Here is a 288,358-nt window from a genome sequence, read left to right as displayed (position 1 = left end):
GAATACCAATGAACTCCTTCCTTCTGGAACAAACAGAGATAGGAAATACATTCCTCCTTCTCCCCCAAGTAGTTTAAGGCAGTGTCGTAAGCTGAGTCAGGCCATTGTTACATCCAGCTTGGGCACAGGGGTGTCTTTCCCAGCCCACAATATCTTCTAATCTAACGGTTAGATGAACATCAGGGTCCTCCCTCTATGTTTCCAGCCCATCTAGGCAAGGGATGGGGGCACAGAGGACAACACGTCCTCGGTTATTGTGCTTGGATGCATCATTATGGGTCTTCTGCCAAACAATACAAATAAAATATGGATGCTCTCTGGACCTTTGGGGAAAAGGGTTGCCTGGCAATATAATTGCATTGTTGATCTCAAACTCTACTGATCAGGCTTGGGTTACTCTGTTGTAATGGTGATTTTGTTAGCAACATGGTTTTCATTTTGTAGTGTTGATTTCCAGCTCATGGTTAGCCACCCTAAAAGGACTTTTTAAACGTGGGTTCAGATATTTTAATAAATAATTGTGGGATATTCAAAGGGCAGTCAAACCAACAATTCATTGTTTGCTAGATAGATACATGATAGGAATGGAAGCTCAGAGACTTTTCCTGTAAGTTTGCTAGAGAGAACTCTGTGAGAGACACTCTCACTGTTCCCTATATATTTTTGCACTCCTTAGCTGCCTGGGCACACCCTCTTATTGCTTCCTCTCTTCCTCTTCCCCTCTTCTTCTTCCTCTTCATCTCATCTCCAAGTCAGAAATATGAGAACAACTGCTAAGTCTGAGCTACAGCTCAGACTCCATCTTAAACTAGACTATACTATGTCTTTGTAACTGTATTACCATTTTTACCTTGCCTGAACAAAGCTGCTGTATCTGTTATTTTGCAACAGAATCTCTGAGTGAGTGGATGTTACTTTTACCTTTTACAAGACTACAGTATGTGATTATTGTTTTAAAATGGGGAAATACCAGGAGAATCTAGTCTGTTTTAAAGCATCCTGGATTACAGTACTTAAACTAACCCGAGGGAAGGATAATATCTAATAAACATATCCCCTCCTAGCATCTATACACACCCCTGCAATAACGGATACAAAGGAGGGCTGCCCTAAAATCTGCCCTCTGGTTTCCAAAAAGTTTTCTTCCTCTGCAAGAGGCTTCCATTTTTCTGCTTCATTTTCAGGCCACCTGCGAATAATAGATGGGTGTTTGGTCTGATCCTGCAGGGATTTTCTTCTGCTTCTCCTTCCCCACAAAATCCTTGATCCTCTTTCTGTAGAGGAAACTGTTGCTCTCTATCAGCAGAGAAAGGGGGTTCCTTTTCCCCCCCATTTAGGGCCTGGAAGGTATGCTTGGTTTCAGAGAACAGGGAGCATGGCCAGATTTGGATAGACTCCAAATCTTGCCTCCTCTCCTCAATGATAGGCAAATTGGGTAGAAAAGACAGTGTGGTCTTAGAAAGCTGGGAGCATAATTATAACGCCATCCTTCTCTCTCGGCAGCTCATCACATTTGACCAGCATTTAGCTGGTGTATGCCTGCACAGGAGAGATGGGGAATAAGTTCAATCCTGCTTGCATTTTAATAAGGAACTACCTAATTCACACTTTTCAAACCAATATGCAGACCGAAGCACAGCTATCCTCTGAAACTCACACTTCTCAAAATGTGCCATTGCTCTTCTCCCAACCAAATGCACATGTCACGGCAAAGTGTCCACAAATGCACATATTAATGTAAATAACATGCAAACTATGCATTATATGAGGGGAAATTGCTTGCAAAAAAAATGTACCATTAGTCATAACCACATGCAAAAATATGTGTATCAGGGTAAATTTACAGGATAATGCTGATGGGTTTTCAGGAGGTTTGTATTGCCAATTGCTTTGGAAACATGGACAACTGAATTTAAGACTTGAAAGATAAGAAACTGTGACAAATTGAAGCACTTTTGAAATGTTTATTTCTGTCCGGCTGGCAAAGAGTTAACCCACCTCCAGCCTGACTGACTTAGAACTCTGATGGGGGCGGGACTGTGCCCGGTTTGAAAGGAGGGAGTGTCGGTTTGGTCAGTTAGGAGGGAGAGGGAGGAAGGTGTGGTGTGGTGTTATGAGGTGGCTTGTTAGAAGACAGTGAAGAGGCTAGGACAACTTAAAGTTAAATGTTTGACTGAGTTTATTTTGTACAACTGGAACAAAGCTAATTAATAAATGACACGTTAAAGAATCACTTATGTTTTTAACACAATAAAACTTCATCTCTGTTTTTGCCAACAAGAGGTCCGTCTGTATTTTTCCAGCGAGGTACCAGGACTCACAGCCGTGGTGACTCAAGAGAGGGCCAAACTCACCTCAGGCAGGGAGGTGGTGGTTTGTGTCCTGAAGTTACACGGAGGAGGCTTAGAAGGGTAACCTGAGGTGCCAAGAAGTTGCCAGAGTGCCTAGGGCAAACTTCTACAGTGGGGGAATCCAACTGAGGGAGACCCTTTACAGGAGGCAAGAGGTTATTCCTGGGGGACAGCCTAGAGTTTCTTAAGGTACCAGGCCACGTAGGCTGGAAGGCTCTCCTTACTTAGAAACCCATTAGGAAAAGGGGTTTATTTTTGAGGCGGCAGGAGAAGAGGGTGGGTGTTTTCCCCTCTGGATTCCTGTGTCGCAGTGATAGTAAGGTAGAGTGGGACCAGGGTCGTCACATTTTTGGTGGCAGCGTCGTGATCGAAATTCAAAGCTCACGCGCCTAGTTTGGTTTGAGTCTGTCAGGATTTTCCTGTGAGGAAAATGACTCACGTAAGAAAACCCAGAGAGGCAAAAGGAGATGAAAGAACGGAAGGGGCTGAGGGAAGCCCAGGTTCTGAGGTAGAACTGATGAAACTACGAATTGAGATGGCCCGAATTGAAGCTGAGAGGGAAAAGATAGCAGCTGAAAGTGAGAGGGAAAAAGCCAGAATTGAAAGTGAGAGAGAGAGAGCTAGGATTGAAGCTGAAAGTGAGAGGGAAAAAGCCAGAATTGAAAGTGAGAGAGAAAAAGCCAGAATTGAAGCTGAGGAGAGAATGCAGTCAGAGAGGATAAGGGCACAATTAGAACAGGACAGAATGAAGCTTGAAGAGATACGTTTGAGATCGGAATTAACTAGCAGCCCAGTTAATAATGATAGTATCGCAATTAATTTAAAAAGGTTCCCCAAATTTGGAAAAGACGATAATGTCGAATCGTTTCTATTTACCTTCGAACGCGTTTGTGTGGAATTTCAAATACCTGAGGAGAACTGGATGCTTTATTTAAGACCTCAAATTTGTGGGATACTAAGTGAAATTTATGCTGACCTGAGGGAAGAAGAGCTGTCAAGTTACCAAGTATTTAAGCAAAGGGTCAGGGTTCGATGTGGGCTCACGGCTGAACAAAGCAGAAAGGCTTTTCGTGAGGCAAAAAAGGAACATAAAGAGACTTATGCCCAACTAGCTAGCCGCTTAGATAAATTACTTGACAGATGGATTCAAGGGAGTGGAGTGAAGGACTTTGATGAGTTAAAACAATTAATTTGTTTAGAACAATTTTTTAAGCAAATCCCTAGCAATTTACGTTGGTTCTTGAGGGATAAAAAACTGAAAACTGTGGCACAGGTTGCTGAGGTCTTAGACGAACTACAAGGAGATTTCAATGAAATAGCATTCCCAAAACACTCACAGAAGGGTAATCCATGGAGAAACAGAGAAAATAAAGACAGGCAAGAAAATTTTCCTGTCAGGGAATCAGTTTCTGACAAGACAGGGTCTAAGAAAATCACTTGTTTTTTCTGTAATCGTGAGGGCCATGTACGTGCCAGGTGCCCCCTGCTGGTTAAGTCGCAAACTACACCTACTGCAGCTAAACAAGTAAAACTGGTAATGCAGTCACAGGAAAATAGCTCGCCTCAGACAGAAGGCTCAGAGAAAGCGGACAGTCCAGCTGAGACTACTTCTAAGGTCTTGCAGGTCTGGAGGGCTGAGCAGGAGTGCAACCAAGATTACATGGAGCCTATTGAATTAAATGGTCAGTCTTGTTTAGGATTGAGGGACACTGGAGCAGAAGTCTCACTGGTCAAATCACAATTTGTTCCAAAGGAGCAGTACCTCAAGGGTCAGTCCTATAGTTTAAAAGGCATATGGGGCCCACATTTTGAAGTACCATTAGCTGAAGTTGATATTACCTACAAAGGATTTTGTGGCAAGTGGAGAGTAGGAATCCTAAATGAATTGGAGGTACCCTTTTTAATAGGGAATGACCTAGCTAGTCAGAAGCACCGTATTCAAGTGATAACTAGGTCACAGTCTCAAGTCACTGAGAGTAATCCTCCTGCAGTTATAGAGTCACCCATAGAGCCTGGTGAGGATGAAGGGCTGATTAGCGTGCCAGTGGTCCAGGAGCACGGTGCCCAATTCTTGAGTGATCAAAAAGAGGATGAAACTATAAAAGAGCTGTGGGATAAAGCACAAAGTCCTACTGCAGAAGTAACTGTAGAGAACCCCTGCTTATTTACCACCATTGAGGGAAGACTGTATAGAATTTCTAGAAGGAGGAAAACTGCTGCTGTTTGGGAAAGGAAGAAACAGTTAGTGTTGCCAAGAGCTTACCGGTTGCAAGTGCTACGAATGGCACACGACGCACCCTCAGCAGCGCATCTAGGCATTAGAAAGACTAGTGATAGGATCCAAGCAAGATTTTACTGGCCTGGGATGGGCAAAGACATCAAAGAGTATTGCAAGTCCTGTGTGATCTGCCAAAAAGCAGGCAAAAGAGCGGACAAAACGCGAGGCTTGTTACAGTCTATTCCCGTAATTACTGAGCCCTTTTCCAAAGTAGGAGTGGACATCCTCGGGCCTATCTCCAGAGTTACAAAAAGGGGGAATAAATTTATTTTATGCCTCGTGGATTATGCTACGCGCTATCCAGAAGCAATACCTCTAAAGGACATTGACTCAAAGACTGTAGCAAAAGCCCTCATGTCGGTGTTCTTAAGGCTGGGATTCCCCAAGGAAATTATAACAGATTTAGGGACATCCTTCACGTCCAAGACCATGGAAGAGCTTTTAACTCTTTGTGGGGTTAAGCATGTTAAAACTACGGCTTATCATCCGCAGTCGAATGGCTTGACGGAGAAATTTAATTCGACCCTGAGCCGGATGCTAAAAACCTATTCCATCAATCATCCTAACGACTGGGATGAGAGGCTGCAACACTTCCTATTTGGTTATCGCGAAGTGCCGCAGGAGAGCACAGGGTTCAGTCCTTTTGAACTCCTATTTGGACGACAGCCACGAGGACCCCTAGACTTGATGAAAGCAGCGTGGTCAGGGGAGGAGCAGATCGACAGCCCTGATGTTGTGACGTATCTACAGGAGCTGCAGAGCGACCTTCAAGAGCTACGGGAGCAAGCTGCTCACAACTTGCAACAGGCACAGCGTCGACAGAAGCAGTGGTATGATGCACACGCAAGAGACAGAACTTTCCAGCCTGGTGACAGTGTGCTCGTGTTAAGAACAAGACGTCGAAAGAAGTTGGAGATGTCGTGGGACGGTCCCTTCAAAGTGGTCGAGAGGATATCAGCGGTGAACTATTTGGTAGAGTTAGATGGGGAAGGGAACCGATGTAAAAACTTTCATGTAAATTTACTTAAGCCTTATTTTGACAGAAATAAGTTGGTGTTACAAGTAAAGGGGAAGGTGACCCAAGGGATTCATTTAACTGGGTGGGGAGAGCTGAGGAATGGCACAACTCTAGCAGAGGTGTCATTCGATGAAAGTCTGACCCCAGAGAAAAAGGAGCAGTTAAAATTAGTCCTTGCTCAGTTTGCCCAGATCTTCTCAAACATCCCAGGGAGGACCAACCTAGCAACTCATGTAATAGACACAGGGTAAGCACATAAGTGGGAAGGAAAACATCATAGCGGACGCCTTATCCAGGTATTTTTGAGAGGTATACGATGGTGCAAATGATTATATGAAACGGTGATAACCCTAGCAGAACATTTGTGCTTAGGCGTTATAGTCTGACACATGCCAAACATGGTTTATCTGTGTACAAGTTTATGAGATGTTAATTTAGTTGACTTTGTAATATGAATGTTATAGAATGCATTGAAGTATTTTTAACCCCAAGCCCATTGCTTTGGCATTGCTCTAGTTAATTAAGAGCAAGCCGACGCAATGTCTTTGTGGTGGGGGAGATATGTGACAAATTGAAGCACTTTTGAAATGTTTATTTCTGTCCGGCTGGCAAAGAGTTAACCCACCTCCAGCCTGACTGACTTAGAACTCTGATGGGGGCGGGACTGTGCCCGGTTTGAAAGGAGGGAGTGTCGGTTTGGTCAGTTAGGAGGGAGAGGGAGGAAGGTGTGGTGTGGTGTTATGAGGTGGCTTGTTAGAAGACAGTGAAGAGGCTAGGACAACTTAAAGTTAAATGTTTGACTGAGTTTATTTTGTACAACTGGAACAAAGCTAATTAATAAATGACACGTTAAAGAATCACTTATGTTTTTAACACAATAAAACTTCATCTCTGTTTTTGCCAACAAGAGGTCCGTCTGTATTTTTCCAGCGAGGTACCAGGACTCACAGCCGTGGTGACTCAAGAGAGGGCCAAACTCACCTCAGGCAGGGAGGTGGTGGTTTGTGTCCTGAAGTTACACGGAGGAGGCTTAGAAGGGTAACCTGAGGTGCCAAGAAGTTGCCAGAGTGCCTAGGGCAAACTTCTACAGTGGGGGAATCCAACTGAGGGAGACCCTTTACAGGAGGCAAGAGGTTATTCCTGGGGGACAGCCTAGAGTTTCTTAAGGTACCAGGCCACGTAGGCTGGAAGGCTCTCCTTACTTAGAAACCCATTAGGAAAAGGGGTTTATTTTTGAGGCGGCAGGAGAAGAGGGTGGGTGTTTTCCCCTCTGGATTCCTGTGTCGCAGTGATAGTAAGGTAGAGTGGGACCAGGGTCGTCACAGAAACAGACATACGGAAATTGACAGACACACATGCAAACAGATATGGGTAATTTATGGACAGGAAGTTGGGTATGCAGTCATTGCATTGATGAGGGGAGTGGAAGAGTAAAAATAAGGTTTAGGAGAACTATTACTCAGTTAATGATTTCAGTTAATGATTTCCTTTTCTCTAGGATAATTTTGACAATATTGCCTCACTCACGCAAGCATCTCTCTTTGATTCCCCTTGTGATGGAAAAATAAATGTCATCACATTCCCACCTTCAGAAGGGGAACCCCATATTATTCATCTGTCATGCTAATGATCCATGTATAAAGGTTCCCCGTGTCTTGATGTGACCTCCTCTAATGAAAAGAACCAAAAATAAAGGGAAGTGTTTTTTTAAAGAAGAAGAAGAAGAAGAAGAAGAAGAAGAAGAAGAAGAAGAAGAAGAAGAAGAAGAAGAAGAAGAAGAAGAAGAAGCAGCAGCAGCAGCAGCAGCAGCATCTTTGGATATGTATTTTATTTATTTAAACAATCATATTCCATCAACACATATAAAATATTGAGGCAGTGTACCATGCAACATTGTTGTTGTTTAGTCGTTTAGTCGTGTCCGACTCTTCGTGACCCCATGGACCATAGCACGCCAGGCACTCCTGTCTTCCACTGCCTCCCGCAGTTTGGTCAAACTCATGTTGGTAGCTTCGAGAACACTGTCCAACCATCTTGTCCTCTGACGTCCCCTTCTCCTAGTGCCCTCAATCTTTCCCAACATCAGGGTCTTTTCCAAGGATTCTTCTCTTCTCATGAGGTGGCCAAAGTATTGGAGCCTCAGCTTCACGATCTGTCCTTCCAGGGAGCACTCAGGGCTGATTTCCTTAAGAATGGATAGGTTTGATCTTCTAGCAGTCCATGGGACTCTCAAGAGTCTCCTCCAGCACCATAATTCAAAAGCATCAATTATTTGGCGATCAGCCTTCTTTATGGTCCAGCTCTCACTTCCATACATCACTACTGGGAAAACCATAGCTTTAACTATACGGACCTTTGTCGGCAAGGTGATGTCTCTGCTTTTTATGATGCTGTCTAGGTTTGTCATTGCTTTTCTCCCAAGAAGCAGGCGTCTTTTAATTTCGTGACTGCTGTCACCATCTGCAGTGATCAAGGAGCCCAAGAAGGTAAAATCTCTCACTGCCTCCATTTCTTCCCCTTCTATTTGCCAGGAGGTGATGGGACCAGTGGCCATGATCTTGGTTTTTTTGATGTTGAGCTTCAGACCATATTTTGCACTCTCCTCTTTCACAGTGCCATCCATGTCATGTTGTCGTTTGATAAGGATGCTGGGACCCCCACATATCTCCTCCTGGACTTACAATTCCTAGATTTCCCTATCCCTACTGAACACATTGTAGCTGGCTTCATCTCACCCCCCAGAAAAGGCCTGGAAGAGAGGGCATCAAAAATGAAAGAAAGTTGTATGCCTTTCCTGAACATAGCTGTTAACTTTTCCCTTTTCTCACGAGGAATCTCACGAGGAATGAGGGAATTTCCCTTTAAAAAAGGGAAAAGCTTACAGCTATGTTCCTGAATGGCACCCTGGGATAAAGCCAAGGGGACAGAGAGGCAATCACAAGGCTTTCTTGATCTGCTTTTTATGCTCATTATTTCCAACAATCTTTTGAGTATGACCATAGCTCAGCTTCCCACGTTCCTCTGAGATTAAGAAATGAGAAACAGGAAGATGAAGACGGGATGCCGCCTTGCCTGATCTTGGGTAGCATCTTCTGGTGGTCAGCATGGTTGGACAAATTTATCCCAACCAGGAACAAATTCATGCACCCCCAAAGCAGACAGACCCACAAGAGCACACGCATCCCTGCTCATGCTCAGTCTCCCCAAAACACAAATGCAAAATGGAGAGGTACGGGTGGGGGGGGGGAAGAAATAGGAAAAGAAATACTCTGCATGCAGCTTTTGGTTATGTATTAGAGGTTGTCTGCGGTATCTGGTACATTGCCTTCTCTCTCCCTCTCAAAATAAAAAAAATCAGCTGTGTGATTGAAGGGAGGAAAGGAAGAGCGGGGAGAGAGATTGAGCAAATACACATGGATGCCTTTTTTCCTACCGATAAATATTCATAGGCTTTCTAGGTGCTGCCACTGTGACACACCGTGGGCTGGAGCAGAGCATACAGTGGCTTGACTCTCGGCTCTAATGCATACAGATGAGTACTTCAAAGAGCGGCTGCTGGCGGGATCTGCGCTGGGCAGGGGGAATGCACATTTATCCCTCATCAAACGCAGTGGCATACCCCAGCGAGAGCTGCGCATTCCACCGGCAGAGAAAGGAGCGGTTGTAAGACATGCGTCTTTCCACAGTGAATGGCTTTAGTAAAACACAGATCTGGAGCGCAGGAGATGGCTAGCTTTCTGACTGCAACTATTTACACTCTCAGCCAAGAGACACCTGTGCCCTCTACCCCATTGCTGATGCCATATGTTAAACACCTTTGATGTTCCACTTGCTAATATTACTCTTGCAATCCCATGCATGTCTGTTTTGTTGTACTACAATCAAAAGAGTGTACTCACAGCTAAGAATGGGTGAATCTGTCAAAGTCAGTTTCTCTCAGTTTTTTTTTAAAAAAATATTTTTCTGGACTTCAGTTCAGTTATCCACATTTCCACATATGAAGAATAAAATCCTAAAGAAAACTGGCCAGCATTGTAGCACACATTTATCCTGATATATACATTTGTGCATGCACATTTGCTAAACATGCAGGAGGGGGAATCAGAGCAATTTCCCCCATGCATATTTGAATCCTCATTTCACTAATATAGGCACACTTTCCCATAGTATATGCATTTGTGCACAAATTACACCTGCTAATGAACTGCTCCGCAAAATTCAGAGTAGTGCAAATTTTGAAAGATGGCTATGTTTTGGTTTGCAAATTTTGTTGTAAAGTGTGCATTAGATAGGTTCACACTTAAATACAAACTGATTTGAATGTCTCCCCATCCCTATCCTCATCTCCTGTTTGTGGGCTTCCTAGAGGCATCTGTGTTGTGTTGAGTTGTGTTGCTGTAGTGCTGCAGTGCTGTAAGCTTTGGGTGGACCCTGCCTGGAAAAAATGGCCTCAGAATATTTCCAATTAAATAAATAAGGTAATAGTGAGGCCTAGAGGCCTAGATATCTTTAAGGGCAGATTAGACCAGTGTTTCTCAACCAGTGTGCCTCCAGATGTTTTGGGACTACAACTCCCATCATCCCTAGCTAGCAAGACCAGTGGTCAGGAATGATGGGAGTTGTAGTCCCAAAACATCTGGAGGCACACTGGTTGAGAAACACTGGATTAGACAACTCCCCAAGGCATATATTCATGGCCTGCAGCCATGGCACATAGCTAAACCTTGGAATTTGCTCCCACAAGAGATGACCGCCTACAGTACTTGGGTGGTATTTAAAGAGGATCCGACAAATTGTCAGGAGTATGGGCAAGAGTCAGGCTCTGGGGCCTGAAGTGCTTTGCAGGACTGGGGCCTGCCTCAGCTTGTGCTGGAGAGGCAAGGAGTGACCACTCAGGTGAGACCACTTGGTATCTCACTGCACCTGGTGGCAGGAGCTGGGAGGGATAAAAGCTCAGCATTTCCCTTCAGCTCTTTGCCACAGCAACGCTATCCCTGCCTAGTTGCATCTGACCTCTTGCTCCTTGGACCCTTGCCTTGCCGATGACTTGCTCCTTGGATCCTCGCCTTTGCCGACACCTTGATCCTTGACCCTTGGACCTTTGCCTTGCTCCTTGACTCCCAGACCTTCGCCTCTGCCTTGCTCCTTGACCCTGCGACTGCCTGCTGCTGGACCCTCAACCCTGCACCTGTTCCTGCTTCTACACCACCATCTTGCCTCTGGTCCTGACGTCCTCAGCCAGGGCTTCAACCGCCCGCCGACCGGACCGTGACACTAATTCATGGAAGGTAAAAGTAGTGATAGCTGTGTTCTACTTCCACTATCCAACATTTCTCCGATGAAAATAGGAGCATACTATTCCACACCATCCAACATTTATCCAATGAAAATAGGGATGTCCAAAGGAAAAGCTGGGCATTCTGGGATCAAATCAGAAACCAGGATGGCCTTTCCAGGGCTTTTCCTAGAAAATAAGGAAACGTGGAGGGAATCTCAAGCAGGAAGAGGTGTTGTTGCCTTCAGCAGAAGGTGGATTTAGGGGAGCACAATTGGTTCAGTCACACTTGACATGGAGCCTTGGAATCACAGGAGACACCATAACTATGACTTAGAATGACAAAAATCCAGCAACAGCATACAAATCAATATGGCTAACCTGATCCCAAACACCCACCCACCCCACTCACACACGAAACAAAGATCACCACAGCCCATCACAAATGAACAATCATACCCTTGGCCAACTCCAACATCTCTCACCGCCAAAGGAACACAAGCGAACAGTGGAGAACCAGCACAAACCCCACATACATTAAATAAAATAGAAACATTGTCACCTGACCCCACCCCCACCCATTTCCCCCCATCTACCTCTTTCCCCCTTTTCTTCCCAATGTCTCTACAAATGAAACTGATTTGTAAAATATGGGGGGGGGGGGACAAGAAGTTCCTACCGTCAGAGACTGGCAAGAGAAGGTAATTAGTTATATTGATCTGGTCAAATTGACAAATTCGATTAGGGGTGGTTCAAATAAAATAAAAAATAATAATAATTGGGAAAAATTTGGAATATATTTGAAAGGACTTGGGTTTAAAACAAATATTCTGTAGAATTCCCATGATGAAAGTGAAGGGAAGCAGTATGAAAGTAAATAAATATGTAGCTCGGGATAAAGATAAGGGGAAGTCGATGTGTAAGAGAAGATGTAAAATATTGGAATATTGGAATGAAGATGTATAAGTAAAGCATGTCATTGTATTGATGAGGGAAACACAGTATGGTAGAAAGTAGGGTAGGTTTTATTTGAATTTGTATTGGTGTTTGTGTATCTATTTTGGTTGCATTCTATATTGATGTTTTGTTTTAAGTTTAATAAAGGTATTTTAAAATTTAAAAAAGGAAAAAAGAAACTGATTTGTAAAAATGTTACGATTGACATTGCACATACTTTTGTTATATATATATATATATATATATATATATATATATATATATATATATATAGTGTGTGTGTGTGAGAGAGAGAGAGAGAGAGAGAGAGAGGCAGTCCTACTTGTGGGTTCTCCAGGGCCATCCAGCTGGCCACTTTGAGAGCAGAGTATTAAGAACATGAGAAAAGCCTGCTGGATCAGGCCAATGACCCTTCTAGTCCACCGTCCTGCTCTCACAGTGGCCAACCAGATGCCTCTCACAATGGCCAACCAGATGCCTGTGGGAAACTGTGATAGCCTAGATGGACCTTTGGCCTGATCCAGCAGGGTTGTTCTTACGTTCTTATGATTGCAAAAGTAGCCCTCAAACTTCAGAGCAACTATGAGAAAAGGCTATTGTGAGCTTTATAGAAGCAAGAAACAGGAAGCTTAACTAGATAGGCTCTGGGACTGATCAAGAAAGCTTTTATTATGTTGCATATTCTCTGTTAGCTTGAATTCCTACAACAGGGACTCATGCATATCCCAGTATTTCTTGAGATACCAAAGGGGCAAATGTTTTTGCAGGCATTATCCTCTCCGAAGAAATAAAGACGGGTTTGCTGTACTCATTTCAATTGACACTGGGAGGTCGACTGATTGTATTTTTTGCCTAATTTGTGGGGCCATCTAGGACAGTATTGCAATGTTATATTGTTCTATTACTTTGTAAAGTGCACCGGCGCTGTATGGGGATTGCGCTTAAATGATTTGTTAATATTGCAAGTACAAAAGGAAATGAGAAGAAGGGAACCTTTGCCAGCCCCAGAAAGCTATAAATTCTGCACTGTTCAGGAGAGATAAAGCGATGCTGCGCGAAGCATTTTGAAAAGGGCAGCGGAAGCTTTATGGCGTAAACACATTAAATGCATCCCTACATCTTAAACAAAAGCAAAAGTTTGAAAATGCCAGCACCACCACATTAAACATATATTAAACACATTACTGCGTCTGGATCCCTGGAGTATGACCTCTGCCTCTTTCTCACCCCAAAACTCTGAGATTCCGTAACTGATTACAATACCCTGTTTCTCCGAAAATAACACGTAGCCATAAAATAAGTCGTAGCAGGATTTTTAAGCATTCAAGGAATATAAGCCATACCCCGAAAATAAGACATAGTGATAGGAGCAGCAGCAATACAGGCCGCGGCAGCAGGAGGAGGAAAAAAATAATACATCCCCTGAAAATAAGCCATAGTGTTTTGTTTTGTTTTTGAGGAAAAATAAATATAAGACGGTGTCTTATTTTCGGAGAAACACGGTAAATCCGAGGTCAGGTTGTTTGTCAGGTTGTTCGGCAGTGGAATTTGCTACCAAGGAGTGTGGTGGAGTCTCCTTCTTTGGAGGTCTTTAAGCAGAGACTTGACAGCCATATGTCAAGAATGCTTTGATGGTGTTTCCTGCTTGGCAGGGGGCTGGACTGGATGGCCCTTGGGGTCTCTTCCAACTCTGTGATTCTATGATTCTATGTGTTAGAGAGTGATCCAGTGCTGATCCAGCATTGTGGATAGAACTATGTTGAAGACCAAAGGGACCTTTCCATACTTCATGTATCAACCAACATAAAAGAAAACCATTATGAAATTATGTTTTCATTCATTTATTGAATTTCTATGCATGCCACTCTTCTTCTGAGGATCACAGGGCTGGATGGTTTCCTGTGTAGAATCTAGTAGAAGAGGCTCCTAAGCAGCCAAACCAGTTCATTTGTTAAGGTGATGGTCTTAGTTGGCCAACCAAGCACTGCTATTTACTGTATCCAAAAAGGTTGCTCTGTTGCCAAAAAGACAGAATCATAGCACCATAGAGTTGGAAGTGTCTCCACCCCCATCGTTCTGCCCGGACACTGAGGTCCAGCACCGAGGGCCTTCTGGCGGTTCCCTCACTGCGAGAAGCAAAGCTACAGGGAACCAGGCAGAGGGCCTTCTCGGTAGTTGCACCCACCCTGTGGAACACCCTCCCATCAGAGGTCAGAGAGATAAACAAGTACCTGACATTTAGAAAATACCTAAAGGCAGCCCTGTTTAGGGAAGTTTTTAATCTGTGATATTTGATGTATTTTAATGTTTGTTGGAAGCCACCCAGAGTGGCAGGAAAAGCCCAGCCAGATGGGCGGGGTATAATTATTATTATTATTACTATTATTATTATTATTATTATTATTATTATTATTATTATTATATTATCTAGTCCAACCCACTGCAACACAGGGATCTTTTCCCCCAACATGGGACTCAAACCCATAACCCCGAGATTAAGAGTCTCATGCTCTAGTGACTGAGGGTGAGTCTTTCCCAACCACATCTGGATAGATGCTAGATGCCAGACCACACCTGGAGTACTGTGTCAAGTTCTGGGCATCTCAAGTGAAGAAGAATATTGACAAGCTCAGGCATGGACAGAGTAGGGTAACCAAGATGATCAAGGGTCTGGAAATGCAACCTCAGGAGGAAAGGTTGAAGGTGCTGGGTATGTTTAGCCTGGAAAAGAAGAGACTGAGATGAGAGGAGATATATGTGACGGAGACAGGATGCTTGTGATACTGTGTTCCGTGAAGTGGGACTATTGTCCTTTGTTCTTTCTCTTTGTTGTCTGATGCTAGAGAGAGAGGGAGCCATGTTGCAGTGCTCCGTGTGTGTTTATATGTAAATAAAGTAGATTAGCCAAAATGCTGAGTTGCTGAGTTATGTTATGCAACTGCGCAAACCTCTGCGAATCCCAAGTGTGCTGATGTCTTCTGGCATCAGTCGCTGTGATGTTTGGGCAAAGGAATGCATTTGAAGCTCCCAAACGATCGCCCAGGAGGTCTCGTGTGTAGAACATCCTGACAAAAATATCTCAAGAGCTGTCTCATGGAAGAAGGAGCAAGCTTGTTTTCTTCTGCTCTGGGGGGTAGGACTCGAACCAATGGCTTCAAGTTACAAGAAAGGAGATTCTAACTAAACATGAGGATAAACTTTCTGACACTAAGCTGTTTGACAGTGGAATTGTCTCCCTTGGGAGGTTGTAGCCTATCCTTCCATGGAGGTTTTTAAGCAGAGGTTGGATAGCCGCCTGTCATGGGTGTTTAGCTGAGATTCCTGCATTGCAGGGGGTTGAACTAGATGACTTTTGCATGGCTGGGATGCAGCCAATTGCTCAAAGGCGAAGAGGAGCAACATCCATTGGTCTGCCCACTCTCTACAAACACTCCCCGCCCCCTGGGCATGCCAACCTTCCTGTGGCCTTTAGAAAGTTGCCTGTGAGGAAATGCAGCCCTCAAGCTGAAAATTCTGTTGACTTTTGGGGGGTGACAATGGTGCGTTGGGTGGAAGCAGAGCTAATGTTCTTGTCCTGACACCCGTATTCTCCTTATTCAGGTGTGTAAATACCCCAAGTAGAGCTTTGGAGCACCCCAATTCATGTATCCACCTGGCACCTGCTCATTAGCTTTCGTTGTGCCGGATCCAACCCGACCTTTGCACTGCGCTGCTTTGCTGAATCAGACCCAAAGTTCTCTGCTGACTAATTCAATTAGTTTTCCTTTGACAAGGAGAGATGAGCAGGCGATTGATTTTGCAAAGGTTAATATTTCACATTGCCATGTCATCAGACCTGTTAATAACCGTCTCATGTTCCATTTGAACTATTTAAGTCATCTCTTTCAGGGCTGCAAATTATATATTTAGAAAGCAGAACCAATCCATCTTGCCGAAAAAAGGGCTCCATTCAATGCAAATCATGCGCTATTCAGTAATGCTTAAAATTGTGGTCATTCTGCCCCCACAAGGGTCAATAACTACCTTGATAATTGCATACTTGCGCTGCTGTTTGCTGGCTTTCAAAATAAAGACACTTAATTAGAATTCAGGGGACAATGTGATCATTAGTGGTTGTGTGTGTACGTGTGTGTTTCTGTCTGTGCCAATGTTGGTGGTGTGCGGGGGCTGGTAAGACTAGTCTCTGACATTCAAATCCAAATCAATACTACTTACAAAACATTTAAGCTTCCGTGGGCAACATTGCCAGACCCCAATAATTTGCGTCATTGGCAAAATTATAGATGCAGCAGGAGTCAGGAATTTGCTCTATTATTACTCATAACTGTGCTTTCCATTTATGGCCTCCCCCCCCCCACCTGAACACAAAACTATTGATTATGTAGCTGTGCTTATTCTGTTTCTATCTCCCCAGCTCCCCCCCCCCAAATCACTTTTCTAAAGAGGGTAAAACATGGGTTGTGGGTGCCCAGGTGTCCCACCTCTCCACACCTTCCATGTTGAGAGTAGGCTTGGGAACGTTAAATATTGCCTCCCCAGCTGCATTCTCCAGTAAGAAGATCACAATCACATTAGGCTGGGGGCGGTGGGGGGGCAGGGAGAAAAAACAATAACAATAACAACTCTTTTCAGCCTAAATGCTGGCGGAGAGGAAGCAACTTCAGTATGCATCCATGTGAATAGTTGTGTGGCAACTGTGCCATGTGAATGGTGCTTGCAACAGTTTGCAAATGTGCCCATGAGTCCCAAATATTTGGCAACCCCTGGTGGAGTGGGCTGAATTGTTTTTCCCATTTATTATCTAATGCTGAAGCCCATCAATATCAAGTTCCATAAGATATATAATGAGCTGCAATAACTTTGAGGGCCAGCCTTCTTCTTCTTCTTCTTCTTCTTCTTCTTCTTCTTCTTCTTCTTCTTCTTCTTCTTCTTCTTCTTCTTCTTCTTCTTCTTCTTCTTCTTCTTCTTCTTCTTCTTCTTCTTCTGGTTTTATAAACAAGAATAGGTAAAGGGGCCCCTGACCACCAGGTCCAGTCGTGTCCGACTCTGGGGTTGCGGTGCTCATCTCGCTCTATAGGCCGAGGGAGCTGGCGTTTGTCCGCAGACAGCTTCCGGGTCATGTGGCCAGAATGACAAAGCTGCTTCTGGCGAACCAGAGCAGCGCACGGAAATGCCGTTTACCTTCCTGCTGGAGTGGTCCCTATTTATCTACTTGCACTTTGATGTGCTTTCGAACTGCTAGGTGGGCAGGAGCTCACCCCGATGCAGGGATTCGAACCGCCGACCTTCTGATCAGCAAGCCCTAGGCTCTGTGGTTTAACCCACAGCGCCACCTGGGTCCCTTTTTATAAACAAGAATAGTGTTAAGCAAATAAGTATACAGTGGTACAATTGGTACAAACACAATTGGTTTCGGAAGTCTGTACTTAACCTGAAGCAAACTTTCCCATTGAAAGTAATATAAAGTTGATTAATCTGTTCCAGATGGGTCCGTGGAGTACTTAAACTGAAAATAGTCAAACCAAGGCATACTTAAACCGAGGTATGATTGTACTAAGTTTTCTTGTATCATTTGTCTATCACAAAAATAGCATAATAAATGTGGAAAAATATCTACAACATATGTTTCATTATTAGTGGTCAGTGTATAAGTTCTTGGTTTATGAATTGGTTTAAACAATTAGGAATAAAAAAGGGGGGAGAGGGGGAGAGGTTGGGTGGCTACACTTCTATTATTCTACTTAGTGTCCCAGCCTGCTTCTTAAAGTCGTTCTGTGGTGTCCAAAAGCCACGGGAATGAGTTGTAGGATATTAGAAAGATCAATACACATTTCTATTTTTGCAAATCAGTTTTCTCTCATGTAATGCATGTTGAATGCTATTTTCACTGATATACGCATTTTATGCAAATGCTTACCTAACATGTTCGTGTTTGCACACAATGATTGGTTGAAGAACTGCATCATGGAATTTGGAGAAGTGTGAATTTCAAGGGGTAGCTGAGTTTGGGTTCTCATTTTGGTTGAAGGTGGGGCAAATTACTTCCTACTCCCTACCCATGGGGGACACATCTCTTGAACGCCGTACACTCTTTGGCCACGCTGACACCCCTATTTGCATACATCTGATATGAAACCCATCACATTCTAGGAGACTGTTTTTGATGCTCATTTTGAGTCCCTGCCCAGCTTTTGCCCAGCACTGCCCTCTCTATCACTCATCCTGCTTACAGCATTGCCAAGGCCTTTTCCAAATGCATCCCTTGCTGGAATGCTTGAACAAGCAATGCCATGGATGAAAGCAAGTGCTCCCCAAAGGCATGCCATTGTCTTCTTGCTAACCTATAGGCATATTGCAATTTTCGTGATTGAGAAGCGTGGGTTTTGGAATGGATTCAGACATGGGAGGCTCTAGTGAGGAAGGCAAGGTCTAACAACTAAGAGTATATACAATGGGATTTGTGTCCATAAATACACCAAACTTTGGAAATGAGCACAATTGGGGCAGCTTCTTGGAATTTACTGCTCTGCTGATAATGGGAAGGAGGCTGAGGAAGGCCTTGTTTCCCATTCATTCGTGTTCAGTATTGAACAGATTCCCATTGCATTAAACATTATGGAGTCTTGCAATGCTAAGATAATACACCAAATGTGCCCATTTGGGCTCTGTGTGCCATTAAACTAAATAGAATCATATTTCATGCATGGTTTCCACCTGGTTATTCAGCGGTGGGTCCGAGAAGGTAGGAAGGGAAAGTGGAAATAAAAAATATTTTTTTGTCAGGTGGCATTTCCCTATGATTTTAAATGCCTTATTAAGGCGCCCATAAGGATGCGCCACTCTGAAGAGCTGGGCATATTAAGAGATGTTTCTGCCCTTGCTGTTGTTAATACGGACATTTGTATCCTGAACAATGCAAGGAGAACCATTAAGATCCTCTGCAAATAACATAAGGAGCCATACGTTGTCTAATAAACAAAGTTTTTAAGTGCTGCTGGGAATGAGCAGGCATTGGGTTGGGCAATCGATCAAGGAAGGAACAGTCTGGCAGCAACTAAAGGTGAGCTTTAGGTGTTGCAGGAAGCAGAGGAAAAAAGTTTCAAAGGCAGCGGAGACAAAGTATGTGAAAAATGTACTGGAGGAATCCTGTTGCTGATTCCATTTTTCCTCTGTGCATGTGTCATAGGGTAGCCTTCCAGACTTCAGACAGATATCATCATATTTTTATTTGTATGCTACCTTTCCATGATTAAAGCAATGCTCAAGGTGGCTTACAACATGAAAAGATTTACATTATTACTAACATAACCAAAGTAGTCAAAGTAAATGAATAAAATACATCAAAATGCACACAACCAAACTGAACAATTTCCACATAAATCATAGCAAGAACTAAAAATAAAGATACAAAAATTAACATCAATAACAGCAGCAGCAGCAACAACAACAACTGATACCCCTATGCAATACCTCAATCCAAGGGTTTGTAGAAAAAAAGTGTGGAAATATAGGCTTTTATCCTTTTAAAAGATGCGCTTTTGAGTTCCAAAACTTCCCTTTTCCTCCAGAGAATGAAAATACCACCTGTTTGGTAAGTTAAAAAATGGTTGACTTACAAACTCTCCAAAGGTCAGATTCATATGTCTTACCATACATCAATCAGAAAGGTTGCACAGGCAATAAAACTTTGTTTAGTTGCAAAAGTGGTGAAAGTTCCTAAATTATTGGCATAAGAACTCAAGAGAGACTTGTGTCTAAATTTCAGCAGTGAGCAGAACCTCTTCACATGCTGAGTTTTTTAGGTAGACTGGGGAAAAACAGGCTTGATCACCTAGTCCCTCCCAAGGTGAGCTAAGTCTGGCAGGACAGCTTACTCTCTATCGGTTTAACCCCTTCATGCATTAATTAAACAGGCATGTTAGTAATATGAGGCTGGTTATCCCACAGAACATCTACACGAAGATGAGGTTGATGGGAGTTGGAGGCAAGTAAGAGCTGTTTGGCAGTGGAATGGTGGTGGTCTCTCCTTCCTTGGAGATTTTAAAGCAGAGGTTGGATGGCCATCTGTCATGGGTGCTTTTGTTCAGATTCCCACATTACAGGGGGTTGGACTAGATGACCCTTGGTGTAACTTTCGACTCTAAAATCCCATGATCATATCTGGAGGGCCACGAGCTCCCCATCCCTGCTATAGAGGGAGCCCCCTGCCCTGAATGTTGACTTGGGGTGGGGCCAACAAGATAATCACGACCCCCCCTCCCCTGAGTTTCTAGCCGATGGAATTTTCTCATGAAAACAGCTCTACTTTGGCAGATATTAGCAGGAATCTGGTGAGAGGTTTGGGCTTTCCGATTATGATCACGCTATTTTCCTGAACCTTTTGCCAACGGATGAACTCTAATGGACACAAGTCCTCAAGTGAAAAGCAGGGGGGGGGGGTTGTTTGCTCGGCCTGCTTCAAAGTCACCTCTGGCATGCTTTAAAAAGTGTTTAAAAGGATATTTGATATTTTACTGTCAAATAATTTTGTTGTCAGGATTACAGCATGGCCGCTTGATATATGGCCTCATTTATGTGCTCTCTGGCTATAAATCCAACCCCATAAAAATTAATTGCAGGAGAGAGAGAGAGAGAGAGAGAGAGAGAGAGAGAGAGAGAGAGAGAGAGAGAGAGAGAGAGAAAGTTGAGCTGGCTTATTAAAGAGTTTCAGTTTGGTGGGGAGGGGGGATGCATGGTTTGAATCCAATGTGTGGTTGCCTGATCTGGGTACCACACATGAGGCCTCGGGTACAGACAATCCAGCTTGCAAAGTGATGGAACAATGAAATACTACGTTAGCATTAAATGCTTTCTGAGCACTGTCTTTAATATGGCGCTTCCATCAATAATTTGATAGGTGTGTTGCCTTTCGGGATATGCAAAACCTCTCATTTTGGAAGCTTTGGGTATTCACCGCATCTAAAATAGCCACAGGTCTCTCTTGTTCATCCTCCCGTTCTCATATTGGCTAACCATGTACCTGTGCATAGGTGCCAACTCCCTGTGGACCTGGGTGCCCGAGCACCCACAAGATTCCCCATGAAGGGGACAGCCACCCACAAATTGGACACGGGGCCAAGTTGACACTCATGTGGGAAAGAGGCAAGCAGGACCTGGACACAAGAACACTCTCCCCTCCTGTGGCCTCCAACCATATAGGCAGAGCCTGGCTGTCGATAGTGCCCCAGAGAAAGACAGAGAAGCTGGAGAATTTTGGTTTGATTCTAACACAAGCATACCTGCTTCACTCTTCCCGAAACAATATGCAACCAGAAATGCAACTATCTTTCAGAACTCACATTTCCTGGTTTTCTTTTTTCTTTTTTTAACACAGTTCTCCCCCCCCCAAAAAAGTGTATAGAAAAATGTCTATTAGGAAAGATGCATGCCTCTATTTGTAAAATAAATATATTTTTATTTTTGCCATGCAAAGATGCAGCCTATTGGGTAAAGTTGCTTGCAAAATGCATGCATTAGGGATAATTGCATACAAAAAACAACAACGATATTTTAAGAGAAAAATCACACTAAAATGCTGGCAATTTTGTAAAGTCTGCCAAGAATATAAATCACAAACATCACTCTGCATGTGCAATAATTTCCTTGGATACTACTCTTTATGTGACAAGTGACAAATAAATTGAAATCATCACCGGCATCTCATTTTTGCTAGTGCTACATCCAGCCATTGCATACCCAAATACCCACTAGTGTTGTGGATCCCAGATTCTATGCTCAGTGGTTTTTAATAGCATCTCTCTCTCTGGGTTTATAGTTGGCACACCTGCTTGCTAGACGCCAAGAAGAGGTGCGCACAGATCATCTTAGGTTTATAGCTCTGAACATGCTCGAGTCCTTCTCAAGAGATTGGCAGATCAATCAAAATAGGAGCAAATAAAAGGGGGGATCAAGACTAGGGAAGGCATGAGTAGCAGTTGGGAGAGGGCCTGACAGAGACTGGCTTTGAAATGCAGGGCTTGCCTTAACAACACGGAGGTTATAAAATCAAACTCAGCAGGGCAGCAGCCTAGATTTATTGCATGTCATGTGGATCAAAAGTTAATGCAGGCAGTTGACGAATACTTGATACCCAGCAGCTTCGCAAATATAACAGGCCCCGACAGTGCAATGTTGAGGCTTGCCAACTTAATTAAGTTAGGATTGAATGCCCATGGACAGCATCTCATAATAGCTGGCAAAAAACAAAGGTGGGGTGGGATACTGGAGTGTCAGGTTCATAGGAGCAGTTCTGTCTCTCTAGACTGTCAGGTGGCCAACATAAGCTGCCCCATGCGACGAACCCCCTTTCCGACGTTGCCAATAGATTATGAGACGAAAGGGTACCGGGGTAAAGCAATCCCCACTCAATTCCTTATGCCTTAAAATAAACCCCTCAATTCTGGGGGTTCTCAGTAAAGAGAGTCTATTTCCAGCTTTCGTGGCCTGATCTCATAAACACTCAGGGCTATTTGAATGAACAACCTCTTGCCTACAGAACAGGGACTCCCTCAACTCAGATCCCCACTGTATCAGTCTGCCATATCACCCTGGAAAACTTGTGGCACTCTGGGTTTTCACCATACTGCCCTTCCTGTGTGACTCTAGGACACAAACCATCCCCTTTTCCTTAGGTAAGTTTTGACCTTTTCTGAGTCTCCACCTCTGTGAGTTTTAATACGCTGCTGGAATCACCAAGACGATACTCTTTGGCACAAAAAGAAGATGAATTTTATTTTCTTGAGAACATAGGTTTTTCTTAACGATGCATAAGTTTACAAGCTTAGTTACAGTTATACATTAACTCTGTCCGACTTTAACTTCAAGTTATCCTTGTTGTTGTTGTTTAGTTGGTTAGTCGTGTCCGACTAAGTTATCCTAAGCCTAACCTAAACCACCACTATCCTGGCCCCACAACCTTCTTCTTCCCTCTTCATCACCACACTCAACCGCCAAAACGGTATTCCCTCCTTTTTAAACCGGGCACCGTCCCACCTCCTAAAGATGTGCTGTCAGTTAAGATGGAAGTGGATTAACTCTTTCTAATCCAGGGTGTAATAAATCTTCCCTCCTGGGGCTAATCCATTACACCCCACACAGTCAGAGGAACCAGCAGGGCCAGCTCAAGACTTTTTGCTGCTCAAGAGAGAGAACCACCAAGTGCCCAAGACCAGCATTTCAGGGAAGGGGTCTTGGCCGGGTCTCAGATCATCTGCCTTGCATGCAGAAGGTGCTGGGTTCAATCCCCAGCTTCTCCGGGTAGATCTGGAGAAGACACCTTGTCTGAAGCCCTGGGGGAACCACTGCCAGTCATCGTAGACCAGAGAAGAAAGTGTAGGCAGATAAAGGTAAGTACTTCTTTGTGCAGCTGTCCTGAACCCCTGGGCTACCTGGCAGCAGGTCAGTATGTCAAGTCCCTAGTCTGGGTCAATCCACATGTCCAAAATCCTAACCAAAACATCCAGGATGAGGTCCCTCAACATGGGCAGTTGAGCAGACACAGCACCTCAGCTCTGCTGTCCTTTTGTGCTTGGAATGCTGATTGACCCTCACCTGTTCCAAGTCTCCTCCAGCTGAAGAATCACACACCTCCACCCAGAGCTATTGAGCCCCACCTGGCCAGGTAGTGAGCTGGGCTGCGGGCCCTTACTGTGGGAATGTTGAGGGAGGCAGGAGAGGATATATTGTTTATTAATATCCTTCCTAACTTGCACTAGTAAGTTCTATAACTTAGCAGAGTTTTAAACATTCCCCTTTTTAACACCACAGCGGGTAGCTGGCTACAAGCTTGTTTAATACAATATAGTCATACCTCGGGTTACAGACGCTTCAGGTTATGCATTTTTGGGTTGTGCACCGCGCTGAACCCAAAGTACTGGAACGGGTTACTTCTGGATTTCGGCACTTGCACATGCGCAAAAGTACTAAATTGCGCTTTGCGCATGCGCAGAAGCGCTGAATCGCAACCCGCACGTGCACAGACGCGGCGCAGCAGGTTGCGGGCGCAGCGGGTTGCGAATGTGCCTCCCGCATGGATCACATTCACAACCCAAGCGTCACTGTATAGATTCCTGGTGAGATCCCTTACTTCCCCTCTTGAAAGAATGAACACGCCTCATTCTTATTTAAGATATATAAAAGTAATTTACTCACAGCGTCATCAGTTCACGGATCCCTGAAGGCAGACTTAGTTACAGATATATACCTAGTTACAGGTAGGTAGCCTCAGATATATACATGTGAGTCTATCCCATGTGGAGATAGTCCCTTTGTCCTCTGTTGGCTAAAAGCCAACAGGGCATCTCTGACTAAAAAGCTGCTTCAACGAAGAGAGGAAGTTGAAGAAGAGGGAGATAGCTGCTTCCCTTGTCCTTTCGTGTTACCTGGACAGGTAAGGTCACACCCACATCTAGTCACATGCAATGGAAGTATGTCCCAGCCAGGAGGAAACAGGAAGTTTGCAACTGGCTGGACCAAACATTCCCTCGCATGTCCACTCTAGGAAAACAAGGAATGTTGTACTTGACTGCTACTTATGTATCACATCCCATACTTACCTGCCTCAGTGCCTCAGCCTCTTGGAGCACCCTGCCTGTTGTTCCCTATGCCTCAGAACCCAGTATGTTTGTGGAGACAGGGACCCCTCTGGCTCTGGTGATGGGTCCTGCTGCTCCAGTTCCTGTGCACCAATCCCCACCCCCACATCATCCTCTGTCACCCCAGGAGTGCTTCCTACATCAACCTCTCCTTCCCCATCTGCAGCTTGCCCTGGCGTGTCCCAGTCCCAGCTACCCCCCTCACTGGGATCCTCTTCCTCCTGCCCATGGTCCTACCAGTTCATGGCAGCAGCATATAGTTAAGCTATATATGGGGAGGGGGAGTTGTAGGGTCACAGAAAACCACTTGCCCCTCCCTCAAAATTGCCATCACAATAGCACAGCTTCACAGGGGCAGATCTGAAGTATTTACACACACACACACACACACACACATTTAAAAAGGGGAAGGGGTGGGAAATGGTTGGGCTATAAAACCTTTTTGACATCACAGTTGAAGACCTATGGGATCAGTTGGTTGTTGTTGTTTTTTTAAAAAAAAAACCAAACAAAATAATAATTATTGGGCTGCTAGCTGCATCCGTGGGTTTGCCACCCATGGTACAGATCCTGCACTGAACAGGGAGTTGACTTTCAAAGTCCCTTCCAACTCAATAATCCTATGGTTTCGTTTCATTGATTTTCATATGATTCTTGCAAGTCCTATCAGAGCCTACAAGTGTGATGCAAATGTTTTAAAAGCAAATTAAAGACAATGCAAAAATACCACTATATTGCTGGGCTGAGTTACATGAATTAGCTTTCCAATCGTACGCATGTTTGCTCAAAAGCAAATCCTACTGAGTTCAATGGGGATTACTCCCAGGTAAGCGGTATAGGACTTAAGCACTAATTCTGTCTGAGCAGAGCTCCCTGTTGTACTAAGAAGACAAATGCCTTTTCCTAAGAATTATCGTCAGAATTTTCTTATTAAGGAAATGAAAACACAATTAACCTAAGCACCTTAATCTCTTGCATATCTTAATTTGCTGTGTTTCTGTTTTTCTGCTCAGAACTGCCTTGACCCCAGAATAATAAAATGAGACTTCCAAATCTGAGATGAGAAGATAGAGGCAGGACCAGTCAGAGCTGAGATAAGCAAGGAGTAACGCTGAAGGATTTGTCTAATTATACATTGTTTCATGCTAACTTCCCTGAGCGGTTGGACGTTCCAATGGCATCAGCCTTCACAAAAGAGAGCTTGGAGACGTGATGTTTTTGTAAGATCTAGGGATGAGGGAAAGCATTGCTTCCCATTCTCATTTAAAGCTGAACCCACCTAATTTGCACTTGTGCAAACTGAAACACAGCCGTCTTTTGAAATTCAAGCTTCTACATATGTTGCGATACAGCCAATAGATGTGCACAAAAATGCATATATTTGTATGCACAAAAATGCATAACGTTATGAGTTTCTGGGTGCCAGGCTCCCCTAAATTCCTGGGTCCAGAGGGTGTTAGAATGCAATCAAGACTGAGAGTTAAACTAGACTAGACTCCTGATTCCCGGACACAGCTTCCCATGTTCAGGAGATGAGCCATTAAGAAAATAAAGGGAAAGTAATGGGCCATTAAGAAAGCAGATGGAAAATGGATGGGGGCCCCTTACTCAACTCAGAGCAAGTTAGAAGACAAAATCAGAGTTTGAGTTAGAGTTGAGTGTGATGTGACCTAGAGGAGAAAAGGTTGCAGGCTGTTAAAGGCAGCAAGCTGGAGAGAGGGTCAGAGCACAATGGTTGATTTCTGTTTGAAGCAATAGGAGAAACAAGACTCTCTTGAGGTGTTAATGCTGTGAACCTCTCCATTGTAGTCTCAGGCTGTATATATGTGTAAGTAGACCGTATGCCATAAAGACACCCCAGTCTCCACTGGGCCTCATTCCCAAAAGGAAACACAAATCCTGGGTAAGCACCTAGAACCCCTAGAATCTTGCACCACTCAAGAGGTTAGGGTGGCATGCAACAATCTATTAGTGACTTTGAATAAAAGAATCAGCAGCAATCTGATTTGAACATTTGGAGAACTGAGCCTAAGTCTTGGGGAAAGTGTGCTGGCCGATGAACATATGACTCCGCCCAGGGCAGTCTTGAGCAGGTAGGGAGCCCTGGAGCTGAGGCGCGGAGATCGCTCCGGCGCCCCCCTCGCAGCACGCAGCATGGCTTCCGTGCGGCTTTGCCACGCAGCGCCCCACCTGCCGCCCCAGCGCCCTGGAACCCCGCGCCACCAGAACTATACCTAGAGCCAGCCCTGACTCTGCCTCAAAAAGTGACAGAGCTTTGGCTCACGGAATTGTAGAGTTGGAAGGGAATGCCAAGGGCCATCTACAATAACACACACACGCCAATGCAGGAACTGCAGCAGTTAGTGAATTGGAGAGTTCAAGATATGGCCCAGCAGAGAGAGGAACAGTTGGATATTAATTTAGATTGAACATTTGACCACTTTGAAGAATTTTTGTATATACAGTACAACTGACAGGTGGACCGTTGGAAGTTACTTTTATCTATCTTTGACCTACAGTACTTCCTTTTTTCCCTTACTTCCATTTTTTTCTCTTTATTCAATTACTACTTACTTTAATATTCTCTCTCACTGCATTTTTGTAAGAATTGCATGCAGATGAAGATGATGGACAGCTGGTGAAAGACCCCGTGTGAGAGGGAGGGAAGGGGAGCTCTCCCAGGGTGAGAGACAGGGGGGAGAGGCAATTGGTCCCAGGTGAGTACATCCTTCCCTGTATGGGATAAAAGTTAGGATATATCTGTGAGAGAGGACTCTGTATTCATTTAGCTCTTTACTTTTCTTCTCCCCCCCCCTCTTTTTTACTGTTTTTTGTTTAGATTAGTTTGGGTTGTTTTTTTACTGTAATGTGAAAAGTTTAAATAAAACTTTACTTTAAAAAGGAACATGCCACTCACTAACTTGGTGCCACATCGATGGGGTTGTTTTCACTGAGCTATCAAGAAGAAGGGAATCCAGCCATCAACAGGGTCTTTATGCTGGAGCCAATACCACTGCGCGAAATAGAGGTTTTAATTGAATTGAATTGAACTAGTTTAATTTGAATGAGAATGGAAACCAATGATGATTTTTAAAAAACAACAACCTCTTGGGAAATGGGACATCAACATGGCCCAAGACGCAACAGGATAAATTGGGACTTAAAAACAAAAACAACACCCTTATCCCCCTCCCACTTAGAAGCAACCTGCCCTCTCTTTTCTCTCCCTTTCTCTTCTTTTTAATATAACATTTCTCCCAAAGCATTATTCATTTTGATAGCCAGAAACAGCACAGAGCATAAATAGGAGAAAGCCATTCATTTGTGAAAAATGATACCGAGCGTGACTGAGAAGATAAATTCTTCATGTAAGGGAAAGGGGGGGGGAGAGTGAAGAAGAAGGAGAAGAAAGTATGTTACAGCTTTTCATGTCATGCATATCTTCTCGTTTTACATCGCCCTCAGCTACAGAGCAAGTATCTGCTCTTGAGTTAAGTGTTGGGCATAGACTGCAGATTTAAATATCTCTTGAAGTTGGCTTTAAAGGACTGGTCGTTCCAATGGTTTCGCATCAAAGTTTTGAACAGGACAGATGCTGGCCAAGTCAAGGCGGTCAGATGTAGGAACTGGTCTTGTATGCATCACCTTCCTTGTGTGTGTGTCTGCGCGCACACACACACACAGACAGACAGACAGAGAGACAGACAGAGAATTGCATAATATATGCATCTACTAATTTTTAGATGTCAGGTAACCATGATTTAAATGCAGTCACAGAAATATAGAAGCATGGAATTGTAGAGTTGGAAGGGATGCTGAGCGTCATTTATACAATCCCCTGCAAAGCAGGAATCTCAACCAAAGCATCCACGACAGATGGTCATCGAACCTCTGCTTTAAAACCTCCAAGGAAAGAGAGTCCACAACCTCCCAAGGGAAAGTGTTCCACTGTCAAGCATCTCTAACTGTCAGAAAGTTATTCCTGATTTCGATTTTGAATAGCTCAAATCCATTGATTTGGGTCCTACACTCCAGAGCAGTAGAAAACAAGCTTGTCCCCTCTTCTATGTGACAGCCCTTTAGATATTTGAAGATGGCTATCATATGTCTTCTCAATCTCCTCTTTTTCAGGCTAAACATACCCAACTCCCTTGACCATTCCTCACAAGGCTTGGTTTCCAGACCCTTGATCATCTTGGTTTCCTTCCTCTGCACACATATCAGTTTGTCCATATCCTTCTTAAAGTATGACACCCAGGACTGGAGACAGTATTCTAGGTGTGGTCTGATCAAGGCAGAATAGAGCAGTACTACGACTTCATCTTAATTCATTTCTGTGGCTCTACTCTGATGATCATAGGATCATGCATGCATGTGTGAACCAGACCTCAGCATGCCAGTAATTAAACAGATGCAATTTCAGATGTTACAACCAACACACCACTCTCCCCGACACTGACTAAGACAAGCACATGTGCTCCTAACCTTAATTACATCCTCAGTTCCCACAAGGCAAATTCAGCAGAAGCTCATTAATTTAAACAAGGAATGTTCGTATGAACTCCTGGAAAAAAAGAAAAGAAAAATGGCTGAAAACAGGTGCTTTAATGTAATTTAGGAAGGATTAGACTCTCCAATTCTTAAAATAATGGCATTTGTATTGGGCTGAGAAGGGAGGGGGAGGGGAGAGGAATGGATAAAAAAGTTGGAATCATTGCAGCCTTAAGTAGCGGAAGAGGGGACGTTGTTCAATTTATTCTCCTGGCCTTTTGTGTTTTTCATGATGGGACGTGAGTTGTTTGCCCACGAAGGGGCTGCAAATGAAGGGACCGGCGTGTGATTCAGTGATAAACAAAAACATCAGACAGTAATCAGGGGAATGAGAAATAGAATTACAAGCTCGCATTATTGCCGTTCCACTGGATTTTAACTGCTAGCCATTTTATTCTGCATACTCTATCAAAAGAAATGTGCATTTGGCTTGCATTGCCGATGACACTTTCAAGGTCTTTGCCTTCATTAAATTTTTATACAATAGGGTTTCTTAAAAAAGAAAGAAAGAAAAGTATTTGGGTGGGGGGAGAGAAGCCAAGCTTCTTTGGTTCAACCCAGCACATGGAGGAAGAAATTATTACATTGCAAGGCTGCTTAATAAAACAGAGGGAAACATGATGCCGACATTTTATTAGTAATCTCTGTTTTCATATGTATACATATTCCAGCCACACTTTTAAAGGTCTTCCTAGCAAACAACCTAGGCTGAATGAATAGATATAGATAAAATAGGTATATGACAATGTTTGTAGATGGATGTGCATAAATGGATGACCAAAAAAAAAAAAGACTGTTCAAGGTGAATTGGCAGACATGATTTCATTGCAAACCACCCTGAGCATTTTAATAGATATGTGTGGAAGGTTTGAATGACTGAATGGCTATAGGATATACCATGCATATGTGCTGGGCAGTCAAGGATGCATGCCAACTGAGCATCCCTCAGTGGAGGCACCACCAATGATGTCTCATCTGCTGATCATAGGGTCCACGATGATTGACAATGGGGAGGCTGAATGCTTGAATGAATAGGGCTCAAATTTATACTAGTGCTGTGAAACAGGGCTCTGGTTTTTTGGACTCATCTTCCAATCATTTTAGAATTTCTGTGGGTGAGAAGTTTGGGGCTTTCAAGGTGGCCAAGAGTGGTTTGTGCGTGTTATCTGCAGCCTCCCTCCCTGCTCAGATTTCCTGACTCAAAAGAAAAGGACCCATTTACTTAATGGATATCTTCCTTGGGGCTTTGACTGAGGTTTGGGCACCCAGGAAGACAGTGCAGCCTACCCTCCAAAAATTTTCCGATGGAAGTAGGGACACCCCATTGCAGGAATCTTTAGCTCATTGTGGAGCTTGAACCCACAACCCTAAGATTAAGAGCAGGCACCCCCAAACTGCGGCCCTCCAGATGTTTTGGCCTACAACTCCCATGATACCTAGCTAACAGGACCAGTGGTCAGGGATGATGGGAGTTGTAGTTCCAAAACATCTGGAGGGCCGAAGTTTGGGGATGCCTGATTAAGAGTCTCATGCTCTACAAACGGAGCTACCCCCCAGGGCAAACTCAACACAGTGCATCATTGAACTCTGGAATTTGCTCCCACAAGATTTAATAATGCCCGCAAAAGTGTGGATGACATTAAAATTGGACAAATTCCTGGAGCATGAAGCTATCATTGGCTACTAGCCATGAAGGCTATGTTCTGCATCTGCTGCCAGAGCTTCTGAATACCAGTTGCTTGGAACCACAAATGGGCAGAATGCTTTGGTACCCAGGTCCAGCTTGGTGGCTTCCCACAGGCATCTGGTTGGCCACTGGGAGACCGGGACTAGATGGACCATTGGTCTGATCCAGCAGATTTTTCTTATATCCTCATGCATCCTGCCCACAAGAATTTCAGCAACTATTATCAAAAGCTTCTGGAACACAGTGTATGATGAGCTTTAAAAAATGCTTAAGTACAGTGGTACCTCTACTTACAAATAACTCTACTTACGAATGTTTCTACTTACGAACGGAGCTCCATCTGCCATCTTGGATGCGGTTTAGATAGAGTTTTTCGACTTACAATTTTTTAGATAGGGTTGCTTCAACTTACAAATTTTTTCTCCCAATGCATTCCTATGGGATTTGACTTACAATTTTTTTAGACTTACGAATGTGCATTCAGAACACATTAAATTTGTAAGTCAAGGTACCACTGAAACTTTTCTACTAGGGATAACGGACACAGGTATAGCAAGAGAAGATCAGACAATATTCCTCTATGCTACAGGATGTTGGGAAAGATGTTGGGAAAGATGGAGGGCACAAGGAGAAGGGGACGACAGAAGACGAGATGGTTGGATAGTGTTCTCGAAGCTACAAACATGAGTCTGACCAAACTGTGGGAGGCAGTGGAAGACAGGAGTGCCTGGCATGCTCTGGTCCATGGGGTCACAAAGAGTCGGACATGACTGAACAACAAAACAACAACAACAACAATGCTACAGGAGCAGCAAGGATCCTAATTGCTAAAAACTGGAAAAAAGAAACTGTGCCAACAAAAAAAAAGGACTGGCAAGATAAAACGTATATTGAACTGGCTAGATTAACAGAGGCAATTAGAGATCACACTAGACACGTGTTTCAAAAAGCATGGGGAAAATGCAGAGAATACTTCACAAAACAGTGCCCTAAAATACATACCTGGACTTGTTTTGATTAATGTCTGCAGGAGACTTTGTGGATATTTAAGTTATAGTTAGAAAAATCTTCATAATTATTCATAAAGGAAACAGTTTATAAGAAGTAAATAAGGAGGCCAGATACAGGAGAAAGGAAGTATTTTATTTGGTTGTTTGTGTTGTTGTATGATATGTTCACTGTATGTTATGTTCACGTTTAATGAGGTTGGATTTTTGTATTGGGGGGTGGGGGGTTTGTGTTATGTTGTAAATAAAATTCCAAATTTATTAATAAATAGAGAGAGAGGAGAATTTCAGCAACTATTTTTCTTCCCCTTTGGTGATTTTTGAATGCAGTTTATTTCCACTTTAACATTTGGAGATTTATTTATTTTTCAAGGCAGATGTGCTTTTCTCTTTTGGCACAGCACTAGTTTACGGTATTTGGAACCAACTTAAATTTCTAAAAAGTTTTATAGACAGTCCCATAAGAAGCAAGGATCCACCCCAATAAATATGGCCAATGGCCAGGGATGATGGGAGCTATAGTCTAACCACCTTTGGAAATCAGCACATTGAAAATCTCTGCCTTAAAGTATCCCAGTCTAGATGTTATCAGGATAACAGGAAACTCAGCTCCAGCCTCTTCTCCCCACCCTTCCAATGAACCTCCCCTTTGAGCAGGATTCATACTGGAGCCTGGAAATTTATGTGGGGCATTCTCAACTGCTGTCTTCTTTACTATCTGCTGACCAGTGGCTTGTTAATTTAGGAAAAGAGTGAGCTGCAAATGCAGCTTAGATATAACTGATCTTATAAACAAGCCCTGAAGGGAGAACCTGCCAATAAAATTATAGAAAATTCAGCCAGACGTGGGATTTATTACAGAGCAAGTCTGAATGATGTTTGTAACTATAATATCTTATCGGAACACACTTTCCCTGCATCACCTTTGCGCATAAACAGGGCTCATATAACTGTGTGGTTTCTTCGCTGACAACCTTTTCCTACCAAAGGGGTGGGTCACAACTGTCACACAGCAGGATCGACCAACCTGCTTTGACAGATCTTTAATCTAATGGGATACTGTGCATTTATCTTGCCTGATATGAACATGATGCGCCTTCCCTCCCTTGGGATTGCACATAATTCTAACTCTCCTATCCCCAGTTTTCTAGACCTATGCACCAGACACTCCCGCTGTGAAATTCTAGGATGATTGATACCTCTGAGCTTCTAACAGCCAATTGCTCTCTATTCCTAATAATGATGGCATTTTATGATGAACTTTCTGGTGGCAAGAGCTGCTCAGCAATAGAACGGACCTTGGGAAGTGGTTATCCTTCCTTGGAGGTTTATAAACAGAGTTTGGATGGCCATCTGTCGGGGATTCTTTAGCTGTGATTCCTGCATTGCAGGATGTTCGACCAGGTGACACTTGGGGTTCAATCCACTTCTATGAGTCTTTGGTTCTATGGTACCAGTGGGGAAAGTCCTTCTTTTGGGGCTTCTCTGAAGGCATCAGTGTGGTCACTGCAGGATGAACAATGCTGGACTAGATGGATATTAATTTGGGTCCTTGGTGCTTGGAACACAGGCTGCTACCTCATAGCAAGTCAGACCACTGGTCTATCCATCTCAGCATTCAAATCAAATCAAATCAATAACCTTTATTAGGCATGGCAAATTCAGAAGCTTCAGAACAAAATTATGAGTAAAACATTCACATTATAAACTTCATGCAATAAAATACATATTAATTGAATTAGTATTTTAGAGCAATATATCAATTTTCAATTAGCATCCCCTGGTCCTCTCCACAGTGGCCCAATCTCTCTGCGTAGACCGAGCACAAAAACTCAGCCACCACTAAAGTAACTCCATCATTATTATCTGACAATAACCCCTGAATAGTTGGCATTGCTGCGATCAATGCATCCACCTGCAAAGCATCCAGCAATCGTCTTCTCGCATTAATACCGTAATTACAGGAAAAGAAAATGTGGTCCAATGTATCTGGTTCATTCTTCCCGCATTTACATAAACGTTCGGCTTTTGGGAGAGCTAGATATCTTCCTTCTGTCTCCATAGAGGGGAACACGTTGAATCTAGCCAACATGAAGAGCCTGCACCCTTCCTGACTCTTCAAGTTTGCCATATATCCCCCTTTAAAGTCTCTACACATTGGGAGGTTCAGGTGTAATGGGGAGCAGGTGCTGCGCCCCGCCATCTCAAGTAAGTAGAGGGTGCTTTTCCCTATAAGAGTCTTTCTAATAATTTTCCAGACGTCTTTGGGGTCAACGTTTTCAAAATCAGTTATCTTTAGTCCTATTGAGTTCAACTTTCTCCTGCAAGTCAGTGATAGGTTATAGCTTATATTATCACTTAGAAGGTCATAAAGGAGAGAGTTAGGAGATAGGGCTCTATTATGAAGGAAGATCCAGTATTTCAAAGTCCTCAGCCATGCTCTTATTGATAGAGGTAGTATTCCTAGCTCGCAGCATATTGACTCATATTTAACAGAGTTTGTAAGTCCAAATAATGACCTCAAGAGGGATGCATGAAATTTGTCCAACTTCTTGAGGTCACCTGAAATCCATAGTGGGGCGCCATATAAAAGTTGCGGGCAAAGTTTCATATCAATTACTTGCAGTGCCGCTGGAATATATCTATTTCCTTCAGGGGAGAAAAAATTAGATTTGATATGGTGGGCTGTCCCTTTGGCCTTGGCTATTGCCACAGAGATATGTGCATTCCAGTTCATGTTATTTTTAAATAGAATCCCCAGATAATTAATCTGCTTCACTTCCTGTATTAGATGTCCACTAATTATATAGTCTTTTGAGTTTCCTCTCTTTTTAAACTGCATAATTTTGGTCTTCCCGTAATTGATTTTTAGACTATTAGAGGCGCAATAGTTTGAAATAATTACTGTATCATCTGCATATAGCAAAAGAAAAACTGGAATATTATTTAAATGGGGGATATGAGAAGTTACATTCTGAAGAAAGATTGGTAAATCGGATAAAAATAGGTTAAATAGGGTAGGGGCAAGGACACATCCTTGCCTAACTCCTCGATTATTCAAGATTGGACCAGCAAGTATGCCGTCTTTTGATACTTTAACATATATTTGGTTATTAGAATGTAGGCTCTGAATCAGGGCGAGTAGATTCTGGTCTATGCCAAGGTGTTTCATTTTAGTCCACAGTTTGTTACGATCGATAGTGTCAAAAGCACTTTTTAAGTCTACAAATGCCACAAAGAGTCTTCGCTTATTTCTCACGACGTATTTGTCTACTAGATGGCTTAGGACTAGGCAATGGGATATTAATTTGGGTCCTTGGTGCTTGGAACACAGGCTGCTACCTCATAGCAAGTCAGACCACTGGTCTATCCATCTCAGCATTCCGAGTGGCCTGGCAGGTCACATTTTATCTTGGTCCTGGGGGCGGGGTCAGGTGCTACCATTGGGTACTTGATTCTGCACCAAGAGGAATGCCCACAAGGCTCTGCTGCCATTGGTCAATTTCAGCAGCAGGGGATGATCCGGCCTGCCATATGCCCCAGAGCCCACCTTGCAAAGCTGGCCATGCAAGAAAGGCAAACAGACCTATCTGAAGCCTTATGTGGAAAAACGGGGGGAAGGCCAAAGCACAGTGGTGGAGCATATGCATGGCTATATGTGTGGACCTATGAAATGCCAGCGATTTGGACCGGGAAACTTTTTCTTATAAATCATGTGCTTGATTATTTAAGCTCTTTTGTCTCCTCCCTGCCAGCAAACCAGTAGCTGACAGGAAGGATCAGCTATGACTGTTGATTGCAAATATTGTCTCACTCATTGGTTTCTCCAGCTGTTCACTATGTCCCCTAGTCGTGGAAGGAAAGAGGTTAGCAAGTCCCTTTAATTCTTTTCCATCTCCCCAGTTCTCCATCTCAGAGGGAAGCTGAATAAATTTATTCCTATTCATTCCAGTGGCTCTATCTATAGTTCCCAAGTTGCCCCCTGTTTTCCAACATCAGACTTTTCTCTGAGAGCTGCCTTGGCTTCTGGAGAAAGCACAGAAGCATCTCCATCACTTTTGCATCAAGCATGTCCCTATCCGAAGAAGAAGAAGAAGAAGAAGAAGAAGAAGAAGAAGAAGAAGAAGAAGAAGAAGAAGAAGAAGAAGAAGAAGAAGAAGAGTTTGGATTTGATATCCTGCTTTGTCACTACCCGAAGGAGTCTCTGTTGAGATTTTACTTTTTGATGTTGCAACTTCCCACAGAAGCAATTAACAAGACTGAGAAGAGGGAGTTATTCTGCCTAGATATATAGACCCTGGAAACAGCTATGCTATTGGCTGATGACTCATCACTCTCCTGTGGATGGTTGGAGTAGTGGTTTTTAGTGTTTGGAGTATGTTCGAGAGAGTTTAAGATCTGTGTCTGTTCCTGTATATAGTAACTTGTGTACCTGCTGTAAATAATAAATCTCTATAGTAAACCAAGTTACTAGTTGGCAGCATAGCTGCCAAGTTATCCCTTTTTTAAAGGGATTTTCCATTATGCTGAATAGGCTTCCTCGTGAGAAAAGGGAAAACTTGGCAGCTATGGTTGGCAGCGTTTTGTTCCTGCTTCATCCTGCCCGCTTGCAACTGATTGCTTCTGAACAGTCTGCACGAGCTCTGCAACAATATAGTGCTACCCAACAGTCTAAAAGGTGACTAACAATTTCCTTTCCCTTCCTCTCCCACAACAAACACTCTGTGGGGTGAGTGGGGCTGAGAGACTTCAGAGAAGTGTGACTAGCCCAAGGTCACCCAGCAGCTGCATGTGGAAGAGCAGGGAAGCTAACTACAAGTCCACCACTCTTAACCAATACACTATACTGGCTCTCCTTGCTGCTTGCTTATTGTGTCAGTGTCACAGATCTCAGCCAGAGCCTGGGGATGGGAGAAAATGGGATGTGGTTCAAATTTAAATATGAACCTACCCAATTTCACTTTTCAAAACAATGCATGAACTGAAACACAGCCATCCTTTGAAAACTGTGCTTCTCCAAATTATACAATGTAGTTCTCCGACCAAGTCATGTGGACAGAAATGTATCTATTGAAGTGTCCATGTATTATATTAATGAAAATAGCATACCAAAATGCATTGCATTAGGAAAAGCAGCATAAAACCTGTGCATATTAGGAGAAAATTGTATTGAAATGTTGATGACTTTTCAGGAGAACTTTAAAAATGAATGCACTGATGAGAAAATGTGCAGGCCTGAATTTAAATTGGAAAAACACAAGAAACTGAAATTGGTAGATCTTACCATCCATACACAACAAGCCCACCCACTCCTGCCTCTCTCTCAGCTTCTTTGCTGCTGCTGGGGTCCCTGACCCCCAGGCAATTAACCAATCAACTTAATGTGATTCTGCAGTTTCCCATATGTCTCTTACACTTAGCAGATCTTACCCAGTATCTGATCTTCATCAATAGTCCATTTCCCCTCACCCAGTTGCAGAAGGAGCTCCATTTCTGTATCAGCTACAACCTTTCTCCCATTCTAAGCCTCTCCTTCTGAATGCTTGCTAAATTTGTTTCCAGCATGCTGGCTCTCTTTGTCCATTTCAGAAATCAATTACCGTCAACGTGAAGAATTTCCCTCTAAAATCCCTAAGTGCCTGGCCTTTACTTGGTGTCAGTCCATGCCCTTTTCTCTTCAAGCACATTAGACTTTCAAGTCTTCTCTTGAACATGTCTCCTCAACATATCCTAATTTTCCCTTATTAGGAAAGAGAGGGGGGGCAAGCACCGAGTTTCTGATATCATTTTGGCAGAATCTGCAAGGAGTGACAATGTTGTCTATGCATCTGCTGCTGGCACCCCATTGAAATCTTACCCATTGAAACCCTCTCCCTATCTCCCACCATGCTCCTCCACCAAGCATGAAACAACGTCTTCATCTCCTTTTCCTCCTTTGAGAACCTCTTGAAGCCCTACTTGGGCAAAAAGGCATTCCTGACTCAGCTCCATTCTAACCTTTCAACACTCTTCTAACCCAAGCATAGCCACCAAGTATCCCGTTTTCCCCGGGAAACCCCCGGAATTTTCTTACTGTTTCCCGCAGGTGTCCCGAATGGCAAAATACCCCATATACCCCCGGATTACGGAGCTCCTGCCAGCGACCATGTTCTTCTGGTGCCGCGCCGGCACCGGAATTTGCTTCTATGCACTTCTGGACATGTGTAGAAGTGACTTCCGATACCGCTGTGCCCATTTCCAAAATGTCCACAGTGCCAGAAGTCTCTTCTACGCATGTCCAGAAGTGCGTAGAAGCAACTTCCGGTGCCGCGCCGCTGCTGATCCCGGATTTTTCAATCCGGAACTTGGCACCTATGAACCCAAGTCAGGTTTGAGAGTCTTGGGAAAACATTTGAAAGTTAACAAGGACAGCATCAGGATGTCTTAGTAGGGGTGGGCAACCTTACTTGAAGCTGAGGAGCACATTCTAATGACGGAAAGTAGTTGACACTGTTGGAGATTCGTTCCCCGTGTGCAGTCATAGGTTTGTTGTCTGTCATATGGCTGTATGTGTTTACATTCCACAGGAATAGGAAGTGACGAAGACAGGACTGTTGTTCTTTGTTCTTTCTCTTTGCTGTCTGATGCTAGAGAGAGAGGGAGCCATGTTACAGTGCTCCGTGTGTCTTTATATGTAAATAAAGTAGATTAGCCAAATGCTGTGCTACTGAGTTCTGTTATGCAACTGCGCAACCTCTGCGGATCCGTGATGTGTGCATGTGTTTTCTGGCATCAGTCGCTGTGATGTTCAGGCTGGAGAATGCTTAAGAAGCCCCTGAACGATCGTCCAGGAGGGAGGGAACATGCCAGTCAGGTCCAAATCAGCTACCCATTTCCTTTTCACTCTCTCTTTCTCTTTGTCCCTTTCATTATCTATTCATCCATCCAGTGGCGGAGCTTCATGCTCTGGCACCGGGGGCGGAGAGCAGGTGGGGCTGGCACACATTCTGGGTCCATGAAATGCCACCCGTGGGGGCATGGCGCGCGTTCTGGGGGCATGGTGCACTGCCCATAGGGGCGTGGTGTGCATTCTGGGGGGGACCGCCACCTGCGTGGGCGGGGGTCAGGAGCGATGGCGCCCTTGGGATCGCGCTGCCTGGGGCGGAGCACCCCTATCACCCCCCTTCCTACGCCCCTGCATCCATCATCTTCTCTCTCTCTCTCTCTCCATTGAGGTTGAGTTATAATTTGAGCTGCAATCAAAGACATTTTGTTGGGGTTGGATGGTTTTGGCTCCATACAACACCCCTCCCCCAACCAAGGCAACATTCACACCATGCATTAACACTATGATACAACAGTCATTGCTATCCCCAAAGAATTCTGGGGGCTGTAGTTTGTTCAGGGTGCTGAGGGTTGTTAAGGGACCCTTATTTCCGGAGTTCCCTATGAAGAGGGATTGGCTATTAAATCACTCTGTGTAAAAGAGAGTAGGTTGGGTTGTAACAGAAAGAGTGGCCTTCGTTCTCTGTGTCAGTCCTTGGCCACATTCATACCATTAATTTTAAGGCACTGATATCACTGTTAAACCACTCTGGGAATAGTAGCTGTGCAAGAGGAATAGGGGTCTCCTAACAACTCTGCATCCTTAACACACCCTTAACAAATTATGCATCCCACAATCCTTTGGGTGAAGGTGTGACTGTTAAAAGAGGTATCCTAGTTCTTTAAATGTATGGTGATAATGTGGCCAAGGACTCGCACAGGGAAAGATGGCTGCTCTCAGGTAAGTCAGGGGTTTCTACTACAAGGCTACCCACTCTGCTTGACTTTGTTGAAAAGCACCCTGCTTTAACTTAGAAATCTGCCCATGACCTCAAGAAGGACTGAGGCAGGGTTTCATCCACAAACACGGGTGAATGGAGAGGGTGGCAGAGGACGGAGGCAGCCAATGTTCTCTGTGGGCTTTGCCCGATTCTCAAGAAAAAGCAAAGTCTCATGCGGGAGGGAAAACCTGGCAATGTCTGCAAATGGATCAAACACTCCAAGCTTGATTCACACACTTGCCACTGATTTGACTGCGGACTATTAAGAAAGATGCAAAAACTGGTGTAAGCTTCTTCTCCTTTTTAAATCCTTTGAAGAGTGTCTTGTAAAAAAGAGAGTTTCTTCTGCATGCAAGAATCCTACATAGAACAGATGGTGGTCCCATAAATAAATAATAAATTCCTATCACCTTAGCGATTCTTCATCCCCAACATCTGTTGGTTGAGAGCATCTTTTTTATTTATAAAAAGGGCCTTTTTGTGGGTCTAAGAGACAATGAGCTCTTTTTTTAACGAAGATCCTGGAAGGATGGATGTTACTCATGACTCCCATAGACAGGGCCATATGTAGTCTGTGCTGCACAATGGATGAAGTTTCTTCTGCCCCTCCCCACCTCACACACCCCACCCATGTGAGCCAGATTGAGTGCCAAGAAAAGCTGAAATTGGTGATTGGTATACATTATGCAAATGAAGCACATTTGCATAATTTGTGTTGTTTTTTGCGATTTATAGACTTTTGCATATTCTCTTCCAGTTTTGTGAATCGTGGGGAAGGGTTGATGAGCAGGTGCAGAATTTGAAGCAAAACAGAGCAGGACTCTGGTCTGGTGCTGGGAAAAGGAGGAGGAGGAGGAGGAAGTCAAGGGAATGGGGTAGATTTAGTTCTGCCAGGCAGGGTGCAAAACGGGTGGTGGAGGAACAACATGGAAACTTGAGGAGCAGGCCCATCTATTTATTATTATTTGATTATTTGTTGCATTTGTATACTTCCCTTCCTCCGCAGATCTCAGGGCAGTCCACAGGATAAAAATACAAGAACCCCCCCCCCACACAATACATAATAAAAAGAAGAACAAAACAAACCAGGAACGTCCCTCCTGGCAGAAACACATTTAAAAGGGATGGTAGTCGGTCAAAGGCATAGCTGCCAAGTCTCTCGTAGTCCCTGGAAATCCCCGTTTTTCCAGCTGTTTCCCGCTGGCAGCCCAGATTTTTTTTTTAAAAAAAAAAACGTAAATCCCCTGGATTCTTACCGGCCCAGGGAGGCTCCTTCTGCACAAGTCTGGAGTCTCTGGACATGTGCAGAAGCGATTTCTGGTGCTGCAGCCATTTTGGAAATGGGCAGAGCATGCGTAGAAGCGACTTCCAGTGCTGCTCTGCCCCGTTCCAAAATGGCCCCAGCGTGACTTCTGGTGCTGCGGCCATTTTGGAAATGGGGAGAGCATGCTTAGAAGCAACTTCCGGTGCCACTCTGCCCAGTTCCAAAATAGCCGCAGCGTGACTTCCGGTGCCACGCCACGCCGATCTCGGCTCCTGCCAACCTAGCAGTTCAAAAGCATGCCAGTACAAGTAGATAAATAGACACCGCTGCAGCGGGTAGGTAAACGGTGTTTCCATGCGCTCTGATTTCTGCCAGTATTCTGTTGTGCTAGTAGAGGTTTAGTCATGCTGGCCACATGCTCTGGAAAGCTGTCTTTGGACAAACACTGGCTCCCTCAGCCTCAAAGCGAGATGAGCGCCGTAGTTGCCTTTGACTGAACTGTCCAGGGGTCCTTTACCTTGTATATTTTTACCTAAAAGGTGCTGAGGCTCCAATACTTTAGCCACCTCATGAGAAGAGAAGACTCCCTGGAAAAGACCCTGATGTTGGGAAAGATGGAGGGCACAAGGAGAAGGGGACAACAGAGGATGAGATGGTTGGACAGTGTTCTTGAAACTACCAACATGAGTCTGACCAAACTGCGGGAGGCAGTGGAAGACAGGAGTGCCTGGTGTGCTCTGGTACATGGGGTCATGAAGAGTCAGACACAACTAAATGACTAAACAACAACAACAACAACAACAACAACAAAAAGGTGCATAGTGAAGGTGCGAGCTAAACCACCCTGGGGAGAGCATTTCTCAAATGGGAACCACTTAGCATTGTCTTGACTGACTGCCAATGAGGCTTTAAGGTTTCAGGATTACCGTGCCCAGTGGGGTCACCACCTAGCGGTCATAAAAGACGAAAGCATAATGCTGGTGGTCAACAAAAGAGGTTTAAAGACTGTCTCAAGGCAAAGCTTTAAAAAAATGTAGTATAAACACTGACAACTGGGAAACACTTGCCTGCGAGCGCTCCAGTTGGAGAACAGCCTTTACCAAAGGTGTCGTGGGCTTTGAAGACCCTTGAACTCAGGGAGCAAGGGAGAAAGGTGCTAAGAGGAAGGCATGCTTGGCAAATCCACACCGTGATCAACTCCCATCCGGAAACCAATGTCCCCACTGTGGAAGGACATGTGGATCCAGAATTGGCCTCCACAGTCACTTACGGACTCATTGTTAAAACCGTGTTTATGGAAGACAATCTTACTCGGCTACAAGTGATCACCAAAGAAGAAGAGCTTTGTCCCCATGGTTGGAGGCAGTAGCGTTTCTGAATACCAGTTGCTGGAAACCACAGGAGAGGAGAAGGCTTTTTTGCTTGGGTCCCACTTGCAGGTTTCAAGGGCCCCAACTTGGGCCTCAGCTTATGGTTGCCCAATGGCGCCCATGACGTAATGTGACACCATGAAGAAACCGGAAATCATGTCAGAGACATGCAGTGTGGTGCTGAGTCCCCACAAACAATTGTGGGGCCCCAGGCAACCAGGACCCCATAGAGTTGGCACCGGTGCAGGTTCCCCAGAGGCATCTAGCTGGCCACTGTGAGCACAGGATGTTCTTAAAATGGGGGGGGGGTGAGAAACTGGGAGGGAAACCCCAAGATTGACCAATTTGCACATTTGTTTGGCCATTGTGAGAAGAGTAAGCTGGACTCACTGGCGTATGGTTTGATCCAGCAAGGCTCCTCTGAAGAACCTGCATATGCCCATCCAAGATCCATCCAGCACAGTATGTTCTTGCAAGACCTCAAAGGTAATTATGGAAATTACATCGCTGAAGCACTAACCAGGGTTCCCTGATAAATAAGTTTTTGCCTTTTAAAAAAAAGGCATTTGAACAAATGGGTGCTCCCCAGTAGCATAATAGCAATGGCACAATCAATAAATTGCCAACAGTGTATGGCCTCGTAAAGCCCAAATTCAAAGTCATGAATTATAATCATCATTAGGGGAAATGACAAAAAAGCATGAATCATGGCCCGCTCTGCCGCAGTGCACAGTGGTAAGTCTAAGGAGATGGAACTTTGTACTAATTACCGAAATGAAAAGATCTCCTGTAATAAATGCATCACAACATTTTATAAGCATGTATATATAAAAAATATATTTCCATAGCTGTAGTCCCTACTAAGTGAAGGCATAAATTTAACTCTGAAGTGTTTCCAAGTTTTTGCAACTTTGCTTCAGTGGAAGTTTACAAAAGCATAATCTGAACCACTGGCGAAAGCCATGTTGCCACATCCTGTGTCTGTGAGACACACGAGAGAGAGAAAGAGAAAGAGAGAGAGAGAGAGAGAGAGAGAGAGAGAGAGAGAGAGAGAGAGAGAGAGAGAGATATTAACCATACAACCATACAAACAGGTGTTTGGAGCAGGAACATTTGAGGCAGGGATGGGCAGACTTAAGACTGGTCCTGGCAGACACAATACTAGTACTATCTGCTTTATTACTGAATCCCTGAGATCCAAAACCAAATCCAAAATAGTTGCCCAGATGTTCACTAAAAATTAATAATTCATTTTCCTGTCCTGAATCTTCCAATGTCTCTCATTGGATGTCCATGAGTTCTAGGACTACTGTCAGGCTTCGGGAAAATGGCTTCCCCCCCCCTCCCATGGCAGTAGATAAGCAGAACAAAGGAAAAGGAGTCTGCTAACCAGTTAGAAAGTTTAACAATCACAGCGAGAGAACAAAAAACACATCTCCTAGAAATGGCGGTGCTCCCAATTAAGGGACACTCCCCCCTCCGTCCCTGTCAATCTATGCAACTCCTATGTCTTGCAATCTGACCTTGTACCCTCTGTGCTTTCAGTTCTGACATTTTCTGAGGTTTCCGGGACTTTGGGGAATGGGTGTGGATACTGTCCAGAGACTGTGAATCTGTTTACTCTCTCTCTTCTAGTGTTTCTTTTGCTAGCTGTTCCCCATCCAGTATTTCCCAGCTTCTGCCTTCTGAACTATGTCCCTCTGCAAACCACTGTTCCAAATCTATACTGTCCTCCTGCCCCTGGGAAGATTCAGGATCAGGAGGAGGGGGTGGCTCCCACCATTCTTCCTCAGTGAAGCCCTCCTCAGCATGGTCCCTGGCAGCTACCAGAGGAGAATTTATGGCAACGTGACTGGTTCTCTTCAGCACTGGGGAATTGAGCAGAACGGAAGGCGAGGTGCACCACTGAAATTTGTAAGACCAAAGTCCACCCCTGGTGCTACTGTTGAGAGGGTGGTTGAATATATGGCTCAGGACAGACACCCTCCAAGCCTGATTCCCATACACACCAAGCTCAGTGTCCCAAGTACTTGCCTGGGTTGCCTGACCCTAAATCACAGTTCTGCTTTCTGGTCATACAGGACCAAGAACATTCATCTGCGGTGCCTCAGGTCCCTTCCTGTCACAATGAAGAAGAGAGAGATTTGAGCAAATTGTGCTGAAAAAAGAGAAAATGTGCTTCAATAATATATGTCTGGCTAATGTCTGGATCCAAAGAGTGCTCAGCAATGTGATGGAGGCCAGACTGCAGTTTCATTGTGGTACATAGAACAGGAACTATTATGGGTGCTGTGACAACCCGGGTCCCACTCTCTCTTACTATCACAGCGACACAGGAATCCAGAGGGGAAAACACCCACCCTCTTCTCCTGCCGCCTCAAAAATAAACCCCTTTTACTAATGGGTTTCTAAGTAAGGAGAACCTTCCAGCCTGCGTGACCTGGTACCTTAAGGAACTCTAGGCTGTCCCACGGAATAACCTCTTGCCTCCAGTAAAGGGTCTCCCTCAGTTGGATTCCCCACTGCAGAAGTTTGCCCTATGCACTCTGGCAACTCCTTGGCACCTCAGGTTACCCTTCTAAGCCTCCTCCGTGTAACTTCAGGACACAAACTGCCACCTCCCTGCCTGAGGTGAGTTTTGCCCTCTCTTGAGTCACCACGGCTGTGAGTCCTGGTACCTCGCTGGAAAAATAAAGACGGACCTCTTTTTGGCAAAAACAGAGATGAAGTTTTATTGTGTTAAAAACATAAGTGATTCTTTAACGTGTCATTTATTAATTAGCTTTGTTCCAGTTGTACAAAATAAACTCAGTCAAACATTTAACTTTAAGTTTTCCTAGCCTCTCCACTGTCTTCATACAAGCCACCTCATAACACCTCACCACACCTTCCTCCCTCTCCCTCCTAACTGACCAAACCGACACTCCCTCCTTTCAAACCGGGCACAGTCCCGCCCCCATCAGAGTTCTAAGTCAGTCAGGCTGGAGGTGGGTTAACTCTTTGCCAGCCGGGCAGAAATAAACATTTTAAAAGTGCTTCAATTTGTCACATATCTCCCCCCACCACAAAGACATTGTGTCGGCTTGCTCTTAATTAACTAGAGCAATGCCAAAGCAATGGGCTTGGGGTCAAAATTACTTCAATGCATTCTATAACATTCATATTACAAAGTCAACTAAATTAACATCTCATAAACTTGTACACAGATAAACCATGTTTGGCATGTGTCAGTTTATAACGCCTTAGCACAAATGTTTTGCTAGGGTTACCACCGTTTCCTATAATAATTTGCACCATTCTATACCTCTCAAAAATATACCTAGACAAAGCGTCCGCTGTGACATTTTGCTTCCCACTTATGTGCTTACCCTGTGTCTATTATATGAGTTGTTAGGCTGGTCCTCCCTGGGATGTTTGAGAAGATTTGAGCAAACTGAGCAAGGACTATTTTTAACTGCTCCTTTTGCTCTGGGGTCAGACCTTCATCGAATGACACCTCTGCTAGAGTTGTGCCCTTACTCAGCTCTCCCCATCCAGTTAGATGAATTCCTTGTGTCACCTTCCCCTTTACTTGTAACACCAACTTATTTCTGTCAAAATAAGGCTTAAGTAAATTTACATGAAAATTTTTACATCGGTTCCCTTCCCCATCTAACTCTACCAAATAGTTCACCGCAGAAATCCTCTCGACCACTTTGAAGGGACCGTCCCACGACATCTCCAACTTCTTTCGACGTCTTGTTCTTAACACGAGCACACTGTCACCAGGCTGGAAAGATCTGTCTTTTGCGTGTGCATCATACCACTGCTTCTGTTGACTCTGTGCCTGCTGCAAGTTGTGAGCAGCTTGCTCCCGTAGCTCTTGAAGGTCGCTCTGCAGCTCCTGTAGATACGTCCTGTCGATCTGCTCCTCCCCCGACCACGCTGCTTTCATCAAGTCTAGGGGTCCTCGTGGCTGTCGTCCAAATAGGAGTTCAAAAGGACTGAACCCTGTGCTCTCCTGCGGCACTTCGCGATAACCAAATAGGAAGTGTTGCAGCCTCTCCTCCCAGTCGTTAGGATGATTGATGGAATAGGTTTTTAGCATCCGGCTCAGGGTTGAGTTAAATTTCTCCGTCAAGCCATTCGACTGTGGATGATAAACCGTAGTTTTAACATGCTTAATCCCACAAAGAGTTAAAAGCTCTTCCATGGTCTTGGAAGTGAAGGATGTCCCTAAATCTGTTATAATTTCTTTGGGGAATCCCAGCCTTAAGAACACCGACATGAGGGCTTTTGCTACAGTCTTGGAATCAATGTCCTTTAGAGGTATTGCTTCTGGATAGCGCGTAGCATAATCCACGAGGCATAAAATAAATTTATTCCCCCTTTTTGTAACTCTGGAGATAGGCCCGAGGATGTCCACTCCTACTCTGGAAAAGGGCTCAGTAATTACAGGAATAGACTGTAACAAGCCTCGCGTTTTGTCCGCTCTTTTGCCTGCTTTTTGGCAGATCACACAGGACTTGCAATACTCTTTGATGTCCTTGCCCATCCCAGGCCAGTAAAATCTTGCTTGGATTCTATCACTAGTCTTTCTAATGCCTAGATGCGCTGCTGAGGGTGCGTCGTGTGCCATTTGTAGCACTTGCAACCGGTAAGCTCTTGGCAACACTAACTGTTTCTTCCTTTCCCAAACAGCAGCAGTTTTCCTCCTCCTAGAAATTCTATACAGTCTTCCCTCAATGGTGGTAAATAAGCAGGGGTTCTCCACAGTTACTTCTGCAGTAGGACATTGTGCTTTACCCCACAGCTCTTTTATAGTTTCATCCTCTTTTTGATCACTCAAGAATTGGGCACCGTGCTCCTGGACCACTGGCACGCTAATCAGCCCTTCATCCTCACCAGGCTCTATGGGTGACTCTATAACTGCAGGAGGATTACTCTCAGTGACTTGAGACTGTGACCTAGTTATCACTTGAATACGGTGCTTCTGACTAGCTAGGTCATTCCCTATTAAAAAGGGCACCTCCAATTCATTTAGGATTCCTACTCTCCACTTGCCACAAAATCCTTTGTAGGTAATATCAACTTCAGCTAATGGTACTTCAAAATGTGGGCCCCATATTCCTTTTAAACTATAGGACTGACCCTTGAGGTACTGCTCCTTTGGAACAAATTGTGATTTGACAAGTGAGACTTCTGCTCCTGTGTCCCTCAAACCTAAAAAAGACTGACCATTTAATTCAATTGGCTCCATGTAATCTTGGTTGCACTCCTGCTCAGCCCTCCAGACCTGCAAGACCTTAGAAGTAGTCTCAGCTGGACTGTCTGCTTTCTCTGAGCCTTCTGTCTGAGGCGAGCTATTTTCCTGTGACTGCATTACCAGTTTTACTTGTTTAGCTGCAGTAGGTGTAGTTTGCGACTTAACCAGCAGGGGGCACCTGGCACGTACATGGCCCTCACGCTTACCGAAAAAACAAGTGATTTTCTTAGACCCCGTCTTGTCAGAAACTGATTCCCTGACAGGAAAATTTTCTTGCCTGTCTTTATTTTCTCTGTTTCTCCATGGATTACCCTTCTGTGAGTGTTTTGGGAATGCTATTTCATTGAAATCTCCTTGTAGTTCGTCTAAGACCTCAGCAACCTCTGCCACAGTTTTCAGTTTTTTATCCCTCAAGAACCAGCGTAAATTGCTAGGGATTTGCTTAAAAAATTGTTCTAAACAAATTAACTGTTTTAACTCATCAAAGTCCTTCACTCCACTCCCTTGAATCCATCTGTCAAGTAATTTATCTAAGCGGCTAGCTAGTTGGGCATAAGTCTCTTTATGTTCCTTTTTTGCCTCACGAAAAGCCTTTCTGCTTTGTTCAGCCGTGAGTCCACATCGACCCCTGACCCTTTGCTTAAATACTTGGTAACTTGACAGCTCTTCTTCCCTCAGGTCAGCATAAATTTCACTTAGTATCCCACAAATTTGAGGTCTTAAATAAAGCATCCAGTTCTCCTCAGGTATTTGAAATTCCACACAAACGCGTTCGAAGGTAAATAGAAACGATTCGACATTATCGTCTTTTCCAAATTTGGGGAACCTTTTTAAATTAATTGCGGTACTATCATTATTAACTGGGCTACTAGTTAATTCTGATCGCAAACGTATCTCTTCAAGCTTCATTCTGTCCTGTTCTAATTGAACCCTTAACCTCTCGGACTGCATTCTCTCCTCAGCTTCAATTCTAGCTTTTCCCCTCTCACTTTCAATTCTAGCTTTTTCCCTCTCACTTTCAGCTTCAATTCTGGCTTTTTCTCTCTCACTTTCAATTCTAGCTTTTTCCCTCTCACTTTCAGCTTCAATCCTAGCTTTTTCTCTCTCACTTTCAGATGCTATCTTTTCCCTCTCAGCTTCAATTCTGGCCATCTCAATTCGTAGTTTCATAAGTTCTACCTGAGAATCTGGGCTTCCCTCAGCCCCTTCCGTTCTTTCATCTCCTTTTGCCTCTCTGGGTTTTCTTACGTGAGTCATTTTCCTCACAGGAAAATCCTGACAGACTCAAACCAAACTAGGCGCGTGAGCTTTTAATTTCGATCACGACGCTGCCACCAAAAATGTGACAACCCGGGTCCCACTCTCTCTTACTATCACAGCGACACAGGAATCCAGAGGGGAAAACACCCACCCTCTTCTCCTGCCGCCTCAAAAATAAACCCCTTTTACTAATGGGTTTCTAAGTAAGGAGAACCTTCCAGCCTGCGTGACCTGGTACCTTAAGGAACTCTAGGCTGTCCCACGGAATAACCTCTTGCCTCCAGTAAAGGGTCTCCCTCAGTTGGATTCCCCACTGCAGAAGTTTGCCCTATGCACTCTGGCAACTCCTTGGCACCTCAGGTTACCCTTCTAAGCCTCCTCCGTGTAACTTCAGGACACAAACTGCCACCTCCCTGCCTGAGGTGAGTTTTGCCCTCTCTTGAGTCACCACGGCTGTGAGTCCTGGTACCTCGCTGGAAAAATAAAGACGGACCTCTTTTTGGCAAAAACAGAGATGAAGTTTTATTGTGTTAAAAACATAAGTGATTCTTTAACGTGTCATTTATTAATTAGCTTTGTTCCAGTTGTACAAAATAAACTCAGTCAAACATTTAACTTTAAGTTTTCCTAGCCTCTCCACTGTCTTCATACAAGCCACCTCATAACACCTCACCACACCTTCCTCCCTCTCCCTCCTAACTGACCAAACCGACACTCCCTCCTTTCAAACCGGGCACAGTCCCGCCCCCATCAGAGTTCTAAGTCAGTCAGGCTCGAGGTGGGTTAACTCTTTGCCAGCCGGGCAGAAATAAACATTTTAAAAGTGCTTCAATTTGTCACAGGTGCCATATAATATTTCTTCTGCATTTGCAAGAAATCAACCTTTTAGTGTGGCAGCACCTACACTTTGGAACTCCCTGCCTATTGATATCAGGCAGGCCCCTTCCCTGTGACTTTACTGCTGCCTGCTTGAAATATTTTTGTTTAGGCAAGCCTACCCACAGCAGGTGGCGCTGTGGGTTAAACCACAGAGCCTAGGGCTTGCTGATCAGAAGGTTGGCGGTTCAAATCCCCACGACAGGGTGAGCTCCTGTTGTTTGGTCCCAGCTCCTGCCCACCTAGCAGTTCGAAAGCACGTCAAAGTGCAAGTAGATAAATAGGTACTGCTGGAGCGGAAAGGTTAACAACATTTCCGTGTGCTGCTCTGGTTCGGCTTTGTCATGCTGGCTACATGACCTGGAAGCTGTACGCCGGTTCCCTCGTCCAATAACATGAGATAAGTGCCGCAACCTCAGAGTCAGTCACGACTGGACCTAATGGTTAGGGGTCCCTTTACCTTTACCCAGATATGTAGAGTGTCAACACATGTTTTCACCTGTTCTTTCTGTCTCCCTGATTTAAATGTTCACCGAACGTTTTAGACAGTTGGATTTACCTGTTTTCACTGATAATTTTATTGTTTTATTCTTTTTGTAAACTGCTCTGAGGGTTTTTTTTGGGGTGGTGGTGTATATGCTTTATGAAATAAGCAGATAAATGCACACATCAGTAGTGATTCACCACAACTGTGTTTCTCATATTTAACATCTAACCACCAAGCAAATGGGACTGGGAATCTGGGAAGGAGAAAAATATTGGCTCTCATATTGATTTATGGGAATGTCTATCTAAGCCACCCAAGAGTTTATGAAGGAGCCCTCCAGACCTTTTGTAGCACAGTCATCACTAATTAACACTTTGGGGACCTGATTGTGATCCAGAGATGTCCATTCCACTGAGCAAGATATAGTGAGGTTTTCAGCAAGGATCTTAAGGTCAAGGTGCTTCCCTGAATTCCACACACACAAAGCATCCCAGCAGCTGTCTTGGGGAGAGGGTGAGGGGAGGCCTAGCAACCTCTGCTGAGGAATTCTTTCATTTTTATTTAAAGAATAGGAATTAAATTGCAATTAAACATTGCAGGGCAGAATGTACAGAAATAGCAGCTTGGTGGGTGAGAGAGATGAAGCAGGAGAGAAGTCACTCCGTTAGGTACCTTGCATGTGACTGCGCATTAGTTTAGGGATGTGTAATAATAATAAAAAGTAAAATTATAATAATTATTTTTTTAAAAAAATACCGTATACAAACCACTTTTAATATTTCTGCCAACATGCATGATGACATTGCATGTTCAACACACTTACATTTTTTTATATAAAAAAATATAGATTTATGATTTGTGCAACACATAAACACCTCATCTATTCATAGTAATAAAAGCCACAATAGGTTTTTATTTTATTTTTATTTAAAGAATAGGAATTAAATCATGCTAAGGTTTTGAGAATGTGATAGCTGCTTGGTGGATGGGAGCTCTGAGGCAGAAGCAAAATAACTCTTTTAGGTACCCTGCATGTGGCTGAGCATTAGTTTAGGAACGTGTTAATAATAATAATAATAATAATAATAATAATAATAATAATAATAATAAACAATAAGTTTTTAATTTCTAAACCACCCTTAATATTTGTGCCTACATGCATGATGACATTGCATGTTCAATACATATGCAAAAATAGATTTATGATTTGTGCAATGCATAAACACATCACGTGATGATTATTAATAGTAATAAAAATCCACATTAGATTTTAACTGCATAACCCCCCCCCCCCAATAAAAAAAGGATGAGCATCTTTCTGAGCTGACAAATATTGATTTCCATCATTGCTGGGGATTAAATGCAGGCAGTTGTCTCAATTATACACCAGCTTCTCCCTGCAAAGTGCCATATATTTTTTCTTTGCAGAACCAACAGTAATGCCCCAAATATTGCTGGCTTCTCAAGACACCAAGGGCTCATCCATCATCACCATCATCACCATCACCATCACCATCACCATCATCATTTTATTATTTATACCCCGTCCATCTGACTGGGTCGCCCCAGCCACTCTGGGTGACTTCCAATATATATATATATATATATATATACATAATAAAATACTGCACATTAATAGGCTTTCCTATACAGAGCTGCCTTCAGATGTCTTCTAAAGGTTACATACAAAGGTTACATAGTTACTCATCTCCTTGACATCTGATGGGACGACGTTCCAGAGGGTGGGCACCACTACCAAGAAGGCCCTCTACCCCAGTTCCCCAAACTAAGACCCAGGGGCCGGATACGGCCCAATCACCTTCTAAATCCAGCCCACGGACTGTCTGGGAATCAGCATGTTTTTACATGAGTAGAATGTGTCCTTTTATTTAAAATGCATCTCTGGGTTATTTGTGGGGCCTGCCTGGTGTTTTTACATGAGTAGAATGTGTCCTTTTATTTAAAATGCATCTCTGGGTTATTTGTGGGGCATAGGAATTTGTTCATTTTTTTCTCCAAAATATAGTCCGGCCCCCCACAAGGTCTGAGGGACAGTGGACCGGCCCCCTGCTGAAAAGGTTTGCTGACCCCTGCTCTACCCGGTTCCTTGTAACTTCACTTCTTGCTGTGAGAAAACCACCAGAAGGCCCTTGGAGGTGGACCTCAGTGTCTGGGCTGAACAATGTGGGTGGAAACGCTCTTTAGATATACAGGGCCAAAGCCATTTAGGGCTTTAAAGGTCAGCACCAAAACTTTGAATTGTGCTCAGAAACCTACTGGGAGTCAATGTTGGTTATATGGTCCTGGCTGTCTCTCCCAGTCACCACCTGCTTGTTCTGTGCCTAGAAAGCATGGGTTCATGTGGTTTTCCTTTTGTTCTATACTCTCTAGGTATGGGTCCAATAGGTTTTGCCTTTGCCCTGCCTCTCCCCCCCCCCCAGAAAACCCATGCTTTAGCACTAAATTGGTACAAAGAGCAATTCAAAGAAAACCTGGTTGCCATTCGTTCCCATTCAGCACCAAACCGTGGGTTTTCCCAGGGGGAAGTGGAGGGGCAAATAAAAGTTGCTGATATGTACTGGGGAATAATGCCAGTTTCAGGGCATCAGGGGAATAGCCAATCTAGATTGATAAAATGAAGAAACTAACCCAGAACTGAAAGCAGTAATGTAGGCGGGGTGGAAGAAGGCTTCGCCTGTGGCCCCACCCCTAACTTCAATTGATTGATTGACTTAAAAACTAATCCCCCAACAGGAAAAGGCAAAAGATTACAGCAGTGGGCTGGAGCCTTTGATGCTATCCGTCCCAGAAACACCCTTTCCCTTTCAATGGAATAATCTGTTAGTTTTACACTAAGAATTTAATAAACATGTTGAACTGGAAGCTTACAAGAGAGATAAATATATAACTTTTGGTGTGAAACATATGGTTGATTCATGCATAATTGCAGCAAAAATATTATTTCTTGGTACATTTCATATATCAAATCAAGGATTCAAATCAGCTCTAGTCTTTGCAACCAAACATGCGTCCTGTGATAAGAATATAAAACTGAAGGAGTGTGTCAGTTACCATTAAAATTAAAATTAGGTCCTTCCTTTCTGATGATCTGGATTGAATTGTTAAGTAGCACCGACCCCAGATCTGAATGGAAGGAAACAGCATCAGAGGAAGGGAAAGTCTTGGTTGGGTTGTTTTTATGCCCAGCAATCAAAGGGAGCATATCTGCAGCTCAACATGGTGGCTATTGAAGATCCAGTGGCCTTGAATTTAAATTGGACTCCTTCCTGGCATTCAGCATGTGATCAGGTTTATATATGCTGATCTTCACATTCAAGAAACTGAAGTGCTTTTATTTTCTCTTATGTGGAGTGCCCTTACTTGCAAACTAGGGGCTGCCACTTTGCTTGTTTCACTCACTAAACCATCTGTCCCCATGTTAACCCCTTTGGCTTTCCTCTTCCCACCTCACACAGCCAACTAAGCTCCCCTTTCACTTCCCCAACTCCATTTATGAAGCCATTTCTCTCTTCTGTTTTGCAGCCCTGTTCTAAGGCTGAGACTGGAGCCCACTGGTCCCCTCCCTTCCCCACAGCCAATGTGATTTCATATGTTAGTTTTGCTAATATATGCATTTTAATGCACCGTTATCCATAATAGATATATTTTTCTGCACATTCTTTGGTTAGAGAGCTTTATTGCAAAATTTGGCGCAGTGCAGATTTCAAAGGATAGCTGTGCTTTGATTTGCATTTAGTTTCAGGACATGTGAATAGGAACTGAACTGAATTTCTCCCCTGCCCCTGGAAGGAGGCTGAAGTTTGAAAGTAAATTTAACAAAGTTAAAGAAGAGGTCCCAATTTTTTTTTTAAAAAAAGATCAGAATGCACACATACAAAATTCAAGAATATGTGTTGCACTCGGGTCCTCCTTGTCTGCTTCCCATCAAACATAAGAACATAAGAAAAGCCTGTGGGGTCATGACAGTGGACTACCCAGTCCAGCATCCTGTTTGCATTGTGGCCAACCAGATGACTATGGAAAGTCCATAGGCGGGACCTGAGAAAAGTGAAGTATAGGTGGGTTCCCATGAGGCAAGTCACAGTGGCAACAGCAAGAACCATTTTTGAACTAACAGATCTGGACAACAGGGGCAAAGCAACTGCTTATACAGTGGTACCTCGGTTTATGAACACAATTGGTTCCGGAAGTCTGTTCATAAACTGAAGCATTCATAAACTGAAGCGAACTTTCCCATTGAAAGTAATGGAACGTGGATTAATCCGTTCCAGACGGTCCGCGGAGTAACCGTTCGTAAACTGAAGTGAACTTTTCCATTGAAAGTAATTGAAAGTGGATTAATCCGTTCCAGACGGGTCCGTGAAGTACTTAAACTGAAGCGTTCATAAACTGAAACATGGGTGTAATTGGTTCCGGAAGTCTGTTCATAAACTGAAGCGTTCATAAACTGAAGCGAACTTTCCCATTAAAAGTAATGGAAAGTGAATTATTCCGTTCCAGATGGGTCCGCGATGTTCATAAACCAAAAATTCATAAACCGAGGTGTTCATAAACCAAGGTTCCACTGTATATATTTCTGAAGGCCTGGGCCACTCCCACTCCCAACGTGATTGGATGTCTAAACTTCCAAACTGCGAATCATAACTCAGAATTTAAGGGCCAATGGCAGAGGCCCAAATCCTGAAGAGTTCTGTGATTGGATATCATGTATCGAATCAGAACACAGGGGCTCAGAATGCTTAGTCCACACTCAAGCTCAGGCAAACACAGACCACTGAATACATAACAAACAGTACTCTCCACTTCTGTGGTTCCCAGCAACTGGTATTAAGACCTGATGAAGGCCTTTGACCTCGTCAGACAAAAAGATAGGATGGCCACCTCAGCTTCACAAGATCATGACCTTCCATGAGAACATGGGCAGCACTATCCAGTATAACAGTTCATCCTTGGACACCTTCCCTATAAGGAACAGTGCAAAACAGGCACTCACACCAACTCTCTTTAGCATATACTTTCATCTCAGCTGTGTATTTTCATTGAATGAGTGATGGGAGTCTGTTCAATCCTCACATCTCTACCCCTAGCCACAAGTGTGGTGGGTCTTTTTCTGAGAGATGTTGTTCACCGAAGATGCAGCCTTGAGAGTGCCTCTTACAATGGAGGCCATCAAGGTTAGTAGGCCACAGGCAACTGGGTGCTGACTGCGAGGCCACCATATTGTGCTAGATGGGCCTTTGAACTGAGCCAGCAGGGTCTATCTTATATTCTGAAATATTTAGCCTGTGTACTTATTAGCAAGACGCTATTTCTGTCACCCGCTTTCCCCCCTCATGACTTGCCAACACAAGCAAAGAGAGCACGTGCATGGTCAATTTTTACGAGTCCACCTTGGTCATCCCTTAATAAATTATGCATTTTCAAAATGTTTTGCAATCTCTTCCCTTATTAATAATTCCCACGCACTTCCTATTGCTGAAGTCAAGCGTACATTTTTACGACTTACTGGCTGCCCCATTATTGCTGTCTGAAATATGTTTCACAATTAGTGGGCTCTAGGATAGGCAAATGGCCATTCAAATGACATTTGAGTCTTTGGTGAAATGAGATGCACATGCAAAAACCAGGATTAAAATAGCTGGCATTTGGGTGAAGGCCAAGGGTCTGAATTAGAGACTATAAAGAAGAGCTTTCCAAACTTTTCATGTTGGTGACACCCTTTTAAAACATGCATCATTTTGCGACACAGTAATTCAGTTTTGCTAACAAACCAGAGGTTAAACTCACCCCTTTCCGGGGAAGGGTGTTTGCATTAGCTGATACTGTATACCAGGCATCCCCAAACTTCGGCCCTCCAGATGTTTTGGACTACAATTCCCATCTTCCCTGACCACTGGTCCTGTTAGCTAGGGATCATCAGAAGAGGGGCAAGTGCCACAACAACTACAACAATCTTCCCTCATCCTGAGAAAACCCCTTTGTTTATTCTTGGTAGATTAACAAAAACAAAGGCACACACAAAAAATAAATTTTTGAAAGGGGCAATATTAGACATGGACGCACAAATAATTTACTTACTTACTTACTTACTTACTTACTTACTTACTTACTTACTTACTTACTTATTATTAATGCCCCAGCCACTCTGGGTGGCTTCCAACACATATAGAAGCATAATAAAACATCAAAGATTAATAACAACAATCTGATCCAATACAAAAAAAGTCACAATAACTTTAAAATAAACAAGTTATATCAAGTGTTGTTGTTGTTGTTGTTTAGTCGTTTAGTCATGTCCCACTCTTCATGACCACATGGACCAGAGCATGATCAAGTGTAGTAATATTCAATAATCCATTAGAATATAATAGTAAACAGTAAAATTAAATATCAGCAAATAATTGTTAAACAGTTTAAACTTAAACTACACAGTGGTACCTCGGATTAAGAGCTTAATTTGTTCTGGAGGTCCGTTCTTAACTTGAAACTGTTCTTATCCTGAGATACCACTTTAGCTAATGGGGCCTCCCACTGCTGCTGCACCGCAGCCATGTGATTTATGTTCTCACCCTGAAGGAAAGTTCTTAACCCGAGGTACTATTTCTGGGTTCAGGGCCGTCTCAAGCGTGTTGGGCGCCCTGGCGCCGTGGTGCGGAGATCTCTCCAGCGCCCCTGTCCCACTCCATTTCTTGCCATGGCTGGTGGGCGGGCGCAGCGTGCAGCACGGTGCCAGCGCCCTGGTGCCCCCGCGCCACCCAGACTACCCCTAGAGCTGGCCCTGTCTGGGTTAGCGGAGTCTGTAACCTGAAGTGTCTGTAACCTGAAGCGTCTGTAACCCGAGGTACCACTGTGATCAATAAATATATTGGCAGGTCACAATGTGTAAAATACCACTAAACATACAAAATCACGTGAAAGGATCAAATTGAGAAACAAGGACACACAACTTATAAAATTATTTTTAAAATTATATATATCCCTGAACTCCTCTTCTCTCTTCCCAGCTGGTTCTGCTGTTCTCAAGGTCATAGTCTGGGAAAATCTCCCAGGGCTGGAGGGTGGGGCAAGGCAGGTGGGAAAAGCCATTGCCTGATGGCCAGCAGAAAGTCTCTCTCCTCTCACAGTTCTTCAAGACTCCTTGCACCCTGCTCCACTTTCCTTTCCTTCCCACCCTGCCCTCTGCCTGCCCCCCAGAGCCAGTGTGCCACGTGGAGCTGATCCTCATGTGTTCATGGAGTTTGGAGAGGCGTCGGGCAGCAGCGGCCATGGAGAGGCCACGGACTCACCCACCTTCTGCTAGCTGTTCCCCATCCAGTATTTCCCAGCTTCTGCCTTCTGAACTATGCCCCTCTGCAAACCACTGTTCCGAATCTAAACTGTCCTCCTGCCCCTGGGAAGATTCAGGATCAGGATCAGGGGGAGGGGGTGGCTCCTACCATTCTTCCTCAGTGCAGCCCTCCTCAGCACGGTCCCTGACATTACGAACTCAGCTGCAGCAACACTGGTGGGATCAGATCAGAAACTGGGATAATTCCAGGATTGTCCCTGGCAAAGCGGGACACTTGGAGGGTACGCCTGTGTTATTAGCCAGTAGGCCCTGCTGGCAGCAGTGATAGCTGAATCCATTGTACGGCCCTAGCATACCCTCCAACATTTCTCCGATGAAAATAGGGACGACGCATTCCATGATTATAATTTTACTATTTATACCCCACAAATCTTAATGGGTTGCCCCAGCCACCCTGGGCAGCTTCCAACATAAATTAAAACATAATAAAACATCAAACATTTAAAAAAAAATGTTTGTATACAGGATTGTCTTCAGACAACTTGGGGTTTGGATAACTCCATACCCTGCAACATTTCTCCAATGGAAATAGGGACATCCTAAGGAAAAGTGGGACATTACAGGATCAAATAAGAACCTGGGATGGCTTCTGTAAATCAGTGACAGCCCTGGAGAATAGGGGCACTTGAAGGGTCTTCCCTAGATGTTGTTTCTGCTGTTGCCATTATTGCTGCTAATGTTAACAGGAATAATAATGCTTACCACTTTTTAAGTAATAAACTCTCCCCAAACAATGAACTCAAGTAAAATGAATCAGAAAACAAAAGTGAATCAAACTGAATCAAGAGAACAAAAATACATCAAGAAATAGCATAAGAATACAACAGAGCTACAGAGCTAAGCTCTGTCTAGAGACAGCATGTCTCTAGAAGAAAAAATCTCAGAAATATTTGCAAAAAAAAGTACTTACATTGAGGCTGTATTAATATTACACATATTTAAGCTGAATCAATTAAGCACTTGATTAATTTGTTAAAAAGCACAGTCCCTTAATTGGCCAGCGTCCCTTGAGATAACATTGCAGTACGGTAGATGAATCCACTCGCTATATCCCCCCCCCCCCAGCCCTTGAATTAGCAAAGCACCTTCGTTCCCTCTCTGCTGCAGATTACCTTTCCACTTCCCTGCTAAATTTGCTAATAGCATTCACCCAGTGACACCCAAACATGAAGACAAACAGGAAAATTGCAAATCCCCATGTAATCCCCCAAATAGGCAACATTTGCATAGGAGGTTTGTTAAGAGGTGTCAGCTCGCTAGACCTAAAGGGATTAGGGCTGCCTAGGAAGGCTGTGGAAAGTCAGTTTGCAAGAGAGAAGTCCTTATGGATAAGTCAAAGGCATTGGCTGCATTCCAGTGCAGAGCTAAGTGTGCCTAAACCCATTGATTTAAGTGGCTTTGAGCACTCTTAACTCCAGGCTGCTTCAGACACATGATCTGGCAGACAATTAACTATATTTGGCAAAAGGGGAACATGCTGCTATGCAAACAACACCCGACTGCCATAGATCATTTGAAGAAGTGTCGTAGCTCCATGGTAAATCATCTGCTTTGCATCAGAAGATCTCAGGTTCAAGCCCCAACATCTCCATGGAAGGCTGGAATCCTGGAGAGCTACTGCTGAACATGAGTGTTGATTATATTGAGCTAGATGGACTAGTGGTCTCACTTCTATGTTCCTAGATGAGCCAGGAGTTTGGGTATAGCAAAATACACATTCAGGCCATGCTTAGTTGATACTTAACAACAAAATAATCTGTCTAGGGTGACTGGTTTCCAAGTAGCCCTCTTCACACAGTAGCATATTATCTACAGGATCTTACAGACCCAAAATGTAGAAGAGCCTTATTGAGTTCATGGCTGAATCTGCTTCCTTCAGCAGTACTTGAGAGGGTTGTTACATGAGAATCTCATTACAAAAATTGGATATCTCCATGTGGAGATGGCAGAGATTGTACAGATATTCACCCAAAGAGTGAATTGCTTCCGAATTACTGTTTCTGCCAGGGTGCTCATTCAATTTTTATGCGACTTTCCCCTTTGCAGATCAAGACAAGCTGGTGACAGTGAAAACTGCTAATTTCTTCCATTAAATACCGGTAAGGGCCATACAAACATTTTTTAAAAAAGACTCTAATTATGTTTTAGGATGTTTTTATCTGCTTGGTATTGTTCTTATGCTTATTATACCTGTACAATAATTGCAACCACTGGTGTTATTAATTTTATTTGTATGCCACCTTTCCGTAGTTAAAACCATGCTCAAGGCAGCCAACACACACAAATTTAATAGTTACAAACATAACAAAAGTGGTCAAAAACAATAAATAAGACATCAAAAAGTACACAACCAAATTAAATATTTTTTGCATAAATCATGAGATCTAAATAAAGATAGAAATATTAAATCAAATATGGCAACAACCCTCTACCCCAACAAAACCCCACAAACAATACCCCAGCCCAATATTCAGTTCCTCAGCCCCAGCTTTTGTAGCTGGAGTCAGTCAGGATTCCACCTAAAAGAAAGAGAATGATACAGATTTGGACACAGCTTCCCAAATACCCCCCAAAAAGCAACAGAAAATTTGAGAGAGTGAGAAATAAGGCATAAGATTATAGCTGCGAGCAATTATATGAGAAACATCTGAGCCAGTTATTAAAACATATTGAGCCTTCTGAGCAACAAGAAATAATAATAAAAAAATCCAATTAAACCAACACGGCATCGCTCCATTGTCATAGTAACAGTGGCATGAAAGTTCACATCAAAAGACTGTCATGGAAGTGTCAGTCCATAAGCAGCCTAAATCCCAAGGAATTCATTCAGAAGTTCAAAAGAAGCTAATGAAAGAAACCTGCAGGGCATACATTTAATGGTTCCGTTGTTCTGAGATTAAGAGAAAGCAAAGCACCAGAGCTTTTAGTGGTATAAAGGGAGAATTAATTATAAGGAATGGCAGCTGCATGAAACTGAAAAGTAGGCATGGAATGGAAGGGAACACCTCAGTTGGGGAGAAGAAATTGAGAACTTTGTGTGGCGGTTCCCTCGCTACAAGAAGCCAAGTTACAGGGAACCAGGCAGAGGGTCTTCTCGGTAGTGGCACCCACCCTGTGGAATGCCCTCCCATCAGAGGTCAAAGAGAACAACAATTACCAGACCTTTAGAAGGTATCTCAAGGCAGCCCTGTTTAGGGAAGCTTTTAATGTTTGATGGATTTCTGTATTTTAGTGTTTTGTTGGAAGCCGCCCAGAGTGGCTGGCGGAACCCAGCCAGATGGGCGGGGTATAAATAATAAATTTATTATTATTATTATTATTATTATTATTATTATTATTATTATTATAGATTGGCCTTTCCTGGTTTCCCCCCCAGAGATCCTCCTTTACTCAAGATCAGAATGAGGAACTATCTTTTAAGCAAGAGAAGAATGTGAACCACGCCATCTAAGAACATAGGGACTTTAGGAGAGCATTGCTGGATCACTGCCCATCTAGTCCAGCATTCTGTTCCCACAGTGGCCGACCAGATGCTCAGAAGAAGCCCACAAGCAACCCTTGAGTGAAACAGTGCTCTCTCTATTTATGAGCAACTGCCATTCAGAGGAGCATTGCCTCCAAGAGTGAAGGAACAATATAGCCATCATAGCTAGCAGCCTTATCCTCCATGAATTTATTTAATCCTCTTTGGAAACCATCCAACTGAGATGGCCCTCACCACTTCTTGTGAGAACAAATTCATAGAATCTTAGAGTTGGAAGGGACACTCTGAAGAGCATCTACTCCAACCTCCTGCAATGCTGGAATTTGCAGCTGTCCCATATGAGGATTGAACCTGCAACCTTGGCATTATCAGCACCATGCTAACCAACTGAGCGATCCAGATGCTTTCACTGAATATCCCACTGTGTTAAGAAAGGACTTTCTGAAACTTCCATCCTAACATCTGAATTCCAACCTGCCATTTGGCAGAACAGGGAAACTGCCTCAGGTGGCAGGTGGCCAGGGGGTGGTAGATTTCCCCTCCAACCCTTCCCCCATTTCATCTTCTGAGAAGGAAAAGAAAACCCAGTTTGCTTCTCAAACTCAAAATAAGCAGAAGGAAAGTGGACTATTCTAAGGAGCTGCGGTCAGAATGGAAGAAGAAGAAGAAGAAGAAGAAGAAGAAGAAGAAGAAGAAGAAGAAGAAGAAGAAGAAGAAGAAGAAGAAGAAGAAGAAGAAGAAGAAGAAGAAGAAGAAGAAGAAGAAGTGGAGGAGGAGGAGGAGGAGGAGGAGGAGGAGGAGGAGGAGGAGGAGGAGGAGGAGGAGTTGTTTTTGGACTTGATATTTCACCTTTCATTCCCCTTAGGGAGTCTCAAAGCAGCTAATAATCTCCTTTCCCTTCCTCCCCCACAACAAACACTCTGTGAGGTGAGTGGGGCTGAGAGACTCCAGAGAAGTGTGACTAGCCCAAGATCACCCAGCAGCTGCATGTGAAGGAGCGGGGATGCAAACCTGGTTCACCAGATTACAAGTCCACTGCTCTTAACCACTACAGCACACTGGCTCCCACGTTGGAAGTAAAATCATCCAGGCAAAATACTTTTGATCTCTGCTCATGTAGCCATTTCATGATATTAACTAACCGTTCGCCAAGGAGTGGAAAAGAAAGACTCAAGCTATCAGACGGAATGCTGATCAAAGAAATATGTGTATTATTTTTTCTAGCTGATTTTCCAATAGGGCTACCTGGTCCTTTAAACTGAAATAGCCCATGACTGAGCCTGGAACCTTCTTCCTGCAAAGCCAGTGCTTTGTTCTTGAGCTCCCTTTGGCAAAAAAAAGCTGAGTATTACGCATGGCCTAAGTCACTAAGTGTGATGTGTCTCCCTTACCCAAAACTTGCTGTTGGGCCAGACATGAATGCAGATCCAAGCTCGACAAGTGTCTAACTGCATTTCTAACACATGCACACACAAAAATCCCCTATTCTCCCAAGGAACCTTTGAAATATACATTTTTAAAGCGGATTCTGTGGCCATCCCCAACAGCTGCCTGCAACGCTCTGCCTGGGAAATCCATTTGCCCTCCATCATGGCTCCCAGGACATATGCCTGGATGTTCCCCACCCCTGATACAACTAATGAGCTTACAGGACACATTAGAGAATCATAGGTCACTCGCTACCCAGCATTATGACATGTGTTGGTTCCATATAAATTATGTCACAGGCACATTTTGTAAAATCTTTCATTATTTCTGCGTGGCAGCTCCCATAGCGGTGAGGCAGGACACATCTCCCATTAGTAGCACTCAATATATTTTCTTGTCAGTTAATCTTGAAAGCTGGCCGCAGTTCCTCAAAAGGCTGGGACTTTCATTTCCTTCCGATAAATTCTTTGCACTAACGACATTACTGTCAGAGATGGGCTGGTAATTGAACGCTGTCTTACCTGTTTCTACCTTGGCCCGCAGGGTAATATTTGCTTCGTGCAATACGAAGAGGGCATCTTCACTTAAAGGCACACAGGTAGAAGGTTTGGGAAAGACTCTCTGCCAAAGACAGAGCATTTATTTACATTGTGAATACGTGATTCATGCATTGCAGAGGGTTGGACTATATGATCCTTTGAGTCCCTTTCAACTCTATGATTCTATTGGAATGCACAACTCTGTAATGTGGTGATGATCACCAACTTCAATAGGCATAGTGCTAAATCATGTCTTAAGGTTATGTTTGAATGCAGCTAATATTGGGGCATAGGGTAGGAAGGACTGAAGGATTTCAGAGAAAATTTCTGTTGCGTTTTTATGGACAATTGTTTTATGTTGAAATTATGTCCCCATGTTCTCTTCAGAATTCAAGCCGGTTCAATGCTTGGGAAGAAAGAAAAAAAGCCCTGTTTTTTAAAAATTAAGTTCACTTAATCAGTGAATTCTTTCACGCTACAATATCATTAAACCCAAGATGGTCTGGGCCATCTCCAAATGTTGTCAGTGTCGAGAGGCAGCAATTGTCATAATTGGACAGATAATTAGCCAAATTATCTGCAGTGATGCTTCTTGGCATCCACAAGTATTTGCTGAGAGGCTGAAAAAGAACTTGTGCTATGTATAAAGCTGACATCGGGATGCCACCAATTGACACCAAATTAGGTCCTTGCCATGCAATACATTTGGGGCAAAGAGAAACAGCACACCCATTGTTGTCTCTCATTTCCAAGTGGAAGAAGGTGACCATTTTGGTAGGGTTTTTGGTAGGCAGTGGTGACTGTGCTTCTCTATATGGCTGGTGGGCAATATCACCACCCCCAGCAAACAAATTCCCCTCAATGGCTTGCCTTCTCCACCCCACCCCACCCATCTTACAAGGATTGTGGAAGAAAACAATAGACACTAGCCAGTGGCTTCAAGAAGTCCCCTGATATTTTATTTTAGATCTTGAAGAGTCTGCTAGAGCATTTCCCTTACGACAGTCAGTTCCCGAAAGTCTCTTGGAATGAGAAAGCCCTCCCTTCCTCATTAAATAATTTGCTAGTTTCTTTTTCTACTAAGGTCTGTAAGTTGCAACTGGCCTGCCTGCTAGGAGAGAAACACTTTTGAGTTTTGTTCCTTTGTATATCCTTTTATCTATTGGTTCACGCAAGTCAGCAGCCACAACAGGGCAGGCCCACAGCCTCGTTCCACCCCTGAAGCAACGCCCCCCCCCCACTAAGGTACGACTCCCATTAGTGTCTCCCCTTTGGGGCAGTCCCACCCCCAAGCAGGCTGGCTTTATAGAGCTGCCCCAAAGCAGCTGTTACACACCTAACTGGAGCAGTAGCTGTTATCAATGCTGCCTGCCTGTCCAGAGTCCTAGTCTGCTCTCAGTAGCTCCAGGCAGGTGAAGATGGAAGTCTGCAGGCAGCAGCTGCAGGTCTGTGGGTTCAGGCAATCACTGACAGTGTTATCTTTCAAAGCAGCATTACCTAATCATCATCAGGGCTCACGGAGAAAGGGGTCTGGCTTGGTGGCAGAACAAGCTACCTTCATACAGAAGGTTACAGGTTTGATCCCCAGCATCTGCAGGTAGGACTGGGAGATATTTCAGTCTGAAACCCTGAGAGCTGATGCTTGTCAGTGTAGGCAGTACTGAGCTAGATGGACCAATGGTCTGACTTGGTATAAGGCAGCTTCCTATGGTCCTAAAAATATAGGGATGCAGTCAATTAAATACTTGTACTATTTATTCTGTGAACTGCCCTGAGATGAATGGTGATATATAAATCAATTAAATCAAATAAATAAATACTACTGGGAGCCAGCACAATAAATCACACTAAGGCAATTGGGGGTTTCGGGGGGGTCCCCCCTCTCCTTACTCTGTTCCCCCCATCAGCTTATGGGGAGGGGGGTGAGGAGATTTTGAATGTCCCTATATCTTGCAAATGATCAGATTTTGCATTCTCGTTGGATGAAATTCTCCAGACCCGAGATAGCCAACTGACTGGCTATAAATCTTCATCCATCAATGAAATGCTGATGAGCAAAGGAGAATTTACAATCTGAATACAACTGAATGAGCAATACATCAAAAGATATAATTGTGCATAGCCCCTAAGCTATGAACAAAGCATTCTTTCTGCATTGCTGATACAGTTTCTAGGCTGGTAAGGTTAAAAAAGATATAATATCTCAGTGTTTGGAGTCAGAATTAAAAACTGTGACAGCACCTTTAATAAGGTGCAATATATAGTGCAAATATTGGTGAACGATCCCAAATTTTGCAGCAAACTTTGGAAAGATGATCCCATCTCCTTTGGACTCTTTCTGCCTCATTAGGTAGGGTTTTTGGGGTTTTTTTTTACACTCAAGCTCTGCAGCTTTGACATGATAAATTGCTACCTTTGGTCTCAGCATGGATAATTTTTTCTCTCTTAGCTACTCACACAGCTTCTGTTCTCTAACACAGAGGGAATTCAAAGCTGGGACTAGCTTTAAAAAAACACTAGATGAATAAAAACAAAGGGCGAAGGAAGGTTTCCTTGGCTCAACAAGTGTCCATAGTGGAAGGCAGCTGATAAACTCTTCATTCTGAGGGCTCACACTGCGAAAAGGCAACTGGTTATCATGTTCTGGAGAGTTTACACCAGCCAGGACTCACACATGACTTCCCTGCGTCAATAGATGAAGCTTTCTCATTAAAATAACACACAAAACTGCTCTGTACATGGAAATCAAACCATCCTTCCGCATGCAGACATGGCTGTCTTAACTGCTGCCTACCTATGGATCTCCTTCTCAGAGCTTTATATTCTTGTGGTGATGAAGCATAGCTGTCAAGTTCTCCCTTTTTAAAAGGGAAATCCCTTATGCTGAGTAGGCTTCCTCGCGAGAAAAGGGAAAACTTGACAGCTATGTGATAAAGGCCTTAGATCTCAGTGGTGAAGGAAAAGAAAGTCACTCAGTCTACATTTAAAGTGGATTGACCTAATTTGCCAGTCATGGATTTATGTGTGGATCAGAACATAGTAGCTATCAATTGGATTGCGCTCTTCACTTAATTTTACAATGAAGTGTTGCTTCCCTAAAAGTGATGAACAAATTTACCACCCACTTTGTGTCAGGGGTGCCCAGCAATGGGAGCTCTGGGTGCCTGAGCACCCACAAATAAATTGTTGTGGGTGCTCAGCACCCACACCTCACCCCCCCCCAACCTCTGAGGTCTCGCAAGGTCTCAGAACCTGACTTCCAGCACCACCGGAAGTCAGGTTCCGAGACTGGGGGGGGGGGCGTGCTTGACATCATGACATCACATTACAATATGATGTCATGATGCCACACACGCTGGCCACCCATAACCTGGGGCCCACGTTGACTCTCCTGCTCTGTGCTGCATTCCCAAGCAACACAACTCTGAGAAGATCCAGTCTACTCTGGTCCACTGGAACATCTGCTACTCTCAGAAGATCCATGGGCACCTCTTAACAGTTTCGCATCTCTTTGAGTATAGTGTCTAGATCAAGGGAAGTAATAGTACCACTGTATTCTGCTCTGGTCAGACCTCACCTGGAGTACTGTGTCCAATTCTGGGCACCACAGTTCAAGAAGGATACTGACAAGCTGGAACATGTCCAGAAGAGGGCAACCAAAATGGTCAAAGGCCTGGAAACGATGTCTTATGAGGAATGGCTTAGGGAGCTGGGTATGTTTAGCCTGGAGAAGAGAAGGTTAAGGGGTGATATGATAGCCATGTTCAAATATATAAAAGGATCCCATATAGAGGAGGGAGAGAGGTTGTTTTCTGCTGCTCCAGAGAAGCGGACACGGAGCAATGGATTCAAACTACAAGAAAAAAGATTCCACCTAAACATTAGGAAGAACTTCCTGACAGTAAGAGCTGTTCAGCAGTGGAATTTGCTGCCAAGAAGTGTGGTGGAGTCTCCTTCTTTGGAGGTCTTTAAGCAGAGGCTTGACAGGCATATGTCAAGAATGCTTTGATGTTGTTTCCTGCTTGGCAGGGGGTTGGACTGGATGGCCCTTGTGGTCTCTTCCAACTCTATGATTCTATGAATTCTTTCTTCAGAGCTCTTTTCACCTTTTCCTTATGGTACTTGTTGACTCTTCGTCTCATGTCAGTATTTAGCTTTTGATAATGATGATGGAACACGCTCTCACAGGAGCCAGTGATGGCCACCAACCTGAATGATTTTTTTTAAAAAGCATTCATGGAAGAGGGCTATCAATGGCTACTAGCCATGTTGGCTATGCTCTGCCTCCACAGTCACAGGCAGCAATGCTTCTGAATACCGATTGCCGGAAGCCACAGGAGGGGAGAGTGCATTTGTGCCCCAATCCTGCTTGCTGGTTTGCCACAGGCAACTGGCGTCTGATGGGATCTGAAGAGCCCAATCTCCACCCATCCCTGCTTTCTGATTTTAATATTGCTGCATTTTGCTTATGTGTTCTGAGATTAGGCCACCTGCTTCAAGAGACAGGAGAAATTGGCCATGGAATTACAGCAGAGTGTTTTTTGGGTCTGAGAGCTGCATTAAGTCAAATTTCCTGCTATTTGACAATCTCAATTAAAAAAACCTGCAGCGGGATAAGAAGTGACAGCCATGTCCGGCAAGACAAATGTTTCCGGCTTTCTCTGGCTAACTGCTGATATAAACTTGGTGGTTTTAAAAGGAAAGATTTTATAGAGATACAGCTGCTGCTTTTATCGAAGGTGTCAGCACTCTGCTAGTGATAACGTCTCACTGAGTGAACAGCCATCCCTTCCCTGCCCCCTTTGCTAAAGCCCATAATAGATATTGTTAGCACACAGATAAATCTCCGTTTATGTTAGGCTTGGCTACAAAGAAGAATTAGGTGGTGTTTTTCTAAAACACACAGGGCTGCATTTGTTACAGCCATGAACCCAGATTGCTTCAGGTTCGGGGAGGTGCTTTAGTGCACCGTAAAGGCGAAAGGGAAAAACATTGACTTAGGCGGAAAGAAGGTGGGAGGCTGGGAAGTTGCAGAGATGGGCTAGAGGAAATCTGAGTGCTGTGGACTCTGTAGAGGGTAGGCTGGATGAATTTCAAATTGAATGGAACAGAATAAAAAAAAATCCTCCCAGTAGCACCTTAGAGACCAACTAAGTTTGTCATTGGTGTGAGCTTTCGTGTTCATGCACACTTCTTCAGATACACTGAGGTGTGCATGCACATGGAAGCTCATCCCAATGACAAACTTAGTTGGTCTCTAAGGTGCTACTGGGAGGAACTTTTTTATTTTGTTTCAACTACGGGAGACCAACACTGCTACCTACCTGTAACTGAATGGAACAGAACACTGGTCCCAACAGAGAGTGTGTCAATTTGGTTTGTGCTTAGACATCTTTTCTTTGGCTAGATCCAAACCATACATTTAAAGCACACCCACCTTGAACTTTTTGGAGTTCACACCCACACACTCTTTATGCGCATGCACACTTCTGTTCCCCCATGATTTCGCCGTACAGTATGCTAAAACAACACCCAAATTTGGGTTACATGAGTGGTGCGGGCCTGATCCACAAAAACCAAATGAAATGTACAATGTAAAACTCCTGCGGCATTCCAGGTTTCCATCCTTGCAATCCCCCACCCCGCCCTTCCCCCCCAAACAACATGGAAATGAGTGCTAGATTTCCAATAGAGGATCTTACATTGTTTGTAGAGCATGTCACAAATTGAAATTAACAGGTAAGAAACTGTCAGGAAGATGGAACAAAGGAGGAATTATGTAGATGGAACAAAGGAGGAATTAAATGCAAACTGAATTGAATTCCTTCCCCATCCCTATCTTGAAGAGATTCTCATAGCCCTTGTACAAAATATTACAGTATATGACTTCCTCCTTCCTCCTGCTGAATTTCCACTAAAACTTATTGTGGAGAACAAGGTGTAGCTAAGTTGAGTAATACAGTAATACCACTTTATCCAGGTAATTATTTCCTTTGAATGTTGGTGTGTGCTTAGCTGTGTGGCATTTAGCTTTTTATAGCACACACAAGCTCAGCCACCAAAGGAATGGAATATCTGACCCTTTAGTGACATCTGTTGTCTTGATACTTGTTGTGTCAGCTTTCAGCTGTAGACAACCAAATCTAGGTTGTCTCAGGGATGTGACCTTATCACGGCAGACAGATGGCGAAAGCACTTTCAAGCCACATTAAACCCTTTTCCTCCAGCAGGTTTCTCTCTCTCTCTCTCTCTCTCTCTCTCTCTCTCTCTCTCTCTCTCTCTCTCTCTCTCTCTCTCTCTCTCTCTCCCTTTTTTTTTGTCCTGAACGTATTTATCTTTGACACCATATTTCAGTTCTACAGATGAAGAAGACCACTTGCCTGCAGTAGTCCAAGAACTCTGAACTCCTCTCTAATCACTTTCCAAGGCAGCCTCCCAGCATGTGAACAAAAAGACTCCCTTCATTCTTTTAAAAAATGCTCTACACACATATTTAAAAGCAAAACTCTCTCTCTCTCTCTCTCTCTCTCTCTCTCTCTCTCTCTCTGTGTGTGTGTGTGTGTGACTTGCAAAAAACATGTATAGTTTCTCTAGAGTTGGGTAGAACCACTAGTTCTTCATTGCCTCATATTTATCATTCCAATGCACTCTAAAATTCAATGTATTTATTCATTTATTGCTTTCATAGCCTACCTTTTCCTCAACACAGCTCAAGGTGGTTTAAATGGTTCTCCTCCTCATTTAATCCCCACTACAACCTTGTGAAGTAAATTAAGCTAAGAGACAGAGACCGGCCTAAGGTGAGCTTCATGGCCAAGTGGGGAATCAAATCCTGCTCTCCCAGGTTCTAGTCCAAGGGTAGGCAAACTAAATTTCTAAATTTCTTATCATCTTGGTCTCTGAGCTTTACAGTTAATTTTGGCATTTCAGCATATTCCATTAATTTATTTTGCCAGTCTTCTTTGGTCGGGACAATTTCTTCTTTCCATCTTTGGGTTAACAATATCCGGGAGGCGATCGTAACATACATAAACAAATTCCTCTGTATTTTTGGCACCTCCGCTCCTACAATTCCTAATAGAAAGGCTTCTGCCCCCCCCCCCAAAAAAAGTGTAATGCGGATCTGAAATCCTTTTCATCACTCGTTCTTTATATCTTTCCTGACAGTAAGAGCTGTTCGGCAGTGGAATTTGCTACCAAGGAGTGTGGTGGTCTCCTTCTTTGGAGGTCTTTAAGCAGAGGCTTGACAGGCATATGTCAAGAATGCTTTGATGGTGTTTCCTGCTTGGCAGGGGGTTGGACTGGATGGCCCTTGTGGTCTCTTCCAACTCTATGATTCTATGATCTGTATCAGCTTGCTCCTTCAGCCTCTTTCTTTCTTTCTTTCTTTCTTTCTTTCTTTCTTTCTTTCTTTCTTTCTTTCTTTCTTTCTTTCTTTCTTTCTTTCTTTTGCCGATCTGACAATGATATTCTCAAACCAGCTGCCAGCTTGGGATTGCCACACCCTTCAACATCAACATCAACATCAACAAATGTTGGATCAATTGCACAACATTTCCCCCCATTCTCAAGCCTCTCCCTGAGGCTTCAGTGCAGCACACTCTTACTTGGGATAAGATACCACGGCACTCATTGAGACTTACTTCCATTGCATGTATTGCACCACAGTTGTGAACCACAATTGGTGCACAGTGTTATCCCCTTTAAATTTCTCATCAGTTTGTTCATTCAATGTCTCCACTTTCTGGAACATCTGACAGTAATATCTCAGACCGCTGCTACCTGTCTAAGGAGCTAACCCTTTGGGTATTTTTTTTTTTTTGCAAAACAGATCTGATTACTGTTGTATATCACACAACCACAATTGTTTCAATTTGGCTTAATTTTGCCCCAGCCATCCTTTTCACCCAGTGATAATATTCTGATAAGCCCCATGAATGTTGAAGACACCCAACTGAAATGAAAAATGTGCTGGTTTTGCCCTAGAAGCTGAAAATTGTAGATTATTTGTGGCCTTTGTACTGTATACATACTAGAACGGACACAGTAATGGAAGATGGATTCTTGGGCCAGATGCAAAAAGGCTCCTTTAACACCTTGGTGGATATAAGGATCAGTCACATTTATGCCTTAACCCTGAATGAGCCACCTTCCATTCACGGTTTATTCCTCTGCCCCTCTCTCGTGCTCATTCCCTTTCTGTGCAAGTCTGGGGATTTGGAGCGGCAGATATTAGCTAGGAGTTTTTTGACAGACACCAGCATGATGGACTGCAAAGCAGCGTGACTGGTGGAGGAAGTGCAATGCTGCTGAACCACAACTGAGAAGTGGGATGGGTGCGTGGAGAGGGGGAAAGGAGCCAGCGAGTCAACTGGAGGGAGGAAATGTGCGCCTGCCTGGAATCCCTAATGAAGCCTGCTCTTTTCAACACAGTGCCAGGAAGCTGAAGTTGAGCAAAAGCAATATATTCTAGCACTGTATAGGTCAGTGGTGTAACTGCTCCAAAACAGCTGGCTAAGGGCAGGTTTATGCATATATCTGCTCCCCGGAAAAAACATCCACCTTTCAAAACTCCACTTCTGTGCTTCACTACTAGACAGGACTTGGGAAAGGGCACAGGACAGAATGAGCTATTGCGCTCATGACCTGCTTGTGTGCTTGCTAGAGTCATCTAACTGGCCACTGTGAGAAAAAGGATGCTAGACTAGATGCACTCCTTTATGTTCTTATGACTACTAATGGCTATTCCCCATGATGTTGTTGTTGTTTAGTCGTTTAGTCATGTCCGACTCTTCATGACCCCACATGCCTCCCACAGTTGGGTCAGACTCATGTTGGTAGCTTCGAGAACACCTGTCCAACCATCTCATCCTTTGTCGTCCCCTTCTCCTAGTGCCCTCCATCTTTCCCAACATCAGGGTCTTTTCCAGGGAGTCTTTAGAAGATTCCACCTAAACATTAGGAAGAACTTCCTGACAGTAAGAGCTGTTCGGCAGTGGAATTTGCTACCAAGGAGTGTGGTGGAGTCTCCTTCTTTGGAGGTCTTTAAGCAGAGGCTTGACAGGCATATGTCAAGAATGCTTTGATGGTGTTTCCTGCTTGGCAGGGGGTTGGACTGGATGGCCCTTGTGGTCTCTTCCAACTCTATGATTCTAAGATTCTAAGATTCTATGATTCTCTTCTCATGAGGTGGCCAAGGTATTGGAGCTTCAGCTTCATGATCTGTCCTTCCAGTGAGCACTCAGGGCTGATTTCCTTAAGAATGGATAGGTTTGATCTTCTTGCAGTCCATGGGACTCTCAAGAGTCTCCTCCAGCACCATAATTCAAAAGCATCAATTCTTCGGCGATCAGCCTTCTTTATGGTCCAGATCTCACTTCCATACATCACTACTGGGAAGACATAGCTTTAACTATACGGACCTTTGTAGGCAAGGTGATGTCTCTGCTTTTTAAGATGCTGTCTAGGTTTGTCATTGCTTTTCTCCCAAGAAGCAGGCATCTTTTAATTTCGTTACTGCTGTCACCATCTGCAGTGATCATGGAACCCAAGAAAGTAAAATCTCTCTCTGCCTCCATTTCTTCCCCTTCAATTCCCCATGGTAGCTGCAGGGCCATCTTAAGCATATCCGGCACCGTGGTGCAAAGATCCCTCCGGCGCCCACCCCATTTCCCAGACCCAGAGTTCTTGACCTTTTTTAGGAAGGGGGGAGCTTGCCCCACATTCCCTACAGGGGGCGGGCAGTCACGCGGGGCACACGGTTTGGCCCAAAGACCAGCGAACTTCCCACTCCCGAGTCTTTAGAGCCCGGCAGCAAGCTGAGGTCGATGTCGAACGGGGAGCCCTGTGCTCTGGAGGGTGAATGGCTCTCCTCCTCTTTGGCTCACCTGCCGGGTGGGCGGGCTCTGGCCACGCTCTCCGTGGAGCCTTCATGGTCCAGGGCGCAGGCAGCGCTGAGCGTGGCAGCCAGGAGCTTCATGCGAGGCGGCAAAAGCGACAGCTTTACAGTTGCAGAACCAGCGAGACTCCTGCCTAGAGTGGCAGCAGGCGCATGATGCCTGTTAAAATGCCTGTTATGCAGGGGGTTGGACTAGATGACCCTCATGGTCCCTTCCAACTCCACAATTTTGTGATCCTATGAAAATGGTTTGCTTATTTTTTATTTTTTGGTGCTGCCGTTGCTCTGGTAAGAAGCAAGCTCTTTCTCTGGACTAGACGTGGGACTTTCCCCCCACGATCTCTCCAAGTGACCCTTACCTCGGGAGTAAGCGGCCGGAAGAAAACCCACAGAGCTTGTTTCCAAGTAGACCCAATCGATCTGATGGTGGGGCAGGAGCATGAGGCCTGACACCCACCCCCTGGCACTCCCTAACCCGCCAGCTCATGCGCAACGGCGCCCTGGTGCATTGCGCCACCAAGGCTTGCACTAGGGCCGGCCCTGGGTAGCTGAATTGTATGGCACAATGATATTAAATAAAACCATGAAATCTGAACATAGGTGCTGGAGATAAACCTGCTTGGGTTTTGCTATCAGCCAGTGAGATCCTGATTTCTGGCCCACTGATAAGAGAGATTAGGTTGAATGGAATGAGGGAAAGGACCTTTGTGGAGGCTTCACCACACTTTGGAACTTTCTCCCCTGGGAAATATGTGCTGTTAGTGATGCAGGGTTTGGGAAGACTCACCAGCCTCCTTGTGAAGCTGTTGTCCCAGGGCTGCACCCTTCTTGTTGTTGGTTTTCTTCTGTACATAGGGATTCCCACCCTCTGCAGACATGTCACATCTTGCATCACAAGCTGAGGAGGCGAAAATTACATAAAGTGGTGCCCTCCAGGTTAGTGGTTGGGCCTTTCCTCCACCACCTCACCTAATGGCTAGGTAAAAGAAAACAGCCAGAGTTGTGTGAGAGAAAGTCGGAAAAAGGCTAGAAGACATGCTTGTTCTGTGATATTAAAGCTGTAGTATCTATGTGTAAATCTCCGTGTAGTATCTATGTGTAAATAAAACCATACCTCCTACAGACACCACAATTTCCACTGACCTTCATTCCAAGGAAACCAAGGTTGGAAACTCTGGATTCTCTCACTACTTCAATATCAAGATGGCTCCTTATACTCCTTGTGTTCGCTTTATTGACTGTTCTCCTGTTGACTTGTCATGCACTATTGCTCTACTTCAAGGGGTACAATGTGGTTCAAACTGCATCATATTTTGTTATTATCAGTCACTGCCATTGCCCTGTGCTGTGATAGTGAATCCTCTCAGTTAATTGCATTTGGTATGATGAAGTATTTTCTTTTGTCTGCTAGCAATTGCCTATTTTCTTTGAGCTCAATGACTTCACATCTCTTTATCTTTGAGCAAGAAGTGAAGGAACATGGCAAATTATTCATAGGAAAATCTCTCAGGAAGAAGGTCCTTTGCAAAGGATCTGATCCAAGCCTTAAAATCATGACCTCCCACTACTGTCTCAATCAGATTCCAAGCTGACATCCATAGAGTGTTGACTTCAGGGAACTTTCCATGCCTATTTTCTGACCCCCGATAAGCGATCCATGACGGACCACTTCCCAAGAGGGAAAATGACAGAGGTGTGATTTCATCTCGCTTTGGCCAAATGTGGAGACATTTTGCTCTCAAATATAGCACAACTTCACCAGCCACCACATTTGTTATACTGGTATCTTGCTACCAACAGACACCCCCAGCTAGATATGACACTACTATATTAATCAACGTAAATTATTGCCTGCATTCCTGCTTGCTGTGAAAAAGGCACATTATTTCAAATTACACTAATCCAAATCATGACAATAAATGCAATAAAAATATGAATGCAATTATTTAAAGTGTTTCATTCGAAATTCAGCTTTATTTACAAAGGATGTGACACAAATTACAATGCCCTGAATTACATTAAGAAAAGCTCTGGACTCCTTTGTCAGAGAAGACCCATCCCGCAGGAAGGCTAATCAGAATTATGTTGGATGTCCCTAACAAGCAATATCATTGTGGTATTGTTGACCAGGGAGCAGGGGACCTTTTCCAAAGGTCTGGATTCACTTCTGGGGGAATTTTTTTGTTTGTTTGTTGAATTTGTAGGCCACCTTGTTCTTAAATGAGCTCAGGGCATACATGGTTCTTCCCTATTTCATTTAATCCCTGCAACAGCCATGTGAGGTAGGTAGGTAGGTAAGGTCACCCAAGGAGCTTGATTGGCTGAGTGGGGATTTGAACCTTGGTCTCCCAGATCCTAGTCCAACACTCCAACCCAACCTTTCTCAACCTCGGGTTTCCAGATGACATTGAACTACCATATCCCACCATCCCTAACTCCTGCTGGCTATGGGTGATGGGAGTTGTAGTCCAACAACATCTGGAAACCCAAGGTTGAGTAAGGCTGCTCTAACCACTACACCACAGTGGTTCTCAGTAGTGGGCAAGGCCAGGAGGAAAGAAAGTGTGCCGAGCTAGTTTCTACACCCATAGGAACATAGGAAGCTGCCTTTACTGAGTTGATTACATCTAACTCAGTATTGTCAAAGTAGAGTAGGGTAGGCTGACTGGCAGTGGCTCTCTAGCCTTCCAGACAGGGGAATTCCCAGTCCTACCTGGCTACACCAGGGATTGTACCTAGGACCTTCTGTATTCAACAGAGATACATACTACTGAGCTATGACCCTTCCCCATAGGCTCGTATCTACACACACCCCTATCCTCTACAAAGGCAAACAAGAAGGATTATCACAGTTTGAGGTCACATTCTAACCAGGCAAAAGACATTCATGGAAAGTGCAAAGCAGAAGCACTGAGGGATGTGGGCCTCGAGAGAGGAGGTGTAGCTGGACAGAGTCCCAGACATCAGGCAAAGAAGCTTGGAAGGCCACATTTGGCTCATTGGACTCATTTTCCCAACACCTTCCATGCAAAACTGGAGGATACCCAACCTGAAATATTTTTTATCTTTTTGGGAATAAAGGGTCCCAGTATAGGTAGGAAGTGAAGCATCCTCAGAAGCAAGTCTCAATGAGGAAATAATTGGGAAATGCCATGGAAGAGAACTGGATGGCATTCCTGTTTATCCTCAGCATGCTCTGCCCCACAAAATCCCACAGCTTTATAGCTGAAGTGATGGAAACATGTTCCTTCCACTTTGGAGGTCACTCATTTTGATATTCAGAAGTCAGGGACACATAAACTTCTAGAGCTATCCTTTGTCCAGCTTCCTTTTTGCTTGCAATTTCACTCTGTTGGAAGATTGGAATACTTTTTGTTCCTTCTGTGCTTTGTTCTGGGACCAGTTACATGGCTCTGAACAGATGCCCACTGTTTCTTTCTAAAAATCCAAACAGATGACATAGTCCATTCTTTTCTAGCTGGGTCAGGCTTACTTGGCAGCTAGAAGGAAGAGAGGAGAATTCAGAGCCTCCTCTACCTAGCACATGTCATTTGACCCCATCCAATACAGCCATTCAGGGATCCCCGGCCATTTGCTTTGGGAAATGTGACATTTGGCCATGGGCTTAATGGTGCTGTTTCCCTAAAACTGACAGGTGCATGAAAAATTCACGAGTTTCTCAATGGAGTTTTGCAGAGAAGTGCTTGTAGTTCTCCAGCCCTCTTGGCTTGCTTGCATCAGTAAAGGAAGCATGAAATAATTAAATTGCAACAAGTTTATCTCAACACAGGAGGAGGTTAGCAACTACAGAGAGGGGGGGGGGGAGAGAGAGAAGCCCCCAACAACCACCCAATGTTGCCTGATGTCTTTTACCAGATATACTTGCTCTGATGAAAGAACAATGAGTCATGGCTGTTATGTGACGGGAACCCTATTCAGGATTTCGTATTCTGTCTTGTGGGCTCTCATGTTCAACAATGCAGAAAGAAGCTGGGGGCTGCTCATACTAGCATGGGTGATGGTCAGGGGGGATGAGAGTTGTGGTCCAACAAGTTATGGAAGGCACCAATTGGATGCCATGATGTATAGGATTGCAGTGAAAACATTGCCAGTCTTTTGCTGCCTGCCCTCTTCACTTTGCAGTGGACCATTTTGCCTGCCCCACCACTTCTCTCCAGCCTCAAACTTTTGAAAAGAAATAGCCCAGCATTAGTTCCAAATACATTCACTCTTCAATACAGATTTACAATGTTTACTTTGAAATTTACTGCAGTAGATTGCTTTTCAGAAAACTACAAAATATACCAACCTCTTAATCCTGCAAGGAAGAAATGATGAGTGTCGGTTTGATATTTGTGGAGCTTGGAGATTTGTGAATAAACATTTCCTACCTAATAAGAAATGACTGCACTGCCTTTGTTCTTGATAGGTGTCACAGTGGTTGGCCACTGGGTGGGGAGGAGGAGGAGGAGGAGGAGGAGGAGGAGGAGGAGGAGGAGGAGGAGGAGAAGAAGAAGAAGAAGAAGAAGAAGAAGAAGAAGAAGAAGAAGAAGAAGAAGAAGAAGAAGAAGAAGAAGTTTGGATTTGGTATCCCGCTTTATCACTACCCGAAGGAGTCTCAAAGTGGCTAACTATCTCATTTCCCTTCCTCCCCCACAACAAACACTCTGTGAGGTGAGTGAGGCTGAGAGACAACAGAGAAGTGTGACTAGCCCAAGGTCACCCAGCAGCTGCATGTGGAGGAGCGGAGACACGAACCTGGTTCCCCAGATTACGAGTCTACTGCTCTTAACCACTACACCACACTGACTCTCAGGGTGCTGGGTTAGGTGGGACGTTGGCTTGATCCGGCAAATATCTTTTTATCTTTTTTATGATCAAAGCCATTCCCCACACCCCATTAAATTGACCCACCTCCCCAATTCAGCATAGAGGGTTGATGCACAGTAGCAAGCTACTCCTTCCTGGGCTGGGACCTGAGCGCACACTGGATACACATGAGCATTTCTGTCATATTGTATGGATGCCCAAACAACAAAACCAATCCTCCCAAATTCACCCTTAGATCAGAGCTAAACCTAATTCTGCTGATCTTCAATTCCATCCTCCCCTTCTTCTATTCCCCAGTTCCTTATTTGCCCTCTAGCTACAACTCCCAGCATGCAGTTCACCTACCATGGTACCATAATCCATACCTACATCTCCATCACAACCGACACTTGAAAAGGCACACTTTAAAATGTGTAGAAATGCACTTCTTCATAGGACCAACTCTACCGTAAGTCAGAGTAAGGTGTTGGTAGAAGTTGCGGGTGCAGAAAATGATGGCGAGCTGTTAGGTGACAGAACTGCATGTGCTCCATGGCCAGGCTTGGGCCACTTAAGCTTCTCTGCTGCTCTCTGGGTGTGATGGGGACATCTGTTCATCACCAGGGCTCAAGTAGCCTTCCAGTTCCAGTTGGACCCCAACTCCCATCAACCCTGGCCATCTGCTCCTGGATGGAGCAGATGGGAACTGGAGTCCAATATAGAGCCATAGGTTCTCTACCCTTTGTTTCGATGGATCTTGGTCAGATTCATCAAGATGTTATATCCGTATGCCTCCCACACGGCCGTTATATATTTTGGTTCTCTTGTCCTGTGTGTAACATTTTACATCTGCCCCTGTTAAATTTTATTTTGTTGCTTTCGTGTTATTCCAAAGTAACATGTGTGGAGGTGGCTTCTTTGCTGTATAAATCCCCACGTTGATATTTAGGAGTTGTTCTGAAGGCTGCTGTTTGCAAGGATAATGAAGAGAGCATTGGCTTTGTGTGTGCCTTTGTGCTATAGACCTCCGATGCAAGCTGCAGAAAGTGTAACAGAACAAATTTATTTGCAGCCATGTAATTAGAGGGTATATATACTCTCCTCTTCATTCCTGTAATTAAAAGGAAACTTTTATTTCTCATTTGCTTTCCCAGAGGTAATTTTAGAGGGAGCATAATTAGAAAACTATATTACTTTTGAAATCAACACTTTTGTCCCTACACAGCTCTGGAGTGGAAACAAGCCCCCTCCCACTGGTAATACGGTTCTCTTAAGAATGAATGTTGTTATCTGGATTCCCAAAGAGTGTAAAAGAAGACTCAATCCATAGGAAGGGCTGCCTTTAAGAAAAGGAAAAGAGAAAGAGGACCCAGCCCTGCACTTGCAACTGCTTGGTTCAGCAAATAAATTGCTAAGTTGCAAAGACACTGAGAAGGGGGGGAGAGAAATACCTGTCTTAAATGCAGAGGCAGAAGCTCTGAGCACATTAATCAACACACATCTGCAACGTTGTAAACTTACACATCTACCATGTGTTATAATTATGTGTGGGAGCTGATAGCGTTGGGGGGAAATCCAGAGAAGAACAAGGCTCCTTAGCAACCCAGATTACTTTCTACAGCAGAAGGAGCTGGAAATTCTCTGGATTTATTGAGAAAGTTGTAGACTTACAGATTTTGTTGCATTTCTCACCAAACAGAAAATCATTGAAGGTGATGGGTAGTATATCCAATGACTTCTGCTTATTATGCAATAGAATCATAGAATCTTAGAGTTGGAAGGGATCCCAAGCGTCTTCTAGTCCAGCCCCTGGCAATGCAGGAATCACAGTTAAAGCATCTATGACAGATGGCAAATTCTTCCTCTTCTTCTCCCCCCATAGTGTGCACCCACATTAGCCCCATCCATATTTTTTTTTTTAAAAAAAAATCTGCTCTGGAAATTTGTCCAACCTTCTGGAGTATATTTGGGGTCATTTTGATGAGAGGGAAGGGAAGTTTCACTGCATGAGAAGAAGTCATTCTGGTGGCATATTGTAGAATCAAAGGATCACAGAACTGTAGAGTTGGAAGGGACCCCGAGGTTCATCCAGTTCAATGCCCTGCAATGCAGGAATCTCAGATAAAGCACCCATGACAGATGGCCATCCAACCTCTGCTTTAAAAACCTCCAAGGAAGGGGAGTCCACCGCCTCCTGAGGGAGTGTGTTTAGACAGATCTTACTGTCAGAAAGCTTTTCTTGATGTTGATTTAGTTGCTGCACAGCATTCCCTGCAGAAACCCACTCTTTAAATTGGAGCAAATGGAAAACCTGAATTGACATTTGCTCCAATTCTGCTTTAAAGAGCATGTTTCCCAATGAGGCTTTAACAATGAAAATGGGTAGGTGGGAAGCTTGCAAAGGGTGAAATGTCCTCAAGCCTTTGAAGGCCTTTCCTTCCCTCCCTTTCATGAGATTCCATGGGATGACATTGTTGGGATGTGAATAGATGCTAGGGGAGGGTATATTTATTAGATATTATCCTTCCTTCCTCATGTTTGTGAGTTCAGCAGAGTGCCATCCCATTGCAGCTTGAAAGGGAAGCTTAGCTAGGCAAGTTTTAGCCTTTGAGTTTAAGGAATCCAAGATGCTTTAAGGCAGACTAGATTCTCCTGGTATTTTCCCCCTTTCCCCCTCCATAAAATAGCAATCACACAAACAGTCTTGTAAAAGGTAAAATTACCATTTGCTTCATGAAGAACAACATATACAGCAGCTTTGCTCAGGCAGGCTTAAAATGGTGATTGAGTTACAAAGACATGCTTAAGTCTGGCTTAAAATGTAATCTGAGCACGGAGCTCAGACGTCGCAGATGTTGTCACATTGCTGGCAGAGCAGTAAAAGATGGAAAGGGTAAGAGGCTCTGCCCAAGCAGGTAGGACACCCTTCCATTGTCAGGGAACCCTCAGAGAGTTCTCCCCAGCAAGTTTACAGGAAAACTCTGTGCGCTTCTGCTTTTATCATGTGGCTATTTAGCAAAACATGAGGTAGGTAAGATGATGGTTAAGCCCAGTTGAATTTGACTCTGGAGTGTAGCACTCATCTCTACTTTTAAGTCGAGGGAGCCGGCGTTTCTCCACAGACCGCTTTTCCGGGTCTTGTGGCCAGCACAACTAAACCACTTCTGGCACAACAGGACACCGTGATGAGTGCCAGAGTGCATGGAAACGCCATTTGCCTCAGATACATGAATTCAAAACACGAATATATAAAAGGATGTCATATAGAAGAGGGTGAAAGATTGTTTTCTGCTGCTCCAGAGAGGAGAGGACATGGAGCAATGGATTTAAACTACAAGAAAGAAGATTCCACCTAAACATTAGGAAGAACTTCCTGACAGTAAGAGCTGTTCAGCAGTGGAATTTGCTGCCAAGGAGTGTGGTGGAGTCTCCTTCTTTGGAGGTCTTTAAGCGGAGGCTTGACAGTCATCTGTCAGGAATGCTTTGATGGTGTTTCCTGCTTGGCAGGGGGTTGGACTGGATGGCACTTGTGGTTTCTTCCAACTCTATGATTCTATGATTCTACGAATTGTTGGTTTGACTGCATTTTAAATATGCAAGCACACTCCCCACCATAGAGACACACACTGCCAGGAAGAGTCACCCCATGCACAATGCTGTCCAGGGCGAGGTATATGGCAGAGGGCTTCATTCCAGCACTATGGACTCTAAGCAGCTTCACAAGAGCTTTTCAGCCCAACAGTAGAGTAATAGACACACTGTTTTAAAGCAACAGCAAGCACTGTTTCCACCGTCAGTCACAGTGAGCCGAAGACAAGCTGGAATAAGACAAGTGCTATCTCATTCGATTGCACCCTTCTCAGCCGCCTGGGATTTTCCAGACAGTTCATGAGAATAAATTTGATTGTGTTGTTTTATTTTAAACCGTCAGCTGGCTTGAGACCACATAGGTGCTGAAGGTTTGAACGATAAAATAAAGAGCTCTACAAAGTACTATGTACAGTAAGTAAATATGGAAGAGCTGTAGCTCAGTGACAGAGCATCTCCCCTGCACAAAGGAGGTCCCAAATTCAATCCACAGCATCTCCAAGTAAGAATGGGAGCATCCCTCATTGGAAATACTGTCAGTAAGCTTACAAACCATTGCAATTAAGTGGTATTTAAGTTTTCAGCACAATAGAAAATAAATAATTCAGGGATGTGGAGCCATTTCTAAAGGATACTTTCTTCTCTGATCAACTTGACAGGGTCCACATGTCCATGATAGGTGAGACTAGAGGTCAAAGCTGGTGGAGCAATGTATGTAAATGTTACCTTTGTAGGGTAGGGTAGTTTTGACACATAAAAAGGTAAAGGTAAAGGACCCCTGACAGTTAAGTTCAGTCACAGACGACTCTGGGGTTGCAGCGCCCATTTCACTTTACAGGCCGAGGGAGCCAGCATTTGTCTGCAGACATTTTTTCCGGGCCAGCATGACTAAGCCACTTCTGGCGAAACCAGAGCAGTGCACGGAAATGGTGTTTTACTTCCCGCTGGAGCGGTACCTATTTATCTACTTGCATTTTTGGCGTGCTTTCAAACTGCTAGGTTGGCAGGAGCTGGGACCGAGCAACGGAAGCTCACCCTGTCTCGGGGATTCAAACCGCCAACCTTCTGATCGCCAAGCCCAAGAGGCTCAGTGGTTTAGACCACAGCGCCACCCGTGTCCCTAGATTTGACACATACCTGATCTCCATCCAAGCATGAAAGAGGCATTATCATCAGAGTTCAGGGACACATTCCAGCCAGGCAAAATCACTCCAGGAGGGTTCAAAGCAGAGTTGGCGAAGGATGTAGAAAAAGGGAGTGGGGATGTGGTTGGGGAACAGACATTGCCTGTGGAGAGTCTTGAGGACCAGAGCGAAAAGCCTGAAGCTCTGCATTTTGATCTCCACCCCTGGTATAGGCAATACTGGTGGCATGTTATCAGTGGACAAGGGGGAGTAGGCTAGTCCCCTAAAAGTTCCCCTGGTGCATCATTCCCAAAGCCCGGGAAGCTTCTGCCTGTGTTACAGAGGTGCACATGTGCAACATTGCATGCCCCCCATTGCCCTCGCAAGCTGGCACCTCTGGCCCTAACTGTTCCCCTACAAAAAAGATTACTGCACGCCACTGGCCAATACTGAGTTAGATGGACCAGTGGCCTAACTCCGCAGAAGGGATCCTCCTTTGCTCTTTGTTCATATTTGGCTACATAGATTCCAATCACTGGGAAGCATAGCCGCCAAGTCTCCCGTATTCCCCGGGAAACCCCCATTTTTCCAGCTGTTCCCAGGATTTTTTTTGTTTTTCCCCAGTTTATTCTGGCACGGCGGCCATTTTGGAACTGGGCGGAGCATGCTCAGAAGCGACTTTTGATGCTGCTTTGCCCAGTTCCAAAATGGCTGCAGCGCGACTTCTGGTGCGGCGGCCATTTTGGAACTGGGCAGAGCAGCATCAAAAGTAGCTTCTGAGCATGCTCCGCCCAGTTCCAAAATTGCGGCAGCGCTACTTCCGGTCTGCTACTTCCGGTCCAGTCCCTTATTTCTCAGGCCAGAACTTGGCAGCTATGCTGGGGAGCAACAGTAGGGAAGGGCTGTTGTCTTCAATGACTGTTTGTGGGCTTCCAATTAGTGTTTACCTAGTATGTGGGGAAACAAGATGCTGAAGCAGCAATGCCCAAAAGTTGGTTTTGAAATATGCTTTCTTTGAACTACCTACGGGTGGTATTGAACTATGTCTTACTGATTGAAATTAGTGGACCTATCATAAATTTCAGTAGATCTACTCTGCTTAATGCCACCCTATGCCTCCATCTTTGGAGACCACATAACACCGGTCTTGAAAGACCTAGATTGGCTCCCAGTATGTTTCCGAGCAAATAATAATAATAATAATAATAATAATAATAATAATAATAATAATTTATTTATACCCCGCCCATCTGGCTGGGTTCCCCCAGCCACTCTGGGCGGCTTCCAACAAAACACTAAAATACAGAAATCCATCAAACTTTAAAAGCAAAATTCAAAGTGTTGGTGCTGACCTTGAAAGCCCTCTGCCCAGTATACCTGAAGGAGCGTCTCCACCCCCATCATTCATCCCAGACACTGAAATCCAGCTCCAAGGGTCTTCTGGCGGTTCCCTTGCTGTGAGAAGCCAAGTTGCAGGGAACCAGGCAGAGGGCCTTCTCGGTAGTGGCACCCGACCTGTGGAAGAGAATAACAACTACCAGACTTTTAGGAGACATCTGAAGGGAGCCCTGTTTAGGGAAGCTTTTAATGTTTAATAGATTATTCTATTTTAATGTTTATTATTATTATTATTATTATTATTATTATTATTATTATTATTGCCTGCTGCAGATCTACCAATTCCTTTTTTGCTGGGATCCATTAAGAACATCTTCAGACCTGCTTCAAGTCACCTTACCAAGGATGCCCATGGCCCAGTGCTGGCAAAAATAATAATAATGCCCCGATAGGAACAAATATATTGGCCCAGTAACATGAAAGCCTTGGAGGCAGAAAACCTATTATGTTATACAGTCTGATGTCTGCATTCCTCTTACAAGTAGAAAGAAAAGATGAGGCCCCTTCTACCTTCCAATTTTTACATGCCATTTCCCTGATAATGAAAAGGTAACGATACAAGTGAGTTCACTCACCATTCCCCCGATTTATTGCTAATTGCAACAGTATTTTGCTCTAATAAATCCTGCCATTTGGAATTTTCTTACGGATGCCAAATTCCTCGCCGTAAATTCATCCAAAGAATATGTGCAAGTGCTGCATGGTGCAAAATGATAAAACTATTTCCCAGAGATTTATTGGACTGTTAGTGTTTTAACATCTGTGGCTTTAGACCATTAGTATTTTCCTTTCCTCTTTTTCCAGACTCTGACAATACACGAGGGCAGGTTTAATGGCCGATATTAAAAATCTAAGAGCTGCATGTTGTAAGGCCGCACAGATCATTTGTTCAGAGCTGTTTTCGGGACAAGCTTCTCGCCATCTGTTGTTTGTGAGTTTCCTCGTGCAGGCAGGAAGCACAGCAGAAATGCTAAACTTGGTTGGATTTGATCAAACTGCCAATTTGGGGCCCTGGAAAAAAATTGTAGACAGAAATCATGATATAAAGGAACTGGTGGGACCCACAATATTGATGCACTACCTGACCATGCTGGCTAGGCTGTGCCTTCACAGCTGGAGGCAGTAATGCTTCTGAGTGCCAGTTGCTGGGAGGGACGTGGGTGGCGCTGTAGTCTAAACCACAGAGCCTAGGGCTTGCTGATCAAAAGGTTGGTGGTTTGAATCCCCGCGACAGGGTGAGCTCCCATTGCTCGGTCCCAGCTCCTGCCCACCTAGCAGTTTGAAAGCACATCAAAGTGAAAGTAGATAAATAGGTACAGCTCCAGTGGGAAGGTAAACGGCATTTCTGTGTGCTGCTCTGGTTCACCAGAAGCGGCTTAGTCATGCTGGCCACATGACCTGGAAGCTGTACACCGGCTCCCTCAGCCAATAAAGTGAGATGAGCGCTGCAACCCCAGAGTCGTCTGCAACTGGACCTAACGGTCAGGGGTCCCTTTACCTTTACCTTTTACCAGTTGCTGGAAGCCACAGGATGGGAGGGTGCTCTTGTGTTTGGGTCCTGCTTGTATGCTTCACATTGGGGCATCTGGTTGGGTATTGTGAGAACAGGATGCTGGACTAGATGGGCCCCTGACCCTCATCCAGCAGGAATCTTCTCACATTCTTCATAAAACAGCCCAATCCAGTTATTCAACTCACATGTAAAACCTACGTGGGAACTGGTGAGTCACTTTCCAAATCATAGAAGGAAAGGTCTGAATTAGGGATCATGATCAAGGAGAGTGCTGTTGAACTCTGTCCTCCTTGTGAGCTTCCCATGGGGGCATCTGACTGGCCATTGTGAGGACCTTATGCTGAACTAGATGGGCCATTAGTCTGCTCCAGCAGACTTTTTATACGTTCTTATATTATTGTGATCCTCTGTTATGACTAAGAAGGTCACAGCAGGGCCACCGGCCAAAGCTGATGGAAGGCCACTGAGGTCACTTATGCTTCCAGAGATAGTGCTGGATCCAGAAGTGTCCCCAAGTGACCGTCAGAGCTGTCCCTCTCCTTGAGGCAAGCCTAAAGGTATCTGTTGGTACTTTGCAGTCCAACATGCACGGTCCACTCTTGAAAGAGGGCTAAGCGATTAAAAGCAAGGATCTGCAATGGTTGCCACTTGGAAGGAGTCACTGGACGTTCTCCCAGATTGACTTGAGTCGTATCCAGGGCTACATGATTAAATGTTTAAATGCAAAGCTATACACCAGTTTTAATAAGCTAACTACCAGCAGCTTAATGAAAAGCTTCTGCTGCATTACGAGATAGGAGTCCTTCCAGGAATGTTCATCTTAGATTGATACAAACCTCCCCAAATTAAAGTACACCTTTCCATCTGCAATTATCATGCTAATGACACTCTCCATCTCCCAGCAGAGGAAGGCAAATTTGTGCCATTTCTTGGATTTTAATTTTGGATTACATAGTCCTTTCTTTTTCGTCTTTAGCATAGAGTTTGATATATTTTCAGAGAGAAAACTGGTTGTCTTGGCAATATCCTTTCTACTGCTAAAATGAGAGAAGTTTTGCTTGTTTATTTCTTTATTCCATGGATACCCTGAGAGCACTGACAACTCCCAGACCAATTCATCACAAACAAGGCACTGCAACTCAGATCCATAGCCCTTTGCTTATCTATCCATTGTCTGCATGCATTTGTATTTTATTATATTATATTTATTATGGATATTTATATCACTTATACTTACACACATCCATTTATTTTCACATGGGTGGGGCTGAGTAACATCTCAGCACACACCCAGCTTCCATTGATTTAAGGCTTAAGTTTCAAAGGAGCTTACACAAGTGCACACAAATGACACAGGCTCCTGCAGGTGTGACATAGGACCTTGGCAACTGGAGGAATCCATACCACACCAGGTTGACCAGGATCAAGAAGTCTGTGACCCTCTGGATGATGTTGATCCAGCTCCCCATGAGCCCCAGCCAGCATGGCTAGTGGTTAACGTCTGGCTAGTGGTCAATGTATATTGCACTTAAAATGTTTTATTTGCAGCTGTATAGCTGAGTCCCATGTGTGGGTGTCTGCCAGGACTGTGATACTTTCGGACAGATGTTGTCATGGACATTCCTATCCACACCAAACACATCTATCCAAGAGCAATGCACAAGTCTCCTGGTAAAATGCTCTGCAGTTTGTGCATCTGTTCCTGAAGTGAAAACAGAAAAACAGAGGTGCTGAGCTAAAATTACCTCCCAAAATTATTTATGCTATTCGAAGATGGGGAAATTGGAGGTGGAGTAGGAGGGTTAATATTATCCTGGGGGAAAATTCTCCAACACTTTTGGTGGTGTGTTTACTCCCACAGGAGGCAGTGATGGGCGCCAACCTAGATGGGTCCTGCTTGTGGGCTTCCCAGGGACCACTGCTCACTGATCCAGCAGGACTTTTCTGATGACCTCATGTTAGCAGTGATGATACATCTAACGTATGTGGCAACAACTACCCTTTGGCAGTCTCTCTCCTCATATCTTCTTTGGCGATCACTCGTCGCCAAGTAAGACTGTTTTCCATAAACACGGTTTTAACAATGAGTCCGTAAGTGACTATGGAGGCCAATTCTGGATCCACACGTCCTTCCACAGTGGGGACATTGGTTCCCGGGCAGGAGTTGATCACAGTGTGGATTTGCCAAGTGTGCCTTCCTCTTAGCACGTTTCTTCCTTTCGTCCTGAGTTCGAGTGTCTTCAAAGCCCATGACACCTTTGGTGAAGGCTGTTCTCCAACTGGAGTGCTCACAGACCAGTGTTTCCCAGTTGTCAGTGTTTATACTACTTTTTTTTTTTTTAGATTTGCCTTGAGACAGTCTTTAAACCTCTTTTGTTGGCCACCATCATTACACTTTCCATTTCTAAGTTAGGAATAGAGTAGTTGCTTTGGAAGACGATCATCAGGCATCCGCACAACATGACCAGTCCAACAAAGTTGATGTTGAAGAATCATTGCTTCAACACTGGTGATCTTTGCTTCATTCAGTACACTGATATTAGTTCACCTGTCTTCCCAAGTGATGTCTCTATCATTTCAGCTCCTGCTAAAGACCTTTCTTTTCTACAGTAATAATGATTTCAAGTGGGAATTTCACTTTCGGACAGTATCTGTATTGAACTTGAAAGTCATCCAGAGTGGATGGAGCAAGCCAGTGGTAATCATCACCAACATCATCATCATCATCATCATGTTGTTGTTGTTGTTGTTGTTGATGATGATGATGTTGATGATGATGATGATGTTGACACAAGTTTTATAACTTGCCCATCTTTAGTGCTGACAACATGGACAGTAGCTACTGCTTTAGATGATGTTATCGTGTACAATTGCCAACCAGTATGTACAAAAGTATAGTGTGAAAAAGTGACTCCTGTGCATTTCAAGGGCTGTACACATGTGTACATATAGCTTTAGTTTCTAGCTTCTGCTTCCAGGCCCTCATTTCCCCCAAAGCCCTGCTTCTTTCACCATGACTTTCATGAAAGCACTCTTGTATTCCACAAGTCTAGATGATAATGGCTCCTACTGAGCTTCATGGAGAGCCAGTGTGGTGTAGTGATTAAGAGCGGTGGACTCGTAATCTGGTGAACCAGGTTCGCTTCCCTGCTCCTCCACATGCAGCTGCTGGGTGACCTTGGGCTAGTCACACTTCTCTGAAGTCTCTCAGCCCCACTCACCTCACAGAGTGTTTGTTGTGGGGGATGAAGGGAAAGGAGAATGTTAGCCGCTTTGAGACTCCTTAAAGGTAAAGGGATCCTTCAACATTAGGTCCAGTTGTGACCGACTCTGGGGTTGCAGTGCTCGTCTCACATTATTGGCCGAGGGAGCCAGCGTACAGCTTCCAGGTCATGTGGCCAGCATGACAAAGCCGCTTCTGGCAAACCAGAGCAGCACACAGAAATGCCGTTTACCTTGCACTTTGACGTGCTTTCAAACTGTTAGGGTAGTGATAAAGCGGGATATCAAATCCAAACTCTTCTTCTTCTTCTTCTTCTTCTTCTTCTTCTTCTTCTTCTTCTTCTTCTTCTTCTTCTTCTTCTTCTTCTTCTTCTTCTTCAGCGCTCCTCATAACCAAAGAGCCCCGTGTTGCTTTTGCCCAACTCCAATGCAGAAAACAGTTTCCTCCATTTGATTCATTGCAACAAGCTGAGCACAGCCATCTGATATGGAACAGGTGTTTTGCCCCAGAATGGTTTCTGAGCACTTGACAACCAATGTGCAATCTTCCACTGGAAAAGAAAGAAATCTGTTGTCCGGTTGGTTGGTTTATTTTCTCCTGAAATCTTCTTTCCTAATTAAACAGCTGGTTCCTTCTCAGCAGAGATAAATTCAGTTTACTAAATGGGATTTCAGAGGTCCACATCAGGGTCTCATTGGCCTAGACTTCTTGCAGATAACATCTGGAGAGTCAATTACTGCCTCAGCCAAGATCTATCGCACATAACATCTTAGAGACGCCAGAAGATTAACATGGGAAAGCTACTGTCCTATAAAGAAATTTCCTCGGGTGATTATCCAGCGGTTCCAATGAGTAATGTGTGGGTAGGTGTCTTAGAGGAAAGACTGAAGATTTTAAAATGCACTGCTACACTTCAACAAAGGCCAGAATAATCCCAAATCCACTGTGTTCAACTCAGGCAAGCAAGAGAGCCATAGAAATCACTGAAACAGGATCATTGCCAGGCTTTGTAATGGGTGAACCAACGTCTTTTATCACCACTGGGGGAGTTCAGATGGATCGATGAGAAGGGGGAGGAGTAAATCACACCCTGGGTTGATAAAACCTGTGATTCAATTTGTCATTGAATTTCTACTTATATTAAATTTCAAGGTGAATCCCAGTGCTACCCTAAGATGAGTCCTGCTGGATCAGGTGAAAGAGGGGTGATCGATTCCATTATCCTGTTCTGATAGTGAGGAACCATGTTGTTGTTGTTGTTGTTGTTGTTGTTGTTGTTGTTGTTGTTGTTGTTACCCTGCCCATCTAGCTGGGTTTCTCCAGATACTTATTAGAAGCCCCAAAGCAGAACCTGACCACAGCAGCCTTCTGCCCTCTTGCCAGCAACAGGCATTCTGAGGCATATTGCCTCACACAGTAGAGGTAGACCCTCTTATGCTCCTCTCTCCTCTGCCCCACTAATTGAATTAAATTTAGTCCATAAGCTGCTTGAGGCAGGGACCTAATTTTTACTTAATATCTCTATAAACACCTTGTGCACTGCTGGCAATATGTAACAACCTGCGAGAATGTACGGTATGAACATTGGTTTTGATCCAAAGACTTCCTTCTGTAAAAGTTACCTTGAAAGTAAGAATGCGACCTCTCCGATTGCCAGGTTGCCAAATTCTGCGTTTGGGGACAACCTGGAATTTAGGTGAGCCAAATGTGGTTTTCTTTACCTTTTATAAATGCCCGCATCCCTGGAAGTTCTGCTTTGAATATTGTAAAAATAACTCCACACACACACACACACACACACAGAGAGAGAGAGAGAGAGAGAGAGAGAGAGAGAGAGAGAGAGAGACATACTTCAATATAAATAAAAGACAAGTGAGTTGGAGGATTAATTACCCCACTGTCTAACAGAGACCACCATGCTGTAGAGGCTGACAAACGGTTCACAAAATGTTTTCTTAGTTAAGCGTTGGATCACAAGGGATAGCCCAGCAATTTGTCAAGCTGAATTAATGGATTTCTGGTAGGCGGTCTAGCATTTACATTTGAGTCAAATCGCAGGTGATCTTTGCTATATTGAGCTGTCTTCGTTTTCTCACTTAGACTCCCAGACGGCTGGTTATACAGGAGCACCATGTCATGAATGCCCCTAGATTTCCTGTTTGTCATGCTCTACTGAGTGAGGAAAGCAGCGCAGTTGTAGGAGGAAACCAACCACAAACAGTCCTTTATTTAACTAGATGGCCGTGCCTGTAGGGGAAGTGTGCATGCACATGACAGCTCATACCAAAATAAAAACTTAGTTGGTCTTTAAGGTGCTACTGAAGGAATTTTTTTATTTTGCAAAGAAAGTGACTTGTCATTTTTTTTATTTTCAGTAATCCTAAAAGAGTGGACAAGAAGTTTTAATTCACCTTGCTGCACGAAGGATATTTGCCAGCACCCTGTTATACCCAGTGCTTTTTTCCGGGGGGACTCAATGGTATGCAGTATAGTCATACCTCGGTTTAAGTATGCTTCGGTTTGAGTACTTTCAGTTTAAGTACTCTGCAGACCCGTCTGGAACAGATTAATCCACTTTCCATTACTTTCAATGGGAAAGTTCGCTTCAGGTTAAGGACAGATTTCCGGAACCAATTGCGTACTTAAAGCAAGGTACCACTGTAATGGCACACACACACACACACCCCGTATTAAAAGTGTGGCACTTACTGTAACAACTTCATGGTGAATACCAGCACCCTTATTTCCTTAAAAAAGAAGGGAAAAAGCACTGGTTATACCAATGCAGAAGGGAAAAAGGGTTCATTGTAACCATCTGTTTTGAAGGTGCCATGCCAAACTTCACGTCTGCTTCATTGACTATGCAAAAGCCTTTGACTGCATGGACCACAGCAAACTATGGCAAGTTCTTAAAGAAATGGGAGTGCCAGACCACCTTATATGTCTCCTGAGAAATCTCTATATGAGTCAAGAAGCAACAGTTAGAACTGGATTATGGAACAACTGATTGGTTCAAAATTGGGAAAGGAGTACGACAAAACTATTGTTGTTGTTTACTGTATTCTGAATTACATTTATTACATGTGAAAAGGCCACTAAATACATTTTTATAAATAAATCAGTTGATTGTGTCCTATTCTGCATTCATCTTTGTGTGCAGCCCAGTGAAGCATTGAAACTGTGTTGTTGTTTTTTAAAAAAAAGGTGATACTGAACCAGAAATATAGTGTGTGCGTGTGTGTCTGTGTGTGTGTATCACTTATTTTCTCTTATTAAGGAAAGCTCTTTTCTTGTCAGGTTTCTGAAACCGATGGACTGTTATAGGCTTTTGCAATAGCCTCCTTCCTTCTGAAACAGATCTGAAACTAATAGAAAACACACACACACACACACAAAGAGAGAGAGAGAGAGAGAGAGAGAGAGAGAGAGAGAGAGAGAGAGAGAGAGAGACCACCACCACAAAACACCAAATGGCAGGATTAAAAAAGGGGGGGGGAAACCTGGCATTTCCCCAGACAATCCAATCATTTTTCGTATGGGCCAAAGAGCTCTTCAAGCTTCTTCACCACACATCTGCCTCCTTCAAGAAATCTCACTGCTGTATTTTCCTCGTGCAGTTGGGTCTCTTCCAAATGCACCTGCTCAAGGCTCAGAAACACATGGAAAGCACCTTATTAGCAAAACACCGAAGGAGCCAGACAGCTTTTTTGCATTTTGCATTAGCATCTGGCCCGTGAATGCTGCGTGGCGGAGCCGCCAGCAGCGAGAAGTTCGGAATATGGCATTTGCAGGCCTAGTCGGAGTCCTCCTGTGTGTGAGACGTATGCGTGAAATGCCATTACCAGTCCTCAGCAGGCTACATCCGTGCCATCGCCTAGATCTGGAGGGCAAGCAAATGAAGGTTTAGAGCCGTGCTGTGCAAGATTAAGAGCTGTGCCAGCTTCCCATGCAAACCTCTCCCTCAAACCTCAAAAACGACACAATGCTGGATGTTCACGAAGCATCTCCCAGTGGTTTGCTTTCCATTTCAGAATAGTTCTGAAGGGGTGGCACTCTGAAAATATGAAACTGCCTTCTCTGCTGGGTGAGATCATTGGAATGCCTAGCTTACTATTGTCTACCCTGCCTGGTGGTGGTTCTCCAGGATACCTGTGTGTGGACGGCTGGCAGAGTCAGAGTCAAGGCAATATCAAGGCCTCAGGGAATTACGGTCCCTCCCTTGGTGGCAGTCAAAAGGAGCTATTACCACGTAATTTATTCATTATTCACAGAGAGAGACAAAGGAACACTGTCTCCATTAATAATGGCCTTGCTGCAAGTAAAGTCCACCGTGGCCGCCCCCTACTTCAGTCCCTCTTAATCTACATCACTTCTGGTAAGTGTTTTCTGTCTCTTAGATTTCTGTTCTATCACCCTCAGTGCTTGCCTAGTTCTAGGAGCGGGGGGCTCAGGAATGATTTCCAAAGACACTGAGTCTTCCAGCTTACTCTCCCCCAGTGCTTCTCCTTCCTACTGCTCTTCAACTATACCCCAGCTGAAAGGGGAACCTCACCAACCTCTGAACTATGCCCTTCTTCAAACCACTGTTCTAAATCTATACTGCCCTCCTCTTCCTGGGAAGGTGGGGTGGGGCTCCCACCATTCCTCCTCAGTCCAGCCCCTGACAGTCAGGCCATCAAGAATGTGATGGAGTGGAGAAGGTCAGCATTCACAAGCCCACTCTCATGCCCCTCATGTTTTGGAGAATGTGCAGGGAGAAGATGCCCGAACACTGTTAATAGGTGCGTAGGAAGCTCCCTTATGCTGAACTAGACCACTGAACTATCTAACTCAGTATTGTTAAGAGTGGCGGGCAGTGGCTCTCCACCATTTCAAAGGGGGTCTCTTCCCCAATCCTACCTGTCCTACTCGGAAATGCTGGGGACTAAACCTGGGACCTTCTGAATGCAAAGCTTGAGCTCTCCTTTTGAGCTATGACCCTTCCTCAAGAGGAATTGAATAGGATTGGAGTAATGGAATGGCAGAGGGGATGTTTAATTCTTTCCCCACAATCACTTGTCTGCTAATATATATCCTCACTAGCTGGCCCTGCCACGCGTTGCTGTGGATTAGTCTGTTAAATGGGCCCTCAGAGTCCCCCTTCAGACTCCTCCCCCCATCCCCACGGCTCATCCCTGTGATTGCCCCCACCCTGTCCCGATCCATGACCTTTCCTGTCCCTCCTCCACCTGCCCCCCACCCAGGGGAGCCCCCACCTCTATTTGGCCTAGTTGTTATGGCTTAGTCTGTTAAATTGGCTCTCAGAGTCCCCCTTCAAACTCCCCTGTAGGCCCCACTGTGGTTTAGTCTGTTAAATGGGCCCTCAGAGTCCCCCTTCTGACTCACCCCCACCCCCCTGGGATAATCCCTGTGATTGGCCCCACCCTTTCCCAACCCATGACTTCCCCCCATCCCCACCCCCCACCCAGGGAGGCCCCCACCTCTATCCGGCCTAGTCTGCAAACCTCTACTCGGCCTAGTCTGCAAAGCCAAGCTGAGCTGCTGTGGAGAGGGAGGCTTTCCTACTTGCAGTACCAGTGTAGCCGCTGCTAGAGGCCACTGTTGTGCAAGGTTTTCTGATTCTATTTCCCAGCATGCACTTTAGGGTGAGTTGTGTGTTTTTGAACATGGGGTTTTGGGGTTTTTTGGGGTTTTACGTGGCCCAGGTGTGACATTTGTCTTTGGAAATGGTATGAGCTTGCTATTCCAGCCGCATTTGACTTTGTGTTAAAATTTGAGCGCAATCGGTCAAGCGGTTTTGTTGAACATTGGAGAGGAACACACAAGCCCAGTTTACATTTTTATATATAGAGATGATGTCCTCATGATGGGGATCCACAATCCCACTTTTGATAGTGTTCTGACCTGCAAAAACCTTTGGAGCATGTCCTTTAACCCCCGCTGAAACCTTGTGATTTTTGTACCACAAATGTTCCAGCTGTGTGTGTCCTCGTTTTGTTGCACTATAATACAAGATGGCCAAAATGTCAAAACATTTGTGAAGCACCACAGAACAGCTAATAAAGTTGAACCATGTATAGACATTGCAGTATAAAGGCACCACAAATGTACCATCATAGTGTCAATGATATTCTGCAGAATCTGACAGGAAAAAAAACACCTCAACAACACCGTTATTGAGTTGCCACAGACACTTATAACCATGCAGCCACTGACCAATGTCCTTTATGGAAGGCAATCCCTGCAAGGAATCAGTGGATTTTGCTTTCCACAACTCCTTATTCCCCGCCTTCTCTTCCTCCAGAGGTGGTGATCAATAACACTCCTTTCACATTGGTTCTTGTAAGTTGTTGAAGCCGTTGTGAGTCTCCAAGCCCTACCGTGGGGCAAGAGAAATATTGATGCATGACAAAGTGCTGGGCTGGGAAATTTTCATTGTCACATTAATTGTCTAATGACAGAAGACATACAGTTGGCAAGACAGCTGCGTCAGAGGCTCTGATCTTTATTACCTCTTGAGGGAGAGATTCAAGTCGCCACAGGAGCTTGGGGCTCTCGAGTGGACATTCGTTCCGATCATGAAAACAACCTCATAATTCAGAGCAGTTGTAGCAAAATTGGAACATTTGGTTAAAGGAGGATGGCGGAATCCAGCAGCGCCGGGGAAATGATAAATCAGGATGGAAGGCCAGGGGAGAGCCTCTGGGGTGAGTTTCACAGCAGTTACAAGACTATCCCCATCTTCGATGCAAATCACTGTGCCATGCAGATATCCCACAGGGCTCCAGGGAGATTTTTCAGCCCAAAAAAGAATCCAAAAGGAGGAGCAAAGTGCAGGCAGAATAAACTGCACACAGTGAAAGAAATAAGCCAACTCCAAGACAGGAGTATAATTCAAATACCATGCATATAATAAACTGAATTATCTGTGTTACAGCATAAAAAGAAAATCAGGCTTCCATACCAAGGTTACTCAAATTCTGTACATAGTAAGAGTGATTTCTGTAGCCTGCTCAATTTTTTTTTTGCAAATTAAGTCACTTTGCATACATTCTCCCCCCCCCAATTAGTCGTTTGCTTCTTCTAACCACAGGGCCTCATTAATTTTGTTGTGATTCTTTATATAAGCCACCTTTCAGGATATAAATCCTCTCGGGGCAGCTTAAAACCAAATGACACATTTAAAAAACATAACATATTCTTTTAACGTATTAAAAACTCATCCAGATGCTTCACACAGGGCAGTAGATGGCAAATTGCCAGGAGTGGTGGTGTCACAGTATAGGAGAAAAATCCCATTAAGACGCTGGTGTAGTTTTCACCTGCCTGCCTGCCTGTCCTCTCCTGAAATCCATCCCACAATAAGGACAATGGCAGATTGCCTGGGGTGTAAGGTGTAGGGTGCTGAGATGGTTTTTGCTTGCTATTCCTCTCCTGGAATCCATCAGTCAGGGCAATCAATCTAAGATTGTCCTCTAGATGGGGGCATAGCTGCCAAGTACCCCGTTTTCCCCAGGAAACCCCCGTATTTTCTTACCATTTCCCGCAGGTGTCCCGAATGGCAAAATACCCCGTATTCCCCCGGATTACGGAGTTCCTGCCGGAGGCCATGTTCTTCTGGTGCTGTGCCGGCACCGGAAGTCACTTCTACGCACTTTTGGACATGCATAGAAGCGACTTCCAATGCCGCTGAGCCCATTTCCAAAATGTCCGCAGCGCCAGAAGTCACTTCTATGCATGTCCGGAAGTGCGTAGAAGTGACTTCTGGTGCTGCGGTGCTGCTGATCCTGGATTTTTCAATCTGGAACTTGGCACCTATGGATGGGGGAGGACAGCAGGGCTTGAGGTAGCTCTGAAATGCCTTCACCTAAAGGAAGGGTATGGGCTACCAGGCTATGGGTAAATAACTACTCTGAGTACAATTAATTTTGGGCCCAAAATTAATTGTACTCAGAGTAGTTCCATCAAAATTATTGGAGTTGACTGTCTTAGATTCATTCATTTAAGTAGGTATACCCTGAGCAGCACTTAGTTGGATACAGTTCTATCAGTGTTAAAGGTTTCCAGAGAAAACTGGATTGCGTTATCAAAAAGCTATTAAAGGAGGCTACAGAAGTGTCATGCATACAGATACATGAGGAATTTGATCTTTGTGAATTCTCCTGTAAACTGATGTGATCTGCACATCCTGGACTAATGTGTGAATTGAAACTGAGTTAACCACAAGCTTTCACATCCCCTGAACATTCAGATGAAGTCCTTGGCTCAAATAAAGGTACCAATGTGGATTTTAATATGTGTCCCCACCCACTCCATGCAGAAACCAGGGTGATGCTTGTACACATGCCCCACAAATGAAAACATTGAGGATCCTTTCTTGATCTTTCACAAAAGTAAGATTTTCTACAGAAGAAGAAAGGGTGGTTTTTCAAAGACTTTATAGCGTGGGAGAAATTTCTCTTGGGGGTTCAAGTATGGAGATTCAAACCAAAGTCCCGACTGGTCAGACTTTATTCAGGAATGCATTACAGGACAGAGCCCTAGGAGTCTGCAAGAGCTTTCCCATTAGCACACAAACTATATAGGAAATATAGAATTTATTTTATTTCTTACTTATAGAAAACCTCAAGGTGGTTTTCTACATCATCTGTTTTCTACATCAGCTGTTCACCCTCTAACCCAATTACTTTCTGCCCCCTCAGCATCTCAGTATCTCTTCATCCAACCACAGTCCTTGAAATGCAACTTTACTCAACCCATCTTTTTCACTGTACCTATCAGAATCCTTCTTGTGTTTCAGCCGTTAGGTTCTCCCTTCACCGGTTCCTGCCAGTTTTGTGGTCAGCATTCACATTTGCATATGTGACTCTGGCCTCACTGTTTATGAGTTTACAGAAATGCCACATCAATAGCTAGCTGAATAAGGTTGATGACATGTGGCAGCATAAAATAAAATAAACAACGACAACCTGGCAACTATACAATTGAAAGTGTTAAGCACAAATACATCTTTGCTCTCTCTAATCCGGCATCCAAATTTCCTGATCTTTTCTCCAGAGTGGCACCATTGCATCACCCATCCATCACTCTTTTAGTTTGGATTTTGCATCGGAAAACACTGCGTGAACACAGTCTGCTACAGGGCTTTTTCATCGTTTGCATGTGTTTTTCTTACAGGTTGTGATCCGGTTCATATGCAAAGTAATGAAATCAGAGAACAAAGGGGATTTCTGATGTGATTGCACAATCACATCCTGCTTCCTTTTTGGCTCCATGATTTATTCATTCTTCATATGTGTTGGAGCACAGCAATTTCCCATTAAAAAAAAAAAAGCACAACTATTTAAAATACCACCAAGGAGGCAGATCAGAGCCAACCCACAGAACAATAGCAGGACAGTATGTGGAATAAGTCTGATTGTCTGTAGTACTAGGGTTCAGAATCTAAAATCTCTCTCGGGGGGGGGGGTGCCAGTGGTGGGTGATGCCAAAAGGCAAAAGTGGGCATAGGTAACAAACGTAACCTTCAATTTTTAAATTCAGGTTTTTGTACAGGTAAGCTTTGCCCAGTCTCCCAAACCCTGAGGGCCCAAATGCTATGAGCTAAGCAATTTTTAAAATTTGGAGCAGGTTGAAGTTTGGGCAACTTCGCAATGTGCTGCAGTTTGAAGAAGAATGTAGACGAATAGCAATGGACAGCCGAGGTCATCAGAATCATGTAAAACAAGTCATTGAGGAATGGTTGGAAGAACTGGGTGTGTTAAAGCAAGAGGAGAGAAGTTTGAGGGTGTGCAAGGCCACATAATACCCAAAGGACTGTCACATAAAGGAGGCAGGGGCGTAGGAAGATAGGGGCGATGGGGGCGGGCCACCCCAAGTGCACGATCCCAGAGGCGCCACCATGGCTGCTTGCCGTGCGCCCTGCCCCTGCGCATGGTGCGCTCTGCCCCCAAAATGCACCCCCGCCCCTGCGTTGGGCGCTACCCCCAAAACGTGCGCCCTGCCCCTGCGCATGGTGCACTCTGCCCCCAAAATGCACACCCGCCCCTGTGTGGGGCGCTACCCCCAAAATGTGCGTCCTGCCCCTGTGCATGACTCGTCTCGCCCCCAAAATGTGTGTCACGCCGCACCCCCCAGAACGTGCACCATGTCCCTGGGGACAGCGCGCCTGCTCTCCACCCCCAGCGGAGCGTGAAGCTCCGCCGCAGAGAACAGGGGGACCAAATACTTTTTTCTCTGATGCTTCAGAGGGCAGAACTTGATGGGTCAGGATATGGGCGAGCAGATTTTAGTAGATTAATAGGAGAAGCTTTATGGTAAAAGATCAACTTGACAACTGAAACCAGTTACTGGGGAGGGGCTCCCCTTTGCTTTATGGCAAGCCAGTCATAGAATCATACAAAGAACTGGGAGTGACCCTGAGGGTCAAATAGTCCAACCCCTTGCAATGCAGGAATCTCAGCTAAAGCATCCATGAAAGGTGGTCATCCAAGCGAGTCCACAACCTCCCGAGGGAGCCCACTCCACTGTCACAGCAGCTCTTACTGTCAGAAAGTTATTCCTGATGTTATGTCAAAATCCCTTTGTTGTCATTTGAATCCATTTGTTTGCGCTCCTACCCTCCAGTGCAGCCATAGGGGATGCTGTAGTTTTCCTGCATCATGTTGGGGGCGGGGGGGTTGTAGGTTTATAACAGGGATGGGAAACTGTTCACATCATCCCTGGCCATTGGCCATGCTGGCTGAGGCTGATGGGAATTGGAGTCCCACTGCAGCTGGAGAGCCACAGGTTTCCCATCTGTGGAATATAAATGACCAACCATGCATGCATGAGAAATGAATGGCTCTAATATGAGGAGGGATGGTGTCTGTTAGATTGGTCTTTGCAGACATTCATGCATGGGTCCCCCAATGTTGGTTTGCATGAACCTGGGAAAGAAAGGTGGCAAAAAAAACTACCTTTCCAAGCCCTGACATTTTATGAAAGTCATCTGGGGGAAATCAGCCAACAATGCTTCAGTAAAAGGACTCTCTTACATCAACTTCACCCACATGGAGAGTTTCACCTCTGAAATGAAAGAGTTTAATTTGATAATCGTTTAATTTGCTCTAATTGGATTTGCATTAATGCAATCTGAAATTCATGACATTCACCTCAATTTGTTTAATTTGTTTCAGGCATTTAACTTTGCCTTTGCCAAAACAAAAGGAAAATTGACATCCCACACCAACTCTGCAGCACTCCCTTGTTATTTTAAAAAGAAAGGCAATTATTCATCCAGTCAAACAGTAACCAAGTAACATGTCAACCGGATAATCCAGAGTTTGTTTTTTTGTTCTATTTGTTTTGGTGGTATGTGTGTGTGTTTTTTCTTCTTCTTCTCCTTTTGGCGCTTTTAGTCCACTCCATTGCCAAGGACGAACAAGATGCAATACACAGTACACAAAATAAGAATGTCAAGTAATTATGAGGGGAAATAAGGGGGGGGGATGACAATTAATAAGAATAATGGCAGCTGTTGTTGAGCAAGGCCACTGAGTTGTGCTCCAAAGCACAAGCAAATTAGCTTACCAAGAGAAAGGGTTGAATTTTCCCCCTCCCTCCCCAATCTCAGTTTGGAACGAGCTTTCCTTTCAGATATTTCTCATAGAGCAGTGGTGGCCAAACTTGGCCCTCCAGCTGTTTTGGGACTACAACTCCCATCATCCCTAGCTAACAGGACCAGTGGTCAGGGATGATGGGAATTGTAGTCCCGAAACAGCTGGAGGGCCAAGTTTGGACATGCCTGTCATAGAGTATCCTAAACCTTATTTACATAATTTCACCATGCTCCACCCCTCTCCTTCCCCTATGAAGCTGATTCAACCCACCTGGGGATCCAGAGGCAGGAGGTCCCCAAATTCCAACCCCACCAGCAACTGTTGCTATTAGACATTCTTAAGCTCCAGCCTTTTGGGCATCATCTGTGCCACCCTTTCCTATGCTGGCGCATATTAGGAGACCCCGTTCCTCTCATAGAGCTACAATTCCCGGAGTTCCTATGAAGAGGAAAAGATTGTTAAGTCACTCTGGGAATGATGGGAGTTGTAGACCATTTGGAGGGTCACAGATGTTAGCTGCCACTGCCTAAGCACAGGTCATTTTGAAGGCCATGTGACGCAATGGATGGTCTCTTCCATGCCCACAGAAGTAAAGAAAGAGACACCACACCAGTGAATTTGATCACATGATTCATTAAAAATTATAATAATCCTAAAACATGGAGAATGGCTATATTCATCTCTTTACCCTGGCAAACTGAGCACCAGGGGTGCAAGCAAGCCTATATAAACACAGGCAACAGGTCACCATCTTCTTTTCCTACATTTATTATATGGCATGCACACTGAATGCTGCATTCATCCTTTTTTATATATATACAGATAAAATATTAAACACAGCAAGTGACAAAACCATCTATGACGATGCAAAAACGAAAACCAAAGGTGGGAAGCAGCAGCAAGTCTCAATTTCAAGAATGTATATGTGTCCCTTCCCTAATTTATATCTCTTTTATTCTTATATTTAGTTTTTTCTTCTTCAAATATCTGATGATTTGGTGTGTTCTTGTGCATGCTTCCATGATTTTATTTCACAAAGCACAACCAACAAAATCCATCCTACCTACCTACCTACCTACCTACCTACCTACCTACCTACTGATTGGAGTCATGCAGTGGCTCCAGCCCTATCCCAGATCCTGAGCCAAACTGGGCTGTTTTGGGTTCACCCAGGATTTGGGTGGAGCGGGTTCAGTCTGCCCTAGGTTAGATCAGGTCCACGCAGAGTGATCTGGGACTGTGAAAAGGGGAGAGGATAGCACAGGCCCTCTGAACCCTAGAGGTCTGAACCCTAATTAAGCAAAGTCATTGATTTGGTTTGGAGCCTGGATTAATTAATTATCATTATCATCACGCAATTGTTTCTATACTGCTGTTTTGGCCCAGATCCCCAGAATGGGTTTTGCGGCATTGGATAAATCCCAGGCACCTAACCATTCCTGGCTCTAAAAAAGGATTGATACTCATCCTGGATTGGGGACACTCTGAAGCATTGGATAGGACCCCAAATTGAATTGGAGGAGCAATGCACAGCTCTACTTTCTATATTATGTTCATGCTGTGTAGGAAAGAAAGAGCGAGAGATCACCATCATAACATCTCTCTAAAAGCACAAAGAAATCCTTACATGCAGCAAGTGTGTGTGTGTGTGTGTGTGTGTGTGTGTGTGTGTGTGTGTGTGTGTATACATACATACATACATACACACACACACACACACACACACACACACACACATGTTCCTAACATGTTGCTGCTCCAGTGCATCCTTTGTCAACCTAGTGTCCTCAATATGTTTTTGGACTACAAATCCCATCAATCTGGACCAGCTTGGCTGTGCAATCAGGGGCTGATGGGTGTTTAGTCCAAAACCTATGTGAGATGCCATGATGCCAAAGGATGCTCCGGTGATATATGCCCCATCATTTCTTGGGTTAGGCTCCTGAGAATGAGATTAACAAGCCTTCCAAGTGCCCTGGCACAATGATAATGGGGGGCAATATAAATATCCTGGCTAGATTTAAAGGCATGCCTTAATTGGGCATATATCCCATCCTGTTTTATGACCACCCGCTGAGATAATGATTTCATAGTGAGAGAAGAATCGAATCTGCCAGGGTTAGGGAAGAGAGTGAACTGGCTCATATATTAATGGTTTGTACAAAGACACCATGTGTTCCGCATTGGAAAGAATATATGGCTGATTGTATATATGCATGTTGTGGCCAAATGCGCAGATCCCAGGGTGATTGACCACAAAGTGAGTCATCTCTTGGGAGCTGTAGCAGAACTATCCATGTCTGTCTGAGATCAGATGCTGGTGAGGAAAAGTCTGCTAATTTTTGCCATCCTTGCCTCGGCAGGTCTATTAAGGCTTCCCTGCTTGCATCCCTTGGTGGAGGCATCCTGGCTAATTAGGATCAGCAGTCTGAAGTGTTCCCCAGTTGGGTTATGACTTATGGCAGAAGCTCCAACCAAGACCTTTGCGTGCTTTGGCCAATTAGGTAGGGTTAAGTGTTATGGATTATTTGGAAGCTGGGTGGCTGTAAATCAAGAACCACGGTACCTAGAGAAGCAGGCGAGTATGAAGGAATGGAATAAGAACTGGCTGATCTATGGTAGAAGCCAAGGCTGGGGGCCCTCAAGTGGCATGCAATCAAAAATAAACATAGGACCCTAAAGTAAACATAACTGCTGGTGACATAAGGTCCTTGTGCTGACTGGGTTCCTAATGACAGACACTGCCTTTCCATTCAGTCAACACTTCATAACAGTCCTTGTAAGTACTTATAATATGCCTTAAGCACAGTGTTTTGAGTTCTGCCAGGAGACCTTGTTGGTTATGCCATCACCAAGCCAATCCTGGGCTGCTGGTATTTATGAGAGGACCAGCTTGATGGCACCACCTTGGCTTGGATTAGTCTTTCCCCCATTGTTCAGCTGGTGCTAAGGTTAGTTGGTTTCTAGTGGCAGCTGAATGTGTTTCATTTCTGCCAGGTCTTCTGAGTTAACAGCATTGGCCATTGCAGTGAAGACAAATGATAGATGGAGCGGCTGCATACACTGGATTTTATATTAAAAGTAGCTATCTTGTGAATGTGTTATTGGTTTGCTTTTATGTAGGTGTATGTTGTGACCAACACGGAGGTCGATTTATGATGAAGAGTGGGATATGAATTGTGGCTGACCTCCAACCTTAGTCATGCTCAGGGTCAACCTTAGTCATGCTCCATAATAATAATAATAATAAATAAATAAATAAATAAATAAATAAATAAATAAATAAATAATGTACTGGAGGAATTACATGCCATTGATTTCAATGTGTCTAATGTTGTGAATGACTTAACTGACCATTAATCTTTAGAAATAAATAAGATACCCAAACATGACTGTCCGTGAAATAAGAGACATTCACAGTGCATTTTTCTTTCCACTAAACATACTAAATGCAAAACAACCTTCTCTTTACTAACACACTAGGAGGGGGTGTACCTCACCTTGCACATAATCTTACCCAAAGTTAGAAGGCTGGTGCTGCGTAAAAAGGACCCTGAAAAAATAAGACTGCATAAGATGATGCTTTTTGGAATCCCAAACACTGTATCTAACTGCATGGGGACCACCATCAAGAAGGGATTTCCTTTTTCTTCTTCAAAGATCCTTTCAGTTTCTGCCATAGACTGTCCTTGTTCTTCAACTTCCCATCTGCTGGAGGCAGAGACTTCTCCCTCTTTCGGATTTCTCTCACCAGCTTGTGAAAAACATCGTCAATGTAGAAATGCAAGGCAGCAGAGGTCTCAAAGAAAGGGCAGGCATACTGTCTGGCCAAGTTGACACCTTCCTCTCGGGAGACCTACAACAAAAATCAAGATGGTCTTTGTCACGGAAGTAAGCCCCAAGCACAGATTGACTGTAGGTCTAGCCAAGTCAGATTCAAACAGATGGTATCAAAGTATTCCTGCTATGGTTGGGGACCATCTATAATTTTTGTAGACTATTTTTGGATTCAGTATTCATGTAGTCATCTGGAGATAGACCTGGAAACAGCATCCTTTGAAGCTCAATACAGTCATACCTTGGGTTGCGAACGTGATCCGTGCAGGAGGCATGTTCGCAACCTGCAGCGTTCGCAATCCGCAGTGCTGTGTCTGCGCACGCGCATGATGCACTTCGGCACTTCAGTGCATGCACATGACATCATTTTGCGCCTCTGCACATGTGCGAGTGCTGAAACCCCTGACATTGATTCATGGCCATCGCTGCCTCCTGTGGGCGAGAGTTCCGTAGTTTAACTATGCTATGCACAAAGCAGTATGCTTTCTTTTATCTGTCCCGAGCACTGCGTTTTATATGTCCTATTTTAAGGTTACCAGATTTATTTCAAAGAATCCGGGGACACTTTTTTTTGAAAAGAGAAAAAGAAAGTTATTAAAGAAAGTTATTTTAAAAAAATATTAAGAAAAAATATCTTCTCTTCTGTGGTCTCCTCTGTCGCACGGCCTTCCTCTGGGCCCTGGCTTGCTCTCTTGGAGCGCTAGCTGCCGTGGAGTAGGCTCGGGTTGGGCCTTGCCCTCCCGGTGCCCTCCTACCTCTCTTCCTCAGCGGCAGCAGCAGTCTCAGCAACCCATAGCCAGCCTGGTAGCACAGTTGACTCTGGCTGGCTTCAGGAGCTGCTCGCTGCCGTGGCGCCCACCATTTTGCCTCACCGGAAGTCCCCATATGATTTGTCTTGTGCTGTTGAACCAATCACGCAACATTCATGCCCTACTAATAAATCTACAGCACTTTGTAAAGGGGCCCCTGACCATCAGGTCCAGTCGTGTCCGACTCTGGGGTTGCGGCGCTCATCTCGCTCTATAGGCCAAAGGAGCCAGCGTTTGTCCGCAGACAGCTTCCGGGTCATGTGACCAGCATGACAAAGCTGCTTCTGGCGAACCAGAGCAGCGCACGGAAACGCCGTTTACCTTCCCTATTTATCTACTTGCACTTTGACGTGCTTTTGAACTGCTATGTGGGCAGGAGCAGGGACTGAGCAATGGGAGCTCACCCCGTTGCAGGGATTCGAACTGCCGACCTTCTGATCAGCAAGCTCTAGGCTCTGTGGTTTAACCCACAGCGCCACCTGGGTCCCTCTACAGCACTTACAATATAAATTAATTGAAATTTGTGGACATTCCAGGGACGGATTTTGTCTGGGGACAGATTTGTAAATCTGGGGACTGTCCCCAGGAAGCGGGGATGTCTGGTAACCATATCGTATTTATTTCACATGGAACATACCGTTTAAAACTTTGGGAAAAATATCTCAGCTTTCAGGTACTCTGGGCAGCCCTGTGACCTCATAAAGTGGAGAAATATTTATTGGCTACCCCATTAAAATTCCAGTTGTGGCTTTTGCCAGCCTCTCCTCTGAAAATTACAAGTGAGATTAAATGGAACGCTGACAGCATGCGGAGGCAGTGATGGATGGCCTGCCATCTTTTAAGACAGCTAGTGCTGTGCTAAGGTCAGCTCCCGCACACCAAAAGGACGCAAGGGAAGGGGGAGAAAAATGCCAGGAGTGGGGCACAGCTTGGCAGGCACCGCCAGTCTCTGGGTCCCACCTGACAGGAGCTCGCATTTTTCTACATCACCAAGGGAAAAAGCAAGAAAGCAAACAAATCAATACCTTAACTGTGCTTTGAGGATATTGTGTGTGTTGGTGTCGTTGCATGCCTCCCCCAGTTCCAAGTGATAGGAGACTCCAGAGGTGCTTCCACTTACCCAGGATTTACATAGTTAACTTGGGATTAAGGTCAGCGGAGACTCTGGTTTTATTTACACATATGGTATATACAACGTGAGCGTAGGGTGGAAGGGCTCACAGAATTAACAATCCCAAAAGATCTTGCTTCTTCATTAGTCACAACTTGGGATCCAGCACAGAGCAAGGTATATGTTTCTCTCTCGCGCCAGCTTCTAACTCCCTCTTACAACTCTGCTATTGTTCTTTAAGGTACTAGATAGCTGAGGGAGGTGGGGTTGGGAAAGCCCTCCACCCCTTGCTTCTGTTGCACAGAACAACTTTTTTAGATATGCTAAATTGTGGTACCTTACTAGCCAGCCAAAGCCACTACAGTGGGACCTTGACTTACGAGCTCCTCGACAGCCGACGTTTTCGACTTACGAGCAGAAAAAGTGGCCATGCGCTTACGATTTTTTCGACATGCAGCTAGATGCGGTTTCCTCGACTTACAATTTCCCCCCGTTTCCAATGCATTCCTATGGGAAACCACTTTTCCTATGGGAAACTCAACTTACGAAGTTTTCGACCTACGAGTGTGCATTCGGAACGGATTAAATTCGTAAGTCAAGGTCCCACTGTACCTTGGCAAAGAGGCTGGTTTGGCAGGTTTGCTGTTAAACATTCACAGTGATAAAGGGTCACAGGTTTTGGAAAGGGTCCAGGGTGTTATCCAGACTGACCCCCCAAATTCACAGCAATATAGAATTGTAGATTTGGATGTCGCCCTACAGGTCATCCAAGTCCAATGTTCCTGCCATGCAGGAATCACAGCTAAAAAATAAACTGTGTCCCTTCCCTGCTCATTCTCTGCTTCTGTGTTTGTGCCTCACTTTAAAACTTGGTCAAGAGCAGCATCAAACTCCCTACCTAAGTGTGTTTTGCTCAGAGAGTTATCATTAAGTAAAGCAGCTAAATCAGTCTGGCAGATTTGGAGGCTGGCCTCCGAAGTAGGGAGACGATAAATCTCTTCCTGAACACACCACACCTGCAGCTGCGGCAATCAGCGCTCTCGGCCCCATGATAAGCCGCCAGTCATTAAAGGCAGAGGAGTTGCCATGGCGAGGCTTCCTAGGCCGCAGGTGGAATGATAATTGGTACAAAGCTTCTCTTAAAGTTACTCTTTCAGCCTGGATGCCTTTCATTAGCTATAAAAAAAGAAAACCGGGCTGGTTTAACTCTCTTTCCTTTATCGTTGAGATCTTTATCCTGCCTTAACTTTGGATCATGGAAAAGAGAGTAAAGTTTGGAAGGATCAAGATTAGGAATAGTGTGGAATACTGTGTCCGATTCTGGCTACCACAATTAAAGAAGGATGTTGACAAGCTGGAATGTGTGGCAAGAGGGCAACCAAGATGATCAAGGGTCTGGAAACTAAGCCTTATGAGGAGTGCTTGAAGGAGCTGGGTATGTTTAGCCTGGAAGAGAGGAGACTGAGAGGAGATATAATAGCCATCTTCAAATATATAAAGGCTTGTTGCATGGAAGAGGAAGCATGCTTGTTTTCTCCTGCTCTGAAGAGTAGGACTCGAACCAATGGCTCTAAGTTACAAGAAAGGAGATTCCAACTAAATATTTGGGAAAACTTTCTCACAGTGAGAACTGTTCAGCAGTGGAACAGACTCCCACAAGAAGTGGTGGACTCTCCTTCCTTTGAGGTTTTTAAACAGGTTGGATGGCCAACTGTCATAGATGCTTTAGCTGAGATTCTTGCATTGCAGGGGGCTGGACTAGAGGAACCTTGGGGATCCCTTCCAACTCTAAGATTCTATGATTCTCTGTTAAGACTCCTGGTAGTTCCTTTTCAGCCACATCTTTACCTGCCCAACATATGGTGTCAGATGGTGGGGCAGGTTGGGGGAAATGGCCTCCAAATTAGGACCCCTGGCAGGTTTACTTCTGGGATAGAGAAAGATTGACAGACAGAGAGAGACATAGAAATAGAGAGATGGAGTAAAAAAAAAAGCCCCTAGAGAAAGGATGGGATGGCACAGGGGATGTGGTATGCAATATTGCAATCCCACAAACATACCCAGCTGAGGTTCTGCCCGCTGTCTTGAGACTTTGCAGGTTCCTCTGCCAGTCAGAATAGTAAATGACACTGGGTTAGATGGACAATGGTTTAAGGCAGCTCGGTCTCTTGAAACAACCAGCATTTTCATTTTCTCCTGGAAAGTCCCTGGAAATTTCTTATCTTCCTCTCTCTCTATTTGCTGCATAGTCCCAGCAACAATTTAACCAACCCTTCTGACAGGGAGTTTTATGAAAGAAAGCAGGCTAATTGTCATCTTTTAAAAATAAAATAAAAAGGTTGCAGCCCATAACTCACATTTGATTTGCAAACCAAGAAAACGTTGCCCTTCCAATTATTGGCTGCCATGCACCAACAATCATGGACTTAACACTGTTTATACAGACCAGGTTTAAAACCACTAAATCAATCTGCAATTTAACACGGCAAAGATTAAGGAAAGGCACGCACATATGCCGACTTGCTTCAGAAGTGACAGTTTTTACTCCTCGCATTTTATCCCTCAAAGCTTCCTCTTGTCGAGGACGGGATTGATGGGGGAGTTTAAGGCAATATCATGCTAAAAAAAAATGTTTCAGGAACAGTGGCCTCAGGGCTGAAACACATAAGACACTTGGATCACCTTACAACATCCCTGGATGGCTTCTGTGTCTAACATGAGCTGCGAAGATCTCAGCATCCATCATCAAGGAGAGTGATTAAGGGTCGATTTCTCCCCCAAAGCATTTTGCACATTTTCGAAATTATCTGTAATCTATAAAGCTGTGCTGATTGCAATGCCGTCACCATCATTATTGATGACCGGAAGAGGGCTGCAAAAAAATGGTGTATTTTACAGTATTTTATTTTTTAAAATAAAGAAGGTAAATAAGGGACCTGCTTTAGAGGATATGGCATTGACTAGGATGAGACAGAGGGGCAGCCCTCTGTTTGAACGTTGGTAATCCCTGCTTTAGCCAGATGGCCTTCGGTCTGATTCAGATTTTGAATATTAGCAAACATGCATTTCAGTACTGATGAAAACTGCAAGGTGTTGAAGACTGGCTCTTTCCACTGTTGTGCTTGTGTGAGTGAGAAGTATTTGATTTGTCTGTTGCAAGGAGAAAGCATCTTGAATGCAAAGGATTGGGGGGGGGGGGACAGGCAGAGCTGAGAATGACAAGGGTTTGTGTACTTGCTTCAAGTCACCACCTGCCAAATTCCATGCTTCTGATCTCTTCTGAGTCAACCTCGGTTGGGGAGATCACAGGGCAATCTGTCAGAAAACTGGCTGTCACATTTTCCAGCATTAGGGCTCTCAATTCCCCCAGAAATAGACTGAGTGTTTTAACATGACCATTTCTCCAAGAGCTGAACTTGTCACCCACAAGCTGTGGCTAATGCCATGCATGGCAACAGCTCCTGTAGTATAAAATCTGTTCTCATATGACTTAGCAAACATTTAACGCTACAGATTGTTCAAAGCATTTCACAGGCATCACTTCAGGAACCATTACAACTCCCTCCCTTTAAAGGAAGCCAGTGCTGTTGTTAGTGACCTTGCCAGAGTTCATAATTCCATGGAAGGTCTATAACTCAGTAGTAGTACATCTGCTTTGCATGCAGGAGGTTCCAGGTTCAATCCCAAGCGTCTCCAGTTAGGTATGGAAATGCCCTCTGTCCAAAATCCTGGAGAGCTGCTGTGAGTCGTTGTAGACAATATTGAGCCAGGTGGACCAATGGTCTGGCTCAGTATATGACAGCTTCCTACGTTCTGATGGTTTGGCATACAAATTTCAGCAAATTTTTTTTTAAAAATCTCTGAGTCCTTCTCCAGCCTAGATTGTAAATCATGGGTTATGAGCATGGACAGAAGGAACAGAATCCAGTACTCATCCAGTGACTTCATCAGCAGTGCAACATCACTGTGGTCCTTAATTGGCTCAAGCTAAGCCAAGCTATTTTCCAGAAAGGAAATATTCAGTTGCCTAGTCCAATTATGAGAAGGTTCAGATGTCACCCCTTCATTAGATATGGGCATGTGGGAGGTTTTGAGAAAATGGTTTGATTTAAGACCACCTAGGAGCTTCAAAGCTGAGGCCACATTTGAACTCACAACTTTAAGGATCAAAATCATTTTCCTAACTACTATATACATCCACCCAGAGCACATTTTCACCAACCCTGGTCATTTACGTGTGCCTAAATGCATAAGTGCATGTATAAAGAAGACTGGCAGACAGACAGAATTAATTAGACAGCAGTATCGTTGTTTGCCTTTTATCAGAAAACTTTTCATCATCTCAGATTTTCCTCCTCTACCTACTCCTTGATTTGTGTTCTCCCCACAGCGTGCTCTACAGCAGTCTGCTTTGATTCCCCCCTTATTTTCTCTCTCTTCAAATGCTGAAAGGGGGAGAGAGAGAGAGCCCAAAGAGAAAGGGGAGAAAATTAAAACTTATCGGAGGAAGTGATGTTTATCTCCTAGGTAGCCCTCTTCTGTAGCTAACAAAATCAGGTAGCACACAACCACGGGATTCAGCACTTCCTGCTATAAGTCATTGTATTTATCAGATGGAACAGACATCAAAAAAGGCCTTTTGTGTGCCATTGAATTTCTATCAAGCCGGCGGAATCTTTGTTCCTGAAAAGGAATCCGCTATCAAGAGTTTTTATACAACCCTTTGGAACTTCATTTTCCAGACCTGCTGATATGTCTTTGACATCCTTGTGGCCCTATGCAACCCTTTTTGTCAGAACCCTTTTTGCCTAGATGCTTCCTTTGTCTGAATTTTTCTTTTTCTTTTTTAAAGAAAACCCTAGTTTGCCAGGTGTGACTATGGTAATACTAAGGCAGCAAATTTGCTTTCCCCTTGAATAAACAGTTGCTTTAGGGATATGAAATCTCTACCACTTTTATTTCTGTGTTATTTTATTGCTCAACAGAATGTGATGTGGCACAACTGGAAGACCCAGTGGGGACACATCTGCCAGGGCATGGACATCCTGAATTTTGTGTTTAACAATCTAACATTGCAACATTATTTAAGAGCAGGTTGAGGCAGCTATTGCCCCTCTAAAACTATCCATACCAGGTTTCTCAACCATTGCTATTGCATCTTTTCTTTTAGCAGGTCAAGATAATCAGGTGACAGCAAAAACTGCAAAAAATAAAATAAAAAAATAACAGGGGCAATTAGAATAAGATCTATTATTTGATTGTTTTTTTAACACTCTCAGATTTTTTTATTAACTCTGCCATTTGTACTGATGTAAACATCTAGAACAGGCATCCCCAAACTTCAGCCCTCCAGATGTTTTGGACTACAATTCCCATCATCCCTGACCACTGGTCCTGTTAGCTAGGGATCATGGGAGTTGTAGGCCAAAACATCCGGAGGGCCGCAGTTTGGGGATGCCTGATCTAGAATGTATTTTGTATAGCTAAGCATTTAGCTCAGGCATAGGCAAACTCTGGCCATCCAGATGTTTTGGGACTACAATTCCCATCATCCCTGATCACTGGTCGTGTTAGCTAGGGATGATGGGAGTTGTAGTCCCAAAACATCTGGAGGGCCAGAGTTTGCCTATGCCTGATTTAGCTCTATCTTCAGTACATTGTATTTTATTTTATTGCTATGGCCAGTGGCTGATGCAAATTAAGATTCTTCCGATCTCTCTCTCTTTAAGAGCGGGGGTGAGTGTGACATGACGGAGGCAACCGAGAACTGGGGGACTGATTGGGTGTGTGTGAAATTCTTCTAAGTATTGGGGGACTGCTGTTAGTGGCACAATGTTCCTCCCGGCTCTTCTTCTTTTATTGTCTAGCACTAAACTACGCAAGGAATTCAGTGTGTCCTTGCATCTAATATGCAATGTATTTTCCACTAGACTAGCGGCTGCTCCATTTGGACAAGTGGAATGATGCCCTCCAACTTCAATCTGCCCTCTGGTGCCTTTTTATTCACATCCAGTCTGGAGGATGGCACTGCCTTTCGGCATCCTTTATCTCAGTTTCTGTGTATCCCCTCTACTCTGTGAGCAAAATAGGTCTTGCCCATCTTGACGAGGTTGCAGGAAGCGCCAGCTCTGAGTTGAGGCACCATCTTGCATCAGGGTCTGTAAGGAGCTGTCCAAGGTCCTTATTTGTGCCTTGAATGGACCAGACCTGCCTGTACAGTACTTCAGTAGAGGTAGGTCTACTGAAGGTCTAGGGAAGCTCAGGCCCAAGGGCCAAATGTTTCACTCAAGGGCCTGCCCCCCATTCTGGTCCTCGGAAATCCACCACAAAGTGACAACCCTCACTTTGTCTGCTTCAAACCCCATGCATCTCTGCCTGGCTGGAATGAGTCCTTGAAGGAGCTGGGCATGTTTAGCCTGGAAAAGAGGAGACTGAGAAGAGATATGATAGCCATTATCAAATACCTTGAGGACTGCGACATGGAAGAGGGAACAAGCTTGTTTTTTTTCCCTGTTCTGGAGGCTAGGACATGGACCAATGGCTTCAAGTTACAAGAAAGGAGATTCTGACTAAACATCGGGAAGAACTTTCTGCTAGTAAGAGCTGTTCAACAGTGGAACACACTCCATTGAAAGGTAGTGGTCTCTTCTTCATTGGAGGTTTTTAAGCAGAGGTTGGATGGCCATCTGTCATGGATGCTTTAGTTGAGATTCCTGCACTGCTTAGGGGTGGGCTAGATGATTCTTGGAGTCCCTTCCAACCCTACAACTCTATAATTCTAATGTCAATCATTCATCCTGCTTCTCCAGGTGGAAGAGAGGAGTGTGTGAGAGTGTGTGTGTAGAAATTAGCCTGTCGTGCAAAGGTAGAATTTCCATTTGCTGCTTCATACATTTTTGCTTCTGCCTGCGCCCTACATGGGCATGTGGCCTTTCCATGCTTGCCTAGAAGGGAACAAGGTCCTCAAATTGAAAACAGTTCCCCATCCCTGGGGTAATGAATCAACTGCCTATTTCTTCTTGGCTTGGTCTGCCAGAAGCAACTCAACCTGGCAGTATGCAGGGGGAAAAAGCTTTCCCCTCTGATGTAGTTTTCTATGTGTGGGGATATTCAGTTACCTACACCTCATTTTAAATTGCAGAGTCTCGACACAGGTGTTTACACACACACACACACACCAACATCTATATGTTCTTTGTGAGAGCCAGACCAAAGTCTCGCCCAAAACTCTGGACTTTTATCCCCAAATGTCCCTCTAGGCTGTTGTGGTTGTTTTCTTCACTTTAGATGATTTGTTGAAGGAAATAACTGACATGCCGGTTCTTTCATGCACAATGCAGGAGATTTGGGATTTGTAGTTTACAGCGTCAGTGGTTTCCAGTACTACCAAGAAACATCTGCGGTCACATATCAATGTGAACAACTCTGGTAACAACTGAAATCCAATAAAGCGTATGGCGTTATTATTTGTTAGCCTTTTATTATGGAAAACTCTTTCACTGTGTGTGCTATAACCTGATTTATGCCATGCCATTTATCAAGAAAACATCTTGCTATTATACCTTGTTAAGCAGCAAAAGAGACCCTTCTTTCAACATTATGAGAGGGTAAGGCGTGATAAATAATAAGCAGGGAAATAATTGTCAAGGCATTTACAAATTGATACATTGTGAAAATATGACATCTTGATGGCTTCTGTTGGAAAACATGTACAAGGTAGTAATTTTTAGATGTGCACACATTTCCAGATCATTATAAAATGGGCAGGAAGAACTGGGGGGGGGGGACCTTAATTTAGAATGCCTGTACAATGTGTGCAAAGTATTTTTCTGAAACTTTCAAGCAAAGTCACAAAGAGGGATGTGTGGTAGCTGTTTCCTTATTTCTAAAGATTTTGATTGGTATCTGCATTGGATTTGAATTGTTCTTATGTATGTGCTTTTGTTGTTTTAGAAAGTTTTTAGGAAATACAAGCACAAATAAATGCACTTCTGAATAATGCAAATGTTCCCCATTGCTTTCAGTGGGGTTTACCTTTGGATATACTGTCTCCATTCTTAAACTCTGCTACATTGTGCATCAGTTTGCACATCCAGCTTATGTTGTCATCATCATCATCACCCCAAAATGTTGCAATGTGGAGTTTTCCTGTTCAATGCTGGTTACTCCATTCCTTTTTGGCTTTCTGACCCCCACCCCCACCCCTCTTGGAACAGCGTGCCAACATTTTGTAGCTGCTGGGAATGCCGTCCTCATTGGGCTGGAATTTAGAGTGTGGGTTTTCCTCAAGGGTTGCATTCCTAAAATATTTTGGAATTTCTCAAACATGCTGATAATTCTCTCTTCTGTGTGGATTGCTTCATAAGAATCAGCACTCAAAGGATTGAGATTGCTCTTAGTAAATACGATGACTGGTAAATCCGGTTAAAGTAAATTGGATAGAAGTGGAGAGAAGCATTTTGGTTTGTGGGCCATACAAGCAGAACTACAGCATCTGTGCCAGAAACTATACTTGCTAGATTAAAATGGCATCCCTAAACACACACACAGGACGTGGGTGGCGCTGTGGTCTAAACCACAGAGCCTATGGCTTGCCGATCGGAAGGTCAGCGGTTCGAATCCCCGCAACAGGGTGAGCTCCTTTTGCTTGGTCCCAGCTCCTGCCAACCTAGCAGTTTGAAAGCACATCAAAGTGCAAGTAGATAAATAGGTACTGCTCCAGTGGGAAGGTAAACAGAGTTTCCGGGCGCTACTCTGGTTTGCCAGAAGCGGCTTAGTCATGCTGGACACATGACCCGGAAGCTGTCTGTGGACAAACGCTGGCTCCCTCGGCCTATAGAGCGAGATGAGTGTGCAACCCCAGAGTCGTCCGCGATTGGACCTAACGGTCAGGGTACCTTTACCTTTAAACACACACACAGTGTCAGATAGATGGACATACAGACAGAAACTGCAAATTTGATGCAGGAAACTCTCCATTGGAAACCGAACAGCCATATATACTATTTGAATTCAGGAAACACCAGCATTTGGGCACTCAAATAGCAGGTTTGATATGCTGTTAGTTGGCTTAATGTTAGGATTGCAGAAAGCTGTCCTAGGTCCAGCCCTGGTCAGGGATTGATCAGGGGTCTCTTTGAATGTTGAACTATGTTGTGGTTCTGATCATGGGAATGAGAGCTTGTCCCATGTGCTGCTTGAATATCAGGCCTTAAATCAAGTTGCCTGTCCAGGGGCAACTGATCAAATTATGGGAACAAATGAACCAGGTGTTTTTTTTTGGGGGGGGCAAGGTTTTCTACCTAAACTGGTTCTTCTGTGGGTTCTTTTATTTTAAAAAAATGTTAGTTGTTGTGAGGCCCTTCAAAATGCAAATTGAGGGGAGAATGTAAATAACTGAATTTAAGAATGGGAAAACGAGAACTTGAGAGAAACTGAAAGTGACAGATTGATCTTTAATAGTCATTCATACAATTATTATTTTTAAAAGGTAAAACTATCCCAGAAAAAAAGGACAGGATAAAATAAATAATAATAACAATAATTATAATTATAATTATAATTATAATAATTATAATATATTTATACCCTGCCCATCTGGCTGGGTTTCCCCAGCCACTCTGGGCGGCTTCCAACAAAATATTAAAATACAGTAGTCCATCAAACATTAAAAGCTTCCCTAAACAGGGCTGCCTTCAGATGTCTTCTAAAAGTCTGGTAGTTGTTTTTTCTCTTTGACATCTGGTGGGAGGGTTAGGGTTAGGGTGCCACTACCGAGAAGGCCCTCTGCCTGGTTCCCTGTAACTTGGCTTCTCGCAGTGAGGGAACCACCAGAAGGCCCTCAGCACTGGACCTCAGATTCAAAATTAGAGATAGGTCTTACAAAGGAAGATATCTCCATTTTCACATGCCAAGAAAAAGAGGTGAGTTTTCAGTATACAGCAGAAGGTATACAATGAAAATGCTAGATACATCTTTGTGGACTCGGAGTTTCACATGTTAAGGTCAACAACAGAGACCGTCTTCTTCCAGGCTGCTATTCCCTGCACTTTTGAAGGTGGTGGAATGACCAAAATAGCACTCCTCTCTGTTGATCTTAACACCTGAGAGGATCCGGAGTAAATATGTAGATGGTCTTTCAGATATGTGAGACACTACTAGTTGTGTTGTTCTTTAAACACAAATGTGAGCACATTGAATTGGACCTGGAAACAAAATAAGGATGGTTCCTCTTCCACATTTTTTAAGCTAGGAGTTGAATGCCATGAGCAAATTGGTCCGAGAATTCAATGTAACAGTCTAAAATGTCACACAGGAAGAGTGATTGATATGCTATATCCAACGACTTGTGTGTCCTTGTGGAGGAAGCCTGAGCACTGGACTGCAAAGTGTCAGTATTGATAATGAAATAGAAAATTAATAAAGAAAGCAATGTGAAATGGAGAGTAAATCAAGCCCTGACATTTACAAATATCTAAAAACGGAAACTATCCTCTTTGTTTTTTGCTATTGTTATTTAGTACAAAATACTAAGCTGAGCCCTGGAAGTTTATTAAATAAGAATCTCCTCTGTATTATTGCTTTCCTCTAAGATAATCCATTTTTATGTGTGCATTGCCAGAGTAATACTGCAATTTATCCCACTTAGGGCAATTTTGAAACTTGCTTTCCTTTTAGATATATCTTATCGGCTCGCCTACTAAATCTTTCTTTGTCTGTTTTACATAAGCATGGTGTCTGCGGGCCACATCCAAAGTCTCTCACCACCCTGCTGGTTTGTTATATGCCGGGTTCTCCTATACTTCTTCCCAGAGCTCTCGCTGTGTTAGGGATGTAAGAGAATGAAAGCAGAAACTCAGCCCCAGGGGTCCACATTTGCCTCTGTGTCCCTTTGCCATTGACATGCGGGTGCCATAAGGTTGCTCAACAAAGCCATTTCCCGTTCCTGGGGAAATGGCGTTGTGGGCTGGAAGCAAGCCCTCCCCACTCGCATGGAGTGGGATAACCACTGTGCCATTGGTTGGTCCTTAGCCATGTCATCCTTAGACCATCCAATTCGGATGGTTTGGGGGTGTGGCACAGGCTATTTAAACCGCCCATGGCAGAGGACTCACCCCTATTCTCCCTGCTCAGTCAGTTCTCCCTCCCTCCCAGCCATTTGGTTTTTTATCTGTTTGTTGTTGTTTAGTCGTTTAGTCGTGTCCGACTCTTCGTGACCCCATGGACCATAGCACGCCAGGCACTCCTGTCTTGCACTGCCTCCCACAGTTTGGTCAAACTCATGTTCGTAGCTTCGAGAACACTGTCCAACCATCTCGTCCTCTGCCGTCCCCTTCTCCTTGTGCCCTCAATCTTTCCCAACATCAGGGTCTTTCCCAAGGATTCTTCTCTTCTCATGAGGTGGCCAAAGTATTGGAGCCTCAGCTTCACGATCTGTCCTTCCAGTGAGCACTCAGGGCTGATTTCCTTCAGATTTCCTTGGTTTTTCATCTACCTCGTAGCAAATCGTCACAACTTTGTAAGATTTGGTGGTTAGGCATCGGAGTATTAGGTTGAAGGGGAGGGGTGGTAGTGGCCATCACCTACTCCTCCTATTTGAAGGGTATTCCGTTAAAGGAATCCAGGGGGGTAGTCTCTGTCCGAAGCCTCAGACCAGGGGCTAGGGCCATGGCATGACCCCTAGCGATGACCTAGTTGATGTGCATCAGCAGGGCTTCCCCTACGGGTGGTTAACCCTTCCAAGACTCCTACAGATGGGCAGGAGTCAGATATAGTTGTGTGGTTTCCAATGCTTAAGCCAATACCACTCACATTCTGTAACCAATAAAGTTGTGGCCTTTTTAGCCCATTAACCTAAAATACTGTTTCATGAGTCTTTATTCCACTTCCCGGGAGGGTTTGGGACCTTGCCATGCAAGGAATGCAGCCCTGAAAAAAACTTCCTCAGTGGCATTATATCCCTTTGTCAGGTGAAGCAGAACCCAGGGTGAAGAACTGCAAATGCAAGCTAGCAAGCGGGTACGAATTGGCTAGTCTGTTGAGAAATTCACAATATAAACTACCCCTCCCCCCAAGCGAGATCAACAGGTACCATCAGGTATCATCATCATCATCAATTAAATTTCTATACTATATCAGAAGATCATAGGGTGGTTTACAGTATATGCAGGAGAATCAACCATGCCTCCTGTGTTTTGCCTGGTGCTGGGTAGCCTCAGCCCTCAGGCTACACTGAGATGGTCCCACAATCTCCTGGAACACATGTAGATCAGGCCTGCTTACTGGTGCCTGGATGAGGCTAAGCTCATTATTCCTTCTATGTAATGATTAAAATGGGATGGGAGCTAAGCAGGAAGACCTTTATGATGGTAAGAGCTGTTTGACAGTGGAACGGTCTCCCTCGGAAAGTGATAGACTCTCCTTCATGGGAGGTTTTCAAGCAGAGGTTGGATAGCCTTCTGTCATGGATGCTTTAGTTGAGATTCCTGCATGGCAGGGGTTGGACTAGATGACTCTCAGGACCCCTTCCAACTCTACAACTCTATGATTCTATGACTAGATAGCACTGGTTCTAGCACTGTTTCACTGTCTGCTGATACATTTCAGTGCCCAAATGAAACTGCGGGGTTTAACTTACAAAATTTGATATGGCCCAATGCCTCTCCTGATGCCAACCTTATTGCACCCTAAGTTCATCATTTGGGGACCACCTCTGGATAACTCCTTGGAGAGAGGGTCAAACAATGGTGATGACAGAGAGAGAGAGAGAGGTCTTTTCAGTTGTGGCCCCATACCAATGATATGCTTTCCCAAGCAAGGCCTGTTTGGCACTTGTGCTGATATGTTTTTGGTGCCAGGTTAAGACAATCTACCTCTAAAGATCAGTAAGTTGGGTACATACAACTGGGGAGTGCTGTTACTGGTACGTCCTCCTTGTGGGCTTCCCAATGAGCATCTGGTTAGCCACTGTAGGGAAATGATTTCTGGACCAGATGGATTGATACACCAAGACATTCTTAATCCCACTGTAACTCAGAGAGACAAGGAAATATATCCTCTAAGAGCTAAACTGGGTTAGCTGGAGCCCTCATTTTCACCTGAGCATCTCTATCTATCTATCTATCTATCTATCTATCTATCTATCAATCATCTATCATCTATCTATTGAAATTAATAAATGCAAATGTAATCAATTAACAACTCAAGACAAATAGTCAACAAACTGCACCAGCACAAAAGGAGCTTAGAAGCACAAATCCATACGAAGCAGCCTATGATCAATAAATCAGCAGTAAAACCCAACAAGGGGGGAAATAAACAAGGGGATCAAGTTATAAGGCCTGGAAGATCAAGAAGATCTTCACTTGGTACAGGAAATACCCTAATGTAAGTACCAGGTGATCATTTCTACAGTTGAGCATTTCATCACCAGGGTGCTGTTCTATCAAGTAAGTGGCTCACATTATTAGACAGGGGGACCTGGAGAAGGGGCTCTGGGGGATGTCTTAAAGGTCCTAGAGTTCCTTGGAGGAAAGGTGAGATAGAAATGTTCAAATAAAATAAAATAAATCATTCTGCTGTCTTATTTTGTTCCCAGAACATCTTCAAATGCAGTCATTTGTGTAACCCATTGCAGTGGTCCATTGCACCAAGTGTCTCATGTAATGGCCAATCCTTGGAATCAAAAATCCCATTTTCTTTCTGGGTGGGGCTTGGCAGCCAAGCCCCAATCAAGTCCTGGAGCATACCAAAATGAAACTACAAGTCATCAATGTAGCAGGAGGCTGTCAGTAGGGCCCTCATTCCGAAGTACCAAATTGTTGAGCCCAGTTGAAAGTCATCTCCCAAGTCCTCACCTCAAGACAACGGATGTCTGGGCATTCTGTCATATCTCATTATTAGCTCTTTCCCTCTTTATAGCAACCATTCATCAATGCCTGCTAGATACATTTGACAAATCATCTCTCTCTCTCTCTCTTTTCAAAAAAATAAAATAAAATTGAATTGTCCTGAATGAAATTTTAAAATAAACGTCTTCATTTGAGACCCAGCGATGCAGATCATCACATAGTTTATGGCTCCACTAATGGCTGTTACCTCAGGCAGCGGAAAGCCTGAAGATGTGGAGCACAGCCTATATTAATTGTCCTATAAACCATCCTTTGTTTTGTCTGACTGCTGGAAATTAAGCGTCGTTGCCACAGCAACCTTTGAATTACCACCCTGCCATCCTGGCTTCAGCAGTGCTAAATTCTGTGCTCTGCTTAACGGGTCATCTGCACAGAGCTCAAAAGTCACCATGGGCTATGTTCAGAGCACCCATGCACACACCAATGGATGCATACACAGCATCTCTATGATGTTTTGGGGTTTTAAAAATGTATTGATTGAATAGTTAAATGACTCCAGTCGAGCCATTACTGCAGTCAACCATCTCCTCTTTTGCCAGGTTAACTCTTTTGCAGCACTTCCAACTTTTTACTTTTAAGATGGGGTTCATATACTGCATGAAGAACAGATAGAATATGCAGAGGGAGCACATTCACATTCTCCATCAAGTCTTCCACAGGGTCTCTCCACCTGGATCCATGAGTCAAATTCAGATCATACATGGACACAAGCAAAATGTGAGTCTGAACTGCTATTTGGAGAATGGTGTATGCAGGGCAGTGAGCAGTGACTTTCCTTTTGATGCTACAGTGGGGGGCATAGCTGCCAAGTTATCCCTTTTTTAAGGGATTTTCCCTTATGCTGAATAGGCTTCCTCGCAAGAAAAGGGAAAACTTGGCAGCTATGGTGGGGGGTGGCCAATTTTCAGAAGGACAGTCCACAGGGCATCACGATTTACAGTGTCGAAAGCCTTAGTCAGGTCAATAAACGCTGTATACAGGGGTTGGTTTTGCTCTCTGCATTTTTCTTGAAGCTGTCGAGTGGTGGAAATCATGTCCACAAAGCATTTTGGGATTTAGGAAGTTTCACCTCGGATATTGTTACCAGACGGTTTGCTAAGATCCTCGCAAGAATTTTGCCGGCCGCAGCTAATAGAGAGATGCCTCAATAGTGATCAACTCCCGCCCGGAAACCAATGTCCCCACTGTGGAAGGGCGTGTGGATCCAGAATTGGCCTCCATAGTCACTTACGGACCCATGGTTAAAACCGTGTTTATGGAAGACAATCTTACTCGGCTACGAGTGATCGCCAAAGAAGAAGAAGAAGGGGATGACCAACATGACTTTGCTCCAGATGTCATGGACTACAACTCCCAGCATCTTTGACCATGGACCATTCCATGGGATAAAAGCAAAACAAGTAATTTATTATAACTTGCAGTGGAGTTTGGTGATTAGGGCTACATGGGACTTTCCCCCACCAAATTTAATCTGCCCTTAGTTATAAACTGCCGAGGCCAACCAATGCAGTGGGTGGCCTAGGCTATTAGCGTCCTCCTCCTGTGTTTCAATGTTGCCCTTCAGAACTCAGCTGGGAAGAGGATTGGGGCATATACTAGAATTAGCTTGCTTTTCCTTTCATTGTTTCTGTTGGGCTCCTTGCCTTCCTCCCCAGCAGTCCTAATGGCCACCGGGCACCACGGATAACTTGAAATTAATAAAAGATAAGCATGAACTCCAAATGACTGGGCTAGTGATGTGAAACCAAAATCGAAACATGCAAGCTTCTTCTTCCTACTAGTTCATAATTCTACTGTCTCGCCAAGCACATTTCAGAGGTGAATTTTTTAAAAAAAAATCATAAGAAATTATTTATTGTAGCTTTTGCAATATTAGTTGATCCCTTTGATCAATGTCATGCATTATCTCTGGAAGGTATACTCATTGGTGTCTTTGGAATTGGCTGTTTATATCAGCTACCTAAATCACTGGAAAGGCTCGTTTTGTTCGCTTATTAAAAAACCAGTTTACTTAAACATGGTCTGATTTAGTCTGTCCACATATAAAGAATTACATGTCCAAATCCAGTGAATCAAACTGGAGATTTGACTAGATCTGGGCAGGGTTTGGGAAATAGGGAAGTGTGTGGCCAGTTTGCAATTCATTTTTTTAAAAAAATAATAATTAATTTTTAATGATTTTTTTGACTGGCCAGTTTGCAATTCAGTGCCTAGATGGCAGCTGCAAACTTTCTACACAGAAGTCATGTAGACTAGAACAACTGATTGTCCTCTTCACAGCCTAACAAAGTAAGGGAGATCCAGATAGGGTAGCAAAGGGATGGGGAATTTGTGACCAACATCTCCTTGGTGTTGTTGGACTATAGTTCCCATCATCCATGACCATTGGCCATGCTGGCCGGGACTGATTATAGAATTGTAGAATTGTAATTCTAGAGTTGGAAGGGACTCAAAGGGTCATCTAGTCCAGCCCTCTGATGTTGACCTCCAGCTTCTACCTGGAAGACCACAGGTCTCCCATGCCTCTTATGACATCACTAATATGGACATGTCATTGTCTTCAGAGAGGATCCAGAAGCTGAAGCTTGTTCCTCAGATCTTTCCATCCCCATTCTTTTGGTCTTCTGTTAGGCTCCATAGTCAACAGAACATGCATGAAGTTTCTTACCCCATTAGCTCATCTAGACCTGTTCTGTCTGCTATGGCTGGCAGCAACTCTCCAAAGTATTAGCCCTACAATCCGAGATCCTTTGTAAATGGAAATACAAGAGGCTGAACTTGGGACATTCCCAACTGCAAGGTCGGAACTGAAAGGCAGTTGCCTTTCCAATCTATCCATCATAGGAAGCTCCCTTATACTCGGGATGTGCCAGAGTCAATCTCTCTTCCCTCTGGGAATTGTAGCTCTGTGAATGGGAGTTCCCTAACAACTCCTAGCAAGCTTAGCAAACTAGATTTCCCATGATTCTTTGGGGAACTATTGACATTTGTATTATACAGTCAAACCTTGGTTCCCGAATGCCTCCATTATTGTACGTTTCGGCTCCCAAATGCGGAAAAACCTGGAAGTAAGTGCTCCCGTTTTCAAACATTTTTCGGAACCCAGATGTCTGAAGTGGCTTCCGCTTGAGTACAAGAAGCTCTTTCAGCCAATCAGAAGCTGTGACTCGGTTGCTGAATGTTTTGGAACTGAGGTTTGACTGTACAGTATTACTTCAAATGTCTTATGCAGATGGAATCATTTTTGGACAGATGATATTAAAAAAACAACCACTGCATTGTTACGCCACAAATAATATGAGATTCATCAGCAGACCCTGAACTACCTTCTTCCAACTTCAAATCTTGACCAGTATTGTCCACTCAGGCCATCAGTAGGTCCAGAGACCTACACAGAGGTCATTCTCCTGCTACCTGATCATTCAACCTACTATCTGATCTTAACTGGGCAGCTTGGGGGGGGGGGTGTGGATGTGAGACTCTCCATGAAAAGCTTGTGATCTACCACAGATTCACATCTCCTCCAATCCACCTTCTCAAGGAAGATAGTTAGATGTTTCTCAGCTCTAGGTCTTCAGCAGTGGGGCCTACATCCAGAAAGTCTTGAGGCAAACTATGTTCCTGATACAATAACTTTGTGATGTCCTGGTATCCAGGCCCTGGAATGACTTAGAGGTCCTTCTTATAAATATGCCATGATGGGCCAGGAACATAACATCTTTCTTTGGTGAAATACATTGACAATGTGGAGAAATCCTCCCCCTTCCCTGCTAAATATTTCATGAATGTCACCAGGACAAGAGCAAAGAGATATTTCTGAGGAAGTTAAAATTAATACAGCAAAGTTGCCAATTTAATTTTTACTGGTGTGGGCAGCCTATTTAAGAAAGAAAAAAGAACATACTATGAACAGGGAGGGGTTGAAAAGAGAGATAATTGCTCACAAATCACCATGGACTAAAATGAAAAAAATATATAGCTACTACTAAATTTAGCTGGCATTCTGCAAGCATGCATGAAGTGATGAAGCATTGCTGTCTGCTACTGGAAGACCTCCCTGCCCAAGGTGGGCATCTGTAGAGGTAACAAGACTGCAACTTAGTTGGTCTCTAAGGTGCTACTATTTTGTTAAAACTGCAACAGTACAATACTGCACTCTATGTGGGGCTACCTTTGAAGGTGACTCGGAAACTGCAATTAATCCAGAATGCAGCAGCTAGACTGGTGACTGGGAGCGGCCACCGAGACCATATAACACTGATCCTGAGAGATCTGCATTGGCTCCTAGTACGTTTCTGAGCACAATTCAAAGTGTTGGTGCTGACCTTTAAAGCCCTAAACGGCCTCTGTCCAGTATACCTGAAGGAGCATCTCCACCCCCATCGTTCTGCCCGGACACTGAGGTCCAACTCCGAGGGCCTTCTGGTGGTTCCCTCACTGCGAGAAGTGAAGTTGCAGGGAACCAGACCGATGGCCTTCTCGGTGCTGTGGAATGCCCTCCCATCAGATGTCAAGGCAATAAGCAATTATCTTACTTTTAAAAGACATCTGAAGGCAGGCCTATTTGGGGATGTTTTTAATGTTTAATGCTGTATTGTGTTTTTAACCTTCTGTTGGAAGCCACCCAGAGTGGCTGGGGAAACCCAGCCAGATGGGCAGGGTATAAATAAATAAATAAATAAATAAATAAATAAATTATTACTATTATTATTATTATTATTATTATTTTATCCCGGTGCACTTTGGCTTGCTCTTCCTGTGCAGCCAGCCACCACATAAACTAAGATAAGAAAGGACAGCTCATCTATCTGATAACTGTGATGAAATTTGTCCCACCAATTGTCTGCAGTTAGGGTATTTTAGCCCCCTGTCCTGCACCACTCCAGAAACTGATGAGGGGGGAGTAAGGTTCATTTTCTCATAATATAGATATAGACATATTACAGTCTCCGAAGAAAATCAGCTCTAAAAGTCAGATTGTCATTGCTCTGCCCCCACCCCACCCCCCAAAAAACCTCCACCTCAATTTGCCCAGGGCAGCTTTAACAACACCCTGGAAGTCAAACATTCAACCGGTGAAGTTCTTCCATCATTTGTTCTCATGCCAGTAAAAATATCACCTGTGTTATGTCTGGATATCAGCCTAGTGTTAAAAGTTGAGGCACAAGGCCAGTTCTATTTTAAATGGCCAGGTTTTTTTTTTATTACCAGTATCTCACAAAGGTTTTTCAATAGGTTTAATTCTGCAACATAAATCAAATCAGTTAAAACCACCGAGATCCCAGGAAAACCTTCTACTGCATCGCATGTACCTTGCAGATGCAAAACAAAAATCACTAATTAGCTTTATGGTGATATATAAAATATTTGCAAAGCATTATTTGGTGGAAGCAGGCCCATTTCTGCCTATAAACAGCCTTTTTCAAGCAATTATTTGACCACTTTGAGCTGCTGCCACATAAAAATCCCGAGCCTGAGACAAAGGAGAGGCCAAAATGGAAGCCGCAGACTGAATCTCCGCCAAAATGAGAGGAAGCCATCTGGTCCCAGGGCCCAGAGGAGCCAGGAAACTAAAGATTTGGCTTTACGAGGGGAATTATATTTTATCTGCTTTCAGGGAGGGTGATGTGCGAAACAGTTGCATTAGAGAAATGCTGTCCCCTGCTTGTTCTTAGCTTGCAACAATGAAAAAGCAAAGAAGAAACAAAGCAACTCAAACAAATTTGGTTCAAGAATATAACAGACAAAACTGCCAACATGCCACCTATAACTCCCCTAAACAAAACAGAAGAAAACAAGACAAAAAGAACCATCCATGGCTTAATTCCTGCACTGGACTAGATGACCCTCTGGGTCACTTGCAACACTACAATTCTACGAACTTGTAATAATACAGGAAATTCATCACCCCTCCTAAAACCAGTGCAGATCTGCCTTGAATCTGCATGTACTCCTTTATAGCTACAGGTGCAAATGTAAAAATAATTTGTGTGAATTAATAAAGACAGCACATCTCACCACAGTGTGACCTGTGGAAGTCCATGTTCAGGAGACCTGTGCGCATCCTAAGCCTGCTTTGCAAATGCCATGGGGGGCACGGGGGACTGGTTCCCTGTAACTTCACTTCTCTCAATGAGAGAACCACCAGAAGGCCCTCAGAGGTGGACCTCAGTGTCTGAATGATAGGGGTGGAGATGATCCTTCAGAGATATTCCAAGGGCTGTTGGAATGTAGACCAGGATGCTTGCCCTACTGCCATGGCACGCCCACTTTCTACTCCTGTCAATTGTTTCAGGGCTTGTTATTTCACCCCTGTCATGGGGCCAATTAAATTCTCCTCAGAGGAGGTAAAAGGTAAAGGTAAAGGGACCCCTGACCATTAGGTCCAGTCGTGACCAACTCTGGGGTTGCGGCGCTCATCTCGCATTATTGGCCGAGGGAGCCGGCATACAGCTTCCAGGTTGATATAGGCAAAAATCTGCCCTTATTCCCTTATCGGGTTCTCCATTGGTTGGAGAATATAACAGAGGCCAACCAGAGAAGTTTGAGAAGCAAAGCCTTTATTTTCGCTGTTGCAACAGGGTCCTTCCTCTCACGCAGGAGAACAAGGAAGGAACCCCAAACAAAGGTGTCCTGCCCTTAAATAGAAATTAAAAATTGGTTTCAGCCCACCCCCCAAAAGCATCACCCATACGTCACAGAAGGGGTGTAGCCCAAGACCGCCCTCCCTAGATTCATCATAGGTACATCATGAAAGGGGAGGTCTGGTGGCAGTAATCTGAGCATCCTGGACCCTGCCCCCTGCCCCCAAAACCTAATCAACAAAAGAGAGAGATATTTACATTTCCCTGTTTCCCAGCCAGGTTAATCACACCCTTTTGTCTGGCACTCAGGTATAAGGATGCCAGGGATTATCACTTTAATTCCTGAGACAATGAGAAGGTTCCCCCCACCCCCCTTCTTCCTTGCAGAGGAACACCTGGTCAGAGAGAGAGTCAAAATGGTGTCAGTCAGGCCTGTATTCCTGTGCTGCTTCAGACATGTGCCTGGACTGTACATTCATGTACATGTTTTATGAACAATTATATATATATATATATATATATATATATATATATATATATATGACCTCAAAATTCTTATAACAAGGTCATGTGACCAGCATGAAAAAGCCACTTCTGGTGAACCAGAGCAGTGCATGGAAACGCCGCTTACCTTCCCACCGGAGCGGAAAAACACTTTGACGTGCTTTCGAACTGCTAAGTTGGCAGGAGCAGGGACCGAGCAATGGGAGCTCACCCCGTTGTGAAGATTTGAACCGTTGACCTTTTGATCAGCAAGCCCTAGGCTCTGTGGTTTAACCCACAGCACCACCTGCATCCCTCTACCTCAGAGGAGGTACATTTCTCCAAGTTCCAAGTACAGACCCTCCAAGTGTCCCTATTTTCCAGGGACAGTCCCGGATTTACAGAAGCCATCCCAGTTTCTGATTTGGTCCCAGAATGCCCAGTTTTCCCTTAGGACATCCCAGTTTCCATAAGAGAAATATTGGAGGGTATTGTCAGGGAGAATTCGGAGGAGCAAGTGACGGAAGAGGCGGAGCAGGTGCTTGGGGTGCTGTGGAGCCCTTCAACCGTCCAGAGACAGAGGAAGCGGAAGAGCGGGCAGAGATTAGCCATGAGGAGGAAGGGCTCAGGGATGCTGCAGAGCCCTTCAACTGCCCAGAGGTCCGGGAAGGGAGCTCAGACTCTGGAAGGGAGGGGGCTTTCAAATCAGCAGAGGCAAGGAGGGAAATGAAACGTAAGGGTCAAAGACATCTCACAAGATTCCTACGCCTACTTTGTTGGCACGGGAATTGAAGGAAGCCACTCCCCAAATCTGACTCAAACTATAGCTGTTTCTTGTACATATGTAATAAAGACTGTAAATATTAAACTGACTGTGCCGGGGTGTTGATGCGAAGGGGAGACACCACCTTTACAGGCAGGGCTGTCATAAGCCTATCCAGTGCCGTAGTTCAAAGATCCATCTAGTGCCCCCCACCCCCATTTCCCAGAGTTGCTGACCTTTTTACAGTTCTGCTGTGATGTCTAAAGTTTGCGCAGAATACTGGTGTGAAAAATGTCGATACACGTAGTGGCTTGTCTGAACATTTCAGGGGACTGATGTTGTATTTACTCTGGCAAAGGTGGGAAAATGTTTTTTTAAAAAATATATATTTGGCTTAAGAAGGCAGATTGCTTTTGCCAAGTGGAGCGATCTCAGTGTGTGGGTGCCGTGGGATGAATGTAGGATACCATTCCCTGTTGCTTGTTGATTGAAAATGCCCTGTGTATCTAAAGCACACACAGTGCGATCCTAAGCAGGTTTGAATGCAAGAGCAAAACAAAACAAAACTCTGAAGCAAGCTTTCCCCCCACCCCTTGCCGGCAATACAGTCCTTATCATTTACACTGCCCTTTGAACCCAGTGGGACTTATTTCAGAGTAAAGCCGGTCACGAGGTATCGGGGCACTCCCTGCCTTGGGCTTCAAAAAATGTCTCCCCAACTTGATCCCAGAGTTTGATGTACCCTTCTGCGAGGGTGAAGGAGATAGCCTTTAGGATCTGGGATGAATTTTGAGGGAAAGAGCAAATTTATCCCCGCCTTTTCAGCTCACCTTCTCTGCCTCCCGTGCACAACAAGGCTCTTCCTTTCTTGTGGAAAGAGCTTGAAGGGGTGGAGGGGAGAGAGAGAGAGAGAGCGGCCCCAACCTTGTGGCTAGATCACCACCACGGAGCCAGCGGGGAGAGCTCTGGCCTGCGGGAAAGAATCCGGAGCCTTCCTGCCGCAGGGATGACCCTGGTGCTGGAGGTGCGCAGTGCAGGCACTGAACCCCTACTCTGCCTCAATTACCTCCCCACACTCTCCCTGGACTCTCTGGCGCCTTCCAGACCTGTTGCTCGGTCCCTGCTCCTGCCAACCTAGCAGTTCAAAAGCACGTCAAGTGCAAGTAGATAATTAGGTACCACTCCAGTGGGAAGGTAAACAGTGTCTCTCTGTGCTGCTCTAGTATGCCAGAAGTGGCTTAGTCCACCAGAAGCTGTCTGCGGACAAACGCCGGCGCCCTCGGCCTATAGAGCGAGATGAGCACCGCAACTCCAGAGTTGTCCGCAACTGGACCTAATGGTCAGGGGCCCCTTTACCTTTAGCTATTTTGTTTGGTGAAATGTTGGAGGGTATGCATGCAAAATAGTGAAATAGTTATTCAATGTGGCTTTTGTTTGCAAGTGGAATGGTATTTACACTACAGATTGAAGTGTGTCTTATTGGACATGATAAAACAGATAGGCTGGAATGCTCCGGGGGGGGGGAGAGGGAGAGGGAGAGGGAGAGGGAGAGGGAGAGGGAGAGGGAGAGGGAGAGGGAGAGGAGAGAGAGAGAGAGAGAGAGAGAGAGAGAGAGAGAGAGAGAGAGAGAGAGAGAGAGAGAGAGAGAGAGAGAGAGAGAGAGATTGGAACAACTGATATGAACAGCAAAAAGAGAACCAAAAATAGCTCTCACACATTATTCTGTGAAAATGAGTGGGCGAAGCTGATTAGCACAGACACTTGTTAGCTGTGGGGAGGGGAAAAATCTGTTCGTGTTAGGAAATCGACCAAGGGGGTAAAAAAATGCTTTTGCCTGAGGAATTTGATTATGTGACTCAATTCTTTGCACCTGGTAAGAAGGCCTTAAATAATGAGGGATGGTTATGAGTGGGGGGAAATAACAACTGGCTGTTTTTGTTTCTGGAGTGGAGAAAGCCTGGCAAAACTATATAGAATGCCTCAAGGAATTCATGGTGTGAAATCACCAGAAGGAAGAAGGAACATAGGAAGCTTTCCCTATGCAGAGTCAGCCCACTAGTTTTTTCTAACTCAGAGCCCAATGGCCGCCGTGGTCTTCCAGGGTTTCAGACAGGGATAGAACTCAAGACCTTCTGCCACTGAGCTACCACCTGGCCCTGACAGCTGCTGGGGTTTCTCTCTGACACAAATGTCACTTTTTATTTTATTTTATTTTTCAAATTTATATCCCACCACCACCTATCACTAGGGAACTCATGGGGACACTTCCATTTTAGTCACACTGCAAACCGGTGAGATAGGTTAGTGTGTGTGTGTGTGTGTGTGTGTGTGTGTGTGTGTGTGTGTGTGTGTGATTCTGTGATTGGCACTGGGTCACTCTGTGAACTGTATTGATGAGTGGAGATTTAAACTCTGCATTTTAGGTGTGATTATTTGTAGAGATGGGGGGTGAAGTGGTTTGGTTCACATAGCGTTGCCATATATCAAAAAGTAAAAACCAGAACACCCCAAAAGTTTTTGAGCTTTTTAAAAAAGAAAATGCCAAGAAGATGTTTTTCTTCAATTGACTTTCCTAAGATCAATGACGAAGCGCCACCTTTTGGTAATTCTCCCTGGACATCAATTCTGCCTTTGAAATCCCGGTAATGTCCAGAAAAATGTATGGCAGCCCTAATTCACATGTGACTTGTGCAGGGTTTTGTTCATTTGTGTTACGTGCCACCAAACTTTGGGGAAAGTTATTGGACTCCATTTCTGTAAAGTATCATGGAGACTTGAAGACATGAAAGTTTAAAGTATATCCTGACATAGTTTCCAAATGTCACTTTTTGTTTCAGTAATGCCTACCCATTGTACAAGTAAAGCTTCATTTATTTTAGTATTCCATATGCATTTTATGTATTAATTTTAGTTGTGACTTCTGAACTTCTATGAATATTGCAAACGTATGATATTTTGTTTCATTTTGCTATGGTCCATGCACTAATGCAATAAACGTTGTTCATTCATTTTAATGCAAATCTGCCTAATTCCTGAACTGAAAAGGCGCTATCCTTCAAAATTCATACTTTGAATTGTGTGGTGGCAGTTCTCCAACCAAACAAATAAGTACAATAAGAGAGGGGGCGGAAAACATAGGTTATGCTCTACTCAGAATAGACCCATTGGAATTAATGACAAAGTTAGATCCATTCATTTCAACGAGCACACCATAAGTAAAACTTAATTGAATGTCAACCATATATCATGAGGAAAATTTGAAGAAAAATGCATATATTCATGGAAATAATGCACAAAGGGCATTTATAGCAGAAAATTTGCTTGCAAATTGCTTGTATATTCGGAAAAATAAACACAAATTATGCAAGAATACTTTTTTAAAAAAAGGTTGCAAACTGATAGGGCAAGGAGGTGAACTGAAGACCATGAAAATTGGAAACTGACAGATGTTAGAAATACCAGATTCTTCTATCCCTTGTACAGTAGTTGTTTATCACTGCTCACTCAGCTTCTGCATGACCCATGCTACAACAGATATTTCTGCAGTAAATTCATTCCAATCTAGTCTAGTCATCAAGCTCTATTAACCAAGAAATGACTTTTCTAAACGTAGCTTTTTTTGCCGTATCAATTATCGACTCTGTGATATCTTACTTGAGCCACATAGGGGGGATATGAGTTCCTTGGCTATTATCCTTCAGGCTGAAGTTTTGTTCTTACATTCTTTCCTGAGACTTTTTTGAGCCTGTTCTAAAAGATGCATAAAATTATATGACAAATCCAAAGCTTTTGAGCAAAGGGAAGATAATAACTGACATTTCAATTGACTAATACCTGGTTATAAATCAAGTAATTTTATATTGCCATGGATTTATTCATCTGAAAAACCCATCGGAAGCAGTAGGGTTTTAATAATGATATTCACATTAAATTACTTTCCAAGGCTAACCTCTAGCTAATGCAACATTCTATGCCGTGCTTTTTATTATTAGAGAAAGAGAAATTTAACGAAGAAGAAAAATGGAACATGGCAGTTCCTTTTGAGCACTCCTTGATTTTTTTTGGGGGGGGGGACTTGTGCATGAGAAAGTTGCTGTTATGTGCCAATTGTTTCTAAAAAGGAGACTGAAGTTGGCTCCCAAAACTAGATATGAGCTGAAAGTAGTTAAAGCAATGCTTCCAGAGTGATTTTATGGGCCAGAGAAGAGGGGTGATTATTTGGGCTAGTTTTTTGTACCCCACCTGTTACCTGTTCTTTCAGTATAGTTCTCCTCATTCCCACATCAATTTTTGATGTATATTTCTTCATTTAAGAAAGTTCTTATGGAAATTCAGCAGCATTTGAGTGTGAGTTTCTCATAATATTCATATTTTGTATGGCATTTTGCTTAATATACTTTTTTTTTGCAAATCGTATTTTCCATAATCTTTCCCAATAGAATGCATTTTGTAAGCTATTTCCACAAATGTGTGCATTTTTTATGCTCTCTTTGCCCTACTATACGTATTTTGTAAAGGTAAAGGACCCCTGGATGGTGAAGTCCAGTCAAAGGCAACTATGGGGTTGCGGCGCTCATCTCGCTTTCAGGCCGAGGGAGCTGGCATTTGTCTGCAGACAGCTTTGTGGGTCATGTGGCCAGCAGGACTAAACCGCTTCTGGTGCAACGAAACACTGTGACAGAAACCAGAGTGCACGGAAACACCTTTTACCTTCCTGCCATAGCAGTACCTATTTATCTACTTGCACTGGCATGCTTTCAAAATGCTAGGTTGGCAGGAGCTGGGACAGAGCAATGGGAGCTCACTCCGCACTGGCGGAGGAAGAGGAGTGTGGGGGGAACACACTGCCCCCGGCAGCACAATCTCAGTGGGTTGCCATTATGGCTGCCCCCCGCCCACGCTTGGCACCACGCCCCCACAGGCAGGGCACCACACCCCCAGGATGCACACCACACCCCTGTGGGTGGCGTGCCACTCCACCAGGACGCGCACCACGCTCCTGCGGGTGGTGCACCATGCCCTTGGGACGCGTGCCAGCCCCGCCCCCACCTGCTGTCCGCCCCCTGGTGCTGGAGCATGAAGCTCCGCCACTGTCACTCCATTGTGGGAATTCGAACCACCGACCCTTCGATCGGCAAGCCCAAGAGGCTCAGTGGTTTAGACCACAGCACCACCCATGTTCCTAAACACATTTTGTGCAGATTGTTTGGCTGGAGAATTGAACTGCAAACTTCAGAGAAGGAGGGCTGCATTTCAGTCCACTTTTTTGTTTTTTTTAAAGAAAGTGAATTACATAGGTCTACCTTTATATGCAAACTGAACCAAATTTCTCCTCCATTGCTATTTCCTCTCTAGGAGATACTTGAGGGGAAGAAGGAAGCTATATGTCCTGTTCCTGTCTTCAGTCTGATTTGGTTTCACATTGATGGCATCGAAGTGAGGGCAAAACAGGGACTGGAGATGTCTTTCTGTGTGCATATGATAAAAAAGAATTTGGGAGAGGAAACACAAAATGGTTTCCAGCCAGAGGAGAGAACAAATGCTGCTGGCAGTAAATGAGGTAAAAATCTGTCCTCGTTTGGATTCCCTTCCCAATTCTCTCCCTCTCCCATCTGTTACCTTTTCAAGGTGTACTGAGTTATGGTGGACCTTGGTGGACCGTTGAAACCTTTAGCTCCGGTCTACTAAAAACCTCTTGAAAGCTACCCTTTATAACATGGAAGGCCACAATAGTTATTCATGAGAAAGTAAGACAAGCCTGACGGATCAGGTATACAGTAGACCCTTGGGTTACATTACTCTCAAGTAACGCAAACTTTGGGTTGCAAAAGCGGCAAACCCGGAAGTATTTTTCTGGGTTTCGCCTCTTGTGCATGCGTAGAAGCGCTCTATTGCACCGTGTGTACGCGCAGAAGCGGGGCCTTTGGAAATGGATTTTTTTGGGGTGCGCACGCACCCCCAGAATGAATTGAATTCGTATCCACAGGGTCCACTGTATGGGCAATCTACCTGGAAGATAAATTGTATTTCAAGGAGTTAGTGATCTGACATAATTACCCTTCCTGCCTCTGTTCCTTCCCCCTCCCTCTCTCTTTGATAGCCATGAAGAACAGCCTTTAATGTCCTAATCAGCTGAGAGGAAGTGATAGTGCTGGGTACATCTTTGATGTTGAACATTGTTTTGAGAAAGTGAGGCACTGGGAGGGGGTGACTAATGAATGATCTGCACGTAGCCAGTCGAGCAAGCCACACGGGCTAGCTATCTATAAATCGGATGGTTTGGGGCAGAGTTTTTGAGAAGCTCGTGCATGGACTGATCGGCTGTGGAGCTGTGCAAACTGAGGCTACCTGGGGGAGCCACTTTGCTGCTTCTTGGGGGCTTCCAAGTGGCAGATTGAAGTGCTTGCTTGGTATGTATATATTGCTTGCTGTTTGGAATAAAATATTTAATCTTCTCACTCACTTGTGTTTTGCATTACTTCTGAATCTCATTTTAAAAGAACCACCTTGCATTTGGCAAGACATCGGACCAAGACAGTGGCCTACCAAATGCTTATGCCCACAAGCATAATCTGAGCGCAACAGCACCCTCCCCACCTGCGATTCCTAGCATTCAGAGTCATAGTGCATTGAGCCATTATCATTAAGGATAAAATCAATAGCACTTTTAAAGCAGATGTATGTCTGGGTAGGTTTGCTCTTGCGTCCCTGTCAACAGCAGCGCTGTTCTTGCATTTGCATGTTCAGAAGCAGTCCAAAACCCACAGACCCATAATATGAGCAACACAACTCATATTATGGGTTGTAAAGGCTATATGGTAGCCTATGCATCCTACGAGATCATATATATTTTTATTTCAAGGCGTTTTCTCTAGTGGTTTCTTTCCCACTTTGTCCAGTTAAATATGTCCCTGCACATTGCATAGGAAGGAAGCCTGCTGACGCCGTGGTGAATGCCAGGAATCTGAAAAAAAAGCACTCCTGACATGTCCGACATAAATTAGTCATATAAAAGGCATCATTGCTAAACTGTCTGAACATAAAACAAAGTTCACTTAATATTGCTGAATGAGCTGCCCTGATAAAGAGTCCTCTAGCTGTCCTTATTCCATCAGTAACTGGAAGCAGGAAAAGAATTATGATGGGGGGCAGAAGCACAGAGCATTATGTTTCTCAGCCGAGCAGAACCTAGTGGTCCAAATGCGGGGTCCAATCCTTCATTCTGTGAAGTTCCTTGAAGTTTTGGGGGCCCTTTCTACTGTTATAGAAGGTGTTGAATGGATTCGGCTTGTTGTTTGGGCTGCACCACGGTTTGTGCTAGTGAATGAGACAGACAGACAGAGAGAGAGAACAGTGAAAGGTGGAACAGAAATAGGGAAGTTACTTTATATATTTCTCACTTTATTTCTCCTAATCAATGTTTAAAGATGGACTTGTAGGTTCCTTCCTTGGAGAAATGTCTGAGGGATTTTGAAAACTGGTGTCATGATTGCTTTTGAACACATTTTGCATAGTACCTACAAGTATGTGATTCAGTACCTACAAGTATGTAGGATTCAGTAAGCAGGACTTTGTTTCAGCAAGAGTTCACCAGAGCTCAGCTCCAACCCCTCTCAGATGGGCACCATTGCCTTTCTAAGTGAACAAGGAAGAAATTCATGGTGAGCTCTGGCACCTCTTTTTCTAGAAAAATAGCACTGCCTACAAGTATGCGATATAATGAACTTCTCCATTAAGGATGAAGATCTTATGGCCCTCCAGATGTTCTTCAACTGCAACTCCCATCATCCCTGGCTACCAGTCCTGCAGGCAGCTGGGTACAGTGGTACCTCGCTAGACGAACGCCTTGTGGCACAAAAAAATCACAAGACGAAAACGTTTTGCGATTTTTTGGCACACCTCTCAAGATGAAGTTTTCTATGGCCGTGCCATCGCCCGGCTTCTGCAGGGACATGTCGATTGGCGTCGCCGCACCGAAACGGGAATCCAGCAGCTGGATTCCCCCTCACTCTCACCTTAAGCCGCCTGCGTGCAAACGGGAGAGCGCAAACCGGAGAGGCCAACCAGACACAGCCTGCCTGCCTGCCTGCCTGCCTGCGCGCAAATGGGCTGACTGTCTGGTTGGGCGCGAGGGTCTGGCTGCTGGGGAAGGAGAGAAGGAGGGAAGGAGGGAAGGAGCCTCTCCCTGGCCCTCCTCCTGCTTCCCCCTACCCAGAGCCTTAAAACTTCTGGAGCAGCCGTGGCGCTTGGGGGCAATGTGGCTGCTGTGGCTGCTCCTGGGCTCGGTGGGTGAGTCGGGGTTTGTGAGCGCTGGATTGCGCCTTAAGCTGCTTTGCTATGGCGCCATTTCATTGAAAGGAGAGCTGCTTTTTTTGCCCATAGGAACACAAATTTCAATGCATTCCTATGGGAAACCGCACTTCGCAAGATGAAGTTTCGCAATACGAAATGACTTGTGGAATGAATTAATTTTGTCTTGCGAGGTACCACTGTATAGGAGTTTCAGTCCAAAAATATTCAAGGAGAAGGTACACCAAACATCCACAGAACCCAGCACCAGCCTTCTAATCAGAAATGGAGGTATCCAAAAGATCCTCTTCAACTAAAGTTCAATGAAAAAAATTCTAATATTTTATCATCCCGGAAAATCCTTGAGAGTTTAAGCCAGGCAGAAGCATCATTAATGTTTACCTAAACATTTTACATGGTTTGAAATTCAGTTCAATGCTAGAAGTGTATGGGAATGTTCAATGGTATTCTCAAAATCATTGGTATTCCCTGAGAATTCTCCAGAGGCTTGTGGGCACAGAGAAACAGTTCCAATATTTGTTTGGATTTTGATGGATCCAAAACATGCATATCTACCTTCATATAGCATGTCTCTATTTCTGAATAAACACTCAACACATTTCAATAGTTCAACACATTATTGCAGCCTTTGTCAAGCTGGTGACATTCAAATGCTTTGTACTACAACTCCCATGATCCCTAGCCAGGAGTTGTTGTCTGAGACATATGGAGACCACCAGTTTGGAGAAGAATGCATTATAACAATTAGCGGGGGCATCAGCCAAGAAAAATAATGCAGAAGACAATGAAACGCAGCTTGTAAACAATTTTAATATTTCATGGCATATCAAAGAAGCCCATACCGAGAAAAACAAAATCAATTGCAAAACTGAAAATGAGAAAAACAAAATCCCAATAAACACAAATTAAGAAAAATCGAAATGGGCAAGGCCATACTGTTGACCTTAGTTGACCCCCATTAGAGGTTAATTACTACATGATCAATATGTCTTATGAATAACTATAGACACAAGTAATCAATAGAAAGTGATAAAAGAAAAAGTAATCAATAAGCATTAGAGACCAGAAGGAAAAGGAAGAGAACAAAATATCACAGTCTTAGAGTCACTGGGATTTTGGGGTTTGGTGAGGCCTGCATACAATGATGGAAAAACCTTTCCTTGTTTTGGATAATGAGCTGAACTACTGAGATACACACACACACACACACACACACACACACACACACACACACACACACAGTGTGCCTCCAAGCAAACTGTAATGGGGGTCCAATGTTTTCTCAACTTCCCCAGGAGCCTTCAAACACCCACTCAGTCATGAGCCTGAGTTGCAGTTAGGTGAGGGAAGTATTATGAATCACCAAGTACCATGTTATTTCAGATTGCCCGGTAGATAGAGCATGAGTCTCTAAATCTCAGGGTTGTGGGTTTGAGCCCTACACTGGACAAAAGATTCCTGCATTGCCTGGAGACAAGCAGTGAGGTTGTGCATCCACAGCTGTGACTAGAGGAGGAATGACCGCTGGGATGAGCACAGAGAGAAGAAATGTCATGGTGCACCTGCGGTAGCACAACCGGGTGACTTCTTTTGCCCCAGCTGCAACAAAACATGTCTCTCCTGTATTGGTCTCTACAGCCACAGCAGGCACAGTAAACTTCCAACAGTTTGACTTCACTCCCAAAGGCACACTCCTCTGTTCTACAGATGCCATCTGCCACAGTGAAGGTAGAACATAGGGTTTCTAGCCATTGAAAGTCTCACCCTTCATTAATTTGTCTGATCTTCTTTTAAAGCCATACAAGTTGAGGGGAATCTCAAGGGGATGGTTTCTCAAATAAATTTCTGGATTGTATCCTTAGCTGCAAAAGGATTTTACCTTCCTCGTCACATTCAGCTTCATAACACCCCTGTGGTTGTCACAGATGGGTAGCTGAGGCTTAGGAATATAACTTGCACAAGGCCACCAATCGAGTCTATGGGTGAGCAGGCTTTTAATGAAACTTTCCTATCCCTAATGGTCAATCTCCCTTCCCGTTGAGAACACCCAGCTCTTAAATGCAACGATTTCTCTTGCTTCACGTCTCACCTCCCTTTTTGTGATTAATTTGTTATTGCAATCCGTCAGTTTGCATCTGGACACGAGGAGCAGAATGACACCCATATCTGAATAAGTTTTCCCCGGGGTTTTCATATCACTCTGTCCCACCATTACCTACGTTATCTAAATTGCCTGAACATGTTTGTGCACAACTAATGGATAATATTGTAAGAAATAATGTTTTGGCAGGACATAAATCTGGGTTGCAGGCCTCCCTGTTCCATAAAGAATGTGATAATGGCCTTTACGCATCATTTGTTTATATCACTGCAAAAGGCACAATTGGCAAGGCATGTTGCGAAACTGACAATACCTTTGGTTTGAGCTAGCCGGCTGTAGCCTTGGTTAACACCTGTAGCACCTCTGTCTCTATGGTCCCTTTGGTAATTTTGGATCAGCTTAAGGCTGCTCCAATAACCCATAATATAAATATCAGTGCAAGGCACCTCAAAGTACAAGCAGCCCCATTTATTTCAACAGGAGGCAATTGCAGGTACACACTTCAGGCAATCTTCAGGGAGTTTGTGAATTCTGATATCAACTAAGCTGATCTGCATAATCTGCATTAATGTGAAGATAGGTAAGTAGCAGTTTATTAGACCTCACACTTCTTCTTGTTGTTTAGTCGTTTAGTCGGGTCCGACTCTTCGTGACCCCATGGACCATAGCACGCCAGGCACTCCTGTCTTGCACTGCCTCCCGCAGTTTGGTCAAACTCATGTTCGTAGCTCCGAGAACACTGTCCAACCATCTCATCCTCTGTCGTCCCCTTCTCCTTGTGCCCTCCATCTTTCCCAACATCAGGGTCTTTTCCAGGGAGTCTTCTCATGAGGTGGCCAAAGTATTGGAGCCTCAGCTTCACAATCTGTCCTTCCAGTGAGCACTCAGGGCTGATTTTCTTCAGAATGGATAGGTTTGATCTTCTTGCAGTCCATGGGACTCTCAAGAGTCTCATCCAGCACCATAATTCAAAAGCATCACACTTCTTAGAATCATAGAATTGTAGAGTCGGAAGGAACCACAAGGGTCATCTAGTCCAACCCCCTGCAATGCAGGAATTTTTTGCCCAGGGTGGGCCTTGAACCCACAACCCTGAGATTAAGAGACTCCTGTTCTACCAACTGAGCTCTTCTTTTTTCTTCTTCAATTTTTTCAATTGATTTTTTCCCCCTCATTACAAATATACTTATAACATACAATTTACATGACATCTCTCCCTCCCCCCCCCCTTTGGACTTCCCTCAACTTCCATTTCTGATTTATTACCCTTGTTATTATATTCTGCTATTTTCTACAAATATCATATTTTCCCCTTTTATTACATTATTTGTTCCCTATCCATAAAGTTGTGAATGTTTATTTAAATCCTACCATCAGGGCAATATTCTTTCTTTGTTTCTGCAAGTATAATATAAAAGGTTCCCACTCTTTTTTAAAATCGCTATTGTCCTTTTCCCGAAGAAGACTTCACACTTCTTTCTAGTCATCCTATAATGAAGAGTGTTCCAGATTTTACTGGAAAACACAAAAGGGAAGACTGCTTTTCTGGCAACTGCAGGAAGGGTGGTTAATCTTGTGATGGGGTTCTGCTTGCACGCTTGACCACTGTGGGAACAGGATTCTGGTCTAGATGGGCCATTGGCCTGATCCAGCAGGCCCTTCTTCTGTTCTTCTGATGCTTATATTTCCCACATTTAAATACATTATGTATATCTGACTTTATTCATTGAAATGAATTTATAACCTGGCTTGTGGGGTACATTATCAGCTGACGATGACCACATTCAAGCACTGTGATGGTGTGAATATGGCCCAAGTTGTTATTTCACATTGTGGTCATTGGTCACCTGCATCCACACAGTGTCTATTCCCACCAGGATCTTTCTAAATTGTAACTAGGATTTCTGCTGAGGTTATGGGGACGCTGGTGGCACTGTGGTCTAAACCACTGAGCCTCTTGGGCTTGCTGGTCAGAAGGTCAGCAGTTCGAATCCCCACAACAGGGCGAGCTCCCATTGTTCTGTCCCAGCTCCTGCCAACCTAGCAGTTCGAAAGCATGCCAGTGCAAGTAGATAAATAGGTACCGCTGCGGCGGGAAGGTAAACGGTGTTCCCTTGCGCTCTAGTTTCCATCACGCTGTCCCGTTGCATCAGAAATGGTTTAGTCCTGTTGGCTACATGACCTGTAAAGCTGTATGTGGACAAACACAGGCTCCCTCAGCTTGAAAGCGAGATGAGCGGCGCAACCCCATAGTTGCCTCTGACTGGACTTAACTATCCCGACCCTCCTCAGGGCATTCTGGATAGGTGTGGGGCTCAATGACCACTCTCCAATTTGGAGAAGAAGCTCAGAGTTTGCTGACCCCAAGCAGGTCTGAAGGACCAGCAAGGAGGAGATCTGGAAACCTTTTAAACTCATCCTCTCCCTGCCTCCCTATCAAGTCTCAGTAAATCTTGCAATATAAAGGTCACTTAATCAATCCCCTGGGCTCCAGCTTGCCCATCTCAGCCAGAGGCGGAAGTCTTAAGATTGTACAGTCTCCAGCTGGTACAACACAGGTCAGTCAGAGCCCAATGAAATCAATTATTTGGCTTCTGGTGTGTGTGTGAAAGAGAGGACTGTTTCTCAGCTTCTCCCTACCCTACAAGGACATTGTGCTGCTGCCTGGGATAGGTGACTCTTGCTTCCAGGGTTTTCCATGTGAAAGAATTATTTCTATTGGGATAAAAATTAATGGGCAGTTCTTCAGATTCTATGATGATCCCTTGGTGTTTCAATGGAATTATGATTCTGGCAGGCTTCTGCAAGACCCACATTTTCCCCAGAGCGCTGCTGTTGCAGCGAAATGTATTGAGGATTCATGCATATACTGGACTCTTTGCAGAACTTTCCTGCATCATTTAATTCATGATGTTGTCTTTGCACTTTTAAATGTCGCAGTGCAGAATATTAACCCAGTTTTATCTGGGATGCCTGACCCTTTCATATCACCTGGCATCTCACCCTCTTTGAATTAAAACTCAGGGTGGTGATTCCCACCCCCTTGTTAAGGCCTTGAATAGCATGAGGGGCAGGAAGAAAGGTGGAAAAGGGGAGTCAGGAAAATCCCATCATAGAAAATAAGAGCTGAAATGTCCTTGGCACACTCATATTTCACCAAATAGATCAGGCAACAAAATCCCACGATAATTCACCTGCCATGACAAAACCCATAATGAGAACAGAAAATTGGGCCAATTCATTTATTCACCTGACATAGATTGCGACTCATGAGATGGCGAAAAGAGAGAAGTTACAGAATGGAGTTAACCTACTCATGTAATCACCTCCCTCACATAACGTTCAGAGGTATTACCAGAATAGAATAGAGTAAAATTCTGCACCTAGGCAATCCAGATTCTGCAACAGGAAAAGTGGGATTGAGAAACCTGAATAAATGATTTAATTAGAGCAAATGTGCATCTATTATGCAAGTTTTGCATAACTTGCTATTTTTTTTTACTGCTTACAGGTAGGTAGCCGTGTTGGTCTGGGTCGAAGTAAAATAAAAAAAAATCCTTCAGTAGCACCTTAAAGACCAACTAAGTTTTTATTTTGGTATGAGCTTTCATGTGGAATGCATTTGCAGTTGTTTTCAGCCATCAACAGCTATCAGTCAGTCAATCACCCACTTCCACCACCCTTCTGAGTGATACCCCCTCCCCTCCCCACCCCATCCCCTCCCCACCCCTTCTCCACATAAGCGCCTGGGGACTCCTATTTCAGTGTATCTGAAGAAGTGTGCATGCACACGAAAGCTCATACCAAAATAAAAACTTAGTTGGTCTTTAAGGTGCTACTGAAGGAATTTTTTTTTACTGCTTGTTTTTCATAACTGATTCTATCCCCCCCCCCCTGTAATCATGAGGATGGACAATGTATTCTGCTTCTGCTTGATACTAACAGCTACATACATACCAAACTTTTAAAGCGCACACACATTGGATACAAAACCTTATTATTAGTGCATTAGACTGGTTGGTTGTATCATATGGAATGTCTCAAAGTGATTTACAGTGCAAAAATAATGCCCACTAAATGAAGAAACCAGATACAAAATTCAACAATTGAAACACAGTGAACATGTCAGCTACAATGATCATGCTGGCAACTTGTCAATGGGGAAAATCCACACAAACCTGATCTCCAATTTCAGTTTCGGCTCTGGCCAAATGTACATACAAGGTAAAAGTAAAGGTGTTTCAGGTTGGCATCATTTTCTCGTGCAGGGAGCACGCAAGCCCTGGACATACAAATAAAGTCTATCTGGACATAGTCCAGGTTGGAATCTTCTGCTTGACATCTAGTTTGCTTCCTGCAGCGTGATGTTTTCCTTTCTTTTCCTTATTTATTTACCGTATTTATATCCCAACACCTCTCACCAAGGAGCTCAAGGTGGTGTACATGGTCCCCCAGCCCTCATTTAATCACCCAGAACAACCCTGCGAGGTAGACTAGGCTGAGTTGCAGTGACTGGCTCCCAAGGTCACCTGGGGAGCTTGATGGTCAAGTGGTGATTCGAACCCTGGTCACCCAGGTCTAACACACTTGGCACCACACTGGCTCTTTTTCTAAAGAAAGGTGATGGCTTGGGATTCAGTCCAAATTGCAACTGGTGGTTGGCACTGCCTTGCTAACAGCCCAAGCAACCTGTCTGGCAGTTTGCATGTGGCTTCCGAATGATGCGCAGTGACTGAATATGGTGGTGCCCTGATTTCAGCTCTTTCACCCCGTTGAACAATTAAGTTTAATTGGCAGTCTAATGTCACAGGGTCTTCCCCAGACACAAAATCTTCCCCCACCGTTTCTCCCTTTCAAACCTCCCCCTTCACAAAAGGGAGAGGTTGTTGCCAACAGTTTTGGCTCAGCTCAGTACCAATGAAACAAACAAATAACAAGGTTGGCCTTCCCAGCCTCAGCACAGCCTCTGTCTATGTGCATAAGAAGCAAGCTACAGAATAAAAGGAGGTACCATGGCTGCAATCCTGTGCACATTTTCCTGAGACAAAACCCCCAGTGAACTCAGAGAGGTTTTCTTCTGAGCAGGCATACATAGGATTGATGCAGCACATAGGGTTGTACTGCAACTCTATTTATTGCTGCCCCAAATGAGGCTCTTCTGTGAGATGGAAAACACTGGATTTTGTTGGTTATAAACCGCTTTGAAATCGTAGGTAGGAAACCCCCAGAGGGAGGGAAAATACACCAGGAATCTGTGAAACGACCTCTGCCACCACGTGTCACATTGAATCAAATTGGCTATCGCTGTGCCGTGTGCTGACAGCACATTACGTGATGAGATTTGACATAATTTGGAGGAAAATACGGAGAGGAAATGTAACCTTTCCTGACATGTATTACATTAAAGCATCAATAGCATGAAGAACTGATAGCAGATCCATTTTCCTGGGGAATTAGACTCCAGAGAAGGACTCTTAAGGAGTGGGCAGATATAGATGCTGGGCGAAAGGTGTCCCCCAGGGTAATAAGGCAGATATTCTATTCACTTTCAAGGATACTTCCTGCATTGCATTTTTTTATTATTATTACCCTCAATATTTTCCAGCACTGCAAGATCTCACCTGCTGCACAGGGATGCGAACAGCTTCATTCACATCTACATTTAGCAAGAGATCAGGTCCGTTTGGAAATTTCACTTCGTTCCGATTACATGTTGAAAGTTTTGGCATCACGAGGAGTTTTCGGTGACAATACTCAATGAAGAGGCAAACTACTCATATAGAAACACCATGTAGTACAACACGCAGTGGGAAAGAACCATTTCTTATTGAGGGGGGGGGTTGAAAGGGTGTGGGATGTTTCTTGTATGAAATCAGATCATTGGTATTGTCCATCCCGACCTGCAGTCACCCTCCAGGGTTTTAGGCAGAGATCTCTCCCAACTCCACCTGCAGATGTCAGGGATTGAACATGGGACTTCATGATTCTCTACCACTGAATTGCATCCTTTCCAAAATCAGTATCAATACACTCTCTATACCACCAACATGAAGCCAGCAGAAGCCACTATACAACCAGCAAGAGAAAAATGCTGAGTCCCAGAGATCTGGAATGCACAGCTGGGAAGAACCAAAAATTTCCATGATAAAGGCAACTGGTGTGTTTCTGCATAGGATAAAAGGTAAAGGTAAAGGGACCCCTGACCATTAGGTCTAGTCGTGACCGACTCTGGGGTTGCACGCTCATCTCGCATTATTGGTCAAGGGAGCCGGCGTATAGCTTCCAGGTCATGTGGCCAGCATGACAAAGTCGCTTCTGGCGAACCAGAGCAGCACACGGAAACACTGTTTACCTTCCCGCTGTAGCGGTTCCTATTTATCTACTTGCATTTTGACGTGCTTTTGAACTGCTAGGTTGGCAGGAACTGGGACCAAGCAACGGGAGCTCACCCCGTCACAGGGATTCAAACCGCTGACCTTCTGATCAGCAAGCCCTAGGCTCAGTGGTTTAACCCACAGCGCCACCTGGGTCCCTGCATAGGATATTCCATGGCTAATATGTGTCTTAACTGGCTCGATGGTTTTGTTGCTTTTAAATATTAAAAATGTCACACTGCAGGGAGAAGCCATTACTCACTGGTAGAACACATGCTTTTGCATGGAAAAATTCCCAAATTTAATCCCACCTCTAACAGATAGAATTTAATCCCATCTCTAACAGATAGAAGAGCTGGAGAAGAGGAGACTGAGAGGAGATGTGATAGTCATCTTCAAATATCTAAAGGGAAGATGCAGCAAGTTTGCTTTCTCCTGCTCCAGAAAGTAGGGCTCAAATCAATAGCTTCAATTTGGTAAGAGCTGTTCGGCAGTGGAAGAGATTCACTTGGAAGGTGATGGACTCTCCTATGTTGGAGGTTTTTAAGCAGAGGTTGGATGGCCATGGATGCTTTAGTTGAAATTCTTACATTGCAGGGGATTGGACTAAATGATTGCAATTCCATGATGGGGAGGTGAGTTGGTGTGCAGCAGTAGGTGGGTGGAAGTTGCACAGCAGAGGAGGAGACCCACGAGTGCAGGAGGACACTTACAAGGAGTGGACAGCTCCTTGTAAGTGAGATCTGCTGCCCCTCTGAGCTGTCTGGAGCCTGTTGCCCTGAGACTACAACTTCAGGCTTCCCCAAACTGCTGCCCTCCTGATGTTGTTGGACTATAAGTCGCATAAATCTTGCCCATTGTCCATGCTGGATTGGACTGGTTGGGGTTGGAGTCAAATACATCTGGAGGACACAAGGCTGGAGAAGGTTGGAGTAGACTCTGTTAGACTAGAGGCTCAACTCTCAATTCAAAACATGTTTTAATTGCATTTGACCTATAGAGCTTCCCATGAATGGGAGACTGAACTTGTTCCCAAGTTTCATCATGATCCTTGATAGCATCTGAGATATTGAGTGGCTGCAGAAAGCCCATAACACATCATGGAAGGGTTTTTTGTGATATATGAATGAATGCACAATTCAAGAGAATCTATCACATGGGGAACACACCAAGAAGAGCTAGTTGCAACTAATACCTATTGGAATCAATAGGATTTAAATTAATCCGATTCCACTGCTTTCAGATAATGGGATTAGCAACACAATCCTAACCATGTCTACTCAGAAATATTTGTTACTGAATTTAATGCGAGTTTCTCCCAGGGAAGTGGGGTTAGGATTGCAGCTTAATCAGCATTAACTTTGGGGGACTACAGTACACACAACCTCTCCCATTTGCCATTTAATTCTTTCAGCCTGTGTGAGAGTGACTCTTATTTAATGATAAGACCCAGGTTAAACTCCAAATTAAGATATGGTTGGAGATTGCAAGTCCACTTTCCCGCCCCCTAATGTGAATTTTAATTAATATTATAACTGAAGGGGAAATGTAACTCATAAAATGTGTTCATCCAAGTTCTCGCTGCCTCGAAGCTGAACAAATAAATGTGGCTGAAATTCCATCAACGAAATACTTCAGGCACTTTCGGCTGCTTGCTTTTGCTATAGAAAAAAGAAGAAGGGTCATTTATCCCATTCCATTTTAAATGTGGTGCTGTCAGAGGTTGCCTGCCCTGAAGACTGTATCCCTTGGACAGCAGAGCTACAGAATGACTCCAGAAAGCAAAAGTAATTCAACAGAGTTTCTGGGAGCCAACATTGTTACAGGAAATAAACACGGACCTCGGAAATGGGAGACATAGATCCCATTTCAGCCAAAAAGCTTTCTGGGTGGCCATGTTGACAAAAACCATACCATCACGGTCAAAGAAACAACTGCTTCAGCTTCTTAAACCTGTAAGTAAACCCCCAAGTAATGTTTGCACCAAATTTTAGCAGAGGTGAATTGGGAGCTATCATCTTGAGACAAAGGTTAGTGAAATTCCTTAGTGAGGCTGGCATGCCCATACTCCTAACATCTGTAACACAAGGGAGCAGCTGTAGCCAAGTGGTATGGTATCTGTTGTGCACGCAGAACCTCACAGGTTCAACTCCCAGGAGATTAGATAGATAGATAGATAGATAGATAGATAGATAGATAGATAGATGACAGACAGACAGACAGACAGACAGACAGACAGACAGACAGACAGATGATATAGACAGACAGACAGACAGACAGACAGACAGACAGACAGACAGACAGACAGACAGACAGACAGACAGATGATAGATAGATAGAAAGTTGGAGGAAGGATTCTATTGTTGAAAGAGCAAGGCAAGTCTTTTGGTGAGTTAATGGGCCCAAAGTATGGGTTCATTCATGAAAGAAAGGAAGTTGCTCTGTTTCAGAGGGCAAATGGATGGGCCCCCTCCCTCACCTGTCTGGTAGTGAGAAAGACACAAGTCAGTGAGAGAGAGGGAGGGAGGGAGCTGGGCTGGGAGTATGGAATAATAGAATCATAGAATTGTAAAATTGGATAGGACCCCAAGGGTCATCTATTCCAATATTTTATTTTAATATTTTGTTGGAAGCTGCCCAGAGATCTTAAATATATTTAGGCTTGCAGTAATACAGACCTACCTAGGAGTAAGTCCCATTGAACTCAACAGGCCATATTTCTGGGTAGATATATCTAGAATTGTGATTTGAATGCCTACAACAAAAGAAGCTGTTAAGAGTAACAGACAGTGATAATTGTGCATTTAGAAAAATATTCTAATAACTATAATGACAATAGATTTAAGAGTTGGCATTTTAGTTCTGAAAGAGCTATGATACTGTGCAGAAGAAATAAACAAACTTGCACTCCACTTTTTGCCATAACTATTTCAGGTATTATACTGGACCCAGGCTGCCTCATTACCAGTAAAAGAAAATAACTTCTGTGACATGTGTGTAAGCTATTTTCTGTGGTAGCTCTTCCCCGCCCGCCATGGAGGCTCCCACACAGGGCCAGCTCTAGGTAGACTCCCGGTGGCACGGTGTGCCAGGGCGCCAGGCTGGTAGGCAGGGTGCTGCGTGGCAAAGGCGCACGGAAACCATGCTGCGCCCTGCGAGGGCGGGGGCACCGGAGCGATCTCCGCCCCTCAGCGCCAGGGTGCCCGACCTGCTTGAGACTGCCCTGCTCCCACATCTTTGTTTTTAACTATCTGTGGCTTTTTAGAAATGGGTGAGATGTTTTAAACCTATTTTCCCCTTCTTGGTTGCTCTGGGCAAGATAAAGTGACTAAGAAATTATAAGAGCAACAACAGCAACTGTGTACACCAGGCATCCCCAAACTGCGGCCCTCCAGATGTTTTGGCCTACAACTCCCATGATCCCTAGCTAACAGGACCAGTGGTCAGGGATGATGGGAATTGTAGTCCAAAACATCTGGAGGGCTGAAGTTTGGGGATGCCTGGTGTACACCACGTGGAATATTACTGTTGCATGGTTTCCCCAATGAATGCTGAGTTTTGCAGTTGTCAAGAGAGAGAGAGAGAGAGAAACAAAAGCACCTCTCTGAAGAATGCCAGCAAGCAAAGTCTTGCTGCTAGCACAGCTACCATTCTGTTGTTTGAGGAGTTAAAGTCTCACTTGTCTAACACAACATGCCCATGGACCTGCAATGACTCTTTTAAAGAGTCCATTCGAAAGATCACATTGCCATTTTTGTTGTTTTACTGGGTGGGGCCAGAGGCGATTTGGGCAGAGAAATAAAGGGGAATTTTACCACTTTACGCTAGACTAGTTTCTGCACATGCATACACGCTCCCTCTCTGTCCTCCATCGAGGCCAGCAAGAAGAAGCATTTTTAACATTAAAGGACACGTTCCAGCTGGGGGGGGGCGACACTCAAGAAACAGGGGTGGTGATGACAAGTGTGGCCCAGGAAGGAATGTGGTGTGGGGACAGCCTTGCGGGATAAATACAGAGACCTAAAGGGCTGCATTTGGCTCCCAGGCTCGAGATGTCCTGTCCCTGGACTTGATGAACATTAATCTGATCCAGCAGATATGTATAGTGGAACCTCGGTTTATGAACACCTCAGTTTACGAATTTTCGTTTTACGAATGCCGCGGACCCACCTGGAATGGATTAATTCACTTTCCATTACTTTCAACGGGAAAGTTCACTTCAGTTTATGAACGCTTCAGTTTATGAACAGACTTCCGGAACCAATTACACCCATGCTTTGGGTTAAGTACGCTTCAGGTTGAGTACTCCGCGGACCCATCAGAAACGGATTAATCCACTTTCCATTACTTTCAATGGGAAAGTTCACTTCAGTTTATGAACACTTCAGTTTAAGTACTCCGCGGACCGTCTGGAACAGATTAATCCACTTTCCATTACTTTCAATGGGAAAGTTCGCTTCAGTTTATGAATGCTTCAGTTTATGAACAGACTTCCAGAACCAATTGTGTTCATAAACCGAGGTACCACTGTACCTTAACTAGACTTCATGTGTATCTGAATTGCCCCTAATTGCCGAAAGCTTCTAGTGCATGTAAAATATCCTTGCAGAAAAAGGCGTTGAAGTTTATCTCTTTGGAAATACAATTACCTTGCATTTTGCATACCAGGCTTGCTGTTTATAAGTCCCTTTGAATATTTGTTCCTCAAGTGAGTGCTTTTGAAGCATCAGGTATTGTCGTGATTTCTATCATTTCCGCACACCCTCCATCCCGCTCCTCTCTCCTTTAATAGAGACAAGCTAAATGTTCTCTTATTACCATTGCGAAGGAGGCCCATTAAATATTAAAGAGATGCCTCACTTCTTATTTGGCTGGTTGGCCTTCTTTCGTTATTTAATGAAGACGATTGCCTCAAATGACGGCTGTGAAATATTGACTGTATTAATTATAAAGGAACATAATACCCAAAAGCTGCTCAGCTGTAACTGAAAACACACACACACACACACACACACACACACACACACACACACACACAAACTTGCCCCTAGAGTTTTCTTAGGAAACAGTAGCAAATTCACACCATACCTTCAAAGCAACACGATGCCATTTTTAACAGCCATGGCTTCCCCCAGGGAATTCTGGGAGCAGTATCTTCACAGAAGACCCTCCAAGTGTCCCTGTTTTCCAGGGGCAGCCCCAGATTTACAGAAGCCATCCCAGCTTCTGATCTGATCTCGGAATGTCCCGCTTTTTCCTGAAGACGTGTCTATTTTCATCGGAGACATGTTGGAGGGTGTGGAGTTATGCGGTATGGAATTCTGCGATCCTTGAGCTAAGGAGATAAGTAACTATACAACCTTTAGAAGATATCTGAAGGCAGCCCTCCCGCAGCCTAACCTACCTCACAAGGTTGTTGTGAGGGTGAAGTGAGCAGAGCGGGGATCATAAGTGCCAGGTTGAACTCCTTAGAGGAAATGAGGGATAATAATAATAATAATAATAATAATAATAATAATAATAATAATAATAATTTATTTCCTGCCCATCTGGCTGGGTTTCCCCAGCCGCTCTGGGCGGCTTCCAACAGAAATATTAAAATACACTAATTTCTTAAAGATTAAAACTTCCCTAAACAGGGCTGCCTTCAGTTGTCCTCTAAAAGTCTGGTAGTTGTTCTTCTTTTTGACATCTGGTGGGAGGGCATTCCACAGGGCAGGTGCCACTACCAAGAAGGCCCTCTGCCTGGTTCCCTGTAACTTGGCTTCTCGCAGCGAGGGAACCACCAGAAGGACCTCAGCACTGGACCTCAGTGTCCGGGCAGAGCGATGGAGGTAGAGACGCTCCTTCAGGTATACTAGACTGAGGCTGCTTAGGGCTTGAAAGGGCAGCACCAACACTTTGAATTGTGCTCGGAAACGTACTGGGAGCCAATGCAGGTTTTTCAAGACCGGTGTTATGTGGTCTCGGGGCGGCTGCTCCCAGTCACTAGTCTAGCTGCCACATTCTGGATTAATTGTAGTTTCCGGGTCACCTTCAAAGGTAGCCCCACATAGAGCACATTGCAGTAGTCCAAGCGAGAGATAACCAGAGCATGCACCACTCTGGCGAGACAGTCTGCAGGCAGGTAGGGTCTCAGCCTGCGTACCAGATGATACTGCCCTGTATACAGAATTGACCTGTGCATCCATGGACAGCTGTGAGTCCAAAATGACTCCCAGGCTGCACACCTGGTCCTTCAGGGGCACAGTTACCCCATTCAGGACCAGGGAGTCCCCCACACCTGCCCGTCTCCTGTCTCCCTCCTGTCTCCCACAAACAGTACACAGTCCCACAAATAAATAAATAAATAAATAAATAAATGAGGATGGTTTTCCCCCTACTTACTCGGCAACGGCTAACATTTTCATGTTTACTTGCCACTGGGCTCATTTTGAACCACATTAAACCACAATTACCAGGCGACAATACATATCCTATTCCTGAGTCATAAAAGAAAGAAAACACAGCCCCACACCTTATCTGTTGTGTGATTTCTTTCAGAGCTTTACTTTGCTGAGTGAAATTTAGATGACTTTGTTTCGATTCCTGTGTCCTTTGGCCCCTGTGAAATATTTTATAGATTTCCAGTTGTTGGTTGTTATATTTTAAGGGGGGTGGGGGAAGAGAAAAGCAAGATCCCCAACACCCCGCTTCTTGCTGCCTGACCTCCCCACCCCAGCGAATCTCCTTTCTGAAATATAATCACAGAATGCTGAACGAGTGCCAAAGAAATTCCAATTACTGCACTGGCGATAACACTACTAGAAAGCTTTGAATAATTAACTGATTATTGTGTACAGGGGCTTCATTGGGATCTGTAATTTGCAAAACTTTTTCAATTATTTAGCCACATAATGTGGAAAAAGAGGGGGGGAGAGGCAAGACTGAGAAGAAAATTGAAAATCCCATTAGCTTGTCCCACCTTTGTCTGAAATGCCAGCTTTGTACTTGAATGTACAAGAAGACAAGACATCTCTGAGGCAAAGCTGCCAGACAAATGCAGCTGCCTTTTTTACTTACTAGTCGACACGTAGAAAACAAGATTTGTCTTCCTCGATCAAACTAAGGGTCTTTTTTTCTTTTATGAACACTAGGAGAAAACTGCTGGGTCAGGTGAAAGGCCCATTTAGTCCAATTCCCGCCCCCCTCACAGTTATTCACCAGAGGCAACTCATACGGAAGACATGAGCACAACTGCTCTCTCCTTGTGATAGCCAGCGACTGGTACAGTGGTACCTCGGTTTATGAACACAATTGGTTCTGGAAGTCTATTCATAAACTGAAGCATTCATAAACTGAAGCGAACTTTCCCATTGAAAGTAATGGAAAGTGGATTAAGCTGTTCCAGACGGTCCATGAAGTACTTAAACTGAAGCGTTCATAAACTGAAGTGGACTTTCCCATTGAAAGTAATGGAAAGTGGATTAATCCGTTCCAGACGGGTCCGCGGAGTACTCAACCTGAAGCATACTTAACCCGAAGCATGGGTGTAATTTTTTTCAGTAGTCTGTTCATAAACTGAAGCGTTCATAAACTGAAGCGAACTTTCCCATTGAAATTAATGGAAAGTGAATTAATCCATTCTAGATGGGTCCGCGGCGTTCGTAAACCGAAAATTCGTAAACCGAGGTGTTCATAAACCGAGGTTCCACTGTATTCAGAAGCAGACTGAATGTGGAGGCAGAACACAAAGTATCCATTGATAGCCATATCTTCCACGAACTTGTCTAATTCTCTTTTAAAAGTGTGGATCAGGCGGGGGGGTGTGTGTCTTTGGTAATATGGCACCCTGAACAAGGTCAACATTGGATGCCCCCCCCCACTGAATATATGTTATTTTCGCAATAATTCCTTTTTTTACAGGTGCTTTTTTATGAATCTTCTCAGTAGGCACTTTTATAATTGTTGTTGTTATTCTTATTCTGTGCCCCCCTTGGCTCAGTGCCCTGTGTGGCAGAACTTCCTGCAGGGCTCTAAATCTGGTGGCTGGACCAGGGAAGTTCCTGAAGGCCAGACAAAGAGGACTGGAGATCCATATTCTTCCCCTCTGCCTGAGGTTCCTCATCCCTGGTCAAAACTATTATTATTGTTGTTGTTGTTATATAACCCAAAGATTCTGTAACATGGAGGTTACGCAACACAAGGTACCACTGTATTTATTGAATATTTTCTTACAAAATAAACAAACAGGGAAAGGTCCAAATAGTCAGCTCTTTGAGATGGATGAAGTTATTGAGCACTTTCCAAAGGAAGCCCCACGTAGAGCGCATTGCAGTAATCTAAGCAGGATTTAACTAAGGCCTGAGCCACTGCAGGGCAAATTAACCCTCCAGTTGCTTCCTAGAGAGAACCTCCTCCACCGAACAAGGGATTACACTGAACGGCTGCTAAGCACCTGCCTTACTGCCAACCTAAACGAAAAGGAGAGCATCTGGGGAAGAAACACAGAGACATGCTTATATTACAGCTTCATTGCAAAGGGAGTGAGAGGGGGGAATCACAGTTTCTACTTGTTGTTTTCTGAAGGGAAAAGCCACGGTGTATGTAAGCGGTTTGACCTTTGCTGAACTGATGCCATTTCCTCTCTGATAGTCATCAAGTTTCAACTAGGAAGAGCACGACTTCAAATAAAGAGTGTGGAATAAGGCCTATTATGGCAGCAGGGCTTTCTCCCTCCACACGAGAGACTGATGGTAACAAATTATAAATCAACATAACCCCCCACTTTCGCCTCTAAATTATTGAGTGGCAAACTAAAACCTTGGAGAGGCTTAAGCAATCTATCAGTCGCTAAGCTTGTGTTGGAAAATTAGCTCGTGATATGTAATGATCTTTCCTATACATTTTAATTCCTTTTAACTGTTTAAATAGAATTTGAGTAATAGCTTCTTAATGTTCACCACAGAAGGTAACTAAATCTTTAATGGACTCTCGTTGCAGCCAACTTAATATCATAATTTAATTGAAGATTGCACGGGCACGCACGCACAGGAATAACAGCCATATTTTTGTCAACCTTGCTTTCTTAAATATTTAGATTGACCAAGTTAGTCATGGGTCCCTCCACCCACTCCCCACTGAACCGTAGTTTAGCAACATAGTGTTGATTTTTTTTATATCTCTCTAAAGTGTACTTTATGCCAAAATTCATTATTAGGTCCATAACTTAATAATGTAATTGGAGCCTGACGGATTAGGTCAATGGCCCACCTAGTCCATCATCCTGTTCTCAGAGTGGTCACCTAAATTGCTTGTATGAAACATGCAAGCAGGATTCAAGCACAAGAGGCTTCTCCCCTCCTGTGGTCCACAGCAACTGGTATTCAGAAGCATTGTTGCCTCCGACCATGGAGGACCTAGTAGCCATCAATTGTTCTCTCCATGAATTTGTCTCCTGCTCTTGTAAAACCATCTATGTTAGTAGCTGACACTGTCTTCTGTGGGTGTGAGTTCCATAGTTTAACTATGCATTCAATCCCCTCCCTTTCCCTTTTGACTTGTCTATTTAAATTCCATAAGTCATCACCAACTCAGACCACAGATAGACATTACAGGAGAAACATAGGGAGTGTGTAAAATACCACTTGAAAGTTTACCATTTCTGTTCTCCCCCCCCCAAAAAAAAATCAATTGCACCTGCAGTAGTAGGAGGAAACAGCAGGTCAGCACTCAACAACCAACAACCGAGCTCAGAACCAGTGTCCCACGAGAAGGCTAGTCATTTTGCGATGACCCCTTAGGGACAAAGCAATTCATTGAGTTTAGTTTTCCTTTCTGTCATTTGTACTTGTACTTGGCCATAGGGATGGGTGAATCCTGAGCATCCTGAGCAAGTTTGCAGATGACACCAAATTGGGAGGGATGGCTAATACCCCAGAGGACAGGATCACACTTCAAGATGACCTTAACAGATTAGACAACTGGGCCAAAGCAAACAAGATGAATTTTAACAGGGAGAAATGTAAAGTACTACACTTGGGCAAAAAAAAAATGAAAGGCACAAATACAGGATGGGTGACACCCGGCTTGAGAGCAGTACATGTGAAAAAGGATCTAGGAGTCTTGGTAGACCACAAACTCTATGATTCTAAGATTTTATGAATCTGTCAATTTTGGTTTCTGTCTGTTTCTCATTTTTCCATTCCTAAATTCAGTATGCCACATTTATGCTTCTGTCTGACTATTATTCTTAACCCTCATGGAAATTCATCAGCATTTGAATATGAATTTCTCCTAACATTTTGGTAGACAATTTTGCCTTATTTTTTTGGAAGCCCTTTCTCCAAATATAATGCACAATTTTACATTATTTTCACTAATACATTCATTTTTATGCAAAGGTAAAAAGGTAAAAGTAAAGGACCCCTGCATAGAGGACCATGATGGAAACCAGAGCACATGGAAATGATGTTTACAGCGGTACTGATTTATCTACTTGCACTGGTATGCTTTCGAACTTCTAGGTTGGCTGGGAGAGAGAGCAAAGGGAGCTCACCCCGTTGTGCAGATTCGAACTGCCAGCCTTCTGATTGGCAAGCCCAAGAGGCTCAGTGTTTTAGACCACAGCACCATCCAAGACCCATCATTTTGCTGCACACATTACTCTTGCATATGTGTTTTTGCACACATTACTTGGCTGGGGAACTGCATTGCAAAATTCAGAGCAGCAAAAATTTCTGAAGTATGTCTCTATTTCCGTTCATATCCCTCTTCCCTGAAAGTGTGACTTAATGTAAATGAAAACTGAATCAAATTTCTCTACCATACAGTATGCATGGGACCACGGGTGACTTTCAAAAGGGACCTTCTCTTGCATTGTGGTTTTTAGAGCTGGGAACATTATTTGAAGCTATGTGAATATCTGGCATATTTCACCCATTCCCAGGTGTGAAGCCAAGTCTGAAATTCACATCACATTAGGGATGTCCAAGATGGCTTGAGATGTGCGATTGACCTCGCTCACAGTTGGTTAGTTTCCAATCCATTAGTTCACAACTCACATTTTTCACTTCATTACTTCACAGTTTGTTGGTTCATAATTTTCAGTCTGTTACAATCAGCTTTGGTGTTATACACGAGAGAGGTTAAACAAAGGGCAGATAGGTATAATTAAGCTTTTGGTGGAAGGCGAGAAAAGAGTAAAACAGCAGAAAGAAATAGTGTGAAGTCTTTGGACCAGCTGTTTAACCCAAAGCAAAAAGAAAAGAAAAATGTTAACTTTAAGGAAGAAGGAAATGTTGTTTGTCTAGTTCAAACTCCTTTTGCTTCTCTTGAGATTCTTCAGCTCAATCTGTAATTTGGGCTGAGATTTCTCTTTAGGTAAAAATCAGCAACAATTTAGGACTTGTACCAAGTTAGATCCTTGGTCCAGTGCCGAGGGCCTTCTGGGGTTCCCCCATTGCGAGAAGCCAAGTTACAGGGAACCAGGCAGAGGGCCTTCTGGGTAGCGGCACCCGCCCTGTGGAACGCCCTCCCACCAGATGTCAAAAAGAAAAACAACTACCAGACATTTAAGAGGACATCTGAAGGCAGCCCTGTTTAGGGAATCTTTTAATGTTTAATTGATTATTGTATTTTAATATTCTATTGGAAGTCGCCCAGAGTGGCTGGGGAAACCCAGCCAGATGGGTGGGGTATAAATATATTATTATTATTATTATTATTATTATTATTTAGCTCAGTCTTGTCAACACTGTCTACAAGTGGCTTCAGACAGGAGTCTCTCCCAGCCTGACTTAAAGACACCAGTGATTGATGACATTTGCCAAAAGGAGATAAAAAGAGCTGGCTGGATCAGCCCAGTGACCCAGTTAGTCCACCATTCTGTTCTCACAGAGGCCAGGCAGATGCCCCTGGGAAGACCGTGTCCTGACCCCCAGAAACTGAGCTGTTTTCCCATTCACTTTTATTGAGAAAAAGCTTTTGGTACATTAGCCCCTCAATGCACTTCAGACAATACACATAGAAAAGGATAATACTTGCCCCAAAATGGAAAGACGATAAGATACCAACCAAAGAAGAATGGCAAGAAAAACTGATGGAATATGCTGAAATGGTGATGCTAACTGGAAAACGTAGCGACAAGGACAATAGAGAGCATTTAAAAGATTGGGAACCATTTATGTTGTAATTACAGAAACATTGTAAAGAAGTGGACTCACTAGCAGGGTTTGAGTAAACACAACCAACAACAAGCACAGAAATTAAGATGTAATAACTGGAAAATAACAAAGCGTAAGAGGTAACTTGAAAACAACTATGGTACAAAATGATAAGAATATAACAATATTTAACTTAAAGAATGCAATATTAAGGTATAACAAAATAAGCAGGGGAAGTAAATATATAAAGAACCAGAAGAGGAAGTTGAGAGAAGTCGGGGGGGGGGGAGTTTGGGAATTATACTCTTTACTTTTTTCTGAGGTAATGTTGATTGTGATGAATATAAAATGGTAAAACTTAATAAAAACATTTTTTAAAGAATTAAAAAGGAAAAGCTTTTTTCTTTTCTTTTATCATTCATTCATTCATTTTGCTGCACAATACAGGCTTTTCTAATCACCTCATTTATTATCCTCACTGCCAGGCTATGCTAAGCTTTAGCAAAGTTGAACCAGACTTGTGCATCTCTCTGTCCTGGCCCTAAATACCAAAGGGGCTAAGAGAAGCGTGTTCTCTCGGAAATTCCCCTCTACTTCCAGCATTCCCCACTCCTTCTGGATCAAGGCCATGCAGGGGGTGCCTCTCAGGATTACACTTCCACCCGGAGGGTACTCAACCTCCCTCAGAGTGGCCAGAGACTGTCTCATTATTACATGCAGGGGTGCCAACTTGAATAGAATATTGGGAGGAGGCACAATGCATGGAGACTATGCACCGTGCAGTTGAGAAAATGGAAAAAACACACAGCATTTGACTTCTGAGACATGTCCGAAAATGGAAGCATTTACTTCCAGGTTTTCGGCGTTCAGGTTCCAAAACGTTCATCAATGGAGACGTTCAAGAACCAAGGTACCACTGTACAGTGGTATCTCTAGCTATGAACTTAATTCATTCTGGAGGTCCGTTCTTAACCTGCAACTGTTCTTAACTAAAGGTGCGTTTTCGCTAATGGGGCCTCTTGCTGCCACTGCACCACCGACACACAATTTCCATTCTCATTCTGGGTCAAAGTTCTCAACTCTAGGTAACTTTTTCCACGTTAGCAAAGTTTGTAACCTGAAGCGTTGGTAACCTGAGGCATTTGTAACTCGAGCTCCACTGTATCTTCTTCTATCTATCCTGAATCGTCCATCGTTCAGCTTCACGGGCTGACCCCAAGTTCTGTGGCAGTACTTCTTACTTGCCTTTTCAGTTTAGACATTCCAAATCTCCACCCCCACCTCCAATTATCACAAGAGCAACAAAATCCATGATGGGGTGGGTGGGAGGCACTACTCAAACACTGCCCCATAACCATACCTGCCAAGTTCTGGCCTGAGAAATAAGGGACTGGACCGGAAGTAGTGCTGCCGCCATTTTGGAACTGGGCGGAGCATGCTCAGAAGCGACTTTTGATGCTGCTTGGCCCTGTTCCAAAATGGCCGCCGCGCCAGAATAAACTGGGAAAAAACAAATCCGTTTTTTCAGCTGGGAACAGCTGGAAAAATGGGAGTTTCCCGGGGAATACGGGAGACTTGGCAGCTATGCCCATAGCAATGCAGGGAAAGTGGTGGCCAAATGCCTATTCAAAGTTGCTACCCCCCCCCTTAACAACTCATTTGGCATCTCTCAAAATGCCTCCAAAATGTCCTGAGAAGAAACCTCCCAATCCATTCTGAAATATGGTTTGGGTGAGACAGCTTTGTAGCGCCCTCTCCTTGCCCACTGGCACACCAGCAGTGCAACTCTTTAAGCAACAGTCTTCCCTCAACTTTCCTCAGATGTTTCCTCAGAGGAGAAATCTCCACATTTGCTTCAAATGTTGCCTCAGGCAACACCATTGGAAATATTGCAGAAAGTGTTTGTGAGGGTTTGTAGGCTATGTGCTCTCTCTACAGTTCCCCCTTCCCAGCAGGAATAGAGCTACATCTACATTTGTTTAGAATTCCACTGTCCAATTTGCATTGTTCCTCTCAGGTTAGTATTCTGCTGTTTAGCTTATTTTCAGCCATCTGCCAGAAGTTAGTATAATCCACGTGACTTTTTTATTTTAGAGCTCCCTTCTATGTCTGTGCAAACACCTTGGTGATGGCACAATGAGCTCTCAGGTTGCAATTCACCACTTAGAATCTTTTGCCTTCCATTTGATTAGCCTTAACTATTTGCTGCCATTCAAGTTTACGACCGTGCTGTAAAAGATGGCTTAATGGACCACTAGTCCTGGGTGGGAAATTATCCCATTACAAAAGCGCGGAGGATATAAAATTAGCGGAGACTGCCAATTCCCTCACTTGATAGCCATGTGCAACAGTTCACAGACCAGAGTGTTTTAAAAGAAAACACCAGCTTGGCACCCTGATCCGAAATCTGCTGACTTAGAAGTAAGAAGAGGGCAATATGGAACCCTTTGTTTTATTTCTGAGGTTCTCATGGGGATGAAGATTTGGTTTTCTTTGATGCTGCCCAAACTCTGGAAGCATGCTGCCCAAATTTCTGAGTGAGCCTCAAAGAGGCTAGACGTCACTGAGCATGCAAGAAGACCCCAGAGGAACAAGAGGTGCAGAGTTGGTGCCAATCCTTTGGTGCATCATAGAAGCACTCTCTTCCTCTCTCTTTTTTTTGGGGGGGGGATTTCAACTATTTTGGGAAGGTTGGGGTTGAAGGTTGGGGAGGGGGAAATTTGATTCTGATTGCATGTTAATGAGAAATTATCTAATTTGCACTTCACAAACCAATATGTGAACCAAAGCACTGTTGGAGGCAGCAATGCCAGCTGCTGGGAAGAAGGGAGAGTGTTGTTTAACTTAGTTCCTGCTTGAAGGCTTCCCATAGGTATACAGCTGATCTTTGTTCCATTCTACAGCTCTTGGTGTGAACCTAGGATGTTGTCATCTGTGTCAGTCTAAACAACAGCCTGTCTATGCCTTCAGAACACTGGCGGAGGAAGGGGAGTGGGGAGGAAGTGCACCGCCCCCTGCAGGGCGATCCCAGTGGGGTGCCATCGTGGCTGTCCTGCCCACCCGTGCTGGGTGCCACACCCCCGCAGGCAGTGTGCCACACCCCCAGGACAGCTTTTGGGGAAAGCAGGTTCTACCATTAAAGTAGAACATGGATTGTGAAAGGGTTAACAAGATATCCCTGGGTTGGAGAGGTGGGTCAGTTTGGATGGCCACAGGATTGATTGGTGGGTTGAGCTGTTGCTGGGGAATTTAGCATGTAGCAATTGACAGCTTTTGCATTTAAATAGGTTGAACAAGCAGCTTTCCCCCACTTTTGCTTCTTGCATTGAATCTCCCGCCCTCCTCTTATTTTAGGTGTTCTCACTTGACCTTGCTGCGCCTGTCATGGGGTCACCTGTTTTGGATCAGGGGCCTGGTAGGAATTTTGCCACTTGGCTGATTGGCTTGTGCCAGGTGGTTTTTGCCTACTACGCTGCAATAAGTCACAACTTGTAAGGTTGGCGGTTAGGCATTGGTTCAAATAAATTGGTGGAGGGGTACGAATTTTGGCTGGGCCTGCCCCTCATGGTTGCCGCTGCCTTTAGGGGTATTCCTTTAAAGGAATCCTGGGGCTCTACATGTTTGCCCGTTTATCCCCGTTAGGCTTGCACTCCTGCCCCGATCTCTCACAGAGGAAACTTACTTACTGGCTCCCCTACTAGGCTAGTGGGAATCAGATCTATCCCAGGCGGGGGACAGATGGCAAGAATCAATGCCTAAGCAACCACTCACATTCAGTTGTATTTAAATAAAGTTGTGGCCAAAATTAATGCCAAAAACCTCAAACTTAAATTATTATAGTGAGTTATTGGGGGGGGGGGATGTCTTGGTACCTCGGAACGCAATACAAAATACAGTTCCAGAATACAGTTCCAGACTTCATGCAGGCAAACTGCAGGTTTAAATTATCCCTCACGTTAAAAAGTGAGTAAAAATATAAACCCCTTGCAGCTAGAAAGGTAGCATAACAGGGGAAACAGGGGAAAGTTTGCAATCTGGTATGCTAAGGCTGGATTGCGAACATTAGTTTTAACACGAGGGAATCTTTTTTATATATTCGAAGTTGCAATCATACCTACAACCCTGAACATTCATTACCAATTGCTGCCATGTGATGCAAGCAATAGTAGTATCATTTACAGGTGGGTGTGTTGCAGTGCAACATTACACACACAGGATCAGACAGGATCAGCAAGAGGGGTGGGATTTTGTCCCACCTCATCATAAGCTCCTGATAGGGAGTGGTGATGCCTGAAGGAAGGACTGAAAAGCTCTTTAAAATGCGCACCCCCACTTTGTACAGTGGCTAAAACTGCAAATCAGTCCCCAGGAACATCCACTCCAGAAAGGTTGAGTTGATATCTAGATCAGATTGCTTTTGCTTCTTACATTTGCAGGCGCTGAAAACAATTAATTAAAGGATCGCTGGAATAAATCAATAAGTTCATTAATCACTGTTTAAAATGTATGTGTGTGTTTTTTTTGGGGGGGGGTTATATCTTTAAAAAGCCCAGTTTTTCATCACAGTTATCACCCTTGAAAGCAGAATCTGTTTTGTTTTTTTAATGCTGATGAACCTGTTGGAGCCTGCCCTCCCCGCCTATGTATATATTTCAAGCAGCGAAGTATTGATGGCTTTTTAAGCAATAAGTTACAGATATTTGTTACATTAGAAAGTGGACCAGCTATGCTGTCTTTATGATAGGCTAGAATGGGGTAGGTGCTACCCTGAAAACATTCAGGCCCTCCAGTCCTCTTTGTCTGGCCCTCCAAACTCTACCCAGGCCACACCCCTCAATCACCCTCCTTCACACCCCTGGTTGGGATGGGTGGTCAAGCCCTGCTAATGCCTTTTGCTTGCCTGAATGGATGAGACAGTGTGGTGTGTGCATGTGTGTTGAAGCTAGTTTTCTAACACAAAGGTAAAAATTGCATCTTTGCTCTGCTCAGCTTTGCTTCTGGGCCTGCCCACCATGAGCTCAAAAGGTTGCCTCAAAGGAAACACACCGCTTGGACTGATAGAGGTTCCCCACCTCTGCTGTAGACGCTTTTGTTTAGAGTGTTCCAGGCACTCCACTTGCCTTAGGATACAGTGGTAAAGGTAAAAGTAAAGGGACCCCTCACCGTTAGGTCCAGTCGCGGACGACTCTGGGGCTGTGGCACTCATGTCACTTTACTGGCCAAGGGAGCCAGCAGAGAGCTTCTGAGTCATGTGGCCAGCATGACTAAGCCGCTTCTGGAGAACCAAAGCAGCACACGGAAACGCTGTTTACCTTCCCACCAGAAGAGTACCTACAGTGGTGCCTCGGTTTATGAACACAATTGGTTCCGGAAGTCTGTTCATAAACTGAACCGAGCTTTCTCATTGAAAGTAATGGAAAGTGAATTAATCTGTTCCAGATGGGTCTGTGGCGTTCGTAAACCGAAAATTCATAAACCGAGGTTCCACTGTATTTATCTACTTACACTTTGATGTGCTTTTGAACTGTTAGGTGGGCAGGAGCTGGAACTGAGCAACACCCCATCGTGGGGATTCGAACTGCCGACCTTCTGATTGGCAAGCCCTAGGCTCTGTGGTTTAAGCCACAGTGCCACCCACGTCCCATACAGTGGTAAAGCACAACACAAATAACCAAAGAGAGGGAATGTGGCCTCCATTCTGACAAATGTTCCCTTCCACTGTTGTTTCATGGTGCTGGCTGCAAATGACCTTTACCCTTGTCCCCAGTTGTATATAAACTAGGGCAGGACCTTTTGCATTCCCCCATTGCTTCACTTGCAGTTTCCTGGAGGAGGATGAGGTGGTGGTGGTAAAGGACCACTGGATGGTTAAGTCCAGTCAGAGGTGACTATGGGGTTGCGGCGCTCATCTCTCTTTCAGGCCAAGGCAGCCACTGTTTGTCCACAGAAAGCTTTCCGGGTCATGCGGCCAGCAGGACTAAACTGTTTCTGGTGCAACGGGACACCGTGACAGAAACCAGAGCGCACGGAAATGCCATTTACCTTCCTGCCACAGAAATACCTATTTATCTACTTGCAGTGGTGTGCTTTCGAACTGCTAGCTTGGCAGCAGCTGGAACAGATCAACGGGAGCTCACCCCATTGTGGGGATTCGAACCCCCAATCTTCCGATAGGCAAGCCCAAGAGGCTCAGTGGTTTAGACCACAGAGCCACCTCCCTCCTCCTCCTCCTCCTCCTCCTCCTCCTCCTCCTCCTCCTCCTCCTCCTCCTCCTCCCCCTCCTCCTCCTTCTCCTTGGGCTTCCCCAGCCAATCTGGGTGGCTTACAGTACATATAAAAAATAGGAAAATGTCAAAAATTAAAAACTTCCCGATACAGGGCTGCCTTCAGATGTCTTCTAAAAGTTGTGTAGTTCTTTATCTCCTTTACAGCTGATGGGAGGGTGTTCCACAGGGAGGGTGCCACCACTGAGAAGGCCCTGTGCCTGGTCCCCTGGAACTTCACTTCTTGCAAGTGAGGAAATCAGAAGGAGACCTTTGGAGGAGGACGTCAGTGCCTGGGCTGAGGTATATGTGGCTTTCTACCTGGTACATGGCTGTGATTCCTGCATTTCAGAGGGTGGACTAGATGACACTTGGAAGTCCCTTCCAACTCTACAGTTCTACAGTTCTGCAATTCTATATCCAAATAGCATATAAATGGCATTGAAAGCAATGGATCCCCCCCCCAAAAATAATCATCTTAGTGTTGGATGGTAATTTATTCTGTACCTATCTCTTTGCATTAATTTCCTTGATATGCATTAAAGCATATCAGTGATATCCTCTTTTTACAGATATCAGATAGACATTCATTACTTGATAGGCTTTGATCATCAAATGAAAATGACCACAGCTCATTCCAATCCCATTTTTGCTTTAGTGCCACACACTTAATGAAACAAAAACCACAGACTCCCTATTTATATGCTTCTGAAACCTGCTAATTAAATTACAAGAAGGAATTAGGTTTTTCTCTTTCTGCGCAATATTAAAAAAATCTACCACCCTATTTCAAGTCAAAGGCAGGGAGAGAGGGAAATATCAAGGAACACTGTTAGAGGTCCCCCATTGTTCCCTACATACACTTAAAAAAATAAAAATAAATCCTCTCCTTCTTACTGTCAGCTCTTCTACGATAAGCAATTATTTTCTTCCTGTAGACATACTACATTAAAAATATCCTGCTGTTTGGATGAAAATATCACACATTTTCTTTCCAACAAAGAGTAGAATAAGTTTAAGCTTTTCATTTAAGAAATGAAATATTCCAATCAAAACTTGGTGCATGTGCAATGCCATATACATAATTTCAACTTTTCAGTGCACCGCTGTTATGACATTGTAGAGTTGGAAAAGGTTCAGAAAAGACAACCAAAATGATCAATGGGATGAAGAGACTCTCCTAAGTTATGACCATAGTTCAGCAGTAGAGCATCTGTCCCAGGTTCAATTCCTGACATCTCCAGGAGTCTCAGACTTTGGAGAATCACTGTCAGTCAGTGTAGACAATACAGAGATAAATTGACCAGTGGGTCAGACTTATTATCAGGCAATTTACTTTGTGCCTCTGCTCCTACATTCATTGTATATTTAGTTCAGCCCTAAGCTCTTACATATGCATGCTTGCTCCTTCTTTTACAACCATCCAAGTGGAATGGAATAAAGTGAGGCAGGGGCATAGGAAGATAGGGGCAGTGGGGCGGGCCTCCCCAAGCGGTGGGCTCCAAGGGGCACCATCGCGGGTGCCCACCCCCAAACGCGCCCCCCACCCCAGAACGCATGTCACGCCCCTCCGGGAGGCACGCCATGCCTCAGAACGTGTGCCACAGCCCTCTGGGAGGCACGCCCCACCTCCAGAATGGGTGCCAGCCCCGCCCCGGTGCCGGAGCATGAAGCTCCGCCACTGAAGTGAGGAATTTGTATGGAGAGGTGGAGTAGAGAGATGGAAAAAAGAAAGAAGGTGGAATGGGAAGGAAGGAAGGAAGGAAGGAAGGAAGGAAGGAAGGAAGGAAGGAAGGAAGGAAGGGGGAGAGAGAGGAAAGAAAGAAGGGAATAAAGGAAAAAGAAAAGCATGGGAAAGGGAAAGAAGGAAAGAATAGAGGAAGGAAGGAGAAATTAAGCTACAAGGAAGACCTGAAAACAAGATGGCATTAAAGCTGGCCTACTAGGAATAGAAGCCTACCTTTGACCTTGACATCTCATGGGCCGAGAAATTAAACTTTTTTCTTTTTTCTTTTTGTCCTTCAGCATCCCACTAGAATCCAATCCCCCACTCCTAATTTAAGCAGAAGCTCGCTTGAGGGTTCGGAGCACTTCAGCTAAGTGACTCTGTCTATTTCTCATTTTAATGTTCTCCCGTGCATCATTATTTACCTATCACCATGAGTGTTAATGGTGCTGAACACCAGGCCATTTTCGCTGGACAAATAGCGCTATTCAGTTGAAAGGCAGAATGTGAAAATGATACAGTACAACTCCGCTTGGAACAGATGCAGAATGGTGCACGGTCAGCTGGGTGCAAATGAGGCGTGAGGCGGTGGTTGTTCAAAAGTGGATTTTTAAAAAACAGCAACAGCAACGGGGGCGTATTATTTGCAGGAAGGCAACTTGGTACACAGGCTATTCCAGAGAGGGAGGTGACAGGGTCCATTCCCCAAATTTAGAGACAAAAGGGCAGTGACTCAGCTGAGTAAACCAAGCAAACAAGCCAGGATTTACTTTGGCTTGAAGTCCACATATGGGCATCAGTCTCAGTGAAATCCTTGGGCCTTACTTCTGAACAGACAAGATTTTAATTGTGTGTTATTGTAATATCCTTCGGTCTTGGTGTAGTGAGTCTAAACTACTGTGATAGTTCTTTACAAAGATCCATTATATACGTGCTTTTCTTTTAATCCTTTTAAACATTTCTCTCTCTCTCTTTTTTGTTCTTTAAATTTCCCTGGAGAATACATTATTAACACCTGCATTCTGGCACATACCCCACAACTTGTAACAGTGCATATTTGTAAAACACATTCTTAAGTGATCCATGTTAGTATTGTACCAACCTTTGGAACTGTCCGTCCCCCGTCCCCCCCGGAGAATTTGTGAATAAAATCAAGCTCCACCATTTCCCCACAAATGTGCTTTGTTCCTCTCGTCCATCTTAATTCTTGTGAGTCTATTTTCTCATAAGGGCAAAAATTCTCTTGCACCAAACATTCAAGTTCACACTTTTTAAGTCCTTCCAGAATGTGGCTATGACCATAATATACTGTATATTGATTTTCTTTCCTTTTTAAATCTTGCTATTTTCCCATGGACATTTATTTAACATACAGGTGGCATCCAATGATAGTTCTACCAAGAGTAGACCCACCGAAGTCAAGAAACCTAAGTTGCTTATGTCCATCCATTTCAGAGGGTTTACTCTGGGTAGAATTCAACTTAGTATTGATAAATGTTCCTACTCTTCCTTTACATAGGATGTTCAAGGCATCTAAAAGTGGAAACAATAATAGCTAAGCATAAAACACTGAATGAAATCCAAATACCTAGCAGAATGACCAGCAGCTTAAATACTTTTTAAAGGAAGAGCTCTTCCTCTTCTTTTGCTATCACTCATAGCCGAGTAAGATTGTCTTCTATAAATATGGTTTTAAAACTGAGTCCGTAAGTGACTGTGTAGGTCAATTCTGGACCCACACGTCCTTCCACAGTGGGGACATTGGTTTCTGGGCGGGAGTTGATCATGGTGAGGGTTTGCCAAGTGTGTGTTGCTCTTAGCATGTTTCTCCCGTGCGTCCTGAGTTCGAGTGTCTCCAAAGCCATGACACCTTCGGTAAAGGCTGTTCTCCAATTGGAGCTTGCGCAGGCAACTGTTTCCCAATTGTTGGTGTTTATGCCACATTTTTAAAGATTTGCCTTGAGAATCTTTAAACCTATTTTGTTGACCACCAGCATTACGCTTTCCATTTTTAAGTTCGGAATAGAGTAGTTGCTTTGGAAGACGATACTCAGGCAACCGCACAACATGACCAGTCCAACGAAGTTGAGAGACAGAGGCAATGGGAGGACATATCAGGAAAAGGGAGTGACTTTCCATCAAGCTAGCTATTGTCCACACTGACTTGCAGTAGCTCACAGGGATTTCACATGTGACTTATTTGCCAGCCCTGTCTGGAGATGCCAGTGTATGCAACTGGGATTTTCTGCAGCCAAAGCAGATGTTCTGCCACCGAGCAATGGACCGTTTACCTCCAGAGCAGCTATACTGCAATAATACTAATGAGGGACATCAATCAGATGCCCTGAAAAAATTAAAACAATTCCCTAGTAAAAGAAGGCCTGCAACTGGAGACCGAACGACAGAGAAGGAGCGAATCAGGCCTTCCTAGGAAGGGCGTTCCAGAGCTCAGGCATGACAGAGGCAAATTTAGGGAGACACGAACTGTTCGCCTGCACTGGGAACCAAGCTGAGAGGGTGCTGTAGGGGAGCGCCGCAGTGGCAAACTTTGGACTCTCAAATTTCAGTAGTGCCCTGTACAACGCTAAAATTCTGTGCCTCTTCCACAGCATTGCTTTGGAGTCCCCTGCAGTGCAACACCAGTTGTGCTACCCTAAAACCTCTTCTGGGAGCTGCAGCAATAATGAACAATGGAAGATGAAAGACGGGTGGAGTCACCAAATTTTGGCATGGCACAGGGCAGCCCACTGGGCAGGGCCCCGAGAAAATACATTGTCAAGGACCTATCAGAATAACCTTCAGAAGGGAAGCCTTCTGAACATGTGTAGGCTGTCCCTGTACTCTGGAAACTTGAGCACAAGGTTGGTGTAGTGTGGGGTCTCAGGAAAATCCACACAGGCCTGTGCTTGTCCTGTTTTTTGGTTAGCCTATCTGATGCCATTTTGCTTCTGTAAAAAACTGCCTGCTTTAGAATTTAGGAGGGTGAGCCACAAATATTTGGTGAAGACCAAATAACATTGCTAGGAGATTTTCAGGAAAACCTCCCTCTGCCCAGCAGCTCTCCCCTTCAAGGTCTCCAGGCAGGGTGTCCTGTTTCGATCAGCACAAGGAACCTCGAGAGGGGGGGGAATGGGAGGGGGGATGCCTATAAAAAGTATGAAGAAAGGCAATTCAGGGTGGCTTCACCATCACACTAGTGAGTGTGGCTCTCCCGCTCTGTTTTACTCAGCTGAACAAACGAGTGATTATGGGAGTCTCCTCTGTCTATGGCATTTATTGGCAGCATGGGCCCAGTTAGCGGACACCAACAGTAGTGTGCAACAGCTCCACGGACCTTGTGTGCACTCCCCTCGTAATCTTAATCGTGTGGAAAGCAGTGCCTGGACAGGGCTGCTTGCTCCTTTCACAGATTCGTGAACATTGGTGGATGACAGAGAGCATGTAGGCAGGAAGCTGTTTTGCGCTCTGAAACATAGAGCCATGGATAAATCCATCCATTTCAGTTTCTCTCCATATCTTTCAAGTTCAGTTCTCCACATTGTCACACTGGTTGGTGACTTATTTGTTCTTGAAAAGTCCTCTCAAAAATTCATCAGCACATCCATAGGCAACCTTGCCTCATTATACGCATGTTTGCAAAGCCATTTCTCCAATATAATGAATTTTTGTTGTTTTCACTAATGTGCATTTTATGCATTTTTTACCACATTTTTATGCATTTTATACCATTGTTTATGCATTTTTTGTTCATATTCCTCAGCTGGAGAATTGTGTTCCAAAATTCAGAGAAGTGGGGATTCCCAGGTATGGCTGTGATTCAGTTTTTGTATCATTTTGGAAACTGTGATCTGGGTAAGTTAATCTTTAAATCCAAACTGAATTGAATCCCCCCCAAAAAAAAACCAAACCTGTGATGCTATTGCTACATCTTAAAACAACCATTTCAGGAAATTTTCAGGGTTTTTCCTCCCACACATGTTGTTAAATATTTTGCTATATAAACCTGCTTATACGTTCTGCTCTGCACACCCATCCTTTGCAGCTACACACTTCCTTCTCCAAGAACACTGTGTGAAATGAATTAATTTCTGCCTCACTCATTTTCAAGTAAACACCCAGGGGAAATTGTCTAATATCAACCAGAACATTATTGAGAAGAATTAGTATGCGGCAATGTAATAAATGATCATATTGAAGCAGGCATTCAGAATGCAACTGAGTAAGGTCCCAGAGCAGGCTGCAACATTCAAACACAATAGTGAAAACAGTTTGATACAGCTTGCAATCTCAAAATAGAAGGTTGGGGCCTAAAAATATACACCTCAAGAGTCAAAAATCAGGGTCAAGGGTGGCAATGCCCCATTTACCCATGTTCAATATGTGTGTGACTGAACTTGGAAGGGACCCAAACACATCACAAAAAGAAGGGGGAATGGGGCAGGGCAGGGCAGGGGCAGAAACGGGGTGTTTGCAGGCTTTTTCAATGGTGTTTCAAATATACACTATTTCACTTACATGTGTAGTGCCTGAGAATGTAAGTCCCATGTAAATGTGTTGCCTGTACAGCATTCAATGGAAGCTGTATAATGAAGATGACAGACACACCTCAGTGGGAAGTGAGTTGCATAGCGTGGAGTGACCACAGAGAATGCCTTATCCCACCCCGAACCTGAGGCTCAGAGTGTAGAGGAACTACCAAGAGGGTACCCTTTGCTGATCTCAGCACTTGAGAGGCTCTGTAGGAAAAGAGGTGGTCTTTCAGCTACTTGGGGCATGAATCATTTAGGGCTCTGTTGTCCTGCTTTTGTCATGCTATAGCACAACAGTGCCCTTCCAGGTGGCAAAATGCAATAACTTGGGGAAAGCAATGGAGAACAGGTAATGGAATGGAATGGTGTTTGGATGGTCCACCACAAATAAGCTATTATTGAATTAATGGTATGTTGCAGAAAACACTCACAAGAACCCACCAGTCCGGAGATGTGAGAAGAAGAAGAAGAAGAAGAAGAAGAAGAAGAAGAAGAAGAAGAAGAAGAAGAAGAAGAAGAAGAAGAAGAGGAGGAGGAGTTTGGATTTGATATCACTACCCGAAGGAGTCTCAAAGCGGCTAACATTCTCCTTTTCCTTCCTCCCCCACAACAAACACTCTGTGAGGTAAGTGAGGATGAGAGACTTCAAAGAAGTGTGACTAGCCCAAGGTCACCCAGCAGCTGCATGTGGAGGAGCGGGGAAGCGAATCCGGTTCCCCAGATTACGAGTCTACCGCTCTTAACCAATACACCACACTGGCTCTCATGTACCCAACCTGGATCTTACATCTGCAGGGAGGAAGTGAACAAGAACAAACACTTGATGCAGAGGTGCAGGCCAAAGGTTGCATATTTTTATGGCTGCAGCTGCTAACTGTAAACGTCACTGTTGTAGTGGTGAAGGAAGAAAAACAAGAACCCTGGATTTAGTAAAATCAAACATTAGCTTGAGAAGTTTCCTGTTGGGGCTTGAAAAGCTGCATAAAGCATCATTCTCCCTTGTTATTCTTTTTCTCTGGAAATATTACAATCAATATCATCTTCTGTGTAATTTTATCCAGGTTGTTGTTATGGATTGCTTCTTCTTCTTCTTCTTCTTCTTCTTCTTCTTCTTCTTCTTCTTCTTCTTCTTCTTCTTCTTCTTCTTCTTCTTCTTCTTCTTCTTCTTCTTCTTCAACAAAGTAGGACAGAAAAATGATTGTTCTATTTTTAATGCCAATTTTTATGTTGTTTTTTTAAAAAAAAACTTTGAAAAATACAGGTAACAACACAACTAATTAAAGTTGCTATTCTATATCCACATCCCTGGGAATAAAATCATATTAGATTTACTTCTGTGTAGATATTTATTTATTTGTTTGTTTATTTTTAGTATTGCACTGTGTGGCATTGTATAGTATTGCAACGTAAGAGGAAAAGGAAACTCATTGATTACAGTCCTTTATATATCATAGTACCCTTGAGGGACAATTAGAGTAAAAACAACTTTATGGGGGATATATCTGTGTTAAAATAGTTCTACACTAGCTTTGATTGTATGTGTAAAGGTTATTCACAATAAAAAAAATCATTAAAAAACCACCCTAAAATAGACGAGTATAGAGCCAGTGGAAATTGTAACAAACTAGTATCAAAGGCTAACAAAGGCTGGGTGGAAAAACTTAGTTTTCAGAAGGCACTGAAAGGAAAGGCCTGCCAATTAGAAACTATTGGGATGTATAAGCTATGGATTTAAGTTTAGATGTATAAGTTGTATAGCTCTATCTAAGTTTTTTAAAAAACAACTATACTTCATTGGAATTTGTTCAGAGTTTTGAGAGGCTTCTAGGAAAGCGAAGACCATGACACCACACATAGAAGAATGAGGCATTTTGATTTTTTGTTCTGGCTGGCTAAATTTGCATAAAATCCTGGTGTCTAAAACATTTAGTGATCCACTGCTCCTTAGGTTGCTTGGGAGATAATCTAGTTTCATGCTGTACATGATTTCGCTGATCTATACAATTGCTTAGGAAGGTCTCATGCAGGAATCTGTTGCCACTAAATTCAAAAGTACTGCTCATTAGCTTATTAGCCGAGGGAGAACTGGGGTAGGACTAGCCCCATAGGCAATGAAGGCAGAATATCTGCATCAGAAGTAATTGAACGAACCCACCGCACTCAATAGAGACACATAGCAGAATTACCTGTCACAAAGAGAGGCTAACTCTGCCTCGGGGGCAGGAGGCGGAGGTGGAGAAGCTGAGGATGGGCACTTTGCAATCGCAGGAACCTTTAATTAATGCACTGATTAATTTCTCTTGACACACAGCACCGGTTCTCTCTAGCGATGTTGCTGAAGTTCATAACCAGCCCAGTTTGGAATGCAAATGTGTTTGGCTTGTGCTGTCCAGACGTATTCCGAATCAAGCATCATTTCCCGCAAAAGTTATTCTCCGTATTGGAATGTAAAGCAAGATCCAAGGCACAGAATGATCTATAACTTAGGCAAAAGTTCCTTGTGTTCTCTCTTAAGCCCTTCTCCTAGCCATTCTTTCTTAACTGTTCATAGTGAGGCCAAAAACTTTCCTCTCAAAAGCCTGTCTGCTTTATGCAAATCACATGCTTGCTAACACAGCTCCAACAACTCACAAACATGTACAGTTGTGCAGAACATCTTACTCCTACGGGGACACCTGTTGAAATCTTGCTTGGCATGGCTGCCAGGAAGCCGAGCCGATCCAGATTTCTAAGTCCCACCTACCCACATAGTAGCTATTTTCAAATTACTAACTTGTGGACTATAACAATTAGGTCTGTGATGGTGGATCCATGGTGATTCATTCACCCGAGCAATTCACCACTTGATGCTCATCAAGCTATGATATGCACATGTGAACCAAGTTCAAGAGGTTGATTATGATATCTGAGAGGCAAACAGTGATAAGATTCAGGTGGGGAGGAGGGTGGTCCAGTATATACTTTGCATGCAGAATGACCGAAGTTCAATATCTGACCTCTCCATGTTGTTGTTGTTGCTGCTGTTGGCATCTGTCCGTCAATGGAGTGCACCTCTGGGGGTGAAGTCAAACTACTGTGTTAGCAGCACTGAAGTGACCTCCCTGGGGCACAAGCCTTGACAGTGTGTATGGAGGTCCAGGGCTGCCCAGATGACAAGACCAGCCCCACTCCCGGCCTTATGGATGTGGTCCAAATGAAACAAGAGCAATCTGTTTGGCACCAGCTTGGCTGCAGGAGTTGCCAGATAGAGAAATGTACAAGGTGCCATCCAGCCATCTTAGGGACTCCACTCAATATTTGTGCAGGGTTTCCTCCTTAACATTTTCTTCTCCCATAGATATCCTTCAAGGCAGTGGAGATTTAGGGTCAGAGTTTGTCTTCTCCTCGATGGGCTACCTTTCTAGGTTGGTGAGCCCCATCTGCCCCTTGACAATTAATGTAGCGATGGGAGAAATCCTGAAGAGCTGGTGCCAGTCATTGTAGACAGAGCTGGATAGGCCAATGGCCTGTATCATTATAAGGCAGTTTCAAATGCAGGTGTTTATATTCTGAGTTAACTTAGCACACAAAGGGGTTAGAAGTGGAAGCTGCTCATGCTAACTGCCCCCTGCCCCCCGCTGCCAGCCCTGTTTCCCTCCATGATTTGGAGGGTGACCATCTACAGTGGGGATGTAAACCCCACACAATACAGAACCATGGAAAATTATACAAATACCTAAGGGTACAGTCAATTAAGAGTTGAATGTTCTGGGAAACAAAAGTCAAATGATGCTGTTAAACAAAGAGGGGTAATAATATACCATCACATCTGCTAAGGATTGAGCAAGACTCAGCAAGAGTACATGTAGATGCTAAAGATAGCATTTCTCATCCATAATGTGCACAACTGATATCCTTAATGATGGTGAATATTAGGAAGCATGTCACAACAGTAAATAAATACAGTAGTCATTCTTAACAACAGTTGTGATGTGTCTTTTATGCTCGCAACAATTTCTTGTGATATCTGATTAAACTGTTACGCTACAGTGATCAACCCAAGGAAATGTCAAAAGACATATTGTTTGTATCGCTCAAAGCAAACCTAAAGAAATTAAAATAAAAGGAGAGCAAGTGATATCCTAACAGGAATGATGGTCTTTCAGAAGGTGGGCTGATTAAAGTCTAATTACCATGTGTTATCTTTGAGTGATACAACTTCCAGTACCTGTGAGCTCTGATTGTGCATCAGAGCAGGACATTTTTGAACATTAATGATGGCAACTCTGTTCTGGAGGTGCAGAACAAACAGTGTTAAAGAATAGATTGATTTTGACTTCATTCTCATGCATGTATTATTAAGGATGACGCTGAAATCCACTTCATCTGGAATGCAGGGACCACACTCAATTCAGTATGTTTGACTCGGTACTAGGGTGTGTATGGGTATGTGAAATCCAGTTCACCTGATTTGCTGCTTATTCCACAACATCAGTCAGTTGTAGCTGGTGTCCATTGGGCTTGGCAGGACTGCTGGGTACTCACAGGGGCATGGCCAACTGTTCTGGTTTTCTCCCCATCCTTTTCCCTTTGCAAAGTGTGCTGTTGACATTCCTTTCTCTGTCTCACTTCCCTTGCCTCTCCTATCTCCCAGGAAGCATGAAGGATATGTTTGCATTTACACTCCAATGTTAACTAGAACATCCTTTACTGACTATTTGTGCCACTTTCAGGGTTAGATAGAGTTTCTTGTTTATGGCCTGGGGAGCATGAGGTTGTAAAATGCAGGAATCTTGCACAGAAATCAAACCTTTCCCTTTGTGCATTCTATCTAAAAGGTGGTTGTTGTTTAGTCGTGTCCGACTCTTCGTGACCCCATGGACCATAGCACGCCAGGCACTCCTGTCTTCCACTGCCTCCCGCAGTTTGGTCAAACTCATGTTCATAGCTTCGAGAACACTGTCCAACTATCTCATCTCATTGATCCCCCCTTCATGGATCAATGCCTTGTCGTGGCGAAGGGGCTTGAATAACTCAGAGAAGCTATGAGCTATGCCATGCAGGGCCACCCAAGATGGACAGGTCATAGTGGAGAGTTTTGACTAAACGCGATCCACCTGGAAAAGGAACTGGCAAGCCACTCCAGAATCCCTGCCAAGAAAACTCCATGGACATCTAAAAGGTTAAATGTAATTAAAAGTGAAATGTTATTAAAATCAAAAAATATACAACTTGGGTTTCTAATTTTTATATCATGGACAGTTGGGCATTGGAGCTGCACCAACTTTTAGCACCTAATTAAACTGGAAAGTGCCTTACTTTCTTTCAAGAAGGTTCCCTCTGGTCGCAGTTGATTGTCTGCTGGGAGAAATGCTTGGCTTGACCATAGGAAGCCAAGCATATCCAGGTTTCGAAGTCCCATGACCCACACAGTAGTCATTTTGAAATTGCTAGCACGGGGGCTATAAAAGCTTGGTATATATGGTGCTGGATCTTTGGTGATCCATTCACTCAAGCAATTCACCCCTTGAAGGGCTCATTCAAGCAATGATATGCATTTGTAAACCAGATTGAGAGGATCTGAAAGGCAAATGGTTAGGGAAGCCTGGGGCTGTTAGGAAGGCTCCAGGAAGGGGAAAAGCACAAGCTATAACATATGGCAGTGGAAAGATTCTTTGTTCTTTCACAGTTTCACTACTTATGTAACAAGATTTAGTAGCTTGTAGTTAGTGTCATAAAACCAACAGATTTAGGGCACTGTAGAGCATCTATTTTTGGGCAAATGATATGAATCTCCAGGGTTCAGGCTTATTTTAGGAGACAGAAATAGGTCTGCAAATTCAGAGGTTTCTCTACCAGATGTTCAGGGAGCTGAGCTTATCCAGATAATGTCACCGAGGCAGCAAGAACAACTGCTTAAGTTAGCAGAGACTTCACACAAATGAAAAATAAGATGGTCTCAGATAGGTGTTGCTCTGTGGTGGTGGGAAAGCAATGCACAGGCTGGGGAAGCCATTTTGAGCTCTAGTTTCCACCAAATGCAATTTTGTTCCCATGAATGTCTATTTTAGTAAAAGAGACTTTGGAGGGGTTTCATTGCAAATTGACACAAAGGAGGTTTGAGCAAAGGGCAAAACCTTGTCTGATTCCTCTCAACCTATTCTCCGGAATATGTGATAAAGAAAAAAGAAATGCAGCTGTTTTAAACTAAATGGACAAGGGCTCAAAATTATAATGGCCAGGGTTTCTCAAACATACAATAGTCATGTACCCCTTTTGAGTGTTTCGTCTTACCGGTGTACCCCTTCTTGGGCATATATAATTTGGCGGATGCCTTTAATAGTTACTATTTTATCTTTTTCTATGTAGCTAAAATGACCACGATAAAGTAAAATGAAAAAATATATATGCAATGTACACTTTGAAACCCTTCTGTGAACCCTAGGGGTATGCATCCCGCACTTTGGGAAAGATGATGCAGTAGATAGGATGGCTGGGCTTTGACATTAGTTCAAATCTCTTCCCAGATAATCTGAATAGTTTCAGGGCATCCCTGTCTCTCATCTTATCCAAGTCCATTGGAGTTTATTTCTATGCTGCCTTTTGATCCCCTCCCTGCCAAAAAGCCCTCATGGCCACTCACAAACCTTAACAAATATTCAAGCTATAAAATAATCTTTGCCAAATCCAATCAATAACTTAAAGCTCAACAATAACAGCAACAAATAATAATACAGTGGTACCTCAGTTTACAAACACAATTGGTTCCGGAAGTCTGTACTTAACCTGAAGCGTACTTAACCTGAAGCAAACTTTCCCATTGAAAGTAATGGAAAGCGGATTAATCTGTCCCAGACGGGTCCGTGAAGTACTCAACCTGAAGCGTACTTAACCCGAAGTATGAGTGTAATTGGTTCCGGAAGACCATACTTTACCTGAAGCGTACTTAACCTGAAGCGAACTTTCCCATTGAAAGTAATGGAAAGTGGATTAATCTGTTCCAGACAGGTCCGCGGAGTACTTAAACTGAAAATACTCAAACCGAGGTATGACTGTACTCATATACACCCATCCCCTTCCCTAAAGGAAGAGATCAGTCTCCCAGCCCTTTTAAAAAATGACAATGAGATGATGAGTAACCTCTTCAACAACAACCTGCCTTTCAGCATATATGACACCATAGTTTAGGAAGGATATTGACAAGCTGGGAGTAGTTGTATTCTTGTTATTGTTATTATTATTTTCATGTGTGTAATGGCTGTTTGCTAGACACAATAAATTTAACTGACTGACAAGCTGGAAGGTGTACAGAGGAGGGCAACCAAGATTATTCAGGGACTGGAAACCAAGCCTTATGAGGAATGGTTGAAGGAGCTGAGTATGTTTAGGCTGGAAAAGTGGAGACTGAGAAGTGAAATGATTGCCAAATGATTGAGCCCTTCAAATATCTGAAAGGCTGTCACGTGGAAGATGGATCAAGCTTGGTTTCTCCCACTCTGGATGGTAGGACACAAGCCAGTGGATTCAAGTTACAGGAAAGGAGATTCCAACTAAACACCAGGACGTACGTTCTGACAGTAAAGAGCTGTTTGACAGTGGAAAGGAGTTTGTGGACTCTCCTTCATTGGAAGTTTTTAAGCAAAGGTAAGCTGTCCATCCAACTAGCTCTCCCACCTCCCACAAACACAAGCATATGCTTTATCTGGGATCACATTCACACCATATATTTAAAATAGACCTTATTTATATTGCATAACACAGCTCGGTATTCCCTCAAGCACATGGGTCTCTGTGCAAAACCTTTGCAGTCAACTGCTTAACTTTTCCAGGGGTAGAAAACAGCACTTCTTCTCAGCCTCTTAAATTCCAATTTGTCTTAAGAAGGTGAAAAGATAAACCCCTTGTTCTGGGGATAACAACACGACATACTTAAAAACGGCAAGACGTACTTAAAGGAACAGCCACAATCATTTTACCGGGGCTATCAGAAAGGCGAACCATTATTTCAAACTAATAAGCTTGCTTGTTGCAGTGACGTTCCCCCTGATGTGTCATTTTAATTGCAGATTAGTCTTGTTCCTGGACCGCCATAGATAGATTCGCGAGACAGACGACATACATCATTAATTGCATTGTGGAGGGGGACTGCATATCAAACAGTGGCTTTGTCTGACCCGACTCCTACACCCTGTCTGATTGTTATGAAATTGTTGTCAAATGCAAAACAATGCCAAGGAACACTGGAAGTGAGATTACTTTTTTTTTCCTCCTCCAGGCACCGTAAATAATATTATAATACATTTCATATGCAAAAATTTTACAGCAGCATCCAGGACTGAAGGATGAAAAGACTGGTGAGAACAGATGTGCTAGTTATACCACCCTTGCTATGTTCTGCCAGGGTGGGAATTCCAGTGTGGGTAACTGCCTTTTGCAGTTTAGTTGGATTTGTAAAACCTTCTTCAGCAGAAAAAAAAGGCAATTTTTTTTGGGGGGGGGTATTTTTCTACTTTGTTGTTGCTTAGTTGTTTAGTTGTGTCCAACTCTTCGTGACCCCATGGACCATAGCACGCCAGGCACTCCTGCCTTCCACTGCCTCCTGCTGTTTGGTCAGACTCATCTTCGTAGCTTCGAGAACACTGTCTAACCATCTCATCCTCTGTCATCCCCTTCTCCTTGTGCCCTCAATCTTTCCCAAGGTCAGGGTCTTTTCCAGGGAGTCTTCTCTTCTCATGAGGTGGCCAAAGTATTGGAGCCTCAGCTTCAGGATCTGTCCTTCTAGTGAGCACTCGGGGCTGATTTCCTTAAGAATGGATAGGTTTGATCTTCTTGCAGTCCATGGGACTCTCAAGAGTCTCCTCCAGCACCACAATTCAAAAGCATCAATTCTTCGACGATCAGCCTTCTTTATGGTCCATCTCTCACTTCCATACATCACTACTGGGAAAACCATAGCTTTAACTATACAGACCTTTGTTGGCAAGATGATGTCTCTGCTTTTTAAGATGCTGTCTAGGTTTGTCATTGCTTTTCTCCTAAGAAAAGTGGTGATGGGACCATTGACAAGTGGTGATGGGACCAGTGACCATGATCTTAGTTTTGTTTGATGTTGAGCTTCAGACCATATTTTGCACTCTCCTCTTTCACCCTCATTAAGAGGTTCTTTAATTCCTCCTCACTTTCATTTTGCTACCTACCCCAAGCCAAATTTCAAGGTGTCTTGATGTGGCAAAATGCTCCACAGCAATGTGTGCATTTGGTCAGAAGAAGGGAGCTGGGATGGCATCCACACCATAAATTTAAAGCATGCTTATGCCACTTTTACAGTCATGATGAATTCTGGGAATTGTAGTTAAGGGTGTTGACGTCTCGGAGGTACAGTTCCCTGCACCTGTTACAAACTACAGTTGCCAAGATTATCCATGGGTTTTAAAGCAGAATAAGAATGCTCTAAAAGCAATGTGTGCATGCGGCCATAGAATTTGCTTGTTTAGATCAATTTTTATTCAAAAAAAAAATTCATGGGGCATTCAGTACCCCAATAATTTCATTTTGCTTGGGTAAAACAAAAGTACCCCAAATAGAGGAATCAGCAGAGATTTCATTGATGCATGGATAAATGTGTCTGATACATTTTCATTTTTGGAAGGAAAACTCAGGAAGAGACCTTAAAATTGCTTACGTTGATCGTTTTCATTGAATATTCTTTTATTTTCTTTCTTTCTTTCTTTCTTTTTTTAAAAAAACCTCCAATACAAGAATGCAATTGCATTCTTAATTCCTCTACTCCAACACTTTTTGAAAGAAAAATATACAGGGGCATGTGTGTGGGGTCAGCTCAAGAAATCTTGCTTCCTGAGGCCAATGAACCTCACCTCCCACCTCAATACTACATATAGAAGCCAACTGAACTAGCAGTTGGACTTCAACACTGGTGATTCTCCACCGTACATGAAGCAGCAGAGCAGATTAGGGGGTGACCTTACCACCGCCTCCCCTCTCCGATCTACAGGTAAGCCACCCTCATGCTAGTAACAGGAGGTCAGGTAAATGCTGCTGCCTTGCCCCACTGACTGCTTCTGTCATGCCTACTGGTAAGATTGACACCATGTAACTAAAACAACTGCATATTCTTCCTCTTCCTCTTCCCCACTCCATCTTTTTCTGTTACCTTCCTTCTGTTGCATTTTAGAGGAGGGGACTTTTTACACTCTGCACCACATTGATGATGTGCTGCCATCATTTACAGTTAATGGGTAATGGCTTGGCTCCAGAGTACTGTGAGCTTTTGGGTTATTCCAATGGGGCTCTTCTTCTTTTGGTCTGATGAGGAACTCCGTGGTGTTGATAGGAGAGAGACAAGAGTTGGAGGAAGGTTGGCCAAGAGGCAGGAGGCAAAAGGACATGAGGACAGCTTCCAACTAACTCTTCAAATATTCAAATGGCTGTCACGTGGCAGATGGAGCAAGCTTGTTTTCTGCTGCTCCAGAGGGGAAGACCCAAATCAATGGATTTAAATGGCAAGAAAGAAGATTACAAATAAACATCACGAAGAACTTTCTGAAGGCAAGAGCTGTTCAACAGTGAACATACTACCTCAGAAAATAGTGGACTCTCCATTACTGGAGGTTTTGAAGAAGAGGTTGGGCATTCTTTAGCTGTGATCCCTATGTTGCAGGTGGTAGGACTAAGTGACCCTTGGAATCCTCTCCATCTCTACAGTTCTGTGATTGAATAACTCATTTCACCAATGCAAGGCTTTTCACACATGCGATGGAACCTCTTCCCTTTCAGTGAGCAACATTCATTTCCTAATTAACCCAAATGCCACATGCTGGACAGATGTTCATTTGTCAGAAAGGCTGGCTGATGTTCAGACTCGGTTCACACCTGCAGTTAGAGTGGCATTCTGCACGCTGCTTCTTATTATTCATTTTTAAAAATGGCAACAACTTTGCTTACCTGCCGAAACTCCTTGAGATCAATTTTGTTCCCCACCAGCACCACGGGGATGTCATAGGTATGCCGGACACGATAAATGAGCTCCTTGAATTCTGCAGCTTCTTGAAAGGACTGTCGGTCCGTGATGGAATAGCAAATAACGAAGCCCTCTCCACCTCGCATATATTGGTCTCTCATGGCCGTGAATTCTGCCTGCAGAGTAACATTGAGATGCTATATAATTTAGCAAGCAAAATAAAGAGCCTATAAAGAACAGAGTTGCTGAGAGTGTGCTTCTGAGGTAATTTTTTTCCTCCTTTTTTTCTATCTCAAAAGTGAGTTTGTTTACCGCTTTAACTAGCAGAAGGAACACAGGTGATTCACTTCATCCAGGTCTAATCCTCCACCCTTCTTTCCCTTGAATTATTTTTGTTTGTCTGGTTTCTTACAGTAAATAATGCAAAACTTGTTTTTCAGTTATGTCCATCTCTCTGCAATGGATTACAATAAAGGTAACCCAATAAAGCTCACTGTTTGTACAGTTTCACAGACCTTTTGAGGTTATATGAAGCTGCCTCATTCCGAATCCAATCATTTCATAGGAAGCTGCTTCATACTGAATCAGACCATTCACTGCCTACTTTGGGATTGGACCTGGGACCTGTCACATGCAAACATGTGCTCTACCACTGAGCTATGGAGCTTCCCAATGATTGACACACACACACACACAAACAAACAAACAAACAAATAAACAAAGCTGCACTTCTGTCCTCTGTATAGAGAAAGCAGAATGGGACTTTGCAAATTACGGCAAATCAATTTGGAAATAACATAGATGTATTGTGTAAGGGGCATGTTCCAATTCATGAAACCCTTTTCAAACCTTGCATTTTGAAGAACTGCCCTCTTTAAGAAGCGTTCTCTATATTTGTTATGTTTTCAGTTTTTTCAGAACAGAAAACCTTTCTTTCTTTCTTTCCAAACGACAGCAGCAAGCAACGCTTCTTTACTAATTAAGCAAAATGCCACATTCGTAGCAGGGAGAAATCAAAGGAGACATTAGCATTCAGGATGCACTGAATATGAGCTACATTGTTATCTCATGTACACATGAACCACAGGAAATGTAATACTGAAAGTGCTGAACAGTATATTGTGGAATAGACAGGTCCCACACAGGAGCGCCAAGCAAAGTTTTGTGTTTAAAACACCATCAGTATCATAGCACCAAGGGGAAAGGATTAAAAAAGAAGTCTGGATTGGGGTGGCCAACATCTGTGCTTCAGGGGCTACTTCATTCTCCAAATAACCCTGTCCTGGACTGGAGATCCAAGGAGCAACCTAAATTGCCCAACAGGGTGGTCATGTTCAAAAGTTAGAACCCGGAAGACTTCACAGATTTTGTATGCATTCATTCAGGTAGCCTGAGGTCATCAACTGGGGATGTTGAACAAAGGAACATGTGCCACAGAAGATTCCACTCTATGAAATTGGTTGGTGGTGGTCTCCTGTGTTTCAAGATTGCACAAGAGATCATTAGGAAATACAAAGGGGATCTTTGCCACTTTGACGGCAATGGTCCCGGGGAAGTGCAACCCACTGACATGCCCACAAAACAGATGAACACTTGTAGGTTGCTGGCTGCCAGGGCAAGCAAAGCTGAAATAGCAGCACTCGGAAAACATGATTTCGGTCTTCTCATTTTTCTTCCCCTTAACAAAGTTTACAAAGAGAGACGGCAAATGGGAAAACGGATGAAGACAGCAGACAGCAGGTGGTATCTAGGATATGTGCACAAGCAAATGCCATCTGTTCCTGGGCTTAAAGACTGAAGAACTGGACGAAGGATGCTCCCAAGAAAAGACCAGGCAGGCAACTGACTGACAATCTCCTTGGGATTGCTCCCAATTTTAGAGTTCTCTGAATTGGTTCCATTTCACAAAATCAATACTCCTCCCCACAGCTTCTCAAAGTTAAGTCCCACACAGTAAAGGTGTTTTGGGTTGCAACCTCAATAGGGACTTTCCCAAGTCAGCATTTTATGCTTTTGTGTTTCTTTTATATGTTAAGCTGAAAAGTCTCTCAGGTGGGAATGGGGAACCTCAGACTTGGAGGCTTCATCTGGCTCACAAGACTCTCCCTAGGCCACAGAACCTCCTGAGCCACATCCCTCACTTTTGCACCCTCCTTGAGAACAGACCTTAGGTTGCATAAGCACAATTTTGCATTGGTGTCTATGATGAGCTGTCCAAGGTGCTGATTTATGCCTTCACTGGAACAGACATGCCTAGATGTTATGTGCTGCAGGAGTTGGGAACCTCAGACCCAGGAGCCAAATGGGACATTCCAGACCCCTCTATCTGGCCCTCAGGACTCTCCCCAAGTGACACACCTTGCTTGCTCTACTTTATACCCTATATTCCTGGCAGGAATATGCCCTTGAACTCTGGTCATTCTTCTTGTTTGCCTGGATGGAAGATAATAATAATAATAATAATAATAATAATAATAATAATAATAATTACCCTGCCCATCTGGCTAGGTTTCCCCAGCCACTCTGGGGTATATGTGTGTGAAGAAACTAGCCTAATATACAAAGGTAAAAAATACATTCAGTGTTTTTTTAAAAAATGTAAAGTGTATTTTTTCATGAAATACACATTTACATGTGTATCGTGATATGCTCAAACTGTGAATCACAACTTTTGGAGAAAGCAAAAATTCCACATTGCTGAATTGCAGATCAGATCATTTCTTCTAAGAATGTGAAAATGTTGAGTTCCTCCAGCCTTGATTCTGGATTCATCCCTTGAACAGAAGGGGTGGCGATGCTCCTTCCCACTTGCAGTAAAATAGTTCTGTGCAAGTGTCCCGCTTGGGAAATTTTGTCTTTCATATTAATGCTAATGGCTTTTTCCTTAAGGAGAAACACCTTGATCATTTTCCCTTAGATGCAGTCAGTGGAGCAAGATTCACTGTTGAATCTCCTTAAAGAAAAATAAAGTAAAAAAGAAATCCAGCTTCATTTGGTTTATTGCACACTATAAACTATGTGCTCTCTTCTCATCTGCATGCAGGATAGTATAAAATGGATTTTCACCTTAAATCACAAAATGCATCATTAATAGTAAAGTGAACGGATTAATAGCTCAGTCATTATGTTTGGTGAAAGAGCAGAAAGGACTGGAAGGAGAAGAAAAGGTCCCGAAGGAGTTTGAAGGTGACAGCTTTTTCTGGTAAGTACTGAGTCACTTGAGACCTGTGCATCTTCTCTTACATTGTCCTTCCCCTATGCTCCCCTGAACAAGGTATCTATATATAAAAGTGGGATTTCAACATTTCATTGATTTTTGTCAACAACCCATCACACTCTGGTACAACCAAGAAGCAGGACAGAGAAGGCAAAAGCTCCATTGTGGAGAATCTGCTTTGAATCTAGAAGATCCCAGGTCCTGCCCCAGGAATGCTCACTAGATTCCACTAGGAAATGGTCATACCTCAGTGGTAGAACATCTGCTTTGTGTGCGGAGGGTCCAAGGCTGAATCCCTGATATTTCCAGGCAGGGTTGGGGATGTCCCCTTGCTTGAAACCCTGGTGAGACATTGCTAGTCAAGGTGTACAATACTGAGCTAGATGGATGAATGGTCTATTTCAGTGTAGTGAAAGACCTTAGCTCCATGGTACAGCAATTTGCATGCAGAAGATCCCTGGTTCAATCTCTGGTATCCCCTTTAGGGCTGTGAAAGACTCCTGACTGTAACCTATCAATGAGCGATATGTGGTGTGCCGTGTAAAATTCCAATTAAAATAACATATTGCAATTATTACCATCCAATGTTGGAAATGTAGGTACTGAGTGAGGATTTACCCCTCCCAAGCCTATGATGTATAGCTAGATAGACAGATAGATAGATAGATAGATAGATAGATAGATAGATAGATATAATCTAATTATTTGCAATGATTAAATAATAGTTTTCTTTTGGCATAATTTGCCTGTAAATAAACACCCACACTCAACAGCTGATATCGTTTTCATTGCATCACTGAACTGACATTTCCCCCAATCACCGACCTTGGGAAGAAATACTTATTTTGAAGCAATAATGCAACAGGTGGGAAAACAGTTTATGAAAATTATTTTTATTTTATTAGAAGAAGGCATTTTAAAATATAACTATTGCCCAGAATATAATTTTGTGGAAAGCTGTAAGAAGGTTTGAAATATGATTTACAGGGTATATGTTTTCTTGTAAATACTGTAGATTGTACACATCTTTGGGTGTTTTTTTTTGGGGGGGGGAGAACTGGGATCTTTTGTTCTTCAGGTAGTCATGCAAATGGGACTTTTACCTCTATTAAAAGTGTCCTGATTGCACTTAGCAACTAGGGGACCCTTAACCCTTGTAGATTGCCAAAATGTTCAATATCATCATACAGGCTTAACTCACTAGATATCCATTAAGATAAACATCAAATGCATTTACTTTCTATAACATCTTTGAATGCTGGAATGCAAAACATTAATTAGCTTCAATAAACAAGAGTCCACAGAGGCAGTGCAGGACAGATGCAATGATTGCCATTATCAATGTTCAGTCTCAGGGAATATGATGCTTCAAAGGAAAAAAAGGCATCCTAGCTTCCTGCCAGTGAGTTAATAAGATCTACCTTCTGTTTCCCATTCCTCTGACAACAATAACAAAAGCAAATGGGAGTCTCTGTACCTTGGAACAGATCCTCCACAACTGTTAGGTACATTTTCAAACAGCCTCTTGATCTCCTGTTCCTTTTCTAAATGTACCTCCCTAAACACAGTCACACAGCACACTTTGCTGACTGCACTTTGGTGATTGCCAAGGCATTGTCTAGCCAACACCCATTGATGCTATCAAGCAAAACCTGGCAGTTTGGGGGAATGTGGCTCTGTGTTCAGACTGGAGTTCTCACCTACAGAGGTGGTGGTGGTGGTGGGAAACCAATGTGGCAGCCAGGTGGTCAAAGCCTTTCAAAAATGGGTGTTGAGTCTCATGCTCAGGGTCTGACTGCTGCCCTCCAGCTATTTCTGACTGGGCCTCCCCTGAGTTCTCCCAACAACTTTTGGGATGCAAATGGCACATTTACAAACAAGAGAAACTGTTGCAGGCACAACACACACACAACGTCAGGGACTAGTTGGGTGCAGAAGAGTGGTGGAAGCTGCCTGACCAAGAGCCCCCCCCCCTGGAAACACAGGGGGAGATGAATTGGATCCTGGCTCCTGGTGGTGGGAAACTGGCTACACCCCCAGAGGAGGGGAAAAACTGGGAAGAACTGGAGGCTGGGAGCTTGGAGAAAGATGAATAGGCAGGTGCACCAGCCCATAGGAAGTAGTTTTGACCACTCTACTACAGAGCCACCCTGACAGCTTCTCTGCTAACAGTCTGCAAACTCCCCCCCCCTGGAATTTACTGCATGTCACAGAGCAGAGAGCCAGGCAGAAACAGAGAGGATCCCTTGAGGCTCCTGTGGACAGAGGGGGGGGGGCTGACACAGAGGGTTAGACGTGGGGGGGGGGAGTGTCAAGCCAATCTGGGCAACTGCTTCATCTAAACAGGAGCAACCCTTACCGGTCTCTGTGTATTCTGTAAGTTAGCCATTCTGTCACTGTCTTTTTCTGTTCTGTGAATAACCTATTCTCACATATTGCAACCAAGCAAACACTATTGGCTACAGCAGAAAGCATCTTTCAGACCTAAGAGCAGGAGGCGTGGATCCTAGGAGCACCAGGGAAGACCTATTTGGGGGCACATTTGTCCACAGGCACCACGTTGGCAATCACTGCCCTAGGCCACACCCCTCCACAGGCCACACCTCTTCTCCCAAGGCCACACACCCTCAACAGCTCTGCTCCCATTACCTCCTTGAATGCTTTTACCTGGCTGGAATGCATTATTGGCATGGAATAATGCCTCTTGTTTAGCAGAATAGATGGTAGAGAGAGGTGTGTGTAGAGATCTCTGACTTCTGTGTGGTTGGAGTCTAGACTACTATACAAAAGTAAGAGTCTTGTCCATTGCTCCACCCTTTGTTGGAAAGTTCTCCACAAGGAATAAAGTTTCCCACTCTTGTTTTAGAATAGGGGGAGTTATCACCTTAAGGATCTTTCTCTCTGCCCTGGTTTTTAAATGCCTCTCTCTTTCTCTTTCTCTCTCTCTCTCTCTCTCTCTCTCTCTCTCTCTCTCTCTCTCTCTCTCTCTCCCCTTCCCTTATTTTTCACAGTATCCTCCGGCCAACTTTCACTGGCAGCTCAAATTGTCCAGGCAGAGAAACTACTCACTTGTCCAGCAGTGTCCAGAATGTCCAAATAAGCAGGTTCATCATCTATACGGACTTGTGTTTTATAAGCATCCTCTGGGAGGGGACAAGCGTAAGAGAAAGAAAATAAACCATATAAGCAAGGCTGCAGGCATTCTAAGCTAAAGGAAGAAAAAAAAAGACAAAGTTGGGCAGCAATGCAACGTTAATTTCCGCAACGAGAAAGGAATAATTCTGCAACATGCATGAATCATGGAAATTACTTTGCATAGTTCATTCTTGTTATGCTAACGGGGGTGGGGGGTGGGGGTTTATATCATAGCTGCCAAGTTATCCCTTTTTTACAGGGATTTTCCCTAATGCTGAATAGGCTTCCTCGCGAGAAAAGGGAAAACTTGGCAGCTATGGTTTATATGTGCTACACAGCCACAGTATTCTATAGTATACAAAATGAGAAGACGGAATGCATAATAAAAACAAGAAGAAGCACAAGAACAAACCAATAATCCTGGAGCCAAGATACTGCTCTATTTGAAATGTTTGATGTGATGATATGTTCTAGTTTGATTATATCTGATATTTTAACTGCTGGGGGTGTTGTAGTTTTCACAGAACTCTAGGAACCTAGAAAGCTGCCTTGAGTCACACTATTGTCCCAATTTGTTCCATATTGGCTAAAGTGGCTGGCAGAGGCTCTCCGTGATTCCTAGACTGGGTATATTCCCAGCCCTACCTGAAGATACCAGACATTGAATCTGGAGCCATCTGCATGCAAACTGGATGCTCCACCAATGAGCTACGGCCCTTTCCTAAGCAGCTGGTGAAGGCTGAACATTTGATCCGTGGAGAGGAGGAAGGTGTGCTTCATGTCTCATCGGTTGAAAAGCAGCTTGGTGAGGGGTCAGCTTTGGTTATTATTATTTAAAGAAAACCTTTAAAAGTTTACTTCCTCACTCTGTTACTTTTTCGGTTTAGCAAATTGGCTTTTATACATGCATAACATTTTTTTTAAAAAAACTACACAAACTGTTGCCCCCCTCCCCAATAGTGGCAGGCTTCTGTCTTCCTTCCCCTGAAACCAAGTGGAAAATAAGCACCAGCTAATATTTGTATAGATTATTTTGCTCCACTGTATATTTCACGCCCCGTCTTGTTATTCATATTTTCTTGTTAAGGTTAAATGGAGCTGAAGCGCTGGACAATATTTATACTGCAACATGGGCTGCAAATTATCTCTGTTGTTTAATTAAACAACAATGCAAGACAGGCGGTGTGTTTATGGTGATGGATGGTATGCCTCCCTTGTGCAGTGAGCTGTGAGGCGAGGAGAAGGGCCAGGAGTTCTCAGCAACGTGCCTGAGAAAGACCATTTATCAGCGGGAACATATGGACAGTCAGGTCCTATGTTACAATCCAAACTAGCCCTCTGCACCCAAGAGCCCATCACTTGGGCTGCCTGATATTTGGTACCCCCAGACTGCCCCTGCACCTTTAATCTATCCTGCTCACACACCTCTCAGACTTAAATATGAGAAGTTGTCTTTATCTATCCTCTTAGAGATCAAAGGAGTGAGACTAGTTTGTTGTTGTTGTTTAGTCATTTAGTCGTGACCCCATGGACCATAGCACGCCAGGCACTCCTGTCTTGCACTGCCTCCCGCAGTTTGGTGTAGTAGGACGGAGGAGACAGTCCTTTTTCTCATTGAAGCCCCCCACCCCTCATCCCAGCACCTCCCCAGGGGGAAATCAATCTTACGCCAGGTTCTATCACACCTGCAAAAATCCCCCCTCCCTTTGAAATCACCCAGCAGTGGCAGTCAATTAGGACCAAGTGGCGCCTGTTATACAATATTCTTTTCGCTATTGATTTTTCTTTGACACACATTAGCATTCCAAAGCGCAATCCCTCGAAGATGTTGATGGAGCAAAACAGCCCGTCTTCATTTGCTCAGTGTCCCTGCTCTTTAGTCTATACAGCGTTTAATTGGTTAATTAGAATTCTTGGCGTTGAGCTTTGATTAGCCACATCTTAAAAATCTCCTAGGAGCCAGGTTGGGCCATCTTCCCGCTGTGGCACATTCAGGCAAGTGTCATGTTACATGAAGGTTTCTGTCAGGCACCACCGGGAGAGACCATAAAACCTGCTTTGCATGCAGAAGATCTGGGGTTTAATCTCTGGCGTCTCCAAGCAAAGGATCAGGTAGCAGAGAATGGAAGAAAGCTCTGCTTGAGAACTTGGGGAGCTACTGCAAGTCAGGACAAATAATAACAAGCTAGATGGACCAGACTTGTATCCTATGTTCCTGGTTTCATGAAAAAAAAAGTTTACAGCATCTGGGACATTTCAGTTTAGAGAAAATGTGAATTAGAGGCAACATGAGAGAAGTTTACATGGAGGAAGTGGAGGAAGTTCCAGTGTTATGAATGAAAGAGAGAGAAAAAACTTCTCTCTCTCTTTCATTCATAACACTGGTACTTGTGGACATGCAATGAAGCTGAAGGTTGGGTGATTTGGGACAGCTACACAGCACAGAGTTAAAACTATGGAACATGCTCCTACAGGAAACAGTGAAGGCCAACTTAGATGGCTTTAAAGAGCATGGGCCAAATTTGTGGAAGATAAGGCCATTGATGGCCACTAATTCTGACACCTATCCTCTGCCTCCACAGCGAGAGGCAATATGTTTCTGAATACCAGTTGCTGGAAACCACAAGGGGTGAGGGGAGCCCTACTTTTGAACTTCCCAGAGGCATCTGGTTGGCCAAAGAAGGCTATTCATATGCTAGATCAGTTCATAATCTTTGGGAAGGAGTGGTTTGGATGTGGCGATGCAGTAAATGACCAAGTCTCTTTGAATTGGCCTCTAATAATTTCCAACAGCCCTTGCGATTTATTCCAATATATCTTGAATCATTAAGCAAATTGATCCTCATTACTGTTATGGCAACTATATAAATGCAAATCAAGCTTGGCATGGGAATGTCTTTCTCTCTGCTATGGTATCTGTATTTTTGTATTTACTTTTACTGCTCAATGGATCAGAAGTTAATTCCCTTTGAAAAGCAAATTGTACCATTGGATATTATATTAAAATTAATTAAGTCCTTGAAATTCAATAGGTGTTACACACAGCTGAAGTACTTAAGTCACCGATAAGGAAACAATACACATGCAAATAAAGAAAACAAATTACCAAGCGGTATCCAGAGTAATAAAATAAAATAAAATACTGACACTGCTCTAATTCTAAATCTTCCCCCTATATTGCAGAGGTCTGGCATGCTCAACTTCTTTCAGTAGGCCTTGCAAGACATTCTCCAATTCTGTTTTCTTTCTAAATGTGTCAAGCAGATTTCACGCATTTGAAGCACATTTTCTAGAGAGTTTCAGTTGTGGTTTCAGTGCTGGTCTTAACCCATAAAGACTTATGCAGCTCAGGACCTCAGTCGTTGATGGAAGGAATCTCTCGTCATGAATCTACCCATCTCCCAAGATCAACGTATGAAGTCCTTGTCAAGAGAGTTGTGGGAAGGGAGATGCTCTTTTCATCTGTACCCCATCTGTGGAATACTCTCCCTGATAAGGCCTGACTGGCACCATGATCATATTTTCTGCACCAAGTTAAAATGTTCTTCTACTCGCATGCATTTGATGGGATGTAACTGGCTGGTTTTCTAAATACAGCATTATCCTAATTGATTATTCCTGATGATTTGTCATTCTATGAGGAAGGGAGTTTTGTTTTAATGCTCTGTTGCTTTGTTTTTAAGCTCTGTGGATTTTAATTGTCATGAGATACCTTGAATTCCCCCCTTTTTAAAAAGGAAGCGGTGCAATGTGAGATCCAACACAACAGTTGCGGTTGTGGAAGTTTGTTGTGGAACAGACTGTGTAACAAGAAAGTATCAGATCTACAGCAATATTTTGAACAGGGCAGTCTCGAGGAGGTCGGGCGCCCTGGCGCTAAGGCGCGGAGATCACTCCCGGCGCCCCCGCCCCTGCCCTCACAGCACGCAGCGCCCCGCCTGCCGGCCCGGCGTCCTAGCACCCCGCGCCATCGGGACTGTACCTGGAGCCAGCCCTGATTTTGAATCATTGGGCCATTCTGGCTTCCTGCGCCTCCTGTTGCATGCTCCATTCATTCCACTAGTGCACCTAAGGGACTTTAACTTAGCACTGTTTTGTGTTTTCCTCAATAACAGTGGGTACCAGAATGCAAATCTGCAGTTGATCTCTCCCAAAAGAAAAATTCAAGCCTTGAATTCTTAAATGAGCTCAGCTGTATCTTTAAAAAATGAAACTAAAAATTAAAGAAAGGATCAGAGGCAACCCTATGAAAGAAGGGCCCCTCTTTGGCCACCACCATGCTCTCTCCCCTAGACATTTCAATAGCTGAGGCTGGCATCTCCCAAAATTTTGTTTCCTTTTCTCTCTCTCTGGACTCAGCTATAAGAGCTGCTAATAAAACGTTTTAAGTGTGTTTAAGTGCAATATACAATGTGACACTAGATGGCGATGGTAAGCTTTATGGAAAATTCAACGTATTTTTTAAAAAGCTTTTAAAACAAGAATTTCCAGAACTTTTTTTTTTTAATATGTGTGTAGATTCCACATCTGCCTCATTGGATAGGTCATCTTCGGCACGGCTGTCTTACCCATAAGCACCAGGGGTGTGGGGCACCCGGGCGCTGGGCAATCAGGGGTGCCAGGCCAAGAGTCCGGGGCCCAAGAGTTGAGTCCAGGGAAGAGCCCATCATAGCTGCCAAGTTTTCCCTTTTCTCACGAGGAAGCCTATTCAGCATAAGAGAATTTCCCTAAAAAAAAAAGGGATAACTTGGCAGCTATGGAGCCCATCCATTGGTCGGAGCACCATGGTGGGCTCTTCTGCTGCGGGCGGCTCTGCGCCACATGTTTGGGGGCGACCGAGCCAGCGAAACATTGAGGCAGCTGGCCAGCTCCGCCCTCCTGCATGCCTGGGACTGGGCAACCTGGGGGGGGGTGCCAGGCAGATCTTTGCACCCCAGTGCCGCATATACTTAAGACAGCCCTGGTCTTCGGGGAGAAAGCAGAGAAATGTCTATTTACTTTTTATTATCACATAAGCTGGAAACACCTCTCAGTGTAAGCGTAGGCTTTAATTGATCTCCCTGAAATGATAGTAAGTGAATCATTGCCACCTTAATCTCCACTCAGTAGCAAAATCACAGGGTCGAAAGTGGAAAGAAATTGCTACCTGCTATTTTGGTGCAGAGGGGGAACTGGTTCTGATTAACTAGAAAAGCCTTGCTCTCACACACACACACCTTTGAAGTAAGTGACACTTCCCCCCCCCCTCCCCTGCTTCAGCGGAAATGCAGCTCTGGAAAGATTAATTATTATTATTAATGCCTGCGTGGCAAGTGGGTTCATACTGTGTATGTTAGAAATGACTCATGTTTTATGCGGAAGGGGGTGCCTTCTGAAGTCTCTCGTTTTGCTTTAAAGAGTGCCTTCCAACAAGCTTAGATCCCTTCTGCTTGCTATGGGTGTCGACAAATTGTAGCAGGTTCATAGGACGACTACAAAAATGGTCCAGGGTATGGGGGGAATGGTCCTATAAGGAAAGGTTGAAAGAAAGGGATCTGTTTAGCTCAGAAAAGTGAAAATTGTGGGTGGGGAGTCATGACTAGGATTGGGTGAGACAGTCAGTTTTGGTTCATTTCGCCTTCTATTCCCCCCCCCCCGATTTTCAGTTCTCCACATTTCCCCGAAAAAAGACCTCCTGAAAATTCACCATTGTTTTAGTGCAAGGTCACTCACCGCCTAGGTGGGGTGGCATTGTGGGATGGCGGAGGCTTCCTACCATAGCTGCCAAGTTTTCCCTTTTCTCGCGAGGAAGCCTATTCAGCATAAGGGAAAATCCCTTTAAAAAGGGGATAACTTGGCAGCTATGCTTCCTACGGACCTGACAAGGTAGTTCCAGGGATTGGAGTAGGCAGAGGCCGCACAGTGCTCCCTCTACCTATCAGGTGCCAGATCCAAGCCTTCCTGCCTGATTGGCCAATTGTGGCAGACCTTGGGGGCAGGACTGACAGAGCAGGTAGGCTTCCCTCAGGTGCATTTAAGCAGCCTAGACCTGGACCCTTTACCTATTTCTTCCTCGTCAAGTTGCCTATGCCCTGTCGGGGCCCGGGACCAATAGCATGCCCTGAGCAACAGATCCCTGCGGGGGTCCCCCTATTTAATGGAAGTTTTAGGAAACCCTGCTGTCAGATTGACCCATGGTGCAACTTCCGGCAAGTGGGCCGGAAGTTAATGATTATCCAAACCTCTTTCATCTGTAATCAATAAAGTTGTGGCCTGTATCAATTCAAAGTCATTGTATGGTAGGCACCCCCAAACTCGGCCCTCCAGATGTTTTGGGACTACAACTCCCACCATCCCTAGCTAACAGTACCAGTGGTCAGGGATGATGGGAATTGTAGTCCCAAAACATCTGGAGGACCGAGTTTGGGGATGCCTGTTGTATGGTGTCCTTATTCTACAACAGGCACCCCCCAACTCGACCCTCCAGTTGTTTTGGGACTACAACTCCCACCAACCCTAGCTAACAGGACCAGTGGTCAGGGATGATGGGAATTATAGTCCCAAAACATCTGGAGGGCCGAGTTTGGGGATGGGTCGGAGGAGGAGGAAGTACATAGCCTTGGGTTGCAATTGCTTCCCTAATACACCCGTTCTTGTATGCGGTTTTGCCTAATATACATTTTCCTTCTTCCTTCCTTCCTTCCTTCCTTTCTTTGCAATGCTTTTATCGCTCAAAATCAAAATACTTTGGCTCAGTTCTTTAGTTCTCACAGAAACAGAGCCTGGCAATGTGGCAATTTATTTTCATAGATTCTCACCCAGTTTCCTTCAGCACTTTCGTATTCCTTCCCCTCCCCTCTCCGCTTTCTCCCTTGTCTTCTCTTCTGTTGAAATTAGATTGGAAGCCCCTCAGACCAGGGACCTTTAATTTGCTTCTGCTACTGTAAGGTGTCATATGCATCAAAGGGGTGTGTTTGTGTGTGTGTGTGTGTGTGTGTGTGTGTGTGTGTGTGTGAACCACAAATAACTCCACAAGATTCTATAGCAGTAGGGAGACAATGTGGGTGCTTCCAACAGCATCTGTGACAATGATTGCTTTCTAAAAAAACTTTCTGGGTAAGAACATGATACAAGAAGTGACCTACTGGACCAGGTCAAGTGCCAGTCCAGTGCAGAATTTTGGGTCCAGTCAGATGCCTCCAGATAGCACACAGGCAGGGCAGAAAAAGCAGCAGCCCTCTCTCAGGGGGTCACAAGGAGGGTGCGGGGGTGCCGTCCGCCCCGGATGTCATGCCTAGGGGTGGTGACAAAATCCGCGGGCATATCTGTTTTGCAGCCAACCCTCCCTTAAAAAAAAGCTCAACAGCTTTGAGCAACGTTCCCAAAAATTGCAATGTGGGGCGGGGGTGTGCCAAAAATATATTGCACCGGGTACCACCTGACCTTGTCTACGCCTCTGCCCTCTCTCCTTTGCTTATTGCCAGCATCTCCCATTCACATACTGTAATCTTTTAATCTGCATATTCAAGTAATTCTGAATTCTTGATCTTATTGTGATTTATGTGGAAATTGTTTAATTGGTTATGTAGTTTTTGATGTTTTATTTATTTTTTATGACTACTTTGGTTACGTTTGTAATTATATAATTTTTCCCCCCAATATTGTAAGCCGTCTTGAGCATGGCTTGAACTATGGAAAGGCAGCATACAAATAAAATTATGTATGTATGCATCTACAACATGGAAAGATAAAAATCATACAATAAAAAACCATTAAAAATTAAAAGCAAAAAAATAAAAATAAAAAATAAAACAAGCATCAACAAGCCATTGTTGGAGATGTACTCTTCATTGCCTGTATAGGCCTGGCGGAATAGAAAAGCTTTTAGCAGGCATTTACAAGTTGGCACAGAATTTGTATTGACAGAGTTTGGTGCATAATTGGAATTGCCAGGAACATTTTTTTGTCAGCCACTGCTGGAAACAGGATCCTGGGCATTTGGACTGATCCAGCAAGGTGCAGTCCATAGCCTTATCTGAGGAAAAGGCATGCAGAGCCGATGCACGTGAGAGGAGAATGGGAAATACTGGAATGCCTCGTGTTTGCAATTGCATAGGTGCGCCTTGAAGGTGTGCAGTGCGGCGACTGATGTAAAATACCCTGTGCATTAAAAAGCTTGGTGCCTGTGATTAACAGTGACACTTGATGGTGTGTATCTCTTGCGCTCCACTAGCTTTCCCTTTCCTTAAGCTCTTCAGGCATGAGTGATCAGTGCTGACATGCAATTGTATTTCTGAGCCAAGAGGGACTGGCTAAGTGCCCCAAAGGAAAGTTACCAATTAACCCCTAACCTTGGAGTAGTGGTATTGGAAGTGAGTCTGGTAAGGGAGGAGAGGAAGATAGAGAGCTGGAGAGAGAGAGAGAGAGAGGGGGGGGGAATGTGCAAATCCTCCTCTATTGTTTCCACAAATATTTCCCTGTTGTCAAAAGGTGACATTGCATTGATAATTCAGGACAATTATCTGGGCGGTGGAGAGATGATCAGCTGGTTCACAAGGACAAAACACTCCACTTTGTTCCATCCTAACAGTAATGTGCATTCTCTCTCCCTGCCCCCAATTCACTGCCAGCGCAATCTCATAAATGTTTATTTAGAAGTAGGGATGGGGGAATCTAATAGTCCCCTGCTTCTCGTTTCCCCCTCCCTTTACCAACATTTGAACATGACTGACTGAAAATTCGCCAGCATTTTAGTGCTAATCACGTGTTTGTATGTTAAATTAACATTCACATTTTTGCAAACCAATTTCCTCAAATATAATGCATCTTTGTATGCTCTTTTCACAAACGCATGCATTTTACGCATGCTTTACCCTAGCATATGAATTTTTGTACACGTTACTGCAGAATTGCAGTGCAAAATTTGGATCAATGTGAATTTCTAAGAGGGGCTGTATTTTGGTCCGCATACCGGTTAAGAAAGTATGAAACAAAATTTGTTTCATACTCCTCAGATGTGGAGGTTTGGTTTTAAAGCAGAGATTGGAGGGTCATTTGTCATGGCCCCTTCCAACTCTACAATTCTATGATTCTATCATGCATTTGTGTACAGTGGTGCCTCACTTAACGAATGCCCTGCTTAACGAAATTTCCGCTTAACGAAAGGTTTTTTTCTAGTGGAGGTTGCCTTGCTAGACGAATTCATTTTGCGAAAAAATTTCTAGCAAATCACGGTTTCCCATAGGAATGCATTGAAATTCAATTAATACGTTCCTATGGGCAAAAAAAAATAATCAAAAATTGTTTTCAATGCATTCCTATGGGATTCGCTAGACAAATTTTTCATTATAAGAAAAGACCCATGGAACGAATTAAATTCCTCTAGCGAGGCACCACTGTATGTTGTTTTCACTAATTTCCCGTTAATTTAACTGGTACATTTCTGTACACAACACTTGGCATTGCAAAATTTGGAGAAGTCAACATTGTGAAGGATGGCTTCGTTTTGGTTTGCATATTGTTTTGAATCAGGTCTGTCTTTAAATGCAGACCGAATCACATTCCTCTGCCATCCCTACCACTCAGAAAACTTGTTCTCTTCCAAGCCCGCTAAATGTCATTGGGTGCTATCAGCCCCATCTGGCATGACCAATAATCAGGAATGGGGGAAGCTGCAGTCTAGCAACATCCAGAGGGTCACAGGCTATCCATCCCTGTGTCATTGTGTTAAAGGGTGGCTCACAGAATGTCCCTGTGAATACAGAATACAGTAATAAAAACATCCACCACTTGGACATCTGTATTCACCCCCTCCCAAAGCAGTTTTCCCCCCTTCTGGCATAATCCATTCTTCCAGCTTCTGGAGAACTGGAACGCATCCCAGAGGAATACTGAGAGCACATCATTTCCATGTTTCAGATTCCAAAAGTCTTTGAAGATGGCCCCTGATACCATTCTTCTCATGACCTTGACTCCAAGTGCTCCTCAAGAGGCAGAACCTCCTGACATGTTATTGTTGCTTAAAATTAGCTGGCTGCTTTGCTGTCTAATCTGCATGCCACCTGATTTTCATGGATTTGTTTGAGATCAGTTACATGGCTGTTGAGTATCTTGGCACCCGCCCAGTTTGTTCCCTCCTCCTCCTTTTCCTCCTTTTCCTCCTCCCTATCTCTCTAGCTACACTAACGCCCAGCAAGATTGCCAAGAAACTGCTTTGAGTGCAAAATCATTAGTTTTCCATTTGTTCGGGAAGAAAATGGTTTCTGCCGGTGCTGGGAAATTGTTTCCCCATTGCTATTAAATAGGAAATGTCCGATGGAAATCATTTCATTTTCTTCCAGGGATGTCCTCTGGAATTGTCGTCACATATGGTTTAGAAAGTCAAGCAAGGGACGTGCTTCTTCCAAGACCACCCCTCCTTCAAAATTATGATTCTGCTCAATGATGCAGTCGGGCCAGGGATTCTTAATGAGGCTCATCATTGAAAATCTGTTCTGAAAATACATGCTTATTTGGGTAAAAACAATGGCCCATCTAACAATATTGTTGACTCTAACAAGCGTAGTTGCTACTGGGTAATAGGCCAAAAGAGAATAACATCACTACCTTTCCTCAAAGAAATTCAAGAAATACATTGCCCCCCCAATTTTATTCATTTCATAACTTTTAAACATCACTTGATTGTTAAAAAAGACCCTCAAAACAGCTTACAAATAAGATAAAATAATATAATTGATAATAAGAAAAATTAACAATAATTTAAGACTTTCTGATAGTTAAAATAGACCAGGGGTTGGCAAACTACGTCCGTGGGCTGGATACAGTGCGCCTGTTTAGTTCCTCACAGGGACTGACTGAGGGGCAGCAATGGCTTCCTATTGGCTGCAGGATAGGACTTCCGGGACGCAGCCACGGACAATAGGAAGCCGCAGATGTCCCCCCGCCTTCCATGGCTCCGAAAGCCAGCGGGGTAAGAGCGGCAAGCAATCCTGCCTGCCGGCGGAAAAGTTTGCCGACCCCTGCAATAGACTAAAAGCAGATTGAAACTCGCATCAACTTTCTAAACATCTGGGGAAGCAGGTGCTGCCACGCTAAAATATCTATTTCTTAGTAATGTGGAAGACATATTATTATGTGGAACCTGAAAGGATGACAGTTCTTCAAACTGAAATGTTTGAGTGGGCATATTTAATAACAACAACAACAACAACAACAACAACAACTTGATTTGATTGCCCTTCACTGATGGGTAAGGCAATCTCGCTTTACCAATATCACCTATGGAATGCAACAGGACTAACTTCTGAGTAGACATGGCTAGGACTCAGGGATAGGCATAAGAAAAACTGGAGCTGTCATTGGTAGATAGGAAGAGTTGGTGGCCATAGGTTAATACATACCCCTAATCTCCAAGAGTGGCTCAGACTGTTACACGAGTTCCAGCAATCTTTTCCGAATTTATGCAAATAAACCGTAATGCAGTATTCAAAACCCCATGCAAAATTGGAGAGAACATGGAAAGGAAGCTTATGCAAATGAGCCTGCTTTGCATAATTCCAATCACAGATTTTTGTCTGTGATCCCAAATTTTGGATGTTTTTCTACAGAGAGTTGGCTTACTGGTTATATTTGAGAGACAGGCAGACAGGCAGGCGGGCAACTGGGGACCAGTAGATGGAAGCATTAGTCATGTTTTTGGCAGTGAAAACTAAAAATAAATAAACACCACCAATCTGATTTGCTTTCAGAAAATACACTGATCCTTAAAAATATGCAAAAATAAACGTACAGAAGTCAACATATTTCTTCTTTGTGGGGAAAACACTTTAAGATTAGGCTGTCGTCTCATACAAAATTCTGGTATCTGGGCAGGAGCTGGGATGGACGGTCTGAGTCCTATAGCAGAACAGGGGTGGAAGTGGAGGAGTTTTCAGCAATTTGCTATGAGCCTAGAAGCAGAGCCTAGGAATATTTGGAACACTTGCAGGCAGAGCCTAGAATTTGGAAGCAAACAAAGAGATTAACCCCAGGACAAATATAGTCACCTAAAGTAAACAAAAGCTCCTTGACAGGGACCTGATCACATTAGCTCATGCATAGCCTGGACTACTGAAACACACATTATGTGGGGCTGCCCTAGGGTCTGGTCTGGAAGCTTCAGCTACTGCCGAATGCCATGGCTAGACTGGTGATGGGAACAGACTACCACCAGCATGTGACAGTAGTGTTAAATAATCTGCACTGGATTCCCATCTGAAAGTGGGTCATGTTCATGGCTCTTGCACCTGTGTCTAAGCTGCTGAACAACTTAGGCCCAGGATATCTGAAAGACCACCTTGGCCTATATGTCCCAAGCTGATCACGGAGATCATCTGGGGGAGATCTATTACTGGTCCTCCATGGCCCAGAAGCATTACTTGTGTCAGTGAGAGTTGTGACTCCAGCCTAGTAGACCCCCACTTTATGGAACTACCTTCCTAAAAATACAAGACAGTCATCATCCTTGCACAGATTTAGATGTCAGGTTAAAATGAATTTATTTCAGGAGGCCTTTGCATCATGAATGCTGCCCTAATGATGTTTTAATCTTATTATTATTATCATTATTATTATTATTATTATTATTATTATTATTATTATTATTATTTATACCCCAGCCACTATGGGCGGCTTCCAACCGAATATTAAAAACAGTACAGCATCAAACATTATAAACTTCCCTAAACGGGGCCCCCTTCAGTTGTCTTCTAAAAGTAGAATCATAGAGTTGGAAGAGACCACGAGGGCCATCCAGTCCAACCCCCTGCCAAGCAGGAAACACCATCAAAGCATTCTTGACATATGCATGTCAAGCCTCTACTTAAAGACCTCCAAAGAAGGAGACTCCACCACACTCCTTGGCAGCAAATTCCACTGCCGAACAGCTCTTACTGTCAGGAAGTTCTTCCTAATGTTGAGGTGGAATCTTCTTTCTTGTAGTTTGAATCCATTGCTCCGTGTCCGCTTCTCTGGAGCAGCAGAAAACAATCTTTCTCCCTGCTCTGTATGACATCCTTTTATATATTTGAACATAGCTAAAATAGTTGCTTATTGCCTTGACATCTGCTGGAAGTTTTAAATGCTGTGCATTATTATTATTATTATTATTATTATTATTATTATTATTATTATTATTATTATTATTATTTGTATACTGCCCTTCATCTGTAGCTCTCAAGGCAATTCACAACATAAAAATACAAGATAAAAACACAAAATACATAACAACCACCACAAGCAACAACTCCCTTCCTCTCACCCCACCCCACAAACATATTTGAAAGGTTAGGCCTGGTTGTAGCGGAATAATTTCGCCTGGCATCTAAAGGTGTATAATGAAGGTGACAAGCGAACCTCTCAGGTGAGAGCGTTCCAAAAATGGGAAGCCACCACAGAAAAGGCCCATTCTTGTGTTGCCACCCTCCCAACCCCTCGAGGAGTGGGCACCGTAGCTGCCAAGTTTTCCCTTTTCTCGCGAGGAAGCCTATTCAGCATAAGGGAAAATCCCTTAAAAAAAGGGATAACTTGGCAGCTATGGTGGGCACATGAAGAAGGGCCTCAGAGGATGTCCACAGGGTTCAGGTAGGTTCATATGGAAAGAGGTGGTCCTTGAGGTATTGTGCTCCTGAGCCCAAAACTGGCTTAAGGGGAATATCTGATCCTCTCTACTTTTCTGTCTGTTGTCTTTGCCCATGGAGTTTTCTTGGCAGGGATACTGGAGTGGCTTGCCAGTTCCTTCTCCAGGTGGATCACGTTTAGTCAAAACTCTCCACTATGACCTGTCCATCTTGGGTGGCCCTGCATGGCATAGCTCATAGCTTCTCTGAGTTATTCAAGCCCCTTCACCACGACAAGGCATTGATCCATGAAGCTGAGGCTCCAATACTTTGGCCACCTCATGAGAAGAGAAGAATCCTTGGGAAAGACCCTGATGTTGGGAAAGATGGAGAGCACTAGGAGAAGGGGACGACAGAGGACGAGATGGTTGGACAGTGTTCTCAAAGCTACGAACATGAATTTGACCAAACTGCGGGAGGCAGTGCAAGACAGGAGTGCCTGGCATGCTATGGTCCATGGGGTCACGAAGAGTCGGGCACGACTAAATGACTAAACAACAACAACAACTTTTCTGTCAACTGGTACAAAAGAAAAACCTCCCACCCGCACCCCACCCATTGTCTGGGAGCTCTGTTCTCGAGGACCTTTTCTTTCCTGCAGATCTGAAGTGTGAAAGATGAGGAAATGGTTAAAGCTCAAAGAAAATGGAGTGCAGCAAACTTCTGTCTTTCGTTCTCTTAAAACCATCTCCTTTTATAGCCAGATAAATGTTTGCTCTCAGCCATCTGTCAGCACTGAATGCTCAGCAATGTTAATCCAAAGTGATGGATGTGCCCTGTGGACATCCAGAAGGGTACCTCTGGGGTCATTACTCACTCTTCCCTTTTAAAGGTGATACTAGGAATTTATAACAATGCCCGCCATCTCTGGGATCAAGCAAAAGGGCCTGATGGACAGTGACATCCGATGTTGCTGTTGCCACAGAATGCTGTTGCGACGGCAAGTACAAACCAATAATTCAGAAGACTCAAAAGACACGGGGTTACAATTTGGTCTGGCCTTTCCTTGATAGCATTGTGGGCAAGGCTGGAAAGACATATCACATTTCTATAGGAGCACAGAGCGGGAAAGGAGACACAATATAGCAAATGGCACAGGATCCAGCTTCCTGAGAATCTTAACAAGCAGGTTTCTAGTCCTTATTATGGCTGCAAATACATAGTGGTGCCTCGCAAGACGAAATTAATTCGTGCCGCGAGTCGCTTCGTCTAGCGATAATTTCGTCTTGCGAAGCGCGGATTGCCGTGGCAAAAACAAAACAAAACAAAAACAAGCGGCGAAGCGCGACCACTGAAAACTTCATCTTGCGAGCCACCGAAAACATCGCAAGATGCTTTTCTCTAGCGAGTTTTTCGTTGCGCGAGGCATTCGTCTTACGAGGTACCACTATATTTGGATGCTTGGGGATAGGGCTCTGGTGCTCTCAACAACTCCTGGCTAGAATAAATTAATGACTTATAAAAGAAAGAAAAACAATTTCTGTTATGGAATGGAAGTTAAATTCTCAGTGCAGACATTACACGCAGGCTGGAGAATTCAGCTTTCTTAGGGTAAGATCTAGATCAGGGGTCCCCAAACTACGGCCCGCGGGCCGGATGCGGCCCAATTGGCCTCCCAATCCGGCCCGCGATGACCCCCGCCGCCCGCTGCCGCCGCCTGCTCTTGCAGCGCGCTGCGCGGCGACGATCTTCAAAATCGGCAAAAGATCGCCGAAAATCCTTTGTGCGCATGCGTATGGGCCTCTCCCGACCCAGAAGAGGTCATTTCCGATGCACTTCCGGGTCGGGGGAGGCCCATACGCATGCACACAAGCGATTTTCGGTGATTTTTTCCCGACCGCGTGCGTGTGTGCATGCGCACGGGCGCGCACTCCCCCGCCCTCCGGCCCGCTGCGCGCGCACTCCCCTACCCTCCGGCCCGCTGCGCGGTAAGTCTGGGGACCCCTGATCTAGATTGTTTACATGAAAAACTATAAGCTCCCTCCCCACTTGCTAGCACAGATTACACACTACCTCGACCACAGCTTTAAATAAAAACAACAACATATTTTTGCCACACCCATCAATGGGCCTTAAAAAAAGAGATTCAGATACTCAGAGAAGGACTATTTCAAACTGTTTTGTTCAGTCATTTATGAATGACTTGCAGTGTTTCTGTTGGACAAACTATGAGCTGGCCTGTATACAGAAGTTTCATCTTTTTTGCTACCAGTTCACACTTAGTAGGTACATCATCGGTTGCTCTCAAGGAGCCCATGGGCGCAGTGGTGTACTTGAGGTCTTCCCCTGGTATCGACAACGTCTCTGACTCACCACACCACTGCCTCTCGGGTCATGCATGAGGTGGTGAGCGTGGTTACCCTGTTCTCCTTTGAAAAGTACATAGAGCTGAAGAAGGAAGTGGCAAGAGTGTCACTTTTTCCAACTTCCTCTTTAAGCCCCATGTGCTTTTCAAGGCTTCTTCTAGATCTGACTTTTACATAGATCCTTAGGGCATGTGAAGTGTTTGCATGGGTGTGCTCTAGCTCTTTTTTCTGTTGGAGGGGGAGCAAATCTGAGGGGAAGAGGGAGAGAAATTGCCAGAGCAGGTGATGCCAATGGCACTCACCCAACAATCCAAATGTGCCCACAGGCCTAAAAAGCCTGCCTCCCCTTGCTGAACACAAAAATGCTGGATTCTGAAACACCAACCTGAAAGCTAATCTTACTGTTAGGCATTTCCTGAAATCCCCAGCCACGTAACTGCCATTCTTTAAGGTCCCAGGCCCTAAAGAAGCCAGATTATCCTCCACCAGGGCCAGGGCCTTTTCAGTCATGGCACCGACCTGGTGGAATGCTCTGTCCCATGAGACTAGGGCTCTGCAGGACTTGATCTCCTTCTGCAGGGCCTGTAAGACAGAGCTATTCCGCCTGGCCTTCAATTTAGCCTGATCCTCCATTCCTTTTTCCCTTCCCTTTTTCTATGAAGAAACCCTTCTCGGTCCCCACATTTAAATTATTCCCTGGTCTCCTTGCTGGCCTTAGCAGGACTAACCTGGCCAGTAAGCCCTGGTGCACACAGTTGTTGGTAACAAACTGCTTTACTTAACTGTAATACAGCTCCCTGGCAGGACCCTAAAAGAAGGTCCACGCTGAGAAGGAAGAGCATGGAGCCTGAGTCACACACAGCAGCATACCCAGGGGTTGGCCAGGTTTGTCCCTGCCAAGGACGCAGGCCTGGGAGGTACACAAAAATCGTGCCTTTCCACTTTGGCTCAGAGTGACTAGGAGCCCACCCTGGACTGCTCCTCTACTGCCCTGGACAGCTGGGTGATGTGCACAGGCTCCTCTGAGTGCCTTTGCGGAGGAATCCGTTCACTCGTGTGGAGCACAAAAGGTGTTGAAAAGCAAGCTTTCTGGCCCATGGTCTCTCCTGGCTTAGAAGGGTGCAAGGGAGCTTAGATCTGCCTTTGCTCATACACATGGGGACTGTGCAGTTAATTCCAACACACCGGGCATGAATCATTTCAACCAGGGCTATAGCTTTTCATTTGCATCATTAGCAGTAATCAACTAAAAGTTTAGTTCATAAAACCAATAGGCTAACAAGGTCATGATCATGGTTCCCTTCCCCTATTTTTCAAGGCTATTCTAGTTCCAGTATGTTCATGATGTACTAAACAACAAGGAAATCCTAAAGGGAGCCACTTCTTCAAACCACATGTAGTAGCTTTGGTTGATCATGCTGCAGGCAATCTTGTGCTCCCATCAGAATTTCGAACGTGGAAATGATATTCAGGTGCCGATTTATATGCAAATGTATTTCCATTTAATTGGTTAATTAATGGGTTACTTGGATAAAGGGGGATGTAATCAATGAGAAACCTTTTCAGCTGTTGGAAGCCCAATTTCTCATTGCTCCACGGCCCAAAGTGCTGGTGTAACAAAGAGGGTTTAACTTACCTATGGTGGGATCATGGTAGTCGGGGAAGCGGTGGCTGATAAACTGCATTGTCATCGCTGGGGGGACAGAAAGAGATGGAAATGATGAGTCAGTGATTAGCAGCTGTGATACGCAACTCAGTAAAACCAAAACCAAGTAGTTTGCATTTCTGAAATGTAGAGCACCTATGCAGGGATGGGATTTTTTTTTTTTGGAAAACTCAATGGCAATTTTTTTTTAAAAAAATGCTGACTCACACCTTGACCTTGATAAGAAGTGAGTTATATTCCCTCCTCAGCTCAGCTTGTTAGTAATATATTTGTTATTGTACACATTTGTTTTCCTAAAGTGACCAGCACACAAACATATCTCATGCTTGTCCAGACTAGAAATGAAAGAAAGTTGGAAGACAAAATCCTCAGCCTAATGCTTCTCATAACTGTTTTCAGTAACCTACAATACTGTATATTGGACTAGTGATGTTATGCTACCTCTGGAGCTGATTGGCTCAACTGACTGATGGGTATGATGGTGTGGGAATCGCCATGGGAGGAGAATAATTACTCTAGGACTGAGAACTTTCCCAGGCCCCAGAGTACAGGAAAAGAACCTTCTCCCCAACCCCTGCCAACCCCTATTCACTCAGGCAATCTGTTGGGGGGGGGATCTCACAGAGGGCATAGTCAACACCAAAAGCCACCAACCTAATATCAATGGGCGGGGAGTTCCAAAGTGTATATACTGCCATGCTGGATTCTCTGCATTAGCAGAACAAACATCATATGGCATTTGGAAAAGCACCAGTTCTTCAGTTTGTTAATAGTTTTGGTTTGTTACTATAACAATAATAAATTAAAAACCTTAAAAATAGACTGATGCAGAAATATTGCCTTCAATAGATGTCACAGTGAAAAACAAGTATAGTCTATTTTTCAATGACTTTGTTTCCTGGTGAGATGGGCCTTTGGCCTAATTCAAAAGTGTTATTCTTATGTTCTTAGATTCAGTTTTTGCTAAGCATATTATTGACTTGTCTACCTTCCCTTAACTAAAATACTGTGGTACCTTGGTTCTCAAATGCCTTGGTACTCAAACAACTTGGAACCCAAACACTGCAAACCTGGAAGTGTTCCAGTTTGCAAACTTTTTTCAGAAGCCGAACGTGCTCTGTTTTGAGTGTTACGCTTCCGATCTGAGTGTCACGCTGAGGTCTGCCTGTTTTTGCTATTTATTTTGCGTTTTTGTTTTTGCGGCTCTTTTTTGTTTTGTTTTTGTGACTGTGTAACCCAGTTTGATTGATTGTGTGACTGCAGTATATTGTTTATTGCTTTCATTTTATGGATCCATGGTCTCGTTAGATAGTATAATTCATGTTAAATTGCCGTTTTGGGGGTTGTTTTTAAAAGTCTGGAACGGACTAATCCGTTTTGCATGGCTTTCTATGGGAAAGCGTGTCTTGGCTTTGGAACGCTTTCGTTTTGGAATGGACTTCTGGAACGGATTAAGTTTGAGAACCAAGGGACTACTGTATTAGTTAATTTCACCATTTTTCCAAATGCACAGAAATTCCAATCACCCCCCTGCAACTGGTGTGGTACAGTCCATTCTATCACTGCGGAGAACCTACCATTCATTCATTCCTCTGCATGCCTCAGATGCCAGGAGGGCAGACTATGAATATACAAGACTATTGCTGCCTACTCACATCATTCAAAATGCATCTCATCTGTCTTCTTAGCTTTATTGCTGTCCCTTGTAGCACAACCCGCCCCCTTGCAATCAATAAAAATCCAGGTAGCATGGAGTGCTCACAAAGAGCGCGTCGTTCAGCCTTTTGGTAGCCATCATTTATTATATATATGCACACGGTTATTGCGCCAAGTCTTTCTGATAGGAAATCAATGGGCAGGAGAAGAATCATCGCAAATTGCAGAGAAGTCCATCAGAAAGTTAAGGTATGAACTCCCACCTGGCTGCCCACGAGCACATTTGATACATTTTCTAAAAGAAAAGGGAACGCAACAGGGATTTCAACCCAGGAGTGTCCCCGAAGTCAGTAGCTGTGATTGTTTAGAAGATCACAAAGCTCTGGTGTCCAGGAGGCAAAAGCACTCAGGATCCCAAAGCATTTTGTGCATTTTTTTCTTTTTTGCTTGAACAGTTTATTTATTTTATTTTATTTTAATGTTTCCAGTCTGCTTTTCTGGGCAAAGCCCTCCCAATATGGCTTTCAGGGCAGGGAGAGCAAGCAAAAAGCAGCTGCAATATTCAGTAAAATACAGTTCAATGAAAGACCATAATTTTAAATGGCAGTTAAAAAACATCTATCCTGTAATCGGGCACAATGTTGTTGTTGTTTTTTAACCAATTAAACCATCAGGAAATACGTGATTAAAAACCAGTAATAATACAGTGGTGCCTCGCAAGACGAAAGTAATTCGTTCCACGAGTCGCTTCGTCTTGCGATAATTTCGTCTTGCAAAGCGTGGTTTGCCACGGAAAACAAACAAACAAATAACCACACAAAAAATAATAATTCGTCTTCCAAACCACAGCCATAGAAAACTTCATCTTGTGAGTCACCAAAACTTCATCTTGCTTTCGTCTTGCGAGTTTTCCGTTGCGCGAGGCATTCATCTTGAGAGGTACCACTGTATAGCCATTTAATAATCAGAAATTCACAGCTGAAAGTAACTCAAAACTAGTGGCTTTTTGAGGGATGTTTAAAAGCTGTGGGGATTCTAACAGCTAAGAAGGCAGCTGTCTGAGGAATAACTGTCCTGTCCTCTTGGCCTAGACGTTGTCACAGCTCTGCCAGTGGATCTAATCTGGGGGTGGGAAGGAGAAGAGTTGTTGTTCTTTCTCAAGGGAAAACAACCAGTACCATCACTGGCCACTGGATGTAACTTTAAGACCAATCAATCAATCAATCAATCAGACTTTATTCAACCATCAGACAGAAACAAACATTTATCCATACCAAAATTAAAACATCTAAACATCTAAAGGAAATTAAAACTTAAACCTACAAAGCAGGTTTTCCCCTTAAAGGAGAACATGGGTTGCGAAAGGGTGAACAAGACAGCCTAGGGTTGGTGAGGCGGGTCAGTTTGGATGGCAAACATGTGTGTTTGGTGGGTGTGCTGTTGCTGGGGAATTTTGCATGTAGCAATTGAATGAGTGACAGCTTTAGCCCTATATGCTTAAGCGAGCACTCATGGTTGCTGCTGCCTTTAAGGGTATTCCGTTAAAGGAATCCTGGGGCTCCACAGGTTTGTCTGTTTATCCCTGGTAGGGGCCAGGGGAGCATCTGAGGGATGAGGTCAAGGGCGTGGGCCCCTGCCCCAACCTCTCCCAGAGGGTGCTTACCTACTGGCTTCCCTACTAGGCTAGCGGGAGTCAGATCTGTCCCAGGCGGGGGACAGATGGCTGGAACCAATGCCTAAGCAACCACTCACATCAGTTGTATTTAAATAAAGTTGTGGCCAAATTAATGCCAAAAGCCTTAAACTTAAAATATTGTGTGAAGTGTGAGTTATTGGGGGGGATGTCTTGGTACCTCGGCACGCAATTTGAAGTAGGCTATACATTTAGACCCATGTCAATGCTGTCAATTTTAACCTTACGGTGCTTAAGGGCCAGAAAAAGAAATTTGGCCACCAAGGAGGCTGTTGTTCCAGTAAACTTGTTCAGCAAAAACAAAACCTGTCTTTCTCTGGCTACAGGGCTAAGTTGGCATAGGAGTGGAGCTATAAGTTTTTGTTTTAAGACCAGTTGTGCCTGAACTTGCTTTCCCCTCCTCCCTTCATTCCCTATTTCCTTGTGTGTCTTCTCTTCTTAGGTGGTGAGCCTGAAGGCAGCGACAACCTTAGAATTAGTTTATGTAAGCCCTACTGAGAGGCTGTTTGGCTAAAGGGTGACTAGTGCAATGAATAAATAAATCCCTGAACTGTACAAGAGGCAACTGTAACTCCCTCGAGAGAGAGGAGCACAAATATGGGACCACCACTGAGAAGACCTGTCTCATATATTCCCCAATCAGCATTAATTTGCACACAAAAAAGCATTCTCCCCTTCTTCTTTTTTAATATAAAGAAATATAAGAAAAATGTAACCATCAAAAATGAAAGTTGATCCATTCTTACTACAACATAAAAACTAGATTTTGATATATTTTTAAACTCCCTTTTGATATATTTTTAATTAAATTATGAATATAGCTTGCTGCAAAATTGCATATTTTGATTTGATGCACTACTAGAATGTTTTTTAAAATGCAACCAATTTACTGTGAATTCATCCCATCTTTGATTTCTTTCTTCCATTCTAATAAAATGTGTTAGTTTCTCCCCCATTAAAATCTGATATAATGGATCCAAATAACCCTATTAAGGATATTTCTTCAAGGGGTGGGGGGTTGCTTTGCCCAAAAAGAGTGCATTCACTCTTATCTATACATTCTAAATCCAGAACACCGTACACCATTCTGGAAGCCCATTTGCATGTCTCTATGCCCACCTAGCAGTTCGAAAGCACATCAAAGTGCAAGTACATAAATAGGGACCGCTCCGGCGGGAAGGTAAACGGCGTTTCCATGCGCTGCTCTGGTTCGCCAGAAGCAGCTTTGTCATGCTAGCCACATGACCCGGAAGCTGTCTGCGGACAAACGCTGGCTCCCTCGGCCTATAGAGCAAGATGAGCACCGCAACCCCAGAGTCGGACATGACTGGACCTTTACCCTTTACCTTTATGGACACATGCATCCTATCCCTGATTAACAAATACTATGGACATAATGGGCTGGGTCTCCACACCCTTTATGTGGGCTTCCCAAAGGCAACTTGAAGACTACTCCTGAAAATAGGATGGTGGATTAGATTGATGCTTAGATTCTGATTGTTGCAGGTAGTTCACACACAATTCCTTAACAGGTAAAAACGTACATGGCTGGACTTTCACATTTGCAGCACAATATTTTGCAACTTCGTGGAACAGCAATTCCTTGCACACTGTGTCATGGAATTGCCACAGGCACAAATTGAGCATTGTGCTTCTGTAATTGGTGACAACCAAGAATTTGGGGGATTTATCCTAGCATGTGTTTCACTGCTGAGTTATTCCCCACCCACCCTACAGTACAACAGGAGGAAAGGTTGTTCACACAAATGAATGGGACTGAAAAAAAAACCGCTACAGTTTTTTTGTTTTTGTTTTTGTGATACTGGATGCTTCCTCTCATTTGCATGGAAGACTTGTGGCGTTCTTGTTGCAGAATCTGAAGGGCGTAAGCTAAATGTTTCAGATATTTGAGACAATCAGCAAATCACTGGCAGTACAAGGGTTAAAGAAGTCCCCCAATCATCTAAAACAACTATCTTTCTATTCTTATTGAGCAGCTTGAAATTAAATCATGCCTTCGAAACAGAGAGGTCTTCAGAACCTTATCAAATATTCATTAAATATCTATATGATGACTTGCAATTCAAGATTTTAGGAACTAATGACAACAATTCAATTGGAATATTCTTTTTTCTCCCTTTGGCACAATAAACATACCATTTATTACAGTCGTTCTCCTCCGCATCTTTATGTATTTATTTCAATTCCAGACTTACCCATGTATTTCATTTACTCATTCTCATTTAAAAGCCTCATTTTAATACAGCAGCCTCTTCTGCTGCATATATAATTCAGAGATAAGTGTCCCTAATTTATACATAGGTGCAGTTTTGCACAGGATTTTAATATTCTGATGAAACCAAAAGGCATGTCATCAGCAACAGATTTGTCTATTTCTATAGTATCAAACTGCAGACAGAGATCAATGCCATGCCCTCCTACCAGACAGTCATTTTCTCTCTTTATTTTGTTTTTGCTTAACAGTACAAGAAGACAGCCTTGCCTGATCTAAGCAAAAGCCCATGGGGCAGGGCTCTCAGGCACATGCGGCAGGGCGAACCACCCATAGGTGCGCCCCATTATGTCCCTATGGGTGCCCCATCCCGTCACTATAGGTGCTGTGGCATTCCCCGTCTCTATGGGTGTCATGTACCCCGTCCCCTATGGGCATTGCACACTACGGGGCGTGTGGCGCCCATAGGGATGAGATGGGAGCACGGCGCCCATAGGGATGGGCGTGTGATGGGGCCTCAGCCGCCTTACAGCTGGGGGGAGGAAACAGGCGGACAGCGCAGAGCCTGCAGGCGCTGAGACGCGTGGCTCATGCGCGCTCCAGGCCTTGCGGTGACGAGTGTCGCCTGTCATTTTGTCACCCCCGTCAGGGTGATACCTGGGGTGGACTGTACCCTCTGCACCCTCCTCAGTACCTGTGGACAGGGGACACAGTGGTGGGCTATTCACTGGCAGAGCCTAGAGGAAAGTCCTGAAATGGTGCAATATGAGCCTGGGGCTGAGATGGTCAGGGATCTGCTAGAATCCCAAACCGGTCACTCTGCCATTGCAGAGCTGGTGCACTGGGATCAGGCCCAATTGTTCTGCTCACAAAACGCCCCACCCAGACAGCCTGGCACCACCATCTGGCTTCACTGCAGAAAGCTGGGAGGTTGGGGACACAGATTATAAGCTAAGGCCTAGGTGCATCCCAAATAGTGACATATCCCCATACCTTTTAAGAGGGCAAATCGAGACAACCCACCCTCCCACTGACCCCATCGGGGTGGCCTGTCAATCTGGGATGTCCCACTTAAAACGTCACACTTATAATACACCTTCCTCCAAAAACCAGAAGCATTTTTGCTTGGGTTGATGGGAAAATAAATTGCAAAAGTAGATCAAAGACTATTTATATATGCTACCACAGCAGCAAGAACTTTGTTAACCCAAAGGTGGAAATTGCAAGAATTACCAATTATTGAGGAGTGGCAGATGAAGATGATGGACTATGCGGAGTTGGCCAGACTGACTGTGAGGATCCGGAACCAAGGCAACCAGAAATTCCAAAGAGATTGGAGTAAATTGATTGAGTGCTTGAAAGATGATTGTAAAAATGTGAAGACACTAGCAGACATTGAGATCAATCCTGCAACATAACGTAACAATAGTATCTGACCATGGATAATAAAAGGACTTGATATATATTGAAGGACAGAAACTGACAGCTGAAATGTGCATATAATTCATTAGGAAATGGGAAATCATTTGAAGAGAGGGAGGGAAGTCACGAGCTCGGCGGAGCAAATGCAATTGATTTGTTATTGTAAGGTTGTTATATTTTATGTTTTTTATTAAAGAAAATAATAATTATATTAAACAAAACAAAAATTGCACTCTTGGAGTGATGCAAATACAACACTCCTCCCCTTTTCTCTCATTCGGGGGGAACACCACCAAACCAAACTTGCCCACACTCCCTGTCATGTGTGTTTTGCCCAACAGAACTGGCACTATTATGAGCCTCGATGAGGCAGCTGCTTCGGTGGCAGAGGTGGGAAGGAAGGCAGATTTTTCTCATTTTCTGTGGTGAGACTGGAGGTTTATTTGATGCTGGTTTTATATGCTTTCCTTCTAATGAACTGAGCACAGGAAAACCTTCAGGATTGCTGAATAAGCTGCCTTTCCCACTGCTAGAAGTTAGCGCTTCCTGCTTTATTTTTATACAGTAGGTTAGTTTCTTCACACTCGCGCATCACTGTCTGTCCTCCATTCAGGCAAGCGAGAAGCATTAGGCACTCAAAGACACATTTAAGTCGAAAACACTCATGGATGATGCAAAACAGACAGGTCTGAGAGGCTGCATCTGGTCCCAGGGACTTATATTCCCTATCCATCCAGCTCCTTTAACAAACTACACTTCCCAGCATTCTGAGGGGAGACTCCATTTGCTGGTTCACCTCAGGCCGCGAAATGTATTGGGCAGGCCCTGTTCCCCACAGAGCCTGGCCTACAATTCGGTATCCAGACTGACAGAGGGAGACTTCTTTAAACAGTTATCCTTGCAGAGCTCCTATTAATTTATAATGAGGCCCCTTAACATTTATATTTGCCTCCACCGCAGGTGCAATCATTTATTAACACGGCAATAAATGTTTAATCTTGTTCATCTGTAACCTTTTCGATCAGCCGGTTAACCCTCCACGCTCCAAGAAATGATCCAGGAAAAAAAAGGAAGACTGGAAATTATGTCACATTGTCTAAATTGAAATTTTAAAATTAAAAAATGCTCCGCCAGCTTGGCCATTCCACATACATACATACATACATACATACATACATACATACATACACATACAGGGTGGAGTTTGGTTGCACATCTCATGATGTGCCTGGGAGACCTGGAGGATATTTTGAGCAGGCAAGAAAAGAAGGACTTCTTCACATAAGGCAGAATTAACTGACAAATTTCCAGGAGTGAAAGCGGGGTGCCAGGGAAGATCAACTGAGAAACTGCTGAGGTTGGTTTTTTATAACCTCCTCAAACAACTGCCCATTTTGTAGACTCTCAGGAGAGCAGCAATGAGGGATTACTGCCCCATGGGCCAAAATAGGTCCATCACAATTACTAGTGGGATAATATAGACACAAAACAGTCTCAATCACCTTGCATCTGTAAGCTGCTTTTTCTCTGCAGAAGAGCCAAGCTGCATTTATTTCCATTTAGGACAAGGGCAGCAATGGAAGAAAATGGGTTACTTGCATTTCCAGAGCCTTGGGTACTGAGGGCAATGCCAACAGAGCTACTGAGCAGAAGAAAACTGTGGCTCATAACTTAAAAGACTCATAAACCATCCACTTGTTTCTTGCTGCAAAAGAGAGAACCGAGATTAATCTTGGCCTGGACCTCTAGATTCTGAAGAGTGGGGAAAGATTGCTGCTGTGGTGACTTGGGCTTGTACAAGCTATGCCACAATGCCCCTTAGTGTGAAGAAAGAATGAAGTTGCACAATTCCAGTGGCTCTGAGTCGAGAGTACATGGATAAGACCCAGTAGAAGGATGAGAATGATGGTTGTGGAATCTAGATTCAGGTAGGTAGCCGTGTTGGTCTGATGCAGTGTGTGTGTGTGTGTGTGTCCAGTAGCACCTTAGAGACCAACTGTCGTAAGTTTGTTCTTGGTATGAGCTTTCGTGTGCATGCACACTTCTTCAGATACATTGAAACAGAAGTCACCAGACCTTTATATATGGTGAGAGGGTGGGGAGGGGTATTACTCAGAAGGGTGGTGGGAATGGGTGATTGGCTGATAGGTGTGGTCAACCTGTTAACAGCTGTTAATGACTGCAATTGGTCTTACAGGAAAAAGCAAGGGATGAGATGGCCAAAAGTAGCTTTATCATGTATAATGAGATAAGGATCCAATGTCTCTATTCAGACCAGGTCTCTCCATGGTTTTAAGTTTGGTAATACGTTGTAATTCAGCATCGTGGAATCTGTAATCCAATGCAACAGTTGTGCTACTGGAAGCTTGTAGAGCCACCAGTTGTGCAACCAACTGTGCAACAGGAAGTATCAGGGCTACAGCGATTTGTTGCACAATTGGCCACAGGAACCTTGCTGGCTTCCTGCATCTTTTCTTGCTGAAGCTGTTTCGCTAGCACAGCTGATACACCAGAAAGAGATTTTAAATTAGTCCTACATTGAATCCCTCCCCTAATGCTTTAATATCAGTTGATTTAATTTCACACTTTATTTTCCAGTGTAATCACTGTATCCCATTTTCCTCCTCGCACAGACTTATATTGTCCCTTCCTCAAGACTCATTAATGTATAAAGTGCTTTTGATTTTCCCCCTTTGATATTATTTGTAAATCATGCTTGCATCTCTCATGAACTGAAATGCTTTCACCAGTCTTCTGCTGATATATATATTATAAATATATGTGGTTCGTTTCCCCCAAAACTGATTTTGGCCTCTGGTTGTACCAGTCGCAACCTCTGTCTCCCTCTGGGGCAAATTAAAGAGCTCCATTTCAGATGGTTGCTGCGGAAATGCAGCTAGGCAGCAGGGCGGTGGAGCCTTATTGTCCAGTTCACCTACTGATCTCAGAGAGGTACCATTATGTTCTTAAAGGCCATCGCTGATCAAAATGACCTTGTTTTATTTCTCCGGAGACAAGCCCATGACAACAGCAATATGGTGACCTCTAACACCATAAAGCACTTTTAGATCAATATAGATTAAATGCTATTTTCTACAAGATTTTCCCCTCCCTCCCTGTTCTGACCTGCAAAGAGGTCTCATTTAGACATCACAAGCCAGTGGAATCCTGCTTAGCTGATGAAATTCAATGGAATGAGTAGCAATTACCCCATAAAAGTGGCTCAGTGGGAGCAAATTATTAAACTCTTTTCTCTGTTGGCAAAGAATTGGTTAGATATTTATCCATGCCACGGCCTCTCAGTTTGACAAAAAACCCCTCTGGCAGTAGAAAAGGAGAACGGCCAAAAACAAATGAAGAGCGAGATAAGGAATGGAAACAAATCCCAGCTTCAGCCACCAAACTTCAGTCAATGTATTTCAGGCTCAGAGCGGATTATATACATCAAATATCCACTTGAAAATCAGACTGAAGGGCAGGTGTGTTCACAAATGCACGGAGAGCTGGCTCCAATGGTTCTGAGATGGCTTGAGGTGGCTGTTGTGTTTAGCTTCTCTTTGTGAGCCTCCTATCTGGACATCTGGTTGATCACTGCAAGAAGAGAATGGTTGACTAGATGGGCCTTTGGTTCTTCTTAAGTTCCTAAGGTAAATCTGTGGCAGAAATGGGTTTCACATTGGAAGCACCTCTCCAGTTCCCAATGCCATTTGAACTTGTTGCATGAACGGAGGATGATCAAGAGCAGGCATCCCCAAACTGCGGCCCTCCAGATGTTTTGGCCTACAACTCCCATGATCCCTAGCTAACAGGACCAGTGGCCAGGGAAGATGGGAACTGTAGTCCAAAACATCTGGAGGGCTGAAGTTTGGGGATGCCTGATCAAGAGGGTATTCACCAACTTGGGTCTATAGTCTATCCCTATCTGGCACAGTCTGACTGGCAATAACACCCCATCCCAAAAGGTATGGGATAGAGATCTTCCTCTTTCCTTTTTCCTAATACCTCAGCAGAGATGCCAAGGGTTATTGGGCATGCCAGCCATAAGAACATCGGAAGAGCCCTGATGGATCCAGTCCAGCATCCTTATCCCATAGTGAGTAACAAGATGCTGGTGGGAAATCCCATGCACAACCCGAGCACAAGAGCACTCTCTCCTTCTGTGGCTCACAGAAACTGGTATTCAGAAGCATTTCTGCTTTTGACCATGGAGGCAGAGCATGGCCATCATGTCTAGTAGTCATTATTATCCTTCTCCTCCAGGAATATGTCCTGCTGCTATGGTGCTGATGCAGAGAGGAAATCGGATGCCAAGAATTTACCTAAATGAGAGGCCCTCAGGGCTGGAAAAGCAATATCCAAATGCTTTACATTTTAAAATAATTCTAGTTATAGGTAGGTAGCCATGTTGGTCTGCCATAGTCGAAACACGATGCATGCACACGAAAGCTCATATCAATGACAAACTTGGTTGGTCTCTAAGGTGCTACTGGAAGGATTTATTATTATTATATTACAGTATTTTAAAATAATGTAATGCCAACAAGTTGAAGGCTCCGAGGGTCTCCATCTGGGGACCATGGCAGTAACTGGTTGTGTCCAACCAGTGTCCACAATGCATCTGTGTAGCTTTTTTCAGAGCATCAGGTGCATCTGACTTGCATTCAGAACCGCATTTGGCCCAGAGGTGGCAATGCATCTACCAGCGCTGCAGGGATCAGGTGACAGAAGGGGCCAATGGGATTCCACCTGGCCTTGCAAATGTTTCTTACCCAGACCTTTGCTCTCAGTACAATCTGTTCAGGCACATTCTAAGCTCAGGCTTCCCTCTCCTCTGCTCAACTAACAATTTTCTTCCAGACAACCAGCTTGAGCAATGAGAAATTGTGAGTCTGATCATCTTTAAAAAGATTTTATATATATATATATATATAAATCAGTTCGTTCCAGGTTTTAAAAAGAAACCTCTAATTTTCTAAATGCTGACATGATTCCATATAATAAGATCTCGATATTCTCTGAATAGATGAATTACTGTTTGGGAGAAATGGTAAATAAAGCCTTTTCAGAGAACGCAAGTCGTTCCATAGTCTCCCAAGCTTTCTCCCACGTAAAATTACACCCTTGACTTCAAGCAGTGATGAAACAGCTGTGACAGGAGTTGGCAAACTCTGCAAATGGAGCAGAGTTGCTTCTCTGTGAAGCTGAACCGCAACATGCACTCTGCAGGGCTGGAGACATAATGGGAAGGCATAGAAAAACCAGAGCGTACTGGTCTGGTAAAGAAATCATACTTCTGCTTAAACTACTTAGACTGCTCCTCTGACCTATTGCAACATCTGTAAAAACTGCATGAATGGGAAAGCAAGAGAAGGTCTGCAGGGTCAAATGAACAAGTTTGGGCTACCAGAAGACCAGAGTCTTGATAGAAGTATGTGCTTAGATGTGATTCCTGCCTTGCAGGGGGTTGGACTAGATGACCTGTTGGATCCCTTCCAACTCTACGAGGCTATAGACTTCAGGATTAAGCAGGGCAGTCTTGAGCAGGTCGGGCGCCCTGGCGCTGAGGCGCGGAGATCGCTCCGGCGCCCCTGCCCTTGCCGCACAGCGCCCCGCGCCACTGGGACTATACCTAGAGCCGGCCCTGGGATTAAGGACCACATTTAAGCCTTTTGCAGAGTAGGCATTCATCTGTTTACCTATTATGGTGGGGAGAGGGGTGTTTCTGGAACTGAACTCTGACTGTGATCATTCTGGGAGGTGAAGTTTCTTAAGGGTGGTGAGACTTGTATTCAGGGAGTGCCTTGGTGGAAGAATTTGGTCACTGGTGTGGGCCATCACAGTAGCCCTGCAGGGGCCCCTTCCCAGTTGGCTAAGGATGCTATTAGTAGTGTGAGCAGAGCATCCATTGTGGCTTGGGGGGGGGGGAGAACAGAGGTGGGGCAGTGAGAGTTTCAGGAAGAAGAAAAAGGGAGGGAGGGAGAAGGGAAAGCAGTGAATGGAGGGAATGAGAGAGGGAGGCAGGAAGACGGGCAGGCAGGCAGGCAGATGGATCAATGGAGAAGGAGGAGGAAGAGTTGGAGCAGAGCAGACAGGACTCTGATGACCACAGAAGGAGTCACTGGAGGAGCACAAAAGGCAACACGTTTTTTGATTTTCTGGCCCGTGCTCTCTCCCAGCTTTGGAGGTGCTGATACAGCTCCTTGCCAAGGGTGCAAGGGAGCCAAAGTATGCCTCTGCTTGTATTCCTCTCCCAGAGCTACACTTCCCAGTGGGGATTAAGAATCAATGCCTCTTCCCAGCGAATTCTGAGAATCGTAGCTCTCTGAGGTTAACAAACTACAGGTCCCAGAATTCTTTGGGGAAGCCATGGTTGTTCAAAATTGTATCACTGTGCTTTAAATGTATGGCGTGAATTTGGCTCGCACTGTGGAATGCTGGACTGGGGCGACCCAGGTTCAAATCCCCATTCCACCTGGGTATTCTTGAAACAGTCATGATCTCTCAGCCAAACATACCAAAATGCCATCCCACTGGTACCATGAGGTCCCTGGTGGTGGCAGAAAGGAGTTGAGATATCCTTCCATTTCATATGCTGTGGCTGGTGAGCTTCACTTTGATCTTTTGATAATAACAACAGGAAAACTGTGTGCTTGTTTTACCTAAGCATATAATTAACGAAAAGGACAAAAACTTCCTCGATCTTTTTTTTTTTTTCCTTCTCTGTGGGGAAGAATAGAGCAATGCAGCATCCAGCATAATGGAGGGGGACTCCACAGCATCTATTGGTGAAAAGGTTTGTATTGGGGCATTCAAGCAATGAGACTAGGGACATTATAAATACCATACACAAGAGTGTCCCTACTTTCCACTGTGAAATGTTGGAAACTATGCATTAGCTACTGGGATTTTTAAAAAATCCTGATAAAAAGCTCCTATTATATTTATGGTTCAGATAAAATAAAATAGCTACTTATCCCTTTATCCTCTCCATTCTGCTCCCAACAAAAGGGTGCTCACATTGCCTTGCAGATGTGTGCGCACTGTTTGGATGAAATATTGACAAAAGAAACAATGGTTGAATGTATTCTAGGGCGAGAGGGAGTGCTTCAAGCACCATGGAGGTGATTCATTGTAGCTTTTATGTGTGGCTGAAAAGGTCAGAAATCTACAAATGCTGAAATAAAAAAAAAGGTGAGTGGAGGTTTTTTGGTCTCCCCCCCCCCCTGATGGAATCGACACATTCAATTTTGTACCCTTTATATGCATCAAAATATAAATTAAATGTGCATGATCCACCCAATGTTAAGTACTTTGCAAGTCCTCCTTTCCATGAGAAAATCCTAAGCATGCAATTATCTCTCCTAGTATAAATCAATTGACAAACAACTGCCCCCCTCCCAATTTTGCATGCGTTTTACAGAGGGAGTACAATTGTCATTTTGTGGGTTAATCCACAGAGTCTAGGGCTTGCTGATCAGAAGGTCGCCGGTTCGAATCCCTGCAACGGGGTGAGCTCCCGTTGCTCGGTCCCAGCTCCTGCCAACCTAGCAGTTCGAAAGCACATAAAAGTGCAAGTAGATAAATAGGGACCGCTCCGGTGGGAAGGTAAATGGCGTTTCCCTGTGCTGCTCTGGTTTGCCACTAGCAGCTTTGTCATGCTGGCCACATGACCCGGAAGCTGTCTGCGGACAAACGCCGGCTCCCTCGGCCTATAGAGCGAGATGAGCGCCGCAACCCCAGAGTCGGACACGACTGGACCTGATGGTCAGGGTCCCCTTTACCTTTACCTTTTTACCATAATATCTAGTTCCATCCTCGAACACCAAATAAAAAGGAGAAGTATCCCGTGTAAGAAGCTTGTCTGTTTTAAGTCTTCCTATTTCCACAATTCCACTCTTGACAAAGAAAGTGATTTGTTCTTCTAACTCCAAATTTATCATCTAATGCATTTAGTCCTAGATATGCCTCATGTTCAGGGGTCCCTTTACCTTTACCTTTATGCCTCATGTTTAATTTTCCAAATCATAGATCCCTCTGGAAGTATCTTTGCAATTCATGGTAGCTCACAAGGTGATGTGTTAGATTCTCTAATGCTTCCCCGCCCCATGCATTTATGGAAAAAAATGCTGAAGGCAAGACTCCCTAGGCCAAAAACAGAACTGAAGGGACCACATGTTATCCAACCACTGGCCATGTTGGTGTGAAAGGAGAGGATGGTCCCATGGCCCTTAGGATATATTTTGCTTTGCACAGAGAGGGGTGAGAGTCACTTGAAATGCAGCATGGGAGGTTCAAGTGCCAACATGGTTCCTGGGTCCCCCAGTTAGCCACTCTGTGATTATACAAGCCCCTTTAGCTTCCCTCAAGTTTCCCTTGATATCTCTCTGGAAGAGAATTGTTATTTTGGTAAGATCCATTCACAACAGGGAAGTCAAGGTTGGGGAACCTGATATTGCACTCTAGATCTCATCACCCCCAGGCAGCATGGCCAATAGTCAGGGATGGTGGAAGCTGTCATCTATCCCCTTCCTTAAAAACAACTGTGGCATTGATATAAAGCTTTATTTCACCTTCCCTTGATGTTCCTCACATGATTTACCTGGGATTGGTCACCCAACTTTTGATTCTGATTTCACTTTGGATCACATACTAGTCATTGATCAAGCTCATCATTTAACAGCAAACAATACCCAAACTACTACTACTGTACAGTCATACCTCTAGTTACGTTTGCTGCGGGTTGCGTACATCACAGGTTACGAACACGGCAAACCTGGAAGTGCTGGAACAGGTTACTTCCGGGTTTGGCTATTCGCGCATGCACAGACATGCCGGATGACGTCACACGCATGCACAGAAGCGCCGAATCTTGCGGTGAGCATGCACAGATTCAGCACTTCGGGCTGCGTACTGCTCTGGATGCGAACGGGGCTCTGGAACAGATCCCGTTCACATCCACTGTACTACTTCTTCTTCTTCTTCTTCTTCTTCTTCTTCTTCTTCTTCTTCTTCTTCTTCTTCTTCCTCCTCCTCCTCCTCCTCCTCCTCCTCCTCCTCCTCCTCCTCCTCCTCCATCTCCATCTCCATTTTGAATAGTCTATGGCCATGGTAGCTGATGCCAATTGGGGACTGGTAGAGTGGAAGGCAGGGAAACCAATAGTTGTTGGGGCCAGAGCCAACTTCAGGCAGAACCATCTCATCCTATTTTTGCCCTTTGGAGTTCTACAAGGGACAACATTGAGGTTAAGGAGGAGGAGGAAGCTCACAGGCTGTTCCATCCCCTGGACTGTTTGTAAACAGGAAGCCAGGGAAGTAGGGACTGGCTCAGGGTAGATCGAGTTTGGTGGGGCATTGTCCCAGTTGCCCAAATGAGCCACCTTCCACTGGGCAACCCCAGCAGCAGCAGCAGCAGCAACTGTGGTTCTGATTGTGTGGCAAAAGCGCAACCAACCGAAGGTTTGACTTGAGCAAAGGAGAAATAAATTCACCCAGCGTGGTGAGGAAGAAGATGAAGGGGGAAGAGAGCTTTATGATGGGATTAAGAGTGCTTTGAGTGCACAGTTTATAGGGAAGCAAAGTAACAAGTGGCAAAACAGCATGAGATGTTTATGCAGGCCTGTAGAATCTGGTTTTCTGGTACTCCCCCCTCTCCGTCTCACCTTAATTTACTGTTCTAATCAACAGACTTATTTTCTCCCCTCTTGCAAGCTCCTATCCTCCTTATGGGTGGGAGTAAATCACCAGCAGATCCAGCCCTTTGGCTGCACCAATATGAAACACTATACATAAAATGAGTTACTGCAAATAAGGGAAGGGGCCAGTGCCATAAAGATGTCACCTTCACCTCCAGGAGTTTCTCTCCTAATAGGCCTACACCCTTCCTTGTTATCACATGCAGTATTTTACTTTTGTTTTATTTTTTTAAAAGCTGACATTGTCATTAGACAGATGCATAATCATTTAGGGACTGAATGGTTAATGAGCACTGGGGAATACTTGAAGCGCTAGCCACTATTGAGGCTCCCTCAACACTGAGTTAGCACCATGCCAGTGCTGTGCCTGGTGCTGCACAGGGCAAATCTCTCATATCTTATGCTGGGAATGGATGTAGCTCACTGGCAGAGCATCTGCTTTGCATGCAGAAGGTCACAGGTTCAATTCCTGGTGTCTCCAGGTAAATCTGAGAAAGACTTCCTGGTTAATAATTTTCAGTTATATGACTAGAGAAGGGCTTTAACCCAGTGGAAGAGGAATCATGGAATTGTAGAGTTGGAAGGGACCCAAAGGAACGCCTTGCGTGCAGAAAGTCCCAGGTTCAATCTCTGTTGTCTCCAGGTAGGGGCTTGGAAATATTCCACTCTTGGAGAGCTGCGGTCAGTCAGTGTTAATGCAGTTGATTTATTTCAGTATAACCTTAGCCTCCTGTATTCCTATATGAATCTTGGTCAAAGGGAATGCAATCTAGATACTATAAGCGGAATATTAGAACATGTGGAACTTGATTTGCTTCAAATTCAGGTTCTGGACAGACAGGGGAAAATGCACTCTATAGGGAATGCTTGACCTGAGGAATTCACTGGCAGAGGGTGAGGCAACAGCCTTGGGCTGAAGCTCCTGAGCACAATTCAACAGGGTTGTTTAACCTTTAATTCAAGAAGGTTATTCAAACCTTGAATGGACCAGCTCCTGCAACATGAAGCTAAGAAAAGAGGATGCTTCTCCATCTGGTGACTGGAGACAGAGCACGGGATGCTGTTGCCTCTTCTGGAAGTTCCTCCCTGGCTAGGTTCATCTGATGTTGGGTGTGCAGATCTGTCAATTTTGGTTTCTAAGATTAGTTCCTAAGTTCAGTTATCCAAATTTCCATAAAAGCTTTTTTTTAAGCAAGCTGCCCATGAAAATTCATAAACATTTGAGGGAAAATTTCTCCTAACATAAACATTTTTGCAGTGCAATTATTCCCCATAATATATGCATTTTTGCACACTTCACCCTAGTAAATGCATCTTGGTACAGCTTATATGGCATTTCAAAATTTGGAAAAGTGTGAGTTTTTATAAGATGACTGTGCTTCAGTCTGTGTATTTTTTTGGGGGGGGGGAGCAAAATAGGTAAGTTCACTTTTAGGTGTCAATGGAATGGAATTTATTTCCCATCCTTCCATATGAACAGGGGAAGGTTTTTATCAAAGAGGCTTCTCTATCAGTGGGAAGGCATTTGGTGACTGGGAAGAAGAGCATTAGATCTCCTGCTCCATCTTGAATTTCCTCCCTAGGTAGGTTTGTCTGCTGTCAAGTTAGAATTATTTTTATTTATTTGCCTGCAAAATTAAAAGAAAGAAAGAAAGAAACATTTTTAACTAGAGGGAGAGAGAAAGGATGAAAGGAAGAAAGAGGGAGGGAGGGAGGGAGGAAAAAAAGAGGGGAGGGAGTGTTTAATAGCTATTAGTTTCTCCCCTCCTGGAGCCCATTTCTTCCTCTGAAAATGACATCCAACACACAAACACACCCAGAGTTGTAGAGTGTTTGGGAAAATGCCCCCTTTCCCAAAGGCAAAAAGAAAATTCTCGGGGGGGGGGGGCAGTGTTCTGAGAAAGTTTAGTGCCTCCCCAGATTTGTGTCCTTTTCAGGCTGTGAGCTTTTCAGAGACATATGATCAGGGCACCAATGGAAACAAGAATGCTGGACCAGACAATATCTGACCCAGCAAGGCAATTCTTAACTTTAAAGCAATAGAATTTTCCACATAAGAAAGAAGAAAGAAATACTAAGATAAAAAATAGCTTCTAAAACTGCACTTCGAGAAGGAGGTTTCAACCCACTGGAGCTCTGCTTATGATTATCTGCTTGAGAAGGCCCTCAGTGTACACGTGCTGGAGTGTAAAATCCAATTTGGTTGCTGCACTTTGCTACTCAATGAGCTTTCCTTTGGGCCGAGAGACCCCGGAAGTCTCCATCTATTCTGTGCTGATCCGCTTGTTATCTGGGATATTTGTACCCTCGAGCCTTATCAATTGCAAAGTATACGCAGAGGTCCATGCAATACCGAGGCAGTAAAACATACAGGGGAAAGAATAACTCCTGCAGTGTTCATAGACTTCACAAAGAAGGAGAAGATGGCATTATTAGATCCAGGTGTCGGGAAGAAGGCTAAAGCCATACTTCTTAAACCACCCAAGATTGTGGATTGGTAGACTTAGCAGTGGAGAGAGGGGGGGGGGAATACTGCTCCATCTAAGGGCTTACGGTTATTTTGAGGAGGAATTACTAGAGTGTGTTTCTTGTAAATGCACTAGCAAGACGAGGTGTAAGAATATCAGAAGAGTCTGCTGGATTAGATCAAAGGTCTATCTGACCCAGCCCACAAAGCATCTCCAAGCAGGTTCTGCCCACCTGCCAGTCATCCCACACCCTCATTTATGGAGATGGAGAGGCAAGTCCTTAAAAAGGAGGGAGAGCAATAGCTTAGCTTCAGTCTAAATCAGTGTTTCCCAAACTTGGGTCTCCAGCTGTTTATGGACTACAGCTCCCATATCCCTAGCACTAGTGGTCAGGGATGAAGAAGACTATAGTCCAAAAACAGATGGAGACCCAGGTTTGGGGAACCCTGGTCTAAATCATAAGCTCCACAGCACTGATATCAGATATAATCACTCTTCTGGATTATAAAAAGGCACCCCCACCCCAGTACTGGATTGGGAACAACTGGTGCTGTGGCACTTAGAACTAAGATCAGGAGATAAAACACTTCTATCTTCTCTTGAGAGATACTGGAGATTCCACTTAGCTCCCATGATGAAATTTCATTGGAATTTATGGAGAAAACCCATTCATAAATTCCTCCGATCCCATGTTAAAGCCATATAACCCCATGAGTTTAGATCAGGAGTTGAATTGTAGAGTTGAAAGGGACTCTGAGGGTCATCTAGCCCAACCCCTCTTACTAAAGCACCCATAACAATTGTCCATCTGTCCTCGGCTTTAAAATTTCCAATGAACAAGAGTCCACCACTTTCTGGGGGAGTCTATTGCACTGTCTAATAGCTCTTACCATTAAAAAGTTATTCCCGATGTTGAATCAGAATCTCCTTTCTTGTAACTTGGAGCCATTGGTTCAAGTCCTAGTCTCCACAGCAGGAGAAGACAAGCTTCCATGTCACAGCCCTTGAGATATTTGAAGATTGCTATCATATATTCTCTCAGTCTCCTCTCAGCCTCCTCTTTTCCAAGCTAAACATACCCAGCTCCTTCAATCATTCATCATAAGGCTTGTTTCCAGACCCTTGATCATCTTGCTTGCCCTAGTCTGTACACATTCCAGTTTGTCAACATTCTTCTTAAATTGTGGTACCCAGAATTGGACAAAGTATTCCAGGTGTGGTCTGAACAAGGAAGACTAGAGTGATACTATTACTTTCCTTCATTGGCACACCCAAATTCTGTTGATGCAGCCTAGAATAACATTAGTTTTTCTTTCTTTCTTTCTTTCTTTCTTTCTTTCTTTCTTTCTTTCTTTCCTTTTCTTTTTTGCTGCTGCTGCATCACACTGTTTACTCATATTAAGCATAGGAACCTGTGGCTCTTTTCATGTTGCTGGACAATATATTTATTTGTTTGTATATTTATTTATAAATATTTCTAGTCTTAGGACACAGGTGGTGCTGTGGTCTAAACCACAGAGCCTAGGGTTTGCCGATCAAAAGGTCGGCGGTTCGATTCCCCGTGATCATAGAATCATAGAATTATACAGTTGGAAGAGACCACAAGGGCCATCCAGTCCAACCCCCTGCCAAGCAGGAAACACCATCAAAGCATTATTGACATATGCCTGTCAAGCCTCTGCTTAAAGACCTCCAAAGAAGGAGACTCCACCACACTCCTTGGTAGCAAATTCCACTGCTTCCACTGCCGAACAGAATGGGGTGAGCTCCCTGCTCCTGCCTACCTAGCAGTTCAAAAGCACGTCAAAGTGCAAGTAGATAAATAGGAACCGCTCCGTTCGCTGCTCTGGTTCACCAGAGGCGTTTCCGTGCGCTGCTCTGGTTCACCAGAAGTGGCTTAGTCATGCTGGCCACATGACCCGGAAGCTGTATGCCGGCTCCCTCAGCCAGTAAAGCGAGATGAGCACCACAACCCCAGAGTCATCCACAACTGCACCTAATGGTCAGGGGTCCCTTTACCTTAGAATAGCATATGCTTTTTTTTTTTTTTTTTTTTTTTTTTGCTGCTGCTGCTGCTGCTGCTGCATCACACTGTTGACTCATATTAAGCATAGGAACCTGTGGATCTTTTCATGTTGCTGGACAATATATTTATTTGTTTGTATATTTATTTATAACTATTTCTAGTCTGCTTAATGTTTCAAAAAATATCTTAAGTAGTGTACAATCTAAAACAATGTATCCTGAACACACTAAAACAAAAACACAACTCAAAACTAATAAAACAGCAATATAAAAACACATAAAGGCATATTAAAGGGAATAAACCAGGATTTAAAGACTTATGACAGGGACTAACCTTATCTGTCGGTACAACCTGTTCAAAAAACAAAGTATTTGCAAGACATCTGAAGCAGATATAAAGTGGAAGAGAAATGAAACTAACAACAACAACAACATATGATTGCTGCTGTGTGTATGGCAGAAGGAAGGGCATTCCACAATACTTGGGCAACAGCCTAAATTGCTTGCTTTCGGATTGCCTATGATATGCTGCAGGACCTAATGCCACAAGTAGAATTTACTCAGATGATCTTAGTGATCTTGCAGATCTATACAAGAGCAGCTGGTTGGTTTTTCAAGTAACCTGGTCCCATGTTGTTCAGGGTCTTCTGTGTTAACTACAAGACCTTGAACATGGTCCAGTTGATCGGCAGCCATCAAAATTATCTCAGCTCAGGTGTAATTATGTGCCAGGTGGTCCATTCAAAAACTTGGCTACATCTACTTCATTCATGTACATTGATCATGCTGGCTCACAATATCTGAAGGGCCGCAGGTGATCTATCCCTTGTTTACTATTCATTTTCTAAGCAATCCAACCTTTTTGTACTTCAGTGGACTGGCCCAAGCCATTTTGCTACCTGATGCAGGAGGCGTGATACCTGTTTGATGTACATTATCCAACCATCCTGACTTCTGAACCTTATCTCAGCACCTCTTGCTGGACAGCACCTTCATGAAATCTGAGTGCAACATCCTCACTTAGGAGATGCAGCTTAGGGGGCTTAGGAGAAATGGTGGAGGGACTTACTAGTGGTATCCTGAGGTTCCTCTGAAGCATATGGGGGGTGGGGGTTCTCAGGATTTGTAATGGTGCCCAAGCATTCTTGAAAATCATCCAAGTTGATGCCCATCACTGCGCCTTATGGGGACAAATTCCATCATTTAACTATGTGGTCCGCGGAAATGAATCCAAGATACAGATTCATTGGATGGCATTGAATTCTAATATTTCAAGAGGTGGAAAACAAACAGGATTTCACAGCACCTTTGGCTTTAGCCAATCATTAAGAAAATGTATTCACAAGTGGGCTAAATCTGACCCTCTGAAGGACCTCCCTGTGCTTCCCAAATAACAACAACAACAACAACAACAACAACAACTTATTTATACCCTGCCCTTCCTGGTTTAAAAACCAGGCTCAGGGCGGCTAACAGCAAATATAAAACATTGATTAAAATGTGACTTTAAAACAGCATAGAATGCAACATAAAATGCAGCAATATCAATAAAATTCAAAAATTCAGGGGTCATTTTTTTTTGGGGGGGAACCCAGTCAATAGATATCAAATGGTCACCAGGGCTAACTGGCCAGGTTGGTCCTACTAGGGCCAGCAAGGAGACCAGGGAAGAATTTAAATGTTGAGTCCCAGGAAGGGTTTCTTCATAGAAGAGGAAAGGGGAAAGGGGAATAGAGAATTAGGCTAATTCAAGGTCAGGCAGAATAGCTCTGTCTTACAGGCCCTGCGGAAGGAGATCAAGTCCTACAGGACCCTAGTCTCGTGGGACAGAGCATTCCACCAGGTCGGATCTGTCACTGAAAAAGCCCTGGCCCTGGTGGAGAATAGTCTGCCTTCTTTAGGGCCTGAGAACTTTAAGCTATTATTTTTCATGGACCTTAGGGTCCTCTGTGGGACATACCAGGAGAGGCGATCCCGTAAGTACGAGGGTCCTGGGCCACATAGGGCTTTAAAGGTCAAAACAAGCACCTTAAACCTGACTCTATACTCCACCGGGAGCCAGTGCAGCTGGTAGAGCACTGGGTGAATATGCTCCCATGGCAAGGACCCAGGGGTGGAAACATGGGTCTACACAGGTGGCAGAAGCTGTGAGGAGGACTCACCAGACCAAAGTGTATATGGTGCATCACACACACACACACACTTCCTACTTAAAAGTTATAGCAGACAAGACTGTCAAACTATGGGTTGTACAGCCCAACTGCTAGCTATAAAATGAGGAATGGGGGCGGGGGGGAGCATTCTAAAAGAGATATCTGTATAAATGACTTGAGATGGGAACTAGGTTATTTCTTTTAAGTACTCAGAAATGTTTTGACAGGGATTCCCCCCCCCTGAAAGGTTCAAGCCAAGACGCAGCTTCTCACAGAGCCAAAAGACTGAATTATGTCTCCTGGCAGGTGGTGCTGTGGGTTAAATCACAGAGCCTAGAGCTTGCTAATCAGGCTGGCAGTTCGGATCCCTGCGACAGGGTGAGCTCCCGTTGCTCGGTCCCAGCTCCTGCCAACCTAGCAGTTCAAAAGCACGTCAAAGTGCAAGTAGATAAATAGGTACCGCTACAGCGGGAAGGTAAACGCTGTTTCTATGTGCTGCTCTGGTTCGCCAGAAGCGGCTTTGTCATGCTGGCCACATGACCTGGAAGCTGTACGCTGGCTCCCTCGGCCAATAAAGCGAGATGAGCGCCGCAACCCCAGAGTCGGTCATGACTGGACCTTTACATTTACTCCTTTCTAGAGTTTGGAACGTTACCAGAGTGTGCAGCTTTGCAAACACCACACTGGTTTTTGCTATTATATATATATATATATATATATATATATATATATATATATAGGTGTGGGTGTTGCTTTTGTTTAGAAGTGAGTCAGAAAAACCTGATATAAAGTAAAGGTGGGGACATGTGGTTCTCCAGATATTGGGCTCTGTCTCCATTGGCCATGCCAGGTATGGTTAATGGGAACTAGAGCCCAACAGCATCTGAAAGGCCATACATTCTCCATCCCAGATCTAACACAACAGGGGTTTCCTATGTCTGGTTCCATCTAGAGACGGAAGGGTCCATCTGATTCACTTCATCCAACCATCGTTGGACCTTTAAGTGATCCAGTCCCAACATGGGGAAACCCTACAGTTCCAACATCACTACTGCATTTTCTTTCTGCAAGCTCAAGGTAAATGCAATTTCCCAGGAAAAATATTTTGTGACAACTTTTTGAACATTGTCTTGTTTGATCTGCTTCTGAACTAATGGAGATTTTCACTCCCTGCCTATTATTCCACACACCAGCCTTTTAAAATTCACCATCCATTAATTTGGGTGCAACTGTGCATCCAGTCTTACTGTTGTTCATTATTATTTTACTATTGTTGAGGAAAACAAAAGCCTTGGAGCCCAACTTCCTATCTTCCTTTCTTTGCCGTTTGCTTCCTTTATCCATGACTGCAAACTATCTACATAGCTCCATTCAGCAATCAGTAAGGCAACATTCAGAGTGACTGACAGTGGGGTAAAGAGAATACAGTACATATGTACCAAGTTTCAAGGCAGCACAGGTGCTTTCCCCCCTCTTATTTAAGTAAGTCATTGGATGTTTATAAAGTTAAAGAGCCAAACATTCTAAGGCTGCAGATGCAGAGAAGCTGCTGTTGCTAAGGTTATTTAATCACTTAATCCTGTTGCTAAGCAATCAGAGGAAGGAGTGCTGCTCGCCCCCACCTGGGACTTGGGAGAGCCCCCCTCCAGAAAGAGAGTTGATAATCTGATGCTGGAAAATGAGGAGAATCTGCCCTTTGTATACTGGCGTATTCTCATTTGAGCTCTTTCCACATTGTTTCATTTACTCTTCAAGTGTGCTGCCTTTACAGTGCAAAACACAACTGGGTTCTCCCCAAAACGCTAAGCCTTTGAGGGAGGAAAAGCGAGGGGAAGCCTCATTCTACAAGCACATTTCCTTAGAAAGGGATTCTGCTGAAAGGACTCATTAGTTGAATTGGAGGTATTTGAGTAAGTTTTACTTAGACCTGTTGAAATGCCCTGTTAATTAATTTCAATGGGTTTATTCTGAGTAAAACAAAAAACTCTCCTCACAAACTTGAAATCTAAAAGGCATGATATAAAAGGAAATAGTGATGGGGAGAGGGGAAAGGAAACCTAAGCACCAGTTCATATACTTATGAAGTCTGTATAATGACCTGCTTGGATGGAAATGCACCAGGCAGGGCAGGAGACAAATGGAGCTGGTGCCGTCTCACTCTAGGCAGTGGAGTAAGCCTTGTTTGCCGTCTCTCCCTTGGCTGCTAGATGCCAATCGAGAGAGAACATAAGAAGAACCTTGCCGAACTAGGCCAAGGGCTCATCTAGTCCATCATTCTGTTCTTGCAGTGGCTAACTGGATGGCTGTGAGAAGCACATCAGTAGGACCTAAGTGCAACAGCAATCCACCCACCAGCAATTCCCAGAAACAGGAATTCAGATGCATACTGTCTTTGACAGTGGAGGGAGAACACAGCCATTGTGGTGTAGAGCCAGTGTGGTGTAGTGGTTAAGAGAGGTAGACTCATAATCTGGGGAACCGGGTTCACTTCGCTGCTCCTCCACATGCAGCTGTTGGGTGACCTTGGGCTAGTCACACTTCTCTGAAGTCTCTCAGCCCCACCTACCTCACAGAGTGTTTGTTGTGGGGGAAGAAGGGAAAGGAGAATGTTAGCCGCTTTGAGACTCCTTCGGGTAGTGATAAAGCAGGATATCAAATTCCAACTCTCCTCCTCCTCCTCCTCCTCCTCCTCCTCCTCCTCCTCCTCCTCCTCCTCTTCTTCTTCTTCTTCTTCTTCTTCTTCTTCTTCTTCTTCTTCTTCTTCTTCTTCGCCACTGATAGCCTTACCCTCCATGTAGATAGGACAAGCGCAATAGTGATGGGTCTATCAGCTGAGCCAACAGAGTGACACTCCACTCCCTCAGCTGATGCCAACTGGAATGGCTGCTAGTTGTGGGAGAGGAGAAGCCAGATGGTCTCTCAACCCAGCCAGTGGAGTGAGCCATGCCTCCCATCTTTGAACACTCTAAGGGCATCACTCAACCACCAAGAATCAGGGTTGGCTCAAAACATCTTGTTGCCTGAGGCTTTCTCTCCCAAGACACATACAGAAAAAAAATTGGACTGGAAGCTGAATCTTACTTCAGTACTAGTGAAAGGGCAGTATCTCCACAGCACTTCAGGATAGTAGACTGGCATAGGGGGGACAGGGGAGGACACAGGGCACTCACGCCTCCGTCCACCCCCACCCCTCAGAATCTGCCACCTGAGGCAGTTGCATCACTCTGCCTCATCATAGGGCTGGCCATTGCAAGTATCACTGTTATTATTAACTCCCACATTCTATTTTCCACTGGAAGCTTTGCACATTTATTGTGCCAGCGGTAAGTCACTTTCATCCCTTCCCATAAGCAGTGCCGTTTTGCTAGGCATAATCTCTGAATTATGTAATAACCTGCAATTTTGCCCGGAATGTGTGGTATCATCAAAACACTTAATGCACTTCATCTTGAACCGTTTACAGAAGATGAGCACTATGATCTGCTGCAATGAGAGTTGTTGCTATTTCAGTTCATTTGCCCTGTCTTTGATTTTTTAAATGGGTTTTTAAAGAAAAGGGCACCCTTGTGCTTCAGAGATTTGCAATGCTGCACATTTATTAATGTAGAGTCTTAAAAAAAATACAGCAAGCACCTCTATTTAAAAGTTATGAGTTGATGTAAGATTTAACATTTACCAAGAAAATCCCACGGCAAAACTTATCATAGTGAAAATGTAGAATTCTTAGGATGTTTGGACAGGTGATTTCTGCAATGCAGGTATTTGAATACCTAAAATGAACACTGTGCTCCTAAATAATAATAATAATAATAATAATAATAATAATAATAATAATAAATAAATAACAATTTATTTATTTATACCCCACCCATCTGGCTGGGTTTCCCCAGCCACTCTGGGCAGCTTCCAACAGAATATTAAAATACAGTAATCTATTAAACATTAAAAGATTCCCTAAACAGGGCTGCCTTCAGATGTGTTCTAAAAGTCTGGTAGTTGTTTTTCTCTTTGACATCTGGTGGGAGGGCATTCCACAGAGTGGGTCCCACTACCAAGAAGGCCCTCTGCCTGGCTTCCTGTAACTTGGCTTCTCACAGCGAGGGAACAGCCAGAAGGCCCTCGGCACTGGACTTCAGTGTCCAGGCAGAACGATGGAGGTGGAGATGCTCCTTCAGGTATACTGGATCGAGGCCGTTTAGGGCTTTAAAGGTCAGCACCAACACTTTGAATTGTGCTCGGAAAAGTACTGGGAGCCAATGTAGGTCTTTCAAGACCGGTGTTATGTGGTCTCTGCGGCCACTCCCAGTCACCAGTCTAGCTGCTGCATTCTGGATTAATTGTAGTTTCCAGAATTCCCCACATAGAGCCTCCTGTCCCCCACAAACAGTACTTGTCAGGATTCAACCTCAATCTGTTAGCCACCATCCATCCTCCAACTGCCTCCAGGCACTCACACAGGACCTTCACCACCTTCACTGGTTCTGATTTGAAAGAGAGGAACACCCAGCCCAAACCCCCTGATGATCTCTCCCAGTGGCTTCATGTAGATGTTAAAAAGCATGGGGGAGAGGACAGAACCCTGAGGCACCCAACAAGTGAGAGCCCAGGGGTCTGAACAGTCATCCCCCACCACCACTTTCTGTACATGGCCCAGGAGGAAGGAGCGGAACCACTGTATGACAGTGCCCCCAGCTCCCAATCCCTAGATGGTCCAGAAGGATGTTATGGTTGATGGTGTCAAAGGCCGCTGAGAGATCCAGCAGAACTAGGAAACAGCTCTCACCTTTGTCCCTAGCCCTCCAGAGATCATCAACCAGTGCGACCAAGGCAGTTTCAGTCCCATGATGAGGCCTGAATCCTGACTTGCTCAATCACCTTGCCCAAGAATGGAAGATTTGAGACTGGGTGATATTTGGCCATAGTGGCCGCACCTAAAGATGGTTTTTAAAGAAGCGGTTTAATAATCGCCTCTTTCAATGGGTCTGGGAAGGCCCCCTCACAGAGAAGAGCATTCACCACCCTGTGAAGCCCATCGCCCAGCCCTTCCTTGATAGCTTTTATAAGCCAGGATGGGCAAGGATCAAGGAGACAGGTGGTTGGTTTCACTCGTCCAAGCAGCCTGTCCACATCCTTCCAGAGGGAGGCAGTAGAAGCTCCCAGGACTGCATCTCATGCTGTTATAAAGGACCAGAAAGGACAAATTTGAAGGTGTGTGTGTGTGTGTGTTGCTACCCCTTTCTTTCAGTTCCAGTGGAACCTTCCTGAGCACAAGTCTAGATCTAACTCAGTGCGTTTGGGGAAAGAATGTTGCATTATTTCTCACCCACATTGAAAACAATTCTGTAAGAAATTCCTATATCGTTAGTTGCCACAAACTCCATCAAGAGAAAGAAGAAGAATCTGAAGGTGTGAATTCAGGCAAAACATCTGAGGAGATTGGGGGACACTTTAAAGAGCGTGGCAACTGAAGAAAAGACAAAATGAAAAAATTATAACATGTGTTAAAAACGAAGGGAGAAATTGGACAAAAAAGGAGGACATAAATAGATGCCTGACAAAATTCTATAAAAGTTTATATGAGAGAGGGCCAGAAGATATAGGGGAGATAAACAAATACTTAGGAAATTATAAAGGGAAAGTTATAAATGAAGTAGAGAGAGAATTCCTAAATAAGAAAATTACAAAACAAGAAATTCAAACAGCAATTGCTAAAATGAAACCAGGAAAATCCCCCGGCACAGACGGGCTGGGAAGCCAACATTATAAAATCTTTCAGTTAGACTTAATTGATATATATTGGAGACTGGTGAATGAAGCACTAACGGAAGGCAATATCCCGCAATCCTGGCAGGAAGCCTATATAACCTTAATACCAAAAGAGAAAAAAGAAGAAATACATGTGGCAAATTTTAGACCTATATCATTATTAAATGTCGATTATAAGATCTACGCAAGTATATTGGCAGAAAGACTGAAAAAGATACTAAATAGAATAATTGACCAGAATCAGCAAGGGTTCCTGCCAGGGAGAAAAATTACAAATAACATACGGACATTCTTAGATTTGATAGAATTCCTGGATTGGAACCCAGGAAAGAATGCGGCGTTCATCTTTCTCGACGCCGAAAAAGCTTTTGATCGCCTGTCATGGGAGTTCATGAAAGGCGCTATGGAAAAGATAGGCATTGAGGGCAATTTCCTACAAGGCATAAAAGCTATATATAAGAGTCAGTCAGCAAAGTTAATTGTGAATGGGAATATACTAGAAGAGTTTGATATTGGTAAGGGGACAAGGCAAGGTTGCCCACTCTCGCCTCTACTATTTATACTATCGATCGAATATTTGTTAAGCGAGATCAAAGAGGATGAGGGAGTAAAGGGCATTAAAGTTAAACAGCACACAATAAAAATAAAGGCCTACGCGGATGATGTTATAATTATGTTGGAGGACCCAAAAGAGTCAATAATTAAATTAAAACAGAATTTGGAGAAGTATGGAAGAGTATCAGGATTCAAAGTTAACGCAAAAAAACCCAAAATTATGATTAAAAATTTAAGAGGAAAAGAAATTAAAGATTTGGAAGAATTGGCGGAATGGCAAATTGTAAATAAATTAAAGTATTTAGGTATAGAAGTAACACCAAATAATATTAATTTATTTGAAAACAATTATATAAAATTATGGAAAGAAATAAAGGAGGATCTAGGTAGTTGGAATAAATTATTCTTGTCCCTATCTGGAAGGATTGCGGCGATTAAAATGGTGATCCTCACTAAAATTATTTTCCTCTTCCAGATGCTGCCCATAATAGGAAAAACGGAAGTATTTGATGAATGGAAAAGAATATTAAGTAAATTTATCTGGGCAAATAAAAAACCCAGGATACAATTCAAATTATTGACGGAAGTCAGAGAAAGAGGAGGGTGGGGAGTCCCTGATTTAAAACTTTATTACGCTGCAGCCGGATGGTGCTGGATAAAAGAGTGGCTGACTTTAGAGAATCGAGAACTGTTAGAACTAGAAGGATTCAGACATACAAGAGGGTGGCATGCCTACCTCTTGTTGGATAAGAAAGGAAATCAAAGAGAATTTAAAGATCATGTTATTAAGAAATCCCTATACCAGATCTGGCTCAAATTTAAACAGCTTTTGGAACCATATAGCCCTTGGTGGGCATCACCCACCGAAATGACAGCGATGAGCAGATACCCAATAAAGGAAAGATGGCCAACATATCGAGATCTATTGATACAAGACAAGGACCAACTTAAATTAAAACCATACGAAGAAATTAAAATACATTGCGCTAGTTGGCTACATTATTGCCAGATACAGAGCATTTTCAAGATACATAGGGAAATTGGATTCTCCAAAGAAAAGTCTAAATTACAAGAAATTATTTTAGATAATGGGAAAAAAATATTGGGAAAAGTCTATAGATTCTTATTGGATTGGGAGCTTAAAGATGAACTTACGAAAAATACTATGATAAAATGGGCATCGGATATAGGCAGGCCAATTATGGTGAATCAATGGGATAAATTATGGAAATTCGACGCTAAATTTACAGCCTGTATATCAATCAAAGAGAATATCTTGAAAATGTTCTACAGATGGCATATGACCCCAGATAAGATCGCGAAATATTATAAGACAGGGGAGGGGAAATGTTGGAAATGCCAGGACAAAATTGGGAGTTATTACCATTGCTGGTGGACGTGCCCCAAAGTGGCCGAATTCTGGAACCAACTATATGAAAAGCTAAAAAAACTTTTAAAATGCACATTTAAAAAGACCCCTGAAACCTTTCTTTTGAGTATGACCCCATTGGATGTACCAAAAGATAGAGCGAATATCCTGCTGTATGGATGTGCAGCGGCAAGGGTATTGCTCGCATCAAAATGGAAAGGGGCTAGCCTACCTACGATACAAGAATGGCAGGAGAAGCTAGTTGAATATTTAAAACTGGCAAAATTAACGGCAATAATTAGACAAGTTCCGAGACAAAAGATAATGAAAGAATGGATATATGTTCAAGAATATTTGGAGAGAGAAAATATGGAGACAAATTTAGTGAAGTGCTTAGATTAGAATCTAAAAGGAGAGAAAAAAATAAATTAAATATAAAGTGAAAATGGGTTTTGGACCAGATCAGGAGGATCAGCAGGAAGAAGAGAAGAAACAAAGAAACGCGTGCTGTAAATAACGGGAAGTGATTTTTTTGTTTTATCTGTATTTTTCTTTTCCTTTTCCTTTTTCTTTTTTCCCCTTTCTCCCTTTTTTTCTTTATTTGTGATAGTATTGTTTGTGTATGTATATAGTTTGAATATTCTTATTATTTAGCGTATGTATATAATTTGAATATTCTTATTATATTTGTTTTGTTTTTTGTTTTTTATCTTTCTTTGTTATGTATGTGTCTTTTAAAAATTTGAATAAAGATTATAATAAAATAATAATAATAATAATAATAATAATAATAAAATAAAGAGCGTCAATAAGACAGGAAACATTTCCACCAGTGCCAGAAACACACTGTGTTCTTGGCTACTCTCTCAACTTCAGCATTTCAGTCATAACCTGGGAATTAATGTCACCTGTCTCATGTGGTTCTTGTGATGGCAAAGGCAATAAAGGCTGCAGGCAAGAAAGTGTGAAGCCTGTCTCTTAATTTCCACTGGGGTTTTCCTTTTGTCTCCCCATGCTCTCAGATATCCTTGATATTTTTTTTTCCCTTCCAGAAAAGATACTCTTTGCTTGTAGGTCCTTCCCAGCACCACCACCCAGCAAAGAGAAAGAGAAAGGAGGGGAGGGGGAGGGAAGCAACTGTGTGAACAAAAGTGGGATTTGCCACAAAATATTGTCATATGAGTGTTTGTGTTGTGTGTTCCAACCATCCTTCCAACCATGCCCTTTCCCAGGATCCCTCGCCACCCACATCACCTCATCAGTCATTTTTTTCATGCCTACTGAGCATCTTAAGTCCTCATTGGACTGTTTTGGTCTTCCCCTTTCTTAAGAGGTATTTTTTTAAAAAAAAAAAATTAATAAATTTGTTTTGAGCTTCTGCAAACCTTGAGGTTTTCTGAGCCAATAGATGCCTTCATTTTAGAATGATGGGACATTTGGGGCATGTAAGCATCCAGACTTGGAGAATAAGGTAACTATTTGTATACAATGGTACCTCAGGTTAAGAACTTAATTCATTCTGGAGGTCCATTCTTAACCTGAAACTGTTCTTAACCTGAGGCACCACTTTAGCTAATGGGGCCTCCTGCTGCCGCCATGCCGCCACAGCAAAATTTCTGTTCTCATCCTGCAGCAAAGTTTTTAACCCGAGGTGCTATTTCTGGGTTAGCGGAGTCTGTAACCTGAAGTGTCTGTAACCTGAAGCGTCTGCAACCTGAGGTACCACTGTATATGATTAAAGTGGTGGGCTTTAGGCATACTCATCACTAATCCCAGAGAGGTTCTAAACCACCTACAAAAAAACCAAGAGCCAAAGGAATAAGAATAAGAATAATACATTGCAGTCAATAAGGATACACTAAAACAGGGGTAGGTAATTCCTCTGTTCCATGGGCCAGGTTTAGCCCAGCACAAGTTCCAGTTTTGCCCGAGAGGGTGTTTTCCCAAAGCATGCCCAGCTGTCTCACACTTGGCATCATATGGGACACGTAGAGACAGAGCTAGATGGGCTGCAGGACCAAGTACCTTCCAGGAAACTCAATCACATAGCTCATCCCTCCTGAAAGAAGTCTTGAAGTCCCCGCCCATCAATCGATGCACAGTGATTTCAAGCTGGCTGATCAGCAGCACTTCAGAGCCCTACACCGTCATCTGATGGAACTGTGATGCCACTTTGTTGACATAACATTTTTTAAATAAATAAATAAATAAATATGCATGGCATGGAGAAAGTAGACAGAGGAAGGTTCCACCCCTCTCTCTGAAGGCAGCCCTGTTTAGGGAAGCTTTTAATCTTTAAGAAATTAGTGTATTCTAATATTTCTGTTGGAAGCCGCCCAGAGTGGCTGGGGAAACCCAGCCAGATGGGCGGGGTATAAATAATAAATTATTATTATTATTATTATTATTATTATTATTATTATTATTATTATCATCATCATCATCTCTCCTAACACTAGAACTCATTCAGTGAAGCTGAATGTTGGAAGATTCAGGACAGATAAAAGAAAGCATTTCATCACACACACAGTGCACAGTTAAACTACAGAACATGCTCACACAGAAGGCATTGATGACCACCAATGTGGTTGTATTTGAAAGAGAATTAGCCAAATTCATGGAGAAGATCATTAGCCATAATAGCTATGTTCTGCAGAGCATTGGAGGCAGCAGGGCTTCTGAATGCCGCTTTCTGGCAACCCCATTTGTGGGAATCATAGAACTGTAGACTTTGGAGGGACTGCAAGAGTTTTCTAGTCAAATTGCGCTCTTGTGCTCTGGTCCTGCTTGAGGGTTTCTCACAGGCAGCTAGTCAGCCACTGTGAGAACAAGATGTTGGTCCAGATGGGCCATAGGTCTGATCCAGCAGGCTCTTCTTATGTGTTCTTATATTGGGCTGGTGGTTCTCTCCCAGCCAAACCTACATTGCAGGGTTGTTGTGAGCACCTTGGAGGAACAATGTGTTATCTGCTGAACAAATTAAAGATAAGTCACTTGCATTTATGGTTGTTGTTTTTAAAAAGGTATTAATCATTACTCCATCAGGTGGTACACAAAGAAGAGAGAAAGGGAGAGTTAATGTTAAGTAAAGCCTCCTGTCTTCATTAATTATCATCCCTTATTCTTGGCTGACTTTCCCCTTTCAGTTTGTGGTATTTGTTGGGGCTTGGATTGCCCTAAGATTCAATCAGCTCAATAATATATACATAGCAAATGTGACAGGCGGACAAATGATGGGCCATTGGACTTAGCTCAGTCAGAGATTCTGTATGTGTCAATCAATGAAATCAATTTGATTGCCAGTAACGGAGCTCTATATTTCTTTCTGCCATTGATTGACATGTGGCGATGTGGCAGAATAATGATGAGAGACAAGGGGAAACATTATTGGCACTTATCTTCCTCTGTGCTACTATTTTTCTTTCATTTCCTAAGATTAAAAAAGAAAAGAAAAAACAGTGTTCCTATTTATTGAAACAGATGTAATGTCATTTCCCATCAGTACAATCATCTTTTGTCTACTTAGGACAGGGATAGTCAACATGGCATCGAATGTTACACTCAACAGAGAACCATCTCCAGTCATTAGCTCCTGGTAGTTGTGTCTGGATGATCATTTTTTGGAAAACATGATATGTGTATTCTTACTTGTACACCTAAATGTCTTAGGAATCCCCAAAGGAATGCCATCTCCAGGTGGCAGTTAAGAAATTAAGAACATTGTTTTATTATGATTTAGTTTGTATTGCTTGACTTTGTTTCTTTCTGGAAAATTCACTAACAACAACATCAACATAAAATGAGGTCGCTTAATGATGCTGACACAAAAACCCTGCACAAACACTATGCAATAGAATGAAAGATTACTCCCCCACCTCTCTTTCCCCCAATCACATAATGTCTATGACAACAGTATCTCATACTGAATGTAAACGAACTGTGAAAAAGACACTATGAATTGAAAGTAGAGACTCTATATGTATTTTTCCTTGTTTGTTTTGTTACATGAGAACATCTTTAATGATGATGATGATGATGATGATGATGATGATGATAAACTATTTAAAATTACAATAAAATAGATGAGGTTGTTGGATCAGGAAATGGTCCATCTAGTCCAGTATTCCTGATCACAAGCTTTTGGTCTAAAGGGAATAATACAAGACATAAAGGTAAAGGTAAAGGGACCCCTGACCGGTAGGTCCAGCCACGGACGACTCTGGGACTGCGGCGCTCATCTCGCTCTATAGGCCAAGTGAGCCGGCATACAGCTTCCGAGTCATGTGGCCAGCATGACTAAGCTGCTTCTGGCAAACCAGAGCAGCACATGGAAACACCATTTACCTTCCTGCCAGAGCGGTACCTATTTATCTACTTGCACTTTGATGTGTTTTTGAACTACTAGGTGGGCAGGAGCAGGGACCGAGCAACGGGAGCTCACCCCGTCACAGGGATTCGAACCACCGACCTTCTGATTGGCAAGCCCGTGTCAATATAAGACATGCTTTTATGGAAATGGATCATGCAGGAGACAAATAGAGCTGGTATTGTCTCAGCATAGGCAGCCAAGCATGTCCTGCTTACCCTCTCTCTCTCTGCTACTAGATGACAGTCAAGAAAGAACAAAGGCTCATCTAGTCCAACATTTTGTTCTCAGATTGGCCAAGCAGATCCCTGTGAGAAGAATGCAACAGCATTCTCCCCACCTGCAATTCTCAGAAACTGGTATTCAGAAGCATACTTCCTTCAGCAAAAGGAAGGAGATGACCACTGCTGTTAGTAGGCATTGATAGCCTTATAATCCATAATGAGTGGACAAGCCAAATTCCCACAATAAGATGCCTCTAGGAAGTTCACAAGCGGGTCACGAGTAGAGCAATCCTACAGCCTAACTCACACACATATTGTTCTCCTGCAATGAATAGTCACAGGGTTTGTCAATGATGACAATATGCTCAAATCTGTTGATTGGTTGGGGTGCTGATTTGCAACAGTGAATATGTGGGTTCTTGCAATGGGAATTGTAAAGCATGGGTGGTGGTTCAAGGGATCCTGAAATAACGTGAGTGATCATAACTTAGCTGTTCAGTAGTAGAATCACTCCCTTACGAAAGCATGGGAAGTCTATTCAATCTCACCAGTAGAACTTCACCATCAAGCATTCCCACAAAGCATAATTAGATGAAACACAAGTAGGGTTATACCAGAAAAGTAATTCTCGGCCTTCCTTGAAAACACCATTAGAATAACTAAATAAAAAGTGGACAAATATTAGACTTTCACTGGGTAATTTGTTGTATTCTTAAATTTTTAATCTCTCCCAAAGAAAGCACCAATATTTTAGGAAAAGGACAAGGAAGATAGCTGAGCAAAAGGATGGGACCAGAGTCCACCCCAGTCAAAGGTTGGGAAAACCTGACCATTTCTGTATCCCCCAGTTTCCCATTTTTCCAAACTTACATTCAGCTTTCCACATTTCCTCAGCAGTTTACAATTTTTTAAAATCCTCACAAAGCTTGCCAGTCTACTCGTTTTTTGTTTATAATATGCACATTTTTGTGAGCACTCTCCCACAATTTAGTGCATTTTCACTAGGATAAGCATTTTTTTTTTGCAGGCTCTGGTTGGGTTGCTGAACACCATTGCAACATATGGTGAAGTGCGAAGTCTGAAGGGCAGTGGTTGTTGTGGGTCACGTTGCATTTCAGGATGTGCAATTTAGGAAAGTTTGCATTAAAGTGCAATCAAAATCAAACTCCTCTTCCCTCCCCCCCCAATCCTTTTGCTCAACTGAGCAGTGATTTTTATACTGTATATATAAAAGTAACTTTGAGAGGTGGGGTTCTGAAACTTCAGTACCTGGCATGAAGGATGCTCTCCTACTGGGAAAACAGCCACAGGCAAGCTTACTTTCTTCTGCTCAAGACACTGTAAGCTTGGCAGTTATTTCCCTGATTTCTGTGGCTTACATTAGTAGTGGGGGGGGGTGTTCAAAAGCCCCATTGGAGTCCTAGTCTGCTCTCTTGTTTTCAGGCACTTTTATCTGTGATTTTGAACCAGCAGCACCCCACCCCCACCCCAATTTATGACTTAGAATCAAGGCCACACTGCTCTTTGGAGAGATCAGGCTATTTCTCTTTTAGCAAATATCATGCTGACAATTCACTTTCCCCAAACAATCAGTAACTCATTTGAAAACATAGGAAAAATAGGAAGCTGACTAGCATGGAGCCAGATGTTTGGCCGATCTCAGCCTTGCCTACACTGGCTGAGAGCTGCTCTCCAGAATTGTATTATTATTATTATTATTATTATTATTATTATTATTATTATTATTATTAATTTTTTATGTTTTGCAATTAAAAATACTCATTTTACATCCTTAATATATCAATGACTTCCCTTCTTCTCTTTCCATGGTTCATTTTACATATCATAAATCCCTGCATATTTTACACAAACAATACCATTCAGTATTCCATTCTTGCATCCATCAAAACTTGTTTACGCTGTTGAAATTATCTTAATGCTGCCAGCGTTTTCAGCTTTACACAGTTATTTCCCATATATTCAATAAACTTGTTCCTGTTTTCTTTAAACATAATGTTCTTCTTGTTCTCTTATTCTATATTTTTTCTCCAGAATTTCAGGCAGTGTTCTCTCCCAGCCCTACCTCGAGATGCTGAAACTGGGACCTTCTCATGCAATGTATGTTTTTGTACCATTGAAGTATAGTCTTCCTCAGGTACTTTTTGTGTGTGCTTTGATCAGGAACAGACCCCTGAAAAAACCCTCTCTCACTCTCCGACACCCCCCCCCCCAGCCCACCCCCTACCCATGCAAAACCCGAGATTCCACCATAGTAGGCCTATGCACAGCAAGCCCCCTCTCTTTCTCTCTGTGACCCACCCTCTGCACGTGCAAAAACACACATTCTCAAACTCCTCCTCTTGACTTTCCCCACCCTCTGCCCACAATCTGCACCCTGCAATAACTCTCGTTCTTACTCTCAGCTTTCCTCCTCATGGCCGCATCCTCTGCCTGCACAAACTAGGGTGGCAACCCTAGGTGGAATGGAAGGGGAAATCATTGAAATAAAATACAGCCAAATTATAGTGTGGTTTCCAGTTAGACTTAAGCCCAGTCAGGTTTATTTCCTTTTCTAAGAAATTAAGTAGTTTGCGCCATCAGAAGCTGTGCCCCCTACTCTCTCCCTCTCCTCTAATTCTCTACAAAGAAACCAAGATTCACTCATGCACCTACTGGCCAGATAAACTCAGCTAAAAAGGAATATTTGCTCTCAGCTCACACAGAGCAAATTTATTTCTAACAAGGATGAGTTAGATGCAGGAGCAGAGGGGCAGCCATTATCGATTGAGTTATTTATATGAAACATGGTCCTGCTGTTTACCGTCGCTCTCATTAAATAAATCAGTGATTAGCTAGTAAATCCCCCACATTGCAAGGCAGATAGATTCCCCTGAAGTCAACCTCCTTTGCAAGTAGCAGTGGTGGTGCCAGGGAAGAGTGATTGAGTGATTGAGGCTGCAGCAGCCAAATGGGGAAAAAACAACAACAACTCTTGCTTCCATGGACTGCAGGCTCAAGTTTGCAGCAAAGTCATGAGTAGCCACAATGACTCTGCAAGCCAGGATGGTTTGCCACAAGGCAGCAGCCTGGGGTATCCCCTTTCTCAGCTATATATATTATTTCTTTTAAAATATTTAAATACTGATTTTCATTTAGAAACCACAAAGGAGTGTACAGCACATTATGGGAATCGCAATAAACTCAAAACCAATGCAATATTAATCATTTTAAAAAATGAAACCAAAGGAAACTGAGTCAGTTCATCATGGTATCTAGTTCACTGTTTTCTGCAATGTCTGAAAGCGGCTATCCAATGTTTCATTAAACTGCTGTCTGGAGATTCCAGAGATTGAACCTTCTGCACTCACAGCATGTGTTCTACCACTGAGTTAAGATTTTTCATCATAACAAATATGGCTCTTGAAGAAGCCCTCAAGCAGGGCATGGAGGCAATAGCCCTGCCTTATTGCTAGCAATAACTGGCGTATTGATTTTGGACATATAAGTTACACACACACACCATATGATCTTCAATAGACCTCTGGATAGCTAAGTTGGTTAGAGAACAGTACTGAAATCACCAAGGTTTGACTCCATATGGGATAGCTGCACATTCCTGCAATTGCAAGGGGTTGGACCAGATGATCACCAGTCCATGATTCTATGATTATTCTTTTCAATTATGTGACTCGATCCCTCTTTAAAGCCATGAAACTAGGGGCCCTCATCACATCTTAGTTCAAAAAAAGTAGGCATTTCTTAGGTAAGCAAGTACTTTTTTTGAGGACATTGACCCAACTTTCACTGGATGATCCTTGGTTCAGCACTCTGACCACCAGCAAAAGGGCTTTTGCATAAGGGTGAGAATAATGGTTGTGCCATATGAAATCCAGTGCAACGGTTGCACGAGCAGAAGCTTTGTTGCATAACCAGTTGTGCAACAGGAAATATCGGGGCTACATCAATCTGTTGCTGTCAGCCAATCTGTCAGCCAGTCACAAGGACCATGCTGGCTTCCTGCACCTTCTCATGTAGAAGCCATCCTGCTAGTTTTATAACCTGTAAGAGGAAGGGCTATGTGTGTTACATTCAGCACATCGAGTTCCCCGCTGGAAGGGTGACAGAACCATTTAGATGTCCCACCTCCAGAGACTTATAGAATCCAAAGGATTCCTGGATGTGCTGTCATTTGGCAGATCTTGTGATCCTGTGGCTGCCCCTGGTCCTACTGTGGAATGGAGAGATGAAACATGCCATTGACACAATTACTGCCAGAAACCCTCTACAATGCTGAAAAGTCTAGGTGGGAGCAGCTGCCAAGACCACATAACCCCGGTCTTGCATGGGCGTAGGCGGGGGGGCAGGAGGGGGCAGCTGCCCCCCCCTAGAAGCAAAAAAATTAATGTATTTTACAGACCATAACCAGCACTTTTCCCCTCCAAAAACTGAAGTGGAAAGGGCTTTGCTTTAGCAAGAGCATCTAAGTCTCCGCTTGCTGGGGGGGGGGGAACACAGCAGTAACAAAAACACATCAAATAAATAAAGCAAAGTGGCTACCAGTAGTTAAGCAGTTAAGACAATGGAGCATATATCCCCAGGCAAGATTCGATAGCTGACCATTTCACCCTATTGTTCTTAAGTGGGAATTGTTAATGAGCATTCAGGAGCATTAAGAGTTCTATTGGCGATTTAATGAGGGTGCAGACTCAGAGGATTCAATTTGACTAAGGTGGCTCTGCAAGGCTAAAAAGAAGTGAATAAGAAAGGGGGGAGGCTGTAGCTTTGACAGACACAGTGATGTTTATAAAAAGCATTGGTGTTCCAGTCTGCCCCTCCTCCTGCATCTGTATACTGTAAATCAGTGGTGGCCACCTCCCAAGAGACTCTGATCTACTCAGAGTTTAAAACTGGGGGTGATCTACCCCCTTTTGGGGGGTTCAGGTCAAAGCTGTTGAGTTTTTTTTAAAGGAAGGGAAGCTTCTTTTAGGAGGGAGGGAGGCCCATTTTTGTTTAGGGCTTCAGGTCATAGTTCAACTTTTTTGAGAGAGGAGGAAAATTTTGGGTGAGCTTTTTTTAGGGGTGCCAGTGACCTACCAGTGATCTACCACAGACATCCAGTGATCTACTGGTAGATCACAATCTACCTGTTGGACGTGCCTGCTGTAAATCAAGCAGAGAGAAAGCTGCTTACAAGGCTCCTGTACATGCAGAGTTCCAGCATCACAGTGTCACCCAGAGGCACCCACAAATATGAGTTATCCCTCTCTCTATTTCTTCCTTCCTTCCCTCCCTCTTCCATCCTTAATAAAATACGGGGGGGGGGGCAGATAAGCCCCACATAGAAAGCCCATCAACATGGGGGGATGACTCTTTCAAATACGGTATTTACCAGTAATTGGGGGGGGCACCTAGGCCTCTAGGAGTTGGCTGCTATGCCTAGGAGTAGGACAATTCAAGAAAGCAGAATGATGCATATGCTATGGTAATATATCAATAGAATCATAGAATTGTAGTCGGAAGGGACCACAAGGGTCATCTAGTCCAACCCCCTGCAATGCAGGATTTTTTTCCTAAGGTGGGGCTTGAACCATGGTTGAAATATTATGCTGATATGCAGCAACGCCTCGGAGCCGTCGTGGCTGCGGCCGTGTCTTGCCTCGCCCTCGCCCGCCCTGCCACCCCCTCTCGCCTGCCCGACCCTCCCGTCCTCTCCAGCCAAGCAGGGTAGCCGCCAACGCTACCAGCCCCAGAAGCACAAGGTGGCCGCTGCTGCCGCCGCCACGATGTCATCAGGCCCGCTGGCCCTTTAGCCCCACCCACTTTGTGGCCCCTCCCCTTCCGTGCCTTGGCCCCACCCCTGAACGACCATGGCTCCCCCCCCCTAGTTTTGATCCTGGCTACGCCCCTGCGGTCTTGAAAGACCTACATTGGCTCCCAGTACGTTTCTGAGCACAATTCAAAGTGTTGGTGCTGACCTTTAAAGCCCTAAACAGACTCATCCCAGTATACCTGAAGGAGCGTCTTCATCCCCATCGTTCAGCCTGGACATTGCGGTCCAGCGCCAAGGGACTTCTGGTGGTTCTCTCACTGAGATAATTGAGGTTACAGTGAGCCAGGCAGAGGGCCTTCTCGGTTGTGGCACCCACACTGTGAAACACCCTCCCATCAGATGTCAAAGAAATAAACAACTATCTGACTTTTAGAAGACATCTGAAGGCAGCCCTGTTTAGGGAAGTGTTTAATGGCTGGTGTTTTAATGTATTTTTAAGATTTTGTTGGAAGCTGCCCAGAGTGGCTGGGGTATAAATAAATTATTTATTATTATTATTATTATTATTATTATTATTATTAATTGTTGCATAGCACACCAAAATCTCCAAGTGGTGTCAGATTCCAGGGGTTCAAAGTGCTTACTAATGGTTCGTGAAATGAAGCACAGCAGAGACTGTGGTGTCTTTAGTATACAGTGGTGCCTCGCTAGACGAATGCCCTGTAAGACGAATTTTTCGCTTAACGAAGATATTTTTCAAGCAGAGGGTGCTTCGCAAGACGAATTCGTTTTGCGAAAAATCCGTCTAGCAAATCGCGGTTTCCCATAGGAATGCATTGAAATTCAATTAATGTGTTCCTATGGCCAAAAAAATAAAAATAAAATTCAATGCATTCCTATGGGATTCGCTAGACGAATTTTTGGCAAAAAGAATTGACTCACAGAATGAATTAAATTCGTCTAGCGAGGCACCACTGTATATGGTTTATTTACACATGTATGTAAAAGATATGTATAGGTACACATATAAGCAGATTATTTTGTCTATCTGGGTTTTACCATAACTAGCACCCTTTCTATTGACACTGAGCTGGACAAGTATATTAGCAAGCCAGCTACGGCAATGGCAGTTGAGAAGCAAGCCTGGCTATTCCAAGAATTAGAAAAGGGGTCAGGCATTAAATCTACCTAGGGGGGAATCTGAAGGCTTACATTTCCTCCACCTCTACCTTTCCTTTATGCTTTCCAGGCATGGTCTATGCTTTAAAGCTCTGTGTCTGAATGCCAGCTTTTTTGGTCCAGAGCTTTCCCCACGAAAACCTGCTCTTTAAAGCTGAACTGGAGCAAACAGCAATCTGTAGAAAACTTGAATTGCCTTTTGTTGTGCTTCAGCTTTAAAGAGTGGGTTTTCCAGGGAATGATGTAGCGGGGAAGGGGAAGGAGCACTCGGACACAGAGCTTTAAAGTGTGGATCTGTGCCAGGAAAAGAGTGCAGCAACAGGTAAGTGTGGATAAGCCCTGAGAGGCAGCATGGTGAACATGAAGTACCCTCCATCTTTTCCCCTTTGGTTACTCTTTTCATCTCACAAACTACATTCCCTAACCTCTCGTTGCTCCTCTGCGGAAAGTTTTCCTTCATACATTGCCTAGGTGGGCAGCCTGGGGCTATGCTAGTAGCATAGATATCATCTATAACTAAACAAAAAATAATAATCAAGGGAGTGGAGAGTAGAGTCCCAGAAATGGAACAAGAAATGAAGATGTACAGTTCTAGCCTTCACCTGAGCATCATAAGAGAGGACATCCACTCTTTGCATATTCAGACTGGGCAGAAATCTTCCCCCAAATCCCCCTGCTTGGCTCCAGGAGGTGGGGTGAGCTGGAAAATAGGGACACTTGGAGAGTCTGCTTTCTGCACCTGGCTGCCTCTGTTCCCATAGGCACATGACTGTATGGGAAGTTGTCAAGGGATCAGACAACGATGAGGCTATCCAGGGCTGTCACACACACACACACACACACACACACACACACACACACACACTACTTTATTGAAAAAATATTTTTAAAGATACATCACATTACCAAATGTAAAATACAAAATACAAAAAAAATGTCTTCGTACTTCAGATGTAGTTCAACTCTAACTCATATAAACAAAAGATTATCCAGGGCTGTCTTAAGGGTATCCAGCGCCGTGGTGCAAAATCCCTCTGGCGCCCCCCCCCCCAGCTTGCTAGGCGCCATTGGAACGGTGGCTAGCAAGCCTGCTGTTGTGAGGAGGCGTGGCAGAAACAGCGCATGACAGAGGATACAGTCAACCGCCCCCTGCAAGTGCGGAGGAGGAGGGGCAGCGATAGAGGTAGACTGCTTCAGCAGCAGCGCCTCGCTTGCCGCCTCGAACATTAGCAGTGCGCAGGGCTGCTGGGTGCCCCAGCCCAGCGCCCCTGATGGGGAGGCACCATGGTGCACCGCGCCACTAAGCCAAATGGAAAGGACGGCCCTGAGGCTATCAAATGCTGCATGCTATCTCCAGAATCAGAGACAGTGAGCTCCCAAATGCTAGCACAGAGGGAGAGGACTCTCAGCCTTATGCTCTTGCTTGCAGTCTTCCCAGGAGCACCTGGTTGGTCACTTTGTGAAACAGGATACTGGCTTAGAGGGGGGGGGAGCCTTGTGTCTGATCCAGCAGGGCCCTTTTTGCATTCTTAGTGCTGCAAGATAAATGGAACCATCCACATAAACTTGATGGATATGTTAAGGAGGGTGGCCATTAATTATGTTGACAGTGCTGGGAAAGAGGGTTGCCAAGTGGCTTGGAAAACAAGAAACAACAGGCTGCGTTTGCTGGTGCCTTTAACAGGCATTTGATATGCAGAAATCAGCAGGTGAAGCTTCTTCTTCTTTTGCTTGGCTCTATAGAAGCCACAGAAGACTGACTAATTGCTATAGGTCTAATGGTTGTGAATGGCCTAAGGGGTGAATCCCAAAGGTTGGCTGCCCAACTTGGGAGGTAGAGATGCAAACAGACTTCCCTGAAGAACAGCTGACATGGGGAGAAATTTGTTTCAGTTCAGATTTAAAGGCAAACCTACCAGATTTCCACTTTCCAAAACAATTTGCAATCAGAAACCTAGCCTTATGAGGAAGGGTAGAGGAGTTGGGTATGTTTGGCCCAGAGAAAAGAAAACAGAGAGGTGATATGATAGCCATCTTCAAATATAGAAAAGATTTTCACATGGAAGCTGGAACTGTCACATGGTTGGCTGGTCCAGAGGGCAGGACACCAACCAATTCATTCAAATAACAAGGAAGGAGATTCTGAGTAAACATTAGGAAGAACTTTCTCACAGTCACAGCTGTTCAACAGTGGAAAGAACAACTTCGAAAGATGGTTGACTCTCCTTCATTGGAGGTTTTTAGACAAAGATTGGATGATCATCTGTTGGAGATTCTTCAGCTGGGATTCCTGCATTGCAGGGGATTGAACTAGGTGACATTTGGGGTCCCTTCGAACTCTGCAGTTCTGTGGTTCTATAAAACACAGGCATCACCTGAAATTTGCACCAATTTTGAATGCAAGCTGAGGAAAGTGCACATATTAGTGAAAACAGCATAAAATTTGGGGAAAATGCTTTGCAAAAATCTACATATCAGGGACTCAGGTGGTGCTGTGGGTTAAACCACAGTGCATATGGCCTGCCGATCAGAAGGTCGGCGGTTTGAATCCCTGCGACGGGGTGAGCTCCCTTTGCTCGGTCCCATCTCTTGCCAACCTAGCAGTTGGAAAGCACATCAAAGTGCAAGTAGATAAATAGGGACCGCTCTGGCGGGAAGGTAAATGACATTTCTACTCTGGTTTGCCAGAAGCGGCTTTGTGATGCTGGCCACATGACCTGGAAGCTGTACGCCGGCTCCCTTGGCCAATAACGCGATATGAGCGCGCAACCCCAGAGTAGGCCATGACTAGACCTAATGGTCAGGGGTCCCTTTACCTCTACCTTTACATATCAGGCAAAACTCAAAGATGTGTATGTTAGGAGATATTTGCATTAAGATGCTGCTGAATTTTCACGACATCTCATTATGAAAAAATATCCCTAACAGAGCTGGAGATGTAGAGAACTGGAGCTAAGAGCAGGAAAATGAGACAAACCAAAACTGACAGATTCTCCCATTCCTAAGAGGAGCTCACCACATTACAACTTAGGTTATAAAATATGCCTCTCCACGTTGCAGGCTTAAGCCTTGGCATTGCTTATCTGATGTTCTGCATGCTCTTTATATTAAGCTGAAACAACAGGCATAGCCTCACCGAAATCAATGCGGCTACAATGATTAATGCCTGTTTAAGTATGATCAGGTGGGTAATGCTGACCTAGTCTAATGACTCATTAAAAAGAACCAGGTGCTGAGACTCACAATACTGGCTCAGGCCAAAATCCTCCTAGATTTTGCAAGCGCCACCTGGGAGTTCAGAGACTCCTCCAGTATCCTGGAGACAAGAGCAGGTGCTGCCTGAAATTGGTTTATGATAACATTTACAAGCCTTCTGCTCCCTCCATTTCCCTTGCATGCATTCATGCAGGGTCTCCTTCTTGAGATGCACATTCTCTCTGAGTGTCCTTCTATGGGGTGTTTCAGTCTGTTTGTGTCCACCAGGTTGACTGGAGAACTGGGCCCAAGCTAACAAAATCAATCTTAATGGGGACAAATGTAGGGTCCTACACTTAAAGGGCAGGAAGAACCAGCTGCACAAATATAAGATGGAGGATACCTGGTATGCCAGTACAGGTAGTACGTACATGTGAAAATGATTTGGTTGTCTTAGTAGACCAGAAGCTTCACATGAGTGAACCATGAGATGTAGTAGCAGCAGCAGCAGCAAGAAAAAGCTAATGTTATTTTAGGCTGCATCAACAAAAGTATAGTGTCCAGATAAAATGAATAGTAGTGCTGCTCTATTCTGCCTTGGTTAGACCACACCTGGTGTACTGTGTCCAGTTCTGGGTGCCACAATTTAAGAAGGATATTGACAAGCTGAAATGTCAATGATCAAGGATGATCAAGGGTCTGGAAACCAAGCCTTATAAGGAACGGTTGAGGAAGTTGGGTATGTTTGGCCAGGAAAAGAGGAGACTGGGAGGAGCTATGAAAGCCATCTTCCGCTCCTTAGGCTAGGACCCAAACCAATGGCTTCAAGTTACAGTAATTAAAAGGCACAATTAAAGTATGCAGTAAGAGCTGTTCAACAGTGGAGGGTCTCCCTCCCTTCCTTCGAAGTTTTTAAGCAGAGGTTTGATGGTCATCTTTTGTCAATGTTTTGGCTATGATTCCTGCATTGCACAGGGTTGGACTAGATGACCCTTGGTATTCCTTCCAGTTCTATAATTCTATGCAATAAAGCAGACCCATTAAAACAACGTAGTAATTCAAAACAGAGAACTTGGGTTGAGAGATCAAGGGAATGTCCATTTTTAGCATCAGAAATTTCAGAGGTGCAGGAACCAGTGGATGGCTGAAAAATGTTATGCAAAGTGGTTCAGAAAGGGCAGATTGGGTTGATCTGCATGAAGTTCATATAGTAGGACTAGGAAGACCCCAAATCTGGAAATAATAACTATTATTATTATTTATACCCCACACATCTGGCTAGTCAGAGGGGGCAAGCCTGGTCTAGATGGGCCATTAGTCTGGCTCAGTATGTTCATCTGGTCTGCCCACACTTTGGGGGTTGATTTCCTAAATGCACTTTTTGATGCACAATCTGAAGCAGAGCATGGGGATGGTATTCACTGGTATTCCATGTCTTTTTCAAGATGTGGAATCTAAAAGCAAGATATGAATGCGAGAAGCAAATACATAGCAGCCTACCTAAAGAGTTTGCAAATATGAGCCCTTGAAAAACCCACATAATCCTAATAAAATGTTTTTTATTAACAAGCAATGCCCTTAAAGTTGTTTATGGAGAAGATAAAAATGGGATATGAAAAATCGGGCAAGCGGCACACAGCTCACTAACATAAACAAGTGGTATTTTCCACCTGGCATCGCTCTCATAAATTTGTTTTCCTCCCTGTGCCCTTAAAGGAACGGCCCATGCAAAGAAGTGAAGCTTGGAGGTAAGCGGAAATCATTCCTCTCTGAATTGCCAGCTGATTTTTCTTTTCTTTTCTCCCATCAATGCTTTATGGGCACTGAGTCAAAAAAATGAATTATGCATAACATTTGCCCATGACAGTTTGGCTGAACTCTGGACTGAACTTGCAGAATCCCCTTTGCATTAATCCAGGAATCCTTCCCTATTGCATCATCATTTGGGTGATGGTTTTTTTCAGCCACAGGTGTCTGAAGCATTGAGCTGAAGGGCAGATGATCATGACCCTGACCTAGTCGTTCGTTTCATATCCCCATAATGTTATATTAATGTGCACCTCTGTTTATTAAGGGTGTCAAAAAGATCTTACCACCCCTTATTGAGGCAACCAATCACTGTGCTCTGCAGTGCAGTGTATCCTGCAGATTTCATCTTATCAAGAGATCTGTTCTTTACAACATCAGAATTGGGCCTTTAGTCTGGTGGCACTTACTCATTAAAACTTCCTCCTATAACATATCACACACATGGTCTCTCTGCTGAATTTCCAGCACCTGTTGAAGACCTTCCTATTGAAGAAAGGTTAGGACTTCTTTGTTTAGAGAAAAGGTAAATAAGAGACATGAGAGAATTGAAAAATAAATAAATCATGGCATGGAGAAAGTGGAGAGAAAGTCCCCCCCCTCTCGTAACACTAGAACTCATGGGCAACCAGTGAAGCAGAATGTTGGGAGATTCATCAGCTCCATCTGGTACGCAGGCTGAGACCCTACCTGCCCGCGGACTGTCTCCCCAGAGTGGTGCATGCTCTAGTTATCTCTCGCTTGGACTACTGCAATGCACTCTATATGGGGCTACCTTTGAAGGTGACCCGGAAACTACAACTAATCAAGAATGTGGCAGCTAGACTGGTGACTGGGAGCAGCCGCCGAGACCACATAACACCGGTCTTGAAAGACCTGCATTGGCTCCCAGTACGTTTCTGAGCACAATTCAAAGTGTTGGTGCTGACCTTTCAAGCCCTATACGGCCTCGGTTCAGTATACCTGAAGGAGCGTCTCCACCTCCATCGCTCTGGCCGGACACTGAGATCCAGTGCTGAGGGCCTTCTGGCGGTTCCCTCGTTGCGAGAAGTCAAGTTACAGGGAACCAGGCAGAGGGCCTTCTCGGTAGTGGCACCCGCCCTGTTGGACGCCCTCCCACCAGATATCAAAAAGAAAAACAACCACTAGACTTTTAGAGGACATCTGAAGGCAGCCCTGTTTAGGGAAGCTTTTAATCTTTAAGAAATTAGTGTATTTTAATATTTCTGTTGGAAGCCGCCCAGAGTGGCTGGGGAAACCCAGCCAGATGGGCAGGGTATAAATAAATTATTATTATTATTATTATTATTATTATTATTATTAGGGACATGTAAGAGAAAGAACTTCTTTACATGGGGCAGGGTTAAACTGTGGAATTCACTTCCACAGGAGGCAGCGATGGACATCAACCTAGTTGCCTTGAAAAGAGGATTAGACAAATGCATGGAGGAGAGGACTATCAATGGTGAATAGCCATGATGGGTCTGCCTTGCCATTGTGATCCTTGTGTCCCTTCTTCAACACACCTTCTAAGTGGAGAGTTCTATCCCACTTGATATCTGTATTGGATGTATTTTTTGTAAGGTCCAAGATACAATCCTTTCTCTTTGCCTTCCTCTTTATCTTCTCAGATAAGAAATGAGGTAGGAGGATATGCATGTATCCAGTAAATGTGTGCTTTGAAGCAGAAAAGGAGTGTCTCCACCATAGCTGCCAAGTTATCCCTTTTTTAAAGGGATTTTCCCTTATGCTGAATAGGCTTCCTCGCGAGAAAAGGGAAAACTTGGCAGCTATGGTCTCCACCCCCATCATTCTGCCCAGACATTGAGGTCCAATATCTGTATTGGATATATTTTTTGTAAGACGTGTAATTGTTTTAACTGTACTTCTCAAGAAATGTGGTGTGTTGTTGTTGTTGTTGTTTACATTCAATGTTGTTGTTGTTTTAAAAAGTTGGCATAGCTATGAGATCTTTCAAACGGAGTGATACGTAATTGACAATAATAATGCCATTAGTGTTACATAATGTTAATCCCACTCTTTGAAGGAACAGACTCGTTAGCGTGGCAACACCTACACTCTGATACTCCCTGTCTATTGATGCCAGGAAGGCAATTTTTCTGTACTCTTTTTGGGACCTGCTGAAAACTTTTTTCTTTAGGCAGGTCTACCCTTAGTCCTTAATGTGTTGCTCAGAATGTTGCTATACATTGGTGGGGGGTTTTTTTGGTATGTTTTTGCATTTCTCAAATGTCCTAAAGTAGTAATTGGACCAAAAACCCCTCTGAAAATAGCTTTTAAAATGTGTGTTTTGAGATAAACTATGTCTAGAAATGAATCTCATGAAATCCTACAAATAACGTAAAAAAAGGTAAAGGACCCCTGGACAGTTAAGTCCAGTCAAAGGTGACTATGGGGTTGCAATGCTCATCTTGCTTTCAGGCCAAGGGAGCCGGCGTTTTCCACAGACAGTTTTACAGGTCATGTGGCCAGCAGGACTAAACTGCTTCTGGCACAACGGAACACCGTGACGGAAACCAGAGTGCACAGAAACGCCATTTACCTTCCCGCTGCAGCAGTACCTATTTATCTACTTGAACTGGCATGTTTTCAAACTGCTAGGTTGGCAAGAGCTGGGACAGAGCGACGGGAGCTCACCCCATTGTGGGGATTTGAACCGCCAACCTTCTGATTGGCAAGAGGCTCAGTGGTTTAGACCACAGCACCACCCACTTCCCTAAATCATTTAAAATACCTTTTAAATCCTACAAATATCTCAGTACTGCCCACCCTACACAAAGAGTTCAAGGAGAAATATTCCCAGGGAACTAACAGCATCTTGAACAACAGCATCCATCTCTCTCTCTCTCTCTCTCTCTCTCTCTCTCTCTCTCTCTCTCTCTCTCTCTCTCTCTCTCTCTCTCTCCATCCCTCCTTGTTTGTCTATGTGTCCCCCCCCCCAAAAAAAACCTGATCAAAGCCTTAATCTGGGACTTTGAATTAGCCCCAATCTGAGGCAAATAATAAAATACAAATCAGGGTCTTAAACTCAAATTAAACATGTGGTTGGGAAGAAATGGGGAGGGAAGATCCTGTCTCCTTTCCATCGTGTACCCTGTACCACACCGCAGAGGGCAGGACTGAAGCTAGGGAGCAGAGCACTCAGCACTGGAGCTTCTGCTAAGCAGTTGATGAGTGGAGAGTTCAATCCTGCTGGGTGCTGCATCTCCACCATGTTCCCAGATGGGAGCATATTGGCAAAACTCAACCCTGCAGCCAGTATGATTGAACCCACTGCTCATTGGTAAACAGAGGGCAAAATCCTGCTCAGGCTGGCTTCTAGGATCAGACACCTGCAACCCAAGCCTGGTGCAGGGCTGTATGAAAGCCATCTTGCAACCAGCCCCGTGCAGCTCTTTGCAGAGGTTGTGTGCTTCTCCTTCAGTCAAGGACTTTTCTCAACATGATTGGGCTAGAGCCCACATCCACCCGAACTGGCCCAATTTGGTTTTATCTGAATCTGGTGAACTGTATGCACACGCACACACACACACACACACACACACACACACACACACACTAAAGGTAACATCTGTGTAGATTTTTAAAAATGCAGATTAATGCAGAAACAGGGCAAAACTGACTTCTGTATGAACACAGGAGGTGAGATTGAAAGTGACCAGACTGACATGGGCTCAAATTACAACATGACTCCATCCCTTTGGAAAATGGGCACTTCCATGCAGATGGAAATATTGCTAGAGGAAAGCAGCTGCCTTGGAGGTTTTGCTTTTTATAATTCACTCTTGCTTATTCCGTCAGGGTGCTCCAACAACTATTTTTCCCCCATTAAGAGGTTGGAACTGTTCTTGGTGCAATTTGCACTTATATAAAGCTTACTCGGATAGATTACAGTCACTGGTCATTTATTTTTATTGCTGTCTTTGCTGCCTTGTTTAAATAGGCGGAGTTTGCTTACGGTCGATGGCTTGATTCCACTCCCCCCACCAAGGGCCAACATAAGCTTTCCATTCTCTCTTCAGACCTTCTCCCCCTCCTAGTTTGGGGTTGTGGTGCTGCCAAAGTTCAGAAATTGTGCCTTCTTGCTTCTTGTCTTAGAGCTCCCACAATTGTCATTTATGGCAGCTGCCCTTTGCTTGGAGATGGTAATGATGGTTGGATTGCTATGACTTCGCCCCTCAGTCCAAATCCTTTCCTAAATGAGCTGACCGGGAAGCAAATGGTGAAAATGAAGTGAGGAATGGAATCCAAAAGGGTGAGCATGCAGCTTGGAAATATAGGAGAATCTTGTTGTGAGTTTGGGGTTGGTCTGATTGCATGATGCCGTGTGCCCCTTCTAATTCTTGGAGTCTTGTACCCAGGAAGGGTTAGAACCTGATGGAAGATCCCATTGCCAACTGGGCAACTGCTAGTTAATGCCCATAGCTTGCCACTTAAGCACCTCAATCAGCAACTCTTTGTCTAGGGCATTGGTTGTGAATCACCACCTCTCCTGGCTGGTACATCAAGGGTAGTTGTGAGGTGAGGTGAGAATATTCTCCAGAGAATGATAATATTATTGAGAATTTAACATCACTAGTTGTGGGTGAGCTGAGCTGAGATCAAGCTATAGGTCGAGGGCTTATTTAAAATTCTGTGTCCAAATTCCTTTTGCATTTTGTTTTGTTTCCTCCGCTAGAGCTTTCCTCATGAAAACTCACTCTCTAAAGCTGAATAAGAGCAAAGAGCAATTTTGTTGTTTGTTGCACTTCAGCTTCAAAGAGTAGGTTTTCGTGAGGAAGGCTCTGGAACAGCAAAACACTCAGACACAGAATTTTAAAGTGTGGACCTGTGCTTGCAAAGAGCAGAGGGAAGGTGAGTGTGGATAAGCTCTGAAAAGCTAGGCCACAGAGCAAGGCTTAGTTTCTGCTGCAATCCTAGGCTGTGAGTATGGTAGAAACAAGACCTTTTCAGGTGTTAATGCCATGAGACCCTCCACCTTAGGCTAAGGTTGCATATATTTGTAAATAAACCATATATCCTAAGGACACCACCGTCTCTGCTGTCCCTCATTCCAAGGGAACCGAATCCTGGGCAAGTACCGGGAACCCCATAGTATCACATCACTTGGAGATTGGGGTGGTTTGTTATAAAGTATTGAAGGTGCATTATTTGGACACCTTGATAAGGTGCAAGAATGTGAGGAGGAGGAGGAGGAGGAGGAGGAGGAGGAGGAGGAGGAGGAGGAGGAGATTTTTTCTCTTTTTTTTTTTTAAAAAAAAAACCTGAGTTAATAAATTTCATTTTAGGGACTTTTTAAAATGTAAATTTTTGTCCACTGTTCTAGCGTGTTTTTTGTTTTGCCAGAACTCTTAATGAACAACAGCTTCCAGAATTCATTGGGAGGAGTCTTAACTATTTAAAGTGATATCACTGTGTTTTAAATGTGGCCTTAGAATAGAACAAATTGCAGTGGAATTTGTCCGATCCACACTTTCCCTGGGCAACATGAGAATGTTTGAAATGCTAAAAGCCAGGCTCGTTTTCTCCAGCTCACTTCAAATGTGCTGGGAGTTTCTACAAAGCTGTTCCCCTGGGAGATGGTTCCATGGGCCAATCAATCTTTCTGTGAGCAAATGTTTGCCGATAAATGCCCTCCCTCGAAAAGCACATCAAGCAAGCGCCCCATAGCCAAATTAAATATTCAACTGAAATGTCCCTTGGTTTTAATTCAATCATTTCATCCCATTATCCCCACTGGTTACAGCCCCTCTTCTCTCACTTTTGAGGCTCCCTTGTTAATGTTCATGCTCCCTTAAAGTCTTACAAATTGCAAGTGCTGTCGAAACCTCTAGCCTAATTCTCCATCATATTAACACAGATGGGAAGAATGCTGTTAGTTAATACCAAAGAATCTGGGGTCTATTGTTTGTCGAAACTGCACATGTACAGCCCCTTTAATCCCATCCTCATAAATCAGAAACTCTGTGTCTTTAATAATATTTTGTTGCTCTCCTCTGACCCTTGTCCAATTTGTCACCATCTCTGCCCCTCCCCCCTCCAACCCCCAGTTCTGAAGGGAGAAACCTTCATTCCACATTCTCTCAATAACCCGTTGGTATTTGACTTACACAAGGGAACCCATTAAATGTACACATGGGAAACATAATTGAATCCCAGTCGCCTCTGGCAGGCGAATCACAGAGGCTGACGAAATAATGAAAGGCTTTATGTTTGTGTCGCCCCCGAGGCGGAAATAATTCTGACCAGCAGTTCTGTCCAGATTTGTAAAAATAAATGTTAATGCAAAAACATGAATGCATTTTGAGCCTGGCAGAATGATGATAAATGGCTTCAAGTTGAGCGAAGGCCTTTCCTCCCAGGGATGGAAGCTGCTCTGCCTATTTGTTTGCAGGATCGTCCAACGTTTAAAAGGTTTTAAACCAGAGTTGGGGGAACTATGGACATCTGGGTGCTGCAGGACTTCATCTCCCATCATCCCTGACCACCGGGTGTGCTGGTTGGGACCGACAAGAGTTTTATTATCTGTTTGGTTGGTTGGCTTTTTAATGGGTTGCCATACTCTTCATGACCCCATGGACCAGAGCACGCCAGGCACTCCTGTCTTCCACTGCCTCCCACAGTTTGGTCAGACTCATGTTGGTAGCTTCCAGAACACTGCCCTCCATCTTTCCCAACATCAGGGTCTTTTCCAGGGAGTCTTCTCTTCTCATGAGGTGGCCAAAGTATTGGAGCCTCAGCTTCAGGATCTGTCCTTCCAGTGAGCACTCAGGGCTGATTTCCTTCAGAATGGATAGGTTTGATCTTCTTGCAGTCCATGGGACTCTCAAGAGTTTCCTCCAGCACCATAATTCAAAAGCATCAATTATTCGGCGATCAGCCTTCTTTATGGTCCAGCTCTCACTACCATACATCACTACTAGAAAAACCATAGCTTTAACTATACAGACCTTTGTTGGCAAGGTGATGTCTCTGCTTTTTAAGATGCTGTCCAGGTTTGTCGTTGCTTTTCTCCCAAGAAGCAGGCAAAAGGCTGGGCTGGATTAATCCCAAACCAGAATTAAGATTGCTGGAAGAAATATCAACAACCTTAGATATGCTGATGACACAACCTTGATGGCAGAAAGTGAGGAGGAATTAAAGAACCTTTTAATGAGGGTGAAAGAGGAGAGCACAAAATATGGTCTGAAGCAACATAAAAAAACTAAGATCATGGCCACTGGTCCCATCACCTTCTGGCAGATAGAAGGGGAAGAAATGGAAGCAGTGAGAGATTTTACTTTCTTGGGTTCCGTGATCACTGCAGATGGTGATAGCAGTCACGAAATCAGGGGCGTACCCAGGATCAAAATTAGGGGGGGAAGGGGCGGGAGGGGCCACAGTGGGAATGTGGGTGGGGCTACGTGGCCTGTGCCTCCCAGCTCCGGGGCGAAGCTCCAGAGGTGCGCGGGGAGTGCGAGCTTGTGGCTGCCTCCTCCGCGCCTCCCAGCTCTTCCAAGGAGGCGGCCCCAGGCTCCCACTCCCGGTGCGAAGCTCCAGAGGCGTGCGGGGAACGCGAGCCTGTGGCTGCCTCCTCCGCTTACGCTCCCCGCTCCCACTTAGCGTTCCTCCGCGTACGCTCCCCGCGCGCCTCTGGAGCTTCGCGCCGGGAGCGGGAGCCTGGGGCTGCCACGCTGTGCCCCTCAGCCTTTTGCTTCGGGGGGGCAATTGCCCCCTCCTGCCCCTTGCCTACGCCCATGCATGAAATTAAAAGACACTCAGCATAATTCAGCCTAAAAACGAGGCTCTTAAATTGCTCCAACCCGCAAGAGGGTGGTGACCAGACAGGAAGTGAGAAGCCAAAATCCATTAGGAATTTTCTTTTTAAAGACATCAGCAGAAGGCCAATGAACACATTGCAGTTTGTGAAAGATTGGAGCGTAATGAAATCAAAGGAAAAAATCAACAGCACATTATATATGAATAAATCTCGGGGAAGGAAGAAATGAGAAATGGTATATGCAAATAATGATTGCATGGAAAAACAAAATATAATATGAGTATGCATCTAAATTTTTAAACTGAACAGTATTCAGAAGAATGATGTGCAAGATTCAAATCAGTTACAATTAAACCATTGCTGAATCCTGCAGTAGCTCACCTAAACTCCTTGATCTCTCTAGTTAAAGCTCACTACATTATCCCATGGTCTTTTCGTTTGAGAGAAGAACATAGCTACCAATCCAGTGCGAAATTCCAGGAATCAGGAATCCTGTGGTCTTCAGTGCACATTATTACAGATTGATCTGGTGTCCCAGTTACAGAATCCAGGAAAATCCAATCAGAAAATCAGTCCAGGTAAAACTTACACTGGAAAAAGCTTTAATATGAAATAGTGATGTCTGAACAAGGAATAAAATAACCAGAGCTGGTAAAATAAAATAAAATAAAAATAAAAAAACTCAGCACACAAAAACATTCCCAATGACACTGGTTCTGAAAGACCTGCACTGATTGCCAGTGAGCTACTGAACCCAATTCAAAGAGTTGGTACTAGCATATGAACTCCCAAATCCTTGGCTTGGCGCCCAATATCTAAAAGAGCATCTCTCAAAGTACCAGGCACCTGAAACTCTATGATCAGCAGGTGAGACTTTCTTGGTGGTGGTTCCATGCGGGGCCTCCTGCTTGGGATTGACCCTCAACAGGGCCTTTTCAGCTGTGGCTCCCAGTTTGTGGATTGTCCTTCCTGGTGAGGTGTTTCTGCCTTCATCATTATTGTCTTTTAGGAGCAATTTGAATACTGTCCTGAGTGTACCCAGGCATGTGCCGGCTGAAGAACACAGTTCTGAGCAATCCTGAGATTACTGAATACTTGTTTTTAACCACAACTATTTTTAGGGTGTTTAAACTGTTTATAAAATGCTTTTTAAGCTTGTTTTCTTCTGCTGCCCTGGGCTTCTTCAGGAGGAAAGGCAGGATATAAATCCAAATAACGACAGCAGCATAATCCACAAAGGCAAAACCACTTGAGGATGGTGCAAGTTTAAGGAGGAGGCATAGCCTGTGAAGAAGGACATTGAGAGGGAGGGAGAGTCTTGATGGCCTGATAGAGATTCTGAAGAGCCCCATTTGGCTTCCAGGCTGACGGTCCACCTAGTCCTGCTCTATCCCATTCACCATAGCAGTGTTGTTAGGACAGCATCAATTTCACTGACCGCATTGCAGGGGGATGGACTAGATGGTCCTTCCAACTCTACAATGGTTTGACCCCAAGTTTGGGAGGCATTGGGGAACCGCCACTCATTCTTCTCATTAAGCTAAAACCAGATGGTTCTTTCCAGGGCCTATGAGGCTTTGCCCAGCTCCTCATAGTATTGCAACCTGTGCATTCCTTCCCACTTTGAGTCATCTAGTAATTCCAGTTAACTCAGGAGTGTGATGTCAATTCACTCTGGCTTGTTTAGAGCTCCTTCCTTTTAGAATGCTTAACCCGATGCTTTGTGCAGCCCTCATGGCTAATTACTGCAAACACTGAGCAGAGTGCATTGTAATTAATTATAGTTATTAGCGTAATTAGCATAACAAATTTAAAGACTGAGATGCAGGGTCCTTTAAATATATTTTGTGTATCGCTTGTTTCGCGCCTAAATAAGAGGGTAGTAAAAGGAAGCTGTTTGGGCTTTGCACAGACGGCCTGTTTTGGAAATGGGGCAGCTGGCTCTCTGGCAGATGTGTGAGTCTTTCCTCTTGGGCCAAAGCACTCCTCTCTGCTTTGCTTGTCTTCCCTTTGTCTGGTGGAATTATAATGTTGGAAGGGGCTGGAGGGAGATCCACACTCCACAGACACAGCACCCACCCTGATCAGGGCCTGTCATTCGGGTCACCATGTGCCACAACAATCTGAGCGCAGTTTCTCTTTGATAAACATTACCGTTTGGATCCCTTCCAACCCCATAATTCTATGATTTTATAAGAAGAACAGAAGTCGAGCCCAATTTGATTGACCTCAGAGGGACCATTTTGTTAGAATGCTATTGCATCAACATATATTTTGATCCCAAACTGTGGGAGGCAGTGGAAGACAGGAGTGCCTGGCGTGCTATGGTCCATGGGGTCACGAATAGTCGGACACAACTAAACGACTAAACAACAACAACAACAACAACAACAACAACAACAACAACAACAATATTTTGATTATTTTTGTGACCAGGGGTTGTTTTAAACTGTATACCCAAATGAGTGTCTCCACCCCCATCTTTCAGCCTGGACACTGAGGTCCACCTCTAAGGGTCATCTGAAGGTTCCCTCATTGTGAAGTTACAGGGAAGTTACAGGGAACCAGGCAGAGGGCCTTCTCGGTGGAGGCACCCTCCCTGTGGAACACCTTCCCATCCGATGCCAAGGAGATAACGAATTACACAACTTTTGAAAGACATCTGAATGCAACCCTGTATCAGGAAGTTTTTAATGTTTGATGTTTTATTATGTTTTTGTATGTGCTGGAAACTGCCCAGTGTGGCTGTTGAAGCCCAGACTGATGGGTGGGGAAGAAGGAGGAGGAGGAGGATAAATGTTATAATTTAATTGGGACCTTAGGGTGAAGGACAGATAATCAACAACAACAACAACAACATTTAAATTACTCTTATATGACCCGCAAAGAATTTTGGGAACTGTAGTTTTTTAAGGGTGCTGGCAATTGTAGCTCTTTGAGGGAGTCTCCTAACAGCTCTCAATATTTTTTAACAAACTACAGCTCTCGGGATTTGTTGGGGGAAGCCATGATTATTTAAAAAAGTATCCGAGGGCTTTTCATATGTGGCATTTTGTAAACATTGTTTGGGTGGCGAATTGGCATGACAAAATTTGGAGAAGTGCTAATTTCGAAGGAGAGCTCTGATTCAGTTTGCATATAGTTTCCATGAAGTGCAAATTTGATAGACTTGGCTTTAAATGTGCATTGACCTGAATTCCTTCCCCATCTCCTAGCCAGCAATCCTTTTAGGATTGCACTTCAGGCAAAACTTCAAGAACAGTCCTGCATAGTGCAAACCTAGCAGACAGAAAGCCTCTTTGAGCACATTGCTTAGAATGGGCCCTGTGTTTCTGCAAGCACTTGGAACTGATGCTATCTTTCTCAGATTGAGCAGAGTGCCTGGGCCAATGGCAGCTGTTTTGTCATTTATTCCCGTCCACCTCCTTCCTTGTGTCAACCCTCCTTGAGATCCCTAAAGATCAGGACCAAAGAAGATCCCTTCTGGATCAGGACCAAAACGGTTTTGCCCACTTTGTTTCCAGCAGTGGAAAGGACAGATGCTTCTGGAAAGCCCTGAAAGGTTTTGAAAGTTAGCACCATTCCCTGGACTGACTCATAGAATTATAGAGTTGAAAGGGACGCCAAAGGCCATCCAGTCCAACCTCAAGAAATTCAGGAATCATAACTAGATATTGAAACACAGTGCCATACCATGAAGTTACCTTATCCCTCTTAAGCCAACTAAACTAGTAGCTCTTACCATACCATGTGAATTCTAGCAAAATGTGAAACTTATATTGAGTCAAACCATGGATCCAACTAGGTCAGAATTGCTGATTTTCATTGGTTCTCCAGAATTTTAGGCAAGCGGCTGTCCCAGTACTACCTCAAGGTACTGGGGACTGAACCCTGAGACTTTCTGCATGAAAACTGTAGATGTTCTGTCACATCCTTCCACCATCCTCTGTTCATGTACCACCCACTGTATCTTCTATTGTCAAGATCTGCTGCTGACCAGTTTCACTGAGTGACTCCTGCCTCCCAGCACAAGCCATGAAATGAAATCTTCTACATTTCTAGGAAGTATGCCTAATTAAGTCCTGAGGAAAATGTGTATAGGATTTCAGCCTTGGTGTTAAAAAAAGGGAGATAACATTCTTTCTATCCACTTTAGAATGTGCATATATATGTTATACTTTTTAAATATCTGGCACATTCCCTCTTAAGTTACTGTCTGCCCTCCTAAACAAAAATATCTGGACATTTTCACTTTCCCTCAAAGGGAGCACCCTCCAAGTTCACTTTTTATTTTTTAGGTAAAGGTAAAGGGACCCCTGACCATTAGGTCCAGTCCTGACCGACTCTGGGGTTGCACGCTCATCTCGCGTTATTGGCCGAGGGAGCCGGCGTATAGCTTCCAGGTCATGTGGCCAGCATGACAAAGCCACTTCTGGTGAACCAGAGCAGCACACGGAAACGCCGTTTACCTTCCTGCTGTAAACGGTTCCTATTTATCTACTTGCATTTTGACGTGCTTTCGAACTACTAGGTTGGCAGGAGCTGGGACCGAGCAACGGGAGCTCACCCCGTCACAGGGATTCGAACCGCCGACCTTCTGATCAGCAAGCCCTAGGCTCTGTGGTTTAACCCACAGCGCCACCTGGGTTAAGACTTAGTTCAGTGGCAACTTAGAGGCATGTGACAAACTTTCACCAAGATCACAATTCATGTTCCTACAGATGCCTGGGCTGCATAGGACCCTCTAAATCCATTCCACGTGTAAAATGTACAAATTGCAGTCCACATGTTCCCTAATGTTGTGTCAGACATAAGGGCATCAAGGTGGGGGGAGAGGCAATCGATTCCCCATCTGCTTCCTCAGTTCTCCTTTATGGATTGCTTCCCGCCCTGAAACTCTGAGAGATTCTAGCCAGATCAATAAAATGTAGCTGTTTTTCACACCTTGTGTTGTCAAGGTGGGCTTTTTTTTTTTAACAAAAGGAAAGCACAGTTCATATACAAAATATGTACAGCTTGATTCAGCTGTTTGTTCAGTCTAGTAGTCCTGAGCCTTAATAGAGTGTACGGGGTTTAGCAGATGTAATTATAGGCATGTTTCAGAGGCAGGTACATCATCCCAGAAAGCAAGTGCAAGACAGACTCTGCGTGCTCAGCAAAGTAGCTTTAAGATTAGAGGATGTTAAGTGTCAGCAAAGATAAATCAAAAGGTTACAATCTCTGGCAAAAGACAAACACCAGACTTAAGTAACAGCTCATTCAAAGGATACTGCAGCCATTGAACAACAGCATCCATCTCTCTCTCTCTCTCTCTCTCTCTCTCTCTCTCTCTCTCTCTCTCTCTCTCTCTCTGGCATTTTAATATGTCCAATACCGACAAACTTCTTGTCCAGAGGGAGAAGGAGAATATCAGAGTTACATCCTAATAACTTTCCAGGCAAGAGGTGACTGTATTATGAGCCAAGGTCTAATGGCAAGCCGTAAAGAAGTCAAAAGGAAAAGTTGGGGGAAGTTAGCCACAAGCATCCCATTCACTTTGTCACTGCTGAGCTGGCTTTTTCATCGGCCTTGGGTGGGCTCCCTTGCACAACTCTTAAGATGGAAAGTTGTAGGGGAAATCTATAGGCCAATTCCCACTATCCCATTATAGCATGTAGCATCGGAAACCCGACAGGCACTGGGTTTCAGGCTCATCAGGCCCACATTCAAAACATCCAAAGGGCTATCACATCCATTGGACTCTATATGAGTTGTGCATTTGTGGTTTGACACAGCTCCTATTCCCCTCTCTCTTTCCACAATCAGTACAAGACTTTGACAATGGTAAATTCTTGGCAAACAAGCCCTTGGCTCAATGAATAAAGTCGTTCAAAATCTTAATATTATTATTACTAACACCAACAGAAACCGACTCGCTAATCCAGATTATGGATCTACGGAGAGCAGGATTTTTGACGCTATTAAATGTGCCCCCCCATCCATACATCCATGTTCATCTCAAACACTGCCCTTCAACACATACCCTAGCCCACCCAAAAGCAACAGCAGAAACTTACCACTCTTGCCTACTCCACCTGATCCCAGCATCACCACCTTGTATTCCCTGGAGTCTCCTGGAGAACTGCTGGAGGAATTGGGAATTTCACGTTCAGTCTCCATCTTCTTCTGGGGAGAGGGAGGGGCCACAGAAGTGGCAAAAAGTGCCCTCTTTCAAACAACTATGCAAGCAATTGGGGAGGGGAAGAGAGAGAGAGAGAGAGAGATACGAGAGGTACAGTTTAGCAGTCTCCCTCGCTGGCTGTGCTGCTTGTATTAGCTGCAGAAGGTTTCATAGCAACCAGTTTAAGAGCTTCCAATAAAAATTCAGCTCGTCACCTTCCCTCTCCCTCCCCACTTCCCTCCCTTCTGTGTATCGCTTTTCTTTCACTGTCCTCTTGCCGGACACGCAAAGCTGCCTATTGCTCACCAACCAAGCACCTTTATGAGGTTTATAGGACTTGTCTTGGTTATCTGTTCTGCTGCAAGAACAAGCTTCCTTCAGCAACGTTGAGCTCGGATTTGTTTTCACAACCGAAGGGTTGCTCCAAGCCTGAAGCAAGGTGACAGCCCAGCAAAGAACCCCTAGATAATCAGGGACCCTGGATCTAACTATCTTACACATCAGAAGGAGAGGCTGCATGAATAGAAGGGTAGTTATTTACCAGGGGGTGTCAGTAAGCAGGGGGCAGAATTCAGAGCAGTGCAAGGAACTAATCCACACAATATCAGCGTATTCTCATAGAAGCATAGAACTGTAGAGTTGGAACGGACCCATAGGGTCATCTAGTCCAACCCCCAGTAAAAAAGGTAAAGGTAAAGGAGCACCTGACGGTTAAGTCCAGTCAAAGGCAACTATGGGATGTGACACTCATTTCACTTTTCAGGCTGAGGGACCGGCATTTGTCCACAGACAGCTTTCCGAGTCATATGGCCAGCATGACTAAACTGCTACTGGTGCACAGAGGACCGTAATGAGTGCCAGAGTGCATGGAAAAATTGTTTATCTTCCCACTGCAGCGGTACCTATTTATCTACTTACACTGGTATCCTTTGGAACTGCTAGGTTGGCAGAAGCTGGGACAGAGCAACGGGAACCCATTGCACGGATTCAAACTGCCGACCTTCTGATCAGCAAGCCCTAGAAATTCAGTGGTTTAGACCACAGCGCCACCCGTGTCCAACCCTCAGTACTGCAGGAATTACACGGTTGTGTGAATCAGTACCTCAGATTGCTTTCTATAATGTGAGAATCCAAGCAAAATGGGTCTCCAGGGAATTGAGCTCATCAATGCCAACCCTACAGAAGGTGCACGATTCTGGTATCTTTGTCATGAAACTTTCGTCAAGTAAAAGGTTAACTGCATGAAAAGGTCTGATTCAAAAAGTTAACCCACTGCCTTAATTGGGTAGCCTAGATCAACCAAAACCAGGGCTTTTTTTCAGCCAGAACAGAACTTGCGGAAACCCAGTACTAGCACCTCTCATTTGGGCACCATTGCCATTGTAAGAGATTAAGGGAGGTTTTCATGGTGAGTTCTGGCACCTCTTTTTCTAGAAAAATGCCAGGCTCAGAAGGAGTTCCACAAGATGAGCTTGTGGTGCCATCTCCCTCTGGCCCAACGATGTCTCATTGCCACCTTCTGACTTCAGATGACTCCACTGTAGATGCTTCAGTAAAGCCAAATCTGCCCGACTCCACTGGTAAGGAGAGGGGAGATGTATTCACTTGAGTTCATATTTATGGGTGAACTTACCAAGTATACTCTTCCTGAGACAATACACAAGTAGAAACACAGTCATCCAGGTTGGTAGCTGTCACTGCCTCCTGTGGGAGCAAGTTCCACATTTTAACTATGCGCTGCAAGTTCCACAATCAGGGGACTACAAGGAGGACTCTGCATGTACAGTAAAAACAGGGGTTGGGTACCGCAAGTTTTTCCAAGGACCATGGTTGAATGAGAGATGGAGGGGTGAGCGGGTGGCAGAAGATGGTTGGGAAGAGGATGATACAGCTAAGATTATGTATTTTTAATGGTGTGTGTCATAATGGAAAGCTCTTGCAAACTCTCTGGAATTTGTCCTGCAAGTGCTATTTTTTTTCTAGAAAAAGAGGTGCTGGAACTAACCATGAACATATCCCTTGTTCTTATAATGAAAATGGCACCCACTTGAGTTTCACCAAGTTCCAGCTGAGAAAAAGTTCTGCAGGCTGCAATGCATTCAGTAATGAATAACATCTAACCAATTGGGAGCTTGGTGTGAGCATCCATATTGAACCCCCAAAGGGAATTTTCTTCCATGGGGATTGTTTATGCTCTGCATTATTAACGTAAACAATAAAATCATGCCAAACAGAAAAGGAAATTGCACTTTATGTATCAGTTTTCCTAGGAGGGCTGATTTCTATATCCCTTAACCAGTTGTTGTTGTTTAGTCGTTTATCTTAGAATTTTGAAGTGTCAGGCATAGCTCTAGTGGCTTTAGCCCAAACGTAGCAGAGTTTTCCTGCACAGCGCAGAAGCTAGTTGAGGTGGAAATGACTAGTCGGCTAGTCGCAGAATAACTATTTACAGGATTTATTAAAAGAAAATAAAAGCAGCAGAGTTTCTGCATACAAAGCAAAGCAAAATAAATCCTTACTCTCTCTCTCTCCAACCATATACACAGCACTTCTACTCCTAACACCTAACAAAAACCGACTGTGCTAGCATTCCTTGATAACAGAGTTCAGTGCTGGTCGTTAACCAATCAGAAGAGAGTAGTTTCTAGGTCAGGCAGACCTTGGCTTTCTGCCAAGAGTAAATTGACACTGCCTTGAGTTAATTGTGTGAAGCCAGAATCTGTAAGTTTCCCATGAGAACCAATTAACCAATTAACAGAAACTGAACAGTTTAGTCGTGTCCGACTCTTTGTGACCCAATGGACCAGAGCACTTCTCCAGTTAGATACCTCCATAATTGGGCTACTGTGGCATTGGCCACAGTTGGCATACAGCATTGCATTTTTTGATGGTATGATGCAGGATAAATTCTAGCAGGTCCTATGGAGCAGGAGAGGGAACTAGATCCAAAGCTGCCATTTTTTTGGTGCAGCTATACATATAATACCACATTGACTTTGGCACTCAGAGGAGTCACCTTGCAAACAAGAAGGATGTGGGATTAAAATAATGGGATCTTGATATAGCAAGCAGTCACTGTAATACAGCACCATGAGACTGCATTGGAGATCGTTTTGTCTTTAGGAGATCAGCACACTTCCTCATCAATTAGCCTGCATAAGTATACCTGCCACTTGTCTGGTGAACTTGGGAGTCTACAAAACTTCATTCCCAAGCATTATGTAAATCGCAAGTGATTTTTGTGCCAGCAAGCGATGGCCTTAAAAGGCACGTGGATCATTTTAAAATACATGAATATGGATAAGGGCATACAAATGAAAGATCCTGTTAAGTGGCAAACACTGGGCATTTCCCCACTCCTTAGCAATCATATTTGGTTAGAAATGCAGAAAGCAATTTTAAAAAGACCATATCTGGGGGAAAGCTTGCAAATTCCTTTGCTTCAAGGGAAGAGAGAGTGCAATAGAGAGTGTGGTGCTGTGTAGAACTTTGACTGGGGAGCCCAAGGTTGGAATCTCCTCTGGCAAAGATGCTTTCTAGGTAAACTTGGTCCAGTCACTGTCTCTCGACCTAAACATCCTCACAAGGTTGTTGCAAGACAGGGGTGGGGAAATTCAGACCCAGATTCCAAATGTAGACCTCTAGACCTCTCTCTCTTGCCCTCTTTTCAGGTTTCACTTCCTTTCTGCCCTGCACCCTCCTTGAGTGTTTTAGCCTGGCTGGAATCTCTTCCTGAACTCAAGATAATGCCTGCCACTTGCCTGGATAGAGGATAGAGAAGGTTATTTGTGTGTCTGTGTATCATACCCTCCAACATTTATCCCATGAAAATTGAGACATCCTATTTCATTATAATAATAATTTTATTATTTATACACCACCCATCTGAATGGGTTGCCCCAGCCACTCTGGGCGGCTTCCAACACATATAAAAACATATAAAACATTTAAAAACTTACCTCTACATGACTCATGGATGTCTATTGATGGCTACTAGCCATGATGGCTGTTGCTCTGCCTCCACAGCCAGAGGCAAGATGCTTCTGAATACGAGTTGCTGGAAACCACAGAGGGTCATTGGCCTGATCCAGCAGGCTGATCTTACGTCTGTACTTAAATCACACTGTCATTGCATTATTCCACCCCATTCATTTCAATGAAAACCAAACACAATGCAAATGAGAAGGGAAACGTAATCAATTACACATCAATCATGGACTTAAAGCAACAACAAATGTCGATCATATTTGCTAGATTGATTTCTGTTCAGGACAGGAGACAAATACGCAGCCATCAGCAATATCCACTCCCATGTCTGATGGAATTCTCTGACATCCCTAGCTGCTACCAAATAGGAGAAATCACAAAATATTATTTTGTGGGGTTTGCAAGAGACTTTTTAAAGCTGCTGACCAGAGGAGGTCAGATGGACCAACTCTCTAACAGTTTTAAATTTTATAGGGAATCACACCAAAGTGGATTCAGATGCAGTGACTGACAGGTTGTGGGAGCCTGTGATGGGAAGCTAAAGGTATGCAGGGAAAAGTAATACCGTATGCACCAGCTACAAAATGCTGAACAGCCATATGGAAAGCACTGAGCTATGAGAGAGACTATAATATACTAATTAAGATCTAGACACCATAGTGCAATGAATCTTCAATAGGTGCATTATATGGATTTGCATATAGATGTCTGTACCAGGGGAAACATTTGTGTTTTGCTACGCAAGCCTGATACAAAAACTCTGGAGGAGAAATAAATCCTGGGAGTTATTTTGTTATTTATATGAAAAACCCTTCAAAAATGATATGCAGACAGACAAGATTTTCAAGCTGGCATTTGCTTACCTTCATTGCTTTGGCTTCAACATTACATTATAAAGTATTTTATATGGGGCAGTGGCATTTGTGGCCCTGAGTGGCTTTAAAACTACTGAGTGCAGAGTCAAAAAGTGCCTCTTTTGGCCCTTTTTTGTCGACTCACTTGCCCTTCTCAGTTAATTTTGATGGCCCAGTTTCTCATTTGGATTTGTTTGCACCTAGTGATGCCATAGATTGATCCTTGATTTGCTGAGATTGCTCTTGTGATGATGATGATAATTTATTATTTAAAGAATTGGGAGTGCCAGACCACCTTATATGTCTCCTGAGAAATCTCCATATGAGTCAAGAAGCAACAGTTAGAACTGGGTATGGAACAACTGATTGGTTCAAAATTGGGGAAGGAGTACGACAAAGCTATTGTTGTTGTTTACTGTATTCTGAATTACATTTATTGCATGTGAAAAGGCCACTAAATACATTTTTATAAATATATCAGTTGATTGTGTCCTATTCTGCATTCATCTTTGTGTGCAGCCCAGTGAGGTATTGAAACTGTTATTTTAAAAACAATAATAATGATAATTTATTATTTATACACCGCCCATCCGGCAGGGTTTCCCCAGCCACTCTGGGCGGCTTCCAACAAAGATTAAAATACATTAAAATGTCACACATTAAAAACTTCCCTAAACAGATGTTTTCTAAATGTCAGGTAGTTGTTTATCTATTTGACATCTGATGGGAGGGCATTCTACAAGGCGGGTGCCACTACCGAGAAGGCCCTCTGCCTGGTTCCCTGTAGCTTTGCTTCTCGCAGCGAGGGAACTGCCAGAAGGCCCTCAGCGCTGGACCGCATGAATACAGGAAAATGGATCAGAAGCAAAAGCAGCCATTGTGGCTCAGTGGTTGGGGCAGAGCCACCGTGCTTCCTTTGTGGTGGGTGGGCTTTCTGAGGGGGGGCGGGGCTGCTGCATTTGTACCCTGCTCACATCTCCACCACCTCACATGCCTCCCTTTCACTCCTGTATTAAGCAACAGCTCCTAAAGTGAGCACTATGCTCTCACAGGGGCTACATAGCCAATCAGATTTAGTTCCATGGTGGCACTCTGAAAATAATTCAGAATGAGGGCAGTGCTTCTCTCACCCTTAGCCTTAGTCTGAATGGATGAACACCTTTTCTTTCTTTTTGTTTTAACAAACATGTATTTATGCATTTATCTATTTAAAATATTTTGTAGGCAGAAACCCTCTTACAAGGTAGAAATGTAATGCCGTCCCATCACAAGAAGAGATAATGCGGGTTCACCATCATGGTGAGCACGATTTGCGGTGGGGGCTTAACAAACCACTCCTGAGTTCCAAAGGTGGGGGCATGAGTGGTCACTGTGGAATAGGTCCTCGGCTGTTGCTGGGCAAATTTGGATGTTGCAATTTGATGGGTCAGCCCCCTTGGTATAAAAGCCAAAGAGAGAGGTTTCTCTTTCTCTTTGGCTGCGTTTTCGGACCCCCACCCTCCCTCCGCTGTTTATAGGCCTCTGTGTTGACATTGCTGTGCCTCTCATGGGGTCACCTGTATTCAGGGGCCTGGTAGGAGTTTTTCCATTTGGCTGATTGGCTGGTGCCATCTGGTTTTTGCCTACTGCATAGCAAATAGTCACAACTTGTAAGGTTGGCGGTTAGGCATTGGTTATTGGTTGTATATGGGGTCTTGTTGTCTGTGTTGGCCCCTTAAGTTAATGCCTGTGTGTTGGGGAAATTCCGATCAGGAATACAGGGGCTCTATGCAGTGTACATAACCCTGGTCGGGGGCTAGCAACACGCATGAGCCCCTGGGAGCCTGAGGGGAGAGGGGAGGGCCAATGCCCCTGGCTCCCTGTCTTTCCCTGTAGGATTTCCCCTTGTTGACAAGGCGAGTTTATTTCTGTCCTTAGGTGACAGTCGGGGAACCAATGCCTACGCAACCACTCACTTATTTTATATTTGTATTTCAATAAAAGTTGTGGCCAAATTCATGCCAAATACCATTAAACAAAAATTCTGTCTATGGTGTGAGTTATTTGAGGGGTGGTTTGGGGGACCGCCACACGCAATGAATAAACACTAAAGAAGAAGAATCTCAGCTGGCTCATAAATATAGAACTCAAATGCAGACTAAAAATTGGCAGCAATATGTTACTAGAAATAAAACACTACAGTGGTACATTGGTCCTTGAACCCCAGATGGGTGGGGTATAAATAATAAATTATTATTATATTATTATTAGTTGTCGAACAAATTGGTTCCTGAACACCGCAAACCCAGAAGTAAGTGTTCCGGTTTGTGAACTTTTTTTTTGAGCCGAACATCTACTGCGGCTTCTGCTTGAGTGCAGGAAGTTCCTGCAGCCAATCGGAAGCCGCACCTTGGTTTTCGAATGGATTTGGGAGTCAAGCGGACTCCCAGAGCGGATTAAGTTTGAGAACCAAGGTACCACTGTATCTCATTCTTTAAGCCTATGGGTACCCCGATGACGTTATCTTTAATGTATTGCAAATCCACACACACACACACACACACACACATTACCTTCAAAATTATTTTCAGCAGATTGCAATGTCAAACACATTCCCCAAGAATGAAATGGCTGTGGATATATTCAGCAAAAATATTTGTGATCCTCGGATGAAGGGTATCATGTCAATACTGGATTTCAACACTGCCCGTCAAGAAGTGCGGAAGACCATGCTTATCCATGATGGCTTGGCCCATGGAATTCCTGAAGCTGCCAAAGTCCTCGATTTCTAGAATGCAAAGTGGGGACATAGGATGCTACTTGGTACAGAGTCACACCACTGGTCCATCTAGCTTAGCATTATCTACAATGGCTGGCAGTGGCTTTCCAGTATTTCAGGTGGGGGACATTTCCAGCCCTGCCTGGAGATTCTAAGGATTGAATCTTCAATTTTCTCCATGCAAAGCAGGTGCTCAGGCATTGAACAATGGCCCCTCTTAGATGCCATTGACTTAACAGGACCTTATAGATTATACACCAAACATTTGGCCAAAGATTTCTTTTTAGTATGTTTGTTAACATGTATACAATTCGAGAGGGAAGAAAAAAAGAGAGCTTTGAGCCTCTGGAAAAGGAGAAACCATTTTAGTGCATTTTTTTTTTTTAGAGCCCAACCAAAGTCATTATTGAGATTTATATGTATTGACTGGTGTTACTCCTAAATGGTGCATGTTAAGAGGAGGGGGGGAGCCACAATTGAAATTGCAGATGGGTAAGACTTAAAGGAAGGGACCCAGGTGGCGCTGTGGTTAAACCACTGAGCCTAGGGCTTGCTGATCAGAAGGTCGGCGGTTCGAATCCCTGTGACGGGGTGAGCTCCCGTTGCTCGGTCCCAGCTCCTGCCAACCTAGCAGTTCGAAAGCACGTCAAAATGCAAGTAGATAAATAGGAACCGCTACAGCGGGAAGGTAAACGGCGTTTCCGTGTGCTGCTCTGGCTTGCCAGAAGTGGCTTTGTCATGCTGGCCACATGACCTGGAAGCTATACGCCGGCTCCCTCGGCCAATAATGCGAGATGAGCGCGCAACCCCAGAGTCGGTCACGACTGGACCTAATGGTCAGGGGCCCCTTTACCTTTACTTTAAGACTTAAAGGAGGAATTGGCTTTCTAGAAAAAGGTATAGGTCTGGGGACATTCTCAGAGCAGCCCCTCTATAGATTTGGTAAAGGCACCTCATTAAATTGTGCTGAGGTGCTTATAAGGGGATTTTGAAAATGTAAGATCATCAACCCTTGACTTCCATTTGAAAGTCTTATGCCGAATCTATTGGAAGGATTGCAGCCTGTCATTTTGCTGCTAATCAATTTGAAGAGGCTATTCCTCTAGTGACTGATCAATCTATTAAGTTTCTTTTTATATATATATAAAAGGTAATGTACAGAAAGAAAGACAATAGCTCAATGGAACCCATAAATCAACAGCGACTTGCACTTGATTCCACCACAAATTAATCAACTGTGTTCTTTGTGGGCCACAAAACCTCCATTAGCTTGTCTATAATAATATCTAAAGATGTCATTGAATTTTTTTATTTCCTTGTGTGGAATATGTACTTTAGGACTTGTACTAGAAACCTCATAAGAACTTAAGAATAGCCTGCTGGATAAGCCAGTGGGTAGGTCAATGGCCTCTCTTGTCCAGCATCCCATTCTCACAGTGACTTTCAAGATGCCTGTTTTGAGCAGAAACCTGCATTTTGTGGACTTGTGTATTTACACCTGGAGCCTAATTCTGCAAAGACTCTTGCGGGGCTTGAACCTAGAGAAACCCCAGGATTTTTGTTTGTTTAATCACTAGTGTGCATTTGCATCACCAGTTGTGAATATATTGAAAAGTGTGCTCCATACTTCATTACACTAAGCACCCTCCCAATGACACCCTATATTTCTATTTAGATTATCTAATCACTCTTTAATGTACCACTTAATCTACTGGCAGCCGCACAATGAGCACACCGTAGAGCCTTGTTGTGACACACAATGTATAACAGATCTCCAAGAATCAGCACTGGGCACTGGGACTCTCATGTCCAAGTCTGGAATATCTAGGATGCTGGATGGCTGCCTGTAAGCAATTTGCTGGTGACTCTTTGCAGATTGTAGCAATTAATTGCATGTTATCCACACAGGATAAGGGGAGATGTAATCAGTCAACTTTAATTGACAACCCAGTAGAACAAAAGGAGGTTTGATTTTTGAGAGCTTCAAATCTTTGGGAACCTCCAATTAAGGACAGTCAATTAAGATTAATGGAAAGAGTACTGGAGAAATCAACTTGGGGGCTCTGAATGAACCTAACCCCCAGTGAATCCCATAAATATAATGTTAAGTACCTTTAAAAGCTTAGCTGTCCTTTATTTTCATGGCAGCCTGTGAATGTTTTCAAGATATTGTTGGGAAATAGTAATAGTTGTTATAGTAATACATTATTTACTAAATATGGATGCAAGATTTCCTTTTATATTTGAACTGGAGGACAAGTAAGTCTGTGTAATGGCGCTGCTAATGTTTATTAATCATATTTGACTTCAGGTGCCTTGCTGAAGTGAAAGTTTGTGCAGAAATACTACCATTCCATGAAGCAGAATTTGCACACAGGAACTTGCAAACGTACTGTGCTTATGGTTTGTATGAGTTGCAGAATTGCAACCAGCATGTCATGTCAAGTGAAACTGAAGGTTTCTCTTCAACCAAACAGCAGAGGAACTTCATGGGAACCTAAAAGAAGTGAAATTTGTGGGATTCCTTAAGGAAGGCACAATTTTTGTTTTGTTTTGTTTTGTTTTTTTGAGATGGAACTTTGTCAGATCACAACCAAACCATACATTTAAAGCACTATGATGGCACTTTAAACAATCATTTCTTCTCCCAAAGAATTCTGGGACCTGTAGTTTGTCATGGGTGCTGAGAGCTACAATTTCCAGAGTGGTTTGACAATAAATCACTCTTCACAGGCAACTTTGGAAATTTTAGCTCTGTGAAGGGAACAGGAACCTCCTAACAACTCTCAGTACCCATAACAAACTACAGCTCCCAATTTTTTTGGCTTTTTAAAGGCATATCATAGCACTTTAAATATATGATGTGGATGTGACCTAAAACAGGGGTAGCCAATATGGTGTCATCCAGATTTTGCTGGACTTCATCTGCCGTGAGATTGAGCCAACATAGTATGGGGTAATGGGAATTAAAGTCCAACATTTGGAATGCCCCACATTGGCTACTCCTACAAACAATATTCTGCATAAATGCAGAGTTTTTTTCAAGAAAAGGCATCTGTGAAATACAAATTGAAACCTAAATAGTGGAGGCTACATCTGTAGATGATCATGGGGCTTTGTCTGGAGTCAATGTGGAAACAAATATGAAGGTCCCCATTCAGCAGAAACATTTGAGAAGTTTCAAGGAGAACCCAACATATATTTTTTTCTGAGGTGAGGATGGGTTCATATTCTGTTTGGCAAATGACATTTTCATAGAATCATAGAGTTGGAAGAGACCACAAGGGCCATCCAGTCCAACCCCCTGCCAAGCAGGAAACACCATCAAAGCATTCTTGACATATGCCTGTCAAGCCTCTGCTTAAATACCTCCAAAGAAGGAGACTCCACCACACTCCTTGGTAGCAAATTCCACTGCCGAACAGCTCTTACTGTCAGGAAGATCTTCCTAATGTTTAGGTGGAATCTTCTTTCTTGTAGCTTAAATCCATTGCTCCGTGTCCACTTCTCTGGAGCAGCAGAAAACAACCTTTCACCCTCCTCTATATGACATCATTTTATATATTTGAACATGGCTATCATATCACCCCTTAACCTTCTTTTCTCCAGGCTAAACATACCCAGCTCCCTAAGCCATTCCTCATAAGGCATCGTTTCCAGGCCTTTGACCATTTTGGTTGCCCTCCTCTGGACACGTTCCAGCTTTTCAGTATCCTTCTTGAACTGTGGTGCCTTGAAGTGCTCCTTCAAAATTCTTAAACCGTAGTTGCAAAATCTCATTCCGAAACATGTGCCACCCGATCAGAAGGCTTCATTAGTGAATTCCATCCAAATGTTAACATTTATCGGTTTAATTTTACAGGCAGATAACAGAATATATAATATGATGTCCTTGTAACTTCAGGGGATGGTGTGATAGCCTTTTGTGGATTTGAGAAGGGGAGTCAACCCTATATAATAAAAAAGTGATACTCTTGTCTCGCTATAATGCATCTGATTTCATTCACAGCACTGTCTGAAAACCCATTCACAATTACCCCCAGGCACTATTCAGGGAGGGCCTACTGTTTAAAAAAGGTTTTCCCTGCTCTGTCAGTCAGTTCAGGTCTCATGCTATTTTAACCTGAAGGAAGGAATTTGAATGGGTTGTAAATTGTGGAGGAGAGACCCATATAGTACCTACCTACTGCAATTCCATTAACCTTCACTATGGCTGACAAAATAGAGGCCTTCAAGGTGGTGATAAATGCTTCTTTGTAGAAGTCTCTACCACACAAATAACTCAGGAGAGGTCCAAGAGGGTGAGGATAAAAGTTAAGCTGGTTTCATTGCCACCAGCAGTGCTGAAACGAAACCATTCTGAACAGATGGCTTCGAATTTGAGGGCAGATCTTGACCGCTTGTTTCATTTGATGAATACTTGACACATCCTGGGAACTTGTATGACAAGTTTTGACTGTAATTTGTAGGTGATTTGTGATGGAAAAGCCAAGCTGAGTACTTGATGGGAATGTTGGCTTCTACAATCCTATGATTCTAACAAATGTGACAAAGGTAAGGAAGTACCGTGAAGGTGGCTATCTAACAGCCTCAGATCGTCCATCATATTGTGGACCTGTATCTGAGAGCTCCTTGTAAATATATAGATAGTACAGGCAAAACATCTGCACCAGGTTTCTGGTTGATGAGTGGTGCCCCTTACTGGCATTTTTCATGTCTGAAGTAAGCATCTGCTCTGGCTACCTATTAGCTACTGAATCATCCTTAAACAAGCCTTGATCAGGTTACTGGAAACGGTCTTCTCCTCCATTGCCCTGTAAAGGCATGCGGTGACACTACAATCAGTGAGCTTGGGACCTGACAACAGTCCTATTCAGCCTAACATGAGAGTCTGTTGGGTATGCTGGCCTAGGGCTCCCCCTGCATCCACCCAAACCTCCTTCCCCAGAATCCACAGAATTGTAGATTTGGAAGGCACCACAAGAACCCTCTAGTCCAACCCTCTGCAAAGCAGGAATTATAAGGTGTGACTGGAAAGTTCGGTGAATGGTCACATAAATTGGACAGCGATAAATATTTGGACATACATACCTTACAGGTATGTTTAGGGAAGCTTTTAATGTTTGATGGATTTCTGTATTTTAATGTTTTCTTGGAAGCCGCCCAGAGTGGCTGGGGAAACCCGGCCAGATGGGCGGGGTATAAATAATAAATTATTATTATTATTATATTACAGGCCTTCAAAGTAGGCCCCCGCTGATACAATGCAACATTGACAATGTTCATAGTACTGTTGGAAACTTCTGGAGAAGTCCTCTTTTCGTACTGCTTTCAGTTCCCTCGTCACAGCAGCTTGGACCTGTGAAATGTTGGAAAATCTGTGCCCTTCCAGTGCAGATTTCAGTTTTGGAAAAAGAAAGAAATCCAGTGGGGCCAGATTGGGAGAATATGGAGGGTGGGACAACTCAGTAACTTCAGTAATGATTTCACACGGAATATGTGATTCTTCCACCATCATTTGGACAGACAAACACTGATCCCACATTAGTAACTCAAGAACTCTGTTGACGTTTGCTACCGTTCTGCTAATTGATGGTCTGCCAGACCAAGGGTCATCTTCGATGGTTTGCCACCCTTCATGTAAATGCTTAAACCGCTCACACTGTCTTTCGAGTTACAGCTTCATCTCTGTACACAATTGTGAGCATTTCATGGGTTTCCGATGCCGATTGTATGTTCAAATATTTCTCACTGTCCGATTTCTGTGACCATTCACTGAACTTTCCAGTCACACCTTGTATTTTGCCCAACATGTGGCTTGAACCCATGACTCTGAGATTAAGAGCGTTCCATGCTCTTCCAACAGAGCCAGGAAGAAGGCTAGTTGCACCAAGCCTAACCATAAGAACATATGTAGCATATATAGAAGATTCCCAGTTATGTAGTTATACAAGCTTGCCATACCATAATGGAAGAGACTCTTAGTTCCGTAAGAATGCAAACAGACCAGATATAATGAACTTGAGAGGCACATTGCAAGTGTACAAACTGGGAACATAATCCACTACACAAAGCACTTAGTGGCTGGGCCCACTCTAAACTGGAAACACACTTTTGCAAACGCTTGAAGTTTAGCAAAACTTAAGAATTCTTGAAATTTCACATTGACAAATACTTTTCTTTTTTTTAAAAAAGTTGATGGATTTTAGGTCACCTGTGGTAACTCCAAAAGCAACCATAGCTGCCAAGTTTTTGCTTTTCTCGCGAGGAAGCCTATTCAGCATAAGGGAAAATCCCTGTAAAAAAGGGATAACTTGGCAGCTATGAAAGCAACTACAGCTGATGGTGACACTAGACAGTTGTTGTTGTTGTTGTTGTTGTTGTTGTTGTTGTTGTTTCTACTCCTCCCATTTGGCTGGGTTTCCCCAGCCACTCTGGGTGGCTTCCAGCAAAAGATTAGAAATGCATTAAAACTTCTTCAGGTACGAAAGCTTATACCAATGACAAACTTAGTTGGTCTCTATGGTGCTACTGGAAGGAATTTTTTTATTTTGTTTCGACTATGGCAGACCAACATGGCTACCTACATGTAATTAAAACATCAGTCATTAAAAAATTCCCCAAACAGGGCTGCCTTCAGATGTCTTCTAAATATCATATTGTTGTTTATTTCTTTGACATCTGGTGGGAGGGCATTCCACAGAGAGGGCACCACTACCAAGAAGGCCCTCTGTCTGGTTCCCTGCAACTTGGCATCTCACAGTGAGGGAACCGCCAGAAGGCCCTCAGCACTGGACTTCAGTTACTTGAACTGCTCTCCAATCTCAATCTCACCAGCATTTCTTTACAATGGGATGCTTCTTAGTTCCGCACAGAAAGGTAAGTCTCTCTCAGCGCCCAATTTAATACATTGTGTTACCAAAGGGAGAGTTTTCTTTCAACTTCATTGAGTGCTGAAAACAGACTGAAGGATAAATTTTCAAAGTGTGGTTTGGGGGCAGCAGGGAGATTCTATTGACTCTGTCAGAATTCATGTGGCTAAGACCTTGTAGGCTGCCTCACAAACTTCAGGCAAAAACATTGATTTCTCTGGAAATTCCACCTTGATGAATTGCTGTAGGGTCTTGGTCCCCCACAACACATCAGAAATTGCAGCATTAGCATTTCTTTCTCTACTTAGACAAGTCAAATAGATTTTTTTGGGGGGGGAGGGGGGCAAGGGAAAGCTATCAACCTCATGTATTTAAAACTATTGTTCCCTCATGGATTTAAGCTTGGCGTGGATGTCGGCAGCATTCTCTGCCCTGGCTCAGATACTCCAGTTATATGTAAAACTGCCAATTAAGAAAATCAGAATGAGTAGGGAAATTGGCGCAACTAGTCCAGCATTTTTTTCTCCTGGTGGCCAATCAGATACTAGTGCAAAAACAGAACCTGAGTACTTACCGGTAACTTGTGATTCCCAGCAACTGCACTTCAAAAGTATACTGTCTCTGACAGTGGAGGTGAAACAAAGCCATTGCAACCTTATCTGTCTAACCCTCTTTTAAAGCCATTCAAGATGGTCCATGAGTTCTAGTGTTTTGAAAGGTATGGAATGCTTACCTGCCCATTTTCTTCACACCATGCATAATTTTGAAAAGAAGCTCAAGTGTTTCAACATCATGCCAGAATACAACTAAAAACAGCATTCCCTATATTCCCTATGTTTTAGCAATAGCTGCCAATCATACAAAATGAACACATCCTATTTATGTGTCACTGCATTTGGGGTGTCTTTTATTACTTAAAATATTATACTTTTCTGGTACTTTGTATCACATAGAGATGGAGAAATTCAGTTCAGTTTTCCTTTAAAGACGAACCTACCTAATTCTCACTAATTCTCAAAAACAGGCAGCCATTGAAATTTGCACTTCTCTGTATTGTGCAGTGCACTTTCCCATCCAAGTAACATGTACAAAAATGCATTGCTGGCATCCATCTGTCTCGAAAGAAAGTGGGGTGTGCCTTCTCTCTAGGGCAGAAGCCTGGGCACTGTGTATGGAGGTCCTGGGCTACCCCTTTCAACTTCCATCAAAGCAACTCAGCCAGGACATGTTCAAGAAAGCTGAGTTGCAACACCTATTGCCTTAATCCATTGATTGTGATCTCCTTTGGTGTAAATTGTTACCACCCCCCTCTTGTAAATTTAAAGTGCACTTAAAATTTAAAGTCAATTTAAAGAGCATTAAGGAAGCGTTAAGCTAAGAGATGACCATCTAAAATGTCACTCCTGGATTAGTTACAGGTAGATAGCCGTATTGGTCTGATGTAGTCGAAACAAAATTAAAAAAATTCCTTCCAGTAGCACCTTAGAGACCTACTAAGTTTGTCATTGGTATGAGCTTTTGTGTGCATGGGTCTGGGGACTTCTGTTTCAGTGTATCTGAAGAAGTGTGCATGCACACAAAAGCTCATACCAATGACAAACTTAGTTGGCCTCTAAGGTGCTACTGGAAGGAATTTTTTAAATTTTGTTTTGACTCCTGGATTAGTAACTGCCAGAGGGGGGGGGGGAGACGTTTTGATGCCCTGAGGCTCCCACCAGAAAAACCTAAAATAAATGTAAATTTTTCCTCCCCGCACCCCACTGAGTGGAATAAAGTTGCATTTCTAGAAGGTATTTCTCAGAGATTTGACAAACTCTTCCTGGCTGGCATTCAATCACTGTCAGGAAGATGTGGTTTGTAGTCTGGTTTTTATTTTCATTTTAAAGCACAATTTGAGTCTAAAATGTTGTTTTTCACCTTAGTAGTTAGGAAGATTTTGGGTACCCAAAAGAATTGATTTTTCCTGTCTACCTCCACTCCTACCACTTCCATTCTCTAAAAAAAATATGTTGCTGAGGAGGCATCCTCATTCCCCACCACACTGAACCCTAGTGTCACCGAAACAAGGAAATGTATTAGCTCTGCTTCCACTCTAACAAATCCACCAGCAAGCCAAACCCTCAATCTCTTTCTCCCTGCTTCCTCAATCCTCTGCTTTCAAACCCAACCATACTCCTCTTTCTCGGGGACACCTGCTCTCTTTCTTCCCCTTGCTACTTTCAACCTGTCCACTAGCCATGCCCCAAAGTCTACCAATTGCTTCCTTCATTGTCTTGTCATAAAACCTTTCCCCAAATCATTCCTGAAAGCCAGGGCTGGCCCAAGACATTTTGGCACCTGTTGGACTCCAACTCCCATCATCCATGACAGTTGGCCACGCTGCCTGTGGCTAATGGAAGTTGGAGTTCAACAACATTGAACTACGTTGATGATCTGTGTCTTAAAAGGATCACTGTCTATACCTTAGGTCATCTAGGTCATTCTGACCAGCTTGGGGAATTTGGTGAGAAGGGTGGCTCAGACGCCAAGCCACCATGGTGGAAATGGTAAATTGTTATCTTCCATAAATGAGCTAACCTTGGACGGTTGTAAAGCTATAAAATTCACATCACAAAAGACAATGCTTTGGGTGAAAAAGGAGCCACTATGAACAAGGAACAGTGGCCCATCAGTCTTCCTAATAGATGGACGAAGATTAATCTTCTGTGCACTGGTTCATAGCAAATCATGCAATGTCTACCTTTTCTTCACTTAAAAAAGAGGGGAAAGGAAAGGAGACGGCTCCCTTTTATGTGTCAGAATTTTCTTTCAAATGTAGATTAATTTGTACCCTCTTTCATTGATAAAACTCAGACTCTCAATCTTATATCTACACTAATAACAGTCTTCCATCTTTATTTTATCACACCTCTTTCCAGTCACTGGTGCCAAGCAAGGCAGGAGTTAGTGTTTCACTGGATTCCTGCTGCAGGTAATCTTTGCAGGAAATATTTCCTCTTTGATGGCAATCCAAGGAAAGGAGAGTCAAGAATAGGGAAGACCATAGCAAATGAATGAGTCTTTTTAACAAGGGATGTTGCCCACGTTCATTACACATTTTGTCTGCTCTTCCAACTTCAGGAATGCTAAACTTTTTTTATGCTTTAGGAAAGATATTCCACATAGCTTCTTAGAGCTAAACTCTGTAGAGCACTTCAGCAAGTAATTCTTCTTCAAAAACCCTGAACAGCAACAAAAAGAACTGCTCAAATATTTATAGAGATGTTATTGCCATCAGAACAAAAGGTAGAAGAGTATTAAAGAAAACTCTTTATATAGAACTGAGCTTTTTACCGTTTGGGATCTCAGTGTGGAGTTGGGCTGTGGCTCACACCATTCCAATGTTTGTCTTCTTTGGACAAGGAACCAAGCCCATCGGAAGGATAGCTTCACTGCATCCCAGCAAGAGCTTCATGGTGTCAGGCTTCGGGGGCACTGCTTCCTCCCCCCTTGGCTGTAGATAAGCAGTACCAAGAGAAAGTAGTCCCTTACCAATAACAGAAATGTTTAATAAATGCAGCAAAAGAACAAGCGACCATTCTCAGAGTGCAGGAGCTCCCACTTCCCTCTAGTCACTCCCATCCTCTCATCTCCTAGCCACCTGATCTCTCAACCATTGAGCCTTTTTCGAAATCACCTTAACTAATCTCCTAGCCTTGGGACTGAGAGGCTGCACATATTCCAGTGGGAGAGAGTCCGCTAGCTCACTCTCCTCCCATTCTTCTTCTTGCTGTTCACCTCCCATTTCTGCCCAACTATTGTCCTCTGAACTGTGCCCCTCAACAAACCATGGTTCCAAATCAACACCACTCCACTGCTCCTGTGGAGTTTCAGGATCCTGGCCATGAGCAGGGGTAGGGGTAGGCTGCCACCATTTCTCATCTGAGTTGTACTCCTCAGCCTGGTCTCTGACACATGGCAAGGGAGAAATGGCTCCATTCATAAGACAGTGAAAGAGCAGCTTCTCCTTGCTCTCTTCTGCCATTCATGTCACCATTCATTTTCCCTTTTTTAAATATTGTGAGCAAATAGGTGAGGAGACAATCTTATCTATCTATCATCTATCTATCTATCTATCTATCTATCTATCTATCTATCTATCTATCTATCGTCTATCTATCACAGCACCTAGCTCTTACCACCAGAAAGTCCTTCCTAATGTTTCAATTCTGCTTTGCAACAAGCCCAGGTAATTCCACCCTCCAAAATCTGAGCAGGAATTTAGAGGAGGGGAATTTCAGAAGCATCACTAGTTTTAGAAGACATTCAGGGGGTGGAAGCCCCAGGTTAAGTCCTAAGTAATTGGCTGGCTTTGTTCTGCGACCACCAGTGTAAGGCTCTGGCTTGCATTTCAAAAGCACCCTCGCCCCTCCCCTCTGGCTGTATATATTTGTGGTTCAAGAGGCTACGAAGCAATCTGAAGGTGTAGGTGAATAAAGTGGATTTGTTTTATATGATTTGGGTCCATTCCAAAAGATTAAGCTCTGTAGCTACTCGAGATGAGTAATACTCCAAGCTGTGATTGGACAGAAGAGACAGCTCCTCATAAAAGAGATATGGGGTGGGGGGAGAGAATCAATATGATTTCGTAGAAAGGGAAAGACATTGTTTTTCTTGATTGAAGAAGTGGATGCCAGTGTAATTTCATACAGTGGGCTAGCTAGCCCCTATTACAAAATATTATGTGTTTCCTCTATTCAATTCCTTAGCAACCAGGGGGTGTCTTCTTCTTGTTCTTTTAAAGCATTTTTGCCTCGCGTTTTAGCTGCAATAGGCTCGGAAAGTGGTTTACAAAAACAAACTAAGATACAGGTAGGTAGCCGTGTTGGTCTGACATAGTTGAAACAAAATATAAAAAATCCTTCCAGCACCCCTTGCTTTTTCATGCAAGGCTATTTGCAGTCGTTTACAGTCGTCAACAGCTATCAGTCAGTCAATCACCCATTTCCACCACCCTTCTGAGTGATACCCCTTCCCACCCTTTCTCTACATATACGGTAAGCATCTGGGGACTTCTATTTTAGTGTATCTGAAGAAGTGTGCATGCACATGAAAGCTCGTACCAAAAAAATAATAATAAAAAACTTAGTTGGTCTTTAAGGTGCTGCTGGGAGGAATTTTTTTAAACTGTAAGATAGTCTCTGCCATCATGTTGTTCTTTCTGTCAGGTCAGCCAGGGGCAAGAATGATCCCCAGGCATAATACAGAACAAATCCAGCTCGTCTCTCCCATCAGCGTTCAGCGTGCAGCTCTAGAGAGTTCCGGGAGCCCTTTCCCGACGATTTATTATGACTCATGTCTTGGAGACACTGAGCACATATTCAGAGTCCAGCAGAGATAAAACGCAGACAGAACCAGGCTGAGGTTGTATACTAAAAGCTACTTTATTAAGGGTAAGGCAGAACAAAAGGAAAACATGTCTCCTCTCGCTGAGAGAAGTCTGAAGAAGAAGAAAACAAACAGAAACAGAATACAGCAAACCACCCGCTCCCGTGATTCCAACAGTCTTTGCTGGAATGCATAACACAGGCATGTGACCTGCACAGTGAGAGGAATAGAAACCTAACAGTTTCTTCCCCAGTTTAAAATGTCTGGCAGGCAATGGCTAAGAGATGAGGAACGCAAGCTCAGCCACCAGTTCTTAAAGTTACAGTTATAAGAATGGCCAGTGGTGAGGGGAAGAGTGAAGGTATCCCTGTTGAAACGGCTGCTGCTATGTGACAGCGGAAGAATGACCTGCTTCTCTCACGTAACACTGGAACTTAAATGGCTGCAACCTGTCCTGGGACCTTATAGTGAAAGGCAGGTAAGAGCTGAAACAACAACAATCTGTTACAAAGACATTGCAAGATAAAGTGCTTACAAGCAAGACCAGTGCTATCATTAGGCCAAATAGGTAGCCACCCAGGTGCAGTATTGACCTTTGAGGGACATGGCTTTTTACGGGTTAATTTTTCTTCTATCTTATGGATTTCTGGTGATACTTTACTTTCACTATATATTGCGAATAACTGTATCATTTTTTTTTTAAAAAAAAAATTATTCATACATTAGAATTGCTTTTATGTATTTCTGAAATATAGGAACCATAGAGTTGATTGGAGGCTATGTGTTATACACATAGTGAAAATGCACTGAATTTTAAATTTAATCTTATTTAGAAAATATATTACTCTTTCTAGTGAGCTACGGCTGATTAGAAAGGAAAAACAAAACAAAAAAACACCCACCATCTGGAGCTCAAATATTATTGCTTGACTTATTCTTGCTATTTAAAATACATTTAACAGTTTGAAGTTCCAAGTTCTATGCTTTTCCTCCCCCCCCCACAAGATATCTGCTTTTGAAAATTGAAGTTAGCAAAAAATAAATAAAATAAATAAAAGGAGGTTGAAAATAGTTAGCCTTGCCTGGGGCACAAGATAGCCTGACAATCACTAGGATTCTGAAGTAGACTCATGATGCAATCTGGGTCATGTAACACTCAAATCTATTCAGGTGAGTTGTACTAGGGACCATAGTTTTCCAGATTCTCCTCAAACCACCCCTCTAACTGTTTCTGCTTGGCATCATTCTTGAGGGTTTTTGCCTGGCTGGGATGTGTTATTACATTCTGATAATGTCTCCTGCTTTCCTGGATGAAGCAGAGAGAGAGGTGGTGGCAACTAGCCTACTGTACGCAGGTAAAATTCATTTGATGCTCTACCCATCTTTGGCTCTGACCCCATTCACCCTCAGTAGGCAATGTGACCCTAAGGCTGGAAATTATTTCCTGTCCCTGCACTGTGTGAAAAAGAGCTTCTTTTCATCTGTCCTGAGTCACCTGTCAATCATCCTCCATTGGATGCTCCTTAATTCTGGAATTATGAGAGATTTTGTAAGTGGGAGATGGATTTGGGGTCCCCTGTTCCCTCTCCCCTACCAAATTGCTGGTCTCTACATATTTGTTGAAAAGACCCCTTTTGTGCTTAACTCTCTGCATGTATGTGTTGGATCATGTTGTTGCTGTTTAGTCGTTTAGTCGTGTCTGACTCTTCGTGACCCCATGGACCAGAGCAGGCCAGGCACTCCTGTCTTCCACTGCCTCCCGCAGTTTGGTCAGACTCATGTTGGGGCTTTGAGAACACTGTCCAACCATCTCATCCTCTGTCGTCCCCTTCTCCTTGTGCCCTCAATCTTTCCCAACATCAGGGTATTTTCCAGGGAGTCTTCTCTTCTCATGAGGTGGCCAAGGTCTTGGAGCCTCAGCTTCAGGATCTGTCCTTCCAGTTGGCACTCAGGGCTGATTTCCTTCAGAATGGATAGGTTTGATCTTCTTGCAGTCCATGGGACTCTCAAGAGTCTCCTCCAGCACCATAATTCAAAAGCATCAATTCTTTGGCGATCAGCCTTCTTTATGGTCCACCTCTCACTTCCATACATCACTACTGGGAAAACCATAGTTTTAACTATACAGACCTTTGTCGGCAAGGTGATGTCTCTGCTTTTTAAGATGCTGTCTAGGTTTGTCATTGCTTTTCTCCCAAGAAGCAGGCACCTTTTGATTTCGTGACTGCTGTCACTATCTGCAGTGATCATGGAACCAAAGAAAGTAAAATCTCTCACTGCCTCCATTTCTTCCCCTTCTATCTGCCAGGAGGTGATGGGACCAATGGCCATGATCTTAGGTTTTTTTTTTTATGGTGAGCTTCAGACCATATTTTGCGCTCTCCTCTTTCACCCTCATTAAAAGGTTCTTTAATTCCTCCTCACTTTCTGCCATCAAGGTTGTGTCATCAGCATATCTGAAGTTGTTGATATTTCTTCCGGCAATCTTTAATTCCGGTTTGGGATTCATCCAGTCCAGCCTTTCGCATGATGAATTCTGCATATAAGTTAAATAAGCAGGGAGACAATATACAGCCTTGTCGTACTCCTTTCCCAATTTTGAACCAATCAGTTCTTCCATATCCAGTTCTAACTGCAGCTTCTTGTCCCACATAGAGATTTCTCAGGAGACAGATGAGGTGATCAGGCACTCCCATTTCTTTAAGAACTTGCCCTAATTTGCTATGGTCGACACAGTCAAATGCTTTTGCATAGTCAATGAAGCAGAAATAGATCATAGCCAGTGATTTTCATTGGCTGCAGCATTTCAAAAATCTTCTCAAGCTACTGGGATAAATATACAGTAATCCTTGGACAGCATTTTATTGTTAATAGTTTTTGCATTGCAAAAGAATTGATATAGTGGTGGGTTCCTTCCTTTGCTGCAGGCAATGTTTCCTAAGAAGCCTCCCTTTCTTAATTTAATCTTGGAATGTGAAGCAGAAATTAACTTGTATATGATCCAAAGCAGCAGCAGCAGCAACAACAACAACAACAACACCCATCGATGGGAGGCTGGTGAAGGGGAAATGGCTGCTCTTAAAAATCTGTCGGAAACAGCCAGTGTGCCAAGGT

General features: G+C 43.8%; 1 protein-coding gene across 1 annotated transcript; it reads right to left on the bottom strand.

Moving 5' to 3' along the window:
- Positions 1–103,603: 103,603 nt before the first annotated feature.
- RIT2 (Ras like without CAAX 2) lies at positions 103,604–265,405 on the bottom strand. The gene is made up of 5 exons (XM_035100639.3): positions 265,303–265,405; positions 203,865–203,921; positions 186,223–186,296; positions 179,921–180,112; positions 103,604–103,892 (listed from the first exon to the last, which is right to left on the bottom strand). Exons 1-5 carry the CDS (start codon positions 265,403–265,405, stop codon positions 103,665–103,667), a joined length of 654 nt encoding a protein of 217 aa, XP_034956530.1. The 3' UTR covers positions 103,604–103,664.
- Between the last annotated feature and the right edge of the window lie 22,953 nt (positions 265,406–288,358).

The sequence above is a fragment of the Zootoca vivipara genome, chromosome 10 (genome assembly GCF_965207765.1).
Source record: "Zootoca vivipara chromosome 10, rZooViv2.hap1.1, whole genome shotgun sequence".
Lineage (NCBI taxonomy): Eukaryota > Metazoa > Chordata > Lepidosauria > Squamata > Lacertidae > Zootoca > Zootoca vivipara.
Note: the sequence above shows the minus strand (reverse complement) of the source record. Positions and strands in the feature narration are given on the sequence as shown.

Bases quoted from the DNA above. Each gene is read 5' to 3' on its own strand.
- RIT2 (XM_035100639.3), bottom strand. From the start codon at position 265,405: ATGGAGACTGAACGTGAAATTCCCAATTCCTCCAGCAGTTCTCCAGGA. The intron at 180,113-186,222 runs GTGAGTAGTTTC...GTTACTCTGCAG, and splicing joins TTCTGGACACTGCTGGACAA to GCAGAATTCACGGCCATGAG. The intron at 103,893-179,920 runs GTAAGCAAAGTT...TTTTTGTTGTAG, and splicing joins ATCTCAAGGAGTTTCGGCAG to GTCTCCCGAGAGGAAGGTGT.